Source organism: Delphinapterus leucas, chromosome 1 (genome assembly GCF_059928025.1).
Source record: "Delphinapterus leucas isolate spDelLeu-1000000601 "Yukka" chromosome 1, BTC_Dleu_Yukka2, whole genome shotgun sequence".
Taxonomy (NCBI): domain Eukaryota; kingdom Metazoa; phylum Chordata; class Mammalia; order Artiodactyla; family Monodontidae; genus Delphinapterus; species Delphinapterus leucas.
The window spans coordinates 81524537-81768329 of NC_143129.1; the positions used below are offsets into that span (position 1 = coordinate 81524537).

At 44.5% G+C, this 243793-nt stretch overlaps 7 protein-coding genes, 1 long non-coding RNA gene, 1 other non-coding gene and 1 pseudogene across 37 annotated transcripts; 5 read left to right on the forward strand and 5 right to left on the reverse strand.

The window, feature by feature from the left end:
- Window positions 1-36734: 36734 nt before the first annotated feature.
- On the forward strand, window positions 36735-85288 carry POGZ (pogo transposable element derived with ZNF domain). Of its 5 annotated transcripts, none has more exons than XM_022564128.3 (19): window positions 36736-36991; window positions 54051-54175; window positions 55159-55317; window positions 63829-64004; window positions 65162-65270; window positions 66506-66796; window positions 66877-67095; window positions 69597-69703; window positions 70388-70725; window positions 71120-71274; window positions 75673-75773; window positions 76311-76457; window positions 79519-79653; window positions 79769-79941; window positions 80100-80240; window positions 80739-80795; window positions 81000-81112; window positions 81366-81390; window positions 81523-85288. In XM_022564128.3, the coding sequence occupies exons 2-19, from the start codon at window positions 54052-54054 to the stop codon at window positions 83192-83194; spliced, it is 4242 nt and encodes a 1413-aa protein (XP_022419836.1). In that variant the 5' UTR covers window positions 36736-36991; window position 54051; the 3' UTR covers window positions 83195-85288. The 5 variants fall into 5 exon arrangements, with proteins under 5 accessions (XP_022419838.1, XP_022419839.1, XP_022419836.1 ...); XM_022564129.3 differs by having other exon boundaries at window positions 66904-67095; XM_022564130.3 differs by lacking the exon at window positions 55159-55317 and having other exon boundaries at window positions 36735-36991.
- A 1303-nt stretch (window positions 85289-86591) lies between these two features.
- PSMB4 (proteasome 20S subunit beta 4) lies at window positions 86592-88953 on the reverse strand. 3 transcript variants are annotated; one of them, XM_022564133.2, is made up of 7 exons: window positions 88800-88950; window positions 88346-88552; window positions 87941-88087; window positions 87694-87775; window positions 87178-87294; window positions 86904-86992; window positions 86592-86710 (listed from the first exon to the last, which is right to left on the reverse strand). In XM_022564133.2, the coding sequence occupies exons 1-7, from the start codon at window positions 88922-88924 to the stop codon at window positions 86698-86700; spliced, it is 780 nt and encodes a 259-aa protein (XP_022419841.1). In that variant the 5' UTR covers window positions 88925-88950; the 3' UTR covers window positions 86592-86697. The 3 variants fall into 3 exon arrangements, with proteins under 3 accessions (XP_022419841.1, XP_089771692.1, XP_089771688.1); XM_089915566.1 differs by lacking the exon at window positions 86904-86992 and having other exon boundaries at window positions 88800-88953; XM_089915562.1 differs by lacking the exon at window positions 86592-86710 and having other exon boundaries at window positions 86900-86992; window positions 88800-88952.
- An 18383-nt stretch (window positions 88954-107336) lies between these two features.
- Window positions 107337-109918, reverse strand: LOC111169783 (asparagine synthetase [glutamine-hydrolyzing]-like; annotated as a pseudogene).
- Window positions 109919-128979: 19061 nt separating this feature from the next.
- On the forward strand, window positions 128980-139156 carry SELENBP1 (selenium binding protein 1). The gene is made up of 14 exons (XM_022564301.3): window positions 128980-129394; window positions 130375-130441; window positions 131137-131222; window positions 133741-133797; window positions 133943-134055; window positions 134337-134522; window positions 135190-135310; window positions 136541-136723; window positions 137003-137181; window positions 137641-137719; window positions 137815-137936; window positions 138190-138282; window positions 138449-138567; window positions 138767-139156. Exons 3-14 carry the CDS (start codon window positions 131219-131221, stop codon window positions 138927-138929), a joined length of 1419 nt encoding a protein of 472 aa, XP_022420009.1. The 5' UTR covers window positions 128980-129394; window positions 130375-130441; window positions 131137-131218; the 3' UTR covers window positions 138930-139156.
- A 4925-nt stretch (window positions 139157-144081) lies between these two features.
- On the forward strand, window positions 144082-154423 carry RFX5 (regulatory factor X5). Of its 4 annotated transcripts, none has more exons than XM_089915686.1 (11): window positions 144082-144230; window positions 145095-145223; window positions 145472-145505; window positions 145924-146006; window positions 146495-146614; window positions 146801-146920; window positions 147062-147143; window positions 147448-147649; window positions 147885-147985; window positions 148139-148975; window positions 152650-154423. In XM_089915686.1, exons 1-11 carry the CDS (start codon window positions 144097-144099, stop codon window positions 152725-152727), a joined length of 1920 nt encoding a protein of 639 aa, XP_089771812.1. In that variant the 5' UTR covers window positions 144082-144096; the 3' UTR covers window positions 152728-154423. The 4 variants fall into 4 exon arrangements, with proteins under 4 accessions (XP_089771812.1, XP_089771815.1, XP_022419951.2 ...); XM_089915689.1 differs by having other exon boundaries at window positions 148139-148243; XM_022564243.3 differs by lacking the exon at window positions 152650-154423 and having other exon boundaries at window positions 148139-150666.
- A 1745-nt stretch (window positions 154424-156168) lies between these two features.
- LOC149750635 (uncharacterized) lies at window positions 156169-169526 on the reverse strand. Its single transcript, XR_016393977.1, has 2 exons — window positions 167507-169526; window positions 156169-167421 (listed from the first exon to the last, which is right to left on the reverse strand). It is a non-coding gene; the product is annotated as an uncharacterized LOC149750635 (long non-coding RNA).
- Window positions 158307-186979, forward strand: PI4KB (phosphatidylinositol 4-kinase beta). 10 transcript variants are annotated; one of them, XM_089915626.1, is made up of 14 exons: window positions 158308-158420; window positions 160416-160667; window positions 162382-162467; window positions 165770-166706; window positions 171263-171307; window positions 173730-173957; window positions 175329-175556; window positions 177215-177324; window positions 177913-178017; window positions 178442-178565; window positions 179512-179777; window positions 184514-184646; window positions 184891-185011; window positions 186078-186979. In XM_089915626.1, the coding sequence occupies exons 3-14, from the start codon at window positions 162448-162450 to the stop codon at window positions 186257-186259; spliced, it is 2499 nt and encodes an 832-aa protein (XP_089771752.1). In that variant the 5' UTR covers window positions 158308-158420; window positions 160416-160667; window positions 162382-162447; the 3' UTR covers window positions 186260-186979. The 10 variants fall into 10 exon arrangements, with proteins under 10 accessions (XP_022419857.1, XP_089771752.1, XP_022419854.1 ...); XM_022564146.3 differs by having other exon boundaries at window positions 160489-160667; XM_089915676.1 differs by lacking the exon at window positions 158308-158420 and having other exon boundaries at window positions 158430-160667; window positions 184872-185011; window positions 186078-186190.
- Window positions 186980-187363: 384 nt separating this feature from the next.
- Window positions 187364-196389, reverse strand: ZNF687 (zinc finger protein 687). Of its 4 annotated transcripts, none has more exons than XM_022564144.2 (9): window positions 196218-196389; window positions 190711-192830; window positions 190386-190564; window positions 189791-189967; window positions 189534-189696; window positions 189055-189387; window positions 188818-188930; window positions 188482-188623; window positions 187364-188338 (listed from the first exon to the last, which is right to left on the reverse strand). In XM_022564144.2, exons 2-9 carry the CDS (start codon window positions 192811-192813, stop codon window positions 187841-187843), a joined length of 3708 nt encoding a protein of 1235 aa, XP_022419852.1. In that variant the 5' UTR covers window positions 192814-192830; window positions 196218-196389; the 3' UTR covers window positions 187364-187840. The 4 variants fall into 4 exon arrangements, with proteins under 4 accessions (XP_022419852.1, XP_022419851.1, XP_089771738.1 ...); XM_022564143.2 differs by having other exon boundaries at window positions 196233-196388; XM_089915612.1 differs by lacking the exon at window positions 196218-196389 and adding an exon at window positions 196028-196165.
- A 15914-nt stretch (window positions 196390-212303) lies between these two features.
- Window positions 212304-237400, reverse strand: PSMD4 (proteasome 26S subunit ubiquitin receptor, non-ATPase 4). 8 transcript variants are annotated; one of them, XM_089915833.1, is made up of 11 exons: window positions 236719-237400; window positions 232816-232877; window positions 232518-232658; window positions 231391-231505; window positions 230915-231001; window positions 230603-230671; window positions 230218-230433; window positions 229717-229834; window positions 229431-229562; window positions 229279-229346; window positions 223133-226080 (listed from the first exon to the last, which is right to left on the reverse strand). In XM_089915833.1, the coding sequence occupies exons 3-11, from the start codon at window positions 232637-232639 to the stop codon at window positions 225844-225846; spliced, it is 1164 nt and encodes a 387-aa protein (XP_089771959.1). In that variant the 5' UTR covers window positions 232640-232658; window positions 232816-232877; window positions 236719-237400; the 3' UTR covers window positions 223133-225843. The 8 variants fall into 8 exon arrangements, with proteins under 8 accessions (XP_089771966.1, XP_089771959.1, XP_089771950.1 ...); XM_089915840.1 differs by lacking the exons at window positions 223133-226080; window positions 232816-232877 and adding an exon at window positions 212304-214500; XM_089915824.1 differs by lacking the exon at window positions 232816-232877 and having other exon boundaries at window positions 229726-229834.
- Window positions 213585-213691, forward strand: LOC115802276 (U6 spliceosomal RNA). The gene has a single exon (XR_004022706.1). It is a non-coding gene; the product is annotated as a U6 spliceosomal RNA (small nuclear RNA).
- Window positions 237401-243793: the final 6393 nt, after the last annotated feature.

Genomic DNA, 243793 nt, shown 5'->3' on the forward strand with positions numbered 1-243793 from the left:
GTAGAGCACTGAGTCAGGAGTCGAGACCTATATTCTAATTTTACTTCTGAGAATGCTGTAATCCTAGCCAAGTTTCCTAAAATCTGTGGAACTCAGTTTCTTCTGAGAAATTAAGGAGATGATGGGAATTCCCTGGCAGTCTAGTGGTTAGGACTCTGCACTTTTACTGCTGAGGGCCTGAGTTCGATTCCTGGTCAGGGAACTAAGATCCCACAAGCCACGCAATGTGGCCAAAACTAAAAATTAAAAAAAAAAAAAAAAGATGATTGCAGATTCCATAATTATATTGTTTCCTTTGGCTTCTTTGGGGGCGGAAGTCATGTTCTGTCTTCCAGCTCCTCTTTTTATTATCAGTTAGAAACATGAGTAAGTGTAACCATATCTGACACGAGATAACTATTTGGGACAAAGAATTCCAAGCAACATTTTCAGCCTAATCAGAGTCACTCCTGACAAGGGAAAGACTCCTCTCCCAGCTCCTCAGGTGACCCTATACCCTTTAACCCTTCGATAGATCCCAGCTGCCCCACCTCTAATGCTCTGAGCAACTAAATTCCATCATGTTCAGTCTCCAGCATACATTCAAAATATGAGTATTATTTAAAAGGAAAAAAGAGCAAGAAGGCTACATACTTCCAATTCCAGTGGTAATTAAAAGGGACAGATTCCTTCTGAATAATTTCTTTTTTCCGAGTTGGTAAATTGCCATTCTGAGGAGACAGCCAGCTTTCCTCCACACAGCCAAACAAGAGCTGATTGTACCTCACACCCCACTTTCCTTTCCTCATCGATGAAGGAGGCAGAAACTAGGCAGCTTAAACCTATGCACACATTCCCGAAGCCCCACATTCTCTCACAGTCCTTTGTGGCAAAGAATTTCAGCAGAGTCCCACTCTGATTTACTTAGGTTCTTTATCTGACTGTTTCTCAAAGTTCATGTTTCAAATACAGAGGCAAGATGATATATGGACACAGCACTGGACTCGAAGACAAAATACCTGATATAGCAGCCACAGAGATATGTAGCTCAGCTCTCCCTTTAAGGAGGACTCTGGGGACTTCCCTGGTGGCTCAGTGGTTGAGAATCTGCCTGCCAGTGCAGGGGACACAGGTTCAAGCCCTGGTCCGGGAAGATCCCACAGGCCACGGAGTGACTAAGCCCATGCGCCACAACTACTGAGCCCGCATGCCACAACTACTGAGCCCGCATGCCACAACTAGAAGCCCACACGCCTAGAGCCCATGCTCCACAACAAGAGAAGCCACAGCAATGAGAAGCCCACACACCACAACGAAGAGTAGCCCCCACTCACGGCAACTAGGGAAAGCCCGTGGGCAGCTGCGAAGACCCAACACAGCCAAAAATAAATAAATTAATTTAAAAAAAAAAAAGACGCTGCCATTCAACTGCCAGAGTGCTGTTAGCTGTCAGCCTCCAGCTACATCACCTTTGGGATTTGTTACAGTGTTAGAGCTGAGGCCCCGCTCTCACTGAGCAGCTATCAGCCTATGACTAGGCACCATGTGGACATTAGGGCTTGGCCATTTCTGCCCACTGTTGGACTCCTCTAGAGGACCCTGTTTGCTCTGGAACTTTTCTCTGGGTCAACTGCACCTTGGGAGGATCTGTCTGCATCATGACTTGAGATTCTCCTTGCCCAATTTTGTATTACAATCCGAACGCTTTACTTACCCGTTCCTTCTTCCTTCCCCTTGATCTTTCATAGGCATTCCTACCCAATAACTCTCTTGCTCTCCTAATCTTGTCTCAGCATCTGCTTGCCAGACCACCTGAACTGACTCAGTTGGTTCCAGGAGTGGTCTGAGAAGCCTGGCAGTAAGATGGGGTTTGGGAACTGCATTACTCACTGCCTGGCTGGCAATAAGAACCCCTCCTGGATAGTATGTGGGGTACAGAGAGTCACTGGGACAAGGTGGTGGCGCATTTTCTAAAACGTTCACTGATGGTGAAGTGGGAAAATATTCCTATGGTGCAACAATTCGGACATATGTGGTAGGTGGAGGGATAGCAGCGAATACAAGGACAATGGAATTAGCTGACTTGTTAAGTTGCATTGAGTCCTGCCAAGAGATAATGAAAAGCTGAGAGCAGTTACCAAACATTGAAAACTGACTGTGAAGGCCAGAGAGCTTCTTTGATGGGTTACAAAGAGGCCCTTATCTATAACAATGGGAGAGGGGGAAAAAAAAAGCTGAAGACCAAACTCAAGACTTGAGAGTTCCAGGAGGCAGACCTGTAATCAAGGTCAGGATCCTGGTTAGGAAAACCCAGGACCCTGACATGGAATGGAGGTATCTAGGTGGTGCCCCCAAAGATTTTGGCTCCCTACACTCTTCTGAGCACCTCAGAGCCTTAGAAGGGGGCCCACCCTTTCCTGTTAGGAGCTAGCACTCCCTCCGTGTGTGAGGACAGTGCAGAGGGCTCTTCCCCTCAGAATTTGCTTCCACCTCCTCTCCCGACTGCCAGGATCTTAACTAGGGTGAAGCGACGGCATAGTCCAGTAAGAACATGCTGGTCTTGATGAGGAAAGAAAAGGACATACCGCAAAGTAGCTGCAAGAGCTGACCGATATGAACTGGTAAGAGTTGGGGAGTATCTATGGGATTGAGTTTGGTTTTTTTTGGCCTCGTTGGGTCCTCCTTGCTGCGCTCAGGCTTTCTCTAGTTGAGGCGAGCAGGAGCTACTCTCTGTGGCAGCGCACAGGCTTCTCATTGCAGTGGCTTCCCTTGTTGCGGAGCACGGGCTGTAGGCGTGCAGGCTTCAGTAGTTGTGGCATGTGGGCTCAGTAGTTGTGACTCGTGGGCTCTAGAGCACAGGCTCAGTAATTGTGGTGCACGGGCTTAGTTGCTCCGTGGCATGTGGGATTTTCCTGGACCAGGGCTCGATCCCGTGTCCCCTGCATTGGTAAGCGAATTCTTAACCACTGTGCCACCAGGGACGCACCTGGGATTGGGTTTTTGATGATGCTTAATCAAGGGGCTGAAATACAAGACTGAATAAGGAAGAGTTTATTGACTGGGACGCCCTCCCCTGGAATAGAATTTAACTTCCTTGTAAGGACCTGCCTGTGTGGCTCCTAGAAACCTGGAGGATGTGATAACTTTTGCTGAGTGAAGTTCAATTGCCTGAATTGCCACAGCAGTTGGGAGGGAGAAAGGATTAAATGGCTCAGTGAAGTGGCCATGCTAGAGTCAATTATAAGAGGCCAGAAACCCTACCAAAGGATGTTCCATGGAAGGTCTAGAACAACCCCATTTACCAGTGCCATCAGGAATGTGCTGGTAAGAGGAGTACCAGCATTACTAAGAAGCTCAGTGTTGGCTTTCTTCTGCAAGCCAGAGCTAACAAGAGGAGATGCTGTCACAGTTTGGCTCTTCTATAGCAACAGCGATAGAGGCCAAGTGGCAGCATTTAACTGCCAGAAACCTGGGGGTTATTAATGATCCTAATGACTGGCAAGGTCAGAGGGACAGCCCAGGAGCTTGACACAAAGAGTTGTGTAGATGAGTAATAGAACATGGCATCCCTAGGGGCAAGATAGATGGGCAGTCAAAACAAGGGTATTGCTGCATATATGAAAAGAAAGCAAAAATAGATGAGCAGAAACCTCAGGATGGAGGTCCCAGTAAAAAATCATGGTCCCTTGTCTAGTTCCCCAACCTCAGTCAGTTTCCAGACCAAGAATTCTTTGATTAAAGAGGTGGCCATGTCTCCAAGACTGGCAACAGCACAGTAAGTATATACTGTAGTCTTTCCAAAAAGGGACTTAGGACTACTTCCTCAAGTAACTGTAGATATAGGAGAGAACACCCAGGCATTTTGAGGACTGTTGGACACAGAATCTAAGTTGACATTGATACCTGGAGACCCAAAGTGTCATTCTCACCCCTCTGTTGGAGTGGGAGCCTGTGAGAGTCGGGTGATAAGTAGAGTCCTAGCCAAAGTCCAGCTTCCAGTGGATCCACCCTACCTAGTCAGAAGCAATCTGTACTGTGTGGGCATCCTGCACAACATCCCTCTGGTCCGTTACATTGATGACATCATGCTGATCAGTCAGGATGAGCAACAGGAGCTAGCACACTAAAAGCCTAGGTAAGACACACACTGGGCTTCCCTGGTGGCGCAGTGGTTGAGAATCTGCCTGCTTAATGCAGGGGACATGGGTTTGGGCCCTGGTCTGGGAGGATCCCACATGCCGCGGAGCAACTAGGCCCGTGAGCCACAACCACTGAGCCTGAGCGTCTGGAGCCTGTGCTCCGCAACAAGAGAGGCCACGATAGTGAGAGGCCTGCGCACCGCGATGAAGAGTGGCCCCCACTTGCCACAACTAGAGAAAGCCCTTGCACAGAAACGAAGACCCAACACAGCCAAAAATTTAAAAAATAATAATAAAAGTAAAATTCAATTGTATATTAAGTGAAACTTTAAAAAATAAAAAAGACACACACACTCCAGAGTGTGGAAGATAATCCCTACAGAAGTTCTTTTTTTTTTTTTCCACACAGAAAACATATAGTTTATTTTAAATTTAGGCAGGTCTCAGATGTGAACTCAAAAGAATAGTTAGATCCAAACTCTGTTTGCTTGCTGTAAAGATTTTTTTAGAGCAGTTACCGAAGTCAATTTGTCTTTTAGAAACTTCTGCATATCAACCAAGAGTGCATTACATTGTCTACAGAGAGGATTGGAATCTTCTCTCTCTTTTTTTAAATTTATTTATTTATTTATTTAATTTATTTATTTTTGGCTGCATTGGGTCTTCATTACTGTGCGCGGGCTTTCTTTAGTTGCATCGAGCAGGGGCTAATCTTCGTTGTGGTGCACGGGCTTCTCATTGCAGTGGCTTCTCTTGTTGCGGAGCATGGGCTCTAGGCACATGGGCTTCAGTAGTTGTGGCACAGTAGTTGTGGCTTGCAGGCTCTAGAGTGCAGGCTCTGTAGTTGTGGCACCCGGGCTCAGTAGTTGTGGCTCGTGGGCTCTAGAGCACAGGCTCAGTAGTTGTGGCACACGGGCTTAGATGCTCCGCGGCATGTGGGATCTTCCCAGACCAGGGATTGAACCCGTGTCCCCTGCATTGGCAGGCGGATTCTTAACCACTGCGCCACCAGGGAAGTCCTGGAGTCTTCTCTTTTAAGGAAGCACCTTAGGTGGCGTTTTTCTTTTTTTTTAAATTTTATTTATTTATTTTGTTTTTGCCTCCTTTGGGTCTTAGTTTCGGCATATGGGATCTTTCATTACAGTGCGGGGTCTTCATTGGCGCATGGGCTTCTCTTTAGTTGTGGCGTGCAGGCTCCAGTGTGCATGGGCTCAGTAGTTTGCGGTGCACGGGCTTAGTTGCCCTGCGGCATGTAGGATCTTAGTTCCCCAACCTGGGATCGAACCCACGTCCCCTGCATTGGAAGGCGGATTCTTAAACACTGGACCACGAGGGAAGTCCCAAGGTCGAGCTTTTAAAACAATTTTTCTCCATTTTGAACAGGATGCATGATTTAGCAAAAGGCTTCAACAAACACTTTTGTGGGAAGCACCTTCCAGTGCCTGCCCCCTGCCCCTCCTTCTCCCTCTCCCTGCTGCAGCCCTGGGCACCCAGAAATTCTTACATCAGTAAATTACATCAGTTAGTCTTACATCAGTAAGACTAAAGTCAAGTCTTATATCAGTAAAGTCTTTCTTACATCAGTAAAGTTCTTAAGAGTCCAGTGTTTAAGAGACATGCCAGGACATCCCTTCCAAAGTAAAAGACAAACTACTTCATCTTCCATCCTTTACCACAAAGAAAGGATCACAGACCTGGGAGGCCTCTTCAGCTTGTGAAGGCAATACTTTCCACGCTAGGAATACTGCTCTGGCCCACATACTAGGTGACCAAAAAAACGTGCCAGCGCTGAGTGGGGCCTGGAGCAGGAAAGGAGTAGCCCCGCAGTCTTAGCTCGTGCTGTTACAACAAAAGGCCACATATCAGGTAGGTAAAAAACAACAAACATTTATTTCTCATGGTTCTGGAGGCTGGGAAGTGCAGCATCTTGGTATTTGGTAAGGGCTTCCTGGTTCTTAGATGTCTGTCTTTTCACTGTGTCCTCACATGGCAGAAGCAGGGAGGGGTCTCTCTTGGACCTCTTTAATAAGGACACTAATCCCGTTCATGAGGGCTCTCTCTGAGGACCTAATCACCTCACAGAGGCTCCACCTCCTAACACCATCATACTGGGCGTTAGGATTTCAACATATGAATTTTGGAGGGACACAAGCATTCAGACAATAGCACCTACCTACCATCATTCTCAGTGACCCACTGGGGACTTTGTGCTTCCTGTTCCTGCAACTCTGGGCTCTGCAGGGTTTGAAGTTCTAATCCCCCAAAGGATATATTCTTTCCACAAGGGTAACATTGAGTTTCATGCAGTGGCTTCTACCTGGGCACTTTGCACTCCTTGTATACAGAGAGCAGCAGGCAAGAAATTACCATGTGGTCAGGGGTCATTGGCTCTGATCAGGGAAGAGGTAGACTTCCTTCAGTTACCCAGTTGGGGCGGGAGGAATGTGCGCCGTGACCCACCTGGGCACCTCTTGGTACTCCCTTGCCTAGTTGTGACCATGAATGGACAAGTGTAGCAACACTGACCTAAGAAGGTACCTCAGACCCTTCAGGAATTAGTGTTTGGGCTGCACCACTGGATAAGCCACTGAGACCAGTAGAGGTGAAGGCCGAGGGCAAAGGGGATTTAGAATGGAGGAAGGAAACAATGAGCACCAGTTGCAGCCCTGAGACCAACTGCAGCAATGGAGCTGTACATTATTCCACTAACCTCCCTCAACTGAGTTTCTCCTGAGAAGAGGTCCAGGGAACACTTACTCAATATGTATGGAGAAGTGAATCCACGTGACACAAGGTGTGGACTGTAGCAGCTGTGGAGGTGCCCCACTTGGATCCCCTTCAGAAAAGTATTTCTGTTCACCTACCAGAATGCAGTGATCTCACAGCTTCCAGTTGCAACACCTTCAGGATTCACTATTATATTCCAGTTGAGACCATACTTTCCCCAGACAGGCCCCAGCCAATGACTGAGCCTGATGTGGGTACCAGGACTGGCCATTTCTGCTCCTCTAACTGGCTATCTTTTTCCCAGATCTCCGTGTTGGGCTGGCTGAGACCGTCAGAGCTGCATCATGACTTGGGGCTCTCCACGCCCAATCCTGCTTCCTCTCTCTTTATCTTTTACAGGTGTCACCCCCAATAAACTTCTTATATTGTTAACTTTGTCTCAGCAGCTGTTTCCCAAAAGACCCAAACCAACACACCCAGGCAGTAAAATAATATTAACTAGAAAAATGAAAACTACGTATATATGTAACACATACTATAATTACAAAGATTTTTTACGTTTACATAGGTGAGACCTGGAAGAAGACATAGAAAAATAAAACTAGTTGATCTATTAGAGTAAAAGGATTGTGAATGAAATTTTTTTTACCTGACCTTTACTGTTAACATTGTTTATACATTACACAAAAATAAGGAGAAAATAAGGATATTGGTTCTGAATCTACCTTCTGCCTCTATGGGAAATTGACAACTGAGTTTTAATTTCCTTGTCTGTAATATAAGGATAATAATTGTGAAAATAAAATGAGATTAGGATTATGATCTCATTTTGCTATTGTACAACACTATGAAGTTGCAAAGTATTGTTTTTATTGTAGGCTGGGGTCTCAGATATAAGGAAGTTCGTCAATCAATAAATGTTTGTTGAGCATCTGCTATGCATCAGGTACCATTTGTATTAGTTTTCTATGGCTGCTGTAACAAATTAGCGCAAATTTAGTGGCTTAAAACAGCACAAATTTATCACCTTACAGTTCTGGAGATCAGAAATCCTAAAATCAGTTGTCACAGGGCTGCGTTCCTTCTAGAGGCTAGGAGAGACTCTATTCCCCTGTCTTTTCCAGCTTCTAGAAGCTGTCTACATTCCTTGGCTCGTGGCCCCTTCCTCCATCTTCAAAGCCAGCAGCACAGCATCTTCCAATCTCTCTCCCACTTTCTGACTGCTGTTGCTGTTGTCATATCTCCTTCTCTGACACTGATCCTCCTTCCCTCTTATAAAGACCCTCGTGATTACAGTGGGCCCACCTGGATAATCCAGGCTACTCTCCCCACTTTTAAGTCCCCATCCTTAAATTAATCAGATCTGCAAAGTCCCTTTTATGACATGAGGTAACATATTCAGGAGTTCCTAGAATTAGGAGGTGGCCGTTTGGGGGAAGCCATTATTCTACATTATTGTGGTAATACAGTGATGAACACAGGAGGTGAGATCCCTGCTCCCATGGAGATTCTCTTCCAGTGTAGGAGAGACAGAAAATAAACAGGTAAATTAATTGATAAAATGCTAATAAGTGCTATGAAGTCAATTTTATTTATTTATTTTATTTGTTTATTTATTTTTGGCTGTGTTGGGTCTTCGTTGCTGTGTGTGGGCTTTCTCTAGTTGCGGCGAGCAGGGGCTTCTCTTGTTGCAGAGCACAGGCTCTAGGTGCATGGGCTTCAGTAGTTGCAGCATGCGGGCTCAGTAGTTGCGGCACACGGGCCCTAGAGTATGTGGGCTTCAGTAGTTATGGCACGCAGGCTCAGTGGTTGTGGTGCAGGCTCTAGAGCACAGGCTCAGTAGTTGTGGCACACGGGCTTAGTTGCTCCGTGGCATGTGGAATGTTCCCGGACCAGGGGTCGAACCCATGTCCCCTGCATTGGCAGGTGGATTCTTAACCACTGCACCACCAGGGAAGTCCCCTGAAGTCAATTTTAAAAGGGCATCATGATGGTGACAAGGTTTGGAGAGTGGTCTGACTAAGAGAACTCCCTCTGAGGAACTGGCTTTGGAGCTAAAGCCTGAAGGTTTATAAGGCAATTACTAGCACACTTGGCTCTGTTCGCCTTGGAGTCCTTTGGATATTTTTGGTGAATTTGGGGACTGTTAGTTCAGGAAGTGTGTTGACTTTTACCATCCTCACTTATGAATGAGCTTTATTAAGCAGACCAGTTCCAACTCACAAAGTAAATATGGATTTGTGACCCCCCCACCCCAGGGATTTTATTCTCTAGCCTTTCTGAATTTCAAGTTAAGATCAAGAACCAACCCTGTCTCTTTAGGATTAAGAACAGCACCCAGCACTGTTTCATGCATATTGTCCGGCATAAAAGCCCTAAGGCTGCAACGTGATGGCAGAGCCCAAAGTGGGAGTAATTTCAGTCCTTATCCAATTAAATTTCATTCCTTTGGAAATGATTTTCAAAACCTCTTCAGAAAAGTTTAAAGTAAACTGGCCTCAGCTAGGATTTGGTTCACCACTGAGTCCTGGGGGCAGGGAAACCAGGTCCCAGATCCCTCTATTCGGTAAGTTGTACTGGTGTCTCTCAAGTTCTGTAGTGTATCAGGAGGATGAAGGAATGGGACCCTTGGCACCAGCAGAATGGCAGAGCAACTGACTTCCCTAGGAAAAAGCCATCTTTCTCTCCAGGCTGTGAAAGGGAGGGTTTTCTATAGATTGAAGGTTACAAGGAGACCATGGCCTCAAGGAGAGCTAAATAAAGAATTATAAAAAGTTTATAAAAGGAACACAACATTCTCACCCCAGCTAACCAAAGACTTTTTCCTCTTCAGTTTTCACCCGAGGAGAGGGAGTGGCTAGTTTATCCTAAGATGTGGCTGGAAATCTTACAATGACCCTCTTTGTATCTCATCTCCCTGGGTTGACCTTTGTTTTCCCCCCAAATAATTATTTTATTTCAAAATAAATTTTTCTTTGATTGTAAAGATAAATTAGATAAATTTATATATGCAATTTAAAAAATTAAAAATATATAAATATATATAAACATATATGTGTGTATATATGTGTGTGTATGTGTGTGTGTGTATATATATATATATATATATATATATATATATATTCCAAACTCTGTGATCAAAAAAAATTTACATTTAAGATTCTGTTTTCCCTCTTTGTGCAGTGAACTCATGGATGGGGAAGATGATGGCTTTGGGATCCGCCTGGCGGCAGCTGTGCAACCTTCCAAGAGGAAGGCGACCGCCTGCACCATCTTTGCACAGCTGCCGGCGTACAGGCCCCTGATTCTCGAAGGAGGGTCCGCAGCGCCTCGAAGGGGTTTAAGACGTTCACCAGTGTGTTATTTTTGAATAAAGCTTGAGAGTTTTGGAAGCCCAGCAGGGGCAGTGCCCCTTCACAGAGATTCAGGGATAGCCTGGTGGCTGAAGGCCTAAAGTTTGGAATTTTCCTCTTGGAGAAGTGCTGTTGGGATAGATGCGATGCCCAGGTAATGGTTCCTGCCACTTCATCAACAAGCTGTGACAAGAAGTGGAGAGTGACAAGAAGTGGAGAGTAGCGTGCCTTCTACCTGGGTACTGTGAATTTTGCTGACACAAAGGATGTTCTCTACCTGGTGTTGGACAGATCCTTGGAACTTCATGTCTTTCCTGCATTAACCCGCGTGAGCAGCTGTCAATCTCCTGGGGTGGAGGGAGGGGACTGCCTAGAAATTTGGGGACCAAAATCAATTAGGTGGCCTTTACTTCGTCTTACCCAAAGGATTCCAATAAAATATTTTAAAGCAAATAAAAAGTAGATTGGTCTCAGTGAAAACAAGATGGTACAGAAAGGTTTAGGGACATGAAAGGTTAACCACCAGTGAATGAGCATCACAGTTGACGTCTAGCTGTACCTCTTTGCAGCCACATACAAAAAGTAGATTCGCCACATATTGACACCAATGTTAAGGATTTCTAGATTGATTGTGGTAGTATTCTTATATTTGAGGTTTTTATTACGCCATTAACACAGACATCCAATTTGCCTTTTGATCAATTGGTGAAAACATAGGTTGTCCAAATATATTTTAAAAGAATATACTGGTGGTTGCCAGGGGCAGGGAATGAGGAAATGAAGAGTTACTGTTTAATGGGTATAGTTTCCATTTTAGAAGATGAAAAGTGTTCACAGGGATGGATGGTGGTGATGGTTGCTCAATGTGATGAATGTGTTTGTTGCCACTGAACCTTACGCTTAAAAGTGGTAAAGATGGGGAGGGGGATAAATTGGAAGATTAGGATTGACACATACATGCTACTACATATAAAAAAGGTAACTAATAAGGAGCTATTGTATAGCACAGGGGACTCTACTGAATACTCTGTAATGGCCTATATGGGAAAAGAATTTAACAAAAAAGAGTGGATATATGTATAGCTGATTCACTTTGCTGTATACCTGAAACTAACACGACATTGTAAATCAACGATACCCCAATAAAATTTTTTTTTTAAATGGTAAAAAAAAAAAAGATTCTGTTTTCCTTTTTCTAAACAGCTTGATTGAGGTATAAATGACATGAAGTGAACTGCACACACGTAAATATATAATTTGATAGTTTTGACACACACACACGTATATATATATGTATGTGTGTGTATATATATATATATATATATATATACATCTGTGAAATCCTCACCAAAATCAAGAGGGTGAGCATACCCATACACCAGAAATTGGGGGGAATGGGATGGGGTGGGGGTAGCTATGTTCTCTCTGGGTTTTAACCTCTTGCTATCAGCTCACAAATTTGTGCTCTGAGTAATGAGACATGAATCATTCATAAAAAAATGTTTTCTATAAAAGTGGGCAGACAGAAAAACAACTTCCCACCCACTTGGCAGATGATTTAGGTTCATTAACCTAAATCATGTCCCTGCACTGTCAGCTCCATTTCTTCATTGTGTATGGGACTCGGCTGGAATGTAAGGGCTGGGAAAAGTGCCCAGCTGGTGTCCCAGGCCAGCTCTTGGCTGCCCTGCATGGGAGCAGGAGGGGATTTTTGCCCTCAGTTCCCTGCCAGACCCGCCTTCCTGCAGTCCACCTTCACTAGGTACCTTATTATTCAGCCTAGGGCGTCAGGCATGAGTTCCTTCTCCCCCTCTGGCTCCTCAGTTTTCCCTATGATCTCAGAGGAAGAGATATTTATTTACCCTTCATTCTAAAACCAGCCTCTCCTCTTAGTGTCTAGACTTAATAATTCCTGTTCCTCTCCACTATTCATCAATATTCATTGACTACCTACCAGGTACCAAGTACTGTTCTAGGCTCCTGGAATATAACAGAAGTCGAAACAGACAGAAATCCCTGCCTTCATGAGCTTCATCCTAAGTGAAGCAGGGAAACTAAAAGCTAGAATCTTACTTCCACCAATCTCCCTTTCCTCTTTATCATCTTCAATAATTCCCTCCCTGAGTTACTTTCCTTATGCCCTGAAAATGTATAAGAGAAACTTATCCTCATCCTTTTGCAACTTGAAGCTGCTCTCCTATTTCTTTCCTTTCTATTTATGACGTCTGAGTCAAGCAGTTTATCATACGAGGGTTCCAAGTCCTCTCGTCCCTCCTCTGCACGTGAGCTGAGAAACTGAAGACCTTTTCTCAGTCCTCCCTTTACTGAGTGGCTCTTCTTCCTCTGCTTCCTGGTTTTCCACACTCTTTTCTCCTTGGGTTCCTACACCACTGCTCTGTCCATGGTCTTCCATAGCTCCAGCCCCTCCCCTGCCTCCTTCATGGGAACTTCTTCCCCTGTTTCCTAACTGTGGACAAGGTTCTTTCCTCTGCCCCCTACTCTTCTTCCTCACTCTCATGCTTTCTACTGCCACCTCCAAAAGCAGACATCTCTCCAAGCTCCATTTTAAACACTGACCTCTCATTAGTGTATGAAATCTGTATTTCTAAATTTTTCCAGGACTTCTGCACTTGTGCAACTCACCTTTACTTAGGATACATACAAACCAGGTGCACGAAGTTCCCCAGTACCCCAGCTCTGCTTCCCAACTTCCCTGCCTCTACTAATCGTAGTCCTCATTCTCTCCAATATCAGGAGCACCTCCTTTCTTTTTTTCTTTTTTTTTTTTTTTTGCAGTACACGGGCCTCTCACTGTTGTGGCCTCTCCCGTTGCGGAGCACAGGCTCCGGACGCGCAGGCTCACATGTGGGATCCTCCCGGACCGGGGCACGAACCCGTGTCCCCTGCATCGGCAGGCGGACTCTCAACCACTGCGCCACCAGGGAAGCCCACACCTCCTTTCTTAGAATTGTACCAGAGACTAGCTACTAAGAAAACCAGCCAGCTACTCTGATTGAGGGGATAAACAAACAAACAATTATATAACTAAACAAATAAGGCAAATTTATGGGACTATGTGGGGGTTAATCCCTACCTTTGGCAAAGAAGGTAGAAAACAGCCTTTGATTTCAGAGGAAGACTTAACCATTGCTAGGTTGTCAGAGGTTAAGTCAGAGGGCACAGAAGGAATGTGCAGGGCACTGGAGTGAATGTAGGGGAAGTGGAGGGTGCCTGAGAGACTCAGAAAAGGGGGATTGGAAGCAGGAGGAGAGTGCGGATAAGGATCTAGAGTCAGCTATTTGCTGATTCTGTATCCTGGGCATGGCTAGTTCAGATAGGGTTTTGCTCCCATTAGTGAATTGATGTGGAATGATAATGACAAAAAGCAGGAAACTCAATTGTCACAGTCAGAGGAGGCTAAGAAGACATTACTAATAAATATTATATGGTATGCTGGAATAGAAAAAGGTTATGAGACTAAAAACTAAGGAAATCTGAAGAAAGTATGGACTTTAGTTAATAGTAATGTGTCAATATTGGCTCATTAATTGTGATAAATATACCATGTTAATGTAATATTTTAATATATAGTAGGGAAAACTGGGTGTAGGTTATCTGAGAACCCTCTCTGCTTACTATCTTTGCAACTATTCGGTGAATCTAAAATTATTCCTAAATCATTTATTAAAAAATAAAAGCAGTAAACTCTAATGAATTCTTGATTTTGAAACTTTGGCTCCCTAAGCTCACAGGGAAGACCTATCACTGGGAAGATTCCTGCTGGAGGAGCCTGGTACGGACACTATTATTATTCCCCAAACCTAGAAACACTGGTGTTATCTTTGATGTCTTCCTCTCCCAGGCCCTTTATATCTAAGCTATCATGAAGTGATATTGATTTAATTTTTTTTTTTTTTTTTTTTGGCCACACTGCGCAGCTTGCAGGACCTTAGTTCCCATTCCAGGGATTGAACCCAGGCCCTTGCAATGAAAGCGCCAAGTCCTAACCACTGGACCGCCAGGGAATTCCCTGATTGAAATTTAAAATACCTCTCATCTAGAAGTTTCAGTGTATAATATGAAAAGCTTTGTTCCTGTATTGGAAATAAAGCAATGCTGCAAATAAAATCAAAAGACTCATAAGTCAGGGATAATACTTATAATTCATATAATAAGCAAAGGGTTAATTTCTTTCATTTATATAAAGAAGTACTAAAGACAGCCTAATAGGAAAATGAACAAAGGATAGCAACAGGAAATTCAAAAACAGAGAAAAAATGATTAATAAATAAACATACAGAAAAAATGTTCAACTTCACACATGATTAAATACATGCAAATTAAAACAACTACAAAATACCTTTTTTGCTGATCAGACTGGCAAATTCTTTTTAAGTTTGGAAACTTAAGGAATCGGCAAGCTGTATTTGAGAACAGGCATTCTCAAACTTTCTTGGTATGAGTGAAAATCAGTACAAACTTTTTAGAGAGCAACAAGGCAATAATGATCACTATTTGAAATACAAATATCCTTTGATGTAGCAGCAATTCTACTGCTAGTATACTGTATGAATATGATTTGAAGATATGCCAAAGCGTTTGTGTATGTATAAAAAGGATGGTCTTTTCAGTATAATTTCTAAAAATTCATAAAGTAATGTCCAGCAATAGGAGGCTTGAAAAATAAATCATGATACACCTATACTATGGATGTTAAAAGGAGGAAAGTAGACTTCTATATGTCAATATGAAAATATCTCCAAAGATATAATACTGAGTTTTTAAAAAAGGAAAATATAAGAAAAAAGGAAGAGTGTTTATAATATCTCATTTATGAAATAAAATATGCCTACACAAACATATACAGGACCAGATACATAATTTGTAGCCTAGTGCAAAATGAAAATGATGTGTGGTCCCTTGTTCAAAAGTTAAGAATTTCGAGGGATGGGGGGCAAGGTATGGCATTAACAGGTACATACTACTATATATAAAATAGATAAGCAACAAGAAACAAGGGTTTACTGTATAGCACAGGGAACTATATTTGATATCTTATAATAACCTATAATGGAAAATAATCTGAAAAAAACATATATATATATATAACCGAATCACTTCACTGTACATCTGAAACTAACAATATTGTAAATCAACTATGCTTCAATTTAAAAAAAAGTTAGGAATAATTCAGGACAGTAACAACAGCAGAGCATTAAACCAAGCTTGGGGCCCTTCTGAATGTTGTCTCTGTGTGACTGGACAGGTCACATGACCAAGAAGCTGGTCCTCTATGTATGGTTCATCCTCCTGATTTACAGTTTCTATATTTGTCAATTTTGCCTACTTGCTAAAATTTATCTGTAACCCCCCAATCAGTAATCATAAGGCTTTCATGGTCATTCACAGATGTGTTCAGAGCAGCAAAAAATTTGAGTCATGGGATAGTGACGTTACCAACTGAGGTCCAACAGGGCAACGCTCTACCTCCTTGTTTCAGCTCTCATCCGGTAAACAAGTGTCCTATTCATGGTCTGTTTAGTGCTATGTTTTTTGCTTTTGTGTGTATGCTTTTTGTTGGTGATTTCACTGTTTACAATGGCCCCCAACTGCAGTGCTAAAGTGCTTCCCAGGTGCAAGAAGGCTGGGATGTGCCCTACAGAGGAAAAGGGTGTTAGATAAGCTTCTTTCAGGCATGATTTAGAGCGCTGTTTGTCATGAGTTCAATGTTAATGAATCAACAATAGATATTAAATAAGGTGTCTTTAAACAGAAACACACACAAGGTTATGAATTTATCAGTTGAAAATGCTCTGATCAGAGGCTTGCAAGCACCTACCCTGTCTACTGTCTGGCATGCCTTCTCACTCCCCACCTCATCTGTAACCCTGACCATGCCAGTTTCTGCCTCCATATTTTTGCCTGGATCCGGGCCACACCTCTGCATCTTCCCAAATCCCGTCCATTATTTGGCTTCACTATTTTAGTGAAACCCTTCTTAATTTCTTTTCTCCTATGACTTTCCCCATTTCTGAATTTTTATGGAGTTAAACCACAAAAGGAGTGTTTCATTACAGGTTATCTATAAGTCTCTTAAGCATTTACTATATGCCAGACACTATTCTAATCACTTTACAAATATTACTTCATTTAATCTTCATGATGATCTTATAAAGTAGGTGGTATTATCACCCTTGTTTTAAGCGTGGAAACCAGAGCACAGAGAAGTTAAGTAAGTTGCTCAAGGTCACACAGTAAGTAGCAGAGGCAGAATTCACACCCAGACAGTCAGACTCTAGAGTCTTGCTCTTAACCATATAAAATTCTGTCTGCTGATTGCGCAAATGGATAAATTATATGATGAGCTCCTTGAGGGAGGGGACTATATCTTCCATTTCTTCTCTTAAGAGCCCCATATCATGCTTAAGAAAGTCTTATCAACTGCCTAGAGTTTTTTGGCCCTCATTTTTATGGGAGGCTGACACTCCTAGCTCTGGGGATGGACTTGGTACTGGGAAGTCAGGCTAAGCATGGTTCCCTTACTTGGTAGCTGCCTTCCTCCTCCTTGAATACCCCATCTTTCTCCCATGGGTCGGCTGAGCTAAGCCCTTTGTTGACTTGAGCCCTCCACGTGGGACTTCCTATTAACCGCTTGCCAAGAGCAGTGGGTCATGTGGCCACAAGAGGGCGAGATGGATGTCGGCTCCATGGGTAAGACTCAGGGTTACAGGAGAGTAAAAGGCAGGATTTCATTTATCCATCTGGTATCCCGCCCCTTCACCCTGTAGTCTACCCACATTGGGTCCTTCCAAAATGCATGGGGAAATGCACAGTTTGGGTTTTTGTTTTGTTTTTGTTTGTTTGTTTGTTTTTCCAGCCTCACCATGCGACTTGCGGGATCTTAATTCTCCGACCAGGGATCGAACCCCGGCAGTGAAAGCGTGGAGTCCTAGCCACTGAACTGTCAGGGAATTCCCAGAAATGCACAGTTTTAAGATTCATGCGGGCCCGGGTCTGAATCTTGGCTCTACCACTTACTGTGTCACCTTAAACAAGTTACCGAAGCTTTCTGAACTACAGTCAGGCCTCTGAATGCGATTATGTTATTGCTAATATGCTAATATGCTAATATGGTAATGGCTAAAAGTGGGTACTGGGACTTCCCTGGTGGCGCCTGCCAATGCAGGGGACATGGGTTCGAGCCCTGGTCTGGGAAGATCCCACATGCCGCGGAGCAACTAAGCCCGTGCGCCACAACTACTGAGCCTGCACTCTAGAGTCCGCAAGCCACAACTACTGAACCCATGAGCTCCGCAACAAGAGGAGCCACCGCAACGAGAAGCCTGCGCACCACAACGAAGAGTAGCCCCCGCTCGCCACAACTGGAGAAAGCCTGTGCGCAGCAACAAAGACCCAACGCAGCCAAAAATACATAAATAAATAAATTTATACAAAATAGGCAAGACAGGCCAGGTAGGGTGGCTCCATCCTATTAGGGACTCAGGCTGCTTCTACATTTCTATTCTGCTCTCCTTAGCTCACAGCTTCCATCCTCAAGGTTGCCTCCTGGTAGCAAGATTTGCGGCTGCAGATACCACATCCATATTCTAAGCAGCAGAAATGAGGCTGAGGCAAAGGTAGAAAGGGAGACCTCTCAGCGAAGTCAGCCACCTTCAAAGGTCTTTTCCAAGAAATTCCATCACATCTCATGGCTCCTCCTAGCGACAACGGTCTAAGAGATGTCGTTTCTCAGCTAGGCCCATTGCCACTTTCAATAACATAAGGGCTCTGTTAGTAAGGAAGGATGAAATACTGGGTGCTGAGTAGGCAACTAGCAGTCTCCTGTCTAGGCATTGAGATGTCACATCCAGTCCAAGACACCAACATTTCAGAGTCCTCTCATTTGACAGTCTTTCTGAGATCTAACTTTCGTTTCTTCTGTTTTTGTGTCAACTTCTTGTCCTATCTTCCTCAAACCCTTTATTCTTAGACAGGGGGCAGACAAGCAGGAGCTTAAATGGTCCAAAGGTTCATCCTTGAATTGTCCAAAGGTCGAAAACCATTCATTCATTCACTTGACAAATCTTCACTGAGTACCAACTCTTTATCAGAAACCATAGGAGGCACTTGAGATACATAAATGAGAACAAATGTTCTTGGGCCTCATTTAGCTTATAGTCTAAGATGGGGAGAAATACATTTTTTAGAGCGATAGCTATTTGTTACCAAACAATTATGATTTTCCTGAAGGAAGGGGTGCATCACCAAGCTGAAGAGAATCAAGGAAGGTTTCACAGATGAAGTAACATTAAACTGAGAGCTGAAGGACAGGTGGGAGTGGGCCCAGGGAGGCTGCACGTCCAAGGCAAGGAGGCGTGTTAGTGCATGGAGTGTGCCAGGAATAGAGGAAGTCGGTAAGGCTGGGCACAGAATGCCCAGAGCACAGTGCCAGGAGATGAGGCCTAAGAGGTGGGAAGGGACTGGAATGTGAATGCCCTCGTGGGATTTTTATGACAAAAGTTAACTCAGGCTTGTGAGTGACAGGGAAACTACTGAAGCATAACACAGTGAGACTCACATGTTAGATGGGGCTGAGGTGGGTAAAGACAGACGTAGGGGCCTCTGTTAGGAGGCTATTTCGATAGTTTAAGAAATAACGAGCTAAGTAAGGCATGGCAGGGAGAATGGAAAGAAAAGTTCGAGTGTGAGAGAAATGAGCCTAGCAAATAAAGACAACATTTTTCCTTCTGACCTTAGCAGCCAAATCCTTCTGAATTGTAACTAATGCCAATAGCCATCAGTGGTTTCCAGCCTGGACGAAAGTAGGATGGATACATTCCCCATAGCTCACCCTCATCCTGGGGGCTCAGTCCTCTCTCTCCGTTTCAAACTTCAAGTTGTGTTTCCAGGTGTGTGAGCTACATGTGCCAGAGTCTTCTAGTGCTCACCAACATCTGCCTTCTCCCCTTCTCCCTTTGCATACAGCTAGACCACGTTCCCAACCTCCACTACAGTTAGACATGACCATGAGACTAAGTTCTAGCAGAAGGTACACGGAGGGAAGGATTGTACACTAGTGCTTCTCATAACATATGTGGCAAAAAAGACAAGATTTTTTTTCTTTCTAATCCATTGTGGACCAGAACTTTTGATAAAATATACTAGCAATAAGTTAATGGAAAAATGAAATTTAAAAATGAAGATATAGGGCTTCCCTGGTGGCACAGTGGTTGAGAATCCGCCTGCCGATGCAGGGGACATGGGTTCGTGCCCCGGTCCGGGAAGATCCCACATGCCGTGGAGCGGCTGGGCCCGTGAGCCATGGCCGCTGAGCCTGCGCTTCCGGAGCCTGTGCTCCGCAACAGGAGAGGCTACAACAGTGAGAGGCCCGCGTACCGCAAAAAAAAAAACCAAAAAAACCCACGAAGATATAAATTAAGCCCCAATTTTTTATTAAATTCAGCAGACATAAAATTACTCTATCAAAATTGCTATAAAAATTTCTAAAGGCTTACTCTCCATTTCCGTACTTATCTTGTCAGGCATCAGTAACAAACTGTTTGCAAACTGACACCCATCAGTGGAGCCCATTTAGGGGGATGAACCCTCCTTCAAGGCCCATAAAACCTCCCATGTGTCTCCTCCGTGCCTTCTGCAGGCCGTCATTAACCTGGGTTCCTAAACGGCTACATGGAGGAGGGCTGCTCTGCCACCCTAGAAGCAAGAAATAAACTACTGTATGTGAGCCATTTTCCTTATTTGGATCTGTTATAGCACTTATCCTAATAAATACAACATGCTTCTACTATTTATTTCATGAGAGTAATTCTGTTCAGAAAGAAATTCTCAGTAAATCTTTGTAGTGGGAGGTTAAGAACAAGCTGTTAGGATAGAATGTGGTACAGCCTCTGGAAGCGCATGGAACAGTGGTCAAAGTTAGGAAAAATGTTTCAGGTTGTGGAGGTCCCTTAATACTAAAGTATTTCTGTAGCTGGTCCTCATGCTGCAGGATCTCATTTCAGGATAAAATTCCATTTGGGAAAAAGCTGAAGGGTTTCTCTTAAATTAAAATATTAAAATGGTGTAGTAGAAAGATGTACATGGAGCTGCCTTGTATTATGTAGTATCTATCTATTCAACAAATGCTTGCTGATTCTGACTCTGAATGCCCAAGCCTTTCCAGGGGCAGGGCCTCCCTCAGGCCAGGCCTGGGATGGGGGGGGGGGGTCTTTTCTATAACAGAAACATCTTTTCTAGTCTAAGATACTCCCTCACTTGTTTTGTGTTGGTGTTGATTATGCCTTGACAGCAGGAAGTCCTTCTTGAATTATAACTTTCTTCCTTCTGCAGTGGCAGGATCTCTCCTTGTTCTCAGTGGAGGTAGAAAGAGTGTTGGCAACTGGCAGAGTTGTCTATGTCAGAGACGTAAACAGAAAGATGAGTACAGAGACGGTCGTAAATCCACTTTCTCAGAAGTACAAGGGAAGAGCCCATATGCCTGGATTGGCTGTTCCTTCAAACAAGAGAACTGATCCTCCAGAGAAAGTGTGCAGTTAAGGAAACTGCCAGCTTTCAGCACCCTGAAGGTTTATTTAATTAGGTGATTCATTTGTTTATTTACTTCCACTGACACTGAATAATTAACTTGCCTCACTGCCCTACTGCCAAGAGGCAGCAGCGATCCACCTAAGAGAGGCACAGCTATGGGCAGGTACCTGGGTTCTTCTGGCATGTTTCACATCACTAGAGGAGGATGCTCTGTAAACAGCTGCACCATTTTCTCCTCTACAGAACATGAAAGGGGATTGTTTTCCTCCCAAAAGAAGATAATACGTACTTTTCTATAGAAGCTCTCTATAAGAAGAGTTAACTGAAGACCATGCGGAAGTAAAAAGCATTTTAATTTAATCCTGATACAAGGTCAAGCTTTTCTGACTTTTAAAATGAAGAACTTGGGGCTTCCCTGGTGGCGCAGTGGTTGAGAATCTGCCTGCAAATGCAGGGGACACGGGCTTGAGCCCTGGTCTGGGAGGATCCCACATGCCGCAGAGCAACTAGGCCCGTGAGCCACAACTACTGAGCCTGCGCATCTGGAGCCTGTGCTCTGCAACAAGAGAGACCGCGATAGTGAGAGGCCCGCGCACCGCGATGAAGAGTGGCCCCCGCTTGCCACAACTAGAGAAAGCCCTTGCACAGAAACAAAGACCCAACACAGCAAAAGTAAATAATTAATAAACTCCTACCCCCAACATCTTCTTAAAAAATAAAAAATGAAGAACTTGAACCACAGAAGTACATAACTACAGCACAGATTTTGTTTGTTTGTTTTTGTCGGCTGCTCTGTGCAGCTTATGGAATGGGATCTCAGTTCCAACACCAGGGATTGAACCCAGGCCATGACAGTGAAAGCCCAGAATCCTAACCACTAGGCCACCAGGGAACTCCCTATAGCACAAAATTTTAAACCTATTTAAATTCTATGTTGTAATAAACTAAAGCATGAAGGAGAGACAAGAAAGAAGAAAGGGGAAAGCAAGGAAAAAAAAATTCCGATGATAAGAAACCGATAAGTGGTGATAAGAGGAAGGAGGGGGTGGGAGGCAGATGCTTTTTCCAGAGCCAGAGAAGGAAGAGGAAGGCAGAAACAAGAAAGTGAAGGGAGACGTGGGGAGAAGTAAACTTAGTGAGCAGAAGTCTTGTGCCAGGTGCTTTACGTCCATCATTTCACATTTGCTCAATTCATCATCTAGTTAAGGTTTGAATCAGGGGAGTGATATAATCAGATGGGCATTTTTTTTTGGTTTTTTTTAATTTGTTTTTTTTTTTTGCGGTGCGTGGGCCTCTCACTGTTGTGGCCTCTCCCGTTGCGGAGCACAGGCTCTGGACGCGCAGGCTCAGCGGCCGTGGCTCACGGGCCCAGCCGCTCTGCGGCATGTGGGATCTTCCCAGACCGGGGCACGAACCCGTGTCCCCTGCATCGGCAGGCGGACTCTCAACCACTGCGCCACCAGGGAAGCACCTGGATGGGCATTTTTAAAAGATCACTCTAGCTGCAGAGAGGGCCATGGGCAGATGCAGGTAGACAATTTTGGATGCTGTTACGGAAGTCAAGGAGAGCGATGATGCTGGCTTGGATTAGAGTGGTGGCGGGAAGAATGCAGAGGAGCAGAGAGAAGTATGGGATTTTTAGGCGGAAGAACTGAAGGAACTAAGCCCTTTTTATATGTTCTCGTTGTACCTTATACTTCTCTCATCATTGCCTTTATTACATCTTATTGAAATTACCTTTTTACTCATCTGTATTTCCCTCTAGACCTGCACTGCCCAATACGGTAATCACTAGTGGCATTTGAGCAGCTGAAATGTGTCTAGTGCAATGTGAGATGTGCTCTAAGCGTAAAATACACACTGAATTAGAAAAACAATTCAAAATAAAGAATGTAAAATATTGTATTAATAACTCCTATATTAATTACATATTAAAATTATAGTTTAGCTATATTTGGTGGAAATAAAATATCTTATTAAAATTAATTTCATTGGTTTCTCTTAAATGTCTTAATATGGCTACTAGAAAATTTTAAATTACATACGTGGCTCACATTATATTCCTATTGAACAACACTATTAGACAATATAAGAACTGAGGTATCTCCAAGGCCTAGCACTTAATAAATATGCGTTGAATGAATAAATGTATTTGGCCAAGGCACATTCAAATTCTGACTGCAGGTATGTATTAATGCTGACGGCTCTCAGCTTCAGTGTTGGTTGATATTGTTGACACTGCTGGCTAAAAAAGAATATATTTTCTAAACCAGTTAGACCCAACATTGCCTAGAATTTGGCTAAAAATTTTAGAATACTTCTGCAATTCATCTACTTGTCTTGGATATCTGTCTCCTTAAAAACGTAGTTCACTTTCAGCTCAGTCAGTCACTCGGGAAACCAAGTGGCGCAGACATGACTCCATAATTGAGGACCATCTTCAAGCGTGCATCCTAAAAGCAATGACTAAAACATGAAACATAATACCTACACATCACAATCTGTGAAGCTCTTCTGAAGCTGTGACTTCATTTTCACCCAGTAGTTCAGCACCTTGCCAAATCTGTGCTTCTACTGAGCTCAGGTGCTTGAGCCAAAGGAAATAAGCACGGTGTCCAGCTGACTCCGTGGTCACAGCCAGTTCACGTGGAACTCTTACATGTCTTTGAACACATCAGCACTACTCTTGTTTTATTCTCCTGCAGCTTTACATGCACTGTGCTCAGCTGTCACGTCACATCAATCAGAAAGAACAATTTTATGAGCCAGTAGGGGTCTGGTATGTTGTATCTCTCAGAACCCTTTTAATTAATTCACTAAAGTCTTTAATCTAAGGAAACAGCTTGGTAAATCTCTTCAACAAGTTTCCACCGCTTAGCAGTCTGACAGCATTAAAATAAACTAGATCTCCATGTTCTGCTTTAACCTTTTCCAAACATGCTTACCACTGAATATGGTTAAGGGCAGAAACACAAAAGAAAACTCAGTCTTAATTCCTCCATCGAATCATGTGACTTGCAGAGCTCCCAGCCCACACTCTCCTAATGAATGATGTAATGGAAGCTGGGGCCCACTAATCACTTTTGACATGAATAACTTGAATAACGTGTAGAAACCTTTTTTTCCCCCTGATTTGTGTCAAGTAAGCTTAGCTTTTCCATATTTAAGCAAACTTCTCAAGCTCCATACTGACAAGAGGTTAGGGCCTGCTAGTTAAGTAAGTACGCTTTTTTCCCCCGAAAATTTTAGGTGATCCACATTCCAAGGTCAAGAGAGCCTGCATCTGGTAAAAGGGCTGTAGGATAGACACCTCCACACTAAGCTTCATTGGTGAAATGAAGTCATTGTGCTACAGGGTATCCTGGTATTTTCCCTATGTGCATAGTAAGGAACATGCCATGTTCATTCATTCAACCAATATTTATTGAGTGTTTGCAATGAGCAAAGCACTTTGGAGGATATCAAGGTAAATAATACTAATGGCTATCATTTAATAGTCCCTATTAAATCCTAGATCCTTTAAAATACACAACACTGCAAGGAGATCGACTCCATTTCACTGCAGAATAAAATAGGGTCTCTACATATGAGGAGTTTACATTCCACAAAGATTTCTAGTATATAGCATGGTACAGACTATACGTATACATAAATGCTGTTTCTGATGAAATTGACAGGTATGTCAGATTGTTTAATCTGTAATACCCAACAGTATTCTGAGCTAAGCACTCCTCGAATGTTTGTTGACAGTACCAACGGGGAAAGAGAGAGACATTCTACCCACACTAAGAACAGCATGGCAAAAGACACTTAAAATGCATGTAGCAATAAAGCAATATTTCCTAAATCTGAATAAGGAGAAACTAGGTAAATTACCTACCCATCAAGAGTTTTCAAAAATAATCCGAATTAAACCTGGGCTGAGTTAGGTATAATCTTACCCACTTTTAGACGGGACATCTATTAGAATGAAGTAAAACAAAACCTCAAAGTCATAACCCATGGAAATTGTTCATTACTTACCAGGGTGATGGTTTGGGGAGTCGGCCTCCACTGGCAAAATTACTATCACATCAAAATCTTATTCTATGTATCTGGTGAGGGTAGAGGACACAGCCTTGGAGACTGATCTTGGGACCTTTCAAAATGTAATTTACATCTAAATTAATTTGAGAGAGAAAGGAAGTAAGAAAAACTCTTTTTTTATATCGCATTTTAATTTTTCCTCCAGGTCACCTCTTCTTCTGCACTCTTAATATGGCTCCCTTCACGCAGTCTGAGGCCAAGAGAGCATCATGACAAAAAGAAATGATCAATAAAAAAGACGGTTCTTGACAACCCAAGCCGACTCTAGGGTTCGGGAGACCAAGGCCCCATCCTCAACTCCCCGGCAGCCAGCGCCCCCTCCCGGGCGGCGGGTGCGCAGCAAAGGAGCGCAGGCCGCCTCTGTCCTTTGCTGGACTTCAGAGCTTTCTTCCCACCCCCGCCTCCGGGTCCCTCCTGCCCCGTCCTGCCCTCGCCGCTGGAGCCTCCGCGTCCGCGTGCCACCCAGCCCCGGGCGTTCGCCGCACCAGCTGCACCGGCCGGCGCTGCCCACCCACCCACACGTCAAACGCCCTCTTTTCCCCTGAAAAGTTTCTACACTATAGGGACTATTTTCTTCTAATGTAACCTTCCACCAAACTGGAGGGAAAAGTTGGAGGCCGGAGAAGGGCTGGGGCGCTGCGGGGGTCCTGGATTTTAAAAAAGAGGTCACTCTTCCGTGAAAATAAATAATTGCGCCTCCAAGCCAGAGCTTGGTTTGTTGGGTTAATTGTAAAAGGTGCACGATGATGCTAAATATTTAAGATGGGTTGTTTTTTTTTAAATTAATATATAGTAAAATAGATTGCACTAGACAAATGGTTCTTGTCTTCGGACCTTGCAGTTCTTTCTATTGATTCTCATCTGTCCCCTTCCTCCCCGCCCACTCCCAAATCCTTATGTTCAGCTATAGACAAAACAAGGTCCCCTGGGAATGACTTCTTAAATCCTAGAGACAAAAGTCAAACCTAGAAACTGCTCTTCTGGGAAGTTGGCTGAATTCTGTCCATATTCTGGATGGGTAAACTCACCTGCAGAAATATTTAATGATTAGGAAAACCCAATAGGCCTGTATTTTTCAGATTATGAGTGGCAAAATCAGTTTGGCAAGGAGTATTAAGGAGGGAGGAAGGGAAGAAGAAGGAAAGGGAAGAAGGGACAAGGGAAGAAAGGAAGGAAAAGAAAGGAAGGAGCCGGCATAAAACAATAGAAAAATATTACATAACTAAGGATCAATATTCTTTCATGGGAGCTTCCCTGGTGGCACAGTGGTTAAGACTCTGCCTGCCAATGCAGGGGACACGGGTTTGAGCCCTGGTCCAGGAAGATCCCACATGCGGTGGAGCCTGCGTGCCTAGAGCCCGTGAGCCACAACTACTGAGCCTGTGCTCTAGAGCCCGCAAACCACAACTACTGAGCCTGCGTGCTACAACTACTGAAGCCCGCGCGCCTAGAGCCTGTGCTCCACAACAGGAGAAACCACCACAGTGAGAAGCCTCCGCACCTCAAGGAAGAGTAGGCCCCGCTCGCCGCAACTAGAGAAAGCCTGCGCGCAGCAATGAAGACCCAACGCAGCCAAAAGTAAAATAAAGAAATTTATAAAAATTATATATATATTCTTTCGTGAAACCAGTATTAAGAGAGAATACTGTCTGTTTGCATGTACCGAGTCTAGATGTAGAATACATTTCTTACTCTGTGTTATGGTCAAAAAATGTTTGAAAACCACTGCACTAGACAATGGGATTATTTTAGGAGGCTTTGATTAGAAAGGTTTGAAAAGTCATCTAATTTATTCCTCTATACTTAGACAGTATTTTATTTAAAGAATAGACCAGAATTAATTATCCTTCTTGCTTATCATCTTCCCATCTCAACATATGCTATTAATGGTTTGTGAATAATTTGTTTCTTGAAAGCTATTATTTCCGTAAAGAAAGCTATAGCTTAAAATATGAAGGCGATTCTGCCAAGCTCCTCTTTTCTCTATGGCTCCTCTATTACCCTGTGACCCCAGGGCCATGGACACATTCCACATGTGTCTGAAAGCACTGTCTGCAGTGCAGTCCTGGAAGCTTGGGTTGCTGGAATACCATGTACTCAAGTACTCCTGTGGATCTATTTTATTTTTATTTATGTTTACTTTAAGATAAACATTTAAAAAAATAAAATAAAATAAACATTTTTCTCTTTTCCCTAATTATTTATTAAAAATTTTTTATCATCCTATTTAGGTCATATGAAAGCCTGAAGTGATTGAATTTGACTTTGTCCCTTCTCAGTAGGGGAAGCTCTCTTTTGTGCTAATCAGGGCTGCGGTCTGTGACTGAATTTTCTATCTTTGCCCCCATTACACACACTCACTTCATTCCTGCCATTTTCATTTGTTCAGCATTTGGATCAGAAGGCCCACGTGAATATGCAGGTGAAGGTGCTGATGGTAGGGAAACACTTTTCATTGTCAATAGTGGGCCACTGGCCCAGTAATAACAACAATAAAATAATAATAAAAAGAATTATTATTAACACTTATATTTATCAACATTTATTTATCAACACTTTTCTGTGCTAAGCAAATAACATGCATTAGGTCAGTGAATTCTCCTAATAACCCTACCTCATAGTTGAAGAAACTGAGCTTAGACAAGGGTAAGTAATGTGCTAGTTAGTGCCTGGCAGGACTCTTTACCCGCTGCCCGTCTCTCCTTTCATTTTGTTTCACTGACTCCCTGAATATTGGATCTGAGTGTTTTCCTCCAAAGACCTCTTGCCTAAAAGGCGATTGTGATATCAATGAGATAGTTTATGTTCCTTGAAGTCATGCCTTGTTAACTGGCATCTGAAGTGCACCAGACACACTCCACAGATCTTCTTTACCAGGCAAGGGGGGGTCATTGCAAACGTGGATGGAGGAAGGGGAGCCCCTGGGTAAATTGTTTACAAAGCTGTGCACAGATATGCTTTGGGAGAGAAGAGCAAACACTGCGAACTTACTTAACTGATTGTTATTTCCTCTACGTGTTCATCATGGGTCAGGGTTGCTATTCAGCTAGTTGTTCAACATTCTGAGTATCAACCCTGGCAGTAAACCTTGGCGTTTGACCTGTCGGGGTCATGGGGCATGACCCATGTCGGGGTTGGAGCTCTATGAAGGAGAGGAACAGGGGATGGGAAGAATTTTAGTGCAATTAGAAAAGTAATCTTTTTTTTTTAATTCAGTACGCGGGCCTCTCACTGTTGCGGCCGCTCCCGTTGCGGAGCACAGGCTCCGGACGCGCAGGTCCAGCGGCCATGGCTTACGGGCCCAACCGCTCCGCGGCATGTGGGATCTTCCCGGACCGGGGCACGAACCCGCATCCCCTGCATCGGCAGGCAGACTTTCAACCACTGCGCAACCAGGGAAGCCCAGAAAAGTACTCTTTTGAAAAATAGCATGCTTTCCTTTTTCCCTTTCTGAGAAAATGACGTTATCCTTAGTTGGCCCTTGACATCCATCCGCCCCGGGGGGAAATAAGGATTTGTTACAGAAGGAATGGGGAAAAAATACTGAGATATTTGGCTTCTGACATTCAACATAGGATTTTATAGCAAGACAAGAACTTTCTAAGCCAGGTTAGTGGCTTGAAAGAGGATTTCCTAAATTCCCTTTAAAAAAAAAATTCCTGTACCTCCCTGAAGAGCCAGCTTGGGGAACTTAACCCAGGGAGTTCTCCCAAAGGGTATGACTGCCAGGTCATGTTGCCTGTGCTCAGTGGTAGAAGGACATGAAGAAGATGAAGGCAGGCAAGCCTGTGTTTTGGGCCCTGGGGGGATACTGGGAAGAAGAAGGGGAATCGAGAAATAGGGGGAAGGGGAAAACTGTCAGATGTGTGTCCCAGTTTCTCCTCTCCAGGCTTCTGTGTAGAGATGACAGAGGTGTATCATATATTTGGAGGGAATAACAGGGACTGATCCTATTTGGGCCCCTGTGAGGAGGCCCAGAACGCTGTATTCTCCTCTGTCACACCAGGTAAAGGTGTAGTCAGGCAGGAGGCCTTGAGGTATAGCCTTCCTGGGAAAGCCACAGTGAGAGCCATAGTGGCTGAATGTCTGACTGAGGAGCTGGCTGGAGGGGTGACCTTAAGGGGCAAGGTGACACTGCAGTGAAGACTGCAAAGGGAACACCCCCCTCTGCCACCCTGGGACCACGGCCAGATGAGCCTCATAGACAAATGGGAGAAGGACCCGTAGAGTCAGAGAGCTGAGGGGAAGTAGAGGAAGAGCCACGAGGCCTGAGCACCCTAAGGGAGGCCAGGTCCCTTATATCCACATGGTCTTGAACCACAAATTTCAGCTGCAAACACCAGCAGGGCAAGCAGTGGCCAGGTGGAGAGGGACATTGCCCCAAAGGCCAGAGGAGTCAAAGAACACTTGGGGGATCTCTGGATTCTCTCCTTTGTCATGTGTTTGCATAAGCTATGCTGTCCCCTGATATACTTGGAGAAAAGCTGGGGAAGAGGGTGAAAGTCTGAGAATGCTGAGAAAACTGAGTGTTATCTTCATCAACAGAATGAGTGTTACCTAAAGGAGTCATTTAAATTATTTGATGAGACTTTACTTTCTCTTTTGCTTTTCATTAAATTATTTTAATAATTGTGAAATACTTAAGAACCACAAGAAGTAAGAAGTCATATAAGGAACCTATGTACCTACCACTCAGGACAAAAAATAAAACATTACAAATACAGTTAAAATTTCCAGTGTATCACTCCACAAATGCCACTTTTATTAGGTTGAACAATATGAAATTGCCAATATTTGATTGTTTTGTACCTACAAAAAAAACCCCAGTAATGTGACATGTTTCAACCTGATATTTATCCTTTATGGGTTTGATCAGTACCTTAATCATTCTGTTGCCCACTTAGAATGTTTTTCTTCCTTTCTCTTACTTATCCACATCCTACCTGTGCTTCAAGACAAGATCTGAGCCCTACTCCTTTCAAGAAGTTTTCACTGAAGACTTGAGCCTGCATAGAGCTTTCCTTTTTCTTTCTAGAAAGTACTGTCTCACACAGCATAATTTTATATGTCATATTCTTTCATTGTCTGGATCACGTGAATTAGCACTTGGCGATATTATGTTACCTGTTATGCTGTTTTCTTAATTAACGTGTGGAAGAAATAAAAGGATTTGACTCAATGTTGGTGGATTAAAGACAATATACAGCTTATTTCTTGGAAGTTATTAGTTCCAGTAATTTTATAAAAGATGCTTGAGCCCAACACCCAAACTATTTAGGAGAGATACCTTAAGGGGAGAATCTGGAAAAGAATCAGAATAGGGATCCTATCATCCATGAGTGTAGTCCAGTTTTATCATGTCCCATAAAATACTTATAGTATGCTATAGGATATCTTAAGAACTAATAATAGGGATGTCCCTGGTGGTCCAGTGGCTAAGACTCCACGTTCCCAATGCAAGGGGCCCAGGTTCAATCCCTGGTCAGGGAACTAGATCCCACATGCTGCAACTAAGAGTTTGCATGCCACAGCTGAGACCCGGTGCAGCCAAATAAATAAAAAACGTAAATATTTTTTAAAAAGAACTAATAATAAAAGCCACTATTTATGGAGTAACTAATATAAGCCAGGTGCCCTCCTAGGTATTTTATATACTATCATATCTATTATACAATAACCCTGCAATGTAGGTAATATCAAGCTCTATCCAGTTAACCATAATGATTCCCATTCTTAGCCATAAAAGTGTTCTGGGGGGAGCTTCCCTGGTGGCGCAGTGGTTGAGAGTCCGCCTGCCGATGCAGGGTACACGGGTTCGTTGCCCCGGTCCGGGAGGATCCCACATGCCGCAGAGCGGCTGGGCCCGTGAGCCATGGCCGCCGAGCCTGCGCGTACAGAGCCTGTGCTCCGCAATGCGAGAGGCCACAACAGTGAGAGGCCCGCATACCGCAAAAAAAAAAAAAAAAAAAAAAAAAAAAAGTGTTCTGGGGTAATTCCTTTCTTTTTTTTAAATCCAATCTTTATACCAATGTATTTCTCAGTATAGTTAGGCCATGCTGAATTAACAAATTAATCCTGGAATCTCAATGACTTAGCACAATAAAGGTTTTTTGTTGTTGTTCTGGTTAAGTCCAAATGTATTTTGGGAAACTCACTAGTTCAGCTCTCCTCCCTGGGGTGACTCAGGGATCTAGGCTGTTTCCATCTTGTGGTCCTACCGTTTCTCTAAATGGGAAGAGAAGAGCCACATCAACCTTTAAGTGCTTTAAGTGGGCTGGGAGTCACCAATCACACTCATATTCCCATTTGTCAGGACTCAATCTTGAAGCCCTACCTCAAGGCTGGGAAATGCAGAGAGTACATGAATATTCAATGAGTCATAGCCAATGAATCAGGTAAATGGGGCCAGGCATCCCATGAGGGTCACTATATTTGCAGTGTTGGAGAGTCAGAGATAACTTCCTCAATTCCAAAGGTATCAATTCAACTGGCTGAGGTAGCTAGACTATCTGATAATCTTTCAGGTCTTAGAGGTTATTGGACTTTCACAGATATTGAATAACATTTTGGGCAAAGGTAAAGGAAGAAATAAAATTATAATAGTAACAATAGTAATTAATAATAATAAGCCACTTGTCAGAATGAGAAGAATCTCTAGTTCTTTGGGCACACATGTTCATATGATTATTGAGAGGCTATCATTTCTTTGGGAACACAGGGAGTGAAGCATCTTGTCCAATGAGCCCAGGCCTGAGGTTCTTTCCCTGGGGTTCATGCACAGGCACATGAATGGGCTTTAAGCCTGAAAGTGTTTGCAAAATTTTGTGTATATGCACAAATGTGCATCTTTCTGGGGCAGATTATCCATAGCTTTCATAGAGATTTTCAAAGGGTTCATAATGCGGAAAAGGATAAGATTCACTTCTCTAGACTAGGAATAAGTTCTCTGAATAGGAGAAGCAGAGATCAGAGGCTGCCAGGAAGCAGGTGCATAGGAAAGAGGAAACTCATATTCGCACTTGACTCATAGTACTTACACACCAATGCATTTACACACAAACCTAGAAGCGAGAATTATTTCCTGGATGAATGAAGGTTAAATCATTTTCCTCCTATTAAATGATTTTAAATTGGTGAATCTTGGCACTCTCACATTTTTGGACTTTATTACCTTTATGTTTCAGGCAATAGAAACGGCATTAAAAAATGAATCCTTGGCTATCACAGGAGATGGCCTCCTTGCTACCTCTAACTCTTACTGTACATACTCAACAATAAGAAGAGACCCAAAAGGATCTGACCACTTAACTACACCAGAAAAATTTTTAATTTAATTCTGGAGGATACCTCAGTCTCCTCATCTGTAAAACAGTGATATTAATCCTCACGTCCTTCAAAAGAATGACTCGTTGTTTAATGTCCACAGTTGTGTTCTGGAAATTATTAATGACTACAGTAAAATACAAACACCACTAAATTAGAAAAAGAATGTATCCTAGACAAAAAAAATTTTGCAATCTCTTATAATGATCAAGCCACATAAACAAGTGTGTCCATAAAATAATCCAATTCATTTTTCCATGAAGTTTTATGGAATCAGTTTAATTACTTGATAATCATACCTGCTCAACTCCAGAGCAACAACCTAGATGAAACAAGTATAGGTTTGCTTCTGAGTATCTCTTAAATAATATTAATTTAATTCAAAGTTTAAATTATTATCTTCCATGAAATCATATAGCAACTCACTGAGAAGTCTTGATGACAGATGAGATTGCTGCTCATGCATTTCTTGAAAAATATATTTTGAAGACAGAGACCTTCAATTGCTTCTTGCTGAAAGCTAATGAGGAATTCTTCTTTGAGAAACCCAGGCTGAAAACTTCCTCCAGCTATTTCTCACCTCCCTAGAATTTTCTGAGCCCCTAGGAGAGTCCTCAGCTCCTCTAAACATAAGGAGTTAACAAACAATATTCTTAAATACAATCTACAACAGCCTCCAAGTTCCCCATTTTTTATTTGACACTGGTCAAACATAGATCTTCACTTGTCCTTTATTTCACGATGATTTCCCTGCAAGCTAGGCATTTCCATGTCTCCTTCCCACTCCACATGTTGACTTCTTTAGACTCCCGGGCTCAGTGCAATCAGTTGTCAATCTTTTTGAGCTGGGAGATGCTCAGGTGGTGAAAATGTTTCCACTGTTTTTCTAGCTTTTCCAAAATGAGTAGCTCCCTTTGAGCTCTTGGTTTTGATGACCCTAAGTGTGTTCTGTAAGAGCGGGATGCTCATTTTTAAGGAAACCTGGCATTGGCCCCCACGAAGGAGTCAGAGATTGGGTCTGTACATTAACAAAGTGACAGCAGAGGAGCACCCATGGCTCACTACTTCAGAAGACATGTTGAAATCATTTGTGTCTCTGCCTTGACACTCTCCAAGTTACAGGTGGTTCCAATTTTCAGCTCGTGGCAGAAACCATAAGCCAAGGAAGCAAATAAGTGTTTCTATAAACTGTTGAAAAGAAACACTCTCCTGCTACCTAACTGTGAAATGCCCAACTTGGGACTTCCATTAACTTTTGACCTTCTTTCTTAGAAACCCATATGGAGAGGATTCAGTTTTTCTAAGTTGGCTACCGAAGACTTGGGTAGCTTTTTAGCAGCAGTATTAGGGTCCCAATTTCTTCAATATACCACACTGGATTGGCTTTCAGACCCCAGCCCAATATGTTATAGAGGTACATGTGAATTGATTTCTAGGGATTTAATCCAGGTTATTTGTTCTGCTGCTTTGGTTCTCCCATCATCATCAAGATGGTTCAAATACAGGAGACCACAAGTATCAGTTCTATTATTTCACTCTAGAAACTTGTGTGTTAGCAGATGACAACAAAATGTTCCAAGACTGTCCAAATGAATACAGGCTCTCCCTCTTCAGCTAGGAGAATACATTTCTGGAAATGGGAACGCTAGCTATAAAGCCTTTTTTGAGATGTTGCTCTGGTGTTGCAAGGTGGTAGAGTTTTCTTCAAATGCTCTGAACTTACAGACATCTCGGCCCCCGATTTCTTCCAGCTATCAGTCATTCAACTGTTGATCAATCCTCCCAGGCTGTGGCATAGTTAGGATACCTTTTACAGTGTCAAAGAACTTATTCCATTCCCTGATTATCTGTTGATCTTTACCCTTGTTTCCTGAATTCTTTCCTCAAAGATGCCTCCAATCCCTGCAAAACTCCCATTTTAACATTCAGCAGGATATCCTTCCTTTATTTTTTTGTGGCAGGCATAGCACCATCACTCACACACATTTTGTTAGCCATTATGGGTCAAAACTGTCTCCCAGGGCACAAACTCAACTACAGAAAAATAGGTCACAGAGAAGTAAACAACATATTGCAGAACTCACTCAGCAGCTCCACAGCTCCCACCGTGGTCCAGGCCACCATCATCTCTCACCTGAAAATTGCAATAGCTTGCTAACCTTGCCCCTACCAGTTATTCTCTCCAAGCGGCCAGAGTGTTCCTTTAAAGATGTTTCTCAGGTCATGTCACTCCTTGGCTCAAAATCCTCCAGGGACTTCACTTTCACTAACAGTAAAACCTGAACTTGGCTTCACCTTCTTCAGGTCTGTGCTCAAACGTCACCTTAATGACAAAGCCTTCTCCAACCACCCTCTACCCCTGTACCACACTCCCAATTCCCTGTCCTGCCCTTTTCCCCACCATAGCACCTATCACCATATCACATATTATATATTCATTTATTTGTGTGGCAGATTATATTCTCCAAGATGACCACAACGAGATTTCACATTCCACATACTTTTCTTACAATGTGATGTTTCTACTACTCCCTTTGAGAGATGTTTCCCATCCCTCTTGAATCGAAGTGGGCCTGTAACTGTGGTGGAGATGATGCTCTGTGACATCTGAGGCTAGGTCACAAAAAGCCAGACAACTTCTGCCTTGTCCTCTTGGGGCACTAAACCTTGGAATTCAGTCACTATAATATGAGGAAGCCTAGGCCACATGGAGAGGCCAACAGCTCACTGTTTTGACCAACAGTCCCAGCTTCAGTCCAAGCCAACAGTCATCATCAACTTCTAGACTTTTGAGGAAGCTTTTGAGATGACTTCATCCTCAGCCACTGCATGAGACTCCAAGTGAGAACTGTTTAGCTTAGTCTAATCACCTCCCAGAACCGTGAGAGATAATAATAAAATTGTTGTGCTAACCCACCAAGTTTTGGGACCATTTGTTATTCTGTAACAGATATTGGAACAATTTATGTGTATATTGTATGTCTCTCCTCACTAGAGTATAAGTTTCATGAATTCAGGGACTTTGTTTTCTTTGTCCTTGCATTCCCAGCATCTAGAACAGTGCCTGGCATATAGCAAGTACTCAATAAATATTTGTTGAATAAATGAATACATGCATGATGCATTTTCAGTATGGTATGCTAATGGTGATTGGTCAGTGGTAGATGGTACAATCTGCTGGGCTAGAGCTCATTGGCAGAGAGCATAAGCTGGCACTTAGAGCATGCCAAAATATTTTTCACCAAGAATATTTCAGAGGTAAATGACATTATAATGAATTGAATTATTGCAGGAAAGCATAAAATAGGATTAGAGCTTCATGCAGAATGTCTTTGGATGATTGATTCCATAATCCCAGCATGGGCTTTTCCAGATTGGGTCTGGAACGGTTTCAGAAGAATTTTCAGAAGGCTCAGTGGTTCTTCCAATTCAAGTAATAAAGTTCTTCCTAAGAATGACTAGTTGAAATCCTTCTCGTGTTTTTGAGATGTATGAAATGGGATGATGAAAATGGGTGGTGGTGTGTGCATGCCCACGGGTGCACAATTTGGAATGCTTACCTCCACTGCCTATTTTCATCGTCTGGTGGTTTGGAGTGTGTACCTAGAGAAGGAATAAATGTGGTTGTGCATCTCCCCAGTCTTGCACCAAGTACCTTGATTTAGCATTTGGTCTGGAGCAAATATTTGCGTATTGCTTAAAGAGCAACAATATCCTCAAATATCTAAGGAAAATACCAAAATCTTATCATCACTTCAGGAGGTAATAAAGGAAAAAATTTCTTAGTTACTTGGAAAAGAGGTTAGTTTTTGTTTGAGGAAAAATAACAGGAGGATAGTCTTTAATGGACAGAGCAATTTCTTTGTGCCAGTCCGTCTCAGCCTTGATTGGAGCAAAAAGCACAATTGTGGAGTCTACAGTTTCTTTGAATTGAAGATCTCTGCTGAGTCTATTCATCTCAAAAAAGTTTCCATACATGAACTACCTTAATAAGCAATCATGTGTGACTTCCTTCCAGAATCCAGAAGGGTTCAGGGTAAAAATGGCTTTTAAAAGTTCTTCACTTAAAGCTACCTGACCGAATGTCTCTTGAAGAAGAACGAGTGCCATTTTGATACCTTTGTTCCAATATCAGTCATTGGTGCCATTGGGCCTCACCATCTGGCCTGTGGCATGAGGTTCCCCTTTTGATTAGGTATAAGCCTTGAGTGGAAAGTGTGGAGATTCCCAAAATTTCCTTGGAAAGTCCAGGGAAGTATTTTCTTTGGAAATCCCATCTTTCTCACCAAAATTTAGATATTGCTTCTGGGCTAATTATTTTTCATTTCATTTTTTAAAATTATTTATTTATTTATTTATTTATTTGCAGGCCCAGACAAACTTGACTAGAAAAGAAGCCCGGGCAGGGGTTAGGATGAGCACAGCACATGACGTGCCACGCGCTTCAACCAATTGAAAAACCACGAAAGGGGGAGGGCGGAAGTGACGAGCCGTATCCCTCCGCGGGGCGAGAGGGTCGGTGGGGGGAGTCGGCGTCTCTCTCCCCCGCGCCAGCTCCCGTACACGGAGCCGCATTCCTTGGCCCCCCCGCCCCCCTCCCTCGGGGCCCCCCCGCCCCCCTCGGGAAAAAAATCCACTCCAAATCACTCGAACCCGAGGGAGGTTTCCTTTCACCCTCGGGAGACGCGCTTTCAACGGTTCCCTCTTCTCCGTCTCCCCCCAAGCCCCCGTCCCCTCCCCTGCTCCCACCCCCTTCTCCCGGCGCCGGGTGCAAGGTCCCTTTAAGGCGACGGCGCCTTCCTCGGGTCAGACTACCGGCGGCGACGACCACGGGAGGTGAGTGAGCGAGCGAGCTTTCTCTCTCCCCACCCCCCTTCTCCCGGGGGTTCCGTTATCTTTTCGCTCGGCGAGGCGTTCCGAGGCGAGACAATGAGAGGGGGATGGGGCGGGAGCGCGAGGGGTGGGGGCGGGGGCCCGGTGGCGCGCGCCCCCGCCCCCCTCGAGTGGCGGCGCGGCCCGCGGCGGCGGGCGTGGGGTGCGGCGCGCGAGCGCGTGTGTGAGTGCGTGCGCCCCGGGAGCCGCGCGGCGGGCCGGGCAGGCCCTTGTCTGCCTGCCGGCCGCCCCCGGCGCCTGCAGCGGCGCGCGCGCGCGCACTCGCGGTCCACGGCCCCGCACACACCCGACGTCCACACGCACACCCGGCGCGAGGCGTCTCGGAGGAGTGGGCGGGCGCGGGCGCGGGCGGCGGCCCGCTGGGGAAGAGGCGGGGGCGCGGGCGGCGGCGGGGCGGCGGGGCGCGGCGGGAGGGGAGGGCGAGGCCGCGCTGGGGAGGCGGGCGGGAGGGGCCGTGGGCCGACGTCCCCCGGGGGTGGGGATGGTGCTCGGCCGTCCCCGCGCCACCCCCGCCGGGGAACGAGTGGGGCGCTCTTTTTGAGCGCGAGGAGGAGAATGAGTGATTGCTTAGTCTCTCCCTTGTGTTATGTAATCCCCGCTCGGTCGTATAGTACACCCGAAGCCTTAGTGCACCGCGGTTTACAAAGTCTCCTCCCCCGGCTCTAAAATTTTGGGGTGGCGCCGTGATTTATAAAATGGGTTGTGGCGGAAAAAGCTTTATTTTCGTATGGTTATATCCTGCCGCGGTGGGCGCCATGTTTATCCCAGGGACTATTTTCTCTAGATTCTTAGCACCTTCTGAAAAGGAGTGATGTTGATCCACCTGCTTTCTCTCCATTCTGCGAGTTTTCCTGATTTCCTCTTCTGTCAGACGCGGGATTCTCTCAAATTGTTAATAATACTGGACGTTTCTCTCATTGTCTTGGATATTTTCAGCTCAGAAAAAGGTAGAGCTGGAAAGAGTAAGTCGTTTAGCCCAGATCTTTTTCGAGATGGAAATTGAGATACAGGTGTCCTATCGGAACAGCCGTCGTTCTGTTGCAGACTGTGGCCCAGCCCTCTACACTCTTTTAGAGACCTCCCACCGCAGCTCAAAACCCCACAGAAGTACAGTTTCACTTTCAAAGGAATTTTCCCATCTAGATGAAGGGAAACGGCGGGGCCGGGGGGACTGCTTCTTGGCGAACGACATTGAATTTTGAGACCCCTTGCTTTTGGAAATGGGAATTGGACTTTGAACTACTTAGCACAATCGTTCTTAACTTCGGGGTGCATAAAAAGTACCTTGCAGATCGCTAAAAGTGCGGTTTGGGGGGCCTCATCCCCAAGCTTTTTTGGATGGGATGGGGAGAGGGGTATCATCTCTACATTTTTAATCTGCAGTCCTTCAGCTGAGACTGATTAGGGTAACCACCATATTGAGTTTTTGATCCAGCATAAAGGTGCTCAGACTATAATCTTCGAACGATTAAGTGGCAATCTATGCCCTTGATTTCCTTCCCCTTTCGTATATTATGGTTATAACGTACCAGCTATGCTGATGTATCTCAAACTAAAGGAACTAACAGAATGAAGACTCTTGGGATGAACAGAATTTTGTTAGTTTCCACCCCCACCTTGAACCAGTGGTATAATCTAGAAAAGCAGTTCCCAGAATGTGGTCTGCTGACCCCTGGGAATCCCCTCAGGCCCATTCAGGAGAGCTTCGAGGTCATAACTGTTTTCAAAATAATACTGAGACACTGTTTATCTTTTTCACTGACATTTGCACTTATCCAAAAGCAACACTTGATAAAACTACTGCAGGAAACTCTATACTTACTTGAGAATGTCTTTGATGAAGCAGTAAAAATAATTAGTTTTATTAAATTTCAGCCCTTTAGTACATGTCTTTTTAATTTATAAGAATCTATGATCAAATGGGAAGTGTGCTTGAAGCACTTAACACCGCCTGCTGAGGTAGATCTTTGTTATAAGGAAAGGCACTTGAGAGATTTAGTTGTGAGCTACTTGTTTCCTGGAACAGCATTTTTACTTGAAAGAACGACTGGTAAACTACAGTTTTTAACACTTGAGTGTTTGTGGATGTTTTCTTGAAAAAAGTGTGAGCTTGTCACTTCAAGGAAAACGATAGTATTTGTTCCCAGTGATAAAAATTTGAGAGTGAAAATTAGAATTTTTAAAAAGTTGATACCTCAACAACTTCCTGGTACTTGAAAGACTTTTCTTATAACGTCAGTTTTAATGACTATGATTTTTTTTTATATTGTATGATGAAATGTGTCAATAGTTGGAAGATGGGCATAATTCAGTAAATCTGTATTTTCCAAATGACCATTGCATGAAGTTTGAAAGTCACCATGAGTAAGAAATCATTTCAAAATTTAAGGTACATCAATGGATTTTAACATAACATTCATTGACGGGGTTTCAGATTCCAAGATGCAGTTATCCTTTAAGAAACTATCATTTGTCTAGTTTTAGTACTATATCAATATACAAACTATCTGAAAAGGTTTTTAGAATACTTTTCCCTTTTTCTGTGTGACAGCAGATCTTTGTTATATACTTAACCAAAACAACATAGAACCACAGACTGAATGCAGAAGCAGTTATGAGAATCAAACTCTTCTATTAACCTAGACATGAAAGATTTGCAAAAATGTAAAACAACGTTATTTCACTCTTTGGGGGAAAAATAGTAATTTTTAATTGAAAATGTTATTTAAGTTAACATGTAATGGGTTTGTTTTTGAATATACTGATAAGTATTTACATTTTTTACGTTTTAATTTCTAATGTAAATATCAAAAGGTAAAGTCCACATAAAAAAAAGCTCTTTGGGATCCTTAATAATTTTAAGAATGTAAAGGGGTCCCGAGACCAAAAACTGGGTCTGTCCTGTCCTTCTCCTTAAATCATCCAAATCTGTCTCCCTATAGAAACTTCCGGAGAATTCAGAAATGTTGGAGTTAATAATGGAAGAGGCAATGACTTGGGGAAGAATTCCAGAGCAAAAAAAGCTTAGTAAATATCCCAGCCAGGATTCAAACCAGCTGTAACCTAGGGCAAGTTACTTGAACTCTCTAAACCTCGTTTTGACCTTATCTGTAAAATGTATTACTTAGGGTATATAGTGAGAATTAATTGTGATAATGAATGTAAAGTGCATAATGCCTGTTATTAGATCATAGTAAAATAAAATGTATTCCAGATAATGTTTCAGTCTTTATTCTCCATATATGTCTTTTGGTTGAAAGTGGAGATTTCTGATTTAAATTACAAACCCTAGAGCTGGTGGTGTCTTTGTCATAATATCAGTATGGTAAGACTTTGATAGATTCTTTGGCAGTCTGGTTTGTGATAATAAGCCATATCCACAAAAACGTATTTTTACATGTAACTCCAGAGGAGAGGAGAAAGGACTAATGTTTTGCTAGTATTTGGCAGAGTTAAATGAAATTGAGTAGAAATGGAATTTAGACAACATACAACTGTCAGTGAAGAAGAACTTTTCTTGGGAGAAGAACTGAATATTGTACCCTTTAAAAATAGGAAACTTAGGGCTTCCCTGGTGGCGCAGTGGTTGAGAGTCCGCCTGCCGATGCAGGGGACACGGGTTCGTGCCCCGGTCCGGGAGGATCCCACATGCCGCGAAGCGGCTGGGCCCGTGAGCCAGTGGCGCAGTGGTTGAGAGTCCGCCTGCCGATGCAGGGGACACGGGTTCGTGCCCCGGTCCGGGAGGATCCCACATGCCGCGAAGCGGCTGGGCCCGTGAGCCATGGCCGCTGAGCCTGCGCATCCGGAGCCTGTGATCCGCAACGGGAGAGGCCACAACAGTGAGAGGCCCACGTACCGCGGAAAAAAAAAAAAAAAAAAAGGAAACTTAACTGCTCACTTTAGTTGTTGTTTTAGTAAAGAACCCATAATGAATATATTTGGGTTCTTCTTGATAGGAGATTTGCTCTCAGATAAGTGGAAAGTATTTTATGTTTGAGAATATTAGGCAGATTATTAAGACTATTTAAGAACCCATTGTGAATATTATATGTGAGGTTCTACAGCAGTTACTGTGAGGGACAAAATGGGCCATACGGAAGACTGGGTAAATAAATGCTTCTTATTACAAGTTTAACAATAATTAGTTTTATAGCCATACTAAGTATTCAGCCCTGTAGGTTTTCTGGAATTAATCCCTTTTAAAGTCAAAAATTGAAGTAACTTGAATACAGATTTTTTTGAGGATTATTATTGTTTATTTCTAACTCAGGAGCAAGAGAGTGGTATTCTTAAATTTGTTAAGACATTTTTTCTGTTCCAGATGTTCTTTTTATCTTGATTTATGTATGAGTGGGTATGCGCTAGCAGTGAATTGAAAATGTTAGATACTGAATTCTTCATTCCTGGAGTTTACTTTAGAGCTGTAAAAGAACCAGACAAATTAAAGGAATTCAACGCTTCAAGAGCCAAATCTGTCTGGAGAGTTTTGGTAGAAAACATGTTTTCCTAATCTTATTTGAGGTGAAGATAGGTAGACATTTCTGCCCATTAAATACTTCAGAGGTAGACTGACAGTTGTAACTGAGGGATTCTTTTTGCTGCTTTTAAATAAGATTGTATAAAGAGTCTCTTTGTATCTTGCTTTTCAGTTATGTAGGCTTTTACTGACTAGCTGATTTTATAGGACCTGAGTATAAGGTAGACTACCATATTTGCCAGCATTTAAGATACAATTCAGTCCTCCCTAGAAAGGTATGTATCTGGTACACCCATATTATGGATGGAAAAATGAATGCCAAAGACTTAAAGACTGTGGGAATCACTAATAGTCCCGTGTGAGTTGCAGTGTTGAGTAAAACCTACTGAGTGCAGGAAAATCATGTTACCAGTGTAATTACTGCTACAAAATACAGAAACCAGATAGGTTACCAAGATGTCAGATAATCATGATGCGTTGATTAATGGAAGACGGCAGTGTTCATCTCATCTTACAGTACCTCCTTGGTAACCTGTATAACTCAACTTCGATTTATTTTTTCTAACATTTAATTATGGTGCAACATCTTTAGAAATGTGTATATTATAATCTATGTGAAAATTGCTCCTAGAAATGAGAACAAGTTAACAGAAAATTCAACCCATGAGGCTACCAGTTTGATTTAGTAAATGGCAAAAAGAAAATGGCAGAATATAGTAGAACAAAATATCACAACCAAGATATGAGTAGGTAGTTATTCCCCATTACTTTTTTCTTTTCTTTTTCAAATTTCAGCTTTATTGAGGTGTAATTGACGTATAAAATTGTATGATGTTAAACTGTACATCATGGTGATTTCATATACATAAATATTGTGAAAGGATTCCCCCCATTCAGTTAATTAACACATCCATCACCTCACATATTTATCTTGTGTGTATGTGAACATTCTACTCTTTTAGCAAATATCAATTATAGTGTTATCAACTATAGCCACCGTATTTTATGTTAGATTCCCAGACCTTGTTCCTCTGATCCCCCCAACTTTTTATTTTAAGAAAATTTCATGCATGTAAAAAAGGTGAAAGAATACTACAAGGAGTATCTACGATGAACCCACCACCTAGACACAACGATTTTTTTTTCATAAATTTATCCATTTATTTATTTTTGGCTGCGTTGGGTCTTCGTTGCTGCGTGCGGGCTTTCTCTAGTTGTGGTGAGCGGGGGCTACTCTTCACTGCGGAGCAGGGGCGTCTCTTGTTGCGGAGCACAGGCTCTAGGCGCACGGGCTTCAGTACTTATGGCTCGTAGGCTCTAGAGCACAGGCTCAGTAGTTGTAGTACACAGGCTTAGTTGCTCCGCGGCATGTGGGATCTTTCCGGACCAGGGCTCGAGCCCACATCCCCTGGATTGGCAGGCGGATTCTTAACCACAGCGCCACCAGGGAAGTCCCGACACAACCATTTTTCATGTTGGCATATTTGATGTCTGTAAGAAAACGCCAAAATATATATTTGCTGAACCACCTGAAAGTCACAGTCATGATACTTCCATGCATTTGCTAAGAATAAATACGTTCTCCTACATAACTCTAATACCACTATTCTTTCTAAGAAAATTAAAAATAATTTCCAAATATCGTCTTGTATCTAGTCTATATTCAAATGTTCCGGTTCTCCCCAATATGTCATTTATAGCTTTTTTATGAACCAGAATCCAGTAAAGGTTTACATGTTGCATTTTGTTACATTGCTTTAGTTTCTTTCAGTCTGGTTTAGTCTTCTCACTCTGTGTGTGGGCATGCATGTATATATACATGGGTGTGTGAGATTGACATTTTTAAACTGTGTTAGTAGTTTTATAAAATATTCCATATTCTGCACTTGTCTTATTTCCTTTTAAAATGTCCCACTTTTTGGATTTATCTCATTATTTCCTTGAGGTGCTACTTAACTTATTCCTCTACTGCTGTATTTCCTAAAAACTGGAAGTTAAATTTAAGTGCTTGGTTTGATTCAGGTTAAACATTATTGTTAATAGCTTTTGTTTGTTTACAAAAGAATAAGCCACAGACCAAACAACTGACGACAGAGTTTGTATTATTGGCTAACATTTTTCTGTTTAAACTTATTACTGTCATAACTTTTGGCTTTGAGACATAGAGGTACTTCCGTAATTTTAAGTTTAAGCATAACAATAGGACTTTGAGAAGGACCACAGAAATAAGTTTGCATCGTGTCATTTTGGTTCACTGCCCTCTGAGAAAATGATTGGAAAGTTGAAGAGGCAATAAGAGCTGATATATTTAGCAAAAGCAACCCACAGAGGAATAGTAAAGGGGTGAAAACCAGAAATTTTAGAAATGGAGATTTTGGGACTTTGGGAAATTATTTTCACCAAGATTATTTACCAGTTAATACTGATAGTAACCATAAATTTACAGAACTAACATCATAATGCTAAAGTTTTATAAGGAGAAATTACGTACCTAGGCAGGAACAAGTTTCACAGGTAGATCATTATAGGGTGAAACAAACTAGATGTATATGAGTTTTATAAAAATGTTTTTACTGTGTTAAGATGTAACCGTTTGAACAATTCATAGGGATCTTGTTCTCATCTTTTCTGTTGCAGAGAGGATAAATTATTTTTAAAAGAAATGAGAAAATTAACATAACATTGTAAGTCAACTATATTTCAATTTAAAAAAAAAGAAAGAGTTCTTTATGCATAGAACGTGGGATGATTTTTTAAAAAATTTTCCCCTTCAGAACATGGATTCAGTTTGATCAGGGTTTCTCAGTCTTGGCACTATTAACATTTTGTGCCAGATATGTCCCCGTCTGTCTCGTGCATTGTAGGATGTTTAGTAGCACCCCTGGCCACTTGCCACTAGATAGATGCCAGTAGCACCCTTCCCCAACCCCACCCCTAGTTATGACTACCAAAAATGTCTCCAGACATTGCCATATGTCTTCTGGGGGCAGATTATCCCTGTTTGAGTATTACTGAGTTGGATAAAAGCCACTGGCATATGTGGATTCCTTAATGATCTAGGTTTCCCTTTATATAACCTATGTACAGACTTTGAACACAGTTCCCTTCTGCAGATATGCTGCACAGCTTGGACTGTGCTTAGTATATGTTGGAGAACACTGGAATATGATGACATTTTTTAGCTCTATTGGAAATTTTATTGAAGCTAGAAATGAGCTCTTCATTTGTAAGGTGTAGGTCTTTTGCTTTATCTCATCCCCCTCCCATCTCCCAGTTTGCTTGGAAAAGAACCTTATTAGCTATGTGTTATGGGTAAAGTTTTTGTTAGGAGTAGTTGATAAATTTGATATTTTTGAGGTGATCTGTTTACATCTTGGCATTCAAGAAAAGACAGTCTTTAAAAAAATAGTTACTGGGGACTATATTCAATATTTTGTAATAACCTGTAAGGGAAAAGAATCTGAAAAAGAATATATATATTATACATATGTATATTACATCCATATATATTTTATATATATGTATGTATAACTGAATCACTTTACTGACACAACATTGTAAATCAGTTGTACTTCAGTTTAATAAATAAGAAAGACATGGTTCTTGCCCTCTCAAATATTTCAGTCTAGTAGTTAAGGGAAGAATGTTAAATTGAGTATCTTATATGTTAGTTAAACATGAATATTCCTGTTGTTTCAGAGTATCAGCTGAGGGCCCCAAACTAAGAGTCATAGGAGCTAAGCAACCCCACATTATAAAGTATGTTATGGGGACTTCCCTGGCAGTCCAGTGGTTAAGACTCCATGCTTCCAATGCAGGGGGCGTGGATTCGATCCCTGGTCAGGGAACTAAGATCTTGCATGCCCTGTGGCATGACAATAAATAGATAGATAGATAGTAAGTTACAAGACCATCTCTGCAGGACTTGTAAATTGGGTAAGTCAGAAGCTACTTAGGCTAGTGTTTGGAAAATTCGCCATTTCTTTGGAAGTTAAACATACACTTATCCTGGGGCCCAGAAATTCCTCTCCTAGTTATTTATCCAAAATAATGAAAACATATGCACATACAAAGACTTGTGCCCAAATGTTCATAGCAGGTTTATTCATAATAGCCTGAAAAATTGAAAACAACTGTCTGTCAACATGTGGATGGATAGTTTATCCATAAATGGAGCACTACTCAGTAATAAAAAATGAACAAACTACTGAAAAATGCAACAAAACATAGATGATTATGTTAAGGTAATGAAGGCAGCCTCAAAAAAAGTTACTTGCTAAAGGGCTTGGTTAAACTACATGCTGTGTCCTGTTTGTTAATCTTTGATCTTAAAAAAAATTTTTTTAACTATATGTAAATTCTGCATATAGAATTTATAGGGAAAGGTTGGAAAAAGAGTGGAAGTAATGAGAATTAGTTAGTAAAGTTTAAAAGATTGAAACATCTCCAGTAAGAATCTCAGGAGAAAATAGAAGTTTGTTTTAAGTTTCTAAGACAAGTCTTATTTGTAGATTTGGAATTTTTCTGCCAAATGACATAGAAGCGAAATTGAAGGTAGCTGACTAATAGTTGGGGGTTGATATGGAGATAATTTTATGTTTAAAATGAGCAGAGGGACATCCCTGGTGGTCCGGTGGTTAAGAGTCCGCCTTCCACTGCATGGGATGTGGGTTCGATCCCTGGTCTGGGAACTAAGATCCCACATGCTGCAGAGCAGCTAAGCCTGTGCACTCTAGAGCCTGCGTGCATCACAGCTAGAGAGCCTGTGTGCCGCAACTACTGAGCCCACACACTCTAGAGCCCTCACGCTGCAACTAGAGAGAAGCCCATGCGCCACAACGAAAGATCCCGCGTGCTGCAACTAAGACCCGACGCAGCCAAATAATTTTTTTTTTTTTTTTTTTAATGAGCAGAGAAGTCACTAGCATCTAGACTGCAATCTTGGAATATCATTCCACACCAAAAGGAATCAGGGCTCCTTAGAGAAATGGCTGATTCTAGGTCTGGGGCAAGAATGTATGAGATGAACCTGAAACTTAGAGCCAGGATTTTATCAAACACAAGGGTTGTGTCAGAAGGACTCAGGAGCTAACTGAGAAGTTCCCAGTAGCCAAAATAGGACACTTTGAGTATCAATAAGGATAACTGCAGTGGATCAAAATATATCAAATATGTTTAAATTGATGTGTCATGTGATGTGATATAATGATAGTTTAAGAACAAGCATATTGGACTTCCCTGGTGGCGCAGTGGTTAAGAATCCGCCTGCCAATGCAGGGGACACGGGTTCGAGCCCTGGTCCAGGAGGATCCCACATGCCACGGAGCAACTAAGCCCGTCTGCCACAACTGCTGAGCCTGCGCTCTAGAGTCCACGAGCCACAACTACTGAGCCTGCGTGCCACAACTACTGAAGCCTGTGCATCCAGAGCCTGTGCTCTGCAACAAGAGAAGCCATCGCAAGAAGTCCGTGCACCGCGACGAAGAGTAGCCCCGGCTCACCGCAACTAGAGAAAGCCTGCGTGCAGCAACAAAGACCCAACATAACCAAAAATAAAATTAATTAATTTTTAAAAAAAGAACAAGCTCATTGGTCACTTTGAGGAAGTGCTAGTAAAACAGATCATTATTTTGAAAACTGGTAAATAAAGGGAAAGAAGCAAGATGGAAAGAGTCAAGACTTTTACTATATGAACTGCACCACTGGGTAACCAAATAGTAGATATGTTTTGTTTTTTTTTTAAATCAAGGTGTTTCAGTTAATAAATGAAAAGGGAATGATAGATTTAGAATGACTAGATCAAGGCATTGAGCCTGGATGGAAGGATTCCTGTTGGAAGAAAATCCTGCCCTTGTGAGTAGTCTTGGGGTAAAAAAAATGTTAAACTTGTATCTAATCATGTCTGTAGATCCAGCTATCAATTTCAGGATATACAGAGGCCAGAGGCATATATTAAATGCCATGTGTATGTAATCAACAATATCCAGACTGTAGAAATTGCAAGAGGTGACCTGGTTCTTCAACAGATAAATTACAAGGTGGGGGGGAAAAGATGAAGGAAGATCTATAAATTAAAAGAGACCTGGGCTTCCCTGGTGGTGCAGTGGTTGAGAGTCCACCTGCCGATGCAGGGAACACAGGTTCGTGCCCCGGTCCGGGAAGATCCCACATGCCACGGAGCGGCTAGGCTCCTGAGCCATGGCCACTGAGCCTGCGCATCTGGAGCCTGTGCTCCACAACGGGAGAGGCCACAACAGTGAGAGGCCCGCGTACTGCAAAAAAAAAAAAAAAGAGAGAGAGACCTAAGAAACTTATCAAATAATCATAATATGTGGACCTTATTTGAATCTGAACCAAACAAACTTTAAGAAATATGGTATTTAGTTAAGATGTCGAAGCAACCTAAATGTCTATCAACAGAGGAATGGTAAAGAAGATGTGGTACATATATACAATGGAATATTACTCAGCCATAAAAAAGAATGAAATAATGCCATTTGCAGCAAATGCGTGGACCTGGAGATTATCATACTAAGTGAAGTAAGTCAGAGAAAGACAAATATGTGATATCACTTATTTGTGGAATCTAAAAAATGATACAAATGAACTTACAAAACAGAAGCAGACTCACAGACTTCAAGAACAAATTTATGGTTACCAAAGGAGAAAGGTAGGGGGAGGGATAAATTAGGAGTTTGGGATTAACATACACACACTACTATATATAAAACAGATAATCAACAAAGACCTACTATATAGCACAGGAAACTACTCAGTATTCTGTAATAACCTATATGGGAAAAGAATCTGAAAAGAAATGGATATATGAATATGTATAACTGAACCACTGCTGTACACCTGAAACTAACACAGTATTGTATATTAGCTATATTCCAATATAAAATAAATTTTAAAAGAAATACGGCGTTTGAGAGAATTTGAGATTTCAGTGTTGACTAGATATTTGATATTGAGACTATAAATCTTTTAGGCATATTAATGGTACTATGATTTATTTATTTATTTTAAAATTTGGCCATGCAGCTTGCGGGATCTCAGTTCCCCAACCAGGGATCAGACCTGGCCCCAGCAGTGAAAGCACTGCGTCCTAACCACTGGCTGACCAAGGAATTCTCTATGATTTTTTTGGTACATGATCTTTTCAAGTCCTTATCTTTTAGAGCTACATAATAAAATATTTATAAATATGATATTAGAGATTAGTTTCAAAATAATATGAAGAAGAGAGGGCATAGATGAAACAAGATTGGTTGATAATTTTTGAAGCTGGGTGATGGATACATGTCTACTCTTTTTTTTTTTTTTTTTTTTTTTGCAGTATGCGGGCCTCTCACTGTTGTGGCCTTTCCCACTGCTGAGCACAGGCTCTGGATGCGCAGGCTCAGTGGCCATGGCTCACGGGCCCAGCCACTTCGCAGCATGCGGGATCTTCCCGGACCGGGGCACGAACCCGTGTCCCCTGCATCGGCAGGTGGACTCTCAACCACTGTGCCACCTGGGAATCCCCATGTCTACTCTTGTATATAATTTTTTTTTTTTGGCCCCAATCAAGGATCAAACCCAGGCCCCCTGAAGTGGAAGCATGGAGTCCTAACCACTGGACTGCCAGGGAATTACCTACTCTTGTATATAATTAAAATTGATATCTCATTTTAGGAATAGCAGAAAAGGAATCACTACAGTCTTGATTCAGAGGTTCATAGTTGTAATATGATGAAAGTTTGCCCCTTTACTTGGTTACAGTATATGATTCTCAAATTTACTACCTGTGCAAGTTTTCCTCTTGATGTAGCATGGTGTTCCCTATGTGCTGGCTTTTAATTTCTGAAATTCAGGTTTTTACCTGGCACTTTTTCAGAAGAAATGAAAATGTCCCAAAACTGAGTAAGGATTGAAGCTCAATGTAAGTTTTTTGGTTTTATTTATTTATTTGGCTGCGTCTGGTCTTAGCTGCGGTTCGTGGGATCTTTCCTTGTGGCCTGCAAGTTTCTCTCTAGTTGTGGTGTGCGGGCTCTAGAGTGTGCAGCCTCAGTAGTTGTGGTGCATGGGCTGTAGAGCATGAGGGCTTAGTAGTTGCAGCTGCGGGCTTAGTTGCCTTGTGGCATGTGGGATCTTAGTACCCTGCCCAGGAATCGAACCTGCGTCCCCTACATTGGAAGGTGGATTCTTTTGTTTTCTTAATAAATTTATTTATTTTATTCATTTTATTTTTGGCTGTGTTGGGTCTTTGTTGCTGCGTGCAGGCTTTCTCTAGTTGCTGTGAGCAGGGGCTACTCTTCGTTGCAGTGCGTGGGCTCCTCATTGCGGTGGCTTCCTTGTTGCGGAGCACGGGCTTTAGGTACACGGGCTTCAGTAGTTGTGGCACGTGGGCTCAGTAGTTGTGGCTCATGGGTTCTAGAGCGCAGGCTCAGTAGTTGAGGCGCACAGGCTTAGTTGATCTGCGGCATGTGGGATCTTCCTGGACCAGGACTCGAACCCGTGTTCCCTGCATTGGCAGGCGGATTCTTAACCACTGGACCACCAGGGAAGTCACTGTTTGTTTTTGCATGTGAGATGTATTCCAAGCCTATGAGTACATTTATCCTTTATAGCAAAATAATAGGGTAGAGAGGGGAAAATTCCAGATTTTTTTCTTGTGAGAAATTAAGTTGAAGGTTTGGTGTAGAAAGAAGTTAAACACGAGTAGACTGATAGTTTGGGAAGATTTACCTATTTAATAATTCCTATCTTCTTTGATCAAATATAGTTGAAAGGTGGTTATAGGCCATGGATCACTTGGAATACCGCAGAGAAAGATGGTGTTCCTTGAGCATCTTGGTAGAGATATTAAATATAGCATTTCATTATATTAATGAAGATTCCTTTTTGATAGCTGGAAAACTACTGAAGGGTGCTAAATTTGCATTTTTTAATTTTAAAGTTTATAAGGAATTTAATTCAGGTTGATACCTCTATTGTGGTATGGCCCATGTTTTCAACAGAGTTAATTTTTTGACCCTGAGCTATAGGTGCTGAAATGAAAGGAATGATCACATTCTGAGATAGAAGAGGCTAGATCAGAAATAAGGACTGTTTGGAAAACTTGGTTTCAGTGTCTTTCAGAGATGTTTTGCTGTGAGTCATAAAATATGCTCAGTCAGCAGATTTATTATTTTTGAGTTGTCAGACCTTGTTGGTTAACTGTCTTCTCCATTGTAAAAACCTTGAAAAATATTTTCTAAGTGTAATTTTCTTTCCATTTTGAATCTTTTAATTTACATTGGTTGTCTTGGCAGAGCTTATATCTGAGGAGTTATTTTTCTTTCTCACTTGGTCAAAAGTAGTTAGGACATAAACATTCTTCTTTGCCATCGTTTCACATGTGCCTTTTCCACTCTGTTTCTTAGAATACCTTGTTCATGGTAGGAATAACATAATTTGACTCCCGTCAGATGGAAGAATCTTTCATTATTTTTATTAGTCTTCATTGTTTGACAGGATAAAACGTGAACTCAGTCTTTTATGATACTATAAATAGTTGAGGTAAAAGACCAGCCTTTGGATGTGCTATTAAAATATCCATAAGCATGACATTGAAAACCACAATTTGCATTCAGATAGCTCTGCTTATTCCCAAGGAAAGTTTTCTACAGATTGCTCAGCGTATGTATGGAGAGTTTGCTTGCAGCTGGTCACAGCTAAAAGAAGGTCCTTGAAAACCGTCCGTAGAGGTTATCCACAGTTTATATTCATTCTGCTGGATGTGTGATAGTATGCATTAATTGTCTGTTGGCTGTGGGCTCTAAGAAAGTTACACAGCAAACAAAGAACAATAGTATAAAATTAAGCAGTTAGAAAAGAGTTGTTTAGAATGTTACCTCTTTCAGTGGAACTAGACTGGAAAATACAAAAGTGTGTTGTGTAGTCTTGACCCAAAGAATGCCTTTGATATGGATTTGGCTTCTTTTTAATTCGGTTTCTGGCTAGCATTGTCTTTTGTATGTGTAAGTTAAATACAAAACTAAGAAAATTTAAGTTGACACTTTAGAGCTTTTTCTTACCCTGCTCATACCTTCTTTCCTTTGTGGTTTTGGTTTGGGAACACAGAAATAATTAAAATAGAATATTAGAGACCAGTTAGAATCAAATGAAGCACTTTACCCATTAAAACTGTGGGCACATCTTCTTTATCCATTCATCCGATGATGGGCACTTAGGTTGTTTCCATCTCCGGGCTATTGTAAATAGAGCTACAATGAACATTTTGGTACATGACTCTATTTGATTTATGGTTTTCTCAGGGTATATGCCCAGTAGTGGGATTGCTGGGTCATATGGTAGTTCTATTTGTAGTTTTTTAAGGAACCTCCATACTGTTCTCCATAGTGGCTGAACCAATTCACATTCCCACCAGCAGTGCAGGAGTGTTCCCTTTTCTCCACACCGTCTCCAGCATTTATTGTTTCTAGATTTTTTGATGATGGCCATTCTGACTGATGTGAGATGATATCTCATTGTAGTTTTGATATACAATGGAATATTACTCAGCCATAAAAAGAAACGAAATTGAGCTATTTGTAATGAGGTGGATAGACCTAGAGTCTGTCATACAGAGTGAAGTTAAGTCAGAAAGAGAAAGACAAATACCGTATGCTAACACATATATATGGAATTTAAGAAAAAAAAATGTCATGAAGAACCTAGGGGTAAGACAGGAATAAAGACACAGACCTACTGGAGAACGGACTTGAGGATATGGGGAGGGGGAAGGGTAAGCTGTGACAAAGCGAGAGAGAGGCATGGACATATATACACTACTAAACGTAAGGTAGATAGCTAGTGGGAAGCAGCCGCGTAGCACAGGCATATCAGCTCGTGCTTTGTGACCGCCTGGAGGGAGGGGTGGGATAGGGAGGGTGGGAGGGAGGGAGACGCAAGAGGGAAGAGATATGGGAACATATGTATATGTATAACTGATTCACTTTGTTATAAAGCAGAAACTAACACACCACTGTAAAGCAATTATACCCCAATAAAGATGTTAAAAAAACAAAAACAAAAACTGGGGGCACTTGACTAGCCAACTTACTGCGGCATTGCTGGAATATTTTAAATTTTCAAGGGGACAACGCCATCTGTTGGGCATCTTGCAAAGTAATACTATCAAATTGTAGGGACCTAACTGTTTAAACACAAAGGTTAGGTTGGTTGTTTTGTTTTGGTTTTGCTTTCGGGGTGTGGTGAAAAAATTTCTGAGATACTAAGGGCACTGAGAGTCCTTGCCTTAAAAGTTTTGTTTGAACATTGAGCAGTAATGCTACTTCCATTCCAAGACAAAGAAATTGACTTTTAGTCAACTAATACTGGAGAGCAGCATAGTAATAATAACTCTTTATTTGCATTATAAAGATGAATGTAATTTAAGCAGTGTTTTCAAATTAAAGGCTGACTCCCAAAATCATGGTGGAGTTTAAGGTAGTAGCAGGGTTGGAATTAGATTGTGACAAGTGAGGCTCTCACTTAAGTGCAAAAAAGCTCAGTAATCAAGATAAAATACTATCTTAATGTATCATTTTTATGCTATTATTTTTATTTTATTTACATTTAAATTTCACCAAACACAGAGCTCAAGTATATCCTGGCCCTTTGTTCTGATTCTTGAAACAAAGATAAATGGACAGACAGCTTTAAGGATGCAATGTATTTTACATTGCACAATATATTAAATGATTGGAGAAAATTTAGAGGGTGGTATAACTATATACCTTTATACATTTAGTAGCACAAATATAGGGACAAGCCATGCAATTGAGGAAAAACCCGTTAAGGACTGAACAGAGAGGTCTTGGTTGCTGACAGAATCTCCCCTTGACTTCAGACTTGAGACAAACCAAGGAGTCTATCAGTATACAAAAACCACTGAGTTCAGAACAGTAACAACAGGATAGATATTAAGGAACTGGCTCTTGCCAATTAGGATTGTGGGGGCCAATCTGAAGCAAGCAGGGTTGGCTGGAGGCTGGAAATGTTGCAGCTCAAGTCCAGAATCAGTAGAACAGCAGTCTAGAGACAGAATGGTTAGCGCTTTCTTCAAAAATTCCCCGTTTTCCAAACAAGTTCCTAGGGTACTTTGCTCAAACAGCAAATGTATCATTTTTTAAAGCTCAATATTAATGCAAAAAATTTCATAATGAGCAAAATATCAATTTTAAATAAAGCAGGATCTGACCCTCCACTTGCATGATTCGCCTCACCCTAATCCCAGCCCTGGGTATTATAGATTAAATTTTCATAACCCTAATTATTAAATAATTTGCTGTGGACTCTTCCACATTAATTTTTTTTTTTCAAGAATAAAAGTTATACTTCTGGAACCTTGGAAATGGGGGGAGGTTAGGGGAAATGGTAGAGGGAGCACAAGGGAATAGGTTACCAATAGATTCAGGAATCTGATTCCATATTTTATATAAAACTATTTCTCCCATTCTGAGGTCAATATCTTATTCAATCTTCTTCTTCTTGTAGCATGGCGGACACCGACCTCTTTATGGAATGTGAGGAGGAGGAGTTGGAGCCATGGCAGAAAATCAGTGATGTCATTGAGGATTCTGTAGTTGAGGATTATAATTCAGTGGATAAAACTACTACAGGTAACAAAAATTCTTTTGCTCTTAGATCATTGTTATATTGACTGAATTGAATGGTATTTTTGTTAAGAAAGTGTGAGGTGGAAGAAGACTTCAAGAATCCAGGGTTGCTTCACTGTGGCACTGGTGCTACCTTTTTCCACCATGCTCTGTAAGTGCTTTGGTTTCCTTGTACATAAAGCTAGAAACACATATTTAATAAATTGAAACACATTGAGAATTGGATTAACCAATGTTTATCAAACACATAAGCAATCCTCTTACCAAATGATGTATGAAAAAGAATGCAAAGGTGTGTGTCAGTGCTCATTTATATACCCAGTCAAAAACAGGTTCCCATAGTCTTGGGGGATTTTTTGTTTGTTTTACTTGAACTTGGTTTCCTTTGTGAGCTGAGCAGAATTCACTTCGTGTCTGCCTCCATGGACAGTTTACAAACTTAGGCTTGTTAGCTTCTCTTTCAAAAAGGTGATGTTGCAGGGTCAAATTCTAGATTGCCCTGAATTCAGAAACTGAGTGGTAGTTCTTTTCCCCTCTAAATTGTATCTGTTGCTCTTTTAATTTTTTTATCTTTCCTGCCTTGAGAACTGAAGATGGCATTGGTTTGGGCTGAAACAGGACAGTTCAGGGTCTTGTGGACGGCTTACTAATGCATGGTTATGAATACCAGTAGTGGAGATAATAAGCCTTTGAGTTCTAGAGGTTTGCTTGTGCTATATAAGCAAAACAGTAAAAATCCGGGTTCAGTGAGCTCATAATCTAACTTAATTTACCAGGAAATGTGAGGCTAAGAAGAAAGCATTGTGTCTAATTTGTGGTGTGAGGGACACATAGGAGAAATCAGATGAACAGTTGGATTTACGAATAAAGCAGGAAAGTTTTTGGCTATAGAGACCCACAGTAAGATGAAAAGGGAAGATTAGAACAGTATCCTTTAGTGTCATCTGTCCCTGTCTCCAAGTGACTGTGCCTCCCCTTCCCCACAGTTTCTGTGAGCCAGCAGCCTGTCTCGGCTCCAGTGCCCATCGCTGCCCATGCTTCTGTTGCTGGGCACCTCTCTACATCCACCACCGTTAGTAGCAGCGGGGCACAGAACAGCGACAGTACAAAGAAGACTCTTGTCACACTAATTGCCAACAACAATGGTAAGTGGGATTATTGGGAAATTCTTCCTGGGCTAGAGGGGTGAGAGACTAAAAAAGGTCTTAGGAACAGCTGTACCTGTTCAGTTTTAGGTACGGATGTGGTTCTGCTGGTGTTGGAGTGAGTTTAGTCCTGATTCTCTGTTACGGAAGTAAGTGGTGCTGTTCCTTCTGATTTAGTGCTGAATCGATGCTAGTGTTTCAAGTCAGAGGACAGCTGAGTCTTTTTGCTGATAATTTCTAGGAAAGAAAATGTAAACCCCAAATTCCTAACTATTAAAGAGATGTGTGGGGGGGGTTGTTTGATTGTTTATGTTTTTTAATTAGAAGAGCCCCACTAGTCTGCTAAGAATTCTCCGAGGGCAGCTTTGTTCCCTATTTTCTTTGGCAGATTCATTTGGTTATTGGTTCCTGGGTATGAAAAATAGGATAGGGTTGTTGTCTACCTGAAGAAATGGTGAAAGAGAAGTGTTTTTTAGTGAGTTTATTGACTAGAGAAGTTACATAGTGTTGGTTTCTGTTTCATTTCTGATGACTGTTTCTACATTCTGAAAGTGAGTTACTGGCAAGTTATGTCTCAAGATTCATGTGTAGAATAAGCACCTTCATAGAATCATTGCATTGCTATAAAGGACTTATTTAATTCCTTTAGCTTTATTAATACAAGAATAATATATGCATTGTAGAAAAAGTGGACAGTAAAAAAAAAAAACAATTTTTAACTGTAATCTCACTACCTGGAGATAACTATTTGTAACTTACTCTGTACATATATGTACTTTTATGTACTTTATATGCTATGTGCAGTGATTCACTTTTTATAAAAATAGATCCATACAGATTGTACTTGCTTTTTTCCCTCAATATGTAGTGAATATCTTCTCATTTTAATAAATCTTTTTGTAACATTTTGATGACTATTTCCCGTTGTTTGGCTAACTGTTATTAGCAATAGGTTGTAAAGCCGTGTACTACTACTTTAAAGGGCTATTGTGAACATCTCTGTCTCTCTTGTCTCTCTTGTCTCTTCTCACATCCATAGTTCTGAGAATACATTTCTAAATGTCAAATTGTTGGATCAAAGGTTATCACAATCTTTAAGGATTTTGATCAGTATTTTTCCTGGATTGGCCATCTAGAAATGGTGTATATCCATTTATATTTCCATTAGAGGTGCACCTGGTGTTCTTAGTGTTGGATATAACCATTTACCTCCCTTATTGTTGGACATTTACTACAATCCCATTTTTTTGTGATTACAAACAGTGCTGCAGTGAACATTCTCAGACATTGTATCTGTGCCCACTGTGTAAGCATATCTGTAATGTAAAGTGAGATTGCTGGGTCAGGCATTTAAAATTTGTTAGCGTCAAATTGCCATAATAGATTGCTCTACATAAGTGGATACTGAAAAAATAAAATTTTTAAAATTTATTTATTTTGGCTGTGCTGGGTCTTTGTTGCAGCTCACAGGCTCTTCGGTGGAGTGTGCGGGCTTAGTTGCAGTATGTGGGAAGTTGTGGTGCACGGGCTCCCTAGTTGCAACGCGCAGGCTCTAGAGCACGTGGGCTCAGTAGTTGCATCGTGCAGGCCTAGTTGCAGTATGTGGGATCTTAGTTCCCCGACCAGAGACTGAACCCAGGCCCCCTGCGTTGGGAGCTCAGAGTCTTAACCTCTGGACTACCAGGGAAGTCCCTGAAAAAATAATTTTTTTTTTTTTTTGCGGTGCGCGGGCCTGTCACTGCTGCGACCTCTCCCGTTGTGGAGCCTGTCCGGACGCGCAGGCTCAGCGGCCATGGCTCACAGGCCCAGCCGCTCCGCGGCATGTGGGATCTTCCCGGACCGGGGCACAAACCCGCGTCCCCTGCATCGGCAGGCGGACTCTCAACCACTGCGCCACCAGGGAAGCCCTGAAAAAATAATTTTTATCACATGAAAAATCCTTAGAATTTTTTTAAACCTATAGTGACCCTCATATATATAAAGATGAGGAACCTCTATCTAGAGATTTTCTCATTTTTACAGATGCAGAAACCAAGGCGTGGAGAGTCTAAATAATGTACTTAAGGTCAAATAGTAAGCGACTAAACTGGATTTGAATTATTTAGACTGCAAAACTTGTGGCCTTCCCACTGTATTATACGACTTTCCTATGTTTCTCTTAAAATAAGCTGTCAAAGTGGCTATTAGCCACCAGTTTAGCTGAATTTTTCTTTGATCCCAGCATTCCAAGGCCCATGATGAGCATCTCATGACACACTGATGTGACCTACTCTCTTTGAATGGACCCTTGATTCCTGTGTACAAAAATTTTTTGAAATATGAAAATGGATTTTATTTACTTTAGAAAGCCCTAGTATTCAAATTAAAATGTTAACCTGTGTTCATGGTTTAAAAAAGAAGGGGGGGGCTTCCCTGGTGGCGCAGTGGTTGAGAGTCCGCCTGCCGATGCAGGGGACACGGGTTCATGCACCGGTCCGGGAAGATCCCACACACCGCGAAGCAGCTAGGCCCGTGAGCCATGGCCGCTGAGCCTGCACGTCCAGAGCCTGTGCTCCGCAATGGGAGAGGCCACAACAGTGAGAGGCCCGCATACCGCAAAAAAAAAAAACAAAAAAAACTGGTAACCACAGTTACGTATGTCTTGTGTGTTCATCCAAAAATTCTTTCATGCTGGGAGTTCCCTGGTGGTCCAGTGGTTAGGACTCCGTGCTTTCACTGCCGAGGGCCCGGGTTCAATCCCTGGTTGGGGAACTAAGATCCTATAGGCCATGCAGTGTGGCCAAAAAAAAAGGGGGGGCTCAAAACTTCTTTTATGCGTAGATAAGCACACAATTGTGTGACTTTCTAAAATCAGATACTCTTGAAGTGCCAGCGTTATTCATTATAGCCCGGAATTGGAAACAACCTAAGATGTTGAATGAATAAGCAAAATGTGGGACTTCCCTGGTGGCGCAGTAGTTAAGAATCTGCCTGCCAATGCAGGGGACACGGGTTTGATCCCTGGTCCGGGAAGATCCCACATGCCATGGAGCAACTAAGCCCGTACGCCACAACTACAGAGCCTGCGCTCTAGATTCCAAGAGCCACAACTACTGAGCCTGAGTGCCAGAACTACTGAAGCCCGTGCACCCAGAGCCCGTGCTCTGCAACAAGAGAAGCCACCGCAATGAGAAACCCGCGCACTGCAACGAAGAGTAGCCCCCACTCACCGCAACTAAAGAAAGCCCGCACGCAGCAACAAAGACCCAACACAGCCAAAAATAGATAGATAGGTAGGTAGATAGATAGATAGATATCAAAAAGGCCACATATATGACCCCATTGTTATGAAATGCCCATAATAGACAAATCTGTAGAGACAGAAAGTTAGATTGTTCGTTGCCAGGGCTGGGGGGAGGAGAATGGGGAATAACTGCTAATGGGTGTAAGGTTTCTTTTTGAGGTGCTGAAAATGTTCTGGAATTAAATAGTGGTGATGATTGCACAAACCTTGTGAATATACTAAAAGCCTCTAAATTGTGCACTTTAAATGGGTGATAAAATATGTATGGTATGTGAATTATATCTCAATAAGGCTTTTTTCTTTAACAGAGTGTTAGGAATAAAATTTTAGAACATTTTTACTATTTTTGCTGTTCTTCAGAATCCACCACTCAGCATTTAGAAATTATTCCTATAGTTCTGACTGATCATATGTTTGCATTGGAAAGGAACATTATGAAGTGAAATGAACCACTGCTTAATTCTGAGCTGTGGATGTTATGAATTTAATGTTATACATTTTTTACTGTAATTATGATTTTCAATTCCTGTTTGGCCCATTTCAACTCCATTTAGCCCTCTTATCTCTGGGGTTTAAGGCTGTGTAAGTGAACGTAAAAGAATGAAGAAAAAGAAATCAAGACCTTCAGATTTGTAAAACAAACAGAACATGTTGTGAGAGAAGCTGCTAAATCTTCTATTATTTAATCAGTTTATGGCTGTGGTACCTAGTTTATTGGAGAACAAACTTACAGGTAGGGGATTGGTCAGATAATTCTTTTTTTTCTTTTTTTTTTTTTTGGTACGCGGGCCTCTCACTGTTGTGGCCTCTACCGTTGCGGAGCACAGGCTCCGGATGCGCAGGCTCAGCGGCCATGGCTCACGGGACCCGCCGCTCCGCGGCATGTGGGATCTTCCCGGACCGGGGCACGAACCTGTGTCCCCTGCATCGGCAGGTGGACTCTCAACCACTGCGCCACCAGGGAAGCCCCAGATAATTCTTTTAAAGGCTTTTTTTTTTTTTGTGGTACGCGGGCCTCTCACTGTTGTGGCCTTTCCCGTTGCGGAGCACAGGCTCCGGACGCATAGGCTCAGCGGCCATGGCTCACGGGCCCAGCCACTCCGCGGCATGTGGGATCTTCCCGGACCGGGGCACGAACCCGTGTCCCCTGCATCGGCAGGCAGACTCTCAACCACTGTGCCACCAGGGAAGCCCGTTTTTAAAGGTTTTTTTAAGTCTCAGGGTTCTAACTTCCTCTTTCATTCTCTGGAAATAGAACTTCATAAGACCTTTGAATTGTCAGAATTTCTTTTAGGAAAGACTTAATAAGAATGCAGAAATCATTAAAAACAACTCATTTGTTAGAATTGGAATTATTATAATTCATTAGAAGAATGAATTTATAGAATACATTAAATAAATATTTACTGTGTGACTTTAATTTACCCAGTGTGACTTGCCGTATGCTGGTTTTTGCTTTCAATTGAATTGTAAACCTAGTCTAGGCTTAGAAACCTACTTTTTTGTTTGCACTTTATTTTTGGAAAGGTCCTAACAATCCACCAAAATTCAAACATGACCCTGATGTCAGAGAGAATATTTGCAGAAAATGCTTGTGTTAACATTCTTTATAGTAGTAGAGTATGTGCAGATTTCATGGGAACAAGGCCTGTCTTTTGAGACTTGCTAATGCTGGTTGATTTCACATAAATGCAAAAAATTTTCCATCTTTCCCTTCCTATATTTAGTTGAGATGTTGAGTCAGTGATTATCTTAAGAATTCTTAGGCTTAGATAAATAACAGATAATTTATTTTCTTTTACCCTAGCAGTTAAAATAGTGAATAGAAAATACATGTTTTTGCTTAGTCAATATTTTCAACCGTAAATTGCAGAGGAGTAAAAAAGAGATGGATGGGGAACCTATATATTAAAAGAGATTGAAGAGGTATGTCATCAGTTATACTTTATGAACCCTTTTGTAACATAATTCAAACAAAAAAATGTAATTGTCAATTTGAATTCTAACTGGGTATTTGATATTAAAGAATTGTCCATTCATTCATTCATTCATTCATTTATTGCCGCACAGTGCGGCATGTGGGATCTTAGTTCCCCCAGCAGGGATGGAACCCGTGCCCCCTGCAGTGGAAGTGCAGAGTCCTAACCACTGGACTGCCAAGGAAGCTCCCAAGAATTGTATATATTTAACTTTATTGAGGTATAATTGACAAATAAAATTGTAAGATATTTAATGTGTACATTGTGGTGATTTGGTATATGTATGCATTGTACAAGGATTCCCACTATCTAGTTAATTAACACATCCATCACCTCACATATTTATCCTCTTTTGGGGGTAGGGATAGGGGGTAGTGAGAACATTTAAGTTCTGTTCTCTCAGCAAACTTCAATTATATCATACAGTATTATCCACTCTAGTTACAGAATTATTATAATATTTTTTTAGGAGTGATAATGGTGTTGATATTTCCTCTTTTTTTAAAGTCCTTATCTTTTAGAGATATATGCTGAAATATTTATAGATGAAGTGATATGATCTGAAGCTTGTATCAACATAATATGGGAGCTGGTAAGAGAATGGGAAGTATAGATGAAACAAGATTGATTAAGTTGATAATTATTGAAGCTGGTATAGGTACATAGAGATTTATTATAGTGTTCTATTTTTATATGTATTTGAACATCTCCATAATAAAATATTTAAGTTAAAAATATATAGAGAGAGAGTCAATAAATTGCCAGTGTAATTAGCATAGCTAGAATTTGGAATTTTTTATCTGTCAACATCTATAATTACTAGTCTGCTGGCCCAGTAACTATGAGGGTCTAGTCCACTGATGGACTCTCAGTTTCTGGGGGAACATGGGACAATCCAGGGTTGGCCCATTAATAGCCACCTGTATACCCACTTTGGTGGTCTAGCTCTGTAGCTAACTGTAGTGACACCATTTGTCAAGTGGAACTTAAAGCTTCAGGGGAGTCCATCCCATTCTGGTGATTTGAGGTAAAAAAGTTGCAGTATTTTGCTTGAATCTTCGATTTAGGTATTGGGTTGGCCAAACAGTTCCTTTGGTTTTAAAATAAAAATAAAAGACACATTTTTCATTTTCACCAAGAACATTATTGAACAACGTATTCACCATTTTGTTCCACTACCTTCTGCCATTTTTCAGGCAACTTCATAATTCCATCTTCCCAAAACTTTTTATCTTTTTGAGCAAAGAACTGTTCCAGGTACCTTTTACAGTCTTCCAGGGAATTGAAATTTTTTCCATTCAGAGAATTTTGTAAAGACTGAAATAAATGGAAATCCGAAGGTGCAATGTCTGGTGAATACAGTGGATGAATCACAACTCCCCAGCCAAGCTGTAACAGTTTTTGCCTGGCCATCAAAGAAACATGCAGCCTTGTGTTATCCTGATGGAAGACTATGCATTTTCTGTTGACTAATTCTGGATACTTTTTGTCGAGTGCTGCTTTCATTTGGTCTAATTGGGAGCAGTACTTGTTGGAATTAATCGTTTGGATTTCCAGAAGGAGCTCATAACAGAGGACTCCCTTCCAATCCCACCATATACACAACATCACCTTCTTGGGATGAAGACCGGCCTTTGCTGTGGTTGGTGCTGGTTCATTTTGCTTGCCCCACGATCTCTTCCATTCCACATTATTGTACAATATCCACTTTTCATCGCCCATCACAATTTTTCTGTTTTAAAAACGGAATATTTTTGTTGCATTTAAGTAGAGAATCGCGTGCAGAAATGAGGTCAGGAATGTTTTTTTCACCTAACTTATGTGGAACCCAAACATCAAAGCGATTAACATAACCAAGCTGGTGCAAGTGATTTTCAGTGCTTGATTTAGATATTTTGAGTATGTCAGCTATCTCCCGCGTGATATAACAGTGATTGTTCTCAGCTAATGTCTGGATTTGATCGCCGTCAACTTCAACTGGGCTATCCAGCCGTGGAGCGTTGTCCAGCGAGAAATCTCCAGCACGAAACTTCGCAAACCAATTTTGACAACGTTTGATCAGTCACGGCACCTTCTCCATACACTGCACAAATCTTTTTTTGCATATCAGCGTTTTTACCTTTCTTGAAATAATAAAGCATAATATTGCCAAAAATGTAAATTTTTTTCTTCCATCTTCAGTATTAAAATGGCTACACAAAAAGTCAACAATCTTGATAAGTTTTTTTTAATGCACGCTATGGCAGCTGTCCCAATACAATCTAACAAAATTGTTTTGAATGAAGTTAAAGACAACTAAGTGCTACTAGAGCCATCTTACAGAGAAAAAGAACGTGCTTTTTGGCAAACCCAATGTTTTGGCTCTCTGAAATAGAATTTCTGTTTTGGAGTATTCTTTGTAAATCAGGAAACTTAGTATAAATGATTTTTTAGCCAATTGTAGCAAATACAGGACTTAAAAACATTACAAAATTACTTTTAACACACATGAAAAAGAATTTAAAATATTTCAAAAAAATTAGCCAGTTTTTTAATATTTATGATATTTGTTACTATTTATTAATGAATGAATCTTCTTAAGTCATATCAGTTTTACTTGGTGTTGATTAGTTTTGACCAGGTCTTTTCTTTATCTGTTCTGATGACATAAAGAAGGTAACCTGTCAGTCTCTGTGTTCCCATACCTATTAAAGACGATGGATGTTTAGAGAATCTGTTGCATTTCTGAGATTTGATGCGCTAGGAAGAGATCCCATTTTTTAGATTCTGTGTACTTGCTGAATTAATGTTTGTAGATGAATATTCCTCTTTTTAAAATATAAGGTGGATTAGCTAACAGCAAATTACATTCTGATAAAATAGGTTTTTACCTAGTTAAAATGTGGGGAAGGAACTTATATCTTACTTTGTTTTGCTGATTTGGTATGGGAAGATTATTTGTGGTCACTTAAATCATCAGAGTCAAAGTGATAGCCATGTAGAAGTCTTACTGTGTGTGTTAAGACATCCCTAGTTAAGATATATGGGGGAGATTTTAGTGAACTTTCCCTTCCTGTGTATTTTTCTGTTAGTTGTAGCTTTGGGTGAAGCTTAAATATTTGGTAAGTTTGCTGACATTAAACCTGAGGTGAGTGACAGTCTTGGATATCTTGATATATGGGAACACCATTTCTTATCTAAGACCATTGTGTTGCTTATAATGGTGGGTTTATTTTCTCTTACATTGTTTTTTTTTCCTCTTCCCTTTAGCTGGCAATTCTTTGGTCCAACAAGGTGGACAGCCGCTCATCCTAACCCAGAATCCAACCTCAGGTCTGGGTACAATGGTTACTCAACCAGTATTGAGGCCTGTCCAGGTCATGCAGAATGCCAATCATGTGACTAGTTCCCCTGTGGCCTCACAACCAATATTCATCACTACACAGGTAAGTAGGACTCTGAATTCTACTGAATTCAGACATGGTAGAGGAGAGAAAGACTATGGGAACCTTTGAAGGCTCTGACTTAAGAGTCTTTATCATCATTAGAAGTGGTTCTAAGTCCTGTCTTTTGATTTGGCTTTCTCATTTGCTAGTTTTTAATTTGATGCTGACTTTAGCAGAAAGCCCAACATAGTGTACAGCTGGGTAATCTCCTCTTTATACCCCTGGAGGGCTATTAAGTAATTTGATTGAGGTCTAGGCAGGAAAGAGTGGGAAGCTTGCATTAGGAAGCCTTAACACTTGGTCCTCAAGGATTCTCACCCTTTGCTTGGGCTATTTTTCTTAAAATGGGGTGAGTTAGTTGACATGGAAATATACATGCAAGATTGGTGAAGTGCCGGGAGATCTTTGGAACAGAAGGAAGATGACTTATTTGATATAAATGTGAATTGGAGTTGAAAGCCTAATGCTGGTATGGAATGTAAAGGCAAATGCTTTTTTCTGCCTTGTCTAACAAATTTCCCAGAGGTGTATGGCCTTTGAAGTGGACTTTGGGAACAGTTTCGTACAATTGTTTGTATGTTGAGTCACTCCAGTGAATACTGTTAGTGTCATTTTTTTGCATTCTATGCCTTTAGCAATTGAGGGGCCAGTTTGTGGATGAGTTTTTTTGTTTGTTTTTTTTTTTTGCGGTATGCGGGCCTCTCACTGTTGTGGCCTCTCCCGTTGAGGAGCACAGGCTCCGGATGCGCAGGCTCAGCGGCCATGGCTCACGGGCCTAGCCGCTCTGCGGCATGTGGGATCTTCCCGGACCAGGGCACGAACCCGTGTCCCCTGCATCGGCAGGCGGACTCTCAACCACTGTGCCACCAGGGAAGCCCCTGTGGATGAGCTTTTTAAGCTGAGGTTCTCTTAAGACAAGAAGTAGGTTTTCATTTTTGTTCATATGTACCAAAGCTCATTCTCCAGTTTTAATATTTGCCACTCAGAAGTTTGCCAGAAGTCCAAAATTTCTCCATCTCAGTCATTTAAAAGCTCTAGTTCTAGAGAGAGAATCATTAGGTAAGGGTGTGGGCATTTTTTTGAATATAGGTCTTAATGCAGTCTCTGCTAGTGTTAGCTGATCTCCATGTTAAAGATCATTTTGCTTTTTAATGCAGGGATTTCCTGTAAGAAATGTCCGGCCTGTACAAAATGCAATGAATCAGGTTGGGATTGTGCTGAACGTACAGCAAGGCCAAACAGTTAGACCAATTACACTAGTCCCAGGTAAGGAAAAATGTCTACCCATTTGGAATAAACCAGCATCCAGAAGACTTGTTTTTGTTGTCTCAAAATATTCAAGGTCATTTAAAAAGTGTATTTAACGGAAATCTAAAACTACAAAAATCATATTGATTTAAGCCCCATTTTTAAAAAACTCTAACCTTTGGCCAGGGTGGTGGTTTTATTTTTTAACCTTTTACCACCCTTCATAAGGCAGTAAAACAGGGTTTATATAGTTATTTTTCTGTTTCTGCTGTTTTATTCAGCTATTAAGTTTGTTATCCTGAAGAACTATTATTAATGCAAACTCCCAAATTCTGTATTCCTTATAAGTCTACTCACTTACATGGTGGGATTATAAACTTATTCTGCTTTACTTTTATAGCATAGATTTGGAATATAAATTAAACAAATGGCATACATATCCTTTGAGGATAAATATTGACGATGGCTAGTTGTTTTTTTTTTAAGAAACCAAATTGAAAGATAATTTTTAAAAATCTTGTAATTTTCCCCCAGTTCCATATTTAGTGTCTATAAGTTTACTACAATTCAGGCCAAAAAAGGGTATCTTAATTTAGTTGTAGTAAAGGTATCTCTGTAGCTTGTCTTCCTAAGTTTTTGTTGTTGTTCTGAGAGCCCATAGGGGTTTTTGGCCTTCAGTCTCATGAGCCTATCCTATCTAGTTCTGATACTTCTTAAATGTTTGTCAGTGAAATTGTCTATAGTTGAGCCAGGAGACTCACCTTTGGGACATTCTAGTAGAATGGCATAGTCTGTCTTCTATTTGAGTTTGTATAAGAGAATGAAAGACTCTTTTAGTATTCTGAGAAAGATCACTTTTTTCAGAGCTAGCTCTGCCCTTTGGCCTATATATACCCATACTGCTTCCCACTCTATACCTATTATTCTCTTCCAATAACAAAGGTCAAGCTACTCATGATTGTATTCTTGGAATAGAAAAGGCAGTGTGGTAAGGTGTTTTGGGAGGAGTTGATGGGACTCTTCTTTCACTTTAATGTTTTCAGGGCTGATTACTAAGGCTAACTTGTTTTATCAGTTTGTGATACCTGTTGTCTTACACATTAGAATATATGCTTCCCTTGGGAACCTGACAGTCACCAATCAGTTTGGGGAGATAATCTTTTCCTATTCCAATATTTCCAATAAAGACATGGAGAATGTATTACAGGTGAGCTCGTTGACCAAGATTTGGTATTTTTGTCTCTCTTTTGAAGCCCCAGGTACCCAGTTTGTTAAGCCGACAGTTGGAGTCCCACAAGTGTTCTCTCAGATGACCCCTGTGAGGCCAGGCTCCACAATGCCTGTGCGGCCCACCACCAACACCTTCACCACCGTCATCCCAGCCACTCTGACCATTCGAAGCACCGTCCCACAGTCCCAGTCCCAGCAGACCAAGTCCACTCCCAGCACTTCTACCACTCCCACTGCCACACAGCCGACCTCATTGGGGCACCTTGCTGTTCAACCTCCAGGCCAATCCAACCAGACTCAGAATCCCAAACTAGGTGAGGCTTGGGAAGAGGAGATGGCAGAGCTGGGATGGGTGGTGGGTGGAGAACAGATGATTATCACTTGGCCAACAAAGCTCCCTCCTTCCCCTCTCCACCTGCAGTGAGCATTGCCAGCTTTGTCACTGTGAAGCGACCTGGGGTTACAGGTGAAAATAGCAATGAAGTGGCCAAACTGGTGAATACCCTTAACACCATCCCTTCCCTGGGCCAGAGTCCTGGGCCAATGGTGGTATCCAACAACAGCTCTGCGCATGGCTCTCAGAGAACCAGCGGGCCTGAGTCTTCAATGAAAGGTACGATAACCAGAAAGACTCTGGGCAGCCAGTCATTCAAAAACATTAATAAAGTATTTGTTGTATCAGAACTCTATACTATGAAATAGAGAAATAAAATAAGGTATAGTCGCTATAGTGTGTTCTCACAGAAACTTTAGTGTAGTAAAGAGGATTGCCACTTGTAAAAAGTGTAACTGAATCAGCCAGAAGGAGTTTTGTGTTAATTGTTCTTTGGAAATTAGTAAAATGGATTGGTTGATCAGAGATCAGTGGGATAATCAAAAGATAGTTCATGGAGGAGGTGGATTTCTGAACAAGATTTTATTTTATTTTTTAATTTAATTTATTTATTTTTGGCCGCATTGGGTCTTCATTGCTGCACGCGGGCTTTCACTAGCTGCGGCGAGTGGGGGCTATCTTCATTGCGGTACACAGGCTTCTCATTGCAGTGGTTTCTCTTGTTGCGGAGCACGGGCTCTAGGCTCATGGGCTTCAGTAGTTATGGCTTGCGGGCTCTAGAGCACAGGCTCAGTAGTTGTGGCGCACAGGCTTAGTTGCTCTGCGGCATGTGGGCTCTTCCCAGACCAGGGATCGAACCCGTGTCCCCTGCATTGGCAGGCAGATTCTTAATCACTGCACCACCAGGGAAGTCCCTGAACAAGATTTTAAAGTTGATATTTAGTAGAGAGGTTTTCAGATGTAGAAGGATATGAGCATAAGGATTTTCAATGGTCTGGAGCAGGGCTTGACAGACTTTTTCTGTAAAGGACCAGATAGTAAATATTTTAGGTTTTATGTACAATATAGTCTCTGTCACAACTACTTAACTCTGCCATTGTGGTACAAAAGCAGCCACAGACAATATGTAAATAATTGAGCTTGACTCTACTCCACTAAAACTATTTATGGATTCTGAATTTTGAGTTTAATTTTCATGTGTCAGAAGATCATTTCTTTTGCTTTTATTTCAACCCTTTAGAAATACAAAAACCTTTAACAAATGGTGTTGAGAAAACTGGATATCCCCATGCAAAAAAAATGAAATTGGACCTTTTACCATACACCATATTACAAAAACTAACTCAATGAGTTAAAGACCTAAACAAAAGAACTAAAACCATAAAACTCTTAGAAGAAAGCATAGGGGAAAAGCTTTATGACACTGGGTTTGGCAGTGCTTTCTTGCATATGATACCAAAAGCATAAGCAACAAAAGGGAAAATAAATGGGACTACATCAAAATTTAAAACTTTAGGGCATCAAAGGGTTAGCGTTAGGGAGAGTGAAAAGGCAACCCACTAAATGGGAGAAAATTTTTTAAGAGTACTTTAAATCATATATCTGATAAGGGCTTAATATCCAGAATATATAAAGAACTTCTACAGCTCAACCAACAACAAAAGAACAAACAATCCAATTAAAAAATGGGCCAAGGAGCTGAATAGAGATTTCTCGAGATACACAGATGGCCATTAAACACCCAAAAAGATGCTAAACCTCACTCACTAATCATTCGGAAATGCACATCAAAATTACAATAAGATACCGCTTCACACCCATTAGGATAGCTCTTATCCAAAAAACAGAAAATAATAAGTGTTGGTGAGGATGCAGAGAAATTGGAACCCTCGTACGTTGTGGGTGGGAATGTAAAATGGGGTGATGGTCCCTCAAAAAATGACACATGAAATTACCATATGTTCCAGCATTCCACTTTGGAGTATATACCCAGAAGAATTGAAAACAGGGACCCAAACAGATATTCGTACCCCCATGTTCACAGCAACATTTCACAATAGCCTAAAGGTAGAAGCATCCCAGATGTCCATCAGCTGATGAATGGATAAACAAAATATGGTATATACATACAATGGTATATTGTTCAGCCTTAAAAAGGAAAGAAATTCTGACACATGTACAACACTGATTAACCTTGAGGACATTATGCTAAGTGAAATAAGCCAGATACAAGAGGACAAATACTCTGTGAATCCACTTATATGAGGTACCTAGAGTAGTCAGACTCGCAGAGACAAGAGAGAATGGCGATTGCTAGGGTCTAGGAGGAGGGGGCAATGGGGAATTATTTAATGGGTGTAGAGTTTCAAGTTTTGCAAGATGAAAAGAGTTTTGGAGATTGCTTGCACAAAAATGTGAATGTTCTTAACTGAACTGAACACTTAAAAATGGTTAAGAGGAAACTTTATGTTAAGTATCTGTTACCACAATTAAAGAAAAATCTTATATAACCACCACCACAACAAAAAATGTAAAAGCTGTTCTTAGTTCATGAGCCAAACAGAAACTGGCAGCTGGCTGGATTTGGTCTACTAGCTGTGATTTGCTGACCCCTGGCCTACAGTTAGAAGAATGGTAGAAGGAATGTGCCTCATAGCAGTTTCTCATGCTTGCTTACCAACCTTAATATACCCTTCAGGAAGTGTTTAACCTTTTTCCAAAAGGCCAGTAGTCTTTTTCCAGTATCATCTTATTAATCTTATTGATGTTCTCACTTCCAGTGACGTCTTCCATCCCAGTGTTTGACCTCCAGGATGGTGGACGGAAGATATGTCCACGGTGTAATGCTCAATTCCGTGTTACTGAAGCTTTGAGAGGTCACATGTGTGTAAGTGATCACCTGTGATGGAGATTCAGCTTAAATGGCTACCACTCACTGTATACCTCCTGTAGTGTAGTGTTGGGAGCTTGTAAAGCAAGGACTCTGAAATGGCTTGGAAGCTTTTTAAAGGGTTACTCTCTTTTGGCCTGTTTTAGAATGAACTCAGAAATGTGATAGGATATATTTAAAGACCCTCAAATAGGTCAGAACATATGTGACCTTAATTCCTTAGTTCGTAGATTTTGAACTGCACAGGAGGACAGGCCAACTTGGCCTCAGTCCATTTTCTATTTATTGTGTCATTGGATGAATCAGGAGCTATTAACCAATTTCTAATTCTAGTCTTTTCATTTTTTGGTATTAGTCCAGATGCAAAGGTTGAGACTTCTTCCTACCAGGGAGCTCAGAACCAGGTTATGCTAGTGAGTGGTTAAAGGATCTAAGACAGGAAGAAGTACAAAGTATGGTGTTTGGAGTGGCATATGGCCGTAAATACACACACACACACACACACACACACACACACGAAAAAGAGTGAAACCTGGAAGCATTTTAGAAAACTGCAGGGTGAAAGCTGGTTGAGAATACCTAGAACCAAACACTTACAGAGAAATGTTAGTGAAGTTGAGGAGTTAGCACATCTCAGCCCCCAGGAGAACCAGGATGATCAGATGTCTTCTTTCTTTATAGTACTGTTGCCCAGAAATGGTTGAATACCAGAAGAAAGGAAAGCCTCTGGATTCAGAACCCAGTGTCCCATCAGCAGCAAAGCCCCCATCCCCTGAGAAAACAGCTCCTGTTGCTTCCACTCCCTCTTCTACACCTATTCCTGCTCTGTCACCACCTACCAAAGTACCAGAGCCAAATGAGAATGTGGGTGATGCCGTCCAGACCAAGCTCATTATGCTAGTAGATGACTTCTACTATGGACGGGATGGTGGCAAAGTAGCCCAGCTCACAAACTTCCCTAAGGTCGCCACATCTTTCCGATGCCCACATTGTACCAAAAGGCTAAAAAACAACATTCGGTGAGTGTTGAAGAGCCTTGGATCTCACCTTGGACAAGTGAAGTCTGAAAGCTGCTTACATGTTTAAGTCTTTCTGTTTGGAGAATGGCCCTAATTATTATCCTTTCTTGCTCAGGATTATCATTAAATCAATAACTAGTACTATAGAAGGAGATATTGTGGTAATAAATAAAAGATAACTTTGGGTAGAGTGAGACCAGTGCATCTCCTTCCCCAGAAAAGTTTCGAGATCTCTCTTAATTTCTGGGCTCAGAAGATGTCCCAAAAAGAGGAAGTTGGGTGGGAGGGTGGAGGGGGAAACATGTAATGTCTGTTCTGTGATTTCGCTGGTACATTTCTCCAAGGCTTCTGATTTTTTATGTTGTCTGTACTTTTCCTTTGTGCCGTGCTACAGATTTATGAACCATATGAAACATCACGTAGAACTTGATCAGCAGAACGGTGAGGTGGATGGTCATACTATCTGCCAGCACTGTTATCGTCAGTTTTCCACTCCCTTCCAGCTCCAGTGCCACTTGGAAAATGTTCATAGTCCCTATGAATCAACTAGTAAGTTTGGAAATTCTTAAACTCTAGGGGTATACTTCATTTTTCATTCAGTGAATGGCACTGGTGGGAGCCCATTATGTTTATTTATATGTGGGTAACAGTGTCGAGGAAGTTCTTTGCATATTCGTAGTCAGTTTCTTACTTCACTTACCCTATTATCTTACAAGCCTGACTTCTATTCTGTTCAAGCATGAGTCGAGTTCAGTGCTTGATTCTAAATTAAGGGGCTTTCTTTCAGGACCACTGTAGAGAGGTATATGTAAAGAGTTTATTACCTAGATCCTTTTATAGAAGAAGCAGGCATCTGTATTTGGGTCTCCATTTTAGTTAGTACCCTCATAGGTTTTATGAAGGATAAAAGATAATGTTATAGAATACTTTACCATTAAGACAGTGCTTTCATGAGATATAAGATGAGTTGGAGTGTTAGCTACACTGTACATCTTACAGATGAGAAACAGGCTGAATACAAGCCCAGAAACATTTAGTCATTTGCTTAAGAGCATACACTTCTAATAAGGTGAAATTGTGAGGATTTGAGTGCAGTCTTCTGGAATATTTCTTTTGTCCTTTAAGGGATTTCTAGTTTTGTTGAAGAGACAAAAATTATTTAACTATAGGAAAATGTGAGAACAAGACAATATATTTGCTGTAAACATATGCATTGTATGATACCAGTGATAGGTGAAATAGTTCAGAGAAGGGAAAAGATCCTTGTGGATTTCACAGAAAATAATGCATAAACTTTTAGGGTCTTTAAATACAAGAAGGATTTAGATGGATGGAAAGTAGTAAGAAAAGATTTTAGGTGATAGGAAACACATAAAGACAGAAATATTTGCTGCAAATTAAAAATCTTGACTAAAGATGGATTAAATGTTAAGGACATCTATTATTATATGATTTAACTGAAAAGACTCAAGGTAGAGTAAGCTTCAAGCCCAGAATGCGAGTCTTCTACTTTTCAACAGTTCTCTTGGCTCTGGCTCATAGCAGGATGGTTGCGTTAGTCTCAGGAATACAGTCGTATGTAAAATTGTGCAGATGAAGAAGAGACCATATCTTCCTGTGTCTTTTCTAAGTCTGTTTCTTACAAGACAGAATTGTTTTCCCTTTATATCTCTTAGCCTTGGCCATATTGTCAAGGGAAATGGGATTGCCATGAGTGGCTCAGACTAGTGCTGGTCCACAGAAATATAATGAGTTATATATGTAATTTAAAATTTTTAGTAGTCATTTGAAATAAAAATTATTTAAAGGCAAAATTAATTTTAATAGTGTATTTTATTTAACTCAGAATAGCCAAAATAAAATCATCTCGGCATGTAATCAGAACTTTAAAATTAATGAAATATTTACCATTCTTTTCTTTTCTTTTCTTTTTAAATATGGTGTGTATTATTACACCACAGCAAATCTCAGTTTGGGCTCACCACATTTCATGTCTTCCCTAGCCACATGTTACTGGTGGTTACCATATTAGACCATGGAACTTTGGGCTAATCATTTGTGAGTAGAGTAGATACTGGAATCAAACATCAGAACACTACAGTGTAGTGGCAGAGTAGCCAACTTGGTCTAGGTTAGGACCCAAAATTCTTCACTGTCAGTCATGGGAAGCCCAGATATAACTCATCTGAATCCCCAGTGAAAACATCTACTTTTATACAGAATCTGGTGGGGTGTGTTTTTGTTATTCCACTTATATATGTACTGTACATAAAAAGATAAATTTTTCCTAATGGGAAACAGTGCAGCACCTCATCAATCTTCTTCTCTTGGCTTACCACTCTTTTATCCTTGACTATTAATTTTTGAGTATCTTATGACTTAAAATTTACACTGATGAAAAACCTGAGAAATTGTTGATCCAAACAGGTAAATACCGTTTCTGTACTTTAGTATATATCAATCTTGTTCTTGGATTCTTTTGTAATTCCCCCCCCCTTTTTTTTTTTAATAACTTCCTTTTTTTTGCATCCATGGCAGATCCTTCGTTGAAAGTAGCTTATTTTTTTTGTGTTAATATTTTGAGACCAATTGTTTTCTTTTTAGTTTTGAAAATGTCTTTTCCTTTTATTTTCTGAAGTGTTTTTAAATTAAATTATAGACATCATGATATTTCACTCCTAAATACTTCATTATGTATCTCTGAAAAGTAAGGACATTTTAAAATACATAGCCATAGTATGTTTGTCAAGACATAACAGAATTCATCATAAATGTTTAATATTATGTATCTTCATTTTCAAGTTTCCTGAATTGTCTCCAAAACATCAATGGATTATTATATTTAATTATGGTAACAGTACAGTTTTTAATAGCATTATGTTTTTCTTCACACTTGTTTAAAGACAATAGACTAAGGAAGAGGTAGGGTTGAGGGAAGGATGCTTCAGGGTGATTAATCGTGTTCAGGTGTCAGGAGGGTTCTATGGAAAAAGACTGAAGAAAGGGAGAACCACTTGCTTGATAAAGTCATGGGATACGTGGAATGATGAGATCGGATGAGCCTTAGAAAGGCATAAGGAATCTGTCCTTCCAAATTTGGAAAACAGGAAGCAAAAGCTGTAGTAGTTCATGCCTGTTTTCTCAAGGCAGGAGACTATGGTAGGTGTTAGGGAGATGAGAGTGATAGTGCTGGGAGGGACAGTGTTAGGATAGCCACTTTGGAAAATCAGTTAATTCTTCCTCTTAAATCTTTTTTGACATCAACTCCAATAGGTGTGAAAGGTTACTAGAGATCTCTTAAATCCACTGATGCCTTTGGTTTCTTTCTCACTGATTTTCTTTGCATGAGATAATATATATAAATCTTAGCATGGTGTTTATGCATTAAAAATTGCTTAATAAATGTTGTTATAGTTGATGTGTGACACCTATAAGAATAGAGCGGATGTATAGGTTGTAGGAAAAGCCTTTGAGGGTAAAAGAGATCGCCCAGGGAAAACATAGAGAATAAGAAAAGCCTGGACAGAAGGTTGGGAAACACCAATGCTTAAAAGTGTTCTAGAAAGATTAACAAATTGAATTGAGAGGTAAGGGGGAAGAAAACAGGAGAAAATATTGTCATGCCACTAGTTACTCTTTCCCAAACATGTCATGCAATACCATGCCTTTGCTCATGTTCTTCTCTTGTCTCCTCTGTCTGGCAAACCACTCTTTCAAGGTTCAGCTCGTATATCAGCTTTTCCTCATTCTAGGCAGAATTTTTAATTTCTTTATCTTGTTCTTGTATCTAATGTACCTCTAGGAAGTGGTCCTAAATGGGTTGCAGACACCTTTGAGAATAAACACAAAACTTCCCAGAAAAATACACATTTTACTCTTTTGCAGATAATTTCAGGGGCTACCTGGGTTCCCTGAGACCTCTTCCCTGGACCCCAGATTCAGACCCCTGGTTTTTGTTTTTTATTTCAGCTCCACTCATTTGGGGGTACGGGGCAGGGGTTGGACATTGTCCAATAAATAAGCGCTTAGAGCTTCAAATTTACAATTTTCATGTTTGCAAAAACTTGAAAATAATTTCAGTAATGGTAATAAAAATGCAAATAACTATCATTATTTTGCCTGTATAATTCAAAATATGTAACAAAACTTTTGCCAAAAATTTAGAACTGCAGCCTTATAAAAGCTTGATAAAATGGCTAATTTTAAAGTTTAATTATCTCAGATTAGTTAATACTGAAATAACACAGTAACTCGTAAGTCAAGAAGTTCTGTTCATATTGTCAGTCTTTTAAGGACAAATCCTTCTTTGTTCTCATTTAGTAAACGTTCAATAAATGTTGAATTATTCATAGGAGATAATCATTGTCTGTCCTTGAGCAGAGGGATGAAGTAATATAGTATTTTAAAAGAATTCATTTGGCAATGGTATATAAAGAATAGATACTGTATTGGAGAGATAGGAGGTATTAAGAAGCCACCTGGTTAGCAGTAGGAAATCATATGGGCTTCTACCAAGTTTCTGCCTGTGAGAATGCAGAAGTGACAATTCCTTGATGCATTTTGAAATAATGGTGACAGAACACGGGTTTGGAGTCAGATAATGCCAAAGTTTTGAGTTCAGGAGGAGGTGGGATGTGAGAAGGGAAATGATGGGAAGCAGGAGGATGCTGAATTAAGTTAGAGTAGATGGTAGAATATTATGTTTCGTAAAGAGTTCAAAATCTAGAATGGAACTTTGGTAAAGAAGTCTGAGCTAGAGACAGAAGCATAGTTTTAATCAGCAGCACAAATGTTGAGACAGAACCATTTTAAAGAAAGACTAGAAGAGACTTCATAATTTACTGACTATTGAAAATGAAGATATAGGAGTCAGAGAAAAAGATTATGAGTCAGCAGGACTTTGGTCTTATTTTCAGGTGGATTTATTGATTATTTTTCTTCTTACAGCCAAGTGCAAGATCTGTGAGTGGGCGTTTGAGAGTGAGCCACTGTTTCTCCAGCATATGAAGGATACTCATAAGCCTGGAGAGATGCCTTATGTTTGCCAGGTATTGCCTTTTTCTCCAGGGAGATTTAGCCATTTTGCTCTCAGGCTAAATACAAAGAATCCACTAATGAACATTGCCCAGAACGTACTGCACACACTCAGTTTTAGGAACACTGAGGAAATACAGAAGAAATAGTGAACACGGGTTCTATTTTCAGGGTTTCCCATGCAGGAGAAAAACATAAAGGAATATCTGCATGTACCCAGCCGAGGAACCCAGTCTGGGAACATATATATACCTGTACTAAGGGAGTGTCTGTCTCCTGAATGTGCCCTTTGGAGATAGAAAAAAAACTCTACTCCTCTTTGTCAGAATATGGACTGTTCTCAGACTTTCCTGTCTTTCCCATTTTTATCTTATTTCACGGCTGAATTTATCACCAACATAGCCCTGCAAAAAACGTCAGAAAAATAATCTGATTTCTATACATTTAGGAAAGTTTTTTTTTCGTATCTTAACATTTTTGTTGCTACCTCTTTTTTAAGGCCTCAGTTGTCCACTTCACTCTTAGCTTATTTTCCTTCTTATGTGACTCAGGTGTGTCAGTATCGCTCCTCACTCTACTCTGAGGTAGATGTCCATTTTCGGATGATCCATGAGGATACTCGGCACCTGCTCTGCCCTTATTGCTTGAAGGTCTTCAAAAATGGCAATGCATTCCAACAGCATTACATGAGGCACCAGGTACCAGGCACCAAGCAATTTCCGTGTTCTTATTTTTTAATTATGGATACAGGGGCCAGGACTGAGCTAAGCAAATAATTTTGGTAGAGAAGATAATATACATGTGTTTGAAAAATTTATTGAATTCCAGTGATGTGTGCCAGGCACTGGGCTAGATGCTAGAGATTTAGTGGTTAAACAGGACAATTAAACAGTACAATAAAGCAAGAAGAATGTTGTGTTAGGGGAAATACAAGATGTAAAAAAGAATGTACCTATTCTGGGAGCCTAGTAAGGCTTCTAGGAAAGAGGGTGTTCAAGACCTGAAGGATGAGTAAGGATGAGCCAGATGAAGTGGGATAGAAGGACAGAATGCTCTCAAAGACAGGGAAATTCAAGGAATTGAAGTTCAGTGTGGTTGGCGTGTGTAGGGTACAGGGGGAGGTTGGAAGTTAGGGAACAGATCATGGAGAATCTTGTAAGCCATATAAAAGGAATTTCAACTTTTATTATAATAAGTTGTTGGGAAGCCATTAAAGAGATTTTTAGTCCTGGAGTGATGTGTTCAAATTTGCTTTTAGTTATGATTGCACTGGCTGCTCTAAGGAGAATGAATTGAAGGAGGTTGAGACTAGAGTTAGGGAGACAAGCCAGAGGCTTTTTCAGTAGTTGAGATGAGAGATGATAGTGGCTACTAGCTTTTGAAATGAGGACAAAGAGGATAGAGTTGAGAGATATTGAGAAGATAAGTGATATCTATGATTTAGAAATGGATTTAGGTGAAGGTAGTGAGAGAGTAGTTAAGACTAGTGCCCAGGATTCTGTCTTCGGTAATTGGATGAATGGTGGGACTGTTTATTGAGATAGGAACACTGGAGAAAATAATTTTTGAGGGGAGGATTATAAGTTTGGATATTCTTTTTTATTACTATTATTTTTTAAAATTTTGGCCATGCCATGTGGCACACAGGATCTTATTCGTTCCTGACCAGGGATCAGACCCACACTCCCTGCAATGGAAGCATGGAGTCTTAACCACTGGACCACCAGGGAAGTCCCAAGTTTGGATATTCTTGACTTAGCAGTATCTATGGACATCAAGTATAACTGACTTTTAAATAGGTAGTTGGATATACAGGTCTGAGGCCTGGGAGAAAAGCCTGGATTGTGAAAGGTACTTAGGAATCATCATTATATAAATCAGTGGATTTTAAACTTGTAAGTGCTATGCTGCACCCCCATCCCCCACCCCCCAAATTGAGAATAAGGTGAGGCTTAGGACCATTGAAGTCTCTATCCACAAGGCCAGGACCATAGTCCTGGAAGGAAAACAAGAAGAGTCTTGGTGTCAAGGAAGCTGAGGGGACAAAAGTATTTTGAAGAAAAGAGTGTGGTCAAGTGTTGCAGGAAGGTATCAGCAAGGTAGAAACTTTAGAGGCCAGCATTTAATTTAGCCGTTTTGTTGGTTAGCAAGGTGGAAGTCAAATTTCAGTGGGACAAATGATGAGAGGTAAGGAAATGGAGACAACTTATTTAAAGAAATTTGTTTATGAAAAAAATTAATTAAAAAATAAATTTGTTAGGGCTTCCCCGGTGGCACAGTGGTTGAGAATCCACCTGCCAATGCAGGGGACACAGGTTTGAGCCGTGGTCCGGGAAGATCCCACATGCCGCGGAGCAACTAAGCCCATGAGCCACAACTACTGAGCTCGAGTGCTGTAACTACTGAAGCCGCCCGCATGCCTAGAGCCCGTGCTCCACAATAAGAGAAGCCCCCACAATAGGAGAAGCCACCACAATGAGAAGCCTGCGCGCCACAACGAAGAGTAGCCCCCGCTCACCACAATTAGAGAAAGCCCGTGCACAGCAATGAAGACCCAACACAGCCAAAAAAATAAATAAATAAAATAAAAATAAGTAAATTTGTTTATGAAGGGGAGGACCAAGGGTGGCAGATCCAGGAAAAGAGGTAGCAAGGGAGAATTTGTTGTTGCTTTTGTGTTTTGTTTTTAAGATGGAATAGGTATGCCTTTGTTTTAAAATACTGCAGGAAAGGAGCCACTGGAGGAGAAGAGTGAAGGTACATAGGGAACAGAAGAGAGAACAAGATGGGTGGGTGTACCTGTGCATAACATCCACGTGTGTGCACACGTGCCCTCACTCTTACTTGTAAGCAGGCACTTCTTAGGCTCACACTAGTGACTGCTGATAATCCACCACTAATGCATTTCCATATAGTAGCATGGAAATTATCACCTGTAACTCAGCTGAGGTTACAGAGAGAGCCTTGCTATCCTAGGGAAGAAAATCATAGACATGTCGTATTTCAATACTGGGCAGATTGAATCCTCAAAATGGCCTTGGAGGGAGGCATATCTGTATGCATTGATGTGTTAAGAGGAAAAAAACAGCACTGTGTAGAAAGGACTATCATTTTTGTTAAAGAAAGAGAAAGGAAAACAGGTGGTGATTGGAGATGTATGTGTTTGCTATATGGTTATATGCATAGACTATCTGTGAAAGAATACCCAAGAAACTTGGTAACAAGTTGTTTCTATGGAGAGGGACTGAGGGTTGGAGTTGAAGGCAAGCTTACCACATGAAGGAGTACAGAATAAAAGTATGATTTTTTTTTTTTACCACGTACATATTTATTGTATTTTAAAAAAAAATAAGAATATCCAGAAGTAGTAGCACTGTCCATCCACACTGTAAAGATAAAGTAGTAGGGGCAAGTGAAGCGTAAGCCACTCAGCCGAATTGTTAAAGCAAGTCAGCGGGAGATGGTTTGAGGACCTAGTTATTCTGACTTTGAGTCTGCCTTTCTCTGGGAGCATGGGAGGTGATGATTCTCACCACCCAATAATAGGTTTGTAACTTTACCTCAAAATAAATAAAGTTATATAAAAAGATTAAAAAATACTAGGTTTGGTGTTATGTTGTGTATTTCTCTTTTTTCCTCTGTTAAATTACCAACAGAAGGGTGGGAAGAATACGATTGGCAATGATGTACCTTCTCCTCAGGGAAGAAAATTCATTGGGAACCTTTAAAGGATTCTGTCTCTTTTTATTCCCCCTTCAGAAGAGGAATGTTTATCATTGCAACAAATGCCGGCTGCAGTTTCTCTTTGCCAAGGACAAAATTGAACACAAGCTTCAGCACCATAAAACCTTCCGTAAACCCAAGCAGCTGGAAGGTTTGAAACCAGGCACCAAGGTAAAGGGTTTGTTGACATTCCCTTTACAGATCCAAGAAGGGGAGGAATAGAGATTTTCCGCGTTCTGAGGTTTAACGTGGGTAGTGTCTAATTATCCCTTCCCTTGACTCACAGGTGACAATCCGGGCTTCCCGAGGGCAGCCACGCACTGTTCCTGTACCCTCCAGTGATGTCCCTCCCAGCACCTTGCAGGAGGCAGCACCACTGGCCTCCTCAGCGGACCCTCTGCCCGTCTTCCTTTATCCCCCTGTCCAGCGCAACGTCCAGAAGAGAGCTGTTAGGAAAATGTCAGTGCCTTCTTCTGGAGGCTGGGGGCCGGGTGGGCACAGTTATTCCTGATAGCTAGTGTAATCTGGTAGCCTTTTAGGCAGTATCTGTTGTCTAAATCGCCTACAATTTAGGAACCCCTGAGGCAGTAATAAGAATTTTCCTTGTTTCTTGACAGGAGTGTCATGGGCCGGCAGACATGTCTGGAGTGCAGCTTTGAGATCCCAGATTTCCCTAACCATTTCCCTACTTATGTTCACTGCTCTCTATGTCGCTATAGTACCTGCTGTTCTCGAGCTTATGCCAACCACATGATCAAGTAAGTCAGGATTAAACCAATGTTCCTATCTGGGATTTCAGGTTCTCCAGAACTCAGTGCATTCCCTCCCCTGCTTCTGGGGTTTCCTTCTTCAACTTTTAGAGCTGTTTGCCCACCTGTCCTAGCAGGTAAGAGGCCAGACCCGGCTCCATTTGGCTTTGATGGTCTGTACTCTGATTTTGTAGGACCTTGCTACCCAAAATGTGGTCCAAGGACCAGCAGCACTCATTTGGAGCTTCTTAGAAATGTAGCATCTGACCTTGGTCACCACCACGCCACCCCCAACCAGAATGTGCCTTTTAATAGATTTCCCCCCACCCCCATGATTCGTTTGCATATTAATAGGAAATATTAATGTGATAGGAAAGCAGGCTTGGGTTGAGGTTAGGATTGAGTGAAGAGGCATTTCTTTTGCTGGGGCATTGTCAGTCGCTGGTGATCTCTAGTTTAGCAAGCAGAACCACGTAACTCATACCACTTTTTGTTTGTCTTCCTCAGCAATCATGTTCCACGGAAGAGCCCCAAGTATTTGGCTTTGTTTAAAAATTCTGTGAGGTAACAAAAAACTTATTGATGGTCTGTTAATTTTTCAAGTTTTTACATTAAATCCCTTTTAATATTTTGGGGGGTGGATATATGAATTAATTTGACAGAGAGGAGAAAGGAGGGACACTCTTTTTCTTTATTAAGCCTCAAAGCTTAACTCTTTCTAGTGTCACTGCTACATTTGTCTTATATACTCTTGACTCTCTTTCTTAGTGGAATCAAGCTGGCCTGCACTTCATGTACCTTTGTTACTTCTGTTGGAGATGCCATGGCTAAGCATTTGGTATTCAACCCCTCTCACAGATCCAGTAGCATCCTGCCACGGGGTAAGTAGGAGAGATGGGGATTAGGGAAAAAAGCTAAGGATACAGGTCATACCATGAGTCTGGTGCATCTCTACCTGGCCTGACCCATTCACTGTTTAGATACACTTCACCAAATTGGAAGCATTCTAACCTGAAATTTATATAAGACTGGGAAGGCAGTAGGTTTGCTTTTTTGGTTGAAATCTAAAGAACTCTTCGGAGGGTTTGTTTCTTCACTGAGCTAACATTTTTTTATTGTCTTTATTTCCCATAGGACTCACATGGATATCTCACTCAAGGTAACAGAAACTCGCTTGATGGTTTAATTTCTATTTTATAGTATGTTTGGTCTTTATTATTACTACTACTACTATTATTTTATTTTTCTAGTTTAACTGAGCTTTTTCCTCCTCTCGTTGCTAACCTTTTAGGCATGGCCAGACTCGTGACCGAGTGCACGACCGGAACTTGAAGAACTTGTACCCTCCTCCTTCCTTCCCCTCTATTAAAGCTGCCACTGTGAAATCTGCGGGGGCCACCCCAGCTGAGCCTGAAGAGCTACCAGCTCCCATGGCCCAGGCACTCCCGTCACCAGCCTCAACTGCAACCCCACCACCAACCCCCACTCATCCCCAGCCTTTAGCCCTTCCACCCTTGGCTACGGAGGGGGCGGAATGTCTGAATGTCGATGACCAGGATGAAGGGAGCCCAGTCACCCAGGAGCCTGAGCCAGCATCAGGGGGTGGTAGTAGCAGTGTGATTGGCAAGAAGGAGCAGCTTTCTGTGAAGAAGCTTCGAGTGGTACTGTTTGCCCTGTGCTGCAATACGGAACAGGCAGCTGAACACTTCCGAAACCCCCAACGACGCATCCGGCGTTGGCTTCGGCGCTTCCAGGCCTCACAGGGGGAGAATCTGGAGGGCAAATATCTGAGCTTAGAGGCAGAAGAGAAACTGGCTGAGTGGGTGCTGACCCAACGAGAGCAGCAGCTACCTGTAAATGAGGAGACCTTGTTCCAGAAGGCCACCAAAATAGGACGTTCTTTGGAGGGGGGGTTTAAGATCTCTTATGAGTGGGCTGTGCGTTTCATGCTGCGGCACCACCTGACTCCCCACGCTCGGCGAGCTGTGGCCCACACTCTACCTAAGGATGTGGCAGAGAATGCAGGACTCTTCATTGAATTTGTACAACGGCAGATTCACAACCAGGACTTACCCTTGTCTATGATTGTGGCTATTGATGAGATCTCCTTGTTCCTGGATACGGAGGTACTGAGCAGTGACGACCGAAAGGAAAATGCCCTGCAGACAGTGGGCACAGGGGAGCCTTGGTGTGATGTGGTGCTGGCCATTCTGGCAGATGGCACTGTCCTCCCTACCCTGGTTTTCTACCGAGGACAGATGGATCAGCCTGCTAATGTGCCAGACTCTATCTTGCTAGAGGCGAAGGAGAGTGGCTACAGTGACGATGAGATCATGGAGCTGTGGTCAACCCGAGTGTGGCAGAAGCACACAGCTTGCCAGCGCAGCAAAGGCATGCTTGTGATGGACTGTCATCGCACTCACCTGTCAGAAGAGGTGCTGGCCATGCTTAGTGCCTCTAGCACTTTGCCTGCAGTTGTCCCAGCAGGCTGTAGCTCCAAAATCCAGCCATTAGATGTATGCATCAAACGAACTGTCAAGAACTTCCTGCACAAAAAGTGGAAGGAGCAGGCTCGGGAAATGGCAGACAGTGCGTGTGATTCTGATGTCCTGCTTCAGCTGCTGCTGGTCTGGCTGGCTGAGGTGCTTGGTGTCATTGGGGACTGTCCAGAGCTAGTTCAGCGGTCCTTCCTTGTGGCCAGCGTTCTGCCTGGCCCTGATGGCAACATTAACTCACCTACAAGAAATGCTGACATGCAGGAGGAGCTAATTGCCTCCCTAGAGGAGCAACTGAAGCTGAGTGGGGAACAGTCTGAGGAGGCCTCAGCTTCCACTCCCCGACCCAGGTCATCTCCTGAAGAGACAGTTGAGCCTGAAAGCCTTCACCAGCTCTTTGAGGGTGAAAGTGAGACCGAGTCCTTCTATGGCTTTGAAGAAGCTGACCTAGATCTGATGGAGATTTAAGTGTTGGGGTCATGAGGGGGTGTGGAGTGGGGGTGGGAAAGTGTTAGGGAGGGTAGAGGTAAAGGGGGGTATACCAGGTGGGGGTATTTGGGTTATATTTTTTAATTTTATGCCACCACTCCCCCCTGATGTTGACTTATACATCCTTGTGGATTTGTGGATTATTAGGAAAACCGATAGTGATCACGTCTGAGCCGATGAGCTGGTCCTGGCCCCGTTCACTTCTGCTAAAAACAGGTTTTTGTGACTTTTTTTTAAATTTAAATCACTGTGCTTGGTATTTTTCTGACAAAATCAAGAAAAAGGAAAAAAAAAAATCTTTCGTGGGCGAATGTTAAATCTTTTGTTTCCCCTTTTACCTCAACTGTATCATAGTACATCTGGGTTTTGTTTGTTTTACTGTGTGGCCAGTGTCTTTGGGCATGATGCTATCCAACCATTGTCAATGTGAGAACATTTCTGAAGATGGGAAAGACAAAAATTGTAGCTCACAAACTGGTTTATTATATATATATATGGATAAAAAAGTTTTTTCATTGTGGTCTTAACACTTTTATATAAAAATGAAAATGGAAAAAAAATCCCACTGAACTCTCTCTTCCTTCTCCTTTCTTTCCTTCCCTCTCCAGAGATGTTGGTTTCTACAGCAACTCTTAAATATAAAATTGTGGCTTTAAAAATGCATGAAACCACCTTTAATCGTCCAGAATGATGAGTAGATTTTTTCCCTCACCACCCTCCCTCCGACAAAAAACACAACAAAACCAATATTCTTTGCACCTGTGATCCTTGACCCCCCCTTCCCCATTCTCACACCGTCACTCTGGACAAAGGATCATACATGGGTCATTAGCAAGCAAGAGGTACTGAGGTGATCACACAGAACCTTAGGGTGGAAGCCATTCCCAGTGTATGGGTCTTCATCCTGCAATCCATGGGGGCAGTCCCTGCTTTGTTGAACTTCCTCCTGTTAAGTGGACAGCATACCTGTTCAAGGGATCACATGTCCGCCAGCCAGCAGCTAATTGTGCAAGAAGTTGTATTGAACTTTAAAAAGACCACTTGTTGAAATTCTGCTTACCCTGTGGCTTTCCCCTATTTCTCTTAATGCTTAGAGAAGAATCTGATATGAAGAAGAAACACATAGGGGTGTGCACAAAGAAAAAGACATGAATCTTTATTTTTCACTGCCAGCTTCAAGGAAAGAAATTTTTTTCTACAATTTGCATGAGGGATTTTTTTTTTAATTGTATGTACTCAATGGCTATAAACTGAAACGTACTGTAACACACAGAGAAAAGGAGCAAAAATCCAGGTCCACCTTTCCCACAACTATACTATACTTCTGTCCATCCTGAGGCTTTCTGCAACGTTTCCCTCCTGTGAGCCAAGGAGGCAACCTGCACAGGCTTGTAAATGGTTCATCTTTAAAATGTACATAAGTGGAACATTTTAAAAAAATGAGGGGAAATGGATTTATAAACAATGTGGTTTTTTTCTAGGTGACCCTATTTGAGCAGGCTTTCAGAGACTGGGAGATGCTCAAGATGTGATGGGCCTGGTGGTACAGGTGTGACATTTGTTACCACCTGTTTCTCCTCATCTGTTTTTTTTTGTTTTTTAACTCCCAGCACACTATAATATAGTGAACTGGAGTATTCCCCTCCATAAACAGCTTGGCCAGCTTTGTGAACCCATGGCATCTGAAAACTGAACTGAGGATCCACCTGGGCTTCTCTTCCCCAGCTTTTTGCCTGATGCCATTTTGACAGAATATGGACTTTTGAGTCAAAACTTTGCCTTTCAGAAAGTTCAAGAACTATGGTCAACGCTATCTGCAGTGACTTAATCCTTCTCTTTGGTAGTCTCCGCAGCAGCCCCAGATTTAGCAGAGCTGGGTTCCTGGCCTCTGCACACTGTATGACTTTCTCAATGGGTAATTTTTTTAAGGCCATAATACCAACAGTGGATCAGCTGGGTTTTGGCCAGGAAGTTACCTTTGTGGATTCTGCCCGCATGGCTTCGTAGTATAGGAAGTTTTTTTTGTTTTGTTTTTTATAATTCAGTTTAATCAATAAACAAGTATTTATTGACTACTTTGTGTTGAGACTGAATGTGTGGAAGATTCAAATTGAAAGCTGACAGTTTTCTTTGGCTTGAATTTACTAGTTGTAATCATGGGTAATACAAGTGGAGGGGTTTTAATTTCTCTCTCAGCTCTCACCTCACTGAATTTCTATACAGGCATACCTTGGAGATACTGTGGGTTGGGGTCCAGACCACTGCAGTGAAGCAACTATCATAGCAAAGCGAGTCACAGTCTTTTTGGTTTTCCAGTGCATGTAAGTTTATACTATAGTATATTAAATGTGCAATAACACTATGTATGTCTAAAAAATGATATACCTTAATTTTAAAATACTTTATTGCCAAAAATTCTGACCACCCTGAGCCTTCAGCAAGTTGTCATCTTTTTTGCAGTAGTAACGTCAAAGATCACTGATCACCATATCAAATAAAATAATGAAAAAGTTTGAAATATTGCAAGAATCACCAAATGTGACATAGATACAGAGTAAGCAAATGCTACTGGAAAAATGGCACCAAGACTTTCTCAATGCAGGGTGGACACAGACCTTCAGTTTGTAAAACAACACTGCAGTATCTGCAAAGCATAAAAAACAAGATATGCCTGTAATAGTTTTGGGGTTTACTGCCTATACTAGTTTCTCAAGAAGAGGTTTAGAGAGGATATGCATCAGAATCACCCAAGGTGTTTTTTTAAATTCGGGTTTAACGCCATCCTGGTGATGGAACTGGCTAATAACCCCAACTGATTTGACTCACCACTACACCTAGGACTTAGTGAACACAATACTTGTAAGAGGTCTTCTGACAGTGCTAGAAATTAGTAGAAGACTTAGCTTAAATGTCGAAATTACTTAGTATTCCCCATGAAGGGTGAGGAGGTTGGACGGGTGTGGGATCAAGGCTGTTAGTTCCAGTTTGGGAGTAACCTTATACAGCTCTACGAGATGTTACATTTCCATCTTTGAAATGATGTTTTAACTAAAATCACATATAGAGCCAACATTAACCAGAAAGTCTGTATTTTAGACTAGTGCATGGGTGAAAACATTGAAGAAAAATGTTAAACACAAAAGCTAATTATGTTACCACACAAAGATTAAGTCTGACTTCTGTACAAAGCAGCCTTCCGTACAGACCCAGATGAAGACGGTAATGGGTCTTTGGTATTATCATGCAGACCATTCTATATATATGCTACCAGAACCAAGAACCAAAGGGTTCTCTGACCAGGGAGGGAGATGGCACACAGCAGTACTTAGCAGTTTCACTCTTGGTGTGACCTAGTCAAACAGTACAACCATTCAGCAAGTGTTTCAAAGGATTTATTTTACAAAAGAATAGTACCTTTGAACCAGCCAAGTTCAAAGTTAGAAGAAGGGTACAACTTCAGTTCTGGATAATGCCTCTGTATTTCATTCAAAGCCACTAAAAAGGAAGAGATCATAATAAAATGGTGAAGCCATAGAGTGAGGAGTCAATTCGTAAAAGCAGCTCTATCCTCAGCCCAAACGCTTAGCACCCAGAGAATTTTTTGGTTGAGACCTCCAGAAAAACCAAGCTTACTGCAACCAAGGGATCTCCCAACTATCTCTTCTACTGTAATTTTAATTTCAATCACCTGATCATGTGGGCAATATCCCAGCTGGTCTCTGCAGACAGGGGTCCCTCTATTTCAACACCTTTTTCAGTTACAGTGGCGATTTGAAACTGAAAGAAAGCAGGGCTCTCAATGAAAATGCCAACCCTTATGTCAAAGGTCAAGTGGAGGGTCTTTCCCAAATGTGAAAACAGGAGACACAGAAATGGGGCACTCTGTGCTTCAAAGTTTAGAGACTCGGGGATTGCAAAGCCTGCCAATTAGCTCCACATCACTTATTATTCATACTTCTCACCCGGTTATAAGAACGGGCATCTCGATAGTACAGCACTCGCATGCAGCGTTCCACTAGCTCTTGGGCCTCAGTCTGGCTCAGCACCGGCTTCTTCTCCAGAACTTCTCGCAGCAGAGGCTAGGGATATGGGGGGTGCGGGGGGGGGAACATGGGAGATATCACGAGCTGAATACCAGGCGATTTGTCGCAAATCCACGGTGTGAAAAGAATCATAAGTGAGTGAAAAGGCGACATTCCACCTACTGCCTCAGCAAAATGAACTCTGCTTACTTGTGCTAAGACCCACTTGAAGGGGAAATTCTAGGGTGTCCTCTCTTAGCACATGTATACTGACTCCCTCCAGGACATACCCCACCGTGTCACTATGGCCTCTGGACCAAAAAGAAAACCATCTGCCCAGCAGTACAGATCCTAGCCTGTTCCTCATGTCAGAATTTCAAGGGTAGAACAAGCAGACAACCACTAACCCCCCCTGCCTTCTGTCTTCTATCCCTCATCCCTCAATTGGCTACTTACCTGAGCCAAGTATGCACCATAACCGGTGGCCACCGAAGGGGCTTCATAGGCTACACCAAGCATGTCCACGTAACCCAGGAAGCTAACAGGACACAATAGGTCATCTTAGGTTTCTGTATCTTAGCTGTAGGAAGGGACCATGGGGTCTGAGGTAGAAGTGGGAGTCACTCAGGGGGAAGAGACAGACACTACACGGGCACTAGAGATTGGGTAGTCAAGGAAATGAGTTATTTGTATTCAAGTCAACCTCTCTCCATCAGCATAGCCTCCAATGACCATGGTGTTCCACAGGGGGTTCATCTTGGAGCGCCGGCTGTACGTAGCCCTGGTCAGCCATGAATGAATAGCTTTAGGGCTATAGCTGTGTCCATCTCCCAACAGCTCCTCATCGATCCTTAAAAACAATTGGTTGTGAAAAAAGGGAGAACGGAAGTCGGGGTTTCCATCCACCCCCAAAAGATGTTACCACAATCTTCCCTATTTAAACTAAAATAAACTACTTATTTGCAAACATTCTCAAATCTTCCATGCCAAGTCTCCCTGTCCTCTGCTGCAGCTTCAAGTTTCTCCACCCTAGAACTTCTTGAGGGGATAAAAAACAGTGGATTCCCCTCCCCACTTGGAAACTACTCCTATTCTCGAGATGACTTACACCATTTGGCCGAGAACTTGCTTCAAATATTGGAAATCAGCGTAGTCTCCGGAAGCACCCAGCATGGTGCTGTTGTTGACTCGCATAATGCGAGAGATGTTGCGGAAACGAGCCAAGGAGCCGTAGGAGCCCAGCATGTCTGCTGCAATCACCACTCCACCCTCAAACTTGACGCCCAGGACCGAGGTCCCGGTCACCATGGGGTTCCTGGACAAAGAGGGTGGTCTGGAGAGGAGCGGCGTGGGGGGACAGCCTGAGCCCGCTTCCCGCGTTGTGGGTTCCGCCTCTGACTTTCAACGGCTCCTTTCATTCTCCGGGACCCTCCTCCCCGAGCTCCCCCGCCGTTAGCGCGCCCCGGGGTGCCCCCCTCGCCTTCCCCGGCTCCCAGAACCTGCCGGCCGCACCAGGCCCCACGGTCCCTCCCCCTGCGCAGGCTAAGGCGCCGAGAGCTTACTGGGTGCGCGTAATCGGACCCCCGTAGAGCGCGGACGCCGGATCCACAGAGGAACCGGGAGTGGGCGGGATGCGGTAAAACTGCCCAGGGGCCGGTCCGCACCGCGACTCCAAAAGCGCTTCCATCTTAGTCACGGTAGCACGAGAAACGAAAGCGTTGGCGCCGACGGAAGCGGAAGTGATCCTTCAGTGCCACACCTTTCTTCTTCCTGCAAGCTACTTCCAGCTGCCATGTTGATAGGGTCAGAGCCGACTGTACCAGTGTCCCGGGTGGCGACCAAAACCCAGAGATGTGGAGGTGCCAGACGTCGTATCACATCGCGGTAGAGTCTGGACTAGAACAGTATTCTGACGCACAAAGTCAAGGAAGGGGTGGGTGGTGTGGGAGATGGGTATGGGTCGGGGGTGGATGGGAGGGCAGGGCACTTCAAGACGCTGACGCTGAGCGAGGAAGCAGAAATTCTCCTTTCCTTTTTGGATCCTTATGAAAAACAAAAACAAAAAACCCACACGAAACTAACAGTGAACCCAGGATCATGTGGCATATTCGACCCATTTTATAGATAAGAAACCGAGACTTGTGTAGTGATTTACCCGATTACACAGCAAGTAGTAGAAGATCTGAGTCTTCAAACTCAGAATTAAAATAGGAATCATACAGTTGCGCGTACCTTGGGGTGTATGATATCTCAGATGGATCACTCACTCTGTAGGACCTTGGACAAATCTCTGAAAGTTTCCTAATTGTCAAAGGCTCTTGCCTACCTCTTAAACATCAGAAAAATTCCATTGACTGTGGGAGTGTAACTAAATTACAGGCGTTCCCTTCTCAATGTGGTTCTGTAGCAAGGGCTGGAAGCAGTGTCTAGAATCAAACACTAAACCTAAAACCACTACTTTGCCACAACTCCCTTCACAACTAGATTTAAAATTTTTCACTCAGCAGGAAACCAAATCAGTTTTGTTTTTTAAAATTCCCTGAGTTAATTTGAACCAAAGCAATGCAAAAAATTTTAGCCTAATTGAAATAAAATATTTTATTAGGTCATGAAACCTTGGAAAGGGAAGGGTCAAGATCTTGTGTTAGAGGCACCCAAATGATGCTCTTTGTATCACCTTTGGGACTTGAAAACTAGGTAGTAGATTTTTTCTTCAAAGTAATAGCCACATTCTCGCAAACCCCATATTCCAGGTGACTCTTGGACCTCTCTGAGGCTTACCTGGACAAATAGCAGGTGTCGTTTGTGATGACGAAAGGCTTACTGGGATTCCTCCAAAACTGCTTGAATACTTCACTTTCATAGCTACCAGAGTCCTCTTCATATGAACTTTAAAGCAATTAGCCATCAATTAATTGGCTATATCCTTGTTTAGAAGTGGCCTGAGGTGGCTTGCTGGTTTCTGGTCTCACTCCTTTCAAGGTCCCTAGATTAAGGCTCTGGTAGGGCCAGTACCAGTTCCAGAGATCAGGCAGGTTGTCAAATCCCACAGAGTCTAAAAGAAGAAAAGTGAAAGGATCTAGAATCATTCAGCCTGAGAGTAGGATGACAGGGAAAGCAAACCACTAACATTTGATGTTGCAATATTCAGAGGAAGGTGACCAGCATGTCTTTTGTGCTAAGATGAAAACAAGACGTAAGTTAAACTGAAGGGGAAACTTAAAGGGAAACTTATAGGAAGTTTCTTCTCTTTTTAAAGCATTTTTAAGTTTGCCCAGTTTTCTATGGTTGGCTATTACTTCGAGTTTAATTAGTATTTAGCTCTCACCAGTGTTTGAGCTTTTAAGTCAATAATCATCAGACTGGTTTTGTAACATGTCAGGGTATCTCTGGTTATGGGGAATGTCTTGAAATTCTCAGAAAAGAATAACACTAGACTAAATTGGAATTAATAATCACCATCATCACCACCTCACAAACATTTTCACTGCTCCATATTTTAGGAGAAGTGGTATTTGAAACTTCAACTCCAAAAGAGTTAAGGATCATTTCTTGACCTGCTCAGGGCCTGGCTCCAGGGGGCTGTAACAGAAAGATGAGAAAGAAAATGTGTCTAGCTTGTCCATGGCTGCACTACCCTGTGGGTATGCCCTGAGGATTTTTGTAATTTTACATCCTCTATAATTCAGTTCTGCAATATCCCTCTTGCAGGATGTGTCACACTTGTCTAAAGACTGACTTGCTAAAGCAAAAGTTCCACAAAAGCAGAAACAGATTGTCTTTCAACAGTGTCCCTTGATGCACAGAAGATTCAGATTCAGATGTGGTCCTGTTTATCTTTTTTTGTTGCCCATACTTTTGATATCATATCCATACTTTTGATGTCATATCCAAGAAATCATTACCAAATGCAATGTTAAGAAGCGTTTCCACTATGTTTTCCTCTAAGAGTTTTGTACTTTTAGTCCTTATGTTTAGACCTCTTAGCCATTTTGAGTTAAATTTTGTCTGTGGTGTAAGGTAAGGGTCTAACTTCATTCTTATACACGTAGGTATCCAGTTTTCTCAACATCGTTTGTTGAAAAGACTGTCTTTTCCTCATTGAATGGTCTTGGCACCCTTGTTGAAATCATTGATCATATGTGAGGGTTTATTTCTGGGTTCTCTATTTTATTCCACATAGCCTATATGTCTGTCTTTATGACAGCACCACACTGTTTTGATTACTGTAGCTTTGTAGTAAGTTTTGAAATCAGACTGTACAAGACATTATTCTTCTTTTTCAAGATTGTTTTGGTAAAGATATCTTTAAATTTTATATTTTATGGCATTTTTTTCCTTTTGGTATAGAATTCTAAGTTGACAGTTATTTTCTTTTGGAACTTTAAATATGTTATTTCATTTTCTTCTGGCTTCCATTGTTTTTGTTGAGAAGTCATCTGTTAGTCATACTGTTGTTTCTTTGAAGATAATGGGGCTTTTTTCTTCTGACTTCTTTTAAGACACCCAACAGTGTCTCTGATGTTCAACATCAGAGACACAACATGGCTAGGATATGCCTAGCGATGGTTTTATTTGTATCTGTCCTGCTTGGGTTTGCTGAGCTTCTTGAATCTGTGGTTTGATATCTTTCATCAGTTTTGGAAAATTCTCAGCCATTATCTCTTTAAATATTGCTTTTTCCCAATATTCTCTCCTCTTTTTTAAGATTCCAGTTAAACATGTGCTAGATATTTGAGCATGCCTCCTATGCTCCTTACTTTCTTTTTGTTTTCCATTCTATTTTATCTCTGTGTTTCAGTTTGGATGTTTTCTACTGACCTATCTTCCAGTTCTCTAATTCTGTGCCCAATCTGCTGTTAAACCCTTACATTTCAGATTTTGGCTTTTTGTTTGTTTTTCAGTTCTAGAATGTCCATTTGAGTTTTGGGGGTTTTTTTTTGTGGTATGCGGGCCTCTCACTGTTGTGGCCTCTCCCGTTGTGGAGCACAGGCTCTGGACACGCAGGCTTAGCGGTCATGGCTCACAGGCCCAGCCGCTCCGCGGCATGTGGGATCTTCCTGGACTGGGGCACGAACCCATGTCTCCTGCATCAGCAGGCGGAATCTCAACCACTGTGCCACCAGGGAAGCCCCATTTGAGTTTTTTATAGATTCCAATTTTCTGTTTAAATTCATTTTCATTTATATGTCCATAATTTTTGCTATTTTCTTTAACATGTTAATCATTGTTATTTTTACATTCTTGTATGCTAATTTTAGTATCTGGATCATCTATTCTTTTTCTATTTTTTTTCTTTTCATTTTGGTCATATTGTTTTTTCTCTTTTCAAGTCTCATGCTTTTTTACTGTTTGCCAGAAATTATGAATAACTACAGAAGGCTCCATATCATGTTCTCTTCCACCAGAGAGGGTTCTCACTTTTTCCTATTAGGCAGATAGGGCGAGGGACTGATTCACCCCAATCCAGTCAAGGATTAGGCTGTCTCAGGGTTGGGTTGCTGTTTCAGTCTGGTTCATCCATATTCTTCAGGCATGTTCCTCACAGTCTTTTGACTGAAAGCTGGGCAGGTATTCATCTCCTTAGCTCTGAAGTGCTGAAGAAGATTGAGCCAGCTCTGCAGGCTCCTGTTCCAGGGAGTCTCAAAATCTGGCAAATATCTTGAGGAGGAGACCAGTTGAGTAGTTGAGGCTCTTCTCCTTTCCCTGCCTCAGCAGGTCTTCACTTCCTAATCAATAATGCCAGACTGTGGGAGGTTCATTGTGCCTTTTAGAAGCTTTTAACCCAACTCTCCAGCCTCATGAACATTCCAGGAGTTCCACAAATTTTCCATAGATAAAACTAGCCATCATTAGAGGCCCTTTAAAATTTTAACTCGTCACTCCAGCATTGCATGACCACCAAAGTCTTTGGTGATTTCTTTTCCCCAAGCAGAGGCATTCTGTCTAGGTTAGGCCTTATCTTCAGCCTGTTCTCAGCTCACTTCAGAAACATTCTCCTGTCTCTGGAATTTTACTTGATCTAGTCCTCATTCCTTTGACATCCCCTTGTTGCCTTTAAAAAACATGGTTTTTGTAGTTTTTCTAGCTTCTTATTGCAGGAGGAAGACTGACCTGCCATGACCTACAGCTTACCTGTATTGGTTTATTGGTGTATTGGTGTATTGGTTTCCTGTGGGTGCTATAGCAAATAACCACAATCTTAGTGGCTTAAAACAACAGAAATTTATTCTCTCACAATCCTAGAGGCCAGAATCTGAAAGCAAGGCAACATCAGGGCCACACTCCCTCTGGAGGGTCTGGAGGGGGATTCATTCCTTGCCTCTTCTAGCTTCTGGCATTATTTGGTGTTCTTTGGCATGTGGGTACATAACTCCAATCTCTCTCCATCTTCTTCTCACCTTCTCCTCTTGGTCAAATCCCCCTCTGCTTTTCTCTTATAAGGACACTTGTGGTTACATTTAGGGCCCACCCACATAATGCATTATAGTCTCTTCATTTAAAGATCCTTAGTTTAATCACATCTGGAGGAGAAAAAAAAAACCCTTTTTCCAAATAAAAACCTTTTTTCTTATTTTTCAAAAAAGGTAACATTCACAGGTTCCAGGGATTAGGCTGTGGATATATCTTGAGAAGCCATTATCAGCCTACCACATCTGGAATCAGAAGTCCATGATTTGTTTTTTTTACCTTTATAACTAAAAAATAAAACACACATATAGAAAATCACATAAAACAAATACATGACTTGAATTACTTTAAGGCCAACACCCTTGAAACTACCATCTAAATCAAGAAATGGAACTTCTCCAGCTAGCCCAGTTCCAATCACAATTGTTTCCCTCTCCTAGAAAATAGCCACTATCCTGACTTTTATGATAATTATCCCCTTGGATTTCTTTATAGTTTCATCATCCAAGTGTGCTTCCCTGGACACTATACTTCAGATTTCCCATTTATTTGATTTTATATGTATTTTGAGTTTTTTAATCTACAGATTTCCTCCTCTAGCCCTTTCTTTTCATAACAGTGTATCTGTTAAAGACCCCAGGATGTTTGATCTGTATACCCTACTTTCTGCCCACAGTCTGGCTTTTGCTGATTGCATACTAATAGTTTAGTTCAACATGTTCTTCAGTCCTCTGCAGTTCCTGCACGTGGACAGCTCAATCCAGAGGTCTGTTCAGACTCAGGTTTGATGCCTTTGGCAAGATGGTAAGTGGTGGTGTGTTTTTTCACCAGGAGGCCCATTGTGTCTGGTTGTCTCTTTTTCTTGTGATGTTAGCAATTGCTTCTGTTCAGTTAATTCATTTGGTATTGCACAATAATGATATTCTAATTCTATAACTTCTTTTTCATTCATTAACGTGAATATTTCCATAAGGGGACACTTTTCTAATCTACTTTTTTGGTTACCCAGTGTTAAGCTCATATAAGAAAGGTCAGATAAATGCTTTATTCTTTCTCTTTAAAGACTTTTAAAATGATTTTGCCGCATCATTATCTAAATGTGACCAGTTAGCATTTTTTGTATTTTTATGAACTCATAGATTTAAACATTCATTCTGATGCTCAAATTATTCCAGATTTGGCCAGTGAGAGCCTTTTCAAACTGGCTTCTAACAGCATTGTAAATCAACTATACTCCAATAAAAATCAATTTTAAAGAAAACTGGCTTCTGGGTCCTTTTAGCATGTCCCCATCATTATTTGAGCACATCGTTACTTTTTGGCAAAACAGGATGTTCCAGGCTCATACTTTCTCTGCACCAGTCCTGGAATCAGTCATTTCTCCAAAGGGCCTGATTCCTTTTAGTGGAAACTGGTATTTATTCCTTTTTTTGGTTTTTTGTTTGTTTGTTTTTTTTTGGCCGAGCAGCTTGTGGGATTTTAGTTCCCCAACCAGGAATCGAACTCGGGCCCTTGGCAGTGAGAGCACAGAGTTCTAACTGCTGGACTGCCAGGGAATTCCTGAGACTGGTGTTTAGAAACCAAGATTTAGTCCCTAGGTGAGCTCATTACTGAGATATTGCTGTCCCCAATACCTCTCAGTGGAGAGAGCTATGCACATACATTTACATCAATATTTATTTCTATATCTATCTATCTACTTATTAGTAGATAGTAGTAACTTATTAGTTATCTATCTATCTATCCACTGAAAACTACAAGTTTACACCAGTATCTCCAATTTCAATTCAACACTACTGGACATAACATATTCTAACTTTCTCCCTTTCCATATCTGTTATTCCCTTTTCTGAAAGTGAAAGTGAGAAACCTGGCTCCCATTATCCTCTCTATATATGTAAATCAATTCCCTTATGCATAACCAATCTCCCATCACTGCCACCAACTCCATCCCTTCGCCAATGCCCTCCTCACTCTGCTCCAGCTCCAACATCCTACTGCACCATCCCCTCATGAAGATTTTCTCTGTACCCGACTCAGGCTCCCATACCTTACTATGGACCATCTCTCCAAGTACACACCCCCTTTATCCTACTGTGGCTCCAACAACCTACATCAGGTCACTGTCACTGCCACCTCCCTGCTTAGACGTCTTCCTCACATCTCATGCTGGGCCACTGTGGCTCTGCACCATTTTCTGCTTCACACCTTTGCCTCCCTTGCTTGGTCCCACTTAATGGCTTTGGACTAAATTGTTCACAAGAGGAAGGGTTAGAGGAAAAGGAAAACATACAGATATATTTATTCTTAGTTCTACAAGTTATACATATATTTATATCTCTATCTATCTGTCTCTGGCTTACCACCAATCCTTATGTTGATGTTGCTCTAATCATTTTGTTTGTAAAGTTTTTTTCTAGATCCTTCAGGGAGGGCTCATGGAATCCACATTCTCTTAGTTATTGAATACTGGTAACAGTTGTGTGTGCCCTTCAAACTTCCAAGTCAATTTTTTTTTAATTTTATTTTATTATTTTTTAATACAGCAGGTTCTTATTAGTTATCTGTTTTATACATATTAGTGTATACATGTCAATCCCAATATCCCAATTCATCCCACCCCAACACCCCCACCACCCCTGGCTTTACCCCCTTGGTGTCCATACATTTGGTCTCTACATCTGTGTCTCCATTTCTGCCTTGCAAACCGGTTCATCTGTACCATTTTTTCTAGATTCCACATATATGCGTTAATATACGATATTTGTTTTTCTCTTTCTGACTTAACTTCAGTCTGTATGACAGCCTCTAGGTCCATCCATGTCTCTACAAAAGACCCAATTTCGTTCCTTTTTTGACTGAGTAACATTCCATTGTATATATGTACCACATCTCCTTTATCCATTCGTCTGTCGATGGGCATTTAGGTTGCTTCCATGACCTGGCTATTGTAAATAGTGCTGCAATGAATATTGGGGTGCATGTGTCTTTTTGAATTATGGTTTTCTCTGGGTACATACCCAGTAGTGGGATTGCTGGGTCATATGGTAATTCTATTTTTAGTTTTTTAAGGAACCTCCATAGTGGCTGTATCAATTTACATTCCCACCAACAGTGCAAGAGGATTCCCTTTTCTCCACACCCCAAGTCAATTTTGCTGGGTATAAAACCCTTAGCCTTGGGACTTCCCTGGCGGTCCAGTGGTTAAGACTCCACGCTTCCACTGCAGGGGGCACAGGTTCAATCCATGGTCAGGAGGTCCCTCATGCCTCGTGGTGTGGCCAAAAAACAAACCAAAAAAAACCCCTTAGCTTACATTTTTTTGCCTTAAGTATATCTTAGTTATGTTACCCTAATTTCTCTGACATAAATCGTTCCTGTCAAACAGTCTAATGACAATATAATTTTCCCCCTTTTCTAGGTCACTTGCTCGTTTTGCCTACATGATGAAATAATAATTTTTTCCTTAAAGTTCAATAATTTTACTAGAACAGGACTATGTTGGTCATTCTGAGTTCATAATCTTATATATGCAGTGTGTTATTTCAATATGTAGTGGTTTAATTTTTTTTCCTTGATTTTAGCTTTTAGTATGTATTCTCTATATCACTTCATTTATTTTCAACTTTAAAAAATTTTACATTCTTTTTCTCTTAAGGCATTATTTATTATATTTACTTAGTCTTATATTCCTTTTAATTTAGTCTTCATTTCTGAAGAGATTTTTTTCCTTTCTTAAAAATATTTATTTTGGGCTGCGTCGTGTCTTAGTTGTGGTGTTCAGGCTCTTCATACGGCACACGGGCTTCTTGGGCTTCTATCTAGTTGTGGTGCACAGGCTCAGTAGTTGCAGCGTGCAGGCTTAGTTGCTCCACGGCATGTGGGATCTTAGTTACCCAACCAGAGATTGAACCCGCATCCCCTGCATTGGAAGGGGGATTCTAAACTACTGGACCACCAGGGAAGTCCCAGATTTTTTCTTTTTTTCCAGTTCTTTCCCGAGTTTAGTCACCTAATAGCTGCATTTTCAAATTCTGACTTCTGTTGTTCTTTTATGTCTTACATTATTTTCACAGTATCTTTCAGCTCATTTTGAAATGATGGATTACCGTCTGTTTTGCTTGTGGACATGACTGTCTGGCGTGCTTTCATTGTCAGTAGAGATGTTATTCTGCTTCTTATTCTCTTTATTTTTGTAATAACTGTGTGGTATTTGCCCTCGATCCTTTGACCCTCTTTTCATTTGGAAACATTTGTTTTCCTGAACTTTTAGGAGGCAAGGTTCAGGATAGCTTTTCTAACTTCACAGAGCTCCCTCTGCTGTTCTTTTTGTGTAATTTTCAAAAACATGACCAGTTGCTCTCTCAAGATTTCCTAGCTTTGTTCTTCTTCTCTACTTTCATCCAGAGCTTCCTTCTCTTCGTGTGGCTCTGTTGTCCTGTTTTAATTAATTTTTATTCTACTTCCATCAGTTTCTCCTCACTGTGGAACCCTGTTCTAGCAGGAGCCTTGCTGGTCAGTTGGAGAGTTCCTGGGACTTAGACTACTCCAGCCTCTTCAGACCTTACCATGGACTCCTTGCATGTGTCAGCTATTGGACTGGGCAAAGCCCTGCTCTGTTTGAACTGCTGTTTTCAAATTACCCTGTTGTCCTTTCCTGTGAATATCTGTTGGCTCTTTTGGGGTCTGCTGTTCTCAGGTGTGTCAGAGGCCCCAGTGTTTCGCTCTGCTCTCTCCCACACAAATGCTGACACCACGCCGGTCTTTTAACTGTTGGTGGTTTGTCCCCACTCGCTTGTTTTTGGATTCATGGGGATACCTTGTCATGTCATTTTGTAATTGTTGGCAATGCTGTTGATGGGATTTTGGCTTTGCTGTCTAGTTGTTCTGTTTTTATGAGAATTGGGTGAGATTCAAAAACTATGTAATCATCGTTGTTCCAGAATCCTGTGCTTTGTTTTTATGATGTACAAATACAGAAAAGTGTACAGTAGAAAACAAACTCACCCGTTAGTGAATTTTAGTGTATGTAAATTATACATCAATAAAGTTGATTTTAGATGTTAAAAACAAAATTTAAGGGCTTCCCTGGTGGCGCAGTGGTTGAGAGTCTACCTTCCAATGCAGGGGACACGGGTTCATGCCCCGGTCCGGGAAGATCCCACATGCCACGGAGTGGCTGGGAGGAAATACATGGAAATACATCTACCAAATTGCTAACATTGTTTACCTGGGGCCAGTGGGATTGGAGAGGAGAGGGAGATTATTAATTTTGGAAAGACATATTTGTATCATTTGACATTTACTTTATCTTTGAAGAAAAAATATTTCCCTAAAATGAACTATTATTAAACTACCCTTTAACATTTTTTGTAAAGCTGATTTCATGGTGCCAAACTCTTTTAGCTTTTGCTTATCTGTAAAACTTGAGCTTGCCTTCAAATCTGAATGAAAGCCTTTGGGTAGTGTATTCCTGGTTGTAGGTTTTTTCCTTTTCATCGCTTTAATTATATCATGCCCCTCCCTTCTGGCCTGCAGAGTTTCTGCTGAAAAGTCAACTGATAGCCTTATGGGATTTCCCTTGTATATAACTTGTTGTTTTTCCCTTGCTTTTTTTAAAAATTAATTTATTTATTATTTTTATTTTTTAAAATATATTTATTTGGGGGCTGCATTGGGTCTTCGTTGCTGCGCGCAGGCTTTCTCTAGCTGCGGCGAGCAGGAGCTACTCTTCATTGCAGTGTGCAGGCTTCTCATTGCTCTGGCTTCTCTGTTGCAGAGCACGGGCTATAGGCACGCGGGCTTCAGTAGTTGTGGCTCACAGGCTCTAGAGCACAAGCTCGGTAGTTGTGACGCACAGGCTTAGTTGCTCCACGGCATGTGGGATTTTCCCGGACCAGGGATCAAACCCATGTCCCCTGCATTGGCAGGCGGATTCTTAACCACTGCACCACCAGGGAAGTCCTCCCTTGCTGTTTTTAATATTCCTTCTTTATCTTTAATTTTGGCTATTTTAATTACAGTGTGTCTTGGTGTGGTCCTCTTTGGGTTGATCTTATTTGGGATTCTCTGTGCTTCCTGGACCTGGATGTCTGTTTCCTCTCCCAAGTTAGGGAAGTTTTCAGCTATTATGTCTTCAGGTATGTTCTCTGTACGTTTCTCTCTCTCTTCTCCTTCTGGGACTTTTATAATGTGAATGTTAGTATGCTTGATGTTTTCCCAGAGGTCTCTTAAACTGTCTTCATTTTTGAAAATTCTCTTTTCTTTTTTTCTGATCAGCTTGAATGATTTCCACTACTCTATCTTCCAGTTTGCTGATCTGTTCCTCTGTATCATTTAATCTACCATTGATTCCTTCTAGTGTTATTTTTTATTTCAGTTATTGTATTCTTCAGCTCTGTTTGGTTGTTCTTTATATTTTCTAACTCTTTGTTAAAAACTTCTAACTTCTCACTCTGTTCATCCATTCTTCTCCTGAGTTCTTTGAGAATCTTTATGAGTATTGCCTTAAACTCTTTATTGGTAGATTGCTTATCTCCACTTAACTTAGTTTTTCTTCTGGCCTTTCTTCTTATTCCTTCATTTGGAACACATTCCATTGTTGCCTCATTTTGCCTAACTTACTGTTTTTATTTCTATGTGTTTGGTAGGTTGTTTATGTTTCCCAATCTTGAAGAAGTGACCTTATGTAGGAAATCTCCTTTGGGGCCCAGCAGCACACTCCGCTCTGGTCACCAGAGCTATATGCTTTAGGGTTGCTCTCTACATGTGCTGCGTGGGTCCTTCTGTTGTGTCTGGCTGACTACTTTGGGTGCATTGGTAGACATGGCTGGTCCCTGGTCTGGTTGGTTGCCAGGCCCTGCCTTGTGTGGAGGCTGCCAACTGCTGGTGGTTGGGGCTGGGTCCTGGCTGCAGCTGGCTACGTGGCCAGGGGAATCCCAGTCCTGGTGCCAGCCCACTAGTGGGTGGAGCCAGGTCCTGGTGTGATTGGCTACAGGCCCGGGGGTTTCAGAGCTAGTGTCAGACTGCTGATGGGCAGGATTGTAGCATGGAGGGAGGTTCAGGGACTGTTGTCGGCCTGCTGGTGGGAAGGGCCAATTCCTGACGTGGCTGGCTGCAGGGTCTGGAGTGACCTGGAGCTGGTGATGGCCTGCTGGTGGGTGAGGCCAGGTCCCAGGGCTGGGTCTGATGGCTAACTGCAAGGGGCCCAGGGCTAATGCTGGTACACTAGTGGGAAGGTCTGGGTCCTGGGCCCCCTGGTATGTGGGGCCAGGTCCCCAGGCAGCTGGGGACTCAGGAGGTCCTAGCGCAACTAGCCTGCTGGTGAGTGGGACTGTGTCCTCATTCAGCTAACTGCTTGGCCTGGGACGTCCCAGGATGGGTGCCAACTGGCTGGTGGGCAGGGCCAGGGCCGGCACTAATAAGCTGGAGGGAAGATTCCAAAATGGTCCTTACCACCACCAGTGTCCTTGTGGTGGGATGCACTCCCAAAAACAGCTGCTGCCAACATCTGTGTCCCTAGGGTGAATTTCAGTTGCCTCCTGCCTCTCTGGGAGGCTCTCTGAGATCAGCAAGTGGGTCTGACCCTCTCAAATCACTGCTTCTGCCCTGGGTCTTGGAGTATGTTAGATTTTGTGTGTGCCCTTTAAGAGTGGGGTCTATTTCCTACATCCCTCTGGCTCTCCCAAAAGCAAGCCCTGCTGGTCTTCAAAGCCAAATGTTCTGGGGACTTGTCTTCCTGATGCAGGACCCCCTGGCCTGGGGAGTCCGACGTGGGGCCTGGACCCCTTGCTTCTTAGGGAAAACCTCTGCAATTATAATTATCCTCCTGTTTGTGGGTTGCCCACCCAGGGGTATGGGCCTTGACTATACCCCCATCTCCACCTCTCTACCCCTCCTGTCTCTTTGTGGTTCCTTCCTTATATTTTTAGCTGTAGAAAATCTTTTCCGCTAGTCCTGAGGTCACTTTCATGGATAGTTGCTCTGTAAATGTTGCAGTTTTGATGTGCTTGTGGGAGGAGGTGAGCTCAGGGTCTTCGTACTCTGCCATCCTGGCCACATCCCTCATTGGGGTTCTTAAAGGAAAATAATCAGTTGAGAAGGATTGACATTTTTATATTAAATTTTCCCTTCTAGAAATACAGTTTACCTTTCCGTAGTCATTTCTTGATCTTTAAAGTAAGATTTCATCTTTTTCCTTATATAGACCATGGACTTTAAGTTTAATGCTTTTTACTAATTTTGTCAACATTAATTCACTATATCAATAAAATAAGAGAGAGAACCCATAAGATTGTATCAATAGATACTCCCAAAGTAGCACTGTGTGAAAATCAGCCGCCATTCCTAATAAAACTCTATGCAAAATAGGAATAGAAATAGAAATCGTAAACATAACAGTGTCTATTTGCCAAAAACCAGCAACAAACACATTAACTGCTGAAGTATTCAAATTAAGAACTAGACCAGGGGACTTCCCTGGCAGTCCAGTGGTTAAGATTCCACACTTCTACTGCAGGGGGCGCCAGTTTAATCCCTGGTCTGGGAACTAAGATCCCAAATGCTGCAGGGCGTGGCAAAAAAAAAAAAAAAGAACTAAAGAGGGAAGTCTACTGTTAGCATAAATATTCAACGTTATTTTGAAGATTGTACCTGATTTATTTATTCATTCAACAAATGTTTATTGAGTGTTTGCTATGAACTGTTTTAGGCAAACAGTCTATAGAGTAGTGAATAAAATTCTTGCCTTTGTGGAGCTTATAGCTGAAGCAATGAGACAATAAAGTGGAAAGAGTGGCATAAATATTTGAAAAGAAGAGATAAAATTATTTATACTTTCAAATATGATTGTACTTCTAGAAATCCTAATCAATTAAAAACTATAAAAATTTATAAGAGAATTTAATAAAGTGACTGATAAAAATAAAGGTACACAAGCTTTTGAGAGTAGCAATGACCAGTGAAATAGACATGATTAAAATATCCCACTTATTGAAGTATTTTTTATTCATACTCATAGATTCACTGTATTTAAGAGTCCTAAATTTAAAAGAGCAAGCAGATGTTCACAACACATGCTCTCCCCAAACCACCCGGCCTGACCCATCCCATTCAGAGCACCCCTCATGCTGTGAAAGCTCATCTCCTGGAATGATGAAAAGCCAACTGAAAAGCCAGAAGAAAAACCAACTATTTGCACATCCAGTTCTATTGCCTCTGTTCTTTGTGTTGGGGGGCCCATAGCTTGTGTATTAAATTAAGACTATGCAGACTATGACCTGCTGAATGAAGAGGCACAAGTCACCCACATAGGTTAACAGGTAGCTCCTTCAGCATCCGTGCTCACAGTTTGGGGAAGTAAAACCCTGGGGTCGTTTTGATTGAAGGCACGGTCTCAGTCCACTCACACAAAGGGAGTCGCAAGACATTACTTACAGTTCCCAGAAACGGGCGGGCGGGGGGACAGGGGCATGCACAATGAACCAGGGAAAGGTCATTTCTCTGTCCCACATCACAAACAAGCAAGACATAGAGAGCAAGGTAGCAAGCAAGGGGCAGAGGTCACCAACTTTGTGGGCCTCAACTCTAAGGGGTTATTTTAAAAGATTCCCACCAACTAGAGTAATGAAAATAAAAACAAAAATAAACAAATAGGACCTAATTAAACTTAAAAGCTTTTGCACAGCAAAGGAAACCATAAACAAAATGAAAAGACAGCCCACAGAATGGAAGAAAATATTTGCAAATGAAGCAACCAGCAAGAGATTAATCTCCAAAATATACAAACAGCTCATGCAGCTCAACATCAAAAAAACAAACAACCCAATCAAAAAATGGGCAGAAGATCTAAATAGACATTTCTCCAATGAAGACACAGATGGCCAAGAGGCACATGAAAAGATGCTCAACATCACTAATTATCAGAGAAATGCAAATCCAAACTGACTGGTATCACCTCATACCAGTCAGAATGGCCATTGCCAAAAAATCTGCAAACAATGAATGCTGGAGAGTGTGTGGAGAAAAGGGCGCCCTCCTACACTGTTGGTTGGAAGGTAAATTGGTACAGCCACTATAGAGAACAGTGTGGAGGTTCCTTAAAAAACTAAAAATAGAGCTACCATATGATCCAGCAATCCCACTCCTGGGCATATATCCGGAGAGAACCATAATTCGAAAAGATATATGTGCCCCAATGTTCATTGCAGCATTATTTACAATAGCCAGAACATGGAAGCAACTTAAATGTCCATCGATGGAGGAATGGATAAAGAATATGTGGTATATATATATATATATATATATATATATATACAGTGGAATATTACTCAGCCGCAAAAAGGAAAGAAATAATGCCATTTGCAGCGACATGGATGGACCTAGAGATTGTCATACAGAGTGAAGTAAGTCTGACAGAGAAAGACAAATATCATATGATATCACTTATATGTGGAATCTAAAAAAATGGTACAAATGAACCTATTTACAAAATATAGTAACAGATGTAGAAAATAAACTTACGGTTACCAAGGGGGTAAGGGGTGGGGGAGGGATAAATTGGGAGATTGGGATTGACATATACACACTACTATATATAAAATAGATAACTACAGCAATAAGAACATACTGTTTAGCACAGGGAACTCTACTCAATACTCTGAAATGACCTATATGGGAATAGAATCTAAAAGAGTGGATATATGTATATGTATAACAGATTCAGTTTGCTGTACAGCAGAAACTAACACAGCATTGTAAATCAACTATACCCCAATAAAAATTAATTTAAAAGAATAAAAAACTGAAAAATAAAAATAAAAGGTTTGGGACTTCCCTGGTGGCACAGTGTTAGGAATCCGCCTGCCAATGCAGGAGACACGGGTTCGAGCCCTGGTCCAGGAAGATCCCACATGCCGTGGAGCAGCTAAGCCCATGCGCTACAACTACCGAGCCTGCACTCTAAAGCCCATGAGCCACAATTACTGAGCCCGTGTGCCACAACTACTGAAGCCCGCCCACCTAGAGCCTGTGCTCCACAACAAGAGAAGCCACCACAATGAGAAGCCCGCGCACCGCAACGAAGAATAGCCTCATAAATAAAACAGAGGGAGAGAGGGAGGGAGGAAGGAAAAAGAAAAGAATAGGAATTGAGAAAGAAGAAAAAATTGTGGAGAGGTAAAATGATTGCCTATATAGAAAATCAAAGAGAGTAAATGGACATGCTCTTAAAATGTAATGAAATATAGAATGCCATTCAGAAGAGCATAAGAATATTGAGGAATAGAATTATTATGAGAACTAAATGAAAATTAAAGTAAAACATAAATCCAGACAAAATGGTGTGAGAGGCCTGTAAGGAAATATTTATAGACAAAAGATTTTTTCAGTATATAAATCTCTGAGTTTTTTACCTTTTGTCAAAAGTTAGAGATAAAAATATCCTTTCTCGGGCTTCCCTGGTGGCGCAATGGTTGAGAGTCCACGTGCCGATGCAGGGGACATGGGTTCGTGCCCCGGTCCCGGAAGATCCCACATGCCGCAGAGTGGCTGGGCCCGTGAGCCATGGCAGCTGAGCCTGCGCATCCGGAACCTGTGCTCCGCAACGGGCAAGGCCACAACAATGAGAGGCCTGCGTACCGCAAAAACAAACAAACAAACAAACAAACAAATATATATATCCTTTCTCCAAATCCCAGCCAGCAATAGCTGTAATAGCTCTTTTACATTTTTTGCGTGTCTGACAAGGTGGAGTGTGATATCTCATTGTTACTTTAAATTGCATTTCCTGGGCTAATGGTGAATTTAAGCATCTTTTCATTATTTCTTGGCAGAAAATTTTCTCCTCTCTGCACTGTTTATTCATATTGTTTGTTCATTCTTATATTGAATTAAGTTATAAGAGCTTTTGATATATTACGGATATTAATCCATTGTCTGCTTGGAGTATTCTTTCTTTCTTTCTGGCCATGCCGTGTGGCTTGCAGGATCTTAGTTCCCAACCATGGATTGAACCCGGCCCTGACAGTGAAACCGCTGAGTCCTAACCACTGTACTGCCAGGGAATTCCCTGTTTATTCTTTCTTTAGGATCATTTTATCCAATTAAAAAAAAAAAAAAAACCACCAGGACTTACCTGGTGGTGCAGTGGTTAAGAATCCGCCTGCCAATGCAGGGGAAACAGGTTCGAGCCCTGGTCCGGGAATAACCCACATGCTGCGGAGCAACTAAGCCCATGTGCCACAACTACTGAAGCCCATGCGCCTAGAGCCCGTGCTCCGCAATGAGAAGCCACAGCAATGAGAAGCCTGCACACCACAAAAAAGAGCAGCCCCCACTCACCGCAACTAGAGAAAGCCCACACAGCAATGAAGACCCAACGCAGCCAAAAATAAATAAATAAATGATTTTAAAAAACTTTTTAAAAGCCCACCAAATCATATTGGGATTCTAATTGAATCTAATTGAAATTGAAATTACATTAAATATATACATTAATTTTGGGAGAATATTTTATGATAGTAAATAAATTCCTAAAACATGATTCAAACCGGTAAAGGAAATGATTAATAAATTTGATATCAAAATTTAAAAAAAATTTATGACCCAAGATACTATTACAAAGTAAAATATAAGTGACAGGGAAACAAATACACTATAATTCAGAACACTTTTACATATCAATAGGAAAAACATAACCAATCCTAAGAAAATGAGGAAATAATATAAATAACAATGTATAGGAAAGACATCCAAATGATAAATTAAAATATAAAAGATCCTCACTTAACAAAACACAAGTTAAAATATGGAGATACTATTTTTTCACCAATAAGATGATCAGAAATGAATTATTTGGCAATATCAACTGTTGGAGAAGGTATGGGGGAAGGTAATTGTATAGACTGCTGATGGGAGTGTACGTTGAAGCAGGCACTTTGAAAACAACTTGATAGCATCTAATAAAATTGAAAAATATACATGCTAACTGACTGTATGACCTATAGACAATCACACATATGCACAAGGAAACAGATTCAAGGATGTTTATTGAAGCATTATTTGTAATAGCAAAGAATTGGAAACCATCTAAATGCCCATCAAAGAGAAAATGAATAAATTAAATACAATGTATTTATTACAAATAAACACTACAAGGTGGCTAAAGAGAAAGAACCTAACATATATCACATTGTTGTGTGAAAAGGGCAAACCAAAGAATGATATGAATGTTAATTTAAACACACGAAATACACTAGGCATGTATATATTAATGGGCTAATGGGCTCATGATGGCGGTTGAAAGTGACTGTTACATAATCTTATTTATAATGACACTCCAGGGCAAAATTCAAGGAATATCTGAAAAATGTCCAAGCAATAAAAGATTTGGAAATTCCCTGGTGGTCCAGTGGTTAGGACTCACGCTTCCACTGCAGGGGGCAAGGGTTCAATCCCTGGTGGGGAATTAAGATCACACAAGCCACGTGGCACAGTCAAAAACAAAAACAAACAAAAAAGATCAAGAAAATCTGCGAATCAAAATGGAATTAAAGCAGAAAGTATGCTTTGCTGGAGTGAGGGGAATAACTTGGTCCCTGGAGAGGAAAATAGAGTTGGAAGAAGTTATAATGAGATTTTTGCTTTACTGTAATTTTTTTAAAAGAATATGTATAATTATTGCTTCTGTAATTAATTTTTAAGGTGTACATAAGACTTTTGGTTTTAAGATGGTAAAGCAAGAATATCTTATCCTAAAAATCTTAGAATTTGGAGGCAACGGCTACCTTGAAAGGCTGGGCTGAGATGAACGTGCTGAAAATTCTGATTTAAATATAAACAGGATCACCAGGGATCACTAGATATTTGAGGAAAGACTCCAACATGAAAGAGAAAGAAACCCCCTCCTCAATCAAACAAAAATATATCTCACCATTCCTACGTATATATACTCAAGAGGAATGAAAACATATGTCCATAGGAAAACTAGTTCACAGATGTTCATAGTAGCATTATTCATAATCGCTAAAAAGTGGAAACAACCCATATGTCAATCAACTGATGAAAGGATAAACAAAATGTGGTATAGCCAAACAGTGGAATATTATTTGGCCATGAAATATAATGAAGTACTAATGCATGCTACAACGTGGGTGGACCTTGAAATCATCATGCAAAGTGAAATAAGCCAGACAAAGAAGGCCACATATTATATGGTTCCATTTATATAAAATGTCCAGAAAAAACAAATCTATAGATGAGTGGTTGCCTAGGGCTGGGGGTGGAGAATGGAAAGTGGCTGCTAATGGATATCATTTTCTTTTTGAGATTATGAAAATATTCTAAAATTAAATTGTGTTGATTGCATTGCCTGTGAATATACTAAAAACCACTGAACTGTACACTTTATTTATTTATTTATTTCAGATTTAAGACTTTTATTTTTTCACACCCAAGCAAGCCTGGGCAGTTGACCCATCCTGCCCCCAAGCCCCCTACCCTTCATAATGAGAAGAAATATTTACTTTCACTCCACGGCTCAGGGAGTACCTAAGCTTTGGCAGCGGCCTTGTAATGGGTCAGAGTGCGGGCGGAAGGGTCAGTGGCGCTAGTCCACCTGGGCATCCAGTAATGAGGCAGCCAGTCAGCGCAGCTCGGGTAGTGGCGTTCAAAGATCTGACGGTAGTAATAGCCTTCTTTCGTTTTGGGAGTACTGACGGGAAGTTTTGGGCTGCGCTTGCCATCGCTGCATCATCAACCTGATGGTCAATGTATTCCTGTAAAATCCTAAACCAGGAATTCTTAACTGAGGTTATTCCATCACTGAAGGCTTCTTTTGGTCACCAGAGGATCTCTTTAGGTATCAGACTGGAGTCCTCAAACGTCTCTCTCAGGAGATGTTTTTCTATCCCGTTCTTGGGGATTCCCATATCTGGTGGCAGAGACAAGTAATAGGAAGAAACTCGATGATCCAGGAAGGGGACTCTCAGTTCAAGGCCATGGGCAGCAGTAGTTCGATCTGCTAAGAGAACATCAAACAAATAGAGTTCCTTCAGAAGCTGCTCACTCTCCTCCTCGGCCTTTTCAGGGGAGGGAGCCTTGTGAAAATATATGTAACCCTGTGTAAGTTCATCTGAACCTTCTCCAGAGAAGATCACCACGCTATCCGTGTTCTTCCGAATGTACTTCGAAATTAAGTACATACCTACTGAAGCACGGACTGCTGTAATACCATAATATCAAGGAAATGGCAAGGAAATGTAGTATTTCCTTGATGTAATATCAAGGAAAATAGGACTTCATCCAGGACCTGAATGCCTTCCTCAGAGTTAAAGAGGATTTCATGGTGTTCGCTCGCAATGATTTGCCACCTTTCTAGCAGCTAGTAAATCGGGACTGTCTTCCATGCCAATCGCAAATGTCTGGAGAGGATACTGTACTTGGGCCTCTTTTAGCTGCTTCAACAGGATGGCAGCAACCAAACTGGAAACCAAGCCACCTGATAAAAGGCAGCCAATCCTTCTGTCCATTATCAAATGTTTCTTAACGGCATTGTCAAAAAGGATTCGTAGGTTGTTCTTCACAGTTTCTATCTCAAAACCTGGGAAGAGTTTCTCCACGCTGTCACACAGGCCATGCAGAGGCTCATCTCTACAGCGATGATATTTAAACATTTCCACTGATGCTACTTTGCCATTTGGCTTTAAATCGAAAACATCATAGTGTCCTGGGAGAAAAGGCTCCACTTTTTAAAAAGGAGTCATAGAGTGCTTCAAGGTAATGAGACCTTTAGCTTCTGAACACATGGCCAAAAGTCCATCTTCTGTCCCGGCTTTAAACAAAGGTCTGACTCCATAGGTATCTCTGCCCAAGAACACTTTCTTATTGACAGTATCCAGTAAAATAAATGCAAATACCCCATACAAACTGTTTGCTCATTTCCTCATTTGTCAAAAAGATGAAAGATTATCTCACCATCCACTTTGGTCTGGTATTCAAATTCAAAATGGTGTTGCAGCTCCTTGTGGTTGTAGATTTCACTGTTGTAATAGAGCCACAAGTAAGGATATTACTTCACTCAAATTGGCTGCATTCCAAACAGCTGATCAACCACCGCAAACCGGTGAAATCTAAAGCAGCAGTTGGTGTATCCACTGACATTCTCAAAAAGAAATGCATCTGGACCTCTGTGTGCAATCTTCATAGCACTCAGACACTGAACAGAAAGGCAGTCGTCGCTGCCAAAGAGGGCCCAAATGCCACACATGGTGCAATGGAGCTACGGGCTCTCTCCAAGTGACTTATTCAAATATGATCACAGAAATTCTGGGATCCAGTAGGGTGGGCGGGTGTGAGGTGAGCAGGCTGCGACTTGCGGGCTCTGTACAGTTTAAATGGATTAATTTTATGGTATGTGAATTACATCTCAATAAAGCTGTTTTATATAGTCATCTAAAAGAAAGCAAAGATTTTGGAGAGCAAAGGGGAAAACTTCAGCCCTCCTCCTTTCTTTTTTTTTTTTTTACATCTTTATTGGAGTATAATTGCTTTACAATGGTGTGCTAGTTTCTGCTTTATAACAAAGTGAATCAGTTATACATATACATATGTTCCCATATCTCTTCCCTCTTGCGTCTCCCTCCCTCCCACCCTCCCTATCCCACCCCTCTAGGTGGTCACAAAGCACCGAGATGATCTCCCTGTGCTATGCGGCTGCTTCCCACTAGCTATTTTACGTTTGGTAATGTATATATGTCCATGCCACTCTCTCGCTTTGTCACAGCTTACCCTTCCCCCTCCCCATATCCTCAAGTCCATTCTCTAGTAGATCTGTGTCTTTATTCCTGTCTTACCCCCAGGTTCTTCATGACATTATTTTTTTCTTAAATTCCATATATATGTGTTAGCATACGGTATTTGTCTTTCTCTTTCTGACTTACTTCACTCTGTATGACAGACTCTAGGTCCATCCACCTCATTACAAATAGCTCAATTTCGTTTCTTTTTATGGCTGAGTAATATTCCATTGTATATATGTGCCACATCTTCTTTATCCATTCATCTGATGATGGACACTTAGGTTGTTTCCATCTCCTGGCTATTGTAAATAGAGCTGCAATGAACATTTTGGTACATGACTCTTTTTGAATTATGGTTTTCTCTGGGTATATGTCCAATAGTGGGATTGCTGGGTCATATGGTAGTTCTATTTGTAGTTTTTTAAAGAACCTCCGTACTGTTCTCCATAGTGGCTGTACCAATTCACATTCCCACCAGCAGTGCAAGAGTGTTCCCTTTTCTCCACACACTCTCCAGCATTTATTGTTTCTAGATATTTAATGATGGCCATTCTGACTGGTGTGAGATGATATCTCATTGTAGTTTTGATTTGCATTTCTCTAATGATTAATGATGTTGAGCATTCTTTCATGTGTTTGTTGGCAGTCTGTATATCTTCTTTGGAGAAATGTCTATTTAGGTCTTCTGCCCATTTCTGGATTGGGTTTTTTTTTTTTTGTTATTGAGCTGCATGAGCTGCTTGTAAATTTTGGAGATGAATCCTTTGTCAGTTGCTTCATTTGCAAATATTTTCTCCCATTCTGAGGGTTGTCTTTTTGTCTTGTTTATGGTTTCCCTTGCTGTACAAAAGCTTTGAAGTTTCATTAGGTCCCATTTGTTTATTTTTGTTTTTATTTCCATTTCTCTAGGAGGTGGGTCAAAAAGGATCTTGCTGTGATTTATGTCATAGAGTGTTCTGCCTATGTTTTCCTCTAAGAGTTTGATAGTTTCTGGCCTTACATTTAGGGCCTTAATCCATTTTGAGCTTATTTTTCTGTATGGTGTTAGGGAGTATTCTAATCTCATATTTTTACATGTACCTGTCCAGTTTTCCCAGCACCACTTATTGAAGAGGCTGTCCTTTCTCCACTGTACAGTCCTGCCTCCTTTATCAAAGATAAGGTGACCATATGTGTGTGGGTTTATCTCTGGGCTTTCTATCTCGTTCCATTGATCTATATTTCTGTTTTTGTGCCAGTACCATACTGTCTTGATTACTGTAGCTTTGTAGTATAGTCTGAAGTCAGGGAGCCTGATTCCTCCAGCTCCATTTTTCATTCTCAAGATTGCTTTTGCTATTCGGGGTCTTTTGTGTTTCCATACAAATTGTGAAATTTTTTGTTCTAGTTCTGTGAAAAATGCCAGTGGTAGTTTGATAGGGATTGCATTGAATCTGTAGATTGCTTTGGGTAGTAGAGTCATTTTCACAATGTTGATTCTTCCAATCCAAGAACATGGTATATCTCTCCAACTATTTGTATCATCTTTAATTTCTTTCATCAGTGTCTTATAATTTTCTGCATACAGGTCTTTTGTCTCCCTAGGTAGGTTTATTCCTAGATATTTTATTCTTTTTGTTGCAATGGTAAATGGGAGTGTTTTCTTGATTTCACTTTCAGATATTTCATCATTAGTGTATAGGAATGCCAGAGATTTCTGTGCATTAATTTTGTATCCTGCTACTTTACCAAATTCATTGATTAGCTCTAGTAGTTTTCTGGTAGCATTTTTAGGATTCTCTATGTATAGTATCATGTCATCTGCAAACAGTGACAGCTTTACTTCTTTTCCAATTTGGATTCCTTTTATTTCCTTTTCTTCTCTGATTGCTGTGGCTAAAACTTACAAAACTATGTTGAATAAGAGTGGTGAGAGTGGGCAACCTTGTCTTGTTCCTGATCTTAGTGGAAATGCTTTCAGTTTTTCACCATTGAGGATGATGTTGGCTGTGGGTTTGTCATATATGGCCTTTATTGTGTTGAGGAAATGTCCCTCTATGCCTACTTTCTGCAGGGTTTTTATCATAAATGGGTGTTGAATTTTGTTGAAAGCTTTCTCTGCATCTATTGAGATGATCATATGGTTTTTCTCCTTCAATTTGTTAATATGGTTTATCACACTGATAGATTTGCGTATATTGAAGAATCCTTGCATTCCTGGAATAAACCCCACTTGATCATGGTGTATGATCCTTTTAATGTGCTGTTGGATTCTGTTTACTAGTATTTTGTTGAGGATTTTTGCATCTATGTTCATCAGTGATATTGGCCTGTAGTTTTCTTTCCTTGTGACATCCTTGTCTGGTTTTGGTATCAGGGTGATGGTGGCCTCGTAGAATGAGTTTGAGAGTGTTCCTCCCTCTGCTATATTTTGGAAGAGTTTGAGAAGGATAGATGTTAGCTCTTCTCTAAATGTTTGATAGACTTCACCTGTGAAGCCATCTGGTCCTGGGTTTTTGTTTGTTGGAAGATTTTTAATCACAGTTTCAATTTCATTACTTGTGATTGGTCTGTTCATATTTTCTGTTTCTTCCTGGTTCAGTCTTGGGAGGCTATACCTTTCTAAGAGTTTTCCATTTCTTCCAGATTGTCCATTTTATTGGCATAGAGTTGATTGTAGTAGTTTCTTAGGATGCTTTGTATTTCTGCGGAGTCTGTTGTAACTTCTCCTTTTTCATTTCTAATTTTATTGATTTGAGTCCTCTCCCTCTTTTTTTGATGAGTCTGGCTAATGGTTTATCAATTTTGTTTATCTTCTCAAAGAACCAGCTTTTAGTTTTATTGATCTTTGCTATTGTTTTCTTTGTTTCTATTTCATTTATTTCTGCTCTGATCTTTATGATTTCTTTCCTTCTGCTAACTTTGGGTTTTGTTTATTCTTCTCTCTCTAGTTCCTTTAGGTGTAAGGTTAGATTGTTTACCTGAGATTTTTCTTGTTTCTTGAGGTAGGCTTGTATAGCTATAAACTTCCCTTTTAGAACTGCTTTTGCTGCATCCCATAGGTTTTGGATTGTCGTGTTTTCATTGTCATTTGTCTCTAGGTATTTTTTGATTTCCTCTTTGATTTCTTCAGTGATCTCTTGGTTGTTTAGTAATGTATTATTTAGCCTCCATGTGTTTGTGTTTTTTACGTTTTTTCCCCTGTAATTCATTTATAATCTCATAGCGTTGTGGTCAGAAGAGCTGCTTGATATGATTTCAATTTTCTTAAATTTACTGAGGCTTGATTTGTGACCCAAGATGGATCTATCCTGGAGAATTTTCCATGCGCACTTGAGAAGAAAGCGTAATCTGCTGTTTTTGGATGGAATATCCTGTAGATATCAATTAAATCTATCTGGTCTATTGTGTCATTTAAGCTTCTGTTTCCTTATTTATTTTCATTTTGGAGGATCTGTCCATTGGTGTAGGTGAGGTGTTAAAGTCCCCCACTATTATTGTGTTACTGTCTATTTCCTCTTTTAGAGCTGTTAGCAGTTGCCTTATGTATAGAGGTGCTCCAATGTTGGGTGCATATATATTTATAATTGTTATATCTTCTTCTTGGATTAATCCCTTGATCATTTTGTAGTGTCCTTCCTTGTCTCTTGTAACAGTCTTTATTTTAAAGTCTATTTTATCTGTTATGAGTATAGCTACTCCAGCTTTCTTTTGATTTCCATTTGCATGGAATATCTTTTTCCATCCCCTCACTTTCAGTCTGTATGTGTCCCTAGGTCTGAAGTGGGTCTCTTGTAGACAGCATATATATGGGTCTTGTTCTTGTATCCATTCAGAAAGCCTGTGTCTTTTGGTTGGAGTATTTTCTTCTCTCTTAGCTTTTGCTTGTCTGTAAAGCTTTTGATTTCTCCATCGAATCTAAATGAGATCCTTGCCAGGTAGAGTAATCTTGGTTGTAGGTTCTTCCCTTTCATCACTTTAAGTATATCATGCCACTCCCTTCTGGCTTATAGAGTTTCTGCTGAGAAATCAGCTGTTAACCTTATGGGAGTTCCCTTGCATGTTATTTTCCGTTTTTCCCTTGCTGCTTTCAATAATTTTTCTTTGTCTTTAATTTTTGCCAATTTGATTACACGCCAATGTGTCTTGGTGTGTTTCTCCTTGGGTTTATCCTGTATGGGACTGACTGCGCTTCCTGGACTTGGGTGGCTATTTCCTTTCCCATGTTAGGGAAGTTTTTGACTATAATCTCTTCAAATATTTTCTCTGGTCCTTTCTCTCTGTGTTCTCCTTCTGTGACCCCTATAATGCGAATGTTGTTGCATTTAATGTTGTCCCAGAGATTTCTTAGGCTGTCTTCATTTCTTTTCATTCTTTTTTCTTTATTCTGTTCCGTAGCAGTGAATTCCACCATTCTGTCTACCAGATCACTTATCTGTCCTTCTGCCTCAGTTATTCTGCTATTGATTCCTTCTAGTGTAGTTTTCATTTCAGTTATTGTATTGTTCATCTCTGTTTGTTTTTTCTTTAATTCTTCTAGGTCTTTGTTAAACATTTCTTGCATCTTCTCGATCTTTGCCTCCTTTCTTTTTCCAAGGTCCTGGATCATCTTCACTATCATTATTCTGAATTCTTTTTCTGGAAGGTTTCCTATCTCCACTTCATTTAGTTGTTTTTCTGGGCTTTTATCTTGTTCCTTCATCTGGTACATAGCCCTCTACCTTTTCATCTTGTCTGTCTTTCTGTGAATGTGGTTTTTGTTCCACCGGCTGCAGGATTGTAGTTCTTCTTGCTTCTGCTGTCTGCCCTCTGGTGGATGAAGCTATCTAAGAGGCTTGTGTAAGTTTCCTGATGGGAGGGACTGGTGGTGTGTAGAGCTGACTGTTGCTCTGGTGGGCAGAGCTCACCAGAGCTCTGATCTGCCTGACTGTTGATGGGTGGGGCTGGGTTCCCTCCCTGTTGGTTATTTTGCCTGAGGCAACTCAACACTGGAGTCTACCTGGGCTCTTTGGTGGGGCTAATGACAGACTCTGGGAAGGCTCACGCCAAGGAGTACTTCCCAGGGCTTCTGCTGCCAGTGTCCTTGGCCCCACGGTGTCAGCTCTGTATTTCTTAAAAGTCTCTTGTTTGCGTCCCTTAGAGCATCCTGTCACTTTCAAGATCACGGTCCCACTTAACTTTCTCTGCCTTTCTGGATCTCCCAGAGAGTACCTGCAGGTCCCCGAGTTGTAGCTAGTAGTGTTTCGGATCCTCAGGGAATACGGCCTTTCCCTGGGGACCGCTGAAGAGCCCCTCTGCTGAGAGTACCACAGGTCTTCCTGGGACACCTCCATCCTCTCTACACAGCCATCTGTAAGCCTGGCCCAGGAGAACGCGTAGGGAACTTGCGGGTCTCAGCCGGCAGTGCAAGGCAAGTCCACATCCTCCAAACAGGCCACCTTCACCTCCCGGGCAGGGGGCGCCACGCTGCAGGCGCAGCTCAGGAGCAGGAGCTGGAGGCCGCGCGCCATGGCTGAGGGCTGCCCGCCCGGGACCGTGGTGCGTGCCTCCACTTGTAGCTGTGCCCCACCGGCGCTTCTTTGTGCTTTTTTTTTTTTTTTTTGGCTGTACGCAGGCCTCTCACCGCCGCAGTCCCTCCCGCCGCGGAGCACGGGATCCCCCCGGACCGGGGCACGAACCCGCGTCCCCCGCATCAGCAGGAGGACCCCCAACCACTGCGCCACCAGGGAAGCCCTCTTTGTGCTTTTGATTTGCATTTCCCTGGTGATGAGTGATGCTGAGCACCTTTTCATGTGCCTGTTGGCCATCTGTATGTCTTCTTTGGAAAAATGTCTATTCAGATTCTTTGCCCATTTATTAATGAGATTGTTTGGGTTTTTGCAGTTAAGTTGTATGAGCTCTTTATAAATTTTGGACATTAACCTCTTATCAGATAGTTGATTTACAAGTATCTTCTCCCATTCCGTAGGTTACCTTTTCATTTTGATGGTTTCTTTCTCTGTGCAATAGTTCATTTCTTCTTACTGCTGCAATCTACCATGGTGTATATGCTCCACAGTTTATTTAATCACATATTGCCGAACATCTGGATTGTTTCTGACTAGTTTTTGGCTATTACAAATAAAACTGGTATAAACATTCCTGTACTGTTCTCATTTTTGCAACTGAGCCTGAGGCTGTCACTGGTATTTATGACTTTCCTCTGTTGCTTCTCATTCCTTTGTCTTAATAATAGCTAACATTTATAGAGCGTTTACTACATGCCAGACCCTGTTCTATGTGTTTTATAAGTGTTAATTCTCAAAATAACCGTTTGAGGGGCTTCCCTGGTGGCTCAGTGGTTGAGTGTCCGCCTGCCGATGCAGGGGACGCAGGTTCGTGCCCCGGTTCGGGAAGATCCCACATGTCGCGGAGCGGCTGGGCCCGTGAGCCATGGCCGCTGGGCCTGCGCGTCTGGAGCCTGTGCTCCGCAACGGGAGAGGCCACAACACTGAGAGGCCCGCGTACTGAAAAAAAAAAAAAAAAAGTTTGAGATATGAACTATTATTATCCCCATGTTACAGGTGTGGAAACTAAAGTAGACACAGATACACAGCCAGCATGTGTTAGCACTCAGATTTAAATCCATGTAGTCTGGTACCCGAGCTCAGGCTCTAAACCACTATGTTATACAGCCAGGACTTAAGATGGTTGGGTTCTTTTCTCATGGAGTGACTTAAACCTTCACTCCTGGAGGATAACTAGCTGTTATCTTGCTTCTGCTGGTTTAGTCTTCTGTTAACTTTAACCATTGGACATGATGGTATATGATATCCCTGGCGTGCCGCTGCTCCTCTCTGACCCTGCTGTGTAACAGTAACCTTATTTTCTCTAAATCATCAGGATCAATCATCCCAGCTAACGTCTTATTCCCCTTCTTTGCCTGTTTACTCAATGGCTTAAAAAGCCCCAAATGGCCAGGTCTCTGTCTCACGTTCCAGTGCAATGGGCCTATTGGTGTCTCCTCTTTGTGGAAGCAAACCTCCTTGGGATACCAAACCTCTAAACCAGCAAAGCCCAGAGTCATGGGGCTACACGCAAAAATGTTGTGAATGGGTTATTAGGTGTAGTAGTTAGAGGCCCCACTCCCACCTCTATTTCCCTCTTCCTGGGGCCACCATGTATCCTGGCTGAGAAAGAAATGGTGCCATAGAATTGCTGCTGGTTCAGAGCATACACTGCACTCCACTCTGTGGTCAGCACTCCATTCTCAGAGGGTTTTGCCATAACTCAGTCTCTACAAAGCCAACTGCTTCTGAGGGATGGAGTACATAAGACTCATGACTCCCATGGGCCTTCCAGGGCAAAGAACATGGACTCTGGAGCCAAACTGTTTGGATTCATATATTGGCCTCACCACTCACTTACCTACTGTGACTTTGAGCCATTTATAAAACTTCTCTGTAACTCAGTTTCCTTATCTGTAAAATGGAGATAATAATGGTATTTAGCTTAATATGGTTTCTGTGAAGATTAGATGAGCTAATGAAATGGAGGAGGACCCTATGGTCCTTCCCCACCATGTCCTCCGCCTGCCTCTTGTCTGTAGAAAATCTTTAGCCAAAGAATAAGTTTAATCAGAGAAGTGAGAAAATGCAGAAGCAAAGAAAAGCAGTCAAACAGGACAAAACAATAATAGTTTAGTCCGTAAGCAAAGTCAAGGACCTTTAGTTCCTTCTCAAAGGCTGTAGATAACATTCAGAGCCATATCCTGTGAGCTGTCTTTTAGATACTAAAACCCCCAGCAGGTGGAAGAAGTTAACTACATGATGACCAGACTGCAGCCATGACATAAGGTGCCACAGTTCCAAGAATTGGCCTCAAGGAAATGGGAACAAACCAACCCTGGAACTGAAGATTAACTGTACTTAAGACAATCTAGGGACTTCCCTGGTTGTCCAGTGGGTAAAGACTCCACTCTCCCAATGCAGGGAGCCCGGGTTCGATCCCTGGTCCAGGAATTAGATCCCACATGCATGCTGCAACAAAGATCCCACATGCTGTAACTAAGACCAGGCACAGCCACAACAATAAATAATAAATATATTTTTTTAAATCAAGACGACGCTGGTCAGACCACCGCATGACCAATTTCAAGATGACTGTCAGAGCTGACTGTGCTGTTTCTGCATGTAGCCCCTCCCTACATTTATAAAACTCTTGCCCACTGATTGTCAGTGGGGGTGGGAGGGAGGGGAGGGGAGGGGAGGGGAGGGGGGGGAGGAATCCGCCCTACCGCCCCACCCCCGCCCCTGGTTGCCAGCTTCCAAAATAAAGCAAACTTTCCTTTCCACCAACTTGCCTCTTTATGGACTTTTGAGCACTGAGCATCTGGACCCCACTTTTGGTTACACTAATACTTGCAGAGCACTTCACGTGCTAGACACTGTCAACACTCTTTCACTGTACAGTGAGATCTTGGCCAGAAGCCACGCGTGTGGGGAGCCACGATAGCGTATGAGGCATCTGGAATGTCCACAGATGGTAGGGGGTGGGCAGATGTATGGGAGTAGGGAAAATAAATCCAAGGCTTAAAATGCATAATTGCCTTCTAGAGAGAACAAATTTCTGCCCCTTCCTTGTTGGAGGAGAGCTAACACGAGCACCCTTCATCAAGTAGGTGGGCTGAATTGGTAGCTTTTGTGGGCCAAGCTGAACTTCAGCAGTAGCCCCCACTAGGTCTAACTTGGTAAGAGGCGGTCCATCCTGTGAAGGCCACATACAGCCTGTGTCCTTGCCACCACAGCTGTTTGGTTCATAGAATGTCTCAGGGAGAAACAGAATGGCACCCATAAAGCGGGTTCACCTTACCCATCTGACCACCAGGAGCAGCCTCTAAGGAGATGACCTTGTGGTGAGTGGCTCTACTAAACACAAATATTCTTGTGTTCTGGGGCCCTCCTAAGAGGTCCATTCACAAAACTTCTTCCCAAACCTCTTTTCCCCAACCCTCTGATTTTGTTCCATCTAAGTTTGTCCACCCAGCCAAATCACTGACCTTGCACATGAATCAGTATAGATCCTCTGTGTCTTCTCGCAAAAGAGCCAATGATGTATTCTACTTGAAATTTTACCCATTGGAGGATTTTCTTTCTCCATTAACTTCCAGGATCATCTCTCAGAAGGGCTTTATTATTTTTTTTTCAATGAAGAGGCATTTGTTAATTATGTACAATTTAAGAAAAAGACCACTGAGTCTCTAGATTTGAAAGTAAATATCTTATAAAATTCCGGGGAATTCCTTGGCGGTCGGTGGTTGTCTCCGCACTTCCACTGCTGGGGATCCGGGTCCCATCCTTAGTCGGGGAAATAAGATCCCGCAAGCCACGTGGCTCAGCCAAAATAAATAAATGAATAAATAAATAAAGCTCCATCAAAAAAAAAATTCCATGTTAAAAACTTCTGCTTTCCTAAGGGTTAAAACATTTTTAAATTGTGGTAAAAAACCTATAACGTTAAATTTACTGTCTTAACCATTTTTAAATGTACAGTTCAATAGTGTTAAGTATATTCACGTTGTTGTGCAATAGATCTCTAGAACTTTTTCTCAGAAGCGCTTTGTTACCGCAATAATAACAGGAACACTTAGTGCATGTACCATTCGAAGAGTTTTACATACATTAAGTTATTTAATTTTTAAAGCAACCTATGAGGTTAGGTATTTTTATTATCTCTCTTTTAGAGATAAGGAAACAGAGGTTCAGAGGGATTAAAACACTTGCCCAGGGCTTCCCTGGTGGCGCAGTGGTTGAGAGTCCGCCTGCCGATGCAGGGGACACGGGTTCGCGCCCCCGTCCTGGAAGATCCGACATGCCGCGGAGCAGCTGGGCCCGTGAGCTATGGCCGCTGAGCCTGCGCGTCCGGAGCCTGTGCTCCGCAACAGGAGAGGCCACAACAGTGAGAAGCCCGCGTACCGCAAAAAAAACAAAACAAAAAAAAACACTTGCCCAAATTCATATAGCTAGGAACTAGTGGAACCAGAATTCAAATACTTTAATCTTTAAATTAATCTTTTTTTTTTTTAACTGTGGTGGGTTTTTTTAACCATTTTTAAAAATTGAAGTATAGTTAATTTACAATGTTATGTTAGTTTCAGGTATACAACAAAGTGATTCAGTTTTACATATAAATAAATAAATAAATATATATATTCTTTTTCAGATTCTTTTCCATTATAGGTTATTACAAGATACTGAATACAGTTCCCTGTGCTATCCAGTAGGACCTTGTTTATCTATTTAGAATTCTTGCTGTTAATCTCTTAATAGTAAGCCACTTCTGGCTGGTGATGGCGTATGGTGCAGAGCCAGTCTCCTGCAATCCAAGCTGGAATTTTTTTTTGTAATATTTATTTATTCATTTGGCTGCATTGGGTCATAGTTGCGGCACACAGCATCTTCGTTGTGGCACGCAGGCTTCTCTCTAGTTGTGGCGCTCGAGCTCTAGAGCCACGGGCTCAGTAGTTGCGGCACACGGGCTTAGTTGCCCCGCAGCATGTGGGATCTTAGTTCCCCGACCAGGGATTGAACCCGTGTCCCCTGCATCGGAAGGCAGATTCTTAACCACTGGACCACCAGGGAAGTCCCCTGGAATTTTTTTTTTTGTTTCCAGTGTCTTCATGCCTAACTTCTCCTGAAGCCACTGGAGTGGACTGAGGGAGGAGAGGTTATTTAGCAAGGTATGGCAAGCTAGAAGGCACACCAGGGCATTCTGTGGCTCCTTTCTGCCTTCAGGATACTATCAGGCTCCAGCCAGCTCTATTTGAAGACGAGAAGCACCAGGGCTTGTGAGACCCTGGGCTGGCTGGGTGGATCAGATAATCCTCAGTTCATAAGGGGCTTGGCCCTATGTTTGGTTTCTACTGAGATCCAGAAACTCACAAGAAGCTATTTATCAAGAGAAGAACTGTTACTTGCTGAAGTTGGCTGGACCTCACCACCGCTTTGTGCCACCCTGGGGACTCTCCTTCTGGGACTTGCTTGCCACAGTCTCTAAGATCACCCCAGTATGTCAAGCACCACTGGATCCCCTGAGTCATAAGGCCCCAGTGACAGATGTGCCTGAACTGCAGCCAGGAGCAGCCAGAGAGCCTTTCCTTGTCTGAGACCCCATTCTCAGAACGCTGCTTCTGCCTCTCAAATTTCAAGTGCAGCCCTGGCACCACCAGCATCATGGGACCCTAGGAGCTCCTGTAACATGCTACCTACCCAAACACTTGCGTGCCCCCCGCATCAACCAAAGCACACTCCCCACTGTCCCTATTTCTCTGTGCCATGGTCCTCCTTCGGCACAGCTGGCTGTCCAAGACCGAGTCACATGCTTGCTCCCAGGTGCAAGGGGACCTGGGACAGTGAGTATCTGGCCTTTTGGTTCCTGAAGTTGTTGGTGGGTTCTGTCTCCCACCAAACTTAAAAAGAGATGTATGTGCTGGCCAGACCCAAACAATAAAACACAAAAACAACCTATCCCAAGGAGCTGTGAAGATTATATGATTTACTACATTATTATAGTGTAGGAGTCACAGGCACAGAGCCTAACGCCAACTGCCTGGGTTCACTTCCTGGGCTCTGCCGCTCACTAGCCGTATGACTTTTTCAAGTTACTTCCCTTTGGTATGTGTAACTCCCTTATCTGTCAAGTGGACATGAGAGTGCTCATTTCACAGGGTTGTTATGAGGATTAAACACACAGAGCAGGGCTTCGCTGGTGGCACAGTGGTTAAGAATCCACCTACCAATGCAGGCGACACGGGTTCAAACCCTGGTCCGGGAAGATCCCACATGCCGTGGAGCAACTGAGTCCCCGAGCCACAACTACTGAAGCCCATGCACCTAGAGTCGGTGCTCTGCAGCAAAGAGAAGCTACCTCAGTGAGAAGACTGCACACAGCAACGAAGACCCAATGCAGCCCAAAATAAATAAATTTTTAAAAATAAATAAATAAAACACACACAGAGCATGTAAAGAGCTTAGAGAAGTACCTGGCACAGGTAAGCTTTTATATGAGGCATGTGGTTCATGTCTCTTTCTTTGTCTTTAAGTCCTTAAAACAGCACCAAGGGCTTATTAAGCATTTAATAAGTGATGGCTGTTGTTGTTATTATCATTATTACCTGTGTCTTGCCTACTTGTCCAGGTATGTCTCTAGACTACATCCTAAAAGTGGAATTCCTAGGTAAAATGGTACACACAGTTTAACTTTTGATAGGTAGTGACAAATTGCATTTTGTTAATAAGGCACCAACTGGTACTCTCACCAATCCTGAATGAGCATGCCCTTTTCCTCCTGTTTCACCAATACTGGATTTTAACCTTTAAAAGTTTTGCTCTTCTAATAAGAAACTGTGTTATTGTATTCTTTCATTATTTCAATTTTTAAATTATGTATGTATTTCAAGCTTACCATAAAACTTTTAAAACTCCATAACTGGCAGTCCAGTGGTTAGGACTTGGCACTTTCACTGCCAAGGGTGCAGGTTCAATCCCTGGTCGGGAAACTAAGATCCCACAAGCTGTGTGCTGCAGCCAAATTTAAAAAAAATTTAATTAAAAAAATAAAAATAGGGACTTCCTTGGTGGCACAGTGGTTGAGAATCCGCCTGCCAGTGCCGAGGACTGGAGTTCAAGCCCTGGTTCGGGAAGATCCCACATGCTGCAGAGCAACTAAGCCCGCGAACCACAACTACTGAGCCCACGTGCCACAACTACTGAAGCCCGCACGCCTAGAGCCCGTGCTCCGCAACAAGAGGAGCCACCGCAATGAGAAGCCCGCGCACCACAATGAAGAGTGGCCCCCGCTCGCCACAACTAGAGAAAGCCTGCACGCAGAAACGAAGACCCAATGCAGCCAAAAATAAATAAATACATACATAAATTTATTTTAAAAAATTAAAAAACGTGATTGATATATAATGTGAAAAATAAAAATTGCTCCCTGTAATCCAAGTCCTCAGAGGTAACCACTGTCAGTTACATTTGGTATGTTTGGTATAGTAAAGGATGATTTATCTCTACAAATCCTTTTTTATGAACATATAAATATACATAGATATAAGTTAAACATATATACTTTAAACTAGTTTAATATAAATTAAATTAATTTAAACAATTAATTAAATGGTTTAATTTAATATATAGTTTTAATTAAATGAGATTATACTATTTTTTGTTTTTTACCCCTTGACCATATTCCTTGGATATCCTTCCATATCAGTATATACAAAACTGTACATTATGACTGCTTGGTGTTCCATATTATTGATGTTACATAGTGTATTTAACCATTTCCCCTACTGATTGTTTCCAACTTCTTGTTATTACAAACAATGTTGCAATGAACATTCTATTCACATATTTGTGTCCTTGTCTATATTGCATACTTGTCTTTCCACAGAGCAGATCATTAAAATGGATTTCCCTTTAAAGTGTTGCTAGGTATTGCTAAATTGCCTTCTTAAAATGTTCACCATTTTATACTCTTGCCAGTAAAATACAAGCATGACCTTTTCCCCACACTCCTTCCAACCCTGAATATTATCAGTCTTTTTATTTTTGAAAATCATGTCATATTGTGGTTTTAACAAGCATCTCTCTGATTACTAATGAGATTGGGTAACTCTTTTTATGTTTATAAAGCCATTTATCTTTCATTTTCATATTCTTGGCACATTTTTCTGTTGCACTGTCTTTTTCCAATTGATTTGTTGGAGATTTTGGATCTTGAGAGCAATCATTGTTTTTCAGTTTAAACTTTGCCTTTTAAACTTTGGTTGACTTTTGACAAGCTGAGACAGGAACTCTCACAGTATTCATTTCCCAAATAGCAATTATTAGTATTTCTACACATGGCTGTGACCCTGGGGAGATCCTAGTGGAAACAGCAGGTTAGATATGGTGTATGGAAGACAGAGAATCCAGGATATGCATGGAGACTTTTTCCAGGGCCTCCCTCTGATTCCAAGTAGAACTGCGGACGTCTCCTCAAACCTTGGGACTCCTGTCTTTCTGGGGCACTGGGAGAAGTATCCCCTACCTTCTTCCCAGTCAGCATCTTGGTGCCGAGGTGAGAAAGCAGAGGCCCTGGGCTCCCAAGGGAAGGAGAGGATTTGTTCCTGCCTGCCCTGAGTCTTCGTAGAGAAACTGTGACTCAGGAATATGACTCCAGGGACCAAAGGTCCTTCCAGCCTCAAATGGAAGGGCTTTTATTTTCCTTTGGATATTTTATTTACAGTACTGTAATGTGCCCAAAATGAAGGCTTGATTGGGGGGGTTGATGGCTTAATTTGGGCCATTAACCAAGAATGATGCAATTCTTTCTTCCCAGGCTCTTAACTGAAAGGGTGCAAGCCAAGTGGGCCTCTGTAAAGGTGGAGATGATTGCATTAAAGCAATGGCTTTATGGCTCTTGTCTCAGCTCTTCTGGAGCCAGTCCTGGCACGGGAGGAAGGCTGTAGGGGAGGGCGGAGTGTGATGGCAAACTTTCACCTGTGTCCCTATAACCGACGTTACCTTTTCTAGACTACATAACTGGTTTTCAAACCCACTTCACCTTTTCTTCTTGTAGATTAGATGTATTACAAGACACATAATAGCTGTTCTAGTCAGGCTCTTCATTTAAACAGAAAATCAAGTCTTCAGTAGGCAGAGGTTAAAGAGATTAGGTTATAGAGATTTATTTTTTAAGCATTTTTAAAATTTATTTTATTTATTTATTTTTGGCTGCGTTGGGTCTTCATTGCTGCATGGGGGCTTTCTCTAGTTGCGGCGAGCGGGGGCTACTCTTTGTTGTGGTGCACGGGCTTCTCATTGCGGTGGCTTCTCTTGTTGCAGAGCACAGGCTCTAGGCTCGCGGGCTTCAGTAGTTGTGGCACGTGGGCTCAGTAGTTGTGGTACATGGACTTAGTTGCTCCGCGGCGTGTGGGATATTCCCGGACCAGGCTCGAACCTGTGTCCCCTGCATTGGCAGGTGGATTCTCAACCACTGTGCCACCCAGGAAGCCCCTAAGAGATTTATTGAGAAAGTCAACGGACAGTTATGGACCGTCTAGATCTTGATGCAAATAAACTGTAAAACGAAAACTTACGAGACAATGGGGGAAATTTGAACACTGATTTAATATTTGGTAATAGTAAAGGTGTATTAATTTGTTTACCTGTGATTATGGTATTGTGGTTTTTAAAAAAGAATTCTTATCTTGAAGGGATGCATACTGAAATATTAATTCAAGAAATAATATAATGTCTAGAGTTTGCTGCAAAAAAAATCCAAGGTAGAGGGAGGCTTGGAGGTATAGTTGAAACAAGATGGGTTATGAGCTGATCTTTATTGAAGGTGTATGGTGTACCTGTGGGTTCGTTATACTATTCACTCTACTTTTGTATTTATTGAAATTTTCCAGAATGAGAGAGAGAGAGATCTCTCTATCTCACTTTCTATTCTTGTCTTCTCTCTCAAGAGATAGGGATAAAATAGTTAAGGTAACGGTTGCTTTTAAAGCACTTTCTTTCCCCTCTTTAGCATCTCCCTTGCTCTTGCCGGTAGACCAGTAGCCACTCCTCAGCACTGCCCACTGGGAGGCATGCATCTGACCACACTGCTAAAATCCTAGCGGCTTAACACCCCAGGGGTAATCCCTGCAGCTCAGAGGTGAGAAGAGGCCATCACATAACAGAAAGACATAAACTGCTGGTGGTGAAGTTTCAGGCATCAGCAGCAGGCCAGAAGGGAGGATATTTCTGAGTGGATTTGAGGTGGGGAGGAAGCTCTCTCAAATTATACCCTTTGTGGAAAGCCCTGGCAGAGGGCATTGTTGTTTTTTCTTTATTTCTCTTTTCTGAGGTTCGTTGCTGCTCTGAGCAACAGGCTCTGAATTCAGCGTTGTTCAGAGATGGGGAGGTGCTGTGAGATGAGCGTGGGCAGCTGGATGAGTTAGTAAAACTTTGTTTCCTTAAGGTGAGATGAAGAAAAAAGCTACTTGCCTCTCCAGGTGTACTGTGGGCCGTGCCTGAGCCATTTGCTTGCTAGAGTGCAGTGCCCAGCCTGGCACCAGTGACGCCTGGTAACTTGTTCTCAGTAAACGCTACTCTCTTCCTCTGAGGGCATGGAGTTGGCCTATTAAAACAAGGAGAAATGAGCAGGCCAGGGCTCAGAAATCCTGAGCAGGCCAAAACTTCAACTTGTACAGCCAGTTCTGCTTCAGGCCGCCACAGGCTGCTACCTTATGTGCTACAGGCATTTTTGTATACGTTTGTGTGTTCCTGGGTTCTTAGTTTGTTTATGCTGTTCGTTTGCACACAAACCTGTACCTGTATATACCAGACAACCCTTTCGAATGTTGTACTCTCGGTCACCCTTGCATTATCTTCCTTCCTTCTTAGCACTTATATGAAATAATCTTATTTATTTATACATTTACTTGATTATTGGCTGTCTCCCTTAGAATGTCATCTCTTTGATGGCAGAAACTTTGTCTTGTTCACCACTTTGTCTACCAAAACAGGGCTCCAGAAATGTTTGTGGAGATTGAATGAATGAATGACCATGCACATGTGTGTCTTCAAAGGAGAGGGCAGAGAGGTTGGTGGGACAGCTGCTGGGTGAAGGGCCCAGGGCCAGTCCTTCTCCCTAGCATGGGCTCCCACTGTGGCCCTGACTGCACTGCACTGATCTTCCATCCTGTTTTCTTTTCTTCCTCTCTTCCTTCCTCCCTTCCTTCCTTCTTTCTTTCCTTCCTTCCTTTCTTTCTTTCCCTCTCTCTCTCTCTCTCTCAATATATATATGTTTTGTTTTGTTTTAACACCTTTATTTGGGGTTTGGTTACAGAAGTAATATATGCTTTTTTTTTTTTTGGCCATACCACACAACCTGTGGGATCTTAGTTCCCTGACCAGGGCTTGAACCCCGGGCCACTGCAGTGAAAGCGCAGAGTCCTAACCACTGGACCACCAGGGAATTCCCCATGCTTTTTATCTTTTAAAATCCAGAAGCATATAAAGAAAAAATGGAAAATCATCACCTTTCTTCCATCGCGTCTCTCCAGAGGTAACCACGGCTGCTACTTAGATGTATATGCTCCCAGTCTTTCCCAGAGCACAGGGGGGCTCTCCACCACTCCCTCTACCAAGACCGCACAGCTCCAAGCTGTAGACATGTGCTTCCTCACTCCTCTCCCCCTTTCCGAGAAAAAGTCTCTCTGTTCTGAGGTTTCCAAGAAACAAAACATCAGAGCTTTCCACATTCCTTCTGTTCTTCTGCTCCCCACCCTCCTCCTCCTGAAACCAAACGAAGCAAAACAAAACGCAAAAACGCCAAGGATTGATTAGAAAAGCTGTGAGCTCCAGAGTCAGGCGGACCTGGGTGGAAATCCTGCTCTGCCACCTGTCAGAAGCCTTGGGCCTCTCTGAGCCTCAGTTTCTTCGTGAGTGAAAGGAGGCTGCTTTACCTACAAGACTGGGTGCTGCAGGCAAGGGCTAGTGCACGGGAGGTGGTTTCACAAGTTAATTTTCCTTTCTCCCAATTATCACTCTGGAGCGGACTTACTGCTTCCCTGTCATTTTTGTTTTGCTAGAGATGAAGAACACCAAGTTTTTTTTTTTTCTTTCTCTCTTTCTTTCTTTTTTTTTTTTTTTTGACACATCACGTTATTCTTAGAGACTCTGACTTCATCATCTCCTCTACTTTCCCTTTGCTGGGTTTAGTCCTTCTTCCCTCACTTCCCCATTTCCCCATCAGTGATCTCAGGGCCTGTTTAAAGAGGCTGAGGGTGGAAGAAAAGGGGGGAACCGTAAGCGCCCTGCGCCCTCCCTGTGCAGCTGAGGCTCCAGGACCCACCGTGGCCATGAGAACCCATTTCCTGTTTGCGAAGGCCCAGCCAAAGTTCAGGCAGCAGTTACATAATCGCCTGGCTGTCCAACTGTCAACTCGATAACCTATTGCCTCTAATAGTTACTGTGCTTCTCTAGGGCTTGAAAGGAACAGAAGGAACGTGGGCCGCACCCACCCCGCCAGCCTTCCCAAGCACCTTGCTTCAGGCTGGGGGATGCCCGGCGTCGGGGCGCCATGCAGGGCCTCCCTGGTTAGCAGATCTGAGCTGAAGTCCAACTCGCCCAACTCTAGTTGGCCTCTGGCTAGGGAAGGGCAGCCCTGAAATTCCTGAGAAGCAGCATTAGGGATGCTCAGGAGACCCCATGCTGATGGGGGTGCCATTCACGGTGGAAGCCCAAGCCCTGTTCATGTCAAAAGAAGCAAGTATACCATGGACGCTTCTCAGTCATCAGCCTGAACCCTGACCCTGGACTCCCTCCACCTGCAGCCTGGATTGGGACAGCTTTCCCCAAGCACCCTGCAGGCTCTGGAGTAAGAATTCTGGAAGAAAGCCACAGCAGGAGGTTAGGGGTGCCAAAGAGGAGCCGCAGAGACCTGCCAGATCAGAGCCACAGGGCATGAAAGAACTTGCAGTCAGTGACAGAGTATGGAACAGCTCTGAAATAACAACTTCTTTGGACTTAAGAAGTTTTTTTTTTTTTAATTTTTTTTGGCTGCATTGGGTCTTTGTTGCTGCGCGTAGGCTTTCTCTAGTTGTGTCGATGGGTTCTCATTGCGCTGGCCTCTCCTGCCGCGGAGCATGGGCTCCAGGCGCGCAGGCTTCAGCAGCTGTGGTGCATAGGCTCAGTAGCTGTGGCCTGCGGGCCCCAGAGCACAGGCTCAGCAGCTGTAGCGCCCGGGCTTAGTTGCTCTGCAGCATGTGGGATCTTCCCGGACCAGGGATCGAACCCGTGTCCCCCGCATTGGCAGGCGGATTCCCAACCGCTGCACCACCAGGGAAGCCCTGGACTTAAGAACTTTTGATAAGACGGTGGGGATGGGGTTTCTTTCTCTTTCAGATCTTGCATGTTGGGCTACCTGAAGACAAAAAGCAGAAGAGTAGAGAGGAGGTAGGTGATGGAGACCTCAGGAGGAGGAGGGCCAGAGGGATTAGGTAGGGTGATTGGAGACAGGCAAAGAAGCAGCCCTCAGGGGCCACCCCTGTGGGGCAGCTGCACCCACGAGGCTCACTCTGATAGCTGCCTGGCTGACAGTACAATGGCGAGGGTGTAGAAGAAGGAAAGAGCCAGGAGGGGTTGAATGACACTGGGGATGAGGGGATAAGGGAGGACCCCTGCCCTGGGCAGCCACAGAGCATCTTCCTTTGTGGGCAAATGATCCCTCATTCATGGGAACCAGGAGGACAGAAACCCATCACACTGAAGCCCAGGTTTGCTCTCCTACCCTCCACTCTGGTTTGGAAACCTCGTGGCTCTTTTCTACAGGCGATCTCAAGCCCAAAGTTTGTTCCTTTCACTATCCAATAAAAACTCCACCCCAGAGCTTTCATCCAAGGAGATGAAAGTGGCTTCTGTGGACCAGAGCCAGCAGGCTCCTAGAAGAGTGGGGCAGGGGTTACCCTGGTCAGGTGGCCAACTTTGAGGAAAAAGGGGACCCTCGGCTTCAAGATGGAGAGCAATTTGTGTGGGTCCCCTTGTCCAGCTCTCTAAACCCTCGCTCCCTGGATGACGGCAGCCCCAGAGAAAGTTAAAGGGATCAGGCCTCAACCCTGCCTCAGCTCTTCAGCAAGTAGCTGTCACTTGCCTGAGAGGCTGGGACACTATATGAGCAGGCTCAGCAGTCATGGAATCCTCCAGGTGGAGGACTCTTTCCTGGATAGATGGAGAACCTGAGTTTTATGGCTTGTCAGGGTCAGCTAGGGACAGCGGCATCAAGCTGGGCTACCCTTGGGCCCTGCTACCCTGCCCTGGGGAGCTACTGAGGCACCAGGCTGGGAGAAGAGGGGGAGGCACTGCACTTTCACCTTCTGAGGTTTATAAGGGTAGTAGAAGGTAATAATGGCACTGCCAACTTTCCTTCCACTTCAAAGCTCAAAAGGATGGGTCTGGAGAAAGTGGAACCTGGACACATGACCCTGCCCTGGCAGGAAGACATGGGTGAGCAGTCCTTGGGGAACATGGTTGTCTGGAATAAGAAGGCAGTCTTAGGAGAGGGCTGACCCTGGCTGTGGATGCTGGAGCAAATGAGCCCACAGCCCTCGGTGCCCCTAAATGCCAAGAGACAGGTCCAAGTACAGAGATGAGCATTTAGGGACCCAGGAACTTGGCACATACACGCTCACACAAACACACACACACACACACAGGCACACATGCACATGCCCTCACAGGCATAAATATTCTGGCAGGCATGCACTCAGGAACACACCGACGTGCACAGGCACACATACATACACAAGCACAGGTTTTTACACACAAGCACCCTCACACAGGCACACAGACACAGATACACACTCATGCAGGCACGTGCATAAAAGTACACACACAGGAAACACCCAGGTACACAGGAGCAAGCACACACAAACGCACATGCCCAGGCACCCACTCCACTAAAGAGAAACGTGCGCAGGCACAGCATATATCTGCACATGCACAGGCTCCTGCGCACACACGCTTGTACACACATACAAGCACACAGCCAGTAACTCAAACACAGCCGCCCAAGCCATTTGAGAACGCCCTGCCCGGGAGCTATCCATCATCCACTCCGGGCGGCGGCCGGGCCCTCCCCCTTCCCCGCCCACCCCCAGTTGGTGATATAAATTCCGTCCCTTTGCCCCTTCCCCCCATAGCCTGCCTCGGACACCAGCACAGCCCTCCGTCTCTGCCCACTCCTGGCAGACCTGTCGGGAGCAAAGCGCACCAGCAAGCAGCATGGGTAAGGAGGGGGGCTTCTGACAACCGTCGCTGACCACCAATGGCCCGCCCCGCAGAAAGTGACAGAAAACCTGGAGGGGGAGCTGGTTAGGAGAGGGAGCGCCAGGCTCCGCTCCACCGGCCCCGCCCCACCCCCACCCCTGCATTTCCCAGCTTAGCCGAAGTGCTGGAGGCGTCTGGGAAGGAAGGCAGAGGGACTGCTGGGAAGGGTGACTTTGGGCTCCCCCCAACCCCGCCGCTCCCCAGCTGCAGCCTGCGGCCAGGGAGCCTTTCTGCAGCTGAGAAAATAAGGATAGGGGTACTTAGGAGGAGCTCTATCTCTCTGTCTGTTACCATAGGAGACAGACAACCCTGATTTCAGCCCTAAGCCAACTTCTTACTGCAGGGAGTAGGGAACCCAGGCCTCTGTGACCAGGTTGCTCTTTAGCTACCCTGCCCCACCAATCACTTTGGGAGGGAAATCAGGGAGCCCCCCTCTCTCGAGGTGGGAGAGGGGCTGTTTCAGTGCGTCCCACCCTCTCAGTCCGCCAAGTTCTCCAACTCCCCCATCCATGGACTCCTGGATGTCAGGCTGAGGAAGAGTCTGCGTCTGGCTGGGAGTACTGAGGTCCTTGCCCCCTGTGGATCTGGGTCTTTTCTGGCAGAATGCCCAACAAACCAGCCCGGCCTTGGGAAAACCCAATGAGCTTTCCCTGGGCTCATCTCAAACCCAAAGGTGTTCAGAGATCTTGCTTGAGATGCTTAAGACAGGGGGAATGTTCCCCCAGAAAGAGGACTAATGCTCAGTGGGGCCCGAGTGGCACACAGGGCCTGACCCTGACTCTCAGAAATGCTGTGCGGGATGCGGCAGTTAGGGTCTGGGACGGGGAGATGGTGCTGAGGGGCAGTACCTCCTTCACACACCTCTTTCATACCTTTACTTCTCTCTCAGTCTCTGGTTTTGCAGATTTTGCATCTCTGTCTTGATGTCTCGGAGTTTTGAATCTCCTTCCCCTCCGCCTCACCTCCTGTACCAAGCCCTGACACAGCTTGGTTGTATAGCAGAACAAGTCTCCTTAATTCCTTTGGACTGGACCTCACCGTGTCCCATCCCAGCCCCAGCCCTCTCTCTGGGCACCAGGCACTGCCTGGGATTTCTGGCACAGCGCTACCCATATTTATACAACACCTCTCACTTAGTAAAAGTACTTCTGAATACTTTGTCTTGTTTGGCCTTCATAGCCACTTAGAGAAGAAGGTAAGATATTATTACCCCTTTTAGGTGAACAAAGGGGAGAAAATAGAGAGAGTAGATGTCACACCTCGACCTTGACACCACGCTTCTGGACTCAAAAATGCTGTTGCTGCCTCTCAGCCTCCTAAGTCACTTGGCTGCTGCAAGTAGGGGGACCTGGCTCCCTGGCTGAGTGCCTGAGCCCAGACACCAGTGGAGGTTCGATTCTGGGGCAGTAGCCGGACTGGCCATGGGACCAGGCAGGGAGGCAGTGTCAAGTCCCGTGAACTCCACTCCAGGATTTCTTTTGGCCTACAGCTCCCTCTGTTTATTCCTCAGCCTTTCCTCCTGATTAGGCCCCAAATCCTGATGCTTAATGCCTAGTGGCAGCCCTCCTTCTCAGCGACTGACTATGGTTCCTGACTTTGGTCCCGTACATCCACGTACTGGCTTCTCTTGCCAGACTTCAGGGGACAAGGAGGGCCACTTCCTACAGCTCTGGTGAGTGGGCCTCTGAGCTTTCCAGGTTTGGGCCAAACAACTTGCTTTACAGATAAAGTAAGTGGATGGGGCCCACCCAGGGGTAGAAACTGGTCTAAGGACATTCAGTTAGTATCTGTCCTGCAGCCTTGAACTTCAGCCTCCTATCCCTTACCAGACCCTTGGTTATATAACCCAGGCTCTGGCCAGCAGCCTGGGGTCAGGACCCAGAGGGGAGGGAAGCAGGAAGTGTTCCAGCTCCTGGTTTAGATACCTTTCAGTGAAAGGAGCTGAACAGGCACCACCATCACTCCCTGATGGCTATTCCTTAAGAGCAGCCAGGGTTTACGGGCTCCTACCAGGCAAGTGCAAAGCTGTACACTTGACTGCAGCTTCTTGTTTCTTTCTCATAAAAGCCCTTTGTGGTCTTCTTATTACCTTCTTTTTACAGATGATGTGGAAACTGAGGCCAGGGGGGTTAGGTGATTTGCCTAAGCTCCCGTGGCTAGTCAGTGACCAGCTGGGATTGGGACCCAAGTCAATGTCATAACCACTGCACCACACCGCCTCCCCTGCACTCACCCTTCTCCTGCCTCCCCTGGGTCCTGCTCAAGGGTCTGTGCACCTTCAGGTCATAGCTCTGCAGCTCTTCCCGCCATACCCACATACTCATCAGGGTTTTGAGGGTCTGGAGGGGACCTGAGACAGTGCCTCTGCCTTGGCCAGTGGCAGCCGGGGGTTTGGGGGGCTCGGGTTGCAGCATGTGAGGAGGGAGCCTTCATCCTCCAGAGCGCGGTGCAGCCAGCATGCCCCATTGTTTCCACAGCTACGAAATGTGGGAAGTGTGGACCTGGCTACCCTTCACCTCTGGAGGCCATGAAAGGTAAGTGTGGGAAGACTGAGAGCCAGCACCCCCAGGAGTAGGCAAACCAGTGCCTGCTACCGATTCCACTGCTGACACACACCCTGCCTTGCCCCGGCCCTCGTCCCCACCCTGCCCACCCCACCACCTGCTTTCTACCCTCTAGGACCCAGGGAGGAGATTGTCTACCTGCCCTGTATCTACCGAAACACGAACACTGAGGCCCCGGATTATCTGGCCACTGTGGACGTTGACCCCAAGTCTCCCCAGTACTGCCAGGTGAGGTGGGGCTTGGGCACCAGAGGACCCTCAGACCCCTCCTCTAGCCCTGGCCCTGGCAGTGCCCTTTCCCTGCTCCATCTTTCTTCACCCTCCCTGGGTATGGTTGTTCAGGCTGTTCACTACACAAGGGCACCCCCCCACCCATGGGTGAGGGCAGTGCTGAAAATGAAGTCTGTGCTGTGCTACCAGGATGAAATGGGTCCAGAGGGCCCCTTCTCCGTAAGCGCGCAGAGGCGTGGTCTGGGTGAGCACCACCCCTGCCCGCTCTCCTATCCTAGGTCATCCACCGGCTGCCCATGCCCCACCTGAAGGACGAGCTGCATCACTCAGGATGGAACACCTGCAGCAGTTGCTTCGGGGACAGCACCAAGTCGCGCACCAAGCTGCTGCTGCCCAGTCTCATCTCCTCCCGAATTTATGTGGTGGATGTGGGCACCGAGCCCCGCGCTCCGAGGCTGCACAAGGCACGTCTTCTGCCCTAGCCGGCTCTGGGCCCCTAATGTGCCCGCCACCCAGGGCAGCCTGTGGGCAAGGAAGCCGCCCCTAAAGCAGCTCCCTCCAGCTCTTGTGCAGGGTTGGGGCTCAACAGCAGCGAGTGGGGCTAGACTTTGGAGGAGAGTTACCAGGTGTGCTGGGTCATCATCACCCAGGGGCACCACAGGGGAGGAAGGAGGCTCTCGTTTTTCACTCCGAGCTGGAGAAGGAGCCATTTCTGCCCCAGCCAGTTAGGAGCCCAGGGCTTTCCTTAGGCGGGAGCCTCTGATCCTTCCTTTCAACACTTTGTTGAGTGCCTTCTTTGTGCCAGGCACTCACTGCTGGACGCTGGTGATACAAAGTTGACACTGGCATCCTCCCAGCCTGGGAGGAGCTTATGGTCTCAAAGGGCTGTGAGTGCCCTCAAGACAGGCAGGGTGAGAGAAGTCCATGTTTTCTGCTGGGGAGTTATCAGTCTCTGTGACGCCCCTGCTGCTCTGCAGACTCAGTCTTTGCCATATTCCTGCAGGGAAAATTGTGTCTATGTTTCAGAGGAAAAGAGGGTAGGGTCAGTAGATAGAAGTGTGGGAGGGGAGGAGTGAGGAGTGGGGACTCCTGGCCCTGTAAGATTCTGATGCCATTCCTTACCCTCTCCAGGTTGTTGAGCCCAAGGACATCCATGCCAAGTGTGACCTGGGCTACCTCCACACCACCCACTGCCTGGCCAGTGGGGACGTGATGATCAGTTCCTTGGGAGACCCCAAGGGCAATGGCAAAGGTACCTGCCAGCACTGTAGGCACATCTGTGAGGGAAGCAGATCCCAAACTGAGGGAGGGATGGAATGACCTTCCAGGGAGAACCAGAGGGCAGGATCTCATCCAATATTTAAACTATAGTCAAGTAACTTCAGTTGTTTCAATTATTTTTATGAAGGTGAACCTTAAATGATGAATTCACTTACAAGTTATAGTCAGAACTGTCTGCCATGGGAAATGTGAGCAAGTACAGACATGGCCCCAGAAAACACGTGCATTTAATATCGGCCTTCTTGAGTTCATGAGCAAATCTCACAGTCCTTGAGATCCTTAATTGTCACAGCTACTTTCTCATTTATGGTATGATCAGAGCTTTCACATAAAATGTCTACTATGTGCCAGACACAACCTATGAGATAGATGCTACTGTGATCCCTGTGTTACAGATTAGGAAGCTGGGGCACAGACTGGCTAAGTAATTTACCCAAAGTCAGCCAGCTGTTAAGTCACAGAGCTGGAACTCAAACCCAGCAACATGGCTCCAGAATCTACGTCCTAATCACCATGCTGTGCTGCTTCTCTCCCAGCCTTACATATTTCACCAGAACTCCCCATCCAAGGGCTTGGAGTGAAATATCAGTTAAGGTCATCCAGTTAAGGTTACTGCGTTAGACTGTATTTAAGTGCTTTTTCCAGGAGATGGGATGCATGACATTCCTAGATTTAAGAACACTTAGGAGTAGACATCTATTTACATTTGCAGAGAAGTGGCAAGGTGTCATGACATGTTCAGCTGGGGAAAAACATAGTGGGCATTCATGTGGAATTACAGATAAATATAATTTTCTCTCTAAAAAAAAAATGGAGTGAGTGAGCAGAATGGAGTCTAGACTCTGGCAGGAACCCTACCCTGAAAGTAGGAGGCTAGGCAAAGGAAGCACAGGGTATAGAGTCCCAGAAGATCTTGGCTCAAGGGAGGAAAAATTTACCCTGTGGTCTGGGAGAGGGATGAACTTGATGGGAGGTAGGGGCACCAGAGTAAGTCCCCACTTCTTACCCTGCCCTCTGGGTGGGACCCTTTGGACAGGTATCCAAATTCAGCTCCTGAATTTAAGGATCAGGCAAACTCAGTGGGAGGAGGGGCACCAGGCAATGGGCTTGGAGCCTCTTGGACAGGCCTTGGGGGTGAGGGCTGGGTGTGGGTCGCACCTCCACCAACTCTACCTACCACCCTACTTCCTTCCCTGCTCAGGGGGTTTTGTGCTGCTGGATGGAGAGACGTTTGAGGTGAAGGGCACGTGGGAGCGGCCTGGAGGTGCCGCGCCTATGGGCTATGACTTCTGGTACCAGCCTCGACACAATGTCATGGTCAGCACTGAATGGGCAGCTCCCAACGTCTTACGAGATGGCTTCAACCCCGCTGATGTTGAGGCGGGTGAGAATTCCCCACTCCCCGTGGGCTGGCAGGAGCCTGGTCACAGGAACCCCTGCTCTCTATTCCAAACCCCTACTCTCCAGCCCTCTTACTTCCCTCTTGTGGACCCCAGACTCTTGGGGTGATGATACAGGATGTGCTGAGTGCTCTGACTACTCAAGTGTCCTTCTGATAATCCAACCCATCTTTCAACCTTCTCCCCTGTGCTGTGCCCCAGCCTTGGCCCATGCCCTCCCACCCTGATCCTGATTCCATCTTCCGGCTGCATCCCCACCCCAGGGCTGTATGGGAACCACTTACATGTGTGGGACTGGCAGCATCATGAGATGGTGCAGACCCTGACTCTACAGGACGGCCTCATCCCCCTGGAGGTCCGCTTCCTGCACAACCCGGCCGCTGATCAGGGCTTTGTGGGCTGTGCCCTCAGCTCCAACATCCAGCGCTTCTATAAGAATGAGGTGACGTGCACTCTAGCCCTCTCCTCCTGGCAGTCCTGTCAGCGCTCTGCCCAGCTTCCATAGCCGTGACGCTCCCTTCTCCCTAGGAGTGACCCAGGCCTCCTCTGCCTGGCTCCACCAACCCAGACTTCCCAGGAATAAAAAACAAGGCCACCTGCCCTGCCTGTCTCCTCTCAGTCCTAGGCTAATTTCTCCCTGAGCCCTAACTGGCTATATTTATTTATTCATTCATTCAAAAAATATTTAGTGAGTCAGGCACTGTGTTAGGTGCTGGGAATACAGTGGTGAAGCAGACATGATCCCTGCCTTAAGGGGTCTGCATGGGGGTTAGACCCTAGTGGCAAGAAGGCCCTGCATCTACTCTCTCCCTGTAGACAGTATGCCCTGGGGAGACCCAGATCTGACACTCATTGCCCAGCTCTGACAGGCTCACCTCTCTGCCTCTTGACCCCAACGCAGAGAGGTACTTGGTCAGTGGAGAAGGTGATCCAGGTGCCCCCCAAGAAAGTGAAGGGCTGGATGCTGCCTGAAATGCCAGGTGAGTGCTCAGGGGAGTGTGGGAATCGGAAGGTTGATTCTCAGGTTGGGGAACAAGAATCTTAAGGTGCCTCTGAACTGCAACCCCCCACCCAGGCCTGATCACTGACATCCTGCTGTCCCTGGACGACCGCTTCCTCTACTTCAGCAACTGGCTGCACGGGGATCTGCGGCAGTATGACATCTCTGACCCGCAGAGGCCCCGCCTCACGGGACAGGTGGGTCCTAGCAAGATGGAGAGGAAAGGAGGGAGGAGGTAGAAGTCTGGGCATGAGGTGGAGGGTATGAACTGGCTGGGGCATGATAAGGGAGGTGCAGGAAAAGCAAAGATGGGGGCTGAGGGATGGTTCAGGCCAGGACCACAGGGAATCGTGGCTAGACGCGGGGAACGTGAGGGAGTGAGGCTCTCTTCCTGCAATGTCCTAACCTCCCACCACTGTCCTCCTTTATGCTGTGCACCTCCCCACCCAGCTCTTCCTCGGGGGCAGCATTGTTAAGGGAGGCCCCGTGCAGGTGCTGGAGGACCAGGAGCTAAAATCCCAGCCAGAGCCCCTGGTGGTCAAGGTGAGGATCTCTCCGCGTGCTCATGGGCCCCTCAGATCTGTGCTGGAGAAGTATGGGGGAGGGGGCTGGGCAGCGGCTGAGCATGTCCTTGGGGTTTGGGTGGTGCCACTGATTCCCGTCTAGGATCTGTATGTAACCCTGGGGTCTGACCCCTGGTTTTCCCAAGGGGAAACAAGTGGCCGGAGGCCCTCAGATGATCCAGCTTAGCCTGGATGGGAAGCGTCTGTACGTCACCACGTCGCTGTACAGTGCCTGGGACAAGCAGTTTTACCCTGATCTCATCAGGTAAGAAGTGGACAGCCTGGGCTCCCCTCCCAGCCCTTCCCTCCCAGAGGGGTTTGGCTTTCTGAAGACTCCTTGGCTCCGCTTCCAGACTCTGCGCCCTCCTCAGGAACCCCTCTCCCTGCCCTCACACTTACCTAATTCTTGGAGGAAGGGGATGGGCCCCCTCTGACCTCTTTCTTCTCCCTCCTGTTTCTACCAGGGAAGGCTCTGTGATGCTGCAGATCGATGTAGACACAGTAAAGGGAGGGCTGAAGTTGAACCCCAACTTCCTGGTAGACTTTGGGAAGGAGCCCCTCGGCCCAGCCCTGGCCCACGAGCTCCGCTACCCTGGGGGCGACTGCAGCTCTGACATCTGGCTCTGAAGTCCACTCCTTCTAAAGCCCCACTCCACATCCTGTGCCCTCACTTCTGGAGGGACCTGGCTTCGCTCTGCTCTCTCAGTCCCCGACCCTCAGCAGCTTGTCCTCCCAAAGCCAAACTCAGGCTGTTGAAACGAATTGAGCCGTGTCTCTAGCTACCCACCGCTGCTGCGAGCTGCTCACTGAGCTCTTGGAAATTATTTCACTAAGAAATAAACTGGTGAACCTTTTCCTGAGATCCCCTTGTCTTTGGGGGCACCGGGCCTATGACTCCTCCTCTGCCGACCCTCTGTATCTTGCACGGGAAAGTCCTGAAGAGGACCAGGGTGTGGGATGGTTATGATGACTAGTTCATACCAGTGATCACAGCACGATGCTAAGGGTGCCAGAATCTCACTTTTATGGCCAGACAGAACCTGAAGATTATGGAGGTGGTCGTCACAAGGAAAGTTGACAGGAAGGAAGCTGTCAATCAGTGTTCCTAAACTTTTTTTTGTTTTTTAATTCGTGCTTTCTTTTAATGAACCTAAAATCTCACCCACCACCCCCAGGATAATGTAATGTGCCCCCTCACACACAGGAGATACCTTAGACCCCTGACGTAGATGGTGCCATCAGTTGAACACACTGTTCTGAGGAGGTTAGGTGTGTCACCTCCTACCTGGAAGACAGGAACACGACGGGGCAGGAGGGCTGGGAACATCAAGGTAACCACCCCAACACACTAGGCCCTGGCATTCTTGTTTCCTCACCTGGACAGTGTTTTAGAACCTTGCCCAAATCAGAGATGCCTCCTTTCTCTGCAGTAAGTCTTTAGTTGTTTATAAGAGGAATGGGATGGAAGTTTCAGGAACCTAAGAGACAGCAGCCAAGCAGTAATTCTAAGATAATTTTTTTTTAATTTTTATTTATTTATTTTTGGCTGCGTTGGGTCTTCGTTGCTGCACACGGGCTTTCTCTAGTTGCGGTGAGCAGGGGCTACTCTTCATTGCCGTGCGCAGGCTTCTCATTGCAGTGGCTTCTCTTGTTTTGGAGCGTGGGCTCTAGGCGCGCGGGCTCCAGTAGTTGTGGCACGTGGGCTCAGTAGTTGTGGCTCGCGGGCCTTAGAGCACAGGCTCCGTAGTTGTGGAGCACGGGCTTAGTTGCTCCATGGCATGTGGGATCTTCCCGGACCAGGGCTTGAACCCATGTCCCCTGCATTGGCAGGCAGATTCTTAACCACTGCACCAGCAGGGAAGCCCCCAAGCAGTAATTCTATTGACTTCTTTACTCTCTACCCAAGACAGTACCAAGTAACATTCAGGTATTAATCTACATTCTTTTCAGTCTTCCGCAAAGGTGTCTTTGTTTTAAACACTGGAGTAGTCTAAGACCCCCGAGATGGCCAGGCCTCCCCCAAGAATGTATTACACTTTCTTTCCCTTTGAGGCCTTTAAACATGCTCCCTGAAACATCTACCTCAACTCAAGTCCAATTCCCTCCCGCTGCCTTACCTGCCATCTGGGCCAGGTTGTCATTTCCCTGGGAAAGCCCTTCTTCCCTGACAGCTCCAGGTTAGGGGCCTCCTGCACTTTACCTCAGCATGAACTTATGTCACATTATATTGAAAATCCCTGCTTCCTCCCAATACCCAGCTTGGATAGTAGCACATAGTGTGCCTTAATGAATAAGTGACTATAAAAGATGATTAAGTTACAGGGAGTCTTGGGATTTACTGGGTCTTAACAGAAGTCTATCCTAGGTTTCTACCCTGTCCTTTTCAATAACCAAACTTCTTCAGAAAGAATTTGCCTTGGGACAAGCAAATAGTCGATGAGGAAACGTCCTTTACAAAATTTCAGCTAGTAGACAGGAATGCATGGTCCTGGTGAGTCACCACGCCAGCACCCCAGGTGGTTAGGCCCCGGGGATCCGGCCCTGTGTGGAGGGGTAGGCATTAGCTCCCCCAATGTGTGAGAGCCTGTGGGAGCTGGATTCCATGTCCTGTCATTCCCTGGGACATCAACCACTGCCCCTAAATCGATGCCCACAACCCCAAAGCCCCCCCAACCTGACACAAACACAAAACGATAAAAACAACCAACCAACCAAACAACAACAAAGAATTTCAGCTAGTAAATTCAGAAGGAGTGACAGAATTTGGATAGTGCCAATGTGTAACCTTTAATGACAATTGGATCCAGGCACTGATCATCAGTGGCTGCTAAAACCATTCAATGAAAGACTGAAATGGTGCTTCATAATGGATAGATCAGGCGACCAAACCCGAATACACTATTCAATCTTTACGTCACGAAAAGAGTTCCTCCTGTGACGCGATAGGAAGTACACAGCACCACCTATGAAGTATTCTTGCCAAAAAGCCAAAGTTAATCTGATGAAGCCTGCAGAGCTCACAATCAGTTTACAGGAAATACAGGAGAGAGAAGAACAAGTTTTAAAAACCTAAAAACACTATAAAGGTGAAATCATAAAAATGCAGAATGTGGGAAATTCTATAGAGCAAATGACCAGTTTCCTCAACAAATAAATTGAGAGAGAGAGAGAGAGCGTATAGATTAGAAAGATTTAAGAAACATCAACCAAAACCAAATGCAATGCAATGTGTGGACCTTGCTGATACTGATTTGAACATATCGACAGAAGAGTAGCCCCCACTCGTCGCAACTAGAGAAAGCCCATGCACAGCAACAAAGACCCAATGCAGTCAAAAACAAATAAATAAATAAATAAAATAAATTTTAAAAATATATATTAGTAGGCAATGTATAATAGCACCTAAGAACAAATTCTGAATCCAGGCAGCCCAGTTCAGATCCTAACTCCATCACTAACTGTGTAAACTTGGGCAAATTATTAATCTCTCAATGCCTCAGTCTCCTTATCTGTAAAATGGGGATAATCTATCAGATGATTATCCTATCTGATAGAGCTGCTACAAGATAAAAATGTAACATATGTGAGGCCCTTAGAACAATCCTCAGCACATGTTAAGCTCTATATAAATATTTGCTGTTATGATGATGCTTATCAGACAATTTTTATTGTTACTTCTCAGGGCAAGGACCATTGTACGTTATTCAGCTTTGTATCCCCAGCTCTTAGCATAACACCTGGCATAAATGAATAGTCAGTTGCCTGTTTTTCCCATCTCTAACCTCCCCAGCCTCCCCACTCAACCTCACCTTTCTACAGTGCTGTCAAAATAATCTCCCTTACATAGCTATGACACTTTTTCTCCCTTTGCTAAAGCTTCCACTTATTCTCTGCCACCTGCAAATTCCTAAGCCAGCATAATTTACCCCAAATTCTTTTTCGAGTTAAAGTGCTCTATATTCCCCTTCATACCAAACAGTGGTGTTTGGGGTATCTTTCCATCAGTCTATACCCATATTTGTATCTGAGCACCTGCAATCTATGCAGTCTAGAGCAGTGTTCAAGAGAATGGGCTCTGGGACTTCCCTGGTGGTGCAGCAGTTAAGAATCCACCTGCCAATGCAGGGGACACGGGTTTGAGCCCTGGTCTGGGGAGATCCCACATGCCACGGAACAACTAAGCCCATGTGCCACAACTACTGAGCCTGCGCTCTAGAGCCCACGAGCCACAACTACTGAGCCCACGTGCTGCAATTACTGAAGCCCGTGCCCCTAAAGCCCGTGCTCTGCAACAAGAGAAGCCACCACAATAAGAAGCCTGTGCACCACAACAAAGAGTAGCCCCCACTCAACGCAACTAGAGAAAGCCCGCGCACAGCAGCTCGCAGCAAAGAAGACCCAACGCAGCCAAAAATAAATAAATAAAGTAAATAAATTTATTTTAAAAAAAGAGAGAGAGAATGAGCTCCGAAGGCAGACTGTCTGACTTTGGATCCTGATTCCAGCACTAATTAACAATGTAACTGTGGACAAGTCCCTTCACCTCTCCAAATCTGTTTCCTTGTCTATAAAATGGAGGCAATAATAGTTCCTACTTCCAACCGAGGTGTTTAACATTTGGTCTGGTATCTGGCACACAGTTAACAAATAAATTTTAGCTGTTATTAGAAAACCTTCCTGCCAGTATATCCTTATTTCCCCAACTCTGCGATCCTCTGGGTTCCCCCGCTACCCACAGAAGCTGGTAGTAGGGAAATGGAAGCTGCAAAGGGCGATGGTCATGAAATCAGGCAACACTGCTGTCCTCTTTACAAAAGCACAATGACGATGAGACTGGAGAACTATAAGTCAGGACTATAAATATACTGATAGTTTTGGGTGTAACATATCTGCTGTGCAAAACAAAATACTGTACTCCATTCAAAGGGTGGTTACCCTTGAGTCTGTGACCTCTGAAATTAGATGCACCGCTTGGTCTGTTCCTGCATTTTTCATGGCAGAGGGTTCATTGCTTTCATCTGATTCATGACCTTAAAAAGCCTTAACTAAGAGAGTGAAGAACCCTTGACCTCTCAGTACAATGTTCTCTGAGGAGAAAAAATTCATGTGGGCATCCAGCACCCCCCTGGGGAAGTTAGTCAGAATTCCAATGTTCACTGACTGCAGAACTTTGGGGATGCAAAGGCATTAGCAACTCTTTGGAAGGAGATAAAGTACACTCGGGAAACCTAGGAACACTACGGGCACTTTAGCTTAACGTGGTACAGCTACTGAGGTTTGGCGGCCTCCATCAATGAGGAATGTGAGCCCGTGTTTGCAGGTTTCTTGTGAGTATCTTCATGCGTGTTGGCTGGTGAGGGCTGGGGGGAATGGTTCAACTTGTTTTTCATCAAAAGGGGATAATGTGAGCTTACAGCGAACTTCCATCACTACTACCTATAATTTTCTAGTTATTTTATCATCCATTGAATCTTTTCTTCCTGCAGCTCTGACGACCGAAGGCAAAACTGAAACACGGAAGGAGAAAGCAAAAGCAAAGAAAGCTCCAGAAGGAGGCGAGCACCCGGTCTTTCGTCCTGCGGTCCCTTTAAGAGAAGAACCTCTTGGGACCGGCAGTCCCAACCGACCCCAGTTTTAACCGAAACCTAACCCGGACTTCCCCCTCTTGACTCAAATAAGACCAACTTTGGATTTTCCCTCCCCTATTGACCAATCAGATTCTGTTACCAGGCAGACTTTAGCTGCCGCCGGTGCGAGCCCGGCGCCTTCTGTCTCCGGGTGGCAGCAACAACCAATGGTAGAACAGGCCGTCCTAGTATCTAGGCAGATCGGGGCTGTTCCAGCCATTCAGAAAAAAGAAAATAAAGCAACGCACGAGCCCGCTGGGCCAGGACCGTGGGGCTGGGCTGGAGTGAAGGTGGCTGCGAGGTAGTTTCTCTTTCTCCCTTACCTTTATTGTTGCTTGTGTTGGAAGGCGACTATTCAAAGGTAGGGAGGGCGCAATATGAGTTGGGAGGAGAGCAGAAAAAGATTTTGCCTGTATTTTCAACTGCTTCTTCACCCATGTGCACGTGCCCCGAATCTGGGACCCCATTCCCCCAACCGGGTTTCCTACGCCCAGCCCAGGAGTTCCGCTACCCTGAACCCCTCACTTTGCAGCAACGCGGGATTGGATGGAGGGGGAAGGGAGGGAGGTGGGGGCGCGCATCAGGATGGGATGTTGAGGGAGATGACGTAGAGGCCGGCGACGTGGGGAGGGGAGCTGCGGGGGAAGCCGTGGCGAGATTAAGTAATGAGAACTTGGGCCCAGTTTTTTCCAAGCCTGGAAGGGCAGAAAATGTTCGTATCCTTTCTGACCTCCCAGGCAAATTCAGTGGTGAGGAGCATATTAGAGAATTAAACAACTTTGTCTTGTGGTTGTTATTGTTGTTTTTGAGGGGAAGGAGGGCAGTATGGGGTCAGAGGCAGAAATGAAATTTTCTTTCTAACGTGGATTCCCAATCGCCCCTATCTCTTCCTTTACAGTTTTCCACATTTAGGAGACTGCAGAAAGGTGAGGCAGATAGAATGGAGATGGCAAAGATCTCTGGGTATATATGGCCCTGGAGAAGTAATGGAATAATTTCTAATTTTTGGAGAAGGCGAGTTTTAGAAAAAGACCACTGGGGAAATTTGGAGGCTTTCTTTCTATTTTTCTATCTTTCTGGGTAGAGAGATGAGGAGTGCCCTGGGGCCTTGGGGTGGGGTGGGGGGGGAGTTAAATCTTCTTGTCCTGTCTTCTCCCAACTCCAGCCCTCATGCCGGGATGGCAGAAGATGAACCTGATGCTAAGAGCCCAAAGACTGGGGGAAGGGCCCCCTCAGGTAGTGCTGAGGCAGGGGAACCCACCACCCTCCTTCAGAGGCTCCGAGGTACCATTTCGTAAGTACTCATCACCACCTCTAAACCTCGTTCCGGACCTGGGGATAGATCCCTGTAACACTTCACTTCCTCTGTAGATGATCTCCCCCTCCCAAGCAAGTGCATCTGACCAGGGGAGATTCTTCAACATGGTAGCAGTTCTTGAGCACCTGCTAGGCTTTTCAGACCTCTTTCTCTCCCTGGCAGTCAGACATAGGGATGGGGAAAAATCTTGTGTATGACCTCCAGCTTTCTCCTCTTCTCCACAGCAAGGCCGTGCAGAACAAAGTAGAGGGAATCCTGGTGAGTATTCTGGGGAAGAGGGCAACAGGGAGACAGAATTGGTGGGAGATGAGGATGGTGAGGATATGGGTAAGAAAGGTTTATGCGAGTCAGTGTTGTCTACCCTGTCAGAAGATAATTGGCCTTGCAACTTGCTATCACTTTGACCTGGAGCATCTCACTTCATCTCTGTGACCTCTTGTGTAGAAGCCAATATAAATAAAATCAGAGGTGGTCCCCTCCGCTCCCCTTCTCACCTTGGTAGCCCCTAAGGGCTCCTCAGGGAACAGTGAACGCACAGCCTCAAATCATTTCTAAGGTCCTTTGTCAGCCTGCCAGTCACTACGTCAGCTGAACTTTTTAGTGAGGATCAGAGGGTCCTACCTTGGGTCCTTCTTGGCCTTATTATTTCGCCTGTCTCTGTTCCTCCCTACCTCAGCAAGATGTACAGAAATTCTCAGACAACGACAAGCTGTATCTCTACCTTCAGCTCCCCTCAGGGCCCAGTACTGGAGACAAAAGGTAGGTTTGGTGCTAGAATTGTAGATATCAGAGGTTCTGATTCTTTTTTTTTTTTTTTTTTTTTGCGGTACGCGAGCCTCTCACTGTTGTGGCCTCTCCCGTGGCGGAGCACAGGCTCCGGAAGCGCAGGCTCAGCGGCCATGGCTCACGGGCCTAGCCGCTCCGCGGCATGTGGGATCTTCCTGGACCGGGGTACGAACCCGTGTACCCTGCATCTGCAGGCGGACTCTCAACCACTGCGCCACCAGCGAAGCCCAGAGGTTCTGATTCTTAAAGAAAGGCTCCCTAAAAATAGGCAGGGTGAATAGGAATCCTCATAACAGTATCCTTAGTGGGGAAGAAAAGTCCCTGACCTGCCTTGGTTTACCAGGGAAAGGTGGATTCTGGATGAACTGATTCAGTCCAGCACTACTGAGGTGATAATCTGGATAGAACCAGGGCAACTGTTGGGATGTTAGTAATACTTGTCTCTTTTACTTCTCTTGCAGCTCAGAGCCAAGTACACTCAGCAATGAGGAGTACATGTATGCTTATAGGTGGATCCGCAACCACCTAGAAGAGCATACTGACACCTGCCTGCCAAAACAAAGTGTTTATGATGCCTATCGGTGGGTGGATGGGGGCTGGGTGGGATGGTGGGCACAGGACTACCCCCTCATCCCTGGAGAGCTCCCTGCCTTGATAGAGCCTGACTTCTTAAAGGGTTTCCCAACCTTCATCCCCAGGGACCCTCTGAACCCACTCCCAAACCTCCCTCTCTGAGTATCTTCCCACTCTGTCCCCCACGCACTCAGGAAGTACTGTGAGAGTCTTGCCTGTTGCCGCCCACTCAGCACAGCCAACTTTGGCAAAATCATCAGAGAGATCTTCCCTGACATCAAAGCCCGAAGGCTTGGTGGCCGGGGCCAGTCCAAGTATCCTTGACTGGAGAGGTTGTGCTAGAGGACCTGGGGAGGAAAACTTAGTATGTGAAGGGACAGGACTGGAAACAGCCCAACCTTTCTAAGGGGCTTGGAGACCCCCATGTGTTGGTTGCCTCTTAACTTAAACGTCAGATATTGCTACAGTGGCATACGAAGGAAGACCTTGGTGTCTATGCCGCCCTTGCCCGGACTTGACCTAAAGGGCTCTGAGAGTGTAAGTAACAACCCTCCGACTGCACTCTTCTCTCCAAGGTAGAAGTCAGAGGACTTTGGGAGATGTTTTGAGGCCTGACACAGCCTAGGTCATTCTGCACACAGTTTCTGGGTATATAGGACATGCCCTTCTGCCTACCCTACGGCTGAGGCAGAGGAGGGAGAGAATTTGTGGGTTTCTGGGATGGGTTGATAGAGGCTACTCCCATCCCTAGTCTGGTCTTACTTATGGTCAACACTGTGTCTGAGAGGGGTGGAGGGTCCTTTGTTCAGAGTGTGATTGGGCGTGTCCTTCCCCCCTGCAGCCAGAAATGGGCCCAGAAGTAACCCCAGCACCTCGGGATGAACTGGTTGAAGCAGCCTGTGCCCTGACCTGTGACTGGGCAGAGCGAATCCTGAAACGGTCCTTCAGTTCCATCGTTGAGGTCGCCCGCTTCCTGCTACAGCAGCATCTCATCTCTGCCCGATCTGCACACGCCAATGTGCTCAAGGCTATGGGGCTTGCTGGTGAGTGGACCCCCTCTTATGTTCTGAGAAACCCTCAGCCACTTTCAACCTCAAAGGCCCTCCCACATCCTAGGATAGAGACACCTTGGATTTGCCTTCTATTCCTAGAGAGTCTTCTAGCACATACCTTAGACCACCTTCTTTCCCCTGCCTCTACCAGTCAGTCAATCAGAATCGCCTCCCTCCTCCATTCTGTTTCCTCCTCACCTTGTTACCTTTTCTGGCACCTCTGCAGAAGAGGATGAACACGCCCCTCGGGAACGGTCATCTAAATCCAAGAATGGTGTAGAGAATCTGGAGGGCGGAGCCCATAAGAGACCAGAGAGACAGGCCCAGGTGAGGAAGTTGATGCCCTTGACCTGGCTCCCCTGGGTTGGGGGTTTAGTATATCCTTCACCCAGTGGGTCCAGTACTTTTTCACCCCCTGTGTCTGTATTTCCTCCGCTGTCCAGTCTTCCCACTTTTTGTGTTCTTCTCTTTACTTTTTAGCCTCCTAAGGAGCTGGACCCCCGGGCTGGGGCTGGCCCCCCACCACGCGGAGAGCGAAAGAAGAGTGTAGTGGAGAGCCCAGCGCCAGCAGCCAATAACCCACAGGTTAATGCCCTAGTGGCCCGGCTGCCTCTGCTTCTCCCTCGGGCCCCTCGCTCGCTTATTCCACCAATCCGAGTCTCTCCACCCGTCCTGGCCCCCAAGCTTTCTTCAAGCACTCTGAAAATGGCTACACTGCCTCTGCCCCCTAGAGCTGGGGGACCCCAAGCAGCTGTGCCCATCATTAACATGATCTTACCAACTGTTCCTGCTTTGCCCGGACCTGGGCCTGGGCCTGGGCCTGGGCCAGCTCCGCCTGGGGGGCTCACTCAGCCGAGGGGCACAGAGAACAGGGAAGCGGGCATAGGGGGTGACCCGGGGCCCCATGGCAAGGGTGTGAAGAGGACAGCTGAAGCACCTGTGAGTGAGGCCAGTGGGCAGGACCCACCAGCTAAAGCAACAAAGCAGGATATAGAGGCTACAGGAAGTGACGCCAAAAGAAAACGGGGGCGCCCTCGAAAACAATCAGGTGGAAGTAGGGAAAGGAATTCTACCCCTGACAAGTCAGCAGCTGCTGTGGACTCTGCCCAGCCCTCAAGGCGACCGCTGGAGACGTGGGCCTCTGGAGGGGAAGGCAACTCAGCTGGAGGGTCAGAGAGGCCAGGGCCAATGGGAGAGGCTGAGAAGGAGACGCTTGCCCGAGGTCAGGCGGATGGCGCTGTTTCCAGAGGAGGAAGGGGCCCCAGTTCCCGGCATGCCAAAGAAGCAGAAGATAAAATTCCTCCTGTCACCCCGAAAGTGAGTGTCATCAAGGGCAGTAGAAGCCAAAAGGAGGCTCTTCATTTGGTCAAGGGAGAGGTAGACACTGCAGCACAGGGTAATAAAGACTTAAAGGGGCATGTGCTTCAAAGCTCCTTACCCCATGAGTGAAAAGACCCCAAAGCAACACCCCCATGATAGGTACGTGGGGAAGAGTGCTATGTTAACTCTACCTGTCTGCCTAGTAGAGGCCCTTCTTTGCACTTGCTTCTCACTTGGCTCTTCATTCTCTTCTGTATAGACAGCTGAGGCACCCTGTCTTGCATAGTGCCTGGTTCTTGCCTCTTACCTTTCTAGCTCAATACCCTTGGCTTTAGAGTCACTAATAAATCTGTACTGACCATCTTACCTGGATCCCTGTGCTATCCTGTGGAAATATAGGGATGGAGTATGATGAATGTATAGTTGAGGCATCTTTCCATTTTAAATCATAGAAAACCTAACTCAAACTGGCCTAAAAATAAAAATTTATTGGCTCATGTGACTGGAAAGTCCAGAGGTAGTGCTGGCTCCAGGTAAAGCTGATCCAGTGGCTCAGTATGTCTCTAAATACGTGATTGATTTTCTTACCCTACTGTTCTACCTTCTGTAGGATCAAGCCTGGTCCACCTCATGGCTGCCAGCACTCCTAGGATTACATGTTTTCCTCATTTATGTCCAGCCAGAAAGAGAGGGCATCTTTGTGCCAGGAATTGTAGCAAAAGCCCTAAGATTCACTCTGGTTAGGCCAGCCTGGGTCACATGCCTGCCCCTAACCAATCACTGTGGCCAGGAGTTTGGTAAATGCTAGTTTGCTTATTTATTCTACATCATGGACTGTACCTTTTGAAAAATGGGCAGGATCAGCCTCCTTAGAATCACATAGATCCCTAAATGGAAACTGGGAGTGGGGAGTTCCTGGAGAGACAGCTGACACCTAGCCACTGCTATGAAGTACCTGTGGTTTTAGCTTGCTAGGCTGAGACCAGCTATACCTGCTTCTTCTTTTCCAAATAGTCTTGCATTTTCCTTACTGCAGCTATAATCTCTTTCCTCTTGTTCCAGTCTCAGAAGGAATGAGAGGGAAATCATTCTTCTTTAGGGACTATCTCTTTAGTCTCGTTTAGATGACAGTCCCCTTTCTTTACATCTCAGAGGTGGATATCCTTCCCTTTCCTGTTTCCGAATTTTAGGTTTCTCCTCATTCCTGCTTCCCTGTCCCCCACCCTACTGCCTCTTTCACCATGTAGAGTGAAAGATTTACTCCCTAGTCGTTTTATTAAATTCATTCTGTATCCACCAGGTGTCAGTCTCTTGTCATGTACGTGTCAGGACTTAGCCAGGATTGTGGGGCTTAGGCTATGTGTATGGAAGGGGGTAGCTGCACATATCAGGGAGCACCAGTAGGAAGGGAATCCAGGTATGTATTTGGAAAAAGCAGTAAACCAGCTGATATTACTTGAGGACCTACTGTGTCTTCTGCATAGGGTAGCTTCTGTCAGGGATTCTCAGTTTTCTTTCAGGGAGCCTTCATTCATTTGTTCATTTATTTCCAGCATTGCAGATTTTCAAAAATTATAATATGTAATGTTTGATATCTATAAAGAATATATTTAAAATGGATAAATTATGAAGCATAATAATTAAATGACCCATCACCCAATTTGTACATTAAAACATTAGAAATACCATTGAATTTCTTGTGTTCTTCCCCTGTCCTATCCTTCTGCTTCTCCCTAGAGGTAACCACTATCCTTAATTTCGTGTTTATTAATTACCTGCCATATATATATATATATATATATATATATATATATATAGCTTTCCATATATGTATATATTCTTTAAAAATGTATTGTTGTTTTGCTTTTTAGCTTTACAAAATTTTATTCCCTAATACTCCCCTGTGGTTTGCTTGTTTTTTTCACTTAACATTATTTCTAAGATTCATCCATGTTGTTGTAGATAGCTATTATTTGTTCATTTTTATCCATATAATATTTCAAGTGCATAAACCACAATTTACCCATCCACCTATCAGTGGACATTTGGGTTGTTCCCAGTTTTTTGCTGTTACAAATGATGCTGCTACTAACATTCTTGTACAGGTTAGTGCCTTTGTCTTTATTTTTATTTATTTATTTTTTGGCCATGTTGGGTCTTCATTGCTGCGTGCAGGCTTCCTCTAGTTGTGGTGAGCAGGGGCTACTCTTCGTTGCAGTGCACGGGCTTCTCATTGCGGTGGCGCTGAGGAGCATGGGCTCTAGGCACGTGGGCTTCAGTAGTTGTGGCACACGGCCTCAGTAGTTGTGGCTCACGGGCTCTAGAGCACAGTCTCAGTAGTTGTGGTGCACGGGCTTAGTTGCTCCGCGGCAAGTGGGATCTTCCTGGACCAGGGGTCAAACCTGTGTCCCCTGCATTGGCAGGCAGATTCTTAACCACTGTGCCACCAGGGAAGTCCCAGTGCCTTTGTTTTTAGTAAGATTTCTAAGATGGTTCCTTTGGTCTGTACACCCTCTGAGTTGGAGACTGTTCCCTCTTGTCTCATTCTCTAAAAGGGTTTACATCAGATTGAAATGAACTGTCCCTTGAAATTTTGATAAAACTTACTTGGTAAGCCCTCTGAACCTGGCATTTTTTTGTGGGAAATATTTTAACTATTGATTTAATTTCTTTAATAATTATAGGCTATTTGGGCTTTCTATTTCTTCTTGAGTCAATTTAGGTAAAATGTTTTTCTAGAATTTTGAGCATTTTATGTCATTTTTTTAAAATGAAATTTATTCCATGTTCCTTTTTGCCTCTGCTCCCTGGGTAGTTGTGTCCTCCTTTTCATTTCTTCTGTTTACTTGCACCTTCCTTTTTCCCCCCTTGACCAACTACACCAGACATTTATTTTACTTGTCTGATTTTAGCTGCCACTTTGGGCTTTGTTGATCCTCTGCCTTATATATTTGTTTTCCACTTCATTAATTATGAATCTTATCTATAGTATTTCCTTCTGCTTTCTTTAGATTTAATTTTAGGTTCTTTTACAACATCTTAATTTTAATCTTAATCTAATTAATTTTCAAGCTGTCTTTTTTCTATTATAAATTTTAAAAGACCCACTTCCCTATATTCTCCAAATTTTTCTGTTTAAAGTATTTAAATTATTACTTAGTTCTAAGAATATTTAAATTACATTTATGACTTTTTTGATTCATGATTTAGAAAAGTTTTATAAATTTCCAAAATCTGGATATTTAAAATTTTATCTTTTTGATACTGATTTTCAGTTTAATCACTTGTGCTTAGAAAATGTGGTCTCTATGATACCAATTCTTTGAAGTTTGTTGGGAGTGTTATTTTATATTCTGTAACTTACCTTGGATATCTAAATCTGTTGTTTTGTTTTCTGCTGACTCCTGCCCATGGCAGCTTATTTCCTTGTATATTTTGTATTTTAGTATTTTGAGCTCCTATTTTGAGTTCTTAATCTTAGATTAATATTCCTTAATCTAAGGGAATCCAGTAGGCCTAAATTGGGTGTACTTTCCTCCAGAGAGGATATGCATTTGTTTCTGCCAGGAGACAAAGGGTGCTCCTTACCTGGGACTGTGTTAGCCCCTTCAAGAGTCCCAATTTGGGCTTCTCTGGTGGTGCAGTGGTTAAGAATTTGCCTGCCAATGCAGGGGACACGGGTTCGAGCCCTGGTCTGGGAAGATCCCACATGCTGCGGAACAGCTAAGCCCGCGAGCCACAACTACTGAGCCCGTGTGCCACAGCTACTGAAGCCCGCGCGCCTAGAGCCCGAGCTCCGCAACAAGAGAAGCCACTGCTATAAGAAGCCTGCACACCACAACGAAGAGTAGCCCCTACTTGCCGCAACTACAGAAAGCCCACACGCAGCAACGGAAACCCAATGCAGCCAAAAATAAATAAAATAAAATCTATCTTTAAAAAAGAAAAAAGGGTCCCCATTTAATTCAGGAGTCCCAGGTTTTCTCCCCTGCTTTGGCCAGGTCCAGGGCTTAGCCTCTGTTCACAATAATGATACTGGCATTTGTCCCCAGGGCAAGCCAGCTTCTCCTACTGCACGTTACTCATCCTTCATAAGGTTTCAGCTCAAAGTTATTTTTCCTTCCTCTAGTGATCTCTTCTACTTTCTGATGAGGCCAGCGATGTGCTAAACATTATGTTTGCTGGAATTTATCCAGGATCCAGTTGTATTCTAATGGGACAGCCCTTTTTCTTCTCCGTGCTGCCAGAAGTAGGAGTCCATTACTGTGGTTTTGACATTTCCCGTCTTGTTTTTTAAGACCTAGGCACTTGTTGAAAGCTAGTTGACTTAGGCACTGTCTTCAAGTCAATAGTGATCATAGCACAGTGTGAGTTACGTTAGCAGTAAGCACAGAGAGCTGTGGGAGCCCAGAGGAATAGCATATAGATCAGAAATGACTTCCTAGTAAAGATGGGTAGGACAAGTCTAATTCATAAAGCAAGGACAGAACAACAGAAGACATGGTAAAAAGAACTAAATCATGATACTCATTCTGCTGCATAAGAGGTGTAAATTCAAAGAGATTGAGTAATTTGGGAAGGCTTCATGGAAGAGGTAGGCTTGAGTTAAGCCTTTAAGGTAAGTAGAGCTTAAATAGATAAAAAAGAGGAGGGCATTCCAGGAAAAGCACGGGTTTGGGCATAAGGGACGTGAGCAAAGACATGGCAGTACAACCCAGTAAAGACACCTGGCAGAAGGGAGGTGTGTGAACAAGAGTGAGAAACTGGAAGAACACACAACCATTGAATGAATGGTTGAAAGTTACCCGTTGATTGAATGAATGAATGAATGAAAGGTATGAAGTTTGCATTAGAGGATGGAGGAACTGAAGTCAAATAGAACCAGCCAGGCAGCTGTTGCCATTATCCACATGGGTGGAGATGAGGGACTGGACCAGGCTGCTGACATGTTAGAGATCATAGGCATATGGAAAAATAAACCACTGGTGCTAGAATAGATAGAAGCATCCAAGGAAATATTGCCCTTACCATGACTGGGTTTGGGGATGTATCCATTCACTTTGGGAGTCAAGACCACTGGGTGATTTTGAGATTTACATGAATATTAGGGGGCTTTTAAGTAGCCTATTTTAAATCTTTACCCTATTTTAAAAATCTAACATGAAACAAGTTAATCTTCTGTAGTTCAGGCAATCTTCAGTTTATTAGATGAAGTGCTAAACTAAGGTTTTGGGGACTGCCTACTGCTTCCTCCCTACCATTCCCTATTCTCTCCCCAATACCCTGTTCCCCACTCCCATTGTTGTCTTTTTTCATTTTAGCCGTATCGTAAATTGTTAGAGGTAATTTATAATTTACTAAAATTTGAAATAATCTTTTGCTATTGAACCAAGTCAAACTCAATATGTTTAGTCTATGGCCTCAAATAAATGAATTTATTGTTTATTTTTGTGGGTAGCAATCAATTTTCTTAATAAAATCAAAGCAAATACCACATGCTAAACGGAGGAATTAATGTCATTATATATTTGTCTAAGTATTTTGTCTCATGTTGTGGTTCATCAGTAGGCCTAAGTCCTTTGTCTAGGATCATCCTGCTAGCTGCATCCCATGAGGTAAAGCTAATCTTAACATATATATATATATATATATATATATATATATATATATATAATGCAGTATTTCTTAAGAAATGTTCATGAAGAAGCATTTGCTTACTGGAAAGAGCATGAATTCAGTTCAAATCTTAGCTTTACCAGTTTCCATATGATTTTGAACACTTAGTCCAGTTTTTTCAAACGAATCAAAAATAGATCGCAACTCATTAGTGGGTTGTGAAACTGATTTAGCAGGGTGCAAAACAGTGTTTTTAAAAAGTGAAATAAAATAGAATAGAAAATATCAGCATGCATTGACTATAGTAAGGGTAAGTATTGTTTCATGAAACCTTTATTTCAGTGAAGACGTGTCTATGTGCTCTTCGGTGGTCCTGATTATAAAATCTATTTCTTACTGTGGGTTGAAGTAAAACAGTTTCAAAAAAACAATGACTTAACCATTCTGAAGCTCAGTCTCCATAAAATAAAATCTCTTTCACAGGGTTGTAAGGAATAAATGAGGTAACGTTTGTATTCATACACAGTAGGAGCCCACAAGCAATAACTGCTAGTAGCTTCTTTTTCTTTTCTCTGAAGAAAAGCCCATAATATCTATGGTTCGGGAGAAAAATTACTCTTTATAATTTCTTTAACCATAGGGGTGTTTAAAATATAACTGGAGCTGTATTATGACCTGGGTCCTCTAGTTTTACCAACTTTTGATGAAGAAGCCAACTTCTTTCCCCAGTTTGATGACATTTAAATAAATAAATGACATTACTTGACGCTGTTGGTACTTTCCTGCCCTCACACCCCAAGGTGCCACATGCGTACATGCTTTCGCACCAAAGTAAGAGGCTTCACGTGCATACAGGACAGTATGGGGTTCCTATAGAGTCACCATGTACATGGGTCATCCATGTACAACCATCTATACCTGTAGCAGCTCCCTGGGACCTAAGATAGAGGTAAGTGGTGTTTTTTTCTATCGAAAGAGAATCTAAAAAATAGTTTGTGTGGTGAGGAATTTTAGAGAATATTATAAATGTTATGTTTTTAAATTAAATATGGGAAACAATAGCATTCAGTTTTATAATCTGACAAGGAGACAGGAGAAAAGAAGAAAAGCAAACAGGAAGGGAGGGGAATAACAGTCAAAACATTTGTTTGTAAATATTTTATTAATTCATTTAAGAAAGATAACTATTTTCCCAGAACAACTACGACAACAAACAATCAGACAATTGGCCCTGTTCTGCATTTTTGGAAATCTAATGCTTGACTCGATTCTCGTATCTGCTTCTGCATTCAATCTGTTGCTGTATCAACAAACATAAACATTTTTTCCTGTGGTAGAAACTAAGGATAGAGCTAGGATACAAAGATAAATCGTTTCCTGCCTTGAGGAGCTCAGACTAGAGGAGGTTGGAGACCCAGAAATAGAGGGAAACAAAGAAAATTCCAAAAGAAGGCAGAAAGACAAAGTCATAAAGAGATGCACAGAAATTTACACATAAGAGCCCTTAGAGCTATGAACACAGAAAACTTGAAACAAAATCTTCTACCTAATAATACTGTGTGTGTGTGTGTATATGGGGTGGGGGTGGGTCTCAGTTAATAAAGGACTTATAACTGCTGTAGCTACAAAAAGTTCCTACTTAGTTTGAACAGAGATGTTACTGGAAAATAAAAAACTTCCTACTATAAAAAGTAAGCTTGTCACATCTCTTTTTACAATGTTTCAAAAAGCCGTCTTACAGCCCTTGGGATCCCTATCCCTTGAGGGGATGGATGTGTGACATTTTAAACTCTAGGGTAAACCAGGGTCATCACCTCTCCATACTTGCCAGACAGCCGACTGGGAGCTGGCCAAGAGCTGCTTGGCCTGACAGATGGACTGGTGATTCCCCACTCCAGACGAGCGGTGACAAATTTAAACTATCTTTGGCACTCTTGGCCTCTTTCTCTGCTCATCTTTCCTTACTGTACTCCTGATTTAACCTAGCTTATCAACTTGCCCTCCCATGATATGAGCAAATTCCCTTCAGGATGCTCTCTCCTCTTTTTTCTTTGGCTGGATCATTTCTAGCAACTCTTCTTTGAGCTGGCTCACAGTATTTCTGAGAAACCTTTCACTCATTCATTCATTCATCATATGCAGAGTGGCCTTCTGTATTAATTAACAATATGTTCCTTCAGCAATCAGGTACCCCATTTGTTATACTTTTGTACATACTGCACGTTTTACATAGGTATTGTCAAGCTATTAATCTTTATTCTGCCTCCCAAACACTGAAGCAGTGACCCTCTTTCCTTTTGTCATCTATCCTATATTATTGTCCCAATAATAGTAATATAGCACTATGTATAGTAGTAACCTGTACTCTCTTTTAATCCTCACAAAATCCTGTAAAGTGTTAATATTCTTGGATCCACTTTGCAGACACAGAAACGGAAGTTCACAGAGGTTAAATCAGTCATTCCAAATCAAACAGCCTTTAAGTGGCAGGGAAGGTGGCATCCAGGATCTGGGCTCAAACAACTAGCCCCAATGTAGAATATTAAGTAAGGCCCTATGAGGGTTGGGACAGAGGTTCTGACGTAAAGGGTTCCTAGTCAATAAAGCTATCTGATAAATACACAAAAGCAACACCAGAAGTCCATTTGCGGGGCGTATTTTTTATTTGTTTAGTTTTATACGGTTTTGTTTCGTTTGGAAGGAGTGATTATGCCCTCCAAGCTTTTTTCATTTCACTCACCTCTCCCGACCTGGTCCTGTCCATCCCCTCCCTGGCTGGATCGAGGTCCGGAGGCTGGAGGCCGAAGGCTGCCCAGGCAGGTGGTGACCTCGGAGGCAGAACCGCCACCTCGAGTCGCGCCGCTAACGGCGAAAGACTGACGCTTTTGGACCGCGCCATTCCCCCCAAGCGGTAAGGGGCGTAATCTTGGCATCGTCCTTAAAGATGAGTAGGAAAAGGATAGTGAAGGTGACTATCTTCCCCGCCTGCCCTTTGTCTTTCTGCTGTCCAGCTGGATCCCCAGCGTCCATCCCCTGACCTGATTTACTTAAGGAAGTCGTGTGGAATAACGGAGGGGGAAAGCCATTGATTGCAATTACGGTAACTCGGTTGCTAAGCCGAACGGGCTCATTTACATATAATTTGCATGTTCCTGTGCTTTCTGAAGTACGCGATAAGTCTGCACTCCTCTAACAGGGCACCCACGCCCGCCTGCCACACTGCCGCTCTCTGCTCTAGCCCGGGAGCCCCTTCCCCTTATCCAGCAAATTTTACTTCGCTTTCGGCTTCCTTAGCCTCGCAAACAATGCCTCTTAGGTCCGCCTCCCAAAGGTTGGCCCCTCCTCCCACCCGTAAGCTCCTCCCTCCGTCTTCTCCTCCCTCCCCAGCTGCCAAATATCTCTTCCCCGCCCCCTTCTCTATTTCTGAACAGGCATGTTCCAGGCAGCTCACCCGACTCCCTACATTACTATGGGATCAGTAGGGTCCTGAGCGTCGGAGAAGCAAGAAAGCATAGCCCACGAAGAAGGGCCTGAACTCAGAAGAAAATCGAGATCTGCTGGGGATTTTTTTTTTTTTTTTTGGTCTTGGTTGTGCGAGGGAGGAAGAGAAAGTTGTGAGGCCCGGTCGAAAGTGAGGCAGCGCGAAGGCCCCCTCAGGCGGCGCCGAGGGCAGCCCCGGCAGCCGGGGCCTGGTGCAGCCGCCGCGGCCGCTGTCAGGGAAGCGCAGGCGGCCAATGGAACCCGGGAGCCGCCGCTGCTGCTGAGGCGGCGGTGTCGGCAGCCCGACCCCGACCGCCCGCACCCCCTCCGCCGGGGTCCCCCGGAGGTGAGCTCCTCCTACCCCGTGAGTGCCCGCTGCCCTGTGTGTGAAGGGGTCCCTCTCCCACCCTGTCCTGCACAGCGTCCCCCGCCCCCACACCTGGGTTTGACTACAAAACTGCCCTCCCGGTGGCAGCTGCACCCTGGGTTCCTTCTCCACCCTTTTTTCCCAAGCCTGGGGTCCTCCTCTGCTTTTTGGCTTCCTCTTCTGTTTAGCTCCGCCCTCTGCCCGGGGATTCCCCCCTCCCTCACTCTTATCCCTGTTGCCGCCGTCCCGAATTATTTTAAGTCGTCAGCCCTTTCCACATCACGACGCCTTTTATAATGTCCATCCATGCTGTCTTTCCTCGTTGTCTGTGCTCCAGCCCCGAATCTTTCCATGGCCTCTGCCTTTACCCCTTTTCCTATTTTGTCCGTTTCCTCCGATGTCTCTATGCCACCCCAGCACTGGGTTCCCTTTTCCCTGATCTGAAGATTGTGGCCCTCTCTTCCTCTGCTGCTTCTGATTCCGTTACCCCACTGACACCCACCCACCCAGCTCCTGGCTTCCAAGAATTGTCTGTTCCCTTCTCCTGAAGGGATCTAGGCTCTCCCCATCATTCCCAAAGTACTACTTACATTCTCCTTTGACCTTAAGCCTTACCCTTCTTCTCTGGAGTGCTTTATGATTCCTGTAACTTTCTTTAACTTCCCTCTACCCTTCCTCAATTCCCCCAACCTCTGGAGGTTTGTTTCTGTAGAGGAGAGATCTGACAGTGCCCCTTCCCATTCAGGATTTCCAACTTCGACACCTCCCTCGAGTTTCAAGGGTTTTGCTGATCCTTGTGACACTTGGTTCTGTTTTCCCTATGGTCTTTACGTGTTCTCTGTCATACTCTTTACCTTTACATACCACTTATTTCTGGATCAGCTAAACCTTGAGCTAAGAAGAAAATGTGTTGGGAGGAGGGGGAGCCTCAGCTGTCTCAGGCTTTTCTCTGGACAGTAGGGTGTTTCTGAAGGATGGAGCAAGTTTAAAAGAAGTTCCTATCAGATTACACTTTGTTGGAGGAACGAACAGTCCTGCATGGAAACTGAATGAGGTTGTGAGAAATTTTGTTTTGGATTATTTAATTTTAGGTTTGTCTTAAAGGGATCACAAAATAGAGTCTCCTCCCACTCCTAAGAGGAATCAGTTTACTGTCTCTGGCTTCACTAGAATGGTTTTGGTTGATTCCTTAAGAGTTTAGGCCTGGAGTGGGGTTGGTCAGGGGGTAACTGGGAAAAGGAACATGAGACAATGGAAAGAGCTTGTATATTCAGAATCAGGACTCCTGAGTTCAGCATGTGACTTCCTCACTTGACCTTTAGGATGACTTTTTTTGGGAAAATGGTCCACTGTATAGGCATCAGTGCAGTAATAGGCTTATAGCAGGATGTGGGTTGGGGGAAAAAATTAGACTTAATTATTTGTTTACAAAACATTCTGGGTTCCTCAGACACAGGGTATTTATGAGTAGTGATTTAGTTGTTCTGAGAATTTTCTTTCATTCTGGTCTCTCTGTTGGGCCTTTCTAGTCTTACAACCATGGGAGTAAATCAGTTTGAAAGACAAGCTCCAGGCCAGCTTCTTTCATCTGCCTTGCTTTTTTCCCCCACTGCTGTAAGTTGCTGACCACCTTTGCTGTTCCTCTTGTACTTGAGCCATAACTCCAGATTCTGTAGATGGAAAGTATGTTTCCATCTACAAGTATGTGGGAAAAGTCCTTTGAAGAAAGTATGTGGGAAAGTCCTTTGAAGAAACTGGCTGGAAAAGAAAACTTGGAGTGCGTTAGGCCTTAGGAAACTAGTTTCTTCCTTGTATGCCATGTCTCTTGGCCTGCGATAGCGAAGAGAGCATATGAAGTTCCATTCATCTTCCTACTCTACGCCTGTTTGAAAGTCATCATGCTGCCTCATCCCACTTCTCCCTTTGTCTCCCTCCTCGTTAGCCAGTGTCCAATCTCATAATTCCCCTGTTTAGGAGCAGCTTCACTCCTTGGAAGCACCCCCAAAGAGAAGTCATATTTCCCCTAGTTTCCCTGCTTCCTTCTCAGCGCTGGGTCCACACTGCACAAGAACATGTTTGTTGAATGCCATCTAAAGCAGCAAATTGAGATTCTTTGATTTGGGGAAGAAGTTTGAGAGGGACCTCTCAGTAACTGGCATGAGACAAGAGAGGGCCTAGTTCAAGTGCATTTGGAGCTTGCAGCAGGAAGGAACAATTCAGAGAGAGGTGAGTGTACAGGTTGCTTTCTTTGCCATCTGTCTGTTACAGCAGGGGCTCCCAGAGCTGGCTTGGGCTGTCTGGCTGGAATCTGCTTATACCAGCTCTATAGCCCTGAACAGAATTCTCAGCCTGATTCAGTATTGACTTAACTACCCAGAGACCACTGCTCTCCCTGCCCTCCTGTTGGTAGCTTGAGAATGCCCTCTCCCCTGATGCCACCCTGCCTTGGGGCCTTGGGTAAGTGTTTACCTGGTTCCTGGTAGGGCTTGAGCCTGTTTGACTGCTCGGCTCTTTGTTTCTACAGGGAGAAGGTTGTACTTAATCTCTGTGTTTACCGTTAAGGTTAAGGGGGAAAGATGAACTCAGACCTCCTTAAAGAAAGGTTTGAGTTAAACCTTGAGACGTGAAGAGGAAATCCTCAGCCACAGAACAGGCAGCTTAGGATGATTAGGAGTCTCTTTAGAAGAGCAACTTCTTTTTAAAATTACTACTAAAGGGCTTCCCTGGTGGCGCAGTGGTTGAGAGTCCGCCTGCCGATGCAGGGGACGCGGGTTTGTGCCCCGGTCCGGGAGGATCCCACATGCCGCGGAGCGGCTGGGCCCGTGAGTCATGGCCGCTGAGCCTGCGCATCCGGAGCCTGTGATTCGCAACGGGAGAGGCCACAACAGTGAGAGGCCCGCATACCGCAAAAAAAAAAAAAAAAAATTACTACTAAAGGCATACATGCATTTGAACAAATCCAATTGTACTTAAAGAGTTTATGATGAAAATCAATACTCCCTTTCCCTTCATCCCTACTCCTAGAGTTAATGTCTTAATTATTTCAGTGTTTCTCTCTGACAGTTATTGCCATAGCCTTAGAGAAAATGCTTGTGCCTTTGTTTCTTGGTTTATTAATTGTTACAAAAGAAGATTGCACTTTAGAAGATTCACACCTCTTGCTTATATATTGTCATTTTTATTTCTACCGGAAGCCTGTGTAACTTTTTTTTTTTTTTTTTGGCTGCGTTGGGTCTTCGTTGCTGCGCTCAGGCTTTCTCTAGTTGCAGTGAGTGGGGGCTACTCTTGCGGTGCGCAGGCTTCTCATCACAGTGGCTTCTCTTGTTGCAGAGCACGGGCTCTAGGCATGCGGGCTTCAGTAGTTGTGGCACTTAGGCTCAGTAAGTAGTTGTGGTTCATGGGCTCTAGAGTGCAGGCTCAGTAGTTGTGGCGCACAGGCATAGTTGCTCCGCGGCATGTGGGATCTTCCCGGACCAGGGCTCGAACCGGCGCCCCTGCATTGGCAGGCGGATTCTTAACCACTGCACCACCGGGGAAGTCCCCTGTGTAACTTTAAATAACATATTTGAATCTTCTGTTCTTTCCATTAACTTTTAATAACCTCTCTTAACTCTACCTTGTAGGATGAAGATATTGGCTCCACTGCTCTTTTTTCCAATTCACATGATCCATCTCAAAGGGGTCTTTTTTTTTTTTTTTTCCAAAGGGCTCTTTTAAAAGGAAGTGGAAAATTGAGCTCACCTATCCGCTTGGAGGCAGAGTACTAAATTAGATGATCTCTTAAGGGTCATTCTGTGAAAATACAGAAACATATAAAAATGTGAGGATTGATCTGAAGCAATTGTATTTATCTAGTTCATGGAAAAAGATTTTAAGAAGGGAATGGTGATTAACTGAGTGAGGAAATTGATTTGGGGCTCCTTATATCCTGTCCTACCAGAGAACAATCCGCCAAGTCCTTTAACGGAGGCCGTGGAGGGTTGTTTGCCTACAGTCTTTTGAGGTGATGAGAGGCGGGAAGCCATGGTAAGTGATAGCATTCCCTCCCCCCGGAGTCTTCCGCAGACACTTACTTAAATGCTCAGTCACGGAACACATGCATATGTACCCTCTCTATCCTGTTTCACTGCTGCTGCTCTCTGCTTTGCCCTGAACCACCCTCTGATGCTCAGCTGAAGATTCCCTGCATTGCCCAGACATAACGTGCGGAGCCAGTCGGTTTTCAGCATGCCCCCCACACCCCCCAACACACACCCCTTTCCTAGAAGCCAGCTGCTAGTCTGGGGCGGGTTGGCCTCTTCAGTTCCCTTCCAGTCTCCCTGGAAGGCCAGTTTAGGCTCCCAGTGTGAAATGTGGAGCCTCAGTTGTCTGAATGTCCTTGAGAGCCATAGGAGTCATTTGATCCTAGAGGTCTGGATTTCCTTCTCTTGTGTTTTTCTTGTTCTCTGACTTATAAGGGGAAAGGTGGTGAATACAGAAACTGTTTCTTCCTTTTTCACTTTCTAGTCCTTTCACTCTCTTTAGAATACTTATCAAAGCTGTATTTTCTTTGCATTTGAAAATGAATGAATTGATGTTGAGGACCATCTCTGGATTTAGGTTTGGGAGAATCCATTTATTTCTTATTGCCTAAATTGCTAAATTTCCTTCAACTCCTCCTTTTCCCATGACTTGCTTCAGATGCAGGCAGTTCCTGAGGCTCAGAAAGGCCAGGAGGGAGGCCTAGCTCCAGTTTGGTAGTTTCTAGTGGCAGAGCTGCCTATACCCGAGAGGAGTTTGGTTTTCCTCCTTCTCTTGACATTGTCTGTTCCCTGGATAGTAGAGGCTGCCAAATTGGGGACCTGTTCTATTCAGCGGGAAGTCCCCTGAATACTGTGATGTGGGATTTCTAACTGAGCCCTGGAATAAAAGAAATGATGGTCTCCTTTCCTTCCTTCCTGGTGCCAGTAATAATCCCAGTTGTGACCATTTCCAAATCTTCTGTGTTTCCTAGTGAAGTCTGAGATGCTGTTTGTGGAGAATGTCTGAACTTCATTTCCCTTGCAACTTTTGAAAAGTGGATTTTTAGGAGCTTTTGGTGACTTGGAAGTCTCTGGAGTAGAGGAAAAGAGAAAAATGTGCCAAGCATAGAGAGATTGAGAAAAAAGAGTTGGTTGTATAAAGTGATTGAGGCTGTTGTGTGAGTTTCTAAGCAGACCTAAAAGGTAGTGGTCCCAGTTGAATTTGAGTGACCCTCTGGTGCAGAGTGTCCTACAAAGGTGCGGCAGGGAATGACTAAAGCTTCCTTCTTATTATTCCTGTGCAACCCATAGTTGCGAGTAGAGACAGATCCGCACAGGCAGCCATGCTGGTTCTACTGCTCAGAGGGCACTGCCTAATTTGGGAGAGAGCATAGGGAAAGAGTTGCCACCTTTTTGCTGATCCCAAGCTCAAAACTGCACCAGAGAAATTACATTTGGGGATGAACTTCTTGCTTGACAGAGTTAGGAGAAAGATAAACCAAAGTAGCCACTTTTGATGCTTTCTGAGAACTTGAGTTCCCCATCTGTCTTCCTGCAAAACTTTAGTGGTTGACTGCTGGGAGTCAGGGAGCTGTACTATATAATGTTGGGCAAATGAAGGTAACCTTGAGTCTTAACATTTCAGCGGTGCAAGAAGAGGCACTGGAAGAGTGGCAGTGGAAACCCGGGCTTTGCAGAGTGACTAGAGAATCTGTATCTTGAGCCTTCTTCCACTTACCCAAAGTATGTGCAACCAGGTTCACTAGTGTCAAAGCTGATGTCACTATCAGTTGGAAATTACCTGCATTCCAGCTCCACAGTTGCTTCTGCCTTTCTCTTGCTCATGCTCTTGAGTGTGTCTTAGATTCACTCTATTTGTATTTTTGTGAAAAGGCCTCTGAGTCCATTGCTGACTACAGCCAGACTCCGGAGCTGGGTTGATCTGACATTAACAGTGTGCCTCTCCCAGCCCTTGCTTTGAAGTTTCCTCCTCTTCTGCACTGATTCTCCTGATTTGGATTTGGTGAGGCTCTGAAGAATCATTCTAGAACGGCAATGGCTTTTATCAACAGTGTTCTCTCGCTGACTTTCCTTCTGAGAGTCCCTCCAGAGAGGGATTCTTGGTTATGTGATTCCTGCCCCTCCCTGTTCTTTGGACATTCTAGACACATGAGTCCCAGCCTGATATCTTTTTGCCTTCTCACAGCCCCTTCAGTTCTTGGGGTGTGTGTATGAGAATGGGGAAAGTAGTGTTGGGATAATTGTTTTGGAAGAGTTTCAAGTAACGAGTATTAACTGCAATTCACTTGCTTATAAACAACATGTGTGTGTGCACACGCATTGTTTACTAACCTTTTAGGTGATTAGGATTCAACTAGCATTTGTTAAGTACTACTGTGCACCAGGGACTGTGTTAGATCCCTTTACACACATAAAGTTATTTATTCTACACAGCAACAATAAGAAGTAGATATGTTTTTTCCATTTTGCAGTTGAGGAAACTGAAACTTAGAAGACAATGTGGTTTGTGTAAGTTTACACATCTCATAATGGCAGAGCCAGGATTTTGAGCCTCAGCCTATTTGACTCCAAGTTCAGGAGTTTTTCCACTATCCTTCAGCTGCCACAGCACTTGAGAAAGGGAGAATGATGTCATGAAGTCAGATGAACAGAGAAATGGCACACTTCAGCAGGGATGATGGTTGTTTTAGAGCTTTTTCTTCTCAGTGAAGCCTGGTATGGTATTTCTTGGGAACTTTGAGTCTAAAAGGGAAGGTAAGAAATTATCTGTAACTAGAAAAGTACATGAAGATTTTAACACTAAATAAAGGTGAGATGTTCAGGACCAGTGTATGGAGTGTTATATGAGTAAGAAAATACAGTTCAAAGAGGAAAAGGAAAAGGTTATTGGCAGGCATTTAAAGGGAGATATGGAGATAGAAAAGCATTTGAAGAGTTGGGGACAAGGGAATTAAAACCAGAATTGCTTCCCAGTCTACCTGAAGAATTTGTAAACCTATATGAACAAAACACATATAAAGCAGCATTCTGCAAATACAAGTTAAGAATAAAAGCTAAGCTGAGTAACTAAGTGCAGAAGGAATGAAGAGTAATGTAGCAATCAGAAGTGGAGGGAGGTAGTCAGGGAAATCTTCCTGGGAGGAGAGGACTTTTCATCAGATTTTGAATGAGTCCAGGAAGACATAAAGAGAGGAGGTGCCAGGGAGGGTTTCATGGTGAAGGGAAGACCTGAGGATGGCACCACTAACCAGTGTGTGTACGTGTCTCCCTTTCTGTTCCTTTCTCCCTCCCTCCTTCCTTCCGTAGCCTGGAAGCTCGAAGTCTGGCTGTGGCCATGGGGGACACGGTAGTGGAGCCTGCCCCGCTGAAGCCAACTTCTGAGCCCACTCCTGGCCCATCAGGGAACAATGGGGGCTCCTTGCTAAGTGTCATCACGGAGGGGGTCGGGGAACTATCAGTGATTGACCCTGAGGTGGCCCAGAAGGCCTGCCAGGAGGTGCTGGAGAAAGTCAAGCTTTTGCATGGAGGCGTGGCCATCTCTAGCAGAGGCACCCCACTGGAGTTGGTCAATGGGGATGGTGTGGACAGTGAGATCCGTTGCCTGGACGATCCACCCTCTCAGATAAGGGAGGAGGAAGATGAGATGGGGGCCACAGTGGCCTCGGGCACAGCCAAGGGAGCAAGAAGGCGGCGGCAGAACAACTCAGCCAAACAGTCTTGGCTGCTGAGGCTGTTTGAGTCGAAACTATTTGACATCTCCATGGCCATTTCATACCTGTATAACTCCAAGGAGCCTGGAGTGCAAGCGTACATCGGCAACCGGCTCTTCTGCTTTCGTAATGAGGACGTGGACTTCTATTTGCCCCAGTTGCTTAACATGTACATTCACATGGATGAGGACGTGGGTGATGCCATCAAGCCCTACATCGTCCACCGTTGCCGCCAGAGCATTAACTTTTCTCTCCAGTGTGCCCTGTTGCTGGGGGCCTACTCTTCAGACATGCACATTTCCACTCAACGACACTCCCGCGGGACCAAGCTCCGGAAGCTAATCCTCTCAGATGAGCTGAAGCCAGCTCACCGAAAGAGGGAGCTGCCCTCCTTGAGCCCAGCCCCTGACACAGGGCTGTCTCCCTCTAAAAGGACTCACCAGCGCTCTAAGTCAGATGCCACCGCCAGCATAAGTCTCAGCAGCAACCTGAAACGAACAGCCAGCAATCCTAAAGTGGAGAATGAGGATGAGGTAAAATCCCCGGGAGGGACGGGGTAAGCAAGGTGGCATGGAGCCAGGATGTCTGACATAGGGTTCCTCTGTCCTTTTCTCTCCGTCCCTCTGTTTCATTTCACTGATAAAAGCATGGAATGTTAGAATGGAAAAAGACCTTAGAATTCATGTATTCCAGCTGCCTCATTTTACAAAGGAAGAACTTGGAGACCCAGAGAGATAAAGTGACTTTCCTCAGGTCATATAGCTAACAGCAAGGCTGACACTCCTGACTCTGTCCAATGTGTTTTTACTAAACTGCACTTCCATTCTCTTACTGAGAACTGTGGCAGAGACCCTCCCCAGCCTGACTTGAAACCTGGGATATCTACCAGGACCTCTCAGAGCAGCAACCATGGGGGAGGAGAAGGGACCCTGTGTGTGAATTTTGTGTGTGCTGCGGGAGGGGAGATGTTAAGTAGAACCTCAGCTTCATTCTCCTAGCCACTCCTCCTCATAATCCCTCTCCCCCACTCCCTGAAGATCCTGCTGTTTGTTCACAGAAGGGTGAGGTTCATTCCCTATCATTGAGGCATCTGCAGAATGCCCTCCCACCCGCCTTTCCTTGGGGGAAAGGATGTCTTGCTTGTCTTTTTCCCATATCATTTGGGAGAAGCACAAAAGGAAGAGGGAAGCAGTCCTGGTAATAGAGTAAATCTCGGGCATACCCAGCGTCTAGTCAAGGACCTGAAACCTAAAGAAGAGAAAGCAGCAGTCAGGGTATCCCATTTAGGATATAGAGCAGGGATGAGATAAGCACATCAGTAGGTTATACCCACCTTTCATTCCATATCTGGACAGATAGCAGGGGAAGTTGCCCGGTGGACAACCAGTAGTATCAGTGACCTGATGTCCCAGCCAGACAATGGTGCCCCAGTCCCCACCCCACCCCCGACTCACCACCAGCCACGCTCCCATCCTGGCTGCCAGCCTAGCCTAGAAAAGAAGGGAGAAAAGAATGAGGAATTTGCGTTGTTGGAAAATGCATATAGTTGTGCTGGCATCTGCCTCTGTGGGGCACATAACCCACCCACATTTTTGATACAATGGGACTTCTTTCAACTAGAGAGAGGTCAGAGTGACTAGGGAAGGGAAAAGGCAAGAGCAGGGGAGACTACAGAGCCTGGTCTCTGTGGAAATTCGGTATTTTATTATGAGAATAATAGTGAAGCTAAAGGAACTAACATTTATTGAGCACTTACTACGTACCAAGCATCATGTCAAATACTTTACATTTAATCCTCACAACAACCCTAAGAGACAGGTATTATTTTACCATTGAGGAAACAGCTTAGAGCAGTTAGATGATTTGCCCCAGGTCTCTCAACCAGTGCATATCAGACCAGGCCTCAGCTGTCAGAGTCCATATGGGGAAGAACAGCCTAGGCCTTAGCCATGAAGGTTTCCACATCCATGCACAGGCAGAGCCCAAGTGTTCTCAGAACCAGAATAGACCATTTTCATTTCTGGTTGAGCTTGGCAGGGCAGCCCAGGGTCATGAAGGGAGGCTGTTGCACAGCAAGAAGAATCATCCAGAGCCGGTGGGACTAAGGTCGTGAAGTGTTTGGGAGCTCCTCCTCTTGGGGCATTAGAGGGAGCCTCTATCAGTATGAGTGGGAGCAGCTGCAAGTGAATCCCTTGGTGCCTCTTGGCTTTTCTATGCAGGCATTTTGTAGTTCTCATCTTAGGACCAGAAAAACTGAGGCCTCTGGCTTTTCTTACTCTGTGTTGGTCCTCAGTCCCTCTTCCTTGCATCTAACTCCTGCCTAGGATGAGATTTGGGGTGATGCTGAGACACAGTTATTCTGTGAGTGCTTAAATCCTCTAGGTTGGCTTCTCCAGCTGCCATTCTTCCCAACCTGGCTCCTTTATCTTGGGTCAATAGATCCAGGAAAGGAAGGAGATACCATGTCCCCAGGCACTCCCATGTTATCTGATGCTGGCAGAAAGAGACACCTGAATCCACTGTGTCTCCTCAGGAAATGTGAGAGTGAGAGTCACCAGGGGTCTAAGCATTGGAGTCTTCAGCACAGAGGTCTCTCCAAACCCCTTTGGCATTTTGAGGATACATCTTTCAAGGCCTTTGTCTCCCAAATACCAAGGGAATTGTTTTTCTTTCTTTCTTTCTAATACTCCTTCTCCCCATCATGCAACATTTACTCACTCAGCATATAGCTCTTGAGCTTGTATACTGTGTGGAGCCCTGCACTAGAGGCAGTGGAGGATGTAGGATAAAATGCTGTCCTTCACTCCAGGAACTTACAAGGGAGTTTGGAGATCGCATTAACTAGGAAATTGTTTACTTTGTGGCTCTTGATTTTGTATCCTGAAACTTTACTGAATTAGTTCTAACAGTTTCTTGGTGGAGCTTGTGAGTCTCTTGAAATGTTGATTCCTGCATATGAGGAGGAAGTATACAGCTTCCTAAAACAAAACATAATTATCTCAGGTCTGAGCAGAGACTCCAGAAGGAGAGACACACCGCTCCCCATCTCTTGCTTTCCTGTGGGTTCGGAGTTTAATCCTACCTTCCTGCCACCAGTAGGGAAGCTCAGGAGGGTGAAGAGAGGCCTCAAAGAAAAGGCCCAGGTGCTCATACAAGTCTCTTCCTGCCTGGGGTATCCCTACAGAGTTCTCTGCCCAGATCTCACAGAAGGTTGTTTTCTTTTAATGAGGAATCCTTTACACTCTCCCCTACATTCAGAGGGCTCTAGCACTGATTCCTTCCATCTCCCACCATTCTCCACCCTTCCAAGCCCACTCCTTCAAAGCAGTTTCTATCAGCCTAGTCAGGGAACTCTGTTCAGGCAGTTTTGCAGTTGTAACCAAATGGTAAATATTCTGGCATAGGGTTGGGGGTGCAGGGGGCAGTAATTTAGCTGCTAGCCCCACACCCCACATAATGACACTTGTAGATCAGCTTTGTCTTCTCAGGGCTATAACCTTTGTACAGAGAAATATGCTGCGTATCACACTGTAAGCCCCAGCAGGCCTTTCAGCCTAATAGAGTGTGATGTCAGCTTCTTGGCCTCAAGCTTTTCTCCTTGGAGCTGACTCAGTTTGAGTGACTCAAGCCTACAGAGTAGGAGAGAGGAGCAGGTCATGATATAACTCCCTTCCCCCAAGGCTGTTAATGAGTCAGGACCGTCCTGTCTGTAGGAGAGTCAGCTGGAGCGTGGCTCATGGAACCAATATCCTGCCTGCTGTTCCTTCCCCACCCAGCTCATGAGTAAAAATTGAACAAGTCACCATAGCCTCTAGCATCCTCGCCTCAATTCTCCCTCCCACCCCTGCCCAAAGCAGTTGTTGCCTTGGGAGAGTGTTCAGCTTGGCTTCTCCCTCAAAGTGCCCCTCTCCCTAGGTTCTTCAAAGAAAGACCTGACTAGAGGACCTCCAGCTAGCATAGAACTTAAACCGTGGAATTGAATTAAGTAGTTGCTTGAAACGCGGATTGCAGAGTAGCTCAGTGACCACTGCCCTCCTGCCCTGGGAGTTCCTGGGACTTTGTCTCTCAAGTCCAGGCTGCACATTTGTGTACACGTATTGCCCCTTCTTCCTGCTCTGGGAGACCTTCGTGGACAACGCAGGATGGGCCTGTGCACGAGCTGCAGCAGAGCCGCTGAATGAGCTTCAGTACCAGCCCTTTCCCCTGTTTTGCTTACAGACACCAGTAAGACATAGGAATGTGGTGAGGTTTTAGCTAAATCCCCTGGGCTGGGACTAGGACAGCTGCTGCTGCTCAGCTACTCAGCTTTCTCAGATGGATTCAGCTGGTACCTGGCTCCCCAACTTATGTCAAAAAAATTGTAATTTATTGAGTATCATGTGAAATACCCTGATAGGAAGCCTACAGAAGTTTGGTAGGTAAGAAAGTTATTCATCCTTAACTCCCAGCAGCATCTAGCCCAGAAGTTTCCTGCTCATGGGTCCATGGTATCCCTTGTCACATGATTGAAGGTTGGGATTAGGTTTCCCAGGGTGACAATGAGGCTGATTAGAGAGGAGATGTACCTGGCACTGAAAGTTTAGCTCTTCTGCTTCCTCCTTGACGTTTCCAAGAAGCTGGAGGAACATGGGGTTTCCAGCGTGGGGGCCATGAAGCTTGTTAAATTCAGTCTCTCGATGGTGGTCTCCATGGAGAAGGGGTTGGTTGAGAGCATGTGAGTGGATGAAGAGAAAGCAGGGAAGCTTGGCAACGCGGTTAACCTCCCTGAGGGATCCAGCTTTAGGATTTGTCCCAGAAGGAAGACTTGTGCAGGCAAGAATAGAAGGGAAGAAAGTGAAAAGCAGAGGACAGTGTCTCTTCACCCCTTCTGACCTCAAGGTTTGCACTAGCTTTCCAGCATCTTCCACAAGTGTCAAGATTCTGGGCAAGTGGCATTTGTGGGTTGACTTTCTTTCATTAAAGCGGAAAGGTAGAGAGCTACACAAGAGAAGCAGTTATGATCCAAGTTGGAGCTAAATTCTTTGCCTTTGTCTCTCTCCCTTCCCTCCCCGCCCCCTCCTTCTCCCCTTGCCCTCCGGCCCTTTCCCAGGAGCTCTCCTCCAGCACCGAGAGTATTGATATTTCATTCAGTTCCGTAAGTGGGGCCAGGCTGGGACTGGGTGGCAGGCTCCCCCCATGGCCGCATTTCCTCTCCGTCCCCAGGTCTTCTGAGTCCCCAGGCCAAGGCTGGAGTTAAAAGGTGCCTTTTCTTCCTGGGACATCAGCTCCTCCCTCCCAGGCCTGGAGGAGCCCCCTGCTGTTTATTGCCAGTGCTCTGAGCCCAGGCTGAGTGGGGCTCAGCTGATCCTTCTCCCAGAGACAGCTGGGATGCAGTGCAACTCAGCCCCCAGCTCCTGGGTCTCTAGAGCAAACAGCTGGGAGAGAGGTAGAATTTATCCCTGGATTGGAGCCAAAAACTGCTTGGCAGGAAACCCTGAGGATCCTGTTTCTCCCACCCAGAACCCTTTCCCCATGGCTTGTGCCATCAGACCATCAAATACTTATTCAGTGTCTTCCAAATGCTAGGCCCTGTGCTGGGTGAGCTGACCCGAAAAGCAAACAGGATTTGGCCTGAAGGAAAGTTTTGCCTCCCCACAGCCAGTTTTCTTTTCAACTTCAACCACATTTCTTCCAGGTCTGAGTTCTTCCCTTTCCCAGCTCACTGCCCACGATGTTCCTTAATCCTCATTCTCCTTTCTTGTTCCCTCTGAACTAACCCCTGACCCTCTGGTCCCACAGGGTCTCGGACCTTGTTGCTGGGCAGAGACGTGAGAGGAAATGCTGGACCCTCTGGGAGTTTGGATGATTTTTTTACACTTTATTTTTGATTTGTCTACCCAATCAATTTGTTCTGTGCTGATCCCCTTTCAGTCATAATTGTGGCAGTGCCTCCCTCTCAAGGCCTGGGGTCATATTTCCAACTTGCTGATGTGACTTAGGGGCCCCTGACACAAATGCTGAATTGAGGATGGGAAGGAATTCTGTTGTTTCTAATCTGAGATAACTATGAATTGTTTGGGGTGGAGGATCCTTGGGACCATGACCATTTGCCACCTGAGTGGATGGATTAGGAGATAAGGATGAACGAAGGAGTGAGTCTCCAAATTTCCTTTTCCTTTCTTTCTCTTTCTCTATTAAGCCCCTGGGATATTTCCAGGGACCACAGAGGTCTAGTTCTATTGTCTTCCTGTCTTTATCTCTGTTCAACCCTGCCTCCCAAAGCATTCCTGACTGATTCAGACACCCTGTTTTTCATTATTGTATGGGGACCTGAGCCAGCCCCCTGTGGGGTGGAGGCTGAGAGATGAGCTGTCCCTTTGAACACTGGCTCTGTGCACATGCAGAGGTGGGCATGGTACTGCCCAGCTTTCAAAAGAAGTTCTTTTTTGTAGTGTGAGGGAGTGAGGGTAGAAATTCTCACTCAGGAAACTAAGCAAGACACACAGAGAGGGAGAGAAGCCTGGTGAGTGAAATACTACTGTTCCTATAAGAGGAAGAGATAACTGTTCTTATCTAGGTGAGGAGAGATGGAACGGGGTGGCTATCCTGATAAAATGCCCCTTACGGTAGAAGGACTTAGGGTGGGAAAAGAGCCCTTCTTCCCGTCTAGCTGAGTCCATCTTTTTCCCCATCCCCACCTTACTCCCCAGACTGACTTTGCCCTTTCTGACAATGAAGTGTCCAACGTGAGCAGCCAGTTTCACAGGAGGGAGCTAATATGGGGAGCCTAGTCCCTGAGAGGTAGGGGAAGAGGATCCAAGGAGGATTCACTGAAAAAGACAGGTCTTCAGGGCCATCATCAGGGGCTGAAAGGAGCTATTGTTTTCTCCACCCACCTGCCCACCCGTACCTCCCACCGTCTGCTTTTTCTTTCCCCATTGATCATTCCCTCATTAGTGCAAAGTCAGCTCATCCTTCCCTCATCCCCTGCATGTGCATTGACCCTTTGTGAGAGATTGTGGGGTGGACAGGGGGATGCCGTTGAAAGCATCAAAAGTCACTTATGGATTGAGTCATCCTTTGAAAGGGGAAATACTGACTCGCCGTTCCCCTCCTTAGCCTTGTGGGCCCTGGCGGAGACCCAGCCCAAGCATCCAGGTGGGGAGGGGGACAGCCTCATTCTGGAGATGGGTGAAGCACTTCAGGTGTAAGCAGCATTTCTCTCTGGGTCCCTGGCTGACCTCTCTGGATGTCATCCCCCCACCCATCTTGAAGCCTTGGGACAGTTGCTCAGAAACTCAGGTCCAAGAGAAGAGGGGTGCACCTGGTGACCTGGATTCACACATCCCCCCCTTACCCTCAAGAAATAGCCTGTGGAGAAGGACTGTGCTGGCTTTTCCACCTGTTCCCAATTCAGGTTGACAGGGGTGGGTGGGATCTCCTACAAGGGCCTAAAGGTAGCTCCTTCCCTGGAGTTCTAGAGACACTGAGACTCCTGCCCTACATGGCCAGGAGTGACTGGGCCATTTTTTCTATGGTTTCTTCACCATCTTTTACTTCACCCCAACCCCCTGTAGCCCGTCAGACTGGCTCCCGAGCGAGAATTCATCAAGTCCCTGATGGCGATTGGCAAGCGGCTGGCCACGCTCCCCACCAAGGAACAGAAAACACAGCGGCTGATCTCAGAGCTCTCCCTGCTCAACCATAAGCTCCCTGCCCGAGTCTGGCTGCCCACTGCTGCCTTTGACCACCACGTGGTCCGCGTGCCCCACACCCAGGCTGTTGTCCTCAACTCTAAGGACAAGGTAGGTGGGCTCTGGCCCAAACCATACCCCTCATCTGACTCTACTCCTGTCGTTGTCCACGGTGTGTGTATGTGCCCAGGGGTGCCCCACCAGCATCCTAGACTCCCTCCGTAGCCCACGTGCACGTGTCAGCCTTGACTTCATCTGAGTACCGTTGTGATTCCGAGGGCCCTCCTGTCCCCCTTCTTGGGCTTTGTTTTTCTGGATCAAAGAGGCCTGATCTTTTCAGCTTGCCTCTTGCCATGTCTCAGGAGAGAGCTGCTCTCCTCCCCTCCTCACAGTCCTTTTGGTAGCTCTTCTCCAGCCCTTCTATAACACTTAGGCTTTCCAGGTACAGCAACAATGAGAGTAGAGAAATCTTTGTTTCTAAGACCTTTTCTGATCACAGTGGGCAGGGAGAAGGAGAGAATTAGCTAAATTAGTCTGTTGGTTGAAATGAGCACTAATGGTTCAGATTTTTTCCCCAGAAGACGTATTGAAGATTAGAATCCTGCTTGGAACGGTGCCCAACTTTTTCCCAGTCTTTTTGTCTGTTTTTAGGACAAGCCCACAGAGGCATTCAGGCCTCTCTGAATGGGTGGTAATTGATGGTTTGGAATGGTTTTGCCCGGGTGCTTCTTCTATACATTTTGAAGCTCAGCTGAAACATTTTACAGACCTGTGTACTCTCTCAGCCAAATTCTTTTTTTTTTTTAAGACAGTGATGTAACAGTTTTATTTTAAAATATCAATATTTGCATGACACCAGAAAGTATATACTTTGGCAACTAACTTCCCATGAAAAATTTTAGCTGTCAACTTAAAACTGAGGGGATACATGATTTTTCAAAATACTTTTAGGAAGTACATAAGCAGAATAGTGTGTGGACCACTGCTTTACGAGACTGTGTCCTGATCAGTTTGGAGGACACCTCTTGTAGTAGAACCACCTGGGGAAGGTGGATGCCTTTTTAAAAATGCAGATTCCTGGGCTCCAGCCCCAGACTGAGTTACTAGATTTGGGTTGGGCCCCAAGTAAGTCAGTTTTCAACATGCACCCCAGGTGGTTCTCATGCAAACCAACATTTAAGAAGCACTTCAGGGGAAAAAACTAGTATTTTATAATATTTCAGCCATGGCTGAAGAGGGAAACACCTCAGGTATGTTTTTAATTAAGGAGAGAACTGAAAGACACCAAGAATTGGAGCTCACAAAGTAGCAGCACCCATAGGATAAGTTCCTGCCCTAAATATGGCATTCCCGGTGTCAGGGGACTGATGGACTCAGGTTGGAGCAGGAGTGGGCAGCAGGAAGAACCGTGTTAGCAGAGTTGAGGTTTGGGGGGAACAGTGGTGGAGGTAAGCTGCAAATACTGTTCTCACTTACCCGCAGGCTCCCTACCTGATCTATGTGGAAGTCCTCGAATGTGAAAACTTCGACACCACCAACGTCCCCGCCCGGATCCCGGAGAACCGAATTCGTAGCACCCGGTCTGTAGAGAACCTGCCCGAATGCGGCATCACCCATGAGCAGCGGGCAGGCAGCTTCAGCACTGTGCCCAACTATGACAACGATGATGAGGCCTGGTCGGTGGATGACATAGGCGAGCTGCAGGTGGAGGTGAGGGAGCTCCAAGGGCACAGCACCTATTCTGGAACTTTCAATGTATTTGAGACAACACAACACACCCTGAGGCAGGCTGAAGCAAGTACCCAAATGAGTGCCATAGGTAGTGACAGGTGTGAGAGGGGACAGCTCTGAACAGCTCTGGTCTGGAACAGATTCAGGTGGAGCTCGTTTTCCTGCAAGAAGAATTTAGGCTTACTGTAAGAAGGAACTTCTAAGCCCAGGGGAGTGTGAAAAATTTAATCAAAATATATATTGAACACCTGCGATATAAAGTTGTCTTAGGAACGCAGAGAAGAATCAGTCATACATTCATTAATTCAAGGAATGTTTATGGAGGGCCTTTGTGCCAGCCCTGAGTGCTGTATGCTAGTAAACAAGGCTTGGCCCCTGCCTGCAAGGGGCTTATGACCTAATAGGAGAGAGAACAAGGCCAGTCAGCAGGTAGATGTAGTGTGGTGTGATCCAGGTTGTGCTGGAGAGGATGGGGTATCATGGGAGCACCTGAGGGTGGAGGTAGCACTTATTCCAGACTTGGGATTGGACACGCCCTGAAAGATTTCTTGGAGGAAATAATATCTCAGCTGAGGCCTGAAGGTAGGTAGGAATTAGCTGTACAGAGTATTCCAGGCAGAGGAGACAGCAAGTGCAAAGACTGGAAGACATGAGAGAGCTTGGCCCATTTTAAGAATAGAAAGAAATTTTGTGTGACTGTGATGTGTGGTCGTGAGATGAGGAGGTGGTGAAGAATGAGGCTGGAGAGGCCGTCATGGGCCAGATTGTAAGAAGGATCCTGTAAGCTGTGGAAAGAAACTTGGATTTTGTTCTGGGGTTGTAGGGATCCAGAGCAGGATTTTATTAGAGCTGTAGCACAGCCAGATTTCACTTTGTGGAAAGGCAGACTCTCCACTTGAGCTTACAGTCCAAATGGGGAGACTGGATGCAGACATTTAAGAAAAAAATCTATGTATAAGATACACAACAAGGCAGTGTGCAGTAAGTGATCAATGGGGTTAAGGAGAAATGCACTTGTACAAAGGAAAGAGTAAAGAAGGGACTTGATATGGACCTTGGGGTCTGGTAGAATATTTTATAGTTAGAGAGAGATGGGGAGATAAGACTGAATGACTTAGGTTGAAGAAATTGCTCAGAGGAACCTAGCCTGGAGAGGGTCTTTTCTGGACCCTAAGGGAGAATGCATCCCTGGCCTTGGGGAGCTCTCGATATAAGGCTGAAAGTTCAGCTTTCTGTGATGGTCATGGCAGTGGTTTGCAAACTTGAGTGTGTTAGAAGTCTTCTGGAGAACTCGTTAGAAATTCAGACTTCCAGATCCCATTCCCAGTAATTCTAATTCAGATTGATGGTGGGATTTGGGAATCAACGTTTTAGCAGCATTCCAGGTAATTCTGATGGAGGTAGTTGACACATTGAAAAACACTGCTAGAGGATCTGTGGGGGGGGGGTGCCTAGGCAGTTTGGGGTCCAAGTGGTCAGGATGGTGCATAACCAGGGGAGGCTTTTTGGAGCAGGGTTTGGAAGGGAGGGCTGATCGTGTCTTGGAGATGGCAGCACGCAGGGTGATCTGAGGAGGAGGTGAAAGAGGCAACCCCTGTGCTCAGCGCTTCTGACCTGCAGTCCCCTGCTCTCCCCAGCTCCCTGAAGTGCACACCAACAGCTGTGACAACATCTCCCAGTTCTCCGTGGACAGCATCACCAGCCAGGAGAGCAAGGAGCCTGTGTTCATTGCAGCAGGCGACATCCGGTATGGCCAGACCATGTTGCCCGTCATTTTTCATCCCTCTCTTAGGCACTGCCTTTCTCTTTGTCCCCTTCCTGTCTGTCAGCCTGTATCTTTCCCTCTTCTCTCTCCTTACTCTGTCCATGTCCTGAGGCCACCAAACTTGAGGCATTGAAGGTGTGGGTTGAGAAATTACTGGGCTACTACAGAAAGAAGTTACATTTTAAAAGGACTCCAAAGGAATGAAAGCACCAGAGGAAGGAATTACAACAGCGTTTCCCCGAGTGGGTCTGAGGACACACGTGTCAGAATCCAGGGAGAGGGAGGAGATCTTGTTGGAAATGCAGATGCGGGAGCCACACCTGTTCTGAATGCAGAATCTTGGTAGGAGAATGGGCAGGGCCTGGTAATCTGCATTGAACATGATTACAAACCACCAGGTTAGCAAAAAGATATCAGTGGTGTGTTTCCTTCCATGAGTCTCTCTCAGCCCAGGTTTCTATCTCTGTGTGCCCAGAATCAAGGAAACAGTGCAGGAAATGCTGGCATAGACAGGGACATGAGGATCTGGGGTAACTCCTCCAAGCAAATGATATAGTTTCTTCCTGCTAGACGGCGCCTTTCGGAGCAGCTGGCTCACACCCCCACAGCCTTCAAACGAGACCCAGAAGACCCTTCTGCAGTTGCTCTCAAAGAGCCCTGGCAGGAGAAAGTGCGGTGAGTTGGGTGGGGTCCACCATCCATACTGTCTCTCAGCCCAACACCCGCCGGCAAAATCCATCAGGCCCCCAGGCGGTGGTCTGAGTCCTTACCTTGTGAGGAGTTTGATTTGGATTTTTTTTTTTTTTTTTTTTTTTGCGATACGCGGGCCTCTCACTGCTGTGGCCTCTCCCGTTGCGGAGCACAGGCTCCGGACGCGCAGGCTCAGCGGCCATGGCTCACGGGCCCAGCCGCTCCCAGCCGCTCCACGGCATGTGGGATCTTCCCCGGGCCGGGGCACAAACCCATGTGCTCTGCATCGGCAGGCGGACTCTCAACCACTGCGCCACCAGGGAAGCCCTGATTTGGATTTTTGATAGAAGCCGTGTCTCTGTCCTCAACCTGGCATCACCCTTTGACACCTTTTTGCTTCTCTTCACAGGCGCATTAGAGAGGGCTCCCCCTATGGCCATCTCCCCAATTGGCGGCTCCTGTCAGTCATTGTCAAGTGTGGGGATGACCTTCGGCAGGAGCTGCTGGCCTTCCAGGTGTTGAAGCAACTGCAGGTAAGAGAAGGGAGGGAGAAAGAAGGGAAACTCAGCCCACGTGCAGCCCACCTGAGGTGATCACGCAGGTCCTTCTGCAGGGAGCTCCACTGGAGACCATCTTCCTGCCCAGGTCTAAGTTAGATTTACGTTAAACTAAGCTGGTGCTCCTACCAGGAAGTACAGCCCCGGGAGCAGCTCCACAGCGACCTCTTGTGGCCCTTTTGTGACTGGCGCCTGTTCTAATCACTGATGGGAACTCCCAACTGATTTGCAGCAAGTGGGTTGCAGTGGGCTGAGATGTCAATCCCTGACCCCCAGGTTAGTTGCCTACAAGCAACTTCACCTGTTTAATCAGTTCTTTATATAAATATTTTCATTTTCTGGAGAAACTTTCTCTGACCCTAAATCCTTTTTGGTCTTTATCCCTGTTCTTTCAACTTGGGTTAATAGGTCCCACTCACCCAGCTTGGGAGGTGACAGCAAGGTTTCCTCTTCTCCCTCCCTTTTTTGGATATCTCTCTATGAGATACCTTTTCCCACATGCCACCCTGTGTCTTGTCACACCGTGGACTTCCTTTCAAAACTTCCTGGTTCTGGGCTTCCCTGGTGGCACAGTGGTTGAGAGTCCGCCTGCTGATGCAGGGCACACGGGTTCGTGCCCCAGTCTGAGAAGATCCCACATGCCGTGGAGCGGCTGGGCCCGTGAGCCATGGCCGCTGAGCCTGCGCGTCCGGAGCCTGTGCTCCGCAACGGGAGAGGCCACAACAGCGAGAGGCCCGCGTAACACACACACACACACACACAAACTTCCTGGTTCTCAGTGGGATCAGGGGGTTTTACTCACTTGGTGGCCTAGAATTCAAGGCCAGTAAAGATGGGAACTGTCCAAGGTTGGGGACAGAGGGGATTTTAGCCTCCTACCCCCATTTAGAGAGAGTCACAATGCCTCTGTGTTTCCTCACAGTCCATTTGGGAACAGGAGCGAGTACCCCTGTGGATCAAGCCATACAAGATTCTTGTGATTTCGGCCGACAGTGGCATGATTGAACCAGTGGTCAATGCTGTGTCTATCCACCAGGTGAAGAAACAGTCACAGCTCTCCTTGCTCGATTACTTCCTGCAGGAGCATGGCAGTTACACTACTGAGGCATTCCTCAGTGCCCAGCGCAATTTTGTGCAGAGTTGTGCTGGCTACTGCTTGGTCTGCTACCTGCTGCAAGTCAAGGACAGGTAGGTGAATTCCTGTCCCTCGTCCTAACCTTTTCTTCAGGGTTCCCTCTGTCCCTTCATTTATTCGTCATGACCTTCCATTGCCAAAATGTAAAGATGAAACAAACAACATATTTTAAGCAGAGACAGACACATTCATGTGCCATTAAGGCTAGGAGGCAGACTGACAAGTACCAGGGTAAGGGCCAAAGAAGTGAAGGATTTATGGGAGGAGCAAGGGTTTGAGCAAGCAGGGTTTTGAAGGACGAATGAGAATGAGGACAGAGAAAGCTGTGGGGGAAGGATGTCCCAGGCAGAGGAGACCGCTCGAGGTGATTAAAGCTTGGGCCACACTGCATGGCACAGTAGTAGCAGTGACGTCAGGTAAGTTGAGGCCAGATTAGTGGGGCCTTCATTATGAGGCTGAGGAGTCTTATTCTGCAGGCAGAGGGAATGCCATGATCCAGTCTGTGTTGAGTGAATGTGCCGTTTGGCACTGTGGGTGAGGTTGGATGTAAGTGGGCCTTTGCAGTGAAGCTAGAGGTAGTGAGGCCTGGCCTGAGGGCAGTGGTGGTGACTGACGGCAGAAAGGAGCAGATGGATGTGAGACACATGGTGGACACAGAGTTGAAACTCCCAGCCCTAAACGCTCCTCCTTGTTCCAACATATGATTTCCAAAACTCTTACATATCTGTTGTTTTGCCCAGAGCTGTCATTTCTCTCGATATCATGTGACCTTTATGAAGCTCAACTTCGCATGTAGATGAACAACATACCGTATAAAGATAATTACACCCTTGAGGCTCTGCTTTTTAAGACAGTCTCCAGACAGTGACTCAGGGTCAGTACCTAGAATGCTCCTGTGAGTTGTGCCTCTCCGAGGGCATAGGGCAGCTGTCCTGGGAAAGCACTAATTCAGTGGCCTGTGCTTCCAGTGATACGGCAGCACCTTAAGATCAGCTAAACAGAGCCGCTTATCAGAAATCTAGCATCTATTAAGTGCCTATGATGGCCTAACATTCTTTTTTTTTTTAATTGAAGTATAGTTGATTTGCAATATTATGTTAGTTTCAGGTGTATAGCAAAATGATTCAGGTATACACACACACACGCACACACACATATTCTTTTTCAGATTCTTTTCCATTATAGGTTTATACAAGATATTGACTACACTTCCCTGTGCTATACAGTAAATCCTTGTTGTTTATTTTATTATTATTTTTTTTTAATTAATTTATTTTATTATTTAGCTGCATTGGGTCCTCATTGCTGCGTGCGGGCTTTCTTTTAGTTGCAGCGAGCAGGGGCTACTCTTCACTGCGGTGTGTGGGCTTCTCAATGCGGTGGCTTCTCTTGCTGCAGAGCATGGGCTCTAGGTGCATGGGCTTCAGTAGTTGTGGCACGGGGGCTCAGTAGTTGTGGCAGGCAGGCTCTAGAGCACAGGCTCAGTAGTTGTGGCACGTGGGCTTAGTTGCTTCCGCGGCATGTGGGATCTTCCCGGACCAGGGCTCGAACATGTATCCCCTGCATTGGCAGGTGGATTTTTTTTTTTTTTTTTTTTTTTTTTTGCGGTACGTGGGCCTCTCACTGTTGTGGCCTCTCCTGTTGCGGAGCACAGGCTCCGGACGCGCAGGCTCAGTGGCCATGGCTCACGGGCCCAGCCGCTCCACAGCATGTGGGATCTTCCCAGACCAGGGCACGAACCTGTGTCCCCTGCATCGGCAGGCGGACTCTCAACCACTGCACCACCAGGAAGCCCAGCAGGCGGATTCTTAACCACTGCACCACCAGGGAAACCCCTGTTTATTTTATGTATGGTAGTGTGTATCTGTTAATCCCATACTCCTAATTTATTGCCCCCTTCCCCTTTGGTAATCATAAATTTGTTTTCTGTGTCTGTGAGTCTGTTTCTGTTTTGTGAAAAAGTTCATTTGTATTAGTTTTTTAGATTCCACATAGAAGTGATACCACATAATATTTGTCTTTCAGACTGACTTCATTTAGTATGATGATCTCTAGGTCCATCCCTGTTGCTGCAGATGGCATTATTTCATTCTTTTTTGTGGCTGAGTAATATTCCAGTGTGTGTGTTTGTGTGTGTGTGTGTGTGTGTGTATACATACATACACACATACACACCACATCGTAAATAATGCTGCAGTGAACATTGAGGTGCATGTATCTTTTCTTTTTATTTATTTATTTATTTTTGGCTGCGTTGGGCCTTCGTTGCTGAGCGTGGGCTTTCTCTAGTTGCTGCAAGCGAGGGCTACTCTTCGTTGCGGTGCATGGGCTTCTCACTGCGGTGGCTTCTCTTGTTGTGGATCATGGGGTCTAGGCATGTGAGTTTAAGTAGTTGTGGCTCACCACCTCTAGAGCTCAGGCTCAGTAGTTGTGGCGCATGGGCTTATTTGCTCCGCGGCATGTGGGATCTTCCCGGACTAGGGCTTGAACCCCTGTCCCCTGCATTGGCAGGCAGATTCTTAACCACTGCACAACCAGGGAAGTCCAGTGCATGTATCTTTTCTAATTAGAGTTTTTGTCTTTTCCAGATACAGCCCAGGAGGGGGATTGCTGGATCATATGATAACTCTAATTTTAGGGGGTTTTTTTTATAGTTTTATTTTATTTTATTATTTACTTATTTTTGGCTGTGTTGGGTCTTCTTTGCTGCACACGGGCTTTCTCTAGTTGTGGCGAGTGGGGGCTGCTCTTCGCTGCGGTGCACGTGCTTCTCATTGTGGTGGCTTCTCTTTGTTGTGGAACACGGCCTCTAGGGTGTGCGGGCTTCAGTAGTTGTGGCACACAGGCTCAGTAGTTGTGGCGTGCAGGGTCAGGAGTTGTGGCGCACGGGCGTAGTTGCTCTGTGGCATGTGGGATCTTCCTGGACCAGGGATTGAACCCGTATCCCCTGCTTTGGCAGGCAGATTCTTAACCACTGTGCCACCAGGGAAGTCCTAATTTTAGTTTTTTAAGGAGCCTCCATACTGTTTTCCATAGTGGCTCCACCAGTTTACATTCCCTTTTCTCCACACCCTCTCCAGCATTTATTATTTGTAGACTTTTTGATGATGGCCATTCTGACTGGTATGAGGTGTTACCTCATTTTGGTTTTGATTTGCATTTCTCTAATAATTAGCAGTGTTGAGCATCTTTTCACAGGCCTGTTTGGCCTGACATTCTTATGTTGAAACCAGATGAAAATGCTGTTAGACAGGTGTTTCCTCAGGAGGGAAATAAGGGTCAGGGAACTTTCAGAACCTGTGCTCCTTCCACCCTGCCAGCCTTACAGATAAAGCCAGCAGAGGCTTTGCATTTGAGGACTGAGGGAAACGTCATTATTTATAAGGAATCTGGTTGCAAGCTTTAGACTGTCCCTAAAGAGTCAGCATTTGGAACCCAGGGCCCAGAAAGCCTGGAGCCTGAACCCTTGGGTTGAGTAAGTGGAGGCAGAGAAGCAGGTGCTAGTCAGGCCTCTGGGCTTTTCCTTAGGAGACTAATATATTTGGAAGATGGGAGTCCATCCTTTAAAAGGGGGAGAGGGGGACAGGCAGCTGGTAAACCTTTCATAACTCAAAAAAGAGTAGATGTAGTCAAGTAATGAATGGACTCATCCACTGGAGAGAAGTGGCAGCAGTGAAGGGGGCCCCAAGCTGGAAGCAGTTGAAGGTCTCCTTAACTGCTTCAGAATGCGTCCCCCGTAGCTTTGCGGCTGGAGCTAACTCCACTTAAGGAGAGAGAGAAACTGCCTCTCACTGGCCTGGGACCTTGGACAAGTAAGTCAGTTTTCCTCTCAGGGCCTCTGTTTTCTCACCTCTCACCTGTAAAATGAGAGGCTGGACTAGGACATCTAGAACTCTCTGGCTTTCAAGATTGTGTGTGTTGCTAAATTTGTCATGCTTTCTCAGAGGGGGAAGGACTCAGGTGGGACTGGGTTCTCCCTCTGTCCCGTCTTTTGGCCAGTCAGACCAACCCCAGAGAAGGTGGCTTCAGACCGTGAGCTCTTAGCCTAACAAAGCCTCTGTTGACACTGAGGAGGTCCGTTATGGGCCAGGCCTCACATGCTTTGCATGTTAATTGTTCCCCTTTCGACTGGCCATTCATGTGGGAATCACAGAGACCTAGGATTTATCTGCCTTTAACTGCTCTTCCAGCAGCTAGCCTGTAGGAATTGCCTCCTGAGAATTTTTTTACATAAGTGGTTTTACCAGATAGTTAAAACTGAAGCCCCAGACTATTTCACATTTAAACTTCACTCAGCCTGGGATCTCTGCTCCCTTCCGGTGGTGTGGGGCTTCTGATCTGCAATGGGCCGATAGGAATTACAAACAGAACACAGGTAATTTTAGGTTGTGACTGGAGGCCTCCCCCTAAGCCAAGTGCTTGGCCTCTGTAAAGGCTGGTTGGAGGGCACAGTCCTTCTTTCCTAGCTTCCCAGTTCTCTGCTAGATTGGGATTGGCTTGGGTGCTTAGAATCACAGTCACTGGGAAATTTGGATAATCTTAACCTATTTGATTAAGCTGTTAATGATAGCGAATGAGACCCCACAGCCTTTGTTAGCAGTTTACTTTTCTGATTTCCTTTCTTCTCACTGCTAGCTTTGGCTTCTAGAAGGTTGGACCCAGAGTTATAGGCAGCAGGAAACATGGCAGGGCCCTTGCCTGGTGTCATGTGGCCAGTGTGTTGCAGCTTGAAGCTCCCACCTCAGTGGGACTTACTACTGCCTCTTCCTCTCCTCTGCCCCCTCCTCAGACACAATGGGAATATCCTGTTGGACGCAGAAGGCCACATCATCCACATCGACTTTGGCTTCATCCTGTCCAGCTCACCCCGAAACCTGGGCTTTGAGACATCAGCCTTTAAGCTGACCACAGAGTTTGTAGACGTGAGTCAGGAAGGAGAGGTGTCTCACTGTGTTCTTTCTGTTGTGGGATGGGGAGCTGATGGGCTCCCCCCAAATGGGGACAAACAGAACAGAAATGGCAATAAGTCAGGGTGAGGTTGGATGTCCTGGGAGGCTTCCTGCTTGATAAGAGTTGGGGAAGTAACGGAGTTTGGCACGTTTGCCCAAGGGAGGAAGTTCTGACACTGAGCCCCTTTGCGCACACAGCTCTCTCCTCTCCTCCCAGGTGATGGGCGGCCTGGATGGCGACATGTTCAACTACTACAAGATGCTGATGCTGCAGGGGCTGATTGCTGCTCGGAAACACATGGATAAGGTGGTGCAGATCGTGGAGATCATGCAGCAAGGTGGGGCTGGGGAGAAGCCAGGCGTTTGGCGATAGGGCGGTACCCATAGTGCCCTGCGAGTCCCACTTACGTTGGGGCCCTGGGGCATGGAACCTCCAGAAAGTTGATTACACCTCAAGACTCGGGGCGGGGCCTCCCAGAGGGTTTCTGGCTCTGATCCGGTGCCCTGTTTCACCTTTGGCACATTCCTCCTGATTCCTGACAGAGCTAGTCCTGGGGGTGGGAGGGCGAGGCAGCAGAAACTACCTCCTAGGTGCATTCAGGGAAAGAACAGTCCCATCTTCAGCCTCCTGGTCCCTTCTCATCTCCCCACCCCTTGTTTAACTTTCATCACTCGGCTTTTCACCAACTCAGGTGTTTGCAGTCATTGGCCTTTGACCTCTGATTGCCCTCTCCTCAGACCTCTTCCCTGTCCCGACACTCAGCCCTTCTGCTCTGAGCCGAGACGGGTTCCTCTCTCATCTTTATCTACTTTCACTGCTGTTTCCTCACGGCCTTGCCATCTAGTCTTTTGTCCAGGATCCCTGGGCCCTCGTCCCCATTCCCTCAAGGCTGTGGTGTCCACCCGGTCTGAGCTGCCAGTATCCTCCTCCCCACCCCTGCCCCCACCCCACAGGCTGTCGCTGTTGCTCAGGAGCATCCCCGTCTGGCCCCGTGATGACGGTGGCCCAGGTCATCTGTGAGTGTCAGTCGTAGCATAGGCAGAGGCCTGCAAGCAGATAAGTGCCCAGTTCAGGGCCCATTCCCTAGACGCTTCCCAGCCTTCCCTCTGGGTCCTAAGGCTGCTCCCTCCGCCCTTATTGGGGGAGATGTGTTGACCCCCTACTCTCGTGCCCTCACCTAGAGGGGCTTAGGATTGTGGGATAAAGAAGGGCTCAAGAAGGGCCTCCTGCCAATTCTCCCTTCTCTGCCCAAGCAGAACTGCATCCACACTGTCAGGGATCTCTCTGAGGTGGGAGGGAAGGGGCACCTTAGATAGCCCGGCTCTGCACTGGCTGTGGCGGCTGTTAGCACTGCCGCTCCCTCGTTTCCATCCGTGACCCTCTTCCCTTGCTGCTGCCCCCAGGTTCTCAGCTTCCTTGCTTCCATGGCTCCAGTACCATCCGCAACCTCAAGGAGAGGTTCCACATGAGCATGACTGAGGAGCAGCTCCAGCTGCTGGTGGAGCAGATGGTGGATGGCAGCATGCGGTCTATCACCACCAAACTCTACGATGGCTTCCAGTACCTCACCAACGGCATCATGTGACATCCTCCTTCTCAGGCCCCGGAGCAGTGGGGGATTCAGGGGACCCTCCCTGAGAAGGCCCTTGTCAGAGAAACCCTAAACCAGGAAGCCCCACCCACCCAGCCATCCACCAAGGGAAATGGAAGGCAAGAAATACAGAGGATCATGTGGTAACTGTAGAGCTTGCCGGGGGGTTGGGAGAACCAGCCGTGGGGTCCAGACTTGCTGGGGCTTCCCTACCACCCCCCACCAGCTGTGTCAGTATTACCACCTGACAGACTCCAGGGCTCAATGCTCTCCAGAGAACAGAAGTGATAAATGTGAGGGACACTGGGGCCTTTCTTCTCCTCACTAGGGTTCGAGAGGTTCTTTCCGCAGGCCATCCTCTTAATGTGTCCTGGGTCCCAGGAAGGAGAAAAGAGTAGGTTCTTGGTACTAAGGACTTGATCCTGTGGTTGGCCTTTGGCCATGCTGCTGCCCAACTCTGTCACCTCCCAGGGACTGACCCCTAGCCCGAGCTCCCCTTGGTAGGTGGGCTTTGGCATAGGGTCCTGCACTTGCTGAGGTTCCCCATCCCAGGAGTGAGGAAGGGAATAATCACAGCCCCTCCAGTCTGAGGGTATTGGCCTAGCCGTGGGGAATTCCTTGCCCTTATCCTTTCCCCACACCCAGGGAAATAGCTCTCAATTTTTATTTTTTATTTTTAATTTTTGTTTGAAATAAAGTCCTTAGTTAGCCATCTGTGTCATTTCTGAGTTGTATTTTTTTTCAGGGGTAGGGAGTGAACAGATGCCTCAGTGTCCAGGATACAAAAGGCACCACACAGAACGAAGTGGAGGAAGATTGCTTTTTCCCTGCCTGTCTCAGTCAATACCACTTCCCTGAAGAAGGGCCTTCCCAGCTTTGTCACTCACCCCCTCCCAGACACGTCCACATTGTCTAAGTCACATAAAAAGAGGAGCTTGAATGGGGATTAAACCACGAGCAGTTTTAATGGTCTGGTTTTCTCCTTCCCATTTCCCCCACTGTTGTTAGTATTATTATTACTACAAGAATAAAGGATTCCTGAGAGCCTGTCCCCTCCTCTCCCTGGGACCCCCCCCCCCAGACAGGACTCGTCTCCACCAACCTCCCCCCACCCCCCCCGGATTTCTGGGGGAAAAAAAAAAAAAAGATAAGTGAAAGGCACTGCAGGGGTGGAGGGCTTGAGTGCCAGGGAGTCTCAGGGGGGCACTAGGGCAAGGCCAGGGCTGCCATCTGTGCCCACAGGGGTTGAGGAGAGTGCCCCTGACCACCCCAGCATTGGGCCTTCCCGTCCTCCCACCCCCCCGTCCCACATGGGGGGGCTGCAGCAAGAAAATAATTAGTGTTGGGCTCAGAAAGAAGGAATGGAGGCCCCACTCTACTAGGACCCAAGGGCCAAACCCAAGGCAGGAACCTCAAATAACTACCATTCTCAAAAGCTTGTCCTTGGGGGTTAGCGGGAGAGGAGTTGAACAAAACATGAATTCTAATGGCACTCCCCAGCCCAGGGACCAGGCAGCAGCAGTGACCCAGGCTCCCAAGGAAGAGGGAGGGGGCTAGTGAGTCCAGGCCTGGGCCCTAGTTGTCCCCACTGCCCCCTTGCCGAGCCCTGATGAACGCCATGCCGTGTGTGCGGAAATGGGTCTTGAGGTTGAGAGGGCTGTCGCAGCTCTTGCCACAGACCTTACATGTCAGTGGGCCTCCAGAAGCTGGCAAGGGTGAATCTCCCCCCTCTGGGTCAGACCTGGAAGGAGGGGCAGTTTCTTCCTCCCCATCCCCCAGGCCCAGGGCACTGGCACTCCCCACACCCCGTTTCTTCTTGTGGCTGATGAAACGGTGCCGGCTCAGGGAGCCAGGCGAGGCGAAACACAAGCCGCAGTCGAGGCACTGCTGGGCACCGCCATCCACCCTCAACCCCGCCATGAGGCTCTGCTCCGCTGAGCTGCTGCTCCGGTAGCGCAGGGGGCCGTGGCCTCCCGCCCCGGGGCCGCCCCTGGGGGACTTGGCTGGAGGTGTCGTGCTGTCAGGCTCCTCACTGCAAGAGTCAGAGGACTGGCGGCGTTTCCGTCCCGGCCCCTGGAGAAGAGAGTGAAGAAACTGGGCCTCCCGTCACCCCCCACCGTCCCTGGCACCCCTGCCCAGCTTCCTGAGGCCTCAGCTATAACCGCGCAGGCTCCTGCTCCCACAGCCCTCATGCAGCAGGGTGGGCCTCTGCCTACCTGGGCTCTGGCACCAGGGCCCCGAGCCAGGGCGTTCCCCCGGCCAGGGGACTGGGCCCCGAGCGGCAAGCCATGCCGGACCTGGACGTGTTTCTCCAGGATCAGGCGGCTGCTGAAGGTGCGCTTTCCCTCTGTGCAATACCTAAAGGGGAGAGCGGGCGGGGTGGGCTCCAGCGGCACAGCCCAAAGACCAAGGCTCGTGGCTTGAGCAGAGGGAGGCCTCAACCGTCAGTCCACTCAGACCTAAGAGGCAGGTGGGAAGGTACTTTGGGGAACCAGGGTTGGGGGCACCCTGCCGGACAGAAAAGAGGAAGGGGGCCAGGGGGTAAGGGTTACCTGCATGGGTAAACTCGCTTGATACCCTCGTGATTGACCCTGACGTGGCGCCTCAGGCTGGGGGCGGAGCAGAAGGAGCGCTCACACAGGCGGCAGGGAAACTTCTTCACTGACTAGGAGAGCAGGGGTTGGGGGTCTCAGCCAGGCTCCATGCAGCACCCCATCTCCACTGCCACACAGGTCAATCCCAATGCTGCCCCTCCAGCCCATCTTGCTCCCCAGGGGCACCCCACTCACCTTGCCATGCTCCTTCTTCATGTGACCCACATACTCATCACGCTCAGGGAACCAGGAGTGACAAAGGCCACAGGTCCAGCCTCCAGGGCCCCCACCCCCGCCCTTGACGCCTTTGCTCCCCAGTTCTCGCCGGGGCCGTTTGGTTGGGCGAGGGGGCTCAGGGGAGCTGGGCAGTTCTTCCTCTTCCGAGGATGAAGAAGACTCCTCAGTAGGGGCAGCTGCTCCTCCCCGAGACACAGCCAGCTCCTCAGGCTCAGTCTTGGGGGTCAGAAGGGCACCCCCGGCCGCTTTCCCAGGAGTCTCCTCCCCCGAGCGCCCAGACTGATGTGTGTTCTGTGAGAGGGAGACAAGGGGGGATGGCTGGTGTGGGGGAGGACCTGGCTTTGCCAGAGTCCTGGCTCCTCCCCTGCTCCCACTTCCGGAGGGGTCCCCGGTCAACACAGCTGGGCAACCCCGCCTCCATCCCTCGACCCCTGTACCTTGAGATGTTCCAGCATGGTCCTTTTTTGGGCAAAAAGCAGAGGACAAGATGGGCACTTAAAGACGCTGACACGCTGGGGCAGCAAGTGCTGGTCGAAGTGCGAGGAGAGGAGGGGTTTGTGAGTGAAGACTGTGTCACACATGGCGCACTTGTAGATCATCCTGGGCGGGTGGAGAAGACAGTGCAGACGTCCTGCCCCATCGAGGCCCAGCCCCCTCCACCCGCCCCTCCTCACGCTCCCTCCCCAGGTCTCACTTGGCCTGCTGCGTGTGGAAGCTAGGATGCTGGGTGTAGAGGTGGGCGTGGGCGCTGGGTGCAGACTTGAAGGCCATGGGGCAGATGGGGCACTTGTGGAAAACCTCGCAGTGTGACGTCTGGATGTGGGACTTGATGGAGTTCACACCCCCAAACACCACTGCACAGCTGGGGCACCTGGGGGAGTAAGTAGGAGGCACCGTGGTGAGCTGCGGGCATCTCCACGGCCACCTCCAACCCCACACTCATTCACGGGGGCTGGGTGGACTCTAAGGAGTTAATCAGTGGTGGAACCCGGGCAACTGGAGGACGGAGGGAGCTGCAGCACCCAGTTCCCCAAGGGAGGCCTGCGGGGCAGAGAGGCAGAGCTGATGCTCCGGAGGGGGCCCCGCCTGCTCCCTCTCCGTGGGGAACGAAGGGAAGGCAGAGAGCGCCCTGGCTGCGTTTGCTAACACACCGGGGCTGAGTGATTCAACAGGAGAGATGGGGCTCACCTCTGTGAGGCCATCTGAAAGGCTGGTCCCAGGAGCCACGAGACCACCAAGTACAGGAGGAAAAGCGTTGAGGGACTATGGGGAGGAGAGATGGGAGGCACCTGTATCCTACGCGGCGAGAGAAATGCAGACAGGCCTCCCGGAGGTGGGTCTGAAAATTGGCTTGGAGAAAGTTGCCTCCACACTCAGGGCAGACGTGGGGAGGTCGGTTCTTATGCATGCGCTGGTGGGCGCTGAAGCTGCAGCGATTGGGGAGCATCATGGGGCAAGTTGGGCACACCTGTCGGAGTTAAAACCAGGTGAGTCTGTGAGGAGTGGCCTGTCCCCCATTCCTTCTCCTAACCAAGCCCCCACACCTTCCTAGATCCTGTCCCCATGGCATCTGGCTGTCCCCGTCCCAGGGAGGGGCTGGGAAAAGTAACTCACGTTGCTGGTGGCGCCAGGGGCGGGGGGCCCGAGCTGCTGGAAGTGGGCAGCCATGCCGGCCTTGTCCCGGCACTGCTCCTTGCACTCCAGGCAGCGGAAGCAGGTGTAAGCAGAGGCGGCCGGGGCGGCAGGCGGCTCGGCTGAGAGTGGCAGCACAGGGGCCTCAGCGGCAACTGCAGTAACGGCGGAGGAGGTGACGGCCCCGTCACCCTTGCCCAAGGCAGGCAAGGCTGGAGGTCCGAGGGCAGGTGGGACAGCCAGCAGGGGCGTGATGTCCGGCTGCCCCACCATCTGGTCCAGGGCCACCGGCCTCATGACCAGGTGCGAGCACTGCATGACGAGCCCCTTGTCCTTGTGCTCACGGGCATGCAGCAGCAGGCTGCACTTGTTGAAGAAGACTAGGCGGCGGGCACAGTGGTTGCAGGTGACCTCGATGCGCATGCTCCGGCGGTCATAGTGTCGCGCCAGGCTCTTCTCCAACGAGAAGGCGTCCCCACACTCGAGGCAGCGGTAGCCCGTGGGCGGCAGGGCCAGCCCGGCCTCAGCCGGTGGACTCAGGTTTGGCCGGTAGGCAGGCAGCAGGTTCTTGCTGTTGAGGATCTTGTTGAAGGCCTCCACCAGGCTGGACTGGGTCCGTGAGATCACCGTGCCACCCCCTGCCCCCGGCCCGGTGGCCGGCTTAGAGGGCTGCACCATCACCACCGAAGCACCGTTCACCTTCTGCCCCCCGGCCCCCAGCCCTGCCCTCCCCTCAGCCTTGGGCAGCGCTTGGGGCACCAGACCCAGCACATTCTTAGCCATCGTCTTAGGGCTGGGGGCAGTGCCTCCAGGCAGAACCACGGCTTTGCGGGCCACACTGGCTGCCATCAGCATGGCAGTGCTTGCGTTCTGGATGGTAGCCACGGGCAGCACAGTGCCCTTTAGCCTTGTGCCATCACCCAGCTGGACACTCACCACCTTTGGACCCTCAGGGGTCGGGGTTGCGGGGGACAGCTTGAGGAGGCTAGCCTCTGCCAGGAAGCCCCCTTCAGGCAAGGGGGCAGGGGGATCAGGGTCTGAGGGGACCCGGGTTACAGTCCTTGTGATATTCCCGCAGGACGTTTTAATGGTCTTAATCCGTACCTTGAGGGGCCTAGAGGAGCTGGAGGAGGCAGGGGAGTCATTGCTGTCCTCATCTGCAGCCTCGGCTCCACTAGAGGGACTCTGGGGACTTCCTGGGGGAGACTTGTCCACTGGTCCCTCATCCTCTTCTTCCTTTAGGGGCTGACAGCTGGGCACTTTAGGGGAGGCAAGAGGGCTCTGGTGCCCTGGAGACTTCTTGAAAAAGGACACCCCTGCACCCCGGGAAGGGGAGACACTGGCAGGGACAACCGTGGCCTCAGGGCTAGAGCCTGAGCCTGGGAGGCTCTGGGGATGAAGAGGGCTGCAGCTTTCCTGCTTCAAGGCCCCCAGCAGTGGGGGAGAACCAGGAGGCAGCAGGGCTGGGCCATTCTCCCCGGCCAGCTCAAAGGGAGAGGAGAAAGGAGGTGGGGTCATGGCCCCTTCCCGAGGTGGGGAGGGCGCAGAGGGAGGAAGGGGATCAGGGTGCTCCCCTGGCTCAGGCCCAAAATGAGCAAAGAGGTCCAGGGGAGCTTTGCCTTCCATGGATTTTTCTTTCCAGGTACCCCCACTGGGAGGAGCTGGAGAGTGCGGGGTTCCTGGAAGGGATGGCTCAGGGCCCCCAAAACCATTTTGCATCAGACGAGGTCCCACAGACCCTTCCTTAGTCACTCCCCCAGCCCGGGCCCCTTCCCCTCCTGAACTCCCAGCCAGGGACTCCGACTGCTCAGGACACACAGTGTTCTTGACGATGACGCTGACTGCTGAGACGTCTGGCGGTGGCATGCCATGGTCAGAGGCCTGGGCGGGCAAGCCAGGGCCATCCCCGGCAGCTGCTGCTGTTGCTTCTCCAGATTCACCTCCTATAATGGGTTCTGGCTTCCCTGGGCCTCCTGGCCCCTCATTTTCTTCTGGCCCAGAGTGTATGGCTTCATTTGCATCAATGTCGGGGATGTCAAAGGCAGCAAGGAGGTCATCAAAATCAGGGGTCTTCATGTCCCCCATGGCAACAGGTCCCAGACCTGAGGAAAACAGGAAAAAGAGAGACAAACTGAGACCTCTGGAAGCAGGAACGCTGGACCTCCTCCCTCAAGACCTCCAAATTCATCCGCTCTCAGAACCCACACACACTCTGACTTGGGTACACCTCCACCATAGTGCAAATCCTAGAGAGCTGGTGGAGGCACCTGTTTTACCAAACCCTAAAATTGAAAGGAATGTAGTATGCACTTTCCAGGGAGGACACCAAAATCCAGAGAAAGCAAAGGAAAAGAGACTTCTCAGAAATACAGATAAAAGGGACTTCCCTGGTGGTCCAGTGGTAAAGAATCCACCTTCCAACGCAGGGGACGCGGGTTTGATCCCTGGTCAGGGAACTAAGATCCCACATGCCGTGGGGGCAACTAAGCCCGCGCGCCACAAATACTGAGCTTGTACGCCTCACCTAGAGAGCCTGCAGGCCGCAAACTGCAGAGCCCACGTTTTCTGGAACCCGCGCACCACAACTACAGAGCCCACGCACCCTGGAGCCTGCGTGCCACAACTAGAGAAAAGCCCACACACTGCAACGAAAGATACATGCCTCAACGAAGATCCCACATGCCGCAACTAAGACCTGACGCAGCCAAAAATAAATAAAATAAATAATAAATAAATCTTAAAAAAAAATACAGATAAGAGATAAGGGAGTAGAGACGGAGGGAGTTTAGTGAGCATCTTAGTTGAAACCACTTCAACCCCTCCTGTGCCCAGCACAGGATCAATTAATCAATACTACTATTAAGGAGGAGGATGTACATGATGCTCTAAGTTTAAGGGCTCATTCATGGCAGCATGGGATCCATTCATATTCTTCATGGATCTTCTGGGGGTCCACAGAGATCTGAAGGGCCATGTGTACAAAGGGGCATGTGACTTAAGACAAGATGTAAGAATTGATTCTAGTTCCAGCCTTATCAATGGCCTACTGTACAAGCAAGTTACTCTACCGCCTTACTTTTGCTGTCTGAAAGAGCGGACAAGTAATCTATATATCATAGGGTTGTTCTGAGCATGATATGAATCATAAACATGAGAGCCAGAACCCAGAGTATGATTTATTATTACAGCTAGGACAACAAGGATATGCCAGGCCGAAAAGAAGCTGGGAGGGAATAAGCACTGGAAATCTAGGGCTGGGGTCAGAGACAAGAGTCAGGGGTCATGTAAGCTCAAGTCTGGGCCACTTGGGGTCATTACTGGCACCTGGAGATCTAGCTTGGTTAACAGGGCGAAGTGGGCTCAGGGAAGTTACCCAAGAGACCAAGACGGAAAGAATAAGACACAGGAACAGAAAGAGACAAAGAGAAGAAACGGGAACACCATAACAGCAGTCTGGTCACAAGGGCCCCAGCCTAGGCCTCTCCTGTCACAAACACCTGCTGCTCGCTCACCTACCTTCCCAAGAGTGCCTGGCCCCTCCTAGCCAACCCCTCCTCCTTCCCTCCCTCCCTCCTTCCCCATCTTGCTCTCTCAGGGCTGAAACTCCAGGGTATGAGCTTATCCAGCACAGCTGCCTCAACCGGGAAAAGCCAGGCCCCTCACCCCTGTCATTTCTGCTCTGAGCTCCTCACCCCAGTTTATCCCCAACTCACACTCCTCACCCTTTTCATTTTCCCTTGGCAACAGTGGCCCAGGAAGTCTCACCCAACCCCCATTTGTCCCAGTACAAAAAAAAAAAAAAAAAAGGTCCCACAAGACTTATGTGGCACTAAACCAACAAGAAGGCCAGCCTAGAGCTTGTGGGGGACCCAGGTGTGTTCCTTACCCATTTCTCCCCACAAGTGTTTCTATACCTAGGAAGAAGCAACTGAAAAAGTCTCTTTCCCTCCACATTCCCTGCCCTCAAGGCAAGCCATTTCCCAGGGCCAATTCTCTCACCCCTTTCCAGCCTTTAGACTGTAACTGGAGATAGTCCCAGCAGGTGGCAGCTGGCATTGCTGGGACCAAGATGGGGGTGGAGGGAGAGGGTACCAACTAGAGGAAGAACGAAAGGGGAGTGCTCCTCTCATCCCCCTCTACTTAATTTACAGGATCTGGGTTTAAACAAAGCCCTCCACCCCTTGCCTCTGCCCAGCTGGATCGCTAGGGCCCTCCCCTGGCCGGCTCCCTCCCGACCGCGAGAGACCAGAGCTACCTTCCGCTCCGGCCCTCAGAAAAGTGGGATGGTGGAGCACAGATCAGTGGGGACTATGAGAAAACATCTGCAAACTTGCCTCCCCCAAGCAACTCCCCCTTTGGCGTCCAAGTGACTTAGAGGTCATCGGAGAGCCAGGAGCAGACAGTAGATCAAGCAGCACAGCTCAAGGCCGAAAAGGCTTCCCCGCCCCACGGCTCAGGCCTTTCTGCGGCTGCTGCGCCCTGTCTCTTGGGCTCCAGCCCCCCTCCTTCCCTCTGTTCTTCCCCAAAAGCCAAAGGAAGGGGCCGAACAGGAAGAGGGTGAACTGGCCTGGGTCGGGTGGGGGCTCCGCGTCCCTTTCCCTGGCCCGGGGCCTGCTGCGCAGAGGAGGGCGAGGGGCCGGGGGCGATTAGGCTGCCGCCAAGCTGGGCAACGGCCGGAATTAAGCCCCTGCCATCTGCCGAGGACCGGCGCGGGGAGCATGTCCAGGGTTGCGGAAAGGGGGCGGGGTGTACATGGGAGAAGCCAGAGGGGAAACTGAGGCGCGCCGCGCTTTTCTAGCTCTCACCAGCGTGCTAAGGGAAGCACGGGCCTTGGCCAGGCCAGGCCCTCGGGGAGCTGCCGCGCAGCACCTCCCGGCCCAAGACTACACCGGAGCAGGGAAGGTGTGGTAAGAGAGTAGTGGGGAGGGGACAGTTTTTGCCAGACTCGCAGCTCTCCAGCCGGGGTCCGTCCCAACTCCGACCTCCTCCCCTCCCTCCCTGCGCAGCCTCCTCCCCCCGAGGGCTCCCGAGGCTCTCTCGAGACTGGGGGGGAATCGGAAGGCACGCCGCGGCCTGGGGCACGAGCCTGGGTCCCGTCCGGGCCCGGACGCTGACCCGTGCCCAGTCGGGGTGCAGGCTCCGCTCCGGCCTGGCCCAGTTCCCCCGCCCCCACCCCCGGACACGGACACCATTTTAGGTCGCGACATCCCGCAGCTTCCAGTCTCCGGGCCGCGCTTCGGACGCCTCTCGGGCTGGGGGCGCCAGGAGTTGGGGACCCCGACCCCCCCTCCACGTTTACCCTGCTAGGGGCTGTGCTTTCAACAGGCTAGGAGTTTCGCCCACGTGCCCCAAGGAATGGGGGCGACGTCTGGGCCCCGGTAGAAGCCTTCCCGGGGGGCGGCGCGGAGAGGGGGTAGTTGACCAAGTGGGGGAGGGGTGGGGGTATTTACCCGCCCCCCCAGGGGGCGGGGCCAAAGGCGGGTATTTACCCCAGGCACGCTTACTTGTTCCGCTCCCAGTGCGGGCCGAGACCCGGCGGTCTCTTCCCTGCTCCAGTCGCTGCCGCCGCCGCCGCTGCCGCCGCCGCCCTCCCCACGACCGCCGCTACTTCCTGCTTCTCTCCCGTTCAGCCTCCCCCTCCCTCAGCTCCCTTCGCGTTCCAGGTCTGGGCTGCCCGCTTTCGCACTCGCCATTGGCCAATACCCCCGTCGTTCAGTACTGCGCCCCGCCCAGCTCCGTACTGGGTTGGTCTTAAGTACTGCCGCTCGGAAACAGCTAGGCACAGGCTTCCCAGCCTCATTGGGCAAGAAGCCTAGTCCTTCTGGAGAAGCTTCTTCCCATTGGTTGCGCCGGGGCCCACTGCCCCATCTGTGCATCTCAAAAATGATTGGCCTCCGCCACTGTCGTTTAAAAAGAAGCCAGTCTGATTCCCTGCTTTCCTACAGAAGGAGGTGACTATCCCAGGTGTGTCTCCGCCCCCTCACTCCCTATTGGCCGCGATCCCTGAAGCCTGCAGTTCACTTATGCAAATTTAGAGAACTCTCTGCTTCTATTTGTTGGGCAGGTTGAGGAGAACCGCGTTGGCCCCGAGTGGAGCCCGGATGTGTTGATCCATTTGCGGTGTTTTCTCAAGCTAAACCCCAATGTCAGTCATGCCGTGCAGCAGTCACAGAATGGGACGTCACCGAAAGCACCACGTCATCTGGTTGACCATTTCCTCGTGGTTTTCCCACTGTCTAAATCGTCATATAATCTGAATGGATGGGGTCCTCGCACAGGTTAGCTGCTAGGCGATGGCGTCACCCACTGCTCCTCCCTCTGCAGGAGGGCTTGTAGCGGGGGCGGGGTTTGGAGTGTGGAAGGCACCGGCACCTGAAGCCTGGGACGGGCTTGCAGACCGGAAGTAGGGAAGAGGTGACGTTAGCGTGCTGGCGTGGCCTGGGCTATTTCCAGAGGGATCTTAAAGCGGCATTGTGGAACGCTTCCTAAGCACGGGGATGGGGGAGGGGAAACCCGCCCCGTGTCCATTACCCATTTAAGAGTTCTCCTTTCCCCGCCCCCAGCACGGGGGTAGGGGGTGGAGTCGAGGCCGGTTTTCCCGCGCTTTGTTGCCCCGCCCCCTGGAGGCGGGGGAAGGGGAGGGAATGCTAGGAAATTGAGTTACCTTGATACTCTAATCCGCAAGCGCTTGCAGAGTTCGTCTGCAAATCCATCGTGCCAGCTCTCGCACACCCTAGCCGGCCGGCAAGCCTGCACATCCTGCCTTGCACACAGCCGCTGACAACCTGGATGTTGTTATTAAGGTGGTTCTGTTACCCTGTCCAGGACCCCTGGACCCCGGACACTCTGGCGCGCCCTGAGAGTTTACGTGGGTAATAGCGACTGTATTGAGGTGTGAATCAGAACCTCTGGATGGGAATGTTGGGGCCACCACTTATCACATGGTTCCATCGGGCAAGTCGTTCAACCTCCCCGAACCAGTTTTTTCATGGATACAATTGGGATCATAATGCCCACCAGACATGATTGTGAGGATTTCAAGCGTTTAGAATGTAAAAGTGCTTTGTAAAGCGATGGGCAAATGGGATTAGTGCCCCCCTTTCCGGCGCCGTCTTTCTCAAGGTTGCCTGCAATTGCTCCAACTCAGGGCGCCTCGTCCACCTCTAAACAGCTAACTAGAATCGCATACTGGATGTAGCCAACCGGCATTCCATTCTCATCTCCTTCTCTGAGTCTTCCTGTATGGAGCCATAATTACTACTCATATACACGCACTATGTGTGGGACCTATTATGAGAATTTATGTATTTATGTATGAGAATTTATGTATAGTAACTCATTTAATCGTTACCAAAACCCTGTGAGGGAAGTGCTATTATTAGCTCCATTTTACTGAGCAGGAAACTGGCACAGACAGGTTCGGTTAGGTCACTTGCCCAAGGTCGAAGGCAGTGGAGTTGAAATTCTTAAGAGTGCAGACAGCTAAACACTTTTTCACATATTCCCTTGCCAGGAGGGTTCTGGATAGGTTTGTTCTTCAATTAGATACACTAATTGTATTTAAGAAATATTTTAGTTCAACTAATACTTCTTGAGCACCGTCTATAAGACACTGTTGTGGGCACTGGGGATATAGCAGTGAACAGAACAGACAAGAATCCCTGTCCTTATGATACATACATTATGGACAAGACCATAAATATGATAAGTGAAAAATATACAGAACCATGTAAGAAATTGCCCAGGAGAAAAATAAAGCAGGGCTATCAAGCCATGAAAAGACATGGAAGAACTTTAAATGCACATTGCTAAGTGAAAGAAGCTAATCTGACAGGGCTATATACTGTATGATTCCAACTATGTGACATTCTGGAAAAGGCAAAACTATGGAAACAATAAAAAGATCAGTAGTTGCTAAGGTTTTGGGTGGAGCGAGGGATGAATGGGTGGAGTATAGGGGATTTTTAGTGTAGTAAAACTATTCTTGGGACTTCCCTGGTGGTGCAGTGGTTAAGAATCCACCTGCCAATGCAGGGTACACGGGTTCCATCCCTGGTCCAGGAAGATACCACATGCCACGGAGCAACTAAGCCCACGTGCCACAACTACTGGGCCCGCGCACCTAGAGCCCGTGGTCCACAACAAGAGTAACCACTGCAATGAGAAGCCCGCGCACCGCAATGAAGAGTAGCCCCCGCTCATAACTAGAAAAAGCGTGCAGCAGCAAAAACCCAAGGCAACCAAAAATAAATTAATTAAAAAAAAAAACTATTCTTTATGACACTGTAATAGTTGTTACATGACATTATACATTTGTCAAAAGCCCTAACGTAAGATATGGACTTTAGTTAATAATATACCAATATTGATTCATTAATTGTAACAAAAGTACCACTAATACAAGATGTTAATAACAGGAGAAACTAGGGGAAAGGAAGCATATGGAAACTCTCTGTAATTTCTGCTCAACTTTTCTATAACCTAAAACTGCTCTAAGAAATAAAGCCTATTAATTTTTTTTAACTGTGATAAAGCAAAGCAGGGAAGGAGGACAAGACATGTGAGGAGGGGTGCAAGTTTAGATAGGGTAGACAGTGAAGGCCTTTCTGAGAAGGTGGCATTTAAGTAAAGGCTGAAAAGTTGTGAATGAGCCATGCAGGTATCTGGAACAAGAACATACCAGGAAGAGGGAACAACTACAAGGTTTTGAGGTGGGAGCATTTTCCAAAGAGGTAAGGGGGTGGGAGGAGTGGATCAGATCATGGGATGCTTTGGGGGTTAATGGAAGGACTTTGGCTTTCTCTCAAAGTGAGATGGGAAGGTGACAAATAACATGGTGGCCTGACTTACCTTTTTTTTTTTTTTTTAAATAAATAAATTTATTTATTTATTTTTGGCTGTGTTGGGTCTTCGTTGCTTTGCATGGGCTCTCTCTAGTTGTGGCGAGTGGGGGCTACTCTTCATTGCGGTGCGGTGCGTGGGCTTCTCATTGCAGTGGCCTCTCCTGTTGCAGAGCACGGGCTCTAGGCATGTGGGCTCAGCAGTTGTGTCACGCAGGCTCAGTAGTTGTGGCTCGCGGGCTCCAGAGCGCAGGCTCAGTAGTTGCGTCACAAGGGCTTAGTTGCTCCGTGGCATGTGGGATCTTCCTGGACCACGGATGGAACCCATGTTGTGTCCCCTGCATTGGCAGGCGGATTCTTAACCACTGCGCCACCAGGGAAGTCTCCTCACTTACCTTTTAAAAGGGTAGGATGTGGCGTACAAGAAAAAGAAACTCAAAAATTTGAGGAAGTAGGAGAATGATGTTACCATTTCCTCAGCTGGGAAGACTGCAGGAGAAGCAGGTTCTGGGGTAAGTTCAGCAGCTCAACATATATATATATTCATATATATATATATATATATATATACTTGAGAAATATAAATTTGAGTGTCATCAGTTTTAGGAAGTATTTAAAATCTGGGTCTTTACACTAACAATGAAATATCAGAAAGAGAAAGTTAAAAAAAATCCCTTTTAAAGTCACATCAAAAAAATAAAAATAGGGCTTCCCTGGTGGCGCAGTGGTTGAGAGTCCGCCTGCTGATGCAGGGGACACGGGTTCGTGCCCCGGTCCGGGAGGATCCCACATGCCGTGGAGCGGCTGGGCCCATGAGCCATGGCCGCTAAGCCTGCGCATCCGGAGCCTGTGCTCCGCAACGGGAGAAGCCACAACAGCGAAAGGCCGCGTACCGCAAAAAAAAATAAAAATAAAAATAAAATACTTAAGAATAAACGTTACCAAGGAGGTGAAAGACTTATATGCTGAGAACCATAAAACATTAATAAAGGAAACTGAAGATGATTCAGAGAAATGGAAAGATATCCCATGCTCTTGATTGGAATAATTAATATTGTTAAAATGGTCATACTACCCAAAGCAATCTACAGATTTAATGCGATCCCTATCAAATTAAGCATGACATTTTTCACAGAACTAGAACAAACAATCCTAAAATGTATATGGAACCATAAAAGATCCAGAATTGCCAAAGCAATCCTGAGGAAAAAGAAAAGAGCTGGAGGCATAACCCTCCCAGATTTCAGACAATACTACAAAATTACAGTAATCAAAACAGCATGGTATTGGCACAAAAACAGACATATATATCAAAGGAACAGAATAGAGAGCCCAGCAATAAACCCACATACCTACGGTCAATTAATCTTCCACAAAGGAGGCAAGAGTATACAATATGCAACACCACCTTCTCTTCAGCAAGTGGTGTTGGGAAAGCTGGACAGCTGCATGTATATCAGTGAAGTTAGAACACACCCTCACACCATACACAAAAATAAACTCAAAATGGCTTAAAGACTTAAATATAAGACATGACACCATAAAAATCCTAGAAGAGAACAGAGGCAAAACATTCTCTGTCATAAATCTTACCAGTGTTTTCTTAGGTCAGTCTCCTAAGGCAGTAGAAATAAAAGCAAAAATAAACAAATGGGACCTAATCAAACGTATAAGCTTTTGCACAGCAAAGGAAACCATAAACAAAATGAAAAGACAACCTACAGACTGGGAGAAAATATTCGCAAATGATGCAACTGACAAGCGTTTAATTTCCAAAATATACAAATAGCTCATACAACTCAATAACAAAAAAACAAACAACCCAATCCAAAAAATGGACGGAAGACCTAAATAGACATTTCTCCAAAGAAAACATACAGATGGCCAACAGGCACTTGAAAAGATGCTCAACATTGCTAATTACAGAAATGCAAATCAAAGCTATAATGAGGTACCACCTCACACTGGTCAGAATAGCTGTCACTAAAAAGTCTACAGGGACTTCCCTGGTGGCGCAGTGGATAAGATTCCACGCTCCCAATGCAGGGGGCCTGGGTTCGATCCCTGGTCAGGGAACTAGATCCCACATGCATGTCGCAACTAAGAATTCGCATGCCACAACTAAGGAGCCTGCCTGCCACAACGAAGGAGCCCATGTGCTGCAACTAAGGAGCCGGCGATTCATGACTAAGACCTGGCACAACCAAAATAAATAAATAAATAAATAAAATTTTTTTAAATGTTTACAAATAACAAATGGAGAGGGTGCAAAAAAAAGGGAACCCTCCTACACTGTTGGTCGGAATGTAAATTGGTGCAGCCACTATGGAAAACAGTATGGAGGTTCCTCAAAAATCTAAAAATAGAGTTGCCATATGATCCAGCAATCTCACTTCCAGACATATATCCAGACAAAACTATAATTTGAAAAGATACATGCACTCCAGGGTTCATAGCAGCACTATTTAAAATAGCCAAGATATGGAAGTAACCTAAATGTCCATCGAGAGATAAATGGATAGAGAAGATGTGATATTAAAAAAACGAAGATGTGGTATATATATATATATATATATATATATATATATATATATATATATATATAAAATGAAATAATGCCATTTGCAGCAACCCGGATGGACCTAGAGATTATCATACTAAGTGAAGTGCCAAAAAGAGAAAGACAAATACCATATGATATCACTTACATGCGGAATCTAAAATATGATAGAAATGAACTTATTTACAAAACAGAAACAGACTCACAGACATAGAAAACAACGTTATGGTTACCAAAGGGGAAAGGGAGTGGGGGAGGGATAAATCCGAAGTTTGGGATTAGAAGATACAAACTATTATATACAAAGTAGATAAACAACAAGAATTTACTGTATAGCACAAGGAACCATATTCAGTATCCTGTAGTAAACCATAATGGAAAAGAATATGACAAAGAATATATATATAATATAAATACTATATATATAGTATATATATATATAACTGAAGCACTTTGCTTCAGTTATATTCAGAATATAACAAAGAATATATATATAGTATAAATATTATATATATAGTATATATATATATATATATATATATATATATATAACTGAAGCACTTTGCTGCACACCAGAAACTAACATAACATTGTAAATCAACCATACTTTAATAAAAAAATAAAATAAAATCTGGGTCAGAGTGGATGAGATTACCAAGGGAATGTAGAGAAAAAGTCCAAGGACTGAGCCATGAGGAACTCTAAAGTTTAAAGGTCAGGGAGGTGAACAGAATCAGTAAAGGAGACTGAGAAAGATCAAAGAGGAAGGAGGGAACCAGGAGAGGATTGTGTCCTTGAAGTCAAATAAAGAATGTTTCAAGGAGGAGGAAAGAATAATGACCTGTCAGATGCCACTAGAAGATCAAATAAGGTGAAGCCTGAGAACTGACCAATGAATTAAGCCAAATGGAGGTCATGGGTGATCATGATAAAAACAGATTAGGTGGATTGAGGGCAACAAAAACTTGCCTGTAGTGGGTTCAAAAGAATGGAGTAGGGCTTCCCTGGTGGCGCAGTGGTTGAGAGTCCGCCTGCCGATGCAGGGGACACAGGTTCGTGACCCGGTCCGGGAAGATCCCACATGCCGCGGAGCGGCTGGGCCCGTGAGCCATGGCCGCTGAGCCTGCGCGTCCGGAGCCTGTGCTCCCCAATGGGAGAAGCCACAACAGTGAGAGGCCCGCGTACCGCAAAAAAAACAGGAGAATTATTTGAAAATCTGTTTAAGGAAGGGTGTATCCCTGGTCCACACAGCAATTTGCCTGCTCCTTCTCCACCATAGCAGAAACCTGGAAGTTTATGCTCCAGAGAGGGCAGGAGTATTATTCTAAAAACAGGAGGACTGAAAGAACATTTACCTCCTATATTCTGAGAACCCCAGCCCTTTCCCCCAGCTCAGTACCCAGAACACTAGCAATCAGAACTATAGTCTCCAACTAGGAGACTGGAATAGGTTTGCTTTGGAGAATCTGATCTAATGATACTTACACTGGGGGTTTCCCCAGGAAAAGACCTGGCCAGGTCATCCTACAGAGAACCTTACAGCTAACAGTTCCCCAAAAAGGCTCAAAAATATTGTCTCCCACACACCCTGAGAAAGTAAAACGTACCTGTGACTGAGACAGTGCAATTCTGGCCTGCCATTCATCAAGCTGGGATAATAGACGCAGAAAGCCAGTAATGTTAAAAAGAAACACTATTTTTCCCAAGCTATGTAGCAGTAAAATTCATAACGACCCCTTTCTGTGACTACTGCTTTCTTACTCACTGAAAAAATTGTTCTCTAAAATCATAAACTATAAGAAACATTGCTCTTTGAAAGGATATCAGTAAGAATGAATCATTCTTCTTTTGCCTGAAGGATCCAAGTCACATTGAGACAGAGAAGCAGCCTTGATTTACAGCCCAGGTGCAGAGCTTTAAACAAGGGATTTCTGGACACAGTATTCTACATCAATGTTTACTTCATAATCCAGACCTGATATTAACCTATTTACTTTGAACCTCTAAGAACTCTGCTTCATTTAAATTTCACCTAAGCTTCACCCTTGCCCCCAATCCTGCAGCACACATATCTTTTCCACTGTTTCATGAGATCTCATATTTCGCTCGGTCTGTGATCTCGCTCACTGCCACAGGCCAATAAGCCCATCCTGGCCGTTAGCTGGTTGGGCTAGAACAACTCTCTCAAAGAAAACTGGAGGCTTTGGTCCACCAAAGCAAGAGTAAACCAAGAAGGAAGTCCAGTGGAATATGGGAAATAGGATGCAACACAGAGAAGAAGCCAGGAGAATCCCCAGCACGAGATCACAGGCGAGGTCACAGGGGAAAGGGCAAAGAGGCCAGAGAGGCTCCAGCAAAGAATCCCCAGGATGAGAGTGAAGGGGAATCACAGGAGAAAGTAAGATTAACTGATGCTTTCAGAGGAGATCTAGGCAGTTGGAGAAGAGTTTGGGGTCAATTAGTAATAGCTACAGAACAAAAAGCATTTCAAGGAAGAGAAAGTATCATATTGACTCATCTATGAATATCATTTGCATATTCAAAATAATGTAAATTGTGAATAGTCTTTAACCAAAATTGTTACATAATTATATGGGGAAAATGGGGGAGGGAGGAGGAGGATTGAAACAGCTGAGTCTTTATCTTCCACTTTAGAAATCAGTGCATAATACTATTAAGTAAAAAATCAAGTAGTCACTATATGTTATATAGAGACATGATAAGAGATAATTAATAAAATAGCAGGTACAAGATTTGAAGGTGGTTGCTTCTAGGTAGGAGGAAATGGGGAGTGTGGGCCAGGAGGTGTTGTTTACAGGTATTATAACTGTTTAACTCCAAATTATGTGCATGTATAACTAAAAACAAAAACAAAACTAAAATAGGAAAAGATAGAACTAAAATCTTGAGCATAACTGCATATTGGTTGGAAGGGATTGATTAAAGTTATTCTAATATTTTTGTTTTGATATATTAATTGATTTTTTTTTTTTCCACACAGTGCTGCATGCGGGATCTTAGTTCCCCGACCAGGGATTGAACCTGTGCATCCTGCAGTGGAAGTGCGGAATCCTAACCACTGGACAGCCAAGGAATTCCCTTAATTAATTTTGATTGTTAAATGTTCATGTTAAAATTTTTAATTTAAATATTAATGGAACCAGAGCGTGTAATTTCCAAACATGTAAGAAGAAAAAAAAGAATAAGGGGTGAGAAACCTCAAATGGTCCAAAAGAAGACAGGAAAGGGGAAAAATAAATAAGAGAAAAATCTGGACAGATGAAAAGCACCCAATTTTTTTTGCAGAAATGAATCCAGTGATAACATAATCACAATCAATATAAATGGAGTAAATTCTCCAGTCAAAATACATAGTTTGTTAGACTAAATAAAAATTAATATCCAGCTATATGTCGATTACAAGAGGTATAACTAAAACGTAAGAAAAAAGGTTAAAAGTAAAAGAACAGAAAACATATATGTGCCAGGCAAATACTAAACAAACAAAAAAAACCCTGTGTAGATATATTAATATTAGATAAAATAAAATTTATGACTAAAAGTATGAACTAGAGATAAAGAGACCTGCCACATTGATATAAGTTTTAATTCACCACAAAGACACAATTATAAACCTATATTTCTTAATGATACAGCTTCAAATTTATAAAGGAAAACTGTCAGAACTCCCAGGAGAAATTGACAAATCCACTACAATTGTGGGAAATTTTAACATATTTCCCTCAGTTAATTGATGGATCAAGAAAAAAAGTGTTTTTCAGTAAGGATATAGGAGATTTGAACAACACAGTTAAAGGTTTGGCATATTGAACTTATCTAAAACCCTGCAGCCAATAATTGGGAGCACATATTCTTTTCTTGTACACGTACAACATTTTTAACAGATTTATTGAGGTATAACTGACATATAATAAGCTGCATGTATTTAAAATGTACAATATGATAAGTTTTGATTTAGTATACATCCATAAAACCATCACCACCATCAAGATAATGAACATACTCATCAACCCCAAAAGTTTACTCATGCCCCTGTTATCTTGGGTGGCAGCATAACCCGCTTAAATATTACATATACCACCTCTTGCAGCTAATTGTGACCATGTGACTACATTCTAACTATGTATGTAAACATAAAAAAGATGTGAGTAGTGTTTGCTGGATGGATCTTTCAGAAAACTCCTTGAAGGAAGGTCAGACATCTGGCATATACTCTCTTTAATTCTTTAGTCCTTTTTTCCCATCTCCCCTTTTTCTGTTTCCTGTCTAGAGCGATGATTGAAGGATCTTGTGATTTGGAGGCACACTGAGGATGGAAGCCACAGGCTAAGGATTGTAGAGAGACAGTTATAGGGAGTCTGAGAACCTGATGAATCCCTGAGGACACTACATCAGCCCTGAGCTGTCTACACCCAGACTTTATCACCTGTCAGGAAAAACTAACTTCCATCTAGTTTAAGTCTCTGCTATTTCCAGTCTCTGTAACAGACATAAATGCAATCCAAGTTGATACATAGTTGGTGCTAGAAGTGGGGTAGTGCCTTAACAGTATCTAGAATGTGGCATTAGCTTAGGGGAAGTTTGTTGGGCAAGTGTGTAGGGAGGATCCACTCCTTTGCAGCCTGGAAAGCTGGCAACCCTCAGTATTTGCAAACCACTTGGTCAAATGGTTGCTCATTGTATCTTAGAAAGCCATTAAGAAGGGCTTCCCTGGTGGCACAGTGGTTAAGAATCCACCTGCCATTGCAGGGGACACAGGTTCAAATGGAAGCAGTTCAGAATGGTAGCTGCTAAATAGTCACCCTGCCAGGATCTAACACTGTGGACCCAACCCTTTCTCAAGCACCTTCTATTAAGAGGTCTGTGCCTACCCAGTGGAAGACTCCCAGCAAAGACCAGATTAACAATGTTATCTTCCCCTTCAAACCCTGGGGAGTAATTAGGGAAGATGGTCAGAGCACAGAAACCAACATGCAGAATATGAGTTTTTAGGCCTAATATGATGTGTAAGATCTTCGGCCATAGTAACTCATGCTTAAGAATTGACTGGAAGCTTACTAGTTATTTTAGGAAGCTATGTTAACAAAAACACACACAAAACCCATATCTGGCCTGCAACAGCTATGGCTGTAAGCTAAAACATCCTGAACCTCCTACACAGAAGTGGCTCCCTCTAGAGGTGCTGCCAAAGCTGTGTAGCCCTTAGAGAGGGTGTCACCCACAGGGGCCTGTTCAGATGGGCCATGAGGGATGATGGACAAGAAACAACCTCCCTGAGGACAGAGCAAGGGACCATGGGAAACAGTGAGGATTTTCCCAGGGGGCAGAACCAGGGGAAGCCAGATAGACCAACCAAGGAACTTACTCCTGTGTTGGGGCAGGTGGTCCTTGACCCCCAGATTTGATATACACTGTTGTTCTGGTTATCTATTGCCACCTCAAAATTTAGTGGATTAAAATAACAATTATTTGTTGGGACCTAATCAAACTTATAAGCTTTTGCACAGCAAAGAAAACCATTAAAAAAAAAAAAAGACAACCTTCAGAATGGGAGAGAGTATTTGCAAATGATGTGACGAACATTTAATCTCCAAAATATACAAATAGCTTATACAACTCAACAACAAAAAAACAAATAGGGGCTTCCCTGGTGGCGCAGTGGTTGAGAGTCCGCCTGCCAATGCAGGGGACACGGGTTCGTGCCCCGGTCCGGGAGGATCCCTCATGCCGCGGAGCGGCTGGGCCCGTGAGCCATGGCCGCTGAGCCTGTGCGTCCAGAGCCTATGCTCCGCAATGGGAGAGGCCACAACAGTGAGAGGCCCGCGTACCGCAAAAAAAAAAAACAAAAACAAAAACAAATAACTGGGGCTTCCCTGATGGCACAGTGGTTGGGAGTCCGCCTGCCAAAGCAGGGTACACAGGTTCGAGCCCTGGTCCAGGAGGATCCCACATGCCCCAGAGCAACTAGGCCCGTATGCCACAACTACTGGGGCCTGAGTGCCTGGAGCCCATGCTCTGCAACAAGAGAAGCCACCACAATGAGAAGCCCACACACCACAACGAAGAGTAGCCCCTGCTCGAGGCAGCTAGAGAAAGCCAGCGCGCAGCAACAAAGACCAAAGGCAGCCAAAAATAAAATAAATAAAACAAACAAACAACGCAATCGAAAAATGGGCAGAAGATCTTAATAGACATTTCTCCAAAGAAGACATACAGATGGCCAGTAGGCACATGAAACGATGCTCAACGTCACTAATTATTAGAGAAATGCAAATCAGAGCTACAATGAGGTACCACCTCACACCGGTAAGAGTGGCCATCATTATTTATTTATTTATATTTGGCTGCGTTGGGTCTTTGTTGCTGCACGCGGGCAGCGAGCGAGGGGCTACTCTTGTTGTGGTGTGCAGGCTTCTCATTGCGGTGGCTTCTCTTGTTGCGGAGCACGGGCTCTAGGCGTGCGGGCTTCAGTAGTTGTGGCACTTAGGCTCAGTAGTTGTGGCTTGTGGGCTCTAGAGCGCAGTCTCAGTAGTTGTGGTGCACGGGCTTAGCTGCTCCATGGCATGTGGGATCTTCCCGGACCAGGGCTCGAACCCGTGCCGCCTACATGAGCAGGCGGATTCTCAACCACTGTGCCACCAGGGAAGAGAATGGTCATCATTAAAAAGCCTACAAGGGGCTTCCCTGGTGGCTCAGTGGTTAAGAATCTGCCTGCCAATGCAAGGGACACAGGTTTGCGCCCTGGTCCAGGAAAACCCCACATGCCATGGAGCAACTAAGCCCGTGCACCACAACTACTGAGCCTGCGCTCTAGAGCCTGGGAGCCACAACTACTGAGCCCACGTGCCACGACTACTGAAGCCCGTGCACCTAGAGCCCTTGCTCCGCAACAAGAGAAGCCACCCCAATGAGAAGCCCTCGCACTGCAACAAAGAGTAGCCCCTGCTTGCCGCAACTAGAGAAAGCCTGCACGCAGCAACAAAGACCCAACACAGCCAAAAATAAATTAAATAAATAAATAAATAAATAAAAAGTCTACAGATAACAAATACTGGAGAGGGTGTGAAGAAAAGGGAACCCTCCTACACTGTTGGTGGAAATGTAATTTGGTGCAGCCATTATGGAAAACAGTATGGAGGTTCCTCAGAAAACTAAAAATAGAATTACCATATGATCCAGCAATCCCACTCGTGGGCATATACCTGAACAAGACTTGAATTCAAAAAGATACATGCACCCCTATGATGATAGCAGCATTATTCACAGTAGCCAAGACATGGAAACAACCTAAATATCCACCGACAGGAATGGATAAAGAAGATGTGGTACATATATACAATGGAATACTATTCAGCCATAAAAATGAATGAACTAATGCCACTTGCAGCAACATGGATGGACCTAGAGATTATCACTTACTAAGTGAAGTAAGTCAGAAGGAGAAAGACAAATACCATATCATATCACTTACATGTGGAATCTAAAATACAGCACAAATGAACCTATCTATAAAACAGGAACAGACTCACAGACATAGAGATCAGACTTGTTGTTGCCAAGGTGGGGAGGGAGGGAGGGAGAGGGATGGGCTGGGAATTTGGGGTTAGTAGATGCAAGCTGTTACATCTTTTTTAAATTTAATGAATTAATTTTTTAATTTTTGGCTGCGTTGGGTCTTCCTTGCTGCGCGCGGGCTTTCTCTAGTTGTGGCGAGCGGGGGCTACTCTTTGTTGCAGAGCCCGGGCTCTAGGTGCACGGGCTTCAGTAGTTGTGGCACGTGGGCTCAGTAGTTGTGGCTCGCAGACTTTAGAGCGCAGGCTCAGTAGCTGTTGCACACAGGCTTAGTTGCTCCGCGGCATGTGGGATCTCCCCAGACCAGGGCTCGAACCCATGTCCCCTGCATTGGCAGGGGGATTCTTAACCACTGCACCACCAGGGAAGCTCGCAAACTATTACATTTAGAATGGATAAACAACAAGATCCTACTGTACAGTACAGGGAACTACATCCAATCTCCTGGGATAAACCATAATGGAAAAGAATATTTAAAAAAAAGAATGTCTGTATGTACAAAACTGAGCCACTCTGCTGTTCAGCAGAGACTGGCACAACATTGTAAACCAACTATACCTCAATTTTTAAAAATAACAATTATTTGTTATCCCCACAGTTCCTTTGGCTCCAAAGGGCTTCGTTGGGCACTCTGGCTCAGGGTATCTCATGTGATTATAGTTACACAGCTGAAGCTGGAGCAGCTAGGGGCTGACTGGGCATCTCACTTTCTTCATATATTCTTGGAGCTTCTCAGTGGCTCTCTGTCTAGGCAAATTTGGGCTTCCTCACAAGATGGTGTCCTCAGGGCAGTTGGAGTGCTAACTTAGGGGGTCCCAGCATAAGTGTTCCAGCAAACGAGGCAGAAGCTGCATTGTCTTTCAGGACCTAGCCTCAGAGGCTATAGAGCATTACTTCCTCTATGCTCTACTGGTCAAGCAGCCACTGGCACATCCAGGTTCAAGGGATGAGAACATACACAAGCCACTCAGTGGTCAATAGATTAGTGACTAGTGACTGCTGGGTGTTTCCTAGGCGTTCCTTTTCTGAATGAGAGTTTTGCTTGCGATTGACTTTTCCTGTTCCACCATTGTATATCAGGTGTGTTGGGGGCTGACAGTTTGTCTTTGGTTTATAGTTTGCTGGACCACAAAGAGCCACGTGAGGAACTGACAGATTTTGAGTAGCTGAAGGGACGTACTGCTGCACAGTTTGGTAGTTATCTATCTAAACTCCATTCTCCTCTTCTTCCTCAATAAAACAATTCTTATATTTCCCACATTCCCTTGCATCTAAGAGTGGTCATGTGAGAAAATTCTGGCCAATGAGATGTCAGCCAAAGTTGTTGGATGAGACATCCAAGAAGGCTTTTTAAAAGGGGGCAAAAAAATTGATATTGATCCTCTTCTGCTCTTTCCCCTTTCCTCCTGATTTCTGTCTGGAATGCAGATATGAAAGCTGGAGCTCCATTCAGTCACCTTGGACCATGAGTTAACCTTAAGAATGAAAATCACAGTCTGAGAATGGTGATACAGAGAGATAGAATGGTGATAGAGATAAAGAGGTAGAGAATGGTGATAGAGATAGATGGGCTCTGTTGATGATGGAGCTACTGTGAACCACTTCCCCATGGACATTTTTTACACAAGAGAAAAATAAAACTCCAGTCTTATTTCTGGTCTCCATTATTAGCAGCTAAATGCAGTTTTTACCTTAGACAGTATGTCTTCCTCACTTGATTATCCAAAGCAGGGGCTCCTTTGGTTTCACTCATTATTTTTATTCCCTGAAACTTACATAGACTCTGGCACAGGGTAAGCACTCAGTAAATGCTGATTGAATGAATGCCTAGCACTTTAAGTTACAGCTGATTTATTTAACTGTCTGGGTTTGGTAAGGTGCAAAGAATCTCCCCCCACCCTATCCTGCCCTCAGCTACTGCCTTCAACCCTGCTCTGTCAGCAGACTTCCCCGCCCCGGAACACATCTCTCAAGCACACCTCATGGCTTTCTTGTCATTTTCATGGAATACAAGTCTTGAACAGTCCAGTTTTAAAATTTCAATCTTATATTCAATTCCCAGGTCACACACCCCCAGCTCAGGTTGGACCCACAGCCCAGAGACCTGAAATGGCAAAGGATGGGGGGTACCTTTATCTTTGTCCTTCTTCCACCCTCCCTCCACTTCCTGCCTCTGGCTTCTAGAGGGCTGGAATGGTGGGAGAAAGGAAAAAGGTAATTTTATATGACCAGGGCTGTTAGAACCTTCTGTATGACAGATGCCTAAGTTCTGGCTTTCTCTTGGGGGGGGTATTTGAGGAGGCTCACGGAGCCTCCACACTGCATGGTCCTTGATGTCTGCAGTGCATCTCCAACTGACATCTTGCACAGTACCCTGAGCTTCTAGCCCACAGTACCTTGCCATTAGAGTCTTCTTGCCCTGCAGGGGTCTCTCTTGGACAGGGTCCCATCTAGATGGTTAAAGCCCAGGTACTTTCCATGATGTCCTCTTGGCCCATGAGAAACTCCCACATCCTTCCCATGCCAGGTGCTGGAAGTACAGGCTACTCTTCAGCACTGCTGTTCCAGGGCCAGGCTCCAGTCAATGTCTAATATGCCCCATTCACCAAACTGTCCGCATATACTCATCTCTATGTTCATATGCATCTCTCAAATGCCAGTAAACTCATGTCAGTTTTTCCAAAACTCTCTCAAAGTGCTTTGCTTGAGCTCTGTAGCAGCACTAGGACAATAATTCCATTACACAAGAATCATCCAGCCAAGGACTGAGTTTCCTGCAAACACCTGCAATCTCCTGGTACTCTCCTTACTTGGTCTGTAGCCTCTGCTCACCTATCTAAGAATGAGGAAGGGGAAATAACAATGCATTACAGAACAGACCAAAAACCCTATCTCCGTAACTCTCCATTCCCTTGTCAATATTCTTGTTTATAGAGGTTGAAGATGATGATAAGGGACTATCATTGTTAGAGGAGTTGTTCTCTTTTGTCTGTCCAGTAAAGTCTTTCTCTACAATGTAGAGTGCCTACATGCTCTTCTCTCCTTGAGGACTCAGCTCAAACTCTAAGACAACAAGAAAAATCTCTTTGAACATCACGTTACGCATGCACAACCAACTTTAATTTTTACAACCACGTCTTGAGTTAGAGAAAAAAGGTAATTAAGACTTAAGGAGGTAGGACCTTCTGGTTAAACATGGTGGATTGAGCACACACATTTATCTCTGCTTCATCCAGAAACCACATCAAAATGAGAGTAAGGAAATTTAAAAACATAAAGGAGAAGATGAGAGATGTAATTTTGAAAAATGGAAAGTCATATGTGTAAAGTTTTAAATCCTTAAGTTTGAATATTTTCCATTCTACTCATGAGGTAGGGAGTGGAAAACCAAACAGGAATAAAATAATTGGAGTCTTAGAACTTGTAAAGACTTTAAAGATTAAAAGTTCTTTGTCCTCTGGAAGCAGGGGCAAGGGGACTGAAAATTCCTTTTTGGGGATAATGATTGGCCCAGGAGACAAAGTTTACAGGAGGTAGAAGACTGATCTCTCCCTCACCCACCACACAGTGAGTCACCCCCAGCTGACCATCTCTGGCACCTCCACAGGGCTTCCAGTCAGCTCTCTTGGACCTCACGCTTAAGTTGGAACAGACAGCCAAGGCTTGCCAGAGAGTTGAAGGCAGCCTCAAACATAAAAGTCATAAGCCAAAAGAAAAGGAACCTGGCGGGTAATGAAGGGAGCAGAAGAAAATGTCCAAAAACCTACAATTAATATCTTCAGAAATCAAGAGAAAATATTGCACCCATGATAAAAGAAAGGATGCTATTTTTAAAAGGAACATTCAGAAAATAATAAAGACTTGTGCTCGCTTTGGCAGCACATATACTAAAGTTGGAACGGTACAGAGAAGATTAGCATGGCCCCTGCACAAGGATGACACGTAAATTCGTGAAGTGTTCCAAATTTTTTTTTTTTTTAAAGGAAGAGGAAGTGAGGCAAGCGGAACCAAGGCCTGGGGTTGGCTGATGGTATGGAGTAGTTGCCATTTCTCACTAGCTGATGGCATTTTATTTTATTTTATTTTATTTATTTTTTTGGCTGCGTTTGGTCTTCGTTGCTGTGCACGGGCTTTCTCTAGTTGCGGCGAGCGGGGGCTACTCTTCGTTGCGGTGCGTGGGCTTCTCACTGCAGTGGCTTCTCTTGTTGCGGAGTACAGGCTCTAGGCACTCGGACTTCAGTAGTTGTGGCACGTGGGCTCAGTAGTTGTGGTGCACGGGCTTACTTGCTCCACGGCATATGGGATCTTCTGGAACCAGGGATTAAACCTGTGTCCCCTGCATTGGCGGGCGGATTCTTAACCACTGCACCACCAGGGAAGCACCTGTTCCATATCTTTTGTATAACTGATTCACTTTGCTGTACGTCTGAAACTAACACAACACTGTAAATCAACTATACTCCGATAAAAATTTTTTTTAAAAAGAAAATAATAAAGACTTCTTGGAAATTAAAAATAAGAAGTGAGGAACTTCCCTGGCAGTCCAGTGGTTAACACTCCACCCTTCCACTGCAGGTAGCATAGGTTCAATACCTGGTCAGGGAACTAAGATCCCATATGTACATCCAGCCAAAAATTAATTAATTAATTAATTAAATAAATAAAAATAAAAATATGGAAGTGTGCGGAATTCCCTGGCAGTCCAGTGGTTAAGACGTGGCACTTTCACTGCCATGGGCTGAGCTCGATTCCTGATCAGGTAACTAAGATTCCCACAAGCTGCGTGGCATGGGCGAAAAAAATGAAGGAAAAATAAAGGAAAAAAATGGAAGTAGAAGTTAGTAATTTAATAAAAAAGATTCTAAGATAAAGTTGAAGAAATATCCTGGAGAGTAGAATAAAAATACAAAGAAATAGAAAATATGAAATAAATGTAAGAAAATAAGAGGTTCAGTCTAGGAGACAGAATATCTGGGTAAAAGGAGTTTTAGAAAGAGAGAAGAAATAGTCAGTGGGAAAATTATTAAAGAAATAATTCAATAACAATTTCCTGCACTGAAGGACATGAGTCTCCAGATTGAAAGGGCCCATTAAATGCCTAGCACATTAAATTTAAAAAAACAAAGAAACAAAAATTTTAAAAAATCAAACACCCAAGGGTTTTTCATCATGGAATTTTAGAGTAAATATTAAGAGCAACTTCTAAAGTCTTCCAGAGAGAAAATCAGGTTGTATACAAAAGATACTCAGCTGCATATTCAGAATGGCATTGGATTTAATAATATTCCAAAAAACTAGAAAACAATGGGGCAATGCCCTCAAAATTCTAAACAAACATTATTTTTAATATAAAATTGTATACTCCGCCAAGATGTTTTCAGGCATGCAAAGACAGGAAATTTGCTTTCTGGGCTCCCTTCCTCAGGAAGCTAGTGGATGATGAATTCCACTAACACAGAGCATGAAACCAGGGAAAATCAGAACATGGTATCTAGGAGACAGAGGATCCACACAGAAGAGAAACAAAGGGATTCCCTGGATGACGGTGTAGGGAAGAGCCAGGACAACTTTGCAGCAGGCCTCATGCAACCAGCCAGATTGGAACAGAAGGCCATCACATGTGGTCATCAGGCTACCTACTTTGTTTGACCGATTTGAGAGGTTTACACTTCTAACAGAGGGAATGAAAATGAAACAAAGAAACAAAAGAGCCCAAGGCAATTATAAATTCTGGGAGAAACAAAACTGTGCATAGGAGTCAAATTTAATAGTGGCTTAATAGTGAACAGAGTTTGCATAGTCATAATTATACAAACAGTAAATACCAATTTATCCAAAAATCATTGTCTACTATTGGAAGAGGGGATGAGTGTTGCATGTGGAGTAAAGAGCTAAATCCCAATCTTCTATCATAAAGAGTGTACTAAGTGAACTAAGGATTTTATTGATTTTATTACCAAAATTTGCAAAGCAACATTTCCTAAAAGCAGTAGGTTGGAGAGGTTTATTTTGTTTCTGATGAGCTATAGGTTTAGGGTTTTTTTCTCAAAAAACTGCAGATGGGCTTCCCTAGCGGTCCAGTGGTTAAGACTCTGCCCTTCCAATGCAGGTGGCATGTGTTCGAATCCTGTTTGGGGAACTAAGATCCTACATGCTGTAGCAGTATGGCCAAAAAAAATTAAATAAATAAAATGCGCAAAAAATACTGAAATTTCCTACATCTGTTATAGAATTTCATGGAGATCTCTCTCTACATACATTAAAAGCAGCTATTAGAATTGTATAGGGAATTCCCTGGTGGTCCAGTGGTTACGACTCCACACTTTCACTGCCAAGGGCCCGGGTTCAATTCCTGGTCAGGAAAATAAGATCCAGGAAGCCTTGCAGCCAAAAACAAAAGGAAGTGTATAAATTGTCATTCATCTCTCACACAATATGAAAACAGTGTTATCTCTGAAACAGCTTAAGTCGGTTTTACTTGTGATGGTGATTAAAAATGCAGATTAGGGCTTCCCTGGTGGCGCAGTGGTTGAGAGTCCGCCTGCCGATGCAGGGGACACGGGTTCGTGCCCCGGTCCGGAAAGATCCCACATGCCGCGGAGCGGCTGGGCCCGTGAGCCATGGCCGCTGAGCCTGTGCGTCCAGAGCCTGCGCTCCGCAACGGGAGAGGCCACAACAGTGAGAGGCCCGCGTACCGCAAAAAAAAAAAAAAATTCAGATTAGTGACCCCACCCAAGATGTACTGAACCAGTATATCTCTGAGAACCAGAAGTGACATATGACTGCATCCCCCAATGATTGTTAGGTGTCCTAATGGAATCTATTAGAAAAACACATCTTGGATTACTCTAATGTGTTTTCACATTATAATAATTTATTTTGCATCAAATTTGTCCTCTCAGGATAGGAAGTTACTTTCCTCATAACTCTGAAGTGCATAAAGTGTTGATTCTATCAATATTTCAAACAATACCTCATTCTGTTGTTTCATCATTATAGTCTTAACTCATTTGTCATATAGCTCTGATTTCTCTATCCTGACATCAGATAATCGCCTTGTGTTTTATTCATATTTTAACTCCATTCCATTCTCAGGAAGGTCAGTAAAACAATATCTCACGGGACTTCCCCGGTGGCGCAGTGGTTAAGAATCCACCTGCCAATGCAGGGGACACGGGTTCGAGCCCTGGTCTGGGAAGATCTCACATGCCACAGAGCAACTAAGCCCATGTGCCACAACTACTGAGCCTGTGCTCTAGAGCCCACGCACCACAACTACTGAGTACACGTGCTGCAACTACTGAAGCCCATGCGTCTAGAGCCTGTGCTCCGCAACAAAGAGAAGCCACCGCAATGAGAAGCCCACGCACCACTACGAAGAGTAGCCCCTGCTCGCCGCAACTAGAGAAAGCCTGCACGCAGTAATGAAGACCCAACGCAGCCAAAAATAAATAAATAAATAAATTTATTTTAAAAAAAGAATATCTCACAAGTATTGTCAAAATATGACATTGTAATATAAAATAAAATCTGAGGGAAAATATATTTTATAAAACTATATGAAAATTGACCAAACAAGGAAACAATAAAGACTAAAAAATGAGCTAATTGCCAATTTAAGAAGTTAAAAAAAAAACAGCAGAGTAAACCCAAAGAAAATGGGAGCATATAATAGAATTCCAGGCTGATGTTTATTTTCCATCAAGATTTTACATACAATTCCAATGTGGTTTTGTATCTATTATTGCCAATTAGAAGCCTGTTGTCCAACCTTCTTTTTTCTTTTTTCTTTTCTTTTCTTCCTTCCTTCCTTCCTTCCTTTTCTTTCTTTCATAGACTATATTTTCATGGCTCTAATGTGTGTAGGGGGATAATAAGAGAGGATGAATTTGGGGTATTTTGAGGTTAAAAGGACAGGACTTCAACATTGCTTGGCAGTAAGGATGCAAGAAAAGAGAAAAACAAAAGATGATTCAGCCCCTTAGAGAAAAACAAAAACAAGAACAGGCAAGGGCATGGGGAAGAAGATGGGTTGGGTGTTGTAGGACACTTAATTAAAAATTCCTGTATCTGGATGGCTCTATGGATTTGAAACTCTGGAATGCATTTCGACCTATAGGCTGAAGCTACAAATGCAGACGTCATAAAAATATGACAGATGTTGGAGATCCAGAGAATGAGATGTTGGGGATGTTGAGAGAGAGAGGGCATAGAGTGAGAAGTAAGAAAGCCCAGGATGGAACTCCCAAGGAATACTAATGTTTAAGGAAAAAGCAGAGAAAGAGAAGCCTGAAAAGAAAGTTGAAATAGAGGGGCCAAAAAATGGGGGTGGAGAGTGGAGAGAGTGCCATCACGGAAACCAGGAGAAGAAACAAGTTTCAAGAAGAAAATGCTTAACAGGGCCAAATGCTACGGAGAGAGCAAGCAAGGTAAGGGTTAGAGTCGATAAGGAGGATGTCACTGGTGACCTTGGGAAGAGGTTTCTTCAGGGATGCAGGAGGTGGAGGAAGAGCGATTGTAACAGGCTGAGGGGTGAGCAGAAGGTTTGGAGGTGGAGAAGACTTCTCTTTGGAATAGCGGAGATGTGAAAAAGAAAGAGACTGGGGGAATTCGCTGGCAGTCCAGTGGTTAGGACTCCATGCTTTCACTGCCGAGGGCCCGGGTTCAATCCCTGGTCAGGGAATTAAGATCCCACAAGCCTCACAGCATGGCAAGAAAAAAAAAAAGAGAGAGAGAGAGAGACAGGGTGGTGGCTGAAAGAAGGAGTGGGGGATTTGATTGTCTCTTTTTTAACATTTTTTATTGGAGTATAGTTGATTTACAACGTTGTGTTAGTTTCAGAGGTACAGCAAAGTGAATCAGTTATACGTATACATATATCCACTCTTTTTTTTTTTAAAGATTCTTTTCCCATATAGGCCATTACAGAGTATTGAGTAGAGTTCCCTATGCTATACAGCAGGTTCTTATTTGTTATCTATTCTATATATAGTAGTGTGTATATGTCAATCTCAGTCTCCCAATTTATTCCTCCCCACCCATCCCCTGGTAACCATGTTTGTTTTCTACATCCGTGAGTCTACTTCTGTTCTGTAAATAAGTTCAGTTGTACCCTTTTTTTTAAGATTCCACATATAAATGATATCTTATGATATTTGTCTTTCTGTGTCTGACTTACTTCACTCAGTATGACAATCTCTAGGTCCATCCATGTCGCTGCAAATGGCATTATTTCATTCTTTTTATGGCTGAGTAATATTCCATTGTATATATGTACCACATCTTTATCCATTCCTCTACTGATGGACATTCAGGTTGCTTCCACGTCCTGGTTATTATAAATAGTGCTGCAATGAACATTGGGGTGCATGTATCTTTTTGAATTATGGTTTTCTCTAGTATATGCCCAGGAGTGGGATTGCTGGATCATATGGCAGTTCCATTCATAGTTTTTTAAGGAAACTCCATACTGTTCTCCATAGTGGCTGTACCAATTACATTCCCACCAACAGTGTAGGAGTGTTCCCTTTTCTCCACACCCTCTCTGGCATTTATTATTTGTAGATTTTTTGATGATGGCCATTCTGACCAGTGTGAGGTGATACCTCATTGTTGTTTTGATTTGCATTTCTCTAATAATTAGTGATGAAGAGCATCTTTTCAAGTGCTTTTGACCATCTGTATGTCTTCTTTGGAGAAATGTCTATTTAGATCTTCTGCCCATTTTTTAATTGGGTAATTTGTTTTTTTGATACTGAGCTGCATGAGCTGTTTGTATATTTTGGAGATTAATCCTTTGTTGGTTGCTTCATTTGCAAATATTTTCTCCCATTCTGAGGGTTGTCTTTTGGTCTTGTTTATGGTTTCCTTTGCTATACAAAATGTTTTAAGTTTAATTAGATCCCATTTATCTATTTTTGTTTTTATTTTCATTACTCTAGGAGGTGGGTCAAAAAAGATCTTGTCAAAGAGTGTTCTGCCTATGTTTTCCTCTAAGAGTTTTATAATGTTTGGCTTTACATTTAGGTCTTTAATCCATTTTGAGTTTATTTTTGTGTACTGTGTTAGGAAGTGTTCTAATTTCATTCTTTTACATGTAGCTGTCCAGTTTTCCCAGAACCACTTATTGAAGAGGCTGTCTTTTCACCATTGTATATTCTTGCCTCCTTCGTCATAGATTAGGTTACCATAGGTGTGTGGCTTTATCTCTGGGCTTTCTATCCTGTTCCATTGATCTATATTTCTGTTTTTGTGCCAGTACCATACTGTTTTGATTACTGTAGCTTTGTAGTATAGTCTGAGGTCAGGGAGCCCGATTCCTCCAGCTCCATCTTTTTTTTTTTTTTTTTTTTTTTTTTGCGATACATCGGCCTCTCACTGTTGTGGCCTCTCCCGTGGTGGAGCACAGGCTCCGGACACGCAGGCTCAGTGGCCATGGCTCATGGGCCCAGCCGCTCCGCAGCATGTGGGATCTTCCTGGACCGGGGCATGAACCCGTGTCCCCTGCATCAGCAGGCGGACTCTCAACCACTGTGCCACCAGGGAAGCCCCAGCTCCATCTTTTTTAAAGAATTTTTTAAATTAATTAATTAATTTTTTTTTTTTGGCTGCATTGGGTATTTGTTGCTGTGCATGGGCTTTCTCTAGTTGCAGTTAGCGTGGGCTACTCTTCATTGCTGTGTGTGGGCTTCTCATTGCGGTGGCTTCTCTTGTTGCAGAACACGGGCTCTAGGCGTGCAGGCTTCAGTAGCTGTGGCATGAGGGCTCAGTAATTGTGTCTCACAAGCTCTAGAGCGCAGGCTCAGCAGTTGTGGAACACCAGCTTAGTTGCTCCATGGCCTGTGGGATCCTCCCAGACCAGGGATCAAACCCGTGTCCCCTGCATGGGCAGGCAGTTTCCTAACCATTGTGTCACCAGGGAAGTCCTGGTGATTTTATTTTTGAAAGACAACATGTGAGCTTTTCTGATTACAAAGTAGTTACATATTCTTTTCATGCAACTCAGAAAGCACAGAAAGGACTTCTCTGGTGGTCCAGTGGTAAAGAATCCACCTTACAATGCAGGGGACGCGGATTCAATCCTTTGTCAGGGAACTAAGATCCCACATGCCACGGGCAACTAAGCCCCTGTGTCACAACTACTGAGCTCATGCACCTCAACTAGAGCCCGCGTGTCGCAAACTGCAGAGCCCACGTGCTCTGGAGCCTGCGCACCACAACTAGAGAAGAGAAAACCCACACACCACAACTAGAGAGAAGCCCACGTGCCGCAACGAAAGATCCCGTGAGCTGCAACTAAGACCCGATGCAGCCAAAAATAAATAAAATTAAAAAATAATAAATAGACCTTAAAAAAAAAAGCTCAGAAGAGTGAAAAGAATAGACAATTCTTCTATAAACCCAGTTGACAGAGGTGACATCATCCTTATGTGATGGTCCTTTAATTCACCCACATGTATTTGAATAAAAATTGGCAACTTTGAAGGATGCTTGTTTCATTTCATACATCGTGAGCATTTTCCCTTTCCATAAATAACCTATAATATTTTTCTTATTATGAAGGAAATATACATTGTAAAATAAAACATCAACCAGCAAAGTATAAAGTCTCAGGTAAGGTTATTGATAGAGTGGACTTGATGTGTACATGCCAAGTGGAAAGCACTGGCAGAGCAGATTCTGAAGACAGAAGAGACAGGAGAGAGGACATAACTGCTGCCAGGAGGGGCTGGAGGAGGTGGGAGAGAAGGGGTTCAGACTTCCTGAGGGCCTTGCCTCCTTCTGTAATGGTGACATCTTCCGCTGAGAGTGATAGGGGAGAAAAGGAAGGTGTGATGAAGTCGTTGCTGCAGGGAAATGGTGAGAGGGCTGCTGATAATGGGAAATAGCTGTTTTGTGGTGGCTCACATTCCAGTGATAGACTGCGTTTTGATCTTGGTTCTGACCCCTAATTAGCTAAGCATCCTTGCTCAAATGACTTAACCTCTCTGAACGTGACAAGTCTAGAAGAAAAAGCTGAAAAGGTAGATGGTTGAGAACCAATCCATGCTTGGGGTTTAGCCGGGCAAGTGTGGGGTAAAACGGAGCTTGGGAGATGAAGTTATTGGCAAGATAGTGCTTTAACTGATAGGTTATGAGGTCTTTGCTCGTTAGAGATGGAAACTAAGCAAGGAAGAAGCTATCAGTAAAAGAAATTGAGTTCAAAGAAGTAAAGTTATTTTTACGTTTTCCTGTACTACAAAAGTAACATTCCGAAACATTTTCAAACATTCATAAAAGCAACACCTCCCCACAAATCTGGGTTTCTATCCTCCAGAAATAAATACTAAGACATTTTCACCTCTGTCTTGGCAGGCCTCGTGTTAATCTTGGAAACAATAGGTATAATTAAACATTTAAGTGTCACCCATGCTATGCAGCCCAGGCCTCAGAGGCTGAAACTGACAGGCTACTTTTCTTTTATCAACAGGTTACAAAGGCCAGAGAAAAAAACCATACTGAACAGATTAGGTCCAAGATGGTGGACAAAGTAGGCTAAAGGTCGCCGCTTTCCTTGCCTTGATTCATCTGTTTCCATACCAACCCCTGAGAACTGAAGGACACTTGCCCTGATTTATCTGTGTTTGCTTCGAATGTACCTGCTATTTCGCAGAGATGCTTTGCAGCTGTACTTTGCAAGATACAGTGTTCAACTGCCCCCAAACCAGCTCTGAATTGACCTGAATTGACCCGCCTGCATAGATGAAACCTGAAGCAGTCCGAGTGTTACCTCTGCTTCACTACCCTGCTAAGATCTCCACACAAAGGGGGCATTTGCACTTTACCAGAAGAGTTTATGCCATGTGCAAAGGAATGTGGAAGACTGCACATGCCACGGCTGCCCCTGAAAATCCCTGCCCCTTTCCTAGAGCCCCGATGACTGTCTGCCTCCTAACCCTTAAAATTCCCTTACACCCCTCCCTTTAGGGAGAAGGTGCTTTTAGAACCCCCCTTCTCTGTTCTCTGGCCATTGCATAAAAGCCTGTCTTGCTTGCACCAAACTCAGTTTCATCATCGGCCACTCGAACTTGAGCAGGAAAGAAGACCTTGAATAGCCAGGGGGACTCGGGTTCAGCTAGGGCCCCAAGAGGAGAGGTTTGTGTGTAATTCAGTCGCAAGAGCATGGATTCTACAGCCAAACTTCCTGGGTGCTGTCCTCCGCTCCATCACTCCCAGGCTGTAGAACCGTTCTCAGACTTGTTGGTCTTAGGATGACTTTATCCTCTTAAAAACTGAAGAGTCCCAAGAGCTTTTGTTTACGTAAATTATATATATTGGTATTTACTATATTAGAAACTAAAACAGAAAATTTTAAATATTAATCTATTAAGAAATAGCAACCATAAACCTATTACATGTTAACATAATTCAGTTTTCATGAAAAATTAACTATATTTTCCAAAACAAAAATGTAATGAGAAGGATGCATTGTTTTACATTTTTGCAAGTCTCTTTAACAGAATATAGCTGGATTCTCATATTCGTGTCTGCATTCAGTCTGTTGCAAAATGTTGCTGTAAATCCAGCCTCACAGATATGTTGTTAAAAAAGGGAGGAATATTTCAAAACCCTTTTCCAACAGCTGTGGATATTTTTGATACTACACCAAACCTTGATACACAGTAGTTTCTAAAAGATTAGTCACAATGTGGAATCCAAAACCGTATCAGTGAACTTTTTGCAACCTGTTACATTTGAATCCATTGCTTTTTTTTTTGCATTTGGAATGGATTATTTGCAGAATATTGGTTCACTGCATAATGCAGATCTTCCTAATGTTGGCACACTACAATATACAATTTTGATACATAACAGAAATTTATTAATATCCATCTAAAAGATTTTGAGAATGTCAAGTTCACTGTGGCACACATAAGTTTTCCAAAATTCAAAATTTCACTTGAGAACTCAAATTTCATCACAGACAACAAAAACTGTAGTTGCTTTTCCTGAAGTGAGGCTCACTTCATTTATTTTTGAGACAGTGTTTGCCAAACATCCAAGTCTGAGTAATCATAGTTTGTTCAAGTAAAGATGTTATTCTGTGAAAAAGGGGCTAGTTCATCTCACGACTCAAAAAGCCGCACAAGCGCCCTTCCCCAGGTCAATCACTGTACTCCAGGATGCGGCCAAGTGCTCTATGGGTATTTCCCACTTTACCTCAAACATATTAAGTATGTAAACTCAAGGGTTGAGATTTAATACAATTAATTGGTTTTAACGCTTCATCACGGACAGTTTTTGTGTTTTTTCAGGCCAGGAGTGTATGGGGGTGACGGACACAATGACTGCCAGCCCAGTGTGGTGCCATCGCCTTGGATTTGTGCTAAGGCACCAACACTTTTACCCCCACTGCTTTGGCATCAGTGCCAGTGTCAACGCAGTGGAAGAGGCGAATAACATCATGGCACAGCATTATTATGAAAATAGTTTTGACCTCACAAACCCCCGGAAAGGGTCTTGGGGACCCTTAGGGGTTCACAGACCACAGTGTCAGAACCATCACTGTAGAGTAAGTTACCTACCTTCTCTGGCTTTCAGTTTCCTTATTTATAAAACAGAACTAATAATGCTACAGCTACCTCATAGGGTTGTTGTGAAAGCTAAATGATTTAAAACATGTAAAGCACTTAGAATAGTCCCTGGCACATTGTGTTACAAGCATTTGCTAATATTATAATCATATATGCAATGCCATTAAATGTTCTTCCAAAATAAATTTATTGATAGTGTATTATTCCATAATAATGTAACGTAATTGTTGGATATTACGTTGTTTTCATTTTTTCATCACCCTTGTACATGTCTTTGGCACATCACCGATTATTTAGAGTAAGTTCCTGAAGTGGAATTGCCCAGAGTACACACATTTTTCACAGTACTGTTGAAAAGCATACATGGAGTATTAATGTGGGAGATCTGAAAAGAGAGAGGTCCATGGGCCAAGTGAGTATTTGACTCCAGCAGGGAGCATTTCTTAAGGTGGTGCCGTTGAGTACAAAAGAATTATGAACTGTGATGATCATCTCTGAATTGGAAGAGGCCAAGGTGTTGGCTGAGTCATCCTCATGAACACTGAAGTCACCCAGTTGGTATGCAGAGAACCAGAGACTGGGACACAGGTCCCATCATGACTTGATGGGTAGACTTCGCCAGAACATGATTTTGCTGGGGAACTACACGCAAGCCCAGGAAAGCCAAAGTGACCAATATCTTTATAACCAACACCTATAAAAGATTCCCAAGCCCTAGATGATGAGACATTTCTTTCAAGTAATATTTGATTCAAAACAAAACCAGTCTCCCCCTAAAATTTAGACACAAGCATTTACAAATTCATTATTCAGAAATGGAACTCATCCAATATGAATATAAGGTAAGTACAAAGTAGGTTTTCTAGCTTCATTTGGTGGAAGCTTGTTTACACGCAGGCTTTAAGGTCTGACTTCAGGATACTGGAAATGAAACTCATGGAATCTTGGCCCAGGCAGAAGTAGTAGTATAGTGAGGGCTTCCCTGGTGGCGCAGTGGTTGAGAATCCACCTGCCAATGCAGGGGACACGGGTTCAAGTCCTGGTCTGGGAAGATCCCACACGCTGCGAAGAAACTAAGCCCGTGCACCATAACTACTGAGCCTGCGCTCTAGAGACCGCGAGCCACAACTACTGAGCCCGTGTGCCTAGAGCCCGGGTTCCGCAACAAGAGAAGCCACCGCAATGAGAAGCCCGCCCACCACAACGAAGAGTAGCCCCCGCTCACTGCAACTAGAGAAAGCCCGCGTGCAGCAACAAAGACCCAAAACAAGCAGCCAAAAAAAAAAAAGAAAAGTAGTACAGTGAAAGGAGGGTTTTTTTTCAATAAACAATGCCGTAACAATGGTTTTCCATATTAAAAAATTGAAATTGGATCCCTTTCTCAGTGTACACAGAAATCAATTCTAGATGGAATAAGAATTTCTATATGAAAGGCAAAACCACAGAACTTTCAAAAGAAAACAGAATTATTTTTCTGACCTAGAAAAGAGTGTGCTGGATGCAGAAACACTAACCTTGAAAGAAAAGATTGAGAAATTTGACATTAAATTTAAGAATTTTGGTTACTAAAGGATACCTTTAAAAAAAGTGAAAAGAGCGGGCTTCCCTGGTGGTGCAGTGGTTGAGAGTCCGCCTGCCAATGCAGGGGACACGGGTTCGTGCCCTGGTCCGGGAAGATCCCACATGCCGCAGAGCGGCTGGGCCCGTGAGCCATGGCCGCTGAGCCTGCACGTCCGGAGCCTGTGCTCCGCAACGGGAGGGGCCGCAGCAGTGAGCGGCCCGCGTACTGCAAAAAAAAAAAAAAAAGTGAAAAGAGGGCTTCCCTGGTGGCGCAGTGGTAAGAATCTGCCTGCCAACGCACAGGACACAGGTTCGAGCCCTGGTCCAGGAAGATCTCACATGCCGTGGAGCAACTAAGCCCATGAGCCACAACTACTGAGCCTGCGCGCCTAGAGCCCGTGCTCCGCAACAAGAGAAGCCACTGCAATGAGAAGCCCGTGCACCACAACGAAGAGTAGCCCCCACTCGCTGCAACTAGAGAAAGCCCGCGTGCAGCAACGAAGACCCAACACAGCCAAATATAAAAAAAAAAAAAGAGACCATGAGTTATCATTTTATCCTCACCAGTTTGGACGAAATTAAGAACTTTTAATGCTCCCTAGGGCTGAAAAGGATGTGGTCAGTAGGAACTCTTATACTGCAGGAAGGAGTGCAAATTCATACAACCACTTCGAAAAACAATTCAGCATTATCCTGTAAAGTATCCTAAAGAAACTCCTGTACAGGTGCATCCAGAGAGGTGTACGAAAAATTCCATTGTGATCCTGTTGGTAATAGAAAAATAACTGGAAGCAATGCCAGATCCATCCACAGGAAAATGGAGCGATTATAGAATATTCACATGATATATATACAACCATGAAATATGAACAAGCAGTAGCTATGTGCAGCAACTCTGATGAACCTCAGAAACAAAACATTTGTTTAAAAAGTGAGTCCTGGGGGCTTCCCTAGTGGCGCAGTGGTTGAGAGTCCGCCTGCCGATGCAGGGGACACGGGTTCGTGCCCCGGACCAGGAAGATCCCACATGCTGCGGAGCAGCTGGGCCCGTGAGCCATGGCCGCTGAGTCTGCGTGTCCGGAGCCTGTGCTCCGCAATGGGAGAGGCCACAACAGTGAGAGGCCCGCGTACCGCAAGAAAAAAAAAAAAAAAAAAGTGAGTCCTGGAAGTCTCACAGTATAAAACTATTTTTTAATTTTTTTTGGCCATGCCACTCAGCTTGTGGGATCTCAGTTCCCCGATGAGGGATTGAACCCGGGGCCCCAGCTGGGAAAGCGCCGAGTCCTAACCACTGGACCACCAGAGAATTCCCTAAAACTATTTTTTATAAAGCTCAAACACATACAAAACTAAACATTCTCGTCAGAAATCTTTATGTATATGAGAAAACTGTGAAGGGGAAAAAATAATAAATGTGAAATTCAAGATAACAGTTATGTCTGAGGAGGCTGTCAAGAGGTGGGTTCAAGAAGGCATAGGTGAGGGAAGAGATATGGGGACACATGTATATGTAAAACTTATTCACTCTGTTATAAAGCAGAAACTAACACACTATTGTAAAGCAATTATACTCCAATAAAGATGTTTAAAAAAAAAAAGGCATAGGTATGTGACAAGGTGTTAGGAATATTCCAGCTCTTACATTGACTGGTTTCAGATATGTCAGTTTTCTTACACGTCACAATTTATATATAGGTTAAGTATTTTATGTGTAAAATATTATTTACCTCTTCAAATATAATAAACAAAGGGGGAGATTATGTGAATTGTGCATTCTAGTCCATGCCCCACAAAAAACCTTCCTCTAAATTTGATGCTCCAAGGAGACACATCATGTTTCTCCTTCACAGATCCCACCTTGTGCAAGTCAGGCCTCAAAGATCCCTGACCTTTGGTGTTCTGACTGTTGCCGACTTTTCCACCTCCATCTCCTGTCACTTGCCCAACCGGTCTTTGAGTGACAAAGTGCCTCCGCGCCATCAGCACACGCTGTTCCTGCAGACTGGAAGCATCCCTATCTCTTGCTCGCTGGCTGATGAGGGCTCAAACATTGCCTCCAGGAGCCTTCCCAGAGGCTGCAAGGGTTTGGCGCTCTCTCCTCATCATTTCCACAGTGCCTGTTCAGGCCTCTCTTTGCACACTTATTAGACGCAGGTAACTGCTCATTTACAGGCTGGCCCTTCCGGTTTATACACATGGGGAAGGAGCTGGAGAGATAACAGGTGACACAGCAAAAAAGGCCAGAGGCCAGTACTGTTTTCTGTTCCCCTCTGTGGCCCCAGTGCCTAGCACAGGTGGCTCTCAGCAAAGTTTTTCCTAAGGGAGGATTGTCAGGGGTGGAGATGGGTGGAAGGGGAATGGTCACACTCAAAGCTACTGCTGTTTGAAGCAAAAAAGAAAAAAAGTTGCCAAGCTTTATTTAGGTTGCAGTGGTCACAGACAACGCATCTAACTCTATATCCCACCCCACCCTACTCGGCCCCCTGCACAGGCTCAGCTCCCTTTTCCCTCCAGTCTCACTTCTTGTCCTCCTCCTTCTTGTCCTTCTTGCCATCCTTGGTGGCCTGGGAAGCCAGGGAGCCCATGGCATTTCGAATGGCCTCATTGTTGGGATCCACACCTGGAAGGTTCTCCAGGACACTCTGAAGGAACTCGGGGTCCTGCATCACATCATAATCATCCTCCTCCTGAAAAGGGGCTGTGTCAGCTCGGGGCAGCGGGGGCAGGCTGGCCGGGAAGCAAGCAGGTGCAGGAGACGGGAGCGCACCTGACTGGGGGTGGAGGGCACCTCTGGCCAAGGACGGGAAGGAGGATTTGGGAAGATACCCAGCGCCTATACACAGTATGAACTCAAACATTTATTTTCATTTAGTTTTTCGGCCCCACTGGCGTGGCTTGCGAGACCTTAGTTCCCCGACCAGGGATCAAACCCAGGCCCCTGGCAGTGAAAGTGCCAAGTCCTAACCACTGGACCACCAGAGAATTCCCCCAAACATTTATTACTGACCGATTAGAGGAGAAGCCTGAGAACTCTGCTTTCTGAGCTCAAAGGATAAAAACAGATGCCATCACCTTTAGGTTTCCTGCTGTCAGACACCCACTCTCCCCCCTTTCTTTTTCCTGGACCCTTTCTTCACCCTCCTGGGAAGATGATAGCACTGAGAATTGTCCAGACTGCTCCCACCAGCAAGGAAGGAAAATTACAAAATACTAGGACACCTCTCCAACTCTGGCCACTAGCATTCTTGCCTTAGCAAGGGTGACATACAAGGAATGTACATCCATGTGTTTCTTTCCTTCTGCTCCTGCAAGAGCTCATCTATAAAACCCCAAGAGAGGAATAGTCCCAGGCCCAGTGGGCTGAGGATCTGAACACAAGGGGGTTTTAAGCCCGATGGGGCAGGGAGTTATTGCTGGCCCTTACCTTGGCGGGCTCAGATGTGTCCATGGCTGAACTGGCATCAATGTCAGCTGATTCTGCCTGGCCAAATTCTGAGGAAAAGAGGTCAGTCCGTTCAGTTTCATGTCCTCACCCAATGTCTCCGCCTCAGCACAACCACCCAGGTTCTGGCTCACCTGCGCCCTGGAGGGACATCTGCATGGCATATGCAATCTGCTCTTCCTCGGTCATACTACTTAGGTCGGGGAGCCCCGTGCGGCCAAACTCCTGCTGGCTGATGGTCATCTTCAGCAGGGCATCATCCGAGTCTGGGAAAACGGAGAGAGCGGCGGGGTGGAACCATGCCATATTCCACAAAGACCCACCCCCAAGCCCACGCGTTCCCACACTGCCAGACCCCCCACCCCCATCTACATCAGGCCTCCACTGAGCACCCCGCAGTCCCGGGACTTCAGATTCCACCTCTTTCACCTTCAGTCCCAGTCGTAGCAATTCCGGCCTCAGCGGCAGAGGCGGCAGCTGCCCGCCGCGCCTCCTCCTCCTGCCGCTGCCGCTGCTCCTCCATAGAAACACGAAGGGCCTGGCCAAGGGCAAGGGAAGTCAGACATCCAGCCCCGGGCACCAGGGAAGGCAGCTGGGGAAGGCAGCTGAGGGGTGGGAACAGACCGTAAAGGGGGAGCTTCTGGTTTATACACATGGGGAAGGGGCTGGAGAGATAACAGGTGATATAGCAAAAAAGGACGGACTTGGGAGAAACCTGGGGTTTAACGGGGAGAAGTGAACAAGAGAGAGTCTGACATTGGTATCCCTAGAGATCAGACAGAACTGTGGGGAAGAGGGACCAAGAGGGGGTCTGGGAAAACGAGCAAGGGTATTAGGACTGTCTAGCCCTAGAGAAGCTATGTGCCGTGTGGACCAGTAGAGGAGGACAAGGAAGGTCCCCTGAGGTCAACGTTTGCTCACCAAGGCCAGCTCAGGATCAGCACTGGGATCCACTCCAAATTCAAAGTCACTGGCACCAAGACCCAGCATGGCACCGCCTTCCCCAGCCAGAATTGGAGAACTGATGAGGGCATCAGCCAAGCTGGGCCCAGGAGGCACTGTCACCAGATGAGAACCGGTTCCATCTTTGCCATTCAGTGTGTTTACAAAGGCGGTCAGCTTTTCTGTGTTCACCTCCTGGGGAGGGAAGAACAGAGGAGGCTCTCCTTCTCGCCCTGCCCCCCATTCTCTGCCATGTCAGCTCCTGTCTGTAGCTACTCTCCCACATGCAGACACTCCTCTGGGTAAGGACTGTTCTCTGTTTACAACCACAGCAGTGAATGCCCCCCGAATGGTCCTTACTCACCTCTTCCCCAAAATTGATAATGTCAACATTTACTTTCTCCTTCTTGAGGCGTTTAGCCAGTTTCACCAGCTGGGAAGAAGGGGAGAGAAATAAGGAAATCTATTCCATACCATGATGGGAGATGACACACCTCACAAAAGCATACAGGAATTGGTAGACCTCTCCAAGGTCCCCCAACAGAAACACTGAATTCTGCACCTCCTCCTTTCCCCAAAGTGATGAACCCAATGCCTCTCTGGCTCTCCTAAGGGCCAACAGACCCCATTCCCAAACATGTGGTGCCCAAATTCCCCAGTTATCACTTGGACTCACATCCTTCTCATTGTCCTCCACGGGGCTTCCCACAAAGGCAATGATTCGCATCTTGTGATTCTTGCCCTGTCGGTGCTTCAGGGCCAGCTTGAAAAGGAAGAGGAAGTTCCTGGAGTCAGCCAGAGGAATCACCCAGCTCTTTCCTGTTACTCTGCTCTTTTTCTATGGCTTCTGTGTACCTCGAGCCTACCATCATGCTCACACCAGGTCTAAACCCCCTCCTACACCCTTCCCTTCTTGCTGTGCCTCTCCGTGGATAAGGAAGAGGGGTTAATTCTCAATTCTAGGGATGTTTCCCTTCATGATCTTCACCGATCCTGGGATTCATCCCATCATATCCTTTCTACTCCTTTCTCTAGGTCACCTCTCCTCCCTTGTGCTGGTTCTAGCTCAAGAGTCCAGGGGAAAAATGAACAAGGGTGGAGGCAGAAGCCCAGAGCAAGGAGGAACCACCAAAGGGATCCAACAGGACTCACATGGGCCACGCGGATGCCAGTGCAGAAGGTGATCTTGCCTTTGGGTTGGACAGTGTGGAGCTTAGACAGGATGCGGCCGGTGTCAGGGGTGAGTGTGGTCAGCACTTCACAGTCACTGGGATGTGGGGAAAGCACCTTCTGTGATTTCAGGTCAGGACAAGTGCCTCCAAACTGTGTTTGGCTAATCTTTTCTTTGGGGACCTTGATAATAACTGTAATCTCTATTTTTCTTAATCAAATATCTAGTGTTTAGAGAGTGGATCTTATAAGTTCTCATCACAAGGAAAAAAATTTGTTAACTACGTGAGACATGGGTATTAATTAAACTTACTGTGGTGATCATTTTGCAATATACACATTTATCAAATCATTATCTTGTACACCTTAAACTTCATGTCAATTACATCTCAATAAAACTAGAGAAAAACATCTAGTGCTTAGACATGAAACACAGAAAATAAGAAGTCGTTGATTTTGTGAGAAACTTGCCCTCTTCCTCCCAATATTTCCCCCAACCTCTCTCATGTCATCTTGCTCTCGGAGCCCTGGGAATCCTCTACAATATCTGGATGCGCCTTCTTATCTCTCCTACCCTCTCCATTTCTAGACCCATTTTCTGGCTAATAACATGTATATCGGGATGGGTGGTCACTCATTTGAGGATTATCAGTTCCTAAAACAAATCACTTTTGGGGTAATAGGCTGTGTGATGTACGCCCTGGGGCTCTGACCCAAAACCGCTTTTTACTGCCTTTAAAATACACTGTGGGAACTTCCTTGGCGGTCCAGTGGTTAAGACTCCACACTTCCACTAGAAGGGGCAGGGGCTTGATCCCTGGTCAGGGAACTAAGATCCCACATGCCGCACAGTGCATCCAGAAAAAAGAAAAAATACACTGTGAAATTTTACCCCGGGAGATTTAGCTTCATAACTGTATTAAATTCAGGTTAATATTAAAAACAAGTTGCTGTTTATATTTATACTGAACAGTGAAGAAGGTAGTCTAGGAAGTTCTCATGGAAGCCTCATGGAATCTACAAAAGGGTAACAACCTGGGCACCACAGTGGGTCACATATAGAAAACACCCCCGCCTCCCCCAAACCCCTCCTGCTCTGCCCCACGTACTTGGCCAGTGTGATGAGACCCACGTTGTTCTCAGGGTTACTACGGGTCTTGGAGTGACAGACTATGTTGACGGCATCCTGCTGGGCCTGTAGCCGGGTGGGTAGGAAGTCCCCGTTCCGCATATACTCGCTGTTGTCCACGCTGTCAGATTAGGGTGAAGGAGGAGAGAGAAGACATACCGCAGGATCTGAGACATCCTCTCCAGTTCCAGGGACCCCCACCTCCTTCAACAACTCTCCCGTGAGGGGCACTGTGGTGTATGGCAGCGGCTCTCAGTCTTTGCGGAACAGAGAATCACCTGCAACCTTTTTTCTTTTTCTTTTCTCTTTATGCAGATGACCAAGCCTTCTTCTAGACTTACTGCCTCAAAATAACCAAGGAGGAAAAACTTTTTAAGTCTCCACAAGTGATAATGTAAGTACCCAAGGCTGTGAGCTACTAATGTACCACAACCACCTTCTTATAAGGTGCATTAAGCATTATTAATCATGGTTATGGAGGAACATGTTGTCTGCTACTAAAATAGGAGTATTCCAAAGGTAGGCAATGAAGAGGGCAACTTAAAAATATTTGTAAAATACTTGTAAAATAATACACACTTGGCAGCACTGAGTGCAGGAAGGCACAATGTAATTATCTGGTTAAATGTTTAACAGCTTTGGCAGCTGGACTGAACTGCAAAAATGAGGTTTCAGGGCTTCCCTGGTGGCGCAGTGGTTGAGAGTCCACCTGCCGATGCAGGGGACACGGGTTCGTGCCCCGGTCTGGGAAGATCCCACATGCCGCAGAGCAGCTGGGCCCGTGAGCCATGGCCGCTGAGCCTGCGTGTCCGGAGCCTGTGCTCCACAACGGGAGAGGCCACAACAGTGAGAGGCCCGCGTACCGCAAAAAAGAAAATAATAATAAAATAAAAATAAAATAAAAGTGACGAAGAGAGGTAATTAAGAAGCTACTGGAAAAAAAAAAAAAAAAAAAAGAAGCTACTGGAAGACAAGTAGAAAGGGAGGGAAGGGCAGTGTTCAGGTACAGGCTCAAATCTCCACTCTGCTACTTACTAGTTCTGTGATCCTGAGGAAGCTACTTAATTTCTCTAAGATCCAGTTGCCTCATCTGAAAAATGGGTTTTATTATACCTACGCTCACAGGGTTGCTATGAGGATTAAATGCATGGAAAGCACTTAGCACAGTGCCTAACAGTAAGCATGAAACACAGATTAGTTCTTATAGTGGAAATTCAATCTATATAAAGGAGGTCAAGGGCAGACTCTACTGACCATGCATTACATTCTTTTTTCCCTGATACACCGTTTCCAATTACTTTCCCAGCAGGGAAGTAACTGCCTTTCTAGCTTCAAATACAGCAGGTGAGTCCAAATATAAAAACAATGGAAGCTTTGAGGATCATCCAGATGGAATAGCTAAGTATAAAGACTGTGGGGGGCTTCCCTGGTGGTGCAGTGGTTAAGAATCTGCCTGCCAATGCAGGGGACATGGTGGGTTCGAGCCCTGGTCTGGGAAGATCCCACATGCCGCGAAGCAACTAAGCCCGTGAGCCATAACTACTGAGCCTGCGCATCTGGAACCTGTGCTCCGCAACGGGAGAGGCCGCGACAGTGAGAGGCCCGCGCACTGCAATGAAGAGTGGCCCCCCCGCTCGCCACAACTGGAGAAAGCCCTTGCACAGAAACGAAGACCCAACACAAACAAAAATAAATAAATAAAATAAAATAAAAAATAAAGACTGTGGGCAAGACCAGCGGATGGATGAGGGCTGGAAGGAAGGTGTCAGAGGAAGGGGGGCCTGAGAGGCAGGGAGAACTCACAGTGCAGAACATGGCGGTAGTTCTCACACTGTCATGCGTGCATCAGAACCACTTGGAGGGTGATGGTGGTGCTGGCACTGTTAAAAACACAGATGCCTTCACAACTATGTATGCATCTCCAAAAAGTGTACTGTTTAGTTTTCCCAGTGTTGAACTTTATATGAATGTAATAATATATGTATTTCCTGTGACTACTTTTGTGCAATGGTGTGTTATTTTTCCCAACAAAAATTCATATCAGGGCTTCCCTGGTGGCGCAGTGGTTCAGAGTCCGCCTGATGATGGAGGGGACATGGGTTCGTGCCCCGGTCCGGGAAGTTCCCACATGCCATGGAGCGGCTGGGCCCATGAGCCATGGCCGCTGAGCCTGCGCGTCTGGAGCCTGTGCTCCACAACGGGAGAGGCCACAAGAGTGAGAGGCCCACGTATCGCAAAAAAAAAAAAAAAAAAAAAATTCATATCAAAAAGGGCTTATGATATTATTCAGCTATTCCATAAAGCCTTCATTTAAAAAAAAGAATACAGATGCCTAAACTTCCCTGGCTGGGTGTCTGATTCAGAAGATTGAGAGTAGAGTCAAATATACACAATTTTTTAATAAGCTCCTCCAGTGAATTCTGATGCACAGCAAAGCATGAGAAAAGGAGTGGCTCTCACCGTTATTCTAAGGCCGGGCTAGTACAATAGGCCACCAATACGTCTCTCTGGACCTAATCTTTCCTCCTATACGTCAAGCCAGATCAATATTCTTAAATTCCATTTTGTATACAGCTGTGCCTCGACCAACCTCAGAACTTTTTCGGTAGTCCTGTACTGAAGGGTACAGGACGGAACTCAACCTCCTCAGCCTGACATTTGTGGTCTTCTACCTGGTTGTATCTACCTTTCTCTAAAAAAAGGAACTACCTTAAACCAACAACCTAATAATAAAGTCATACTAGTCTATTTCCTACTTCCTAAACATGCCTTGATAATTTACACTTCAGCAGCTTTCTTTATGCCCTTCTCCCTACTCGTAATGGCCTTTCCTTAACATTTGTCTAAGTCCCTTCAAGACCCTTCTTAAATTCTTTCTTGAGGACTCAAGTACCATGGCAACTAATAGATGTACAGTGCTGTACAGTTTACAGACCACCACGACCTACATTTTGCCTACTTGTGCTACAAGTAGATGTTACTATTATAGTCCCATTTTATAGATAAAGTGAGAGATTTACTATATTCTCAAGAACATGCAGCTGGTAAGTACTAAAAACACAGGTTTTTGGATTCCAAATCCTGTCCTCTTTCTACTCTTAACATGCTCTCTCCCACAGGCTGCCATATTTAGCAAACGAAAATATAGGACTCCCAGTTAAATTTGAATTTCAGATGAACAGTAACTTTTTAGTACAAGTATGCCCCACACGATATTTGTGACACACTTATAGCCACTTTTTGATATTAAAAACTATTGTTTATGTGAAATTCAAATTTAACTGGGCATCCAACATGTTATCTGGCAACGCTATCCTCCCAGCAAAAAGAAAACTCCTAGGTGTCTGTTCCATGCAGTTGGAGATTTGTGTGTTTGTGTACTATTCTGTTTTCATTCTATGCTCACATTTAGAAGAAACTCTTGAAACCTTGCAAAAGTTTGGTCCTCAGCTTCTAATCTGACTCCCAATAGCTACTCAGCCATGTCTGAGACTGATGAAGAGAGCTAGCTCACTGGATAAGAGCCTCTGCGTCAGATAATCCTGGGTTTAAACCTTGGCTTCACCACTTAATTAGCTGTGTGACTTTGTATAAGTCATTTAAAATTGCCGAGACTCGGTATCCTCATCTGCAAAAGGGAGGGATGTCTACCTTGAAGTACTGCGAGGTTTAAGGCAGATAAAGTAAATTAAATGTCTGACACTTAGAAAGCAAGCTATAAAGAGTACCTCTGAAGATGATACAGGGAAAGGTAATGGAGTTAGAGACGAGTGAATGGGGCGGGGAAGGGATTTATCATCTCTCTTTCTAACATCCATCATTCTGAGAAGAAGAGAGAAGGGCAGAAGACTATCACGATGAGTCCGAGAAGGAGGACTCTGGCTAAAGACAGGCCTGAGCTGGGCTAGAGAAGACGAAGCTGGAATAGAGAAAGGCAGCAGGGCCGATCAATGACTGTCCGCGGATTGAGGGTTAAGGGGAGTACCCCGGGCCTGTCCTCCGGGAACTACCTCCGGGGCCCCGGGATGACTCAGGGAGTCGATGGGGCTCCTTCCCTCCCGGCCCAAGGCCTCATCTCGCCCATCAGGCGCGCTCACCCACCCGAGGTCCGCCCGGCCTCCGAGCTACACGCGCCCCCGACCCAGTCCCGCTCCCCACGGGGGCCCGAGGTAGCTCCTCACCAAACCATAGTGCTTTCCAACACCATCTTGCCGCCTTCCTGCCTCCCCGACCGGTTCTCCTGGACCACCTAACACCAACTCCTCCAATTGGCCCAGCGCTCATCACCAATCACTGATCTCAGCTCCGCCAGCTGGTTCCGCCTCCATCCTCCACGTTGCGTTCTGGGAGTTGTAGGCGCCGCCAAAATAAAAGAGACGTTTGGGGCGGGTGGGTGTTGGGGGAGAGGCGAGATAACGTGAAAAAGAGGGTCCCACCTCCACCTGCCCTGCCGTTCAGGTTTTCTGGTGGGGTTCCCTGCCGACAGGATCTAAGAGAAGCTGTGGAGGAACCTTTGAAAGTTCTGTGGCTATGTCTGTTCCAGCATCAGCATTTTTAAAAAGTGGTGGGATGACTAGTGACTTTCCAGCTCACTCTGTTCCCCATGGCACTTTGTTCATCAAACTACTAAGCCCTTATGCCCCTGAATTGCATTTGCTTGTGTATCTATCTTTCCCACTGCATTAAGGCAGGAAAGGTGGCAATCTCTGCTATCCCTGAGTCCACTACATAGCCTGACACATGGTAGGAATGCAGAAAAAGTTTGACGAATCAGTAATTTTAACTAATGTCCCAAAGAATGGGAGACAACCTAGTCAACCGTTTTGGTTTCTTAATCAAGAATTACATTAAAAAATGCCTTGGCTGGGAATTTCCTGCAGTGGTTAGGACTCTGCGCTTCCACTGCAGCGGGCACAGGTTCCATCCCTGGTCAGGGAAGTAAGATCCCACATGCCACTGCGCGGCCAAAAATAAAATAAACAAATAAATGCCTTGGCCTACCTTCCCCTACACACACACACACACACACACACACACACACACACACCCCAAAGTAAAACCGGAAATTCCAGGTCTCTATCTTGAAGGAAGCGGGGAAAGGAGCGGGGGACCAAGGCATGACTACAGAGATGGTAGATAGTAGATGGAGATGGCAAGTGTGTTGTAGATATTACCTAAATGTTGGTAAAGTTTTAACGGATATGTTCAAAAGTTATTGGTAACCATCACAGCTGGTAGGAGTTAAATCTCTGTATCACTAGAGAAAAAAAAAAAACCAAAACCTGTCACTGTAACCATAGACAGGATAGTAAACAGCAAAGGGAAGAAAAATAAGAAAGCACAGAAAAATAATTAGTGACAAGTTCAAACATAAACAAAATACTTTAAAAACAAGACAAGAATTACATTTTTTTGAAAAGGAGCTACACGATGTAGAGAACTTGGAAGGGAACATAATAAAGTCTGCCCTTGTGGAGCTTGTATTCTATGGGGAAGGCAGATAATAAACCAATAAGTAAATATATTGTCAAATGATAAAACTAGGATGGATGTGTTTTCTTTTTTATATAAACAGAATATTAGGGAAGACTTACAGTTGAAAAGAGACCTGAAGGATACCTGGGGGAAAGAGAAAGTGCAAATGCCCTGAGGCAAGAGTGTACTTAAGACCAGGAAGGCTGGAGTAGAGGGAGAGAGAGAGAAGAAATGAGGCCAGAGAGGCAAAGGGAGTGGAAAGGTTGAATCATGGACAGTCGCAAAGATTATTTTAAGGACTCTGAGATAGGAGCTGTTGGAAATTTTCAGAAGAGGATCACTCTGGCTGCTGCATTGAGAACAGACTGTGGGGGGAAAAGAACAGGATATAGACCAGTTAGCAGACTACTTCAGTGATCAGGTATGCTGGTGGCTTATTGTAGGGTGGTAACAAGACGTGAAAATAGTGACATATGGATGGATTTTGAGTATGTCACACGATACAAAACTTAGAAAATTTGCCAGTGGATTTGTTGGAGGATGTAAGAAACGGGAATGTTAAGGAAAACACTAGAGTTGATTCTAAGCAACTACAAGAATGGAGGCACTATTTCTGAAGATGGGCTAGGAGGGGCAGGAACCAAAAATTTAGCTTTGGACACGTTAGATTTAAGATGCCTATTAGACACTTAAATGGAGATGTCAAGTAAGTGGGTAGATATATGAGTTTGCAGTTCAGAAAAACGATCTGGGCTGGAGATAGAAATTTGGAAGTTTTTAGCTAATCATGAGGTGACAGGGGTGTTTGACAAATTATACAGGGCCTTTAAAACTTTAAAACATTACCTAGGGAGTGAATGTAGACTAAAAGAAGGGGGCCTATGGTTGAGCCCTGGACATTTCAACATTTAGAGGTTAGAGAGGAAAGGAGGAACCAGAAAAGAGGATGGAGATGGAGCAGTGTAGCACCTTGGTAAGGACAACCGGGAGAAAACACATAGTATCCCAGAAGCTAAATGAGGAAAAGTATTTCAAAGAGCAATAAACTGTCAGATGCTGCTGACATGTCAAGTAAGATGAGGACTGATATATTTAGCAACACTGAGGTCATCAGCGACCTTAATAAAAGATGTTTCAGTTGGGTGGTCAGGGTAAAAACTTGGAGTGAGTACAAGAGAGATTGGGGTCAAAAAAAACTATCTGTAAAAATTCACTTCGGGACTTCCCTGGTGGTCCAGTGGTTAGGACTCTGCACTTTCACTGCCGAGGGCACGGGTTCGATCCCTGGTCAGGGAAATAAGATCCCACAAGCCGCACAGCGCAGCCAAAAAAAATTCATTTGTAAGACAATTGGCTAACATTGACCACTGCCTGGGTATTATTAAGGAATTATCAATTTTTAAAGGCATGATAATGTTGTTATGTTTAAAAAGAGCCCTTATCTCTTGAGTTATATATATTGAGGTATTTATGCATGAACGGATATGATGTCTGCGATTTAACTTAATCCTCTGGAGGTGCAGAGAGAAAGGAGGGGTGGGGTAGAAAGTATACATAAAACAGATTGGCCTTATATGTGTTGACAATTATTGAAGCTGGGTGATGCATACATGTCAGTTTCCTATACTCTACTTTTAGTTTGGAAATTTCCATAATAAAATTTTTTGTAAAAAGAAGGAGAAATTAGAAATAACTCATGCTTTTTAATGAACTTTTAAGAAGTAATTTTACAGGAGATGATATTGAACTGTTTTTGTGTCTTTGAAAAACTAAAGAATGAACAGCTTTTTTTTTTCTTTAAAAACAACACGCCCCTTTATTTTTTTTGGCTGTGCCATGCAGCTTGCAATATCTTAGTTCCCCAAAAAGGGATCAAACCCGGGCCCCCTGCAGTGGAAGCGCAGAGTCTTAAACCTGGACCACCAGGGAATTCCCAGGAATGAAGAGGATAACCTGAAATCTATTTTAACTGGCTAATCTTTGTTTAAAGAGTGAATGAGACTCCAACTGCGGTAAATAACTTTCAGAATAGCTGAGATTGACATGCTTAAGAGTAAAACATTAGACCAGGATTTCCAGCTTTATAATCCTATGGTTTTGATTTCCCTCATTTTTGCAACGGGCCCTACTTGCATCTGAATACAGATGGCAGGGTACAGCTGCAGAATAAGTGGTAGCTGCTACCCACCACTAGAGGGACCCTCTGACCATCTAGTGCACCCACTCAGCAGCTGCCTGAGTATGTTGAAGGGTGACGAGGTATGCAAAAGCTTTTAAGTTTCATTAGGTCCCATTGGTTTATTTTTGTTTTTATTTCCATTTCTCTAGGTGGTGGGTCAAAAGGATCTTGCTGTGATTTATGTCATAGTGTTCTGCCTATGTTTTCCTCTAAGAGTTTTATAGTGTCTGGCCTTACATTTAGGTCTTTAATCCATTTTGAGTTTACTTTTGTGTATGGTGTTACGGAGTGTTCTAATTTCATTCTTTTACATGTAGCTGTCCAGTTTTCCCAGCACCACCTATTAAAGAGGCTGTCTTTGCTCCATTGTATATTCTTGCCTCCTTTATCAAAAACAAGGTGACCATATGTGCGTGGGTTTATATCTGGGCTTTCTATCCTGTTCCATTGATCTATATTTCTGTTTTTGTGCCAGTACCATACTGTCTTAATTACTGTAGCTTTGTAGTATAGTCTGAAGTCAGGGAGCCTGATTCCTCCAGCTCTGTTTTTCTTTCTCAAGATTGCTTTGGTTATTCAGGGTCAGTTTTTGCACAGCAAAGGAAAACATAAACAAGAGGAAAAGACAACCCTCAGAATGGGAGAAAATATTTGCAAATGAAGCAACTGACAAAGGATTAATCTCCAAAATTTATGAGCAGCTCATGCAGCTCAATATAAAAAAAACAAACAACCCAATCCAAAAATGGGCAGAAGACCTAAATAGACATTTCTCCAAAGAAGATATCTATATTACCAACAAACACATGAAAGGATGCTCAACATCACTAATCATTAGAGAAATGCAAATCAAAACTACAATGAGGTATCACCTCACAACAGTCAGAATGGCCATCATTAAAAAATCTAGAAACAATAAATGCTGGAGAGGGTGTGGAGAAAAGGGAACCCTCTTGCACAGTTGGTGGGAATGTAAATTGATACAGCCACTATGAAGAACAGTATGGAGGTTCCTTAAAAATCTAAAAATAGAACTACCATACGACCCAGCAATCCCACTACTGAGAAAGCCATAATTCAAAAAGAGTCATGTACCACAATGTTCACTGCGGCTCTATTTACAATAGCCAGGACATGGAAGCTACCTAAGTGTCCATCGACAGATGAATGGATAAAGATGTGGCACATATATACAATGGAATATTACTCAGCCATAAAAAGAAACAAAATTGAGTTATTTGTAGTGAGATGGATGGACCTAGAGTCTGTCATACAGAGTGAAGTAAGTCAGAAAGAGAAAAACAAATACTGTATGCTAACACATATATATGGAATCTAAAAAAAAAAAATGGTTATGAAGAACCTAGGGGCAGGACAGGAATAAAGACGCAGACTTACTAGAGAATGGACCTGAGGACAGTGGGAGGGGGCAGGGTAAGCTGGGACAAAGTGAGAGAGTGGCATGGACATATACACACTACCAAATGTAAAATCGATAGCTAGTGGGAAGCAGCCACATAGCATAGGGAGATCAGCTCGGTGCTTTGTGACCACCTAGAGGGGTGGGATAGGGAGGGTGGGAGGGAGGGAGATGCAAGAAGAAAGAGATATGGGGATATATGTATATGTATATGTATAGCTGATTCACTTTGTTATAAAGCAGAAACTAACACACCATTGTAAAGCAATTATACTCCAATAAAGATTTTTTTTGTTTTTAAAAAGGGTGATGAGGTAAGGGTAGCAGAAAGATCATTTTTTCCCTACCACATGTTCAGATTCAATTCCTTTTTGGGAAGAAGTCTTCTCCTTACCCAGCCTAAAGGAGAGCTGAGCCTGTGGCTTAAACTCAAATTCAAAACTTTGAGAATACCCAATTCCTCCTTTATTCCAATTACTTGTTCTATCATAAAGTTGTTTTCCTTTTTATTACCATCACAATTCTCTCCCTTCCTCTCCAGTTGATACCACCCACCATCATCCTAGACGCACATCACCTCACACCTAAATTATTACAATCTAAACTGTCTGCTTTTTCTATCCACTGTGATAGAACTTTGTCAACAGATTAGTTTCAGAATTTTGTTTTGATCATGTCCCACTTAGGGACAAAAAACGTTCTATCCTTCCCCATTGCCTACAGTTTAAAATAAAAATCCCTCAGCTTTTATCAGTCAGGTTTTCAGTGTTGCCTCCACCTATACTTATTCCAGTATTCTCACTCAGGTCTCCCTCCACCATTGCTTTCACCATGATCTCTTCCTTGTTCTCTAAAACAGATCATTCTCATACCTCTAGGCCCTTGTGCTCAAGTGAAACTTTCCCCAACACTTCAGGCCCACAATAACCTCTCATCTTCTTCGACCTTTATATGCTGTATCACTCTTTCAGAGAACTGAAATCCTTAACTGTATCACATCTAACATGTTGTTTTTGTGTGCACGTACGTGTGTGCTCCTCCTGGACACTATAAACCCTTGAAGGTCAATTACTTCTTTTGACCTTCAACTGCCCAGTGCATTCATGGCTCTTGCTCATTAGCTGCTGCATAAATATTTGTAGAATGACCTTAACAAGGTAGGGAATAGTGGTGTGGAAAGGAACATTTTTTAGTTTGTTTCTCTCCAAATCTCCCCCACCGCCTTAGAACATCCCTTTTTGTCTAGTTTCCCATTCCAGTAAAATAGCCTAAGCTCAACCTCACAGAAGAGAAAAACACATAGCTGAGGAAAGCAGTCTCTATGCTTTTCTAGGAGTGACAGACACCTTGGGGCCAGGTCAAGGGAAGGAAAGGCAGAGAATCCTAGGGCCAACCAATCTCAAGCTTGCTTTTCCCACTGTCCCTCTCCTTTCCTCCTAAACCTGAGTAGAATTTTGAGCTATGGGTCCCCAAATCCCTAGGCAACAGACCCATTCCTATTCATTCACAGCTTTTCCTTGTCAAGTGTAAGTTGTTAAGAGGGAGGAGGTGACCAGAAGGTAATGAATGAAGCCATTTCTCTCAGTTAGACTCTGAGTTAGACTGAAACTGGAGTGAGGAAAACTGGAAAGGATGCATTTGTTCAGGGTAACATGAACAAAACTGAGCCTGAGGTAGGAGGGTGGAGCAGATGGTATATGAAAAAGAACCAGGAAGAAGCAAGAAGTCTAAATAACTGATGAAAGTTTAATACATTAAAACCAGGTATTTATCACTTTTATATTGTATTTGCCATTTCTGAACAATACAAAGTAGAGGCAAATAGTGACACTTCATAAAAATGTTGATTCCCCATTCCCTTCCCTAAGACCCAGCCTCCCTCAAATATTCCCTCCCACCCCCTACAGAACTCTGTCCTGAATAAAACACTTAAATACATCATAAATAGTAAATTATGAAAAAAAATAGCAAGAATTGTTTCTTTTCTTCTTGTAAAAAAGAACATGGCAGCAAAGACAGGCAGCCAGAAACTGGCTGGGGGTGTCTAATATAGACAGTTACTCGGGGTATGAGCTAACCTACTATCAAGGCAGGGTGGGATGGAGAGGGGAAAGGATGGGGATTCAACAATCTGCCTGAGATGCCAGGCCCCCTTCTTCCCCTGACAGGGGGAGGAGGATCA

Coding starts and splice junctions, on each gene's coding strand:
- PI4KB (XM_089915626.1), top strand. CDS start 162,448: ATGAGAGGCGGGAAGCCATG. Junction 184,647..184,890: donor TGACCACAGAGTTTGTAGAC/GTGAGTCAGGAA, acceptor CTCTCCTCCCAG/GTGATGGGCGGCCTGGATGG. Junction 185,012..186,077: donor CGTGGAGATCATGCAGCAAG/GTGGGGCTGGGG, acceptor TGCTGCCCCCAG/GTTCTCAGCTTCCTTGCTTC.
- PSMD4 (XM_089915816.1), bottom strand. CDS start 236,744: ATGGTGTTGGAAAGCACTATGGTTTG. Junction 231,506..232,517: donor GGTCTCATCACACTGGCCAA/GTACGTGGGGCA, acceptor CCCACATCCCAG/TGACTGTGAAGTGCTGACCA. Junction 226,081..229,278: donor ACACATCTGAGCCCGCCAAG/GTAAGGGCCAGC, acceptor TTTTTTTTGCAG/TACGCGGGCCGCTCACTGCT.
- SELENBP1 (XM_022564301.3), top strand. Junction 133,798..133,942: donor ACCTCTGGAGGCCATGAAAG/GTAAGTGTGGGA, acceptor TCTACCCTCTAG/GACCCAGGGAGGAGATTGTC. Junction 135,311..136,540: donor CCCCAAGGGCAATGGCAAAG/GTACCTGCCAGC, acceptor TTCCCTGCTCAG/GGGGTTTTGTGCTGCTGGAT.
- POGZ (XM_022564128.3), top strand. CDS start 54,052: ATGGCGGACACCGACCTCTTTATGGAATGTGAGGAGGAGGAGTTGGAG. Junction 71,275..75,672: donor TAGTCCCTATGAATCAACTA/GTAAGTTTGGAA, acceptor TTCTTCTTACAG/CCAAGTGCAAGATCTGTGAG. Junction 76,458..79,518: donor AGCATTACATGAGGCACCAG/GTACCAGGCACC, acceptor TTCCCCCTTCAG/AAGAGGAATGTTTATCATTG.
- ZNF687 (XM_022564144.2), bottom strand. CDS start 192,813: ATGGGGGACATGAAGACCCCTGATTTTGATGACCTCCTTGCTGCCTTT. Junction 189,968..190,385: donor TCTCGCCGCGTAGGATACAG/GTGCCTCCCATC, acceptor TTACTCCCCCAG/GTGCCCCAGCTGTGCAGTGG. Junction 188,339..188,481: donor GCCCTGGTGCCAGAGCCCAG/GTAGGCAGAGGC, acceptor TCTCTTCTCCAG/GGGCCGGGACGGAAACGCCG.
- PSMB4 (XM_022564133.2), bottom strand. CDS start 88,924: ATGGAAGCGCTTTTGGAGTCGCGGTGCGGACCGGCCCCTGGGCAGTTT. Junction 88,553..88,799: donor GGTCCGATTACGCGCACCCA/GTAAGCTCTCGG, acceptor CTCTTTGTCCAG/GAACCCCATGGTGACCGGGA. Junction 88,088..88,345: donor CAAGTTCTCGGCCAAATGGT/GTAAGTCATCTC, acceptor ATTGTTTTTAAG/GATCGATGAGGAGCTGTTGG.
- RFX5 (XM_022564243.3), top strand. CDS start 144,097: ATGGTAGAACAGGCCGTCCTAGTATCTAGGCAGATCGGGGCTGTTCCA. Junction 145,224..145,471: donor AGGCTCCGAGGTACCATTTC/GTAAGTACTCAT, acceptor TCTTCTCCACAG/CAAGGCCGTGCAGAACAAAG. Junction 146,921..147,061: donor GGTGGCCGGGGCCAGTCCAA/GTATCCTTGACT, acceptor CTTAAACGTCAG/ATATTGCTACAGTGGCATAC.